The sequence below is a fragment of the Schistocerca serialis genome, chromosome 6, assembly GCF_023864345.2.
Source record: "Schistocerca serialis cubense isolate TAMUIC-IGC-003099 chromosome 6, iqSchSeri2.2, whole genome shotgun sequence".
In the NCBI taxonomy this organism is placed as follows: domain Eukaryota; kingdom Metazoa; phylum Arthropoda; class Insecta; order Orthoptera; family Acrididae; genus Schistocerca; species Schistocerca serialis.
In genome coordinates, this window is record NC_064643.1 from 549,290,851 (window position 1) to 549,579,208 (window position 288,358).

At 41.5% G+C, this 288,358-nt stretch overlaps 2 protein-coding genes across 4 annotated transcripts in view; both read right to left on the bottom strand.

The window, feature by feature from the left end:
• Positions 1 to 2,363: 2,363 nt before the first annotated feature.
• On the bottom strand, positions 2,364 to 212,334 carry LOC126483734 (tyrosine-protein kinase Src42A). Of its 3 annotated transcripts, none has more exons than XM_050106849.1 (9): positions 82,962 to 82,993; positions 82,809 to 82,874; positions 22,131 to 22,252; positions 18,831 to 18,994; positions 13,775 to 13,943; positions 13,411 to 13,569; positions 12,117 to 12,295; positions 6,441 to 6,597; positions 2,364 to 4,368 (listed from the first exon to the last, which is right to left on the bottom strand). In XM_050106849.1, exons 1-9 carry the CDS (start codon positions 82,976 to 82,978, stop codon positions 4,160 to 4,162), a joined length of 1,242 nt encoding a protein of 413 aa, XP_049962806.1. In that variant the 5' UTR covers positions 82,979 to 82,993; the 3' UTR covers positions 2,364 to 4,159. The 3 variants fall into 3 exon arrangements, with proteins under 3 accessions (XP_049962806.1, XP_049962805.1, XP_049962804.1); XM_050106848.1 differs by having other exon boundaries at positions 82,809 to 82,877; XM_050106847.1 differs by lacking the exons at positions 82,809 to 82,874; positions 82,962 to 82,993 and adding an exon at positions 211,500 to 212,334 and having other exon boundaries at positions 2,366 to 4,368.
• Positions 212,335 to 226,776: 14,442 nt separating this feature from the next.
• The window catches only part of LOC126484287 (ubiquitin carboxyl-terminal hydrolase 14), a 133,709-nt gene continuing 72,127 nt past the window's right edge, over positions 226,777 to 288,358 (bottom strand). Inside the window, exons 5-11 of the mRNA XM_050107713.1 lie at positions 278,954 to 279,218; positions 267,708 to 267,864; positions 261,775 to 261,840; positions 240,829 to 241,011; positions 238,960 to 239,065; positions 236,719 to 236,901; positions 226,777 to 227,379 (exon numbers count right to left, since the gene is read on the bottom strand). Coding sequence (XP_049963670.1) covers positions 227,258 to 227,379; positions 236,719 to 236,901; positions 238,960 to 239,065; positions 240,829 to 241,011; positions 261,775 to 261,840; positions 267,708 to 267,864; positions 278,954 to 279,218 — 1,082 coding nt within the window. The 3' untranslated portion in view covers positions 226,777 to 227,257. The remainder of the gene's footprint in view (positions 227,380 to 236,718; positions 236,902 to 238,959; positions 239,066 to 240,828; positions 241,012 to 261,774; positions 261,841 to 267,707; positions 267,865 to 278,953; positions 279,219 to 288,358) is intronic.

Consider the following 288,358-nt stretch of genomic DNA (forward strand, 5'->3'; position numbering starts at 1 on the left):
TAATACTTCATTCATAAGGTGAAAGGCTGGTCTTTGTTCAGCTCTTTTTATATTCTGCAAAGGTTTTCCCATAATTATATTAATTGAGCAAGAGGAAAGCAATATTTGAAATTCCAAATGTGAAGTTACATGAGAAACTAGTCAATATATGTTAGTCATTTGTTCCTTTGTTTGTGGGGTTAAACTGGCAACTGTGAGATAAAAGTTGTATTTCAGAGTTATGTTTTGTGGATTTTACAATCATTATGACCCTTAAACATTTTTTTTTCTGTTCAACTATCTTGTACATCCAAAGATAGATAACAAGAGAATGAAAAGTACAGGGTCAGCAAAGAGACCTCCTGTATTTCCAAAGGTAGTTAGAAACAAACGAAGATGAATACACATAAAATATTCTCTTTGTGAACAACAAATACAAAAATTATGTCCTGCAAATGGTATCCTCCACATTTACAGAGCTTTTCCTGGAAGCTGCCATAGTTTGTGTCATTTCTGGCGATGTGGCAGCCACTTCTTGGATGATTGAAACTTCCTGGCAGATTAAAACTGTGTGCCCGACCGAGACTCGAACTCGGGACCTTTGCTTTTCGCTGGCAAGTGCTCTACCGAAGCACGACTCACGCCCGGTCCTCACAGCTTTACTTCTGCCAGTATCTCGTCTCCTACCTTCCAAATTTTACAGAAGCTCTCCTTTGAACCTTGCAGAACTAGCACTCCTGGTAGAGCACTTGCCCGCGAAAGGCAAAGGTCCCGAGTTCGAGTCTCGGTCGGGCACACAGTTTTAATCTGCCACGAAGTTTCATATCAGCGCACACTCCGCTGCAGAGTGAAAATCTCATTCTGGAAACATCCCCCAGGCTGTGACTAAGCCATGTCTCCGCAATATCCTTTCTTTCAGGAGTGCGAGTTCTGCAAGATTCGCAGGAGAGCTTCTGTAAAGTTTGGAAGGTAGGAGATGAGATATTGGCAGAAGTAAAGCTGTGAGGACCGGGCGTGAGTCGTGCTTCGGTAGCTCAGTTGGTAGAGCACTTGCCCGCGAAAGGCAAAGGTCCCGAGTTCGAGTCTCGGTCAGGCACACAGTTTTAATCTGCCAGGAAGTTTCATATCAGCGCACACTCCGCTGCAGAGTGAAAATCTCATTCTTGGATGATTGCTTCCTGTACTACTTGCAGGGTTGTGGGGCAATGTTAGTACAATTGAGCCTTTAAGTGTCCCCAAAGCAAAAATATCAAAAAGTGATAAACTGGGTAACTTTTAGGGCCAGACAATGTCTCCTAATAGAGATAGAAGACTTCCAGGAAACAACTTCCACAAAATTTCTAGACAATGCTGAAAAGTGAGAGTTGTAGCTCCATATTGTTGGAACGAGACTTCTCCTTCTTCATGGTCCCCAACACACTGGTTTAACTTAGGATGGAAGAAGATCTCCATCAACTGACAGTTGTAATTCAAATTAACCATTACCATTACTCCATTGTCTATGAAAAAATACTGAACCCCTCACATCAAGTTCAGCAATGGCATGCCGAACTGTTACATGATGGCTGTGAAGTGGTGTTTGGCAAAGTTCCTAACAAGTGGAAATGAGACTCAACAGAAGAAATCAAAACAGCATCAGGCAGAATGTTCTGAAGAATTTCCTCACACACAGCTCTACAAATTTCAAAATCTCTCTTACTTAATTCTTGGAGAACAATAATTTTGTAGGGGTGCCTATGATGATCTCTGTGGAGGATCCCAATTACATAACTCCAGGACAACTGCATGTTTAAGTCCTGAACATTTTGAAGTTTGCTGGATGGATGCTCTCAAACACACCAAATTTTTCAGAGTTGTTACAGTCCGAGGTCAGCCAGTAGATTTTCTTTACAGTGCATAACCTGATGATTTAAAATCTGATACCCAAGCTCTACTAGATTTTCTTTCAGGAACAGACTCATGCTGATCAAGTTCAAACCAAATGCTGCATGGTCACTGAGTAGTAACCACAGAACCACCATTACATATATACTCCTCCACGGCAAACACATGATGTTTACCTAGCCAAGCCATTGCGCCTACTGAAACTGACATGTACACCACTATCGATCGATACTCCTCCAGCATCAGTATCCCCAACAAAACTCACACAGTGGCAGTGGACTCTCCAAATACAGGAAGTCTTTTTACGGGAGTCTGTTTTGGGATTTACAGCCACTTGATCAAAATTCAGTGCTATTAAATTGTATATCAATTTCAATTATTCTTTTCTGAGTAAAGATTTCTTACTAACAGCATATAATTAATGGTGGTGAATAATGAACAAGAAAAGAAACAACATTTGTAATAGATTTATGTTTCTTCATACAATTACACTGTCATACAGCTAATATATAACAAGCACTTTTGAATCGATAATTTTATTTTTAGGAAACATCCACATAAATTTTGTACAAAAAAGATACTTGAATTAAATGCAAGTAAAATAAATCAAATAGGCTAATCTGAGATTTTAAAAGTTGTAAAACACTGCATAAATTTTTGCAAGCTTATACAGGGTTACTTTATAAAATGGAAAACATTTCTACTAATACATCTTCACTGCCGAACACACACACACAATAATTTCACAACAGGGACCAAGTCAATCAATGTTCAATGAATAATCCAAAATGTAAACTTTCCAGAAAACTCTTTGTGCGAAAGTGTGCATTAAGTCTTTGTACCCACTGAGGCTAATGAACATGATACTGACATAAAACAAGCACAGAGGGTTAGCAGGGGGAGAGAGAGAGAGAGAGAGAGAGAGAGAGAGAGAGAGAGAGAGAGAGAGAGAGAGAGGGGTAAGGTACCTACCGATCACTACTTTGGTTTGTTCCAGAAAAATAGAATCTGCTCAACAGTCAGCGTCTGCTATTAAACAAATATTTCTCAACAGTGAACTTTGTTCTTTGTAACATGCATACCTATGCATGCATTGTAGAAAAGGAAATCAGAAGATTTGCTTGTTAAAATGAAACAAGAATGGAATTGTACAGCTAGCAAATCACACAAATATTTTACAACTGAATAAAAAACAAATCGTAAAATTTGAATACAGTGATGTAATTCATCTCTGCTGTAAACTATATAATAAACACAACTATTACTGTGATTAGGCTTCCACAAGTAAGTTCTGTGGCTTATAAAAAATTAAAGAAATAATGTCTCAGTTCTATAAGCCCTAAAGATGGGCAACTAGTTTATAAAAATAATATTTACATTGCATAATTACACATCCTTAACAATATAGGAGTATGAGCATTTCAAACATATGTACTATCTAAATATGACATGATATTTTTTTACATTTTATCGATTCACAATTCCAAGTAACATCTAAAATAATGAGTGAGGGAATGCTTGTTAATGGAACTGTTTTCATTTTTCACTTCAGCACTATTTAATCAAGCAACATTCCCACCATAGAATCAAGTCACAATGTTTAAATCAAAACATGAGAACTTGATAATTTTCCAAAGGAAGCGACACAAAACAAGGTTGTTGCAGACACGAGAAAAATACATAAAAGCTATATATTAGGCAGTCTTTCATGAAGTGTGTGTGCTTAAGTAAATAAATACTCCACTATTCAATATGTTTGGCTGTGAACAAATAACTTTTTTGCTCCTGAATACTCTGACACTTCAGCTGGTACTGCCTGACTGTACTGCACTCACTTTTGTAGGTTTAATACTGCAAGTCAGCTGAGGAGCCTACATTTACTTTTTGCAGCAGATAACTGTTTACACCGTAAAGTTCTATGCTCCACATTTCATGCCAATTGAAAGGTACTTTTAACGAAATATATTTCACATTTAGTGATGACCAAAATACTAAGTTTAAGAGATTTCAAAAGCCTCGATGAGCACGGATTTTATGGAGCTTTACTTTTGAAGTAACCAGCAATATATTCTCATTCCTATACCAACAAGTCAAGTCTCTCATTCTCTAATTTACAACTGACAGAGGTACAACCGACCTCTGGCAGAGCCCAACATTAGATGGAAGCATTTCTATTCTTTAACCACCAAACCCGAAACGTTTTCCACAGCATTCAGACAGGGGGAGACAAAAAGTGCATGTGCGGAACCCTCCGTGGCAGAGTGTGCAGTGGCCATTCCGGGAGGTGGGCGCATTCTCAGTATGCCGAAGCTTCCTTGTACTCTGAACCTTCCATTGTAAAGAAGTCTTCCAGTTTCCACTGCAACGTTTCAAATGTAGGGCGTTTCATTGGATCCTTATGCCAGCATTCCAACATTATCTCATACAGGCTATTTGGGCAACCAGGAGGACACGGCATTCGATACCCATGTTCTACTTGATGAAGAACTTCTGCATTTGTCATACCTGAAAACACACACAATATATAATTATACATTGTAATGTTCTTTTTTCAATAAAAATGAACGTGAGACTCATTGCTAGACAAAACTAGATACATTAAGCACAATTATTGAGGAGGCATTGACTCACAGACAGGCATAATGGAAAGATTGCCCAGCATTTAAGCTTGCGGACAAAAAGTCCTTCTTTGGAAATTAGAAAACACTTGTGTTCACAGAAGCACAATTCACACACACACATGGCCACTGTCTCCCTGCCACTGTGGCCCGGCTGTGAGTCGGGATCAGGCCACAGCAACGTGTGTGTGTGTGTGTGTGTGTGTGTGTGTGTGTGTGTGTGTGTGTGTGTGTGTGTGTGTGTGTGTGTGTGTGTGTGTGTGTGTGTGTGTGTGTGTGTGTGCGCGCGCGCGCGCGCGCTCGCCCGTTCACGCACGCATAAGTTTGTGTTTTATTTCCAAAGAAGTACATTTTGTCCAAAAGCTTAAATGTTTAACAGTCTTTTCACTGGCCTGTGTGCAACTCAACAACGCCTCGTCTATGTGGTGAGCAGCAATCTATTCACATTCAATCACGAATTTTCCATTCTAATACAGAAATACTTCACGACACCACTTAAGATGTTGGCAGTAATCATAAACAGAATGCAGTTGACACAAAATGTTCAAACATGTGTCGATGTTATACAATAAGTATTGTGGGACAGTCTGACTTCTTTCCATGATTAAGTTATATACAACGAGTCAACACTCAACAACATGACACCAATACAAAGTATTACATGTCCACCAGTTTCTTCATTAATTTCACAAATTTCAAATTAGGCAATTCTTATTATACCATTGACTGCCAATACTAGATTATATCAAAAAGGCTTTAATGATCAAATTAAACTTGGGTATGAGACTAGAAGACAAATCTAGGGATGGGCATTTATAATTAAAAGTCCATTAATTAGCTTTTTCAAATGATTAAATGGATAAATTAATCATACTGATTACCTGTGTCTTAGTAATTGATTATTTGATTAACTGTTATGTACTGTTTATTTTTATTTCCTCCTAAAATTATTTTTTAGGATAGATTGTTTGTTCTTCAAAAATTAAAGTAACGATATCACAACAACAGAGCTTGGTTATGGACAGAAGTCCAACTGGCCTATAGGCAGGCGGGGAGCAGAGAAAGACTGACATTACTGAAGAGATGAAAGGGAGAATGTTTACTTATTTCCCTCCAGCAGTGAAAACTCTTAGGTTTGTGTGCCTCACACCAATCAGCAACTATGTCATAGGCAAAACAGTCAGCTACTATGTCATAAGTTACACAAGTTTCAAGGATTGGTGAAAGCACATCACAGAGACAGACGGGTTCACACACACTTGTTATGTTATTTATTTCTGAACTGACACACACAAAAGACTTCATCACACTACTTAAGATGTTGGCAGCACCATAAACAGAGTGCAGTCAGCACAACACGTTCAAATTTGTGAGAACATTACACGATTAGCATATATGGGACAGTCACACTTCTTTTCGTAGTCAAGTTATAGGCATTAAGTCAACACTCAATACGCTTTAAAACAAAAAAGGCAAATATAAATAATTAATTGTAAGGACAATCAATTATGTAAAATTAATTTATGTGAAAGAAATAGTGGTATATTATAATGACCACAAGAATAATTATGATTAACTGATTAATAGCAATTAATAATCCATCCCTTGTCAAAATCTAGTTCTAAGTTAGGGAAAAAACAGCCCTGTTAATTTGTGAACCACCATGTACAAATGTTGTACTGCTTCCATGCTCTTTACTGTTTCTTAAAATTAACCTTGTTCCATTCATAAATTTTTGTAGTTCCTGCATTTCTTCCCATTAAACTTCACTGGCAAGCATTTTTAAATGCTCACACACTGAATGCAGTTAGCAACAATGTGTTCACACACAACCACGTGAAAGATGAAAACTGATGTCAACCCCCACAAAAAGTAAAAGGTGAATAAAAACTGAAGAAGATAAAATATAAAGTTAGTCTTACGATTCTGTGTACATGTGTAACTCCTTTATGCACATACCTGGATATGGGATACGACCATAGGTGACTAACTCAGTGAGAAGTATACCGAATGACCAGACATCAGACTTTATAGAAAACTTGCTGTAATTGGCAGCTTCTGGAGCAGTCCACTTAATTGGAAACCTGGCACCAACACGAGCTTCATACTCATCCTCCTGTACATCAAAGAGGTTTTCAAAACATTAGCCATATAAGTAAAGGTATATCACTAAAAGCAAATTTGTTGAACAGAAAAAATGAATTCATGTTTTGCATAAAAATATGTCACTTAGAAAAGACATTGAATATTGCTACTTGCATTAGCACAATCAAGGGCAACTCAAAACACCTGCAGATTAACCTCAAGTTTTCAGAGACAAAGATCATTTCTTTGCAAATAATGCCATAAGATTAACGAGGAAAAATACTATGACAGATATTTTAACTGAGAGTCTAGTTACTCAGGATTTTAAGTCATAAGAAAACAGTGTCGTAATATAGAAGAATAAAATACACAAATGTACAATACATAATGTATTTAGTCCAATTTTCACACCTCTCTCATCACAATATTTTGAGCAACGTCTATTAGCCCCCTCTTACAATTATCTATCTCTCTTTCTGGATTCCTTGGAAACAAGTTCCCCAGCCCTGAATTCCCTCTCTCATGAGGACAATGCTTCATCCTAGTTTTTCCAAGCAGAAAATAAAGTGCTGTGAATACTTCTAATCTGTAAAAATGGTGTTCATAATCAGCCCAGCATGACAACTCCTGCAACACAAAACTCCCCATTTTGATTACCGTCCATCACCACACAAAATTTCTTGACTGCCGGTCTTTCAAGTTCTCCTGGACAGTATCTTCAAACAAGCTACTAAAAGAATACATAAAATTACCGATTATCATCTAACAAAATAGAATTTACTCCTTCCTTAAAGTTAGGTTATGTCATGTTCCTGTTAAAACTTCTTCAATGCTTAATGATTCAATACCTCTGTTGGGTTCTTCTTCAGGATTCTTCTGGTGTTCCTGAAAAGCCAAACACAGTCGAAGGACACTTTTGTTCACTTATAAAATGCTGTTTCCCAGCCGTTTTCCAAAGAAGTGAAGTAACAATGTAAAAATCTTCACGCTGCTATTGTTGGGCCATCATCATTGGATTAAATGAATTCAAAGTATTATTGCTATTGTGCCACTTCAGTTTTTCTTTTCCCCTTCCTGGTAGCTGTTTCTATTCCTCACTCACTATTGCCGAGTGGTTTTCTGTGTTAGCGGGTAGATAAAAAGACAGAAGCCTGTAGCCATAATCTCTGTTGAAACTGTACTCTTGCTTCAATATTGCAACTGCTTTGTTGACTTTCCTTCTGTACATGTTATATACTCTGGCTAGCATTTATGTTCTTAAAATTAAAACTGGTTCACATTCTCCTCGGAGCTCCCCTATCACTGATTTTATATTTTGTCTGAAAAATGTGTGGTGTTCATGCTCTTTGATGTATTTTGTTACTGCACTTCCAGGTGTTCAGGTAATCTTGTTGTAGATCGATGAAGTCTTATCATGTGTTGACTGAAAAGTATAGCCCTTATACAATTCCTACAAAATATTCTGCATATGCTGTTCTTGTTTGCAATGTTGTTATTACCACTTCATTTTATGGGCTTATTTATACAAAGGTCATGATATTCATTGGCCATCAACATTTCCCTACGGAAATCTGGCGCCAGTCACAAGCTGTATCTGTCACTGATGCGGACTACACGTAAAGACAGTGTTCAGAACGGCTTGCTTCTTGGCTGGATGGTGTAGCTTTTCTATAAATCTGTGTCCTAGAATATTGTGTCTTATATTGATCAAAAAAATTAAGAAATGGAGGCTGACATCACTCTCTGACTCAATGATAAAGCTGATTTTTAGATGAATGTTGTATAGAAAATTCTGGAATTTACAAAGCTTGTCACTGTTGTGTGGTCGTGCAGCAAATCTGTCATCTATATAGAGGAGCCAGCAAGATAGTTTTGGTTCTGCTTAGCTTAATGCCTTCTGTTTGAAATGCGCTACAAAAATGATAATTGCTACATGCAACAAAGGTGAGCCCAAGAATCCCAGTCACATTGCCCATAAATTTCTCCCTTATATTTAAAAGTAGCTGAGTACCTAGTGTTGCCTGCTTATGTATTTATTCCAATCTTCTATTAGTCCATCTCTTCCCCTTCCCCACACTCTATCCATCTGCTCCTTCCTTCTCTCTCTATCCAGCTGCTCCTTCCCCCTCTACCAGTCTCCCCCTCCCTATCTCCTTCCCCTTGTCTCCGTCCATCTCCTCCTTCCCCCCCACTGACTGTCGATATTCTCCTCAACCCTTCTCTCTCCACAATATCACCCCCACCCCAATAGAAGATTTTGGTTTTTACCCCACAGTATTTCTTTCCAGATAAGTAGCACATGAACAAAATTTAGCACAAATCGATCCAGGTGTTGAGGAGAAGCTTTTTACCTATGGCTTTACCGGTTTGCATATCAAATACATTCCACACATATTTAAAGTATTTCACACTTTCTTGAACACATAGTTCACCTGTATATCTCCAGCAAATTATGCTCTTTAGTTTTGTTTTCACACAGCTCAATCTTTATGACTCATCTACTGAACTATGAGTCATACAATGACATCATTTTGCAGGGCCCCTCTGTCATGTATGTGAATACTGCCTACAAAATGTGTCACAAATACAATTACTAGTAATGAAGTAACAAATTAAAATGCCACACCTGATGCAGAAGTTTTACTGTACGAACAGTGAAAATGTAGTAAGCGATAAACTTCATCCATTTTGTGCAGGTTGTCAGTGAGAAATGGTTTGAAATTATGTGTAAAGTTTGTTGCATCTCATCAAGTGCTCTCATTTCGAAATAATGCATGGATAAAGTCCAGGTATTCATGTGATGTGAGCTACACGTCTTTTTCACCCCCACCTCCACCATTTTCAAAGGTAGGTGTTTCTTATCCCCATAGTGATTCTTTCCACACAGTAAGTGATATGTGTACCAAGATTGGCTGATATTGATCCACTGGTTTTGCAGGACACGTGGAACATACAACATACATTTTTATAACATGTATGGATTACATGACTGCAAGCATAATTGAAGCAGGTAGCACAAGTCTGGGACAATTTTACTTCCTATGATCTGCATAATACCTGCTTGTTGGATGATAGTAATGAAGATTTGACACCAAATCTCACAAACGTGTCAGCTGTGAATACTTTTACTGTGTTGTTTTACTGTTTGTTTTATATGTAAAAGTGATACTGTCTGTTGATAGTTTTCAGCCACCTAGGAACACTAGGGGAATCCTGCGGAGAATCCCAGCAGAAAGATCGAAATACCAAGGATTGAAGTTTTAAGAGGAACATGGCATGGCCTAACAACTCAGATGGTTTCACTATCAATAAGAATGGCCACAAAAGCTTGCTGACATACTCAGCAACAATGGTGTTCCTCCACCCGACTCGTTCCTCAGAAGCTTGCTCCAACAACATCCATTCCTCTTCAGTGAAACTCTCCATGCCACCCAGAACTTCCGCTAACCGCAAGTATCAGTGACAGCAGGGTACCTCGAACCTGTCTTTGACAACTATTACACCTGGTAAACTGTCCGAACTACATATGAGTCCTGGGTCAGCATGCAGTTTTAGTACAGTGAACAATCCACCTTGGTGTGGAAACTTCATTCTGAATTTCTTAGATACCTCAAATATCTTACTACTTCACTGCCAGCTGCATTAACCATCATCAACATCATTGTCTCTACACTAATGATATTCATGTGCATAGTATGATGCCCAACTTTTTATGACACATTGCTTAACTGAAATCAAACCCACACACTCTTTCCCTCTTACCTTAATTTTATAGGCCGTATCAAAATTACATTAGGATAAATAGCTATGACAGAAGTACTGAGTAAGGTTCATGAGGAAGGCGTAGCATACATTTAGCCAGTGCCACAAGAGCTGTAGATGCAACAACCAATGTGATTGCCTGACCTTAACACTGCCACTATAGCACTTGTCACTCTCAGTATTCCACAGTTTCAAGAAGCTTCTTGTCCTGTGCGATCTTTTGTTGGGCATTAAGACTTTTGTTTTCATTTTTTTACAGTTTAGGGCTAATATTTTAATCGACATAATTCTCTTGATCAGGGGTTACTGAATGAAGTAAGTTGAGAAAAATCATTTTGTGCCACATGCCTACACTGTCACCAACTGTTCTTCATCACTCTAGCACACATTCTGTTATTAACAAGACACCTGCCATGTTAAAGTAGGAGATAATTGGTTTCAGCTTTGAATTTAATGAATAATTTAAAGGTTGGTGCTTCTTAATTAAGTATCTCCACATTAACCACAGTTACCCATACATGAAACCAATGAACTGGCAAAGGCATATGGGCATCCAGTCATTAGGCTGTCACCTTATCACTGGCATTTAAATACAAGAATTGAAAAGGATCCAAATTAATGGTTATGTTGCCAGCACCTTCAGCTGACTGTATACACCAAGAACACACACTCCTACATCAATAACATTAACCTCCTGACAGAAAAGAATATTTATAGTTGTTAAAGTATGAGGCACAAGTACCTGAGGGTAAGGAGAAAATTCTCATAGTCAATGAAGCAGGTAGAAGAAAGAGTGTATCATACCAAAAAAAAAAAAAAAAAAAATATTCACATAGGAATGAACCAGCCGTTCAAAAGCAAATGAGTTTTGTTTCTGTATATGCATGTATCAGTGGTGTGTGTGTGTGTGTGTGTGTGTGTGTGTGTGTGTGTGTGTGTGTGTGTGTGTGTGTTGTCTATTTCAGAAGAGGGCCTTCTGGGCAAAAGCTTTGTGCCTAGCAGTCTTTTTGTTGTGTCTGTCTGCGACTCAACATCTCCGCTAATGATGAATAGCAATCTATCAAGTCACTATCTGTCCTTATCATCCTTGATTTTCCATTCATTTATTTTATTTCATAACAATTTTCTTTGAATACGGGTCCACTATTGTTGCAATTTTCAAAATGACTCTACCACTGCCTGCAACAGCAAACATCTTGGTTTATTATCAGTATAAATGTTGGATTCTACGCAAAATGCAGCACATGGATATCACTCACATCTATGCATTTCTTTGTACAGTTATTTAAGAGGAACATTGAAGTATATATGAGTCTGTTCTTTCTCACTGCACAGTCAACACATTCAACACCACTTGAAATAAACATCAGCTTTTCCTCTTGGGCTGAGCAATCAATACAGAAGGTTTCTACAAGAGTGGAAAAATTTTACAACAACTTCAATGTGCAATTGTGTTGTTAAATCAGGGTACGGAACAGCCAAACACAATGTTACTGACGAAAATTTCTGAGAGAAACCCAGAGAAATCTACATTTCAGTCCTGTAAGTAGACTACATAAAACTTAACTCTAGAGCCAGTTGGAAACATTTTTTTTTCTATGTAGTTGGGTGTTATGTGGTTAGGGTACACATTGACATTACACACAGACAAATCTTAATCCAATACATCTGCACAAGCACAAGTAATATTTTATGAGAGAGCATGTAGCAATTCTGTTATCTGCATTTGCTGTAAATTACAAACCAATTTAGAGGAAACCTTCCATTTAAAAAGTAAAACATCATTACCTTTATGAGTCTCGCCAAACCAAAATCAGCTATTTTAACGATGTTTCCATCACCAACCAGAACATTTCGTGCCGCCAAATCCCTATGGATGTAGTTCTGTGATTCCAAGTATGCCATTCCTGCTGCTATTTGTGCAGCCATATCTATCAGCTGTGGCAACTTCAGAGAGCGTCCCTTCCCTGGAAGGAGGATACCGTCTTGCAATAACTTTTCTTTGTTGTCACTTCACAAGACATTATCTTTAAAAATTAGATGCAGTGAAAAACACTGTTGATGAAATGTTATCAATTCATAGTAAGGATGTTATGGCTACAGTATTTCACAGTTTCATCTGACTGTGCAACGGGGGTGGTGTGAAGATAAGTGGATTTCTCACATGCAAACATGTATCTCTTCGCAGAATACTTTTATCCTACTCTCCAGTAACCAATTAGTTCCACTTTTTGTGCAGAGTACTGCAATGTCAAATACGTAACATAATATTACATTACATTACAACTGTTACCATCCTTCACAGTGACAAGATGGTGATGAGAGTTCAAAACATGTGTTATATCAACTCTCATCTGACAGTATGTTAACTGATTACCATTGTGATGTCAGGTTTCCTAACTTCATTGATAACTGGTGAAAAGATGATTGTTAACAAGTTACAATCCTGTTGAATGCAAATTTGTCCACAGGTTAATACTTCCAGCACTTAATGATACTCCTTCAAAAGTGGCAAGAAATGAAATGTGACAACTACACAACTCACACACTAATCCTCCACATCCATCATATTCACAAAATTTCTCTCTTATCATTTCCTGAGGAAAACATTAAATGTTACAAAAAATTGTGATACTGAACTAGTATCGCAAAGGAATAGATAAACTTCAATAACTGAAAATTAGGAGGTATCAATGAAGATCTATGACATAAGATTACAATTGTCTGAAGCATTGCATGCAACATCTCACATGCAACAATTTGAATATATGATTAATGTGTTTGTACTTTTCATTTGTATGATCTCATTAATTGTTACTCTGTACAAAAAATACAAATTTCTTAGACTTTAATATATTTGAGTACTTCTTGTACCACAAAATGACAATAAGGAAATAGAAAGTCCTTGGTATAATGTAAATGTTTTTCAAACACAAATTCAGGTACTACCATTGTAGCCCACATGTTTACTTCTGTTTCAAAAAATACTTTACATTTATCACATCCCATTCCTTTATAAAACAGTTTTAGCCAGGTAAATGTATAGATTGCACTACAAAGTATTGATAGCACACATATTTACCTTGCAAATATTCTAGCAAACTTCCATTCTTCATAAGTTCAGTGACAATATATATGGGTTCCTCTAATGTGCACACTGCATAGAGCTGAATTAATTTATTGTGTCTTAGCTTCTTCATAATATGAGCTTCCGCCATAAAATCTTGCCCATCCATGGTTCCTGTAACACCATTACTGTAATCAGTTGTCATGATATGAATAGAGAAAATTGTGACTTACGTGAGCTACATATAGAGCATTAGTGACCCTTCAGTTGAATCCTTTTTTTATTTTATTTAGTTCTTACACAGCAACTTAAGATAAAAATAGATAACTGAAAGTTACATAATTTATCAAATGTACTCTTCAAAATTCATTCTGTGTACCTGGCTTAAGGGTTTTTATGGCTACAGGGGTAGTGTTGTTCCACAAGCCCTCCCAGACCTCACCAAACTGGCCGTGACCTAACTTGCGGACGAACTTGAGGGACGAGCGGTCTATCTCCCACTGGTCTCGCGTGCTGTGGGACAGACCACCAGTAACTGGCTTCTCCACCTGTTACAATAATACATCAGTGCAAAATTAGTCCAGGACACTATTATGAGAGTCAAATATTAACAAATGGGCACTACCACATTTTACCGCATTTTTATCACTCAGAAGTCATTCAAGTTCTCTACACTTTCTAAAAACAGAACTTTATCAACAAGACACACTTGACTCCTTCATATGGCAATTCAAATCATGAAACTGCAGCATTTAGCAAAAAGCTCACATTTTTTAAGTAGTTCACAATATTTACTACAGCAATTAAGTAATCTTGCAGTCTTTTCTAATCCAAGAAATGACAATTTATCTCAATTTTTACATTACCTGAAGGAAGTACAGTAATATGAAATGAATTACAAAATTATGGTTAAGTTACTAATTTATAAAAAACTCATCTTGCTAGAAACACAATATAATTTTTGAAGTTAAACCACAATTTACTTTCAAATAATCATAATTATAAAAGCTGACACTTATTTGGTCCTTTTCAACTAGATACTTAAATGTGCACAGATCTCAAATTTCCCCCAAAAATTCTGCACTTGAATGACCTTTTTTTTAACAATCTAACATGGCTATTGGTTGCAGTAGTCTTATCTAGTGATTTAAATCCACTGAAAGCTGTTTTTCAAGAAAAAACGGGACAAACATATTTTGAAGTCAAGGTAACATGACATCAAGATGTTTAAGTTCAGTAGCACAAAAACTTGAGGCAGAAGCCAGTTGTCACCAATGTTGCATCAGATGATTATCGGCTTTACTAAAATGCGACCCCATGGACAAAGTTGTAAAAATGTTATCAAGTGAGGCACAAAACAAGATATTTCACTCCTGAAGTAAAGTGAAACCCAGAATTTATTTTAACGTGTGTACAGTATTTGTCACAGAGTGCAGAATTTATTTTATTTTATTTCTTTCTATTATGACAAAAGTTGAAATTATATGTACAAAAGTGTGGCAGTGAAAGTGTTCAAATGTTGTGACAGCAAAAACACAAAGGAACAAGTCCTTTCATTAAAATCAGCTAAAAAATTTGAAATTTTATCAATGAAAAAGAAAATTCCATAACACTGATCAAAAAGCATTGAAGAAAGCAGACCAATTTAAATATTTCAAATCTTCTATATTCTGTAAATAACAATGGTATAGATGTTTATGACTGAAAAGATAAATTTAACATGAACAATATCAACCTAGTTACAATTCTACATTTTGACATTTAAGTGATTTAAACATACTGTCATATAAATAAATAAAAATATCTTTGTTCAACTATTTTTTAAGTATGTTACGACATGACGTACAATTAGAAAGATCCCACGTTCGAGTCCCAGTCGTCCAGCACACAGTTATAATCTATCAGGAAGTTTCATGAGATATAATTCACTGACGCATTTCACATCACTGAATGCATATAGCAGGACAAATCTGTTAGCGGATTAATCACATCTGAAGATGGCAGTAAATCACCAAAACTGGTACCAGTAATGTGAACATTGTAATTGTAAGGTGATCTTCACATACTAAATGATCATCATATAAACAACTGAATTATGACTGTGGTCATGCTAGTGAATACAAATAATCACCACAGATGAGATCAAGTTATCATCACCCATAAATGCAGGCTAAGAGTATGATGATGAAAGTTCAAAGTACAAAACATACTAACCAAAAAAATATAATGTATGTGGCAAGTAACAGCAGTATTCTAGTGTTTCCAATTATGTCATCATATTTCACGTAAAACTGATAACACTAGCATACAGATTTATGTTGTTTCAGCATATTAATTATTTGGCATTTTCCCAACTGAGTTACTGGAATGAGCTTAGTTCAGTTTACATTCAAGATGTTCTGAAATCTTATGTGGTTCTATGAGATAATTAATTCCAAACACAGAATCAAAAAACTAAATCTCTTTTATTTCCCTTTTTTGTCTCTCTATTTTCTCAATGGTTTTCAGTTCCCTCTAATTCAGAAAGTCTAAGAACTATGATCTGTCGATCTAGCAACAAATTCTGGTGGCAAAGCATCACAATAAGTCACAGGTCATGAAGTACTGAAATACAGTGTGTGTGTGTGTGTGTGTGTGTGTGTGTGTGTGTGTGTGTGTGTGTGTGTGTGTTTCTTGTTGAACACCACAGAACAAGCAAATATTCAAATACATACGAAAGTGTGTCTTACACATTAAGTTAGATGTTAATCAAATTTAATTCTAAAGTGATGTTGAGTCAAAAATCAAAATACACTAGTCTAAATGTTTTACAGCACCAGCTGTCTAAAATAACTTCCTTGAAAAGGTGAACACACATTCAGATGTTGGTGAACTAATAGCTTTGGATTTATCACTCTGAATTTGGTATTCATTAATAAAAATGAATAACACAAATTAACTATTGTTATGAAATTTGATTTGTTGACTTGTTATATTGTAACAGTACAGCATACACACACATTTTCAAGCAGAATTTAATAAGGCACAACAAAAATACTTGCTGTCACATTGAGATGAATTGAAAGAGGGTCTACATTAATCTCAAGAAACATTTTTACTTTGCACATAACTGAGCTTGGAAATTTATAACAAAAAGGAAATTGGGAAGATAACCATACTGACTGGAAATGCAATTCAAACATAAACAACAACAAATACCAAGCAAGCAAAAGGTTTTTATAACTTGAATACTTTGGTCTTAGTTGAGCACTTTATAACAAATATTCTTTGCAGTCTTCACCATAGTGAGAAAGATGTTGAGACTGCTGTAAGTATTGACACAGACATTCATGAAGATTATCTTAAATCCATAATTACAGACTGTATTTGTTTCTGTACATTGTTGATGCACTGAAGATATTTCTGACACAGTGATTAACCATCAACACACAAATTGAAAGTGCAAACGAATGCAACCAGGCACAACATATGAAATAATGCAGTCAAGATAACAAATACCTACATTAAACAGATCTAATATGGACTGAGAAGTATTTTGCATAAGCCGTAAAACAACTTTTTATGAAAAATCTAACTTTTATCAAGCAATGTGTGTCTGATGCCACATATTAACACACAACATTCAAAATGTGGCCACTAAATTTCTGCAATGTCACTACAAGGAAAGTACTTTATAATATCTCCACTTCTATACAGAATGAAGCAGCAAAAAGCATATCATCAAGGAATTCAACTACAACAGCAATGTAACAGAGGGATAACAGTAACAAAAGAATCTGATGCAGCTGAGGAATGATTTTCATTCATAGTATAATGGTTGTATGTGCATATAAATAATCCAACAAATGTGGAACAAGTTCACTAAATTAACGAACACAAAGAATAGTGCAAAAAATAGTGGATAACCTCTATATGCTTAGGCACATAATTATTCTATAGTATGGAAATACACAAAAACAATGCTTTTCTAGAAAGTGCTAAAGCAGCAATGTGATATATACAGTGCTTATTTCTCTACGCAAGTGATTTATTGACACCCTAGGCATCCATACATTTCCATTCTGCATTCTGGCTCAAAATGGGCTATAAATATATGCAAGAAGAAGCACATGCAAGTAATTATACACGCAATAACTCCTAACATTCTGTTGAGTGTAACAATGCTACAATAAATAGCCATGATTTACCAAAATATCCAGCAGGGGAAGCAGTAAAGAAAACAAAAGAGTAAATTGGTCCATTGGCACCAAATTATCATATAACACAAAATATTAGATCAGTTTAACAACAGATCCTGTAACTCAACAACTACATAAAATGAAAAAAAAGAAACAAATATTAAGACTGTTAGTGAAAACTAAGCTTTACACATGTGACAAATATTTTTACCACAGTCTTTCCATGATGCCTGCTCAGTTCCACTAATTTTCCAGCAGATTGAGCTAAGAGTGTCTAGAATTAAAATATAGACACTGAATAAATATGTGCACTCAAAATCTGTTAACAATTGATCTTTAACTATTTTTTTACAAATAAATGTCTACAGAGCTTTATCACATCTTGTACAGAAGCCATGCTTTCTGTAAAGAAAATTATTTGCATTTTTGTGACAAACAGAATGCAGAAATAAAGGTATGGATGAAGCACTGATGATTCGACAATATACTGTTTCATTATTTCCAAAATACATGTGACTAAGGTAGTTCTTACATTAATAAATATTGCAATATAGAAACAGTTTACATTTTAGAAAAACACATGCAATGCCAATGAACTGCTGCTCCTAGGTGACTTCATTCAACAGCAATAAAGATATCACATAGGAGCAAATGGTATTTATGGCAAAACGAGGTAGAAAATGAAGCAGCTGAAGCAAATTATCTGAGAAATTACTGCCAAGTTTATTTCAGCTTTCATCCACAAAATCAAGTTATAAACGGTATTCCATTTGAATACAGTATTAATGAAGACAACTGAAGCAAACGAATTCACACGAAAACAAGACAATCTCAGTCCATACAAATACCTTACCAAAATATGCGAACATGCCTTAATAATTTTATTTCTCAGAAGTGCAATGTAAATGTTTCTACTTTTAGATACACATGCACTAGTAGCCCGCACACTGAGAACCAAAAATATAAACTTCTTAGTCATTACTAACATAATCCTTAGTGCACTGAAAACTTAGTAATTCTGAAAATACTGGTCAATCCATTTTAAGCAACATTTTAAGATGAAAAGCAAGATAAACAAAAATGTCTGCAGAAAGAGCTTCCCTGTTATATTACTTTTTTCTGTTGCAATGATTTTTATAACAAAAAAGAAAAAAAACAGCCAGCAATCTTCTAAAGAATTATTACTGAAATTTACATAAATTTTTATGCACCACACAATGCTATGCAGCAGGAAAAGGTTTTGAAAACATTACTTACCTGAATGCATGGTTTCCTAAGGTTCACACACAGTCCATCTGCATCCTTGCTGTAGTGTTCTACAAGCTCTTGCAGAGTACGGAATGCTGTGCGACGAGCGATGAAGAAGCCTCCCTCATCAAGTTGCCTTATTCGATAGTGCTTAACAGTATCCCCATCCCTTACTGTGAATGGAGTAAACCAAACAAAATATATATCACATCATGTATTACAAATTCATGTAAGCACAATTCATATTACAACACTTACAGTTACAGTACATGAGAAGCAACTTCTGACTGCCTAACCATACTTTGTTTCTAATATTATGGATTAATAACTGCTTCTGAAGGGATTTACAACAACCAGTTACTATACAGACTTTTTGGCACACTCCTCAGTCGATAACCAAATTTGCACGTTTTTACAGACCGTAACATGAGAGTCACATTAATTACACAAAACAGAACATTTATATTTCATTATATGAAAATATTTTATAGTAATACTCTTGTAATACACTACGAAAGGAGAATATGTTAAAAGATTCAAAATAAGATGGAGAAAAGCATTCTTTTAATATAGTACGATTTAGGACATCTTTCTAACAACTCTAAAAGCATCAGCCCTGAAAAAGTGGTGAGAGAGAGAGAGAGAGAGAGAGAGAGAGAGAGAGAGAGAGAGAGAGAGAGAGAGAGAGTGTGTGTGTGTGTGTGTGTGTGTGTGTGTGTGTGTGTGTGTGTGTGTGTGTGTCAGGTGGCAGACAAATGACTCACATCTGCGAGCAATGCAGTTCAAATTCCATTCTTATTTGACCATTTTTCTGTGGTTTCTTAAATTGCTTAGGGTGGAGGGTGGGGGGCGAGGGGACTTCAAAAACTAAGTTACACATGTCTTCACAACCTGAGGGCATTGTACAATAAGAGTGGTGCATTGTCGGAGGAGAGTACATGTTTCTGAGTATCTTGCAGACACAGTTCTGGACAACAGGTGCATCATATTTTGCAAATGAAATTGTGCGACAGCTAGAAACATACTCCAGAGTTGAAGTACATGGGACAGTACGATTCTTGTGGGCAAACAACCTAAATTATGCACAGATTCACCATAAAATTCTGGCTGTATATGGTTAAAATGCAATGTCATGTCCAGCCATTGTGAAATTGGGCCAATGTGTCCAAAGCCACGCATACTCACATGGGTGGTGGTGATCGAGAAGGAAGACTGTCGACATCAACCACAGATGACACTGTTCGGTCGATTGAGGAACTGATTCTCAATAAGATTTCCATTGTTGATGACCAATGAGACGATTTCTATCATCGAAGACCTTAATGACTGGTAGAATGTTCCTTCCATTGTTATCAGGTACTTGGTGACTATGCTGAAAAACAGTGTTATGTATTTGTGTGCAGCATTCAATAAAAGATACTTGATCTGCTGTAATAACGTGGATTTATTTTTTGAAGTCCCCTCACATAGAGCCTTCGAAGAATACATGGTATCTTCCTTCCCCTATCTATTCTTGTGCTCCATCTTTAATGACTTCGTCAACTGCTGCTGTAGTCTTCAGTCCAAAGACATGTCTGATGCAGCTCTTCACAACAGTCCATCCTGTGCAAGCCTCATCACTTCTGAATAAGTACTACAACCCACATCCATTTGAACTTGCTTGCTGCATTCATCTCTTTGTTTACCTTTACAGTTTTTACACCCCACACTTCCCATTGTTATCAAACTGACAATTCCTTGATGCCTCAGGATGAGCTCCTTTTGCTATAATTTTCCTTTTCCCCCAATTCAATTTAGAACAATCTCATTAATTATGTTGTCTACCCATCTAATCATCAGCATTCTTCTATAGCTCCACATTAGAGGAGCTTGTATTCTCTTCTTGTTTGAACAGTGTATCACTCATGTTTCAATTTCCTACAAGGCTACACTACAGACATGTACTTTCAGAACAGACTTCCTAGCAATTAAATCTATATCCAATGGTAACAAATTCATTATTTTCAGCAATGCTTTTCTTGCTTTTCCACTATGCATTTTATATCCTCTGTGCTTCAGTCATCACCAGTCACTTTACTGCCCACATAGTAAAACTCTTATGTTAATTTGTCTCTTTCCCTAATCTAATTTCTCAGTATCACCTGATTTTAATTCAGCTACATTTGATCACCCATGTTTTACCATTATTGACATCTTATAACGTCTTATGGAGATATTATTCTGTCCATTCAACTGCTCTTATGTCACTGGGGTATGGAAAGCAGTCACTTTAGTGCAATACTGTGCATTAGAAAATCAACATTTCACCTCGAAGGTGATATTCAGTGATGAAGCTGTCTTCTGTTAACTAGAAAGGTTAACTGCTACAATGTGAGACTGTGGGGCACTGAAAATCCTCACAAAATTGTGTGCACAAATGAGATTCACCGAAGGTTAATGTTTTCTGTGTGATGTCACAGACGTAGCTCTGTGGGCCATTTTTCTTCTGTGTGAATTGATTGTTTCCACAGCTGACTGCCCATTTCCTGAATTTCATCTTCCAACAAGAAGGGACACCCCTTCATTGGGGCATCAGTGTTCGTCACTGCCTAAAAGACAAATTTCCTCACACCACCTAAATTCGGCTTCGTGGTGTAGATGATGTGGTTTTATTCCAGATTGGCCACCCCAGATTGCCTGACCTAAAACCTTTCTATTTTTTTTCCTTTGGGGGTACATAAAGGATTATATTAATGTACACCCCCCCCCCCCCCCCCAACACAGCCAAAAACATTGGAACAGCTCGAGTATGCTGCAGTGATAACTACTGAAACAATGTTGCTATATAAGGTATGGAACACACTTGACTACCGCTTGGACGTGTTTGAGACCAGAAGGACACTTGCAGAACATTTGTACAGTACAAAATGCGAATTTTATGAGCTTATTGTTCTATAATGCTTCAGTCATATTTGTGCACAAGTAACACTTTGGAAAATACAGAGCTTTGAAGACGAATGAATCACTTGTAGTAGCCTTGTATGTCTATATAACCAACATTTTGTTTTTCAAAATTGGTTAAAATCCAATTAAACCACTGATCTTTCACAATGTAAATCAGTTGTTAAAAACTTCAGTAATGTGTGAGATAAGCAAGTCATGTGCCAAATGCAATGATGAATGCTTATCCATCTGTACAATAAAAGTAGCACAGGAACCCAGTAAGTGCTGATAACAGATACTGTTAATTTTTAAAAACCTACACATGTCAAATGTACACAAGTACAGACACGCAAGCAAGTTAGAAAACTGAAGTAGACTTATACACACCAGACAAAGAATAATCATTGCGACGACTCTCAGAATCTCTTATCAGAAAAGCACCGTGGTCGTTCTCTGGTAGCAGTAATTTCTTCTCCGCTTCGATTCGTTTTATTTTTCCAAAATACCACCTGCAAAAAAAAATCACAAAATTAACACCAGATCAAGATTTAATAATATTTAATCATATGTCACATACAAATATTGTTGATCTCTATCCCTTCTACATATGATCACCCACTTAAGATTACAATGATAGTTATAGCTTTCTAGAAAGAAAAAAAGTGAAACATGAAACTTTATGTGCTGTATCTTTTAACTAGATGGAAAGTTTAACTTCTTATATTTCATAACAGAAGCATTATTAGAATTACACTCAATAATTTAACTTGGCAGAGTCACATACTACTGAAAGAAAGCTGCAGAAAATTATTTGACATACACCACACCAAGACTAGAATTCCTACTCTTTCAAATGTAATTTTCTGATATTCATCTGTCAACTATCCCATGGAAAAATACCTTCAAGACCTGCAACTATGTACAACTAATAAAACAGCAGTAAATTCCCAATTATTTAATGAATCAAACCTCCCTGTATTACAAATGAGTCAACGTGTTAAATGTTTGACATTAAGCATGTGAGCAAGTCAAAGTTTAGAAAAGGTTTAAAATTGTACTTAAAGTTTGCTGGATGTCACTAAGTGCTCTCATTATGAAACACTGGATAAATATAGTGTCTGGGTAACTTGTACTTCATTTCAAGCAACAGCAAGTTTTCCACGCATCTCAGTATTTATGACATCTTATCATCTGACCTATGTGTCGCACAATGATGTAATTTTTGGATGTATATTCAATGAGACATGCAGATACAATCGGCAAAGTGTGTTCAGAACAGAATCAACAATAAAGAAGTAATACATTAAAACTCATGGCAGCTCACGCAAAATTTTACCAATGTGCTACAATGTGGTGGCATATGAAAAAACTGTTTGAACACATTTACATTTTATAACTAATAGTTCAACACTGCGAGGAATGAAAGGAAAAAAGAAAGAAAGAAAGAAAGATGATGATGATGATGATGATGATGATGATGACGATGAAGAAGAAGAAGAAGAAGAAGACGAAATCATAGCAGCAAGAACAGAAACTGAGCCGATAAACTACCAGTCAGTCCACTTGACCATTCGACCAGGATGCCTTTACATCAACTGCTTCTCAAAAATCTCCCATACTCTACACTTGCACATTATGTTACATGCACTCTAAAAGAAAGTACTGAGCTAGTGCCATGAGCAACGTAGCTCTCATCTTGGGAATGGATGACATCATATCAGAGCACGTGCAGTCAAAAACAGACAGCTGCATCCCCTCTCTGAGTTGCTCGTAGCGTCACTGACCTTCATTTCAGCACTCAAGACCAGTTTCTAGTTATTGTACAGAGTGCAATAAAACCTTTTTTCGTCCATTTTATTGGCATATCATCATGCATTTGAAGGGAATTTTAGAGTGATATCTATAGTGTGCTGGAACACATTAGCAGCTGATGACAGGCCGCCATTTGCCATGTCCGATACTGAAGTTGTACTGCATGAAGAGTGAGACTGTACCAAACAATGAACTTTTTCTCCTTTTATCATTTTGTGGGCACTATCAGCGAGAAAAAGTTTCTTTTAAAGTTTGTAATTACGTGTAAAGTTTGTTGGAACTCTCAAATACTGGATGAATAAAGGTATTTGCAAGCCATCAGTTCACTGCCTTAAGACATACATACAGCCTCTAATTTTAATAGCTCACTTCCCACATTAAACTTTTAACATATTATTATAGCTCTTAATGGCTAGATTATGATGGCATTTTAAATTTGTAATTCAGTCACTAAATGTGAGATATTGAAAATGAAATTTTATTGCCCCTGAAAGCCATTAGATAGGCATCCTGCAACTGGTTCCGAGTTCCAGGATAGTCGCTTCGTAATAAATATATCAAGACAATTTTACCCCAAAAGGAGTAAATCATTTGGTAAAAACAATTTTATTTTCAGTCACAATCGCAAGTAATTTTTTCAATTATGACAGATTTTTATGTTTAAGTCACCTTCAGGTAGCCAGTTCTGTTGTGACTTGTGATACATTTGGAACACTGACTTCAGTACTTTTCTACTGCTAACATGGCTCTAATAAAAAGTTGATAAGCAGGTCTTAATAAGAGAATGGATTACCATTCTGTCAGTATAGTTGATGCGAATAAAAGCAATTTAATTCTACTCCACATTTGCAAAACCTTCTCCAAATATACAAATGCTGTAGGAAACATCCTTATTTTCTTCAAAATCTGCCCTGCACTATTAGTCCCAGCGCTAAAATTCCTTCTTGAGTGCCCAGATTCTCCGGAAACCAAACTGGTCCTCTCCTACTTGACTATGAATTTTCAAGTCCATTCTTCATTCAAGTATTCTCACAATTTTTTTGAGTACGTGATACTCGTCTGACAGTGCAGTAATTTTTACACCGGGCAGTATGGTGTCAATAGTCTCATCAGGTAGTAGTTAGTGACATATTACAGTTTTTATTTGTGGACATGATGGACATATCCTGCTTTTGATTTTAATTGATGTTGTCATGTTGGCATAATTGTTTTTATTCCATTCAGATCTGAAGATGGTCATCACAGACTGAAATCCACAATAAATTACAATGAAGTGACATATTCATGGGACGCCTCCTAATATCGTGCCGGACCTCCTTTTGCATGGCACAGTGCAGACCGTGACGTGGCTTGGACTCAACAAATCATTGTAAGTTTCCTCCAGAAATATTGAGCCATGCTGCCTCTATAGCCATCCATTATTGCGGACGTGTTGCCAATGCAAGATTTTTTGCACAAAATGAATTATCAATTATGTCCCATAAATGTTCAATGGGATTCAGGTAGGATGGTATGGGTGGCCAAACATTCGCCTAAATTGTCCAGAATGTTCCTCAAACCGACTGCGAACAATTGTGGCCCAGTGACATAGCACATAGTCAGCCATAAAAATTCCATCGTCGTTTGGGGACATGAAGTCCATGAATGGCTGCAGGTCTCATAGTTGCCAAACATAACCACTTCCAGTCAAAGATCGGTTGGGTTGGACCACAGCCCACACCATTATGGAACCACCACCAGCTCACACAGTGATTTGTTGACATCTTGGGTCCATGGCATGTGAAGTCTGCGCCACACTCTAACTCTACCATCAGCTCCACCAATTGAAATCGGGACTCATCTGACCAGGCCACGGTTTCCCAGACATCTAGGGTCCAACCGATGTGGTCACGATCTCTAGAGAGGCGCTGCAGGCGATGTTTTGCTGTTAGCAGAGGCACTCTGCTTCAGTCGTCTGCTGCCACAGCCCATTAATGCCAAATTTGGCCGAACTGTCGTAACACATACGTTCGTAATGTGTCCCACATTGATTTCTGTGGTTATTTCACGCAGCGTTGCTTGTTTTTTTAGCACTGACGACACTAGGCAAATAACACTGCACTCTATCGTTAAATGGAGGCCGTCGGTCACTGCGTTGTCAGTGGTGAGAGGTAATGCCTGAAATTTGGTATTTTCGGCACACTCTTGACACTGTGCATCTCTGAACACTGAATACCTTAACGATTTCCGAAATGGAATGTCCCATGCGTCTAGTTCCAATTACCATTCAGCGTTCAAAGTCTGTTAATTTCCATCGTGCGGCCATAATCACGTCGGACAGCCATTCACGTGAATCATCTGAGAGCAAATGACAGCTCCGCCAATGCACTGCCATTTTATACCTTGTGAACGCAATATTACCGCCATCTGTATTTGTGCGTATCGACTTTCGCCACCTCAGGTTATCTACCGTTTCGATCAAGCACTGTGATTAACGAGAATTATCAACATTGTTTAGATAGCTGTTTTGTTTCACTGAGGCGCTGTCGTAACTTATGAACAATTTTCACATCTATTTGCTGTTTCTGTTGAAGTGTATTAATTATAGCCTATTATATACAAAGTCTGTTGGAACTTCCTCAGTTAAATAAATTTCGTTCACGAGTTTGTACAGTTCTAATCCTGCCCTCTGGCTTGATGCTCGTAAATATCTGATAGTATTTCATGAATACATGAAAATAAATCGTGTAAAATCTATCATCTACAGATCGTGTGGGATATCTAATGTGCATACAGAAGGAAAGCGGGAATAAACTTAGGTCTGTTCGCTTTTAGGAAAGTATTTCCGTATACGCTTTCAATTTGCAATTTCACCACATGGCATGTGACAGAGGCTTCCCGGTGTCAAATCCTGCCCTCTTCCCACCTATGCCATTCACGTATGATATCGCAGAAGAATGAATGTCCATATTGCTACCATTAAACGAATTTCTTCATTTTAAGATCGTGTCCACTACGGAAGATTTATAAAAGGGCGCGTCATAGCACATACGCTCTCAGAATACGGGGAATAATCTTTTAACGGTTTACGCTGCCTTTCAAGTGGTGGCACCGAGGAACTTGAAATGGGAGATGTGTATATATAATTTCTTGAGGTAATCGCTATCTCCCTTTTCACGGACTTTCTAAGGACTGTCATCGTTTGAATTCTAAGTCAAGCGTCCCACTTCAGTTAAAAAGATGGGTCGAAGATTGTGAAAGAAATGCGAGGGTAGTTTGATAACTTTGATAAATTTCCATGAAGGCATGGGAAATTTCTGTTGCGCCTTCATGATTCGTTAGCTTGATTACTCAAAGGATGGCATAAAGATATTCAACAATGCACGGCGTACAGATCATTGTTGACAGCCGTCTGAACTGATCAGTGCGACGAGAGCGATTGAAAATGGAGAAAACCGAGTTTGGTGGTTTTATTAAACATTTTGATTTCAAGGCTTGGACTGCCGCAAAAAATCCAAACAGAAATGTATGAAGTTCACGCGGATCACTGAAAACCATTTACCTTGTACTAATGAATTTAAGATGGTCGGACAAGCATAAAAGACGAAGCGCGCTACGGTCGTGCAACTGAGGTCACCACAAAGGAAACCATTAACAAAACCCGTCATATGGTAAAGCAAAGCATCCGAATACAAATTCGGGAGATTGCTGGAACTATGGGCATTTCAGCCGAGCGAGAGCATAATATCCTGCACGGAGAATTGGCTATGACGGAACTGTGAGCGTGGTGTGTGCCGCATTGCTCACAGCTGACCAAAAGCGCATCCAGCACAACATTACAACACTGTCTGGTGATGTTTAATTGCAATCCGGAAGACTTTTTGCACAGATTTGTGACTGCTGACGAAACCTGGATCCATCGCTACGCACCAGAGTCAAAACTATGGACAAAGACAGTTGAAAGTCCACCGAAAAAGGCAAAGACAATTTTGTCAACTGATAAGGTGATGGCCATTGTTTTTGGGGATTCTCAAGGAATAATCAGTACGAATTAGTTGGGAAAAGGCAGAACGACGTGACTGGATCCTATAACGCTTCATTGCTGGATTGCTTGAAAATTGCGTTAGCTGAATAAAGAACCAGAGTTGACACGCAAAAAAGTGCTCTTTCACCAGGATAACGCACCACATCACACAACAGCGATAATAATGGCGAAATTGCATGAACTGAGCTTTCAATTGGTTTCTCATCCATTATTTTCACTGGACTTCGCCCCCATGTGACCTCTTTTTGTTCCCTAATCTGACATGTTGCCTATCTTGCGCATGGACTACTCAGTTTGTATATTTTCCTTATTTTTTCATAGTTCCACACAACTTCTTCCTGTTTTCTCGATTGATTTGTGTTCAGTTTTTCAAGGCCTATCCACTGTGCCAACTTCTAACTAAATCTGAGGGGGGTGCGATGGGGAGGTTCCCTTGTAGGTGTCGCAGCTGTAAAACGAGCTTCGTGCGGCAGAAACTTATTATCTGAAACGGAGCGGGCCGTTTTTCGGGTGGATATGCAGTGGTGCCTCGCATGCATGGCCGGCAGAATTCCGCTTCTAATGCACTCCTGCGCCACGGCTAACGGAGTGAAACCAGTGAAAGTGAGTGCACCTAGCTGGCAACGCCGCTGTTCACCTTGAGCCGCTAACACCTGACAAGCGCGGTTCCATTCCCGGTGGCGGCTCGTTTCACAAGCGACAGCGAATCAAAGAGATACAAGAATCAGCACACGGCTGTAAGCAACGTCACACGTTTGCTGCAGCTGCGGGGCGTAATGCAACGAAAGTTTGGCTGCCAATACGTGGAGTCCAAATACAGACAATCTCCATCAGGACTACGTCTAATTTCCTCTCTGTCATTTTCAAAAGTACCTTGGCAACAATGAGTGACATTTTTCTCCTATTTCTAAAGACACTGTAATCTTCGGAAGAAATGCTGCGATTTTAACAGTCGAGACCTCGGAGGTAGATCGCTGAAACTACGTATTGCGGAGTCTTTGGGCGCTGTGCATATTTATGTACTATCGTTACGTCAATGGAATTTACATTTTCAATACGTAGCAATTTCTGAAAAAGGCAGCCCTGTAAGTTTGAACTGGCTGTATTGATCTATCCAGAGGCTAATGAAATAACTAATCTACTTACGTGCAGGGATCCCCTATCCCTAACAATGACAGCTGTTACGTACGCGCAATAAAAACTGCATGTAATGCGCAAATGCCGCTATGATGACGAGTGCAATAAATATTTCAACACAACTTATTGCCAACAGCTGTATACAGCAATTGCATGGAAATTTCTTCATGTGATTGTGGCAGTTCTTAGTTGGATGGAGGAGGGGGAGGGGGAATGTCTTAATTATGGCTGTACAACAACTTGAGCAGCTTTTAATGGCGACAGGGGGAACACAAAATGCGCCCAGGAACACTGTCGAATGCTCGCTCTTGTGGTCCAGGTGCTATGGTATGGTGGGTCTTGATACTGTCTGGGCATACTGACCTCCAAATCTTCATAAACGGTGCACTCACCCGTGAATTCCTTTCCCCATCTGCGACTTTTCAATTGTGCATTCGGCCCTGGCTTTATTTTTATGGATGACTGCGCGAACCACATCGAACAATGCTGGTGGAGGAGCTATTAGAACGCGAGGATATTCAGCGAATGGAATGACCTGGCCGTTCCCACATCTAAATCCCACCGAGCACGTGTGGAATGCGTTGTGGAGACGCATTGCATCACGTCCATGTGTACCAACGATCATGTCCTGCCTTTTGTTGGCCTTTGGTAATCATAAATCGCGGTGACTTCGATGTAACTACAGTCTTTGAACAAAAATGTCACTTCTGTTCCCCTCATTGCGTATTTCTCTCGGTTACCTTCTGTACTATCTGTAGCTGTTCTTTCTATGTAACGTACAAGTTTCATCGCGCTCTGTTACTTGGCAGTGACACATTATACGAAAGTTACTTTCGTCTTTAAATATTGCACACCAGTGAATACGTAACGCTTATGCGTGATCCAATGGAGATTAGAGCTGGCTCGGAAGCATACAAGCAATTGTTTTCCCTGGTTCTATTTGCGAATGGAACAGGCAAGGGAATGACTATAAAACTGAACAAAGAGTACCTACCGTCCGTACGCACTGTACAGTGGCTCGAGGAGAATGTAAGTAGTACAGAATCATACATCGTGGTATTTGCTGTACAGCTGCTTGAGATTAATTATGCTGTTTAGTGGCGATACTTTGGCTAATTTGTACGTCTCTCACTGGCTCCAAGGCCGAAGATAAATTCTTAGTTACCGTAATTTCACGTTTTAATTTTCTGCATCATGTCTTTTTGCTTGGGTAAGTTTCCATCGCAATGGACACGCAACGTATTTAGCAGCCTTTATATTTTATTCCTGCTCACTGACTCACCGACATCAGTTAACGCAGTCTCAGTTACAGTAGACAGAGCGTCGCGTGAGAAGACAGAAGAGAATCGCAGGCTATTCGCTGGGAAATCCAAATTTCGATCCTCGCCTACATTAGGTATTTTCCGTTGCGGAGTCGACAGCTCACAGCAATATCAAACCACCGCCCAAGTTAGCAAGTATTGCTCCATATCTAAGGGTACTGAAGAGTGTTCATACTTGTTTGTCATTCACAAACTGTGTATGTGTTTAAGTTTTATTACCCTCACTTAACCGTCTAACAAGTCATTGGGATCTTTATCTGAGCGGCGACGTGTTTCTTTACTTCAACAGTTTCGCTTTTATTCTCAAAAATATTATTAGTGGCTTGAAAATATCTCGGAGCTCAAATGGTAAAATGCGCAAGAAACATGATTTTGCAATTAAAAGTCTATTTTAAAGCATGTTGCATAACAAAAAAAATGTAGCTTCTTCCGACTGAACACATTATGAGATTAGAATACAAAATAGTGATGTCTAGCTTCCAAATCCACGCGCGTCTGGATGACACTAAAATAAAATACTGGAGCAATTTCTCGCCAACACCACTTTAGTTAACGCCAACGATCATGTTCTTGTTTCATACGAATCGTGTGTGACGCATCACATTTTTTGAAATACCTTATTCAAGAAGAACTGCGCAGTTCGCTTCTGTCTACCACGGATGAACAGACTTGTTCGTACAGTGCTTCAATACACATCACAATTCACAATGTCTGTCTTTCTTATTTTTGTCACAGGTTCTCTTTCAGTGCTGAAAACAATGGCAGATATCTTTTCACAGATTCTCGTCGCGGAGTGGAACAATAAGCACGAGTATAAAGCGGTCGCTATTGCGAATTATGAAGAAAGTACGCACCGAAACATGTCTTCAATCTAGATCGTCACTACAAAGTTACCATTTCGATAGCGCCAATTGTAACGGCGGGATGTAGCAGAGATGTCAATAGTTCTCTTCAGAAATCAAGGAAAGAAAATATAGGTATCGCTCCAGAAACTGCTATCTGCCAGATGAATTTGAAAAGGGAGTAAAGCTGGTCACAACCGAAGGTTGCTTCGAACTCGGCGGTGCTTTAATGTCAAGACATCCTGAGAGTTAATCTGTAAACCAAAACGAATGGAAACACATTTTATACCTATAACACCTTCTCCAAAATAAACACTGGATAATGGCTTAAGCAGCCGAAATTTCGTTGTGAAACTGAGAAAAGGTATAAATAAATGGCTGTCTAAGTTGAAAAAATGCCACATTCATTTAATTCTGTTCTGATCTTAGCAAGTTGACTACGTTGGCACATCAGTGTTAGGTCCATTTACAATAAGAACAGTCATTTATCTTTCGCCGCAAACAGTGAACTTCACATGTAAGAATACATCGCAATGTAATTTTAAATGTGAACAGCCATCTGTGGATGAACAAGTCAGTTCGAAACTGGAAAGCCGGCCGAAGTGGCCGTGCGGTTCTAGGCGCTGCAGTCTGGAACCGCGAGACCGCTACGGCCGCAGGTTCGAATGCTGCCTCGGGCATGGATGTGTGTGATGTCCTTAGGTTAGTTAGGTTCAACTAGTTCTAAGTTCTAGGGGACTAATGACCTCAGAAGTTGAGTCCCATAGTGCTCAGAGCCATTTGAACCATTTTTGAAACTGGCAACTGCGCTGTTTATACCTAATAAATAGCATTAATAACACTGGCTGGTTGCTGAGCTACTTAATTATAAGAATCTACCTGCATTTTCGAATATTCACCGTCTCACCATGTCAGTTTTCAACAAAATAAGTCACACAAATTAAGTTCTTGACACTGCATTTACGAGAAACCCTTTCTCAGCAGAAAAAAGAACGGCACTAGTAAAGATTTGCTGTTCGAGATTCCGCGTGGAAACGTCACCATACGCTTCCGTTCGTGTTTGTTTAGTCCACACATCACTGCTACAAATAACTTGCATTCCTACGATCAGTTCTGCGTAGAGGCTGATCAGTTAGCATCACACCGAGATGTCGCAATGGGAAAATATTGTGGCAAGCAGTTCCGTCGTTCAGTTTTTCCAGTGGATTGGTCCGATCAGTTGTTTGGAAGTGACGTTTCCAGTGCTTGTACAAGAATGTGCACAACGTTCAGACTTCTGAAAATTTCGTACGTATTACAATGACTGAATGGACGGGAAAATAAAAATGCTTCTACGAGAGATCTATTATCAGCATGTACTGCCAGATTCAACTATACTTTTTCAATGCAGAAACCAATCATAAACGACGAGTTGATGAGTCAGCAATGGACAGTTTGTTGTTGGAAACTACTTGGAGAAACATAAAAACTAACAAATGGGGAGCAGAGTGGAGTAGAAGACGTAACTGTGACCGTAATGAAAATGTAGGTGGGAACAACAAGTGTGTGTAAAACCGAAGATGATAATGTGTGGAGAAATGTTGTAGGGTCCTGTATCAGTGTCGATGAAATGCCTACTTCTGCTTCGGGAATCATCTCAGTTCAGACTTCCCCCACAGGTCGTTGAATGGAATGCTGCTGCAGTACTGAAACCAGCGGACGCAGACTAGTGCGTACATTAAGGGGAATTTGAACGGAGATTTTTTCACATTTCCGCATTTTTGTCTCATTACAAAATTTGCAATTTTCCCAATAAAATTATATATACACGACACTTATGAACTCACGTGGGAAGTATTTTAATTTATTTTTTAAAATATAATCTACACCGGTTGAAAATGTTAAAATTTTTACGTCCACTACTTCAAGATCTAATAAAATTGGTAATTTTTTTTTTTTAAATAGAAGGCTGTGGATTGCTGTGTTATAAAGGTTTTAACAGTGTTGTTCATGTCCTGAATAGGATGGGCACCAGGTTGAGGAAACAAAGTTTGAGAGACAACGAACTTTCTGATGGTAAAACCGTAAGAGGCAGGCTGACAGATAAAATGATTGATGAAATACAGCAGTATTATGGGATGGTCATTAGAAATAATACTGAAGATTTGTTGAAAATGAAGCAGGCAGTATGGGATACCTTCTTCCACAGACTGTCAACTGATGAAACACCAGTGCACCACATTTGCCCTCCTGGACCTGATTCATGGTGCAGTTACCGCAATGCCCAGTACTCAAATAGTTCATACAGCCACAAACATTTCATCCCAGCACCAGTTATGGATATCATAAAACTTATTTACAGAGACCTGGCAAATCCTGAATTACTGAAGAAGTGTCTGCAAGGTCAGACTCAAAATCCCAATGAGTCGTTCAATAATCTTATATGGACTGGCTTACCAAAAAATGTTTTTGTTGGAATGAAGACACTAAAGTGGGAGGTCAGTGATGCTGTTATTGCTTTTAATGATGGCAACATTGGTAGAGTGAAAGTGCTGCAGCATATGGGAATTAATCCAAACTGCATCAGGGAACCTGAACGGATCGACAAGGTTCGCACTGATAAAGCAGAGTACGCAGCACAGTTGGCCACTAAGGAGTCCAGAAAGAAGAAAAAAGTTGGAAAAAGACCAAAAGGATAACATATAGTACGGTGCAGGGTGCTTTTGAGCGACTAAAAATAAAAAATTAAGCATATATTAAGTGAGTTACAGTCTTTTGAAACTTTAGAAGTCGTTCCACAAAATTTACGTTTTCTGTTGCATTTTTCCCTAAATCTCAGAAACCACTTCGAGTAGAGTATTAAAATTTTCAAGGAGTAATAACATACATATCCTGAGTCTATTGAACTAAAAGAAGAACATAATGTTATGTATAATTAAAATTATTTAGGATAATGTACAAAAAAGTACACAAAATTTTAACCGTGCAATTAAAAAACTGTATCTCCGAAACAGTGGCTGAAATGCAACAATTCTAGTTCAGTAGATTCAGAACATACAGTATAATGTCCTGCAAAAGTTTCATGTCAACGGCTACAGTGGTTCCTGAAATACAGGGAAGCCAAGACACTAAATTTAAAATTGTCAGGATAGGGCGTTCCAAATGAAAAATGATACTCAGGAACGCTTTGGTCTGCCTCGTCACGCAATGCACGCCATCCTACAAGTGCACAATGAAATGCGGTATCTATCTTTTTTTGTGAGTGTGACACCCATTGACAGAGTAACAAGTTTCACATTTCATCTCGTGCGTGAAGAACCGTCCGTAAAATTGAAAGGGCGCACCTTGGTAAACAATTACACGAAACAACAAAACCTTGCCTCATACTCCTCCGCAAATACGACCTACTGCCATTCTCCATGCCATTGTCTTCAAACGCGAGTGGCATAGCGGTTACAGCTTCATGTCCCAGTCGTTTTACGTCCTACAGCGGTTTGATGCTACGCCATGAAACACAAGGTTCAGATTTAGGGACTAAAAACGGCACCTGGGAAAGGTCAAACAGAAACCAGCCACTAGATGCAACCGCATTCTTACTTTCCTACGTGCCAAGTTCTTGGAATAGCGCACTAACAAAGTATAGTTGCAATAATGAGAGTTACCCGAGGCGTTTGTTAACGGTACCAGTACTTTATGCAGCTCTTACGACCGAGTACTACGTAAGATGTTGGACTTTTATTACCTGACGCTTTATTTATTCCTCTACGCTTGCGTCTACAGCGAACTGAGACGACATCCCCACTACAGTTCACAACCGTTATGATGGCATTCCACTGTAAGTAACTTGCGTCTGCACTATCAAAAGGAAATTAATTTAACACCACTCCGACGTAAGAAGGAATCGATGTACAGTTTTACCAAGACTAGCATAAAAAATTAACTCTTAGGTGCGTTAGTATTCACACAAGTACGTATATCATCATCGTCATTGAAGTCTGCCTTTTGGCATCCGCTGCTGGAGGAGTGTGTCCTCTGGACTTTTCCATGAACTACAGTGTTCACTATTCGCATCAGCCGCGCGGTTTGAGGCGCCATGTCACGGAATGCGCGGCCGCTCCCGCCGGGGGTTCGAGTCCTCTCTCGGGCGCGTGTGTGTGTGTGTGTGTGTGTGTGTGTGTGTGTGTGTGTGTGTGTGTGTTTGTTGTTTGACCATACGTTAGTTTAAGTAGTGTGTAAGTCTAGGGACCGATGACCTCAGCAGTTTGGCCACCTGTGAATTCACACACATTTGAACATTTTATTTGCATCAGTGTTATTCCTGCATGTTTTCAAACCCACCTACTAATCTTCGATCACTTAACCGCCACAGCTCTTTGATTTCAGCAAAGAACTCCCTCGATCCTTCTACCATCCATCTGCCTGGCTGGATGCTGCTTCTACCTTCATTTCATCTTCATCTTCACTGCGGTCACTATAAAAGTAAATGATGACCTGAAATATGCGATGCACAACCGCGAGGCAACAATATCGACATTATTAGTCTTCAACAAAGTATGTGGTACAGTCAAATTTTGACATACTGACCAGAAAAATGAGACAGCTAATATTTTCATATACTACGCTGAAGTGGTTTCAAAGATTGTTTCTGTGGCTCCTGTCACACTCTTCGGAGCCTATTGCTGTCGTATTGCGGTAAAATCCCAAGAGATCTCAGTGACCCGTCAGATACTACTAATTTCTCAATACTGCGAATAGTTGCTTCCTATTCTTCTCAGAAGTATTCCAATACCTTAGCAGAGAACAATGGAGAACCTGGGTGTAACTTTGGATTAGCACCAAAAGTGGACACACAATACTATCGCCACATACAGGAAAACTTCAGCTTGCCCTCAAAAAGTTCCGGAACATGTTTCCACAGAACATGTAACGTAATCATATGCAGTCATTCGTTGAACCATCTGAAACACCCATCTACTTTACCAATTCAGTGCTTCATACGTCCAGTTAGTAGGTTGCGGCCAGACAAGTTACTTGACTACCATACGCTACGTGAACTTCAATAGGTTCCATAGTGTGCAGGGGCACCAGTTCCTCACATCAGAGATTAAATACCCGTCACCTTATCATAATCTAAACTCGCGATCTCACTTATCTAGTATCCTACCTGTGTCAATACATAAAAGAAAAATATTCGCAAACTCCTTCCCTGCTGCTGCAATCTAGCTCTGGAACTCGTAACTATGCATTATGCGCATAATTCAATAGCGTTTTGTATTTATGAAGAAGCTGAAGCGCTTCCTTCAGTCGCACACACAACTTCTCCGTCCAAAAATTAAACTTACATTGTCAGTTCTCCCTCTGTCAAACTGTAAAGCGAATGCTCAAAGATTTCCCAAGTTACGCTTCCTTATGTTTACAGGTTTCAACCATCACGACACATCTTTTCCACTACCTTCATTAATAGTTTTTCGTCACGTTCCTCATTCTCCCCCTCTCCCACCATTTGTTATGTCCATCGCTGCTACCGCTCATAGCAAACTTCAACCTTCCTACAGTTTTCAGATGAATCACGTTTCATGCTCCAGCGCACAGATGGCCGTTGACGTGTACGGCACGAAACGTCTGAAAGCAAACACCCTGCAACCACGAGGGAGCGTTATGGTCTGGGGAATGTTTTCATGGTATTCCCCGAATGACCTCGGCATTCTGGAAGGTGCAATGAATCAACCCCGGTATGCACCTATCCCTGGGGGCTATGTTCAACTCTACATGCAGTCTGTTTTTGCTCGACGCGATGGCATCTACAAGCACTACAACTCAACGTGCCACACAGATTGCAGTGTAGTTGCATGTTTCGAAGAGCACCCGGATGAGTTTACCTTTCTGGTCTAGCCACCAAATTTCCCGGATTTAGATCCAGTCGAGAATCTACACTACTGGTCATTAAAATAGCTACTCCACGAAGATTACGTGCTACAGACGCGATATTTAACCGACAGGAAGAAGATGCTGTGATATGCAAATGATTAGCTTTTCAGAGCATTCACACAAGGTTGGCGCCGGTGGCGACACCTACAACGTGCTGACATGACGAAAGTTTCAAACCGATTTCTCATACACAAACAGCAATTGACCGGCGTTGCTTGGTGAAACGTTGTCGTGATGTCTCGTGTAAGGAGGAGAAATGCGTACCATCACGTTTCCAACTTTGATAAAGGTCGGATTGTAGCCTATCGCCATTGCGGTTTATCGTATCGCGACATTGCTGCTTGCGTTGGTCGAGATCCAATGACTGTTAGCAGAATATGGAATCGGTGGGTTCAGGAGGGTAATACGGAACGCCGTGCTGGATCCCAACGGCCTCGTTGCACTAGCAGTCGAGATGACAGGCATCTTATCCGCATGGCTTAACGGATCGTGAAGCCACGTCTCGATCCCTGAGTCAACAGATGGGGACGTTTGCAAGACGACAACCATCTGCACGAACAGTTCGGCGACGTTTGCAGCAGCATGGACTATCACCTCGGAGACCATGGCTGCGGTTACCCTTGACGCTGCATCACAGACAGGAGCGTCTGCGATGATGTACTCAACGACGAACCTGGGTGCACGAATGGCAAAACGTCATTTTTTCGGATGAATCCAGGTTCTATTTACAGCATCATGATGGTCGCATCCGTGTTTGGCGACATCGCGGTGAACGCACATTGGAAGGGTGTATTCGTCATCGCCATACTGGCGTATCACCCGGCGTGATGGTATGGTGTGCCATTGGTTACACGTCTCGGTCACCTCTTATTCGCATTGATGGCACTTTGAACAGTGGACGTTACATTTCAGATGTGTTACGACCCGTGGCTCTACCCTTCATTCGATCCCTGCGGAACCCTACATTTCAGCACGATAATGAACGACCGCATGTTGCAGGTCCTGTACGGGCCTTTCTGGATACAGAAAATGTTCGACTGCTGCCCTGGCCAGCACATTCTCCAGATATCTCCACCAACTGAAAACGTCTGGTCAATGGTGGCCGAGCAACTGGCTCGTCACAATACGCCAGTCACTACTCTTGATGAACTGTGGTATCGTGTTGATGCTGCATGGGCAGCTGTACCTGTACACACCATCCAAGCTCTGTTTGACTCAATGCCCAGGCGTATCAAGGCCGTTATTACGGCCAGAGGAGGTTGTTCTGGGTAGTGATTTCTCAGGATCTATGCACCGAAATTGCGTGAAAATGTAATCACATGTCAGTTCTAGTACAATATATTTGTCCAAGGAATACCCGTTTATCATCTGCATATCTTCTTGGTGTAGCAATTTTAATGGCCAGTAGTGTATGAGACCACCTCGATCGAGCTGCTGGTGCCATGGATCGTCAATCGAGCAACCTAGCGCAAACGGCCGCGGAACTGGAGTCGGCAGTGCTCTACATCCCTTTCGGTACCTTCCACGGCCTCAAGACACACTTCCTGCAGGTCTCGCAGCGGTCCACGGTGCAAAAGTGGTTTATCAGGCATTTGACAAGTGGTCTCAATGTGACTGCACAGTGTACAACTTGCTTATCGTAATGAAACAGCTGAGGTCATCTGTCCCTAGACTTACACACTACTTTAAACTAACTTATGCTAAGAACAACACACACACACCCGTGTCCGAGAGAGGACTCGAACCCCCGGCGGGAGCGACCGCGCATTCCGTGACATGGCGCGGCTGATGCGAATGGATGAACGCTGTAGTTCATGGGAAAGTCCAGGGGAGCTGCGGATACCAAAAGGCAAACTATAATGATGATGGTGGTGGTGGTGATGATGATGATATACGTACTTTTGTAAATACTACCGCACCTACGAGTTCATTTTTTGTTAACCTTGGTAAAACTGTACATCGATTCCTTCTTACGTGGGAGTGGTGTTAAACTAATTTCCTTTTGATAGTACAGACGCAATTTACTTGCAGTGGAATGCCATTATAACGGTTGTGAACTGTAGTGGGGATATGCAGAATGCTTAAACGAAACTTCGGGTCCCGCTCTAGTCTGCTCCCCGACCCACTTGCTTTTCTTTCTGACCCAGTAAATTTCCAACACATACCTCTCAATTGTCGTTGGGCAAACCTTATTGATTAAAAACATTTTTTCGCAGTGGAAGTCCAAGTCTCAGTGTCGAAGACAAAACTGGTAACACATTGCTTAACATCGCTTTTCAGACACATCAGAAGCTTAGAGAAACACACACAGCGTGATCAGAACCAGTCTGAAAAGCTTTTAAAAGTGTTGCAGGGTAGGTTGTGCTAGGAAATAATTGTTGAGAAAAGAATTCGATACACTGCGCCGTTTCCAAGTTAATTGGGATTGAAGCTATACAACCAGGCCGCTGCGCGTGCAAATTCAAGCGACCCGTCAGGAAAAGTGTCGCCAAATGTTTTCTTCGTCTGGTTTCCTAAAACCGAAAAAATAAAGCGATACAGAAACTGGACACAGGACAATAGTAAGGATCTAACCTGAGCCAAAGCGCGAGCAGTCTCTTGCGCTATCATCTGCGCTGTGAGAACTGACGCCATTGTATCTGGCAGGGAGGTTGAATTTGCGCCGCGCAATGGCCTGATGGGCTAACTCCAATGCTAATTAACTCTGAAACGGAGCAACGTGTCATTTTTTTCTGAACAACTGTTTCTCAGCACAATCTACGCTGCAACAACCTTACAAGCTTTTCAGGCTGCTTCTGACCACTCTGTATATGTTGCGCTGTAAGTAGACGAGAAAAGTCATAATCATAAGCACGCGGAACGTAAGTTTGAAACACGTTACATCCGCTTTCTGCTTCAAGACAAAACGTAATACTTTCTTCCAGGGCAAACAGCGTGGAAGTAGTGCATGGTCCTACGTATTCGGTATAATAAGACCCATCAATAGCAGAAATGTTGGTGCAAACAATGCTAATAACAACGTCAACAGATAAAGGAAGGTAAAACATTAGTATATCAATAACATTATTTCACATTCCTGCCAGTATGCTGCATCGATGAGTACAATAGCGCTATGAAAATATACATTTGGTATTTATTAATAGTGATCAATATTTTAAGCGATCTGACACATAAGGGAAGTTTGTTCAGCAGTATCACATAATGTAGGTGACAGATTGCGCAATCGTCCCCTAAATTGGACACGGTTCGATTTTCATCACTGCAAGCGATTTCGAAAACGACGGGTCGAAATCTTGAATTTCAGTTACTTTATCGTAGGAAGTAGACTCGTTTAATTGTGCCAGTGTTCATTTACAGAATTATCATTACATACTTCAACAACGGAACGGTGAGGACAGAGTGTTGACAAACTGAGCGAAACGAGTTAGATAGGATTGTTGATCACCACATTCGATGATTAATGCCGTTGGTATTACGCATGAATTATTATTTTTCCACGGCCGAACCCGTTACTTAAAAAATCCAAAAGCGTTTGCTAAGCGCAGATGCTACTGTAACAAAGCAACAATAGCTAAAAATAAAAAAAAAGCGAATAGGGAATCATACTAGCGAATACATGGGCCAAAAATGGGGAAACCCACTGACATAAGGGACATTCAGAAAGGACAGATTGAGATGGCCCAAAATCTAAGAACGAGCATCTCACAACGGCGAAGCTGGTCAACTCTTCGCGTGCTCTGTCGTGATCATCTGTGGATAGCGGCTGAACGACCGTGAAATCACGAGTATGCTGCAAGATGTAGGACCGTCCACGCCTCATCGCAGAATATGGGGAGGCCGAAGGCTTCGAGTAGGATGGGCCTCGATCAATGGCAGATCTGACAACAGAGTGTAACGCTGCTGCAGGCACAAGTTTCCGTAACACTGCGTTCAGCGCACATGCCAAGCAGGAGGGAGTGGGACAGGGGGGGGGGGGGGGGGGGCAGAGGGCACAGATGCATTAGACTGGTCAGTCGGTCGTCTGCCGCCTCTCCCCCCCCCCCCCCCCCCTCTCCCCGATGCACGTCCTCACCACTACTCCTTCATTTTACTTACAATTTAAATACATTTTTTACATCAAGAAAAATCACAACTAGCGGTTAAGTTGGCAACACTACACACAAAAAAGCCCAGAGGCACGTTCAGCCAGAAGTATGCAAACAAACGGTAGCCGTGCTACAGTGTGTCGCGTTTCACATCAAGAAATAAGCAATGTGGGATTAGGAGGGAAAAAACGGCCGTGTCAAACGAGTATCTCAAAACAGTGCAAGCAGACGACACTTTACGATGCGCAAGAGTACTAGACATAAACATCCCGAAGTGAAATTATCTTTTCTAACGAATCAGGTCTAGAAAGTAAGCCGAATTGTAATTATCTTTAATTACAGATGTTTTCTACCAATGCAACGAATCGCGTTTGGCGACGAAAATACGAATTTTTTTGCAGTTGCACTGATCGATTTAAAATATATTCAGTAATTATAATGCAACTACAGAAAATGGCCAAGCGAAATAAGAATTTTAAATTTCCCAACTCTCTCAAATGCCGTCTACTTTTGGTATCAACTATCCTGCCCATAGTTCACACGAGCACCGTAAACTCTCGCAGCTGTTTTATGCGTGATTCTATATTAAAGTGAGGATATCATACTGTGATCTTTGTCTCAGAAAGGGCTCTGTATGAACAGACCTCTGCTCTGAAAGTATTGCTGGAGTTTTTTTAAAATTTTCTACCTACTGTGCGTATGTGCATATACCGTCATAGCGAAAACTCAAGAATTATCGCCCAGAAAGAACAAAGTACATCGAATTTTTACACAACGAAGGCCTGCAAAACACTCGAATTGTGAAGAGATTACACTGCTCGAGGTCGGCTGCAGAAGCTAATGACCAAAGGAAGCTGGCGCCCACACATTTCTTCCACTGACAATAGCATGGCACGAAACTACAGGAGCTGATTCCAGCTCATCAGTTGTTAGGAAAAGACTCTGTGTAATTGGAATAAAGGCTAGGGTTGTCAAGAACAAGACGTTTTTAACTGCTGCTCTGAGGAAAAGAGAGGCTGGCTGGGCCAGACTTCACGTAAACTGGACGAAAGAGCAGTGAAGAACTGTGGTATTTTCGGATGAAAGCCGATTTTCCATGAAGAGTGACAGACCACAACTCGTCAGGTGTGAACTCAACGAAAGGATAGATCCTGACTGCCCTGTGCGAACGATGAAACATGCTCCATCGTTAATAGTGTGGGGAGCAATGACATACCAAGATGTTGAAAGGCTGTATTTTGTTCTGAGGACAATGAACGGTTATCAATACGAAGTTGTGTTTCGGGTCCCTCTGATGTTCACTGTGGTGCTTTCCCGGATGCACAGTGGATTTTGCTCTAGGATTTGGTTCCATGCCATACATGAACAACGGTGAATTTTTTTTGTTGTTGTTATCTTTGCAATGCAATTTCCAAGGTTATTGCTGTTACATATCGTCCGAATCTGTCATTTCAGATTCGTTCTGTCATGAATGGATCGGATATCAGAGTGCTTCCCTGGTCGGCAAATTCACCCGACCTAAATCCAATTGAGAATTTGTGGCGACTGGTTGGGAAAGGGGTTCACAAGAAGCATCTCTGAACAAAAAAAGGAGCTGTTGGAAGTGATGGTGAAAGTGTGGCAACATGAAACTGACATCAGTACCATTAGAAAATTGATCGACACTATGTCCGACAGTGTGAAGGATGTCGTAGGGGTCATCAGGGGGGAGGGGAGGGGTAAAAAAAAGGTATCATTTGAAGTACGACTAGTGAATATCTGAATACTGCGCTTGTTTATATTTTACACTATGACCGAATTAAATGGAAATTTCATCAAAATATTTAACTTCGATATCATCAGTGACATGGCAAGTCATTGTACAGATAGGTAAGTACTGTTGCCATACATTGATGAGCCAAAACATTACTACCACTTGTTTAATAGCATGTTGTTCCACTTTTCAGAGATTCTTTATGGCAAGGATGCTACAAGTTCTTGACGGGATTGCAGAACTACGTGGCACCACATGTCTATGCACAGGTCAAGCAATTCCTGAAAATTACGATGGTGGTTTACGTGCACGCAGGTGTTGCCCGATATGTGTTCCAATGAGCACAGATCAGGCACATTTGCTGGCCAAGACATCAATGTGAGTTCGCTGTAACGCCTCTCAAACCACTGTAGCACGATTCTGACCTTGCAACACGGACAGTTATCCTGCTGGAAGATGTCATAGCCGTAGGGGGAGACTTTAAGAATGAAGCGATGCAGGTAGTTCACTGCTGCCATCATTCCTTCGATTACCCCCGCAGGTCCCACGAAAGCCCAATTCAATGCATCCCATAGCATAATTCTGCCCTCATTGGCCTGCACGTGTGGCGCCGACCATGTTCCGTGCAACCATTCGTCTCGTTGACGACGTGTTAGGATCCAACCATCGATCTGATGTAGCAAGAAATGCGATTCATTCGACAGGTGACATGTTTCTATTGATCCACAGTGAAAACTCAGTTTTTCTGTGCCCACTGCAATCGTAACTGACAATGTTGTTGGGTCTCATACGAATACGTAGGGGTCATATGACGTGTAGCTCCTTGTTCAACAATAGCCTTTTAACGGTGTGATCCCAAACATTTGTACCTGCACCAGCATCGTACTCTGTCGCCAGATCTGTCACAGATAGCTGCCTATCCTGGATTACACAGCAGGGTATCCTCCGACCTCCACATTTTGTGATGAGACGCGGTCGTCCAATACCATACGCCCTACTCGTTATTTCACCATCCTTCCACTATTTTTCACATGAGCTCACGACAGTAATACGCTAACAGGCGACCAACTTCGCCGTTTCAGAGATTCTCGTTTCCAGCGCAGAGCCACAACAATGTGCCCTTTTGTCAAAAAGTAAGAGCATATGGACTATCAGACCAATTGTGTGATTGGATTGAAGAGTTCCTAGATAACAGAACACAGCATGCCATTCTCAATGGGAGAAGTCTTCCGAAGTAAGAGTGGATCGTTGCTATTCACAATATACATAAATGACCTTGTGGATAACACCGGAAGTTCACTGAGGCTTTTTGTGGATGATGCAGTGTTATGTCGACAGGTTGTAACAATGGAAAATTGTACTGAAATGGAGGAGGATCTGCAACGAATTGACGCATGGGGCAGGGAATGGCAATTGAATCTCAATGTAGACAAGTGTAATGTGCTGCGAATACATAGAAAGAAAGATCCTTTATCATTTAGCTACAATATAGCAGGTCAGCAACTGGAAGCAGTTACTACAATATAGCAGGTCAGCAGCTGGAAGCAGTTAATTCCATAAATTATCTGGGAGAAGGCATTAGGAGTGACTTAAAATGGAATGATCATATAAAGTTGATCGTCGGTAAAGCAGATGCCAGACTGAGATTCATTGGAAGAATCCTAAGGAAATGCAATCCGAAAACAAAGGAAGTAGGTTACAGTACACTTGTTCGCCCATTGCTTGAATACTGCTCACCAGTGTGGGATCCGTACCAGATAGGGTTGATAGAAGAGATAGGGAAGATCCAACGGAGAGCAGCGCGCTTCGTTACAGGATCATCTAGTAATCGCGAAAGCGTTACGGAGATGATAGATAAACTCCAGTGGAAGACTCTGCAGGAGAGACGCTCAGTAGCTCGGTACCGGCTTTTGTTGAAGTTTCGAGAACATACCTTCACCGAGGAGTCAAGCAGTATATTGCTCCCTCCTACGTATATCTGGCGAAGAGACCATGAGGATAAAATCACAGAGAGCCCACACAGAGGCATACCGACAATCTTTCCACGAACAAAACGAGACTGGAATAGAAGGGACGACCGATAGAGGTACTCAAAGTACCCTCCGTCACACACCGTCAGGTGGCTCACGGAGTATGGATGTAGATGTATCAGTGGATTTCCGTATTTGCATTCACCCTCGTGGTGGGCGGTGGTCGTAATGTTTTGGGTCGTCAGTGTATTTCCTTGAATTAAGATATTAGAAACGATCTTGTCCTTCCTCGTAGACAATCTCTCTTTAATAAATATTTGAAATTTCAAGGACGAATGGGTTCATAGACGTTCTGTACCAAAATTCTAAAGGGACTTGCAATACTTTGAACAGTAGTGTACATCGTTTCCGGCAGAAGGCGTTCAGCACAATAGCAGTTCAAAGTTTTTACGCGTAGTGTGAGATAGACTCGTGCTCCGTCTGCGACGTGTATCAGGAAGTTCGACAACAGGAGGCTGTGGACTGCTGCCTCCGGCCGCGTCCTCTGTCCAGGGCCCCTGCAGGGCGCGGCGCTCTGCCGCCAGCGAGTCGCCCACGGCCCGTGCGAAGGGCGCCGCCCGCGCGTATCGCGCACCACCTTCGTTTCTGCGTCCCCCCATTGTCCGCACCACCTCTGCGCATGCGCCGCAGGATTCCACCACAGCCGTGACCCGCCGCCTGCATTCTCACGCACAAGCACCCGTCGTGAATGGCGATGCGTCTGCACAGAGGGCGGTGGCGCCAACTTTCCGCCAAGGCATCATCGGCAAACAGGCTTCCCTTCTCATCAGGGCGAAAAAAAGAGACGGAAAAAAACCACAGCAGCACACTGATACAGGAAAAGTAATGTAACATGATGAATGTTTATCATCAGTGGTCAAAAAGGACAAGTGGACTGCCTAGCCTTTGAAGACATCAATAGTAAGTGAGACGGAAGAAGACGCAAAGACACAACTCGACAACTTAAGTAATGTAGCGAGAAAAGTGGGACTGAGGATCGCCTATAACAAGACAAAGACATTAAATACCACTGCAGACTGGGAAACACCGGAAGGCACTGTGCAAATGGTAGACAAATTTAAATATCTGGGAGAATTTATAACAAGAAGGAACAGAGCAAGGAGGGAATAACAGAGAGGATAAAGAAGATGAGGTCAGCCTTCTGCATGATGAGAGACATATACGATAAAAAGAATATATCCACAGAGGCAATGATACGCCACTACAAGGCAACGGTGAGGAATGCAGTATTATATGCTCCTGAGACGATGACACTAGGGAGAAATGGGGCAGAACAACTAGAGAAAGAAGAGAGAAAAATACTAGGTCCCAAAAGAGGTGGAGAGAGGTGGATGCGAAGACCTAGGGAAGAATTGTACCGGAACATGAGAACAATATCCGGGGAAATCAGACTCAAAAGGGCAAGGTTTGCTGGACATGTAGTTAGGATGAGTAAGGACAGAATGACGAAGAGAGTGTGGGAAACAACAGGGAGGACTAGGGGAAAGACAGGAACCAAGTGGGTTGTTTAACTTCGGAACGACTGGTTGGAATTGGGGGGTCAAGGTCTAAGGAAAGGAAAATTGGAGGAACAAATATACACGACCAATATGACTGAGATCAATGACACAGAAGAATACAGGAAAAGATTAGAGTGTCACCAGTGGAGCCGACAGGAGAAACGGACACTGAAGATCTAGGAAGAAGAGCGGGAGAGAAGAAGGGCGGGAGAGAAGAAGAGCGGGAGAGAAGAAGAGAAAGAATGAACAGGTTCTGGGAGAAGAAGAGGAAAATGCAGTCCACGAAGGTGCTACCCGTGGTCCTACAGAGGCCGTAACGCAAGAAGAAGAAGAAGAAGAAGAAGAAGAAGAATGTTTATCATCCCTGATGACGTCATCAGGATAGGTGGGGTGACAGGACACTACCCGCTGGCATTTCACATATATACCCCTGTTTCTACTTTAAATAATTTATGGAGACACGAGAAACTGAAAATCTTTGTTCAAGTATATAGGGTGTTTGGCTATTACATGTACAATCGAAAGAGATCGGAGGACGATGAAACAACCAAAAAATCTTGTACAGTTAGGTACAGAACCAATTGTTTCCTCCATACGACTTATGCAAAACTGCACTCATACTTGTGTTAAAACACTGTTAATGTCCAAGATTTTGTTTCTACTGGTCAGAACATTATGACACCTACCTAATAGCCGGTATGTCTACCTTTGGCACGGATAACAGCTGCGACGCGTCGTGACCCGAAAGCAATGACGCCTTGGTAGGTCGTTGGAGGGAGATGGCATCACATCTGCACAACCAAGTCACATAATCCCCGTAAATTCCGGGGAGGGAGGCGATGAACTATGACGCCACGTACAATCACATCCCAGACGTGTTCTATCGGTTTCAGATCTGGCGAGTTGGTGGGCAAACACATCAACTGGAACTCGGTACTGGGTTTCTCGAAACACTATCACACTCCTGGCTTTGTGATATGGCGCATTATCTTGTTGGAAAATGCCACTGCCGACGGGAAACATGATCGTCATGAAGGGATGTACGCGGTCTGCAAACAGTGAACGATATTTCTTGGCCGTCATGGTGCCTTGTACGAGCCCCACTGGACCCATGGATGCCCACGTAAATGTTGCACTGAGCATAATGGAGCCGCCGCCAACTTGTCACTGACCTGCAGTACAGGTGTCAAGAAGCTGTTGTCCTGGAAGACGAAGGATTCGTGCTTCCCAACGGCATGGTGAAGAAAGTATCGGGCTTCATCAGACCATGCAAATCTCTGTCACTGTGCCAACGTCCAGTGCTCATGGTTACGTGCTCACTTCAGTAGTAGTTGCTAATTTCGTGGTGCTAACATTGGCACTAGAATGGGTCGACGGCTGTGGAGGACCATCGTTAGGAGTGTTCGATGCACTGCATGTTCAGACACACTTGTACGCTGCTCAGCATTAAAGTCTGATGTTAGTTCCGTCCCCATGCTGCAAACAGACGCCAGCCACTCTGATATCCTACATGCACTGTGCGCGCGTCTGACTAGCAGTCATTCCTCGCCAGGTAACACTGGTATCGCCTGGACGGGTCTGTATCGACAGTGGGTTGGTAGCCATATTTTGACTGATTAGCGTATTTCGAAATGTCGTAAATAAGGCGCACAACACAAATCGGAAAACTGCCCTTGTTTGGTTTTATCAGATTCCAGAAACGTAAGTACTGGTAACTAACGTTTCGACAAGAAGTGTATCGGTCGAGAGTCACGAATACCAGGCCTGCTAGGTGCCGCCCCCCCCCCCCCCCCCCCCCACTTGAGCCCGTCGGATTTTTCTGTGGAGTGATATTTAATAGCAGTGCTGCATTCCAGTCCTGTTGATAGTGTCGAGTAACACTGAGGAATTGTGGAGGGCTGTCAGTGCGTTCGTAACACCTTTTTTTTAATTTGAATGGAAATCAACGAGGAGACTACGATAAAGCCTGTCTTCACATCAACAGCGGCCACATGAAACCCTTGTTGTAATGTGTTTCTCATCAAGTGCATATCTGCAGAACGGGACTCTGCTATAAGGTATTCGCGTACTCAGTCGGAAACCACTACTTTCCAGACATACGTCTATTACGATTAAGTGCATATCTGCAGAACGGGACTCTGCTATAAGGTATTCGCGTACTCAGTCGGAAACCACTACTTTCCAGACCTACGTCCATTACGAGCATTTGTTTGTTTCATTGCTCTTCCCTCACCCCTTTGGTTTGTATCTACTATAATCGCATGTGTTGATGTCCAGCATCTCCTCCCAAAACCCCTGTATAGATTTCAACCAAATCTGCCACACAAACAGTACACTTCACGAGTATCAGCAGTGTAGAGGTTACAACCTCCTAGTACCCACAGTAGTGGAGATAGGGTCAAAAACGTGTTTGTTCAGCCCCTGATATGAAGGCAGCTGTGCAAGACAGGTTTGTTGTATGGGAGCAGTATGGACAAGGAGACGGGGAAGGAGGAGATGGACACAGAGTTCAGGACAGGAGGAGAGGAAAAAACACACACACACACACACACACACACACACACACACACACACACACACACACACACACACACACACACACAGAGAGAGAGAGAGAGAGAGAGAGAGAGAGAGAGAGGATGGACTAAGAGAGAGGGGACAGGACAAATAGAAGATCCACACAGGGTAGGGAAGAGGACGTGGGGGGGAGGGCGAGATGGATTGAGGGTGGGGGTGCGCGAGGTGCACAAAGGGGAAGGAAATGGACCAATAGAGGGGAAAGGAAAAGAGGTATGCACATTTTTCCACATAAACGAATTATTATTTGCAGCCCTCTCCTCCCCATTCCTCAGACATTAGTTGCCTTCCTTGAGCATTTACTAATTTTACTGTCATTAATATTCTTATATATTGACACGCTGTAGATGATATGGCATCAGATGGAGATATGTGCACCAATCTGTGAGCGACACGACATTTATAATTTATTTAACTATACACATTAAAATAGAAATTTTGCTGTTATTTATAGGGTAAATCACGATTAATAGCGAAAACTGACTCGTGTGAAAGTATACAGTAAGAGAAGCAAAAACGTTCCAGTAAACATGGGTCCACGAAATAACTGCCTGAGAGAGAATTGCGAACGTGTAACTACCATTCGCCACTGACTTCACTCTCCTAGTTATTACGAATGTATTTCAAACGTAAACTTTTCAATTACCCATCTAATTGTGCATAAGTTTCAACCGCGCACTACCATACCTCGCGGGGTGTCACCTGACCTCAGTCCTCTACACAGGTCTGGGGTCACCTCGATAGTGAAGTGTACTTCACGTCTGTTAACATGGGAGTAGTGGACTGGCAAGCTTGACGACGTAATCCGGATGCATCTGGAGGAATTCGCAACTCACTGCTGGAACTAGTGCAGTACTGCATCCAGACCCGAAGCCAAGTGGCACACGTTCCTTAACATGTACGAGTCGACAGTAAACTGTGGCATGGAACGTACTGCAGTAGGTTTGTCTTGGGTGAAGTTTAAACCGAATTAGATGTTGACTTGATAGGAAAGTTTACATTTCGAATACATTTATACTAACCAGGACAATGCTTCATACACGAGTCACTGTCTGTTCGTGAACACGGCTTGTTTGCTACCACTCGTGTCAGTTTTCGCTCCTAATTATGATACAGCCTATATAAAAATTTCCCCATTCTATGACTGGCGACCCGAGTGGCCTCTTGCGTCGCAAACCAATCATCGGAATGAAGATCACAACAAAGATGCCGTACCGCGCAGTAGCTCTCCAGAAGGGGGACGGACAAGCCCGGTGTGATGTCGATATTGCGTGACTGGATAATCAATGGACGTCTGATCACTGTCGTTCTGAGGTGAACTGTCGTTCCGTTGACGTCCAAAGTGAAAAGAACGTCTCCAGCCGACCGACACGTGGCCGCCACACAGCGGTGGCGCGCAGCAGCAGGTACGTGGGCATGCGGACGGCGGGGCCCGGTCCGCCTGGCCTCTGTTCTGCGCCGACCTTGGAATGCCGCTGGCTGCCACCTGCACCGTTCCTGCGCCTATCTGCCAGCCGCTGCAGCCGACACGCCAAACTGGCTGCTACGCTAGCATAACCTCAGCACGCCGCATCCGACTCCTCCTCATCATCATCGTCATTTAAGACTGATAATGCCTTTCAGCGTTCAGTCCGGAGCATAGTCCCCCTTATAAAATTCCTCCATGATCCCCTATTTTAACATTGGTGCCTCGCCTGATGTTAAGCCTATTACTTGAAAATCATTCTTAACCGAATCCAGGTATCTTCTCCTTGGTCTGCCCCGACTCCTCCTACCCTCTACTGCGGAACCCATGAGTCTCTTGGGTAACCTATCTTCTCCCATGCGTGTAACATGACCCCACCATCTAAGCCTGTTCGCCCTGACTGCTACATCTATACAGTTCATTTCCAGATTTTCTTTGATTTCCTCATTGCGGTCACCCTCCTGCCATTGTTCCCATCAACTAGTACCTGCAATCATCCCAGCTACTTTCATATCCGTAACCTCAACCTTGTTGATAAGGTAACCTGAATCCACCCAGCTTTCGCTCCCATACAACAAAGTTGGTCGAAAGATAGAACGGTGCACAGATAACTTAGTCTTGGTACTGACTTCCTTCTTGCAGAAGAGAGTAGATCGTAGCTGTGCGCTCACTGCATTAGCTTTGCTACACCTCGCTTCCAGTTCTTTCACTTTGTTGCCATCCTGTGAGAATATGCATCCTAAGTACTTGAAACCGTCCACCTGTTTCAACTTTATTCCTCCTATTTGGCACTCAATCCGTTTATATCTCTTTCCCACTGACATTACTTTTGTTTTGGAGATGCTAATCTTCATACCATAGTCCTTACATTTCTGATCTAGCTCTGAAATATTACATTGCAAACTTTCAATAGAATCTGCCATCACAACTAAGTCATCCGCATATGCGAGACTGCTTATTTTGTTTTCACCTATCCTAATCTCACCCGGCCAGTCTATTGTTTTCAACATATGATCCATAAATAATATAAACAACAGTGGAGATAGGTTGCAGCCTCGTCTTACCCCTGAAACTACTCTGAACCATGAACTCAATTTACCGTACACTCTAACTGCTGCCTGACTATCTATGAAAAGACCTTTAATTGCTTGCAAAAGTTTGCCTCCTATTCCATAATCACGTAGGATAGACAATAACTTCCTCCTAGGAACCCGGTGATATGCCTTTTCTAGATCTATAAAGCATAGATACAATTCCCTGTTCCACTCATAACACTTCTCCATTATTTGCCGTAAGCTAAAGATCTGGTCCTGACAACCTCTAAGAGGCGTAAACCCACACTGATTTTCATCCAATTGGTCCTCAACTAATACTCGCACTTTCCTTTCAACAATACCTGAGAAGATTTTACCCACAACGCTGATTAGAGAGATACCTCTGTAGTTGTTACAATCTTTTCTGTTTCCATGTTTGAAGATTGGTGTGATTACTGCTTTCGTCCAGTCTGATGGAACCTGTCCGGACTCCCAGGCCATTTCAATTATCCTGTGTAGCCATTTAAGACTTGAAATTCCACTGTATTTGATGAGTTCCGACTTAATTTCATGCACTCCAGCTGCTTTATTGCACTGCAATCTATTGACCATTTTCTCCACATCCTCAAATTTGATCCTATTTCCATCATCATTCCTATCCCATTGTACCTCGAAATCTGAAACATTACTGATCGTATCTTCACCTACATTGAGCAACTCTTCAAAGTATTCCCTCCATCTGCCCAAGGAATCCACAGGATTCACCAGCAGTTTTCCTGACCTGTCCAAAATACTTGTCATTTCCTTCTTACCTCCCTTTCGAAGACTGCTAATTACACTCCAGTATGGTTTCCCAGCAGCTTGACCCAAAGTCTCCAACCTGTTTCCAAAGTCTTCCCAAGATTTCTTCTTGGATGCTGCAATTATCTGTTTGGCTATGTTTCTTTCTTCAACATAACTTTCTCTGTCTACCTGAGTTCTAGTATGTAGCCATTTTTGATACGCCTTCTTTTTCCTTTTACAGGCTGCCTTGACTGTGTCATTCCACCAAGCTGTTTGCTTCATCCTACCTTTACACACTACTGTTCCAAGACGTTCTTTAGCCACATCTAGTACTGTGTCCCTGTACCTTGTCCATTCCTTTTCCAATGACTGTAATTGACTACATTCAACTAACTGGTACCTTTCTGAGATCATTGTTATGTACTTGTGCCTGATTTCCGTATCCTGAAGTTTTTCCACTCTTATCCTCCTACATATGGACCTGACCTCCTGCACTTTCGGCCTCACAATCCCAATTTCACTGCAGATTAAATAATGATCAGTGTCATCAAAGAATCCCCTGAATACACGTGTGTCCCTCACAGCCTTCCTGAATTCGTGATCTGTTATTATATAGACAATGACAGATCTGGTTCCCCTGCCTTCCCAAGTATACCGGTGAATGTTCTTATGTTTAAAAAAGGACTTTGTGATTACTAAGCCCATACTGGCACAGAAATCCAAGAGTTGTTTCCCGTTCCTGTTGGCCTCCAAATCCTCTCCAAATTTACCCATAACCTTTTCATACCCTTCTGTTCGATTTTCAATCCTGGCATTAAAATCACCCATGAGCAGAACACTGTCCTTGTCCTTTACTCTAACAACTACATCACTGAGTGCCTCATAAAAACTATCCATCTTATCTTGATCTGTCCCTTCACAATGCGAATATACTGACACAATCCTAATTTTCGTGCTAGACACTGTCAAATCTGTCCGCATCAGTCGTTCGTTTACATACGTTATTGCAACTACGCTGGGTTCCATTTCCTTCCTGATGTAAAGCCCTACACCCCATTGTGCTATTCCTGCTTTGACTCCTGACAGGTAGACCTTGTATTCTCCGACTTCCTCTTCTTTCTCACCCCTTACCCGAATGTCACAAACAGCTAAAACGTCCAGCCCCATCTTACTTGCAGCCTCTGCCAGCTCTACCTTCTTCCCAGAGTAGCCCCCATTGCTGATGACATCCATACAATATTTATTGTTCCACGGATGAATAAATAAATAAATAAATATTAATAGCTCCCCATCTCATTACCATTTGTTTGCCAAGTCGTATCTTAGGAGTCCCTGGTTTGTCAGTTAGAGGTGGGACTCCGTCACCTCCAAAGGTCCGAGGCATTTCGCTCTGATTGTTGCCAGCATCATATTTAAAGTACCAGGGAAGCAGGTTGCTAGCCTTACTTGCCCCGAGTCCCATTGAGTTTTACCCCTAACGGTTGAGGGACTAGCCGGTGGATTTGGTAGTCTTTGCCGTATGACCGCATCCGACTTTTTCCACAAAATTACACTCACAAGGGGAGGCCACGACGTTTGGAACGCGGATTTACTGCAAACTTCGTACACTCGGAGTTCTCCACGAGGACAACAAAATGTGTAAGCAGTAGCGCGTACTTCTCAAGCGTTATTGAGAAAATCGCGAGATATACCTGTGTGTGGCCATTTTTACCATGAAGCGCCGGCAGCCGAGTGGAGGCGATTTTAGCTGGAAGACGGAAACATGAAAGGAAAAATAACGTAGAAACTAAATATGCTGGAATAGCATGGAATGTAGTCTGGAAAAACATCAGTAGTGATGTTCTTTCGTCTGACGTGAGATCAGCATGGTACAAGGTAGTCAATAACATTATCAGCACTAATGAGAGTCTCTTTGCCATCGGTTTAAGTAACACTAACCTCTGCAGCAAATGCAATCTCGTTGATAGTGCGCCTCATCGTTACACATGAGAAGATCGGGTTATCAACTGGAGGTGGACCAGGGAGAAAATTGCTCAAACAACAAAAACTTCAGCAAACAATGTACCGACTAACATTTTTTTCAGACCAGAGGAAAGTTACTACCCTCAGGCAAAAAATAACGCAGTGATATGGTTAATGGGCAAATATATAAGTTATGTTTTTAACAATATTGGGAGCGATGAACATACTGAATACAAGATGTATATGGAAAGTGAATTCGAGAAAATACTTAAATATCAGAATCACAATAAGAAATATGGTAACATGCTCCCAATTGTCTTCAACACAACGGGTATAGGTTAGGAAATGGATTCTTAGTAGAGAGAGAATGGGTTGGGTCACGTTTCCGACCCTAACCTCACCTGCAGCTCACACATGAAAAATAAATCAGTAGTACAGCAGATACAAGAATATGGCGACAAACATCTGGTGTCTGATATAAAGGAATATCTTGAACTCCCTATGGATGCGTTTAGAAGGCTGGAATTGACAAAAATAACGAGGCAGTGAGCGATTTTGCGATGTCGCTGTTCGGGACTGCTCTTCTGTCCACGTAATTTACCCTGGAAGGAACACAAATGGCTCAAATGGCTCTGAGCACTATGGGACTTAACATCTATGGTCATCAGTCCCCTAGAACTTAGAACTACTTAAACCTAACTAACCTAAGGACAGCACACAACACCCAGCCATCACGAGGCAGAGAAAATCCCCTGGAAGGAACACACATCAAGGATTTACTGAATGATTAATTTGGGTCTGGGAAATGATGACGAGGAACCTCAGGCTGCAGAAGAAGAGAATGTGCCATGCTGAACTGCCACCAGTTGAAGGTGACAGCGAAGGTGCTAAATTGTGCTACTGCTAAAGCCTCATTCTTTGAATGCTGTAATTTATGACTGCTAATTGTAGCCATTTTTGTTACTGTTTTTGTGGAATAAAAAAGAAAGTGATTAGCGTTCACGCCCCGTAATCGCTGGGTCGCTAGATCGAGACCCGCTCTTCAGGTTTTTTTTTTCGTTTCTAACACAGTCATTTTCTTTGCTATTTATATTACAATTGATGTAATGGGGAAAAATACGTGTAATCGGATGAACTTTTATTAAATTTATAATGTTATTTGGCAGTCTACAATTTTTTATTATCACAAATAATATAATATTCGTAACTACCGACTATTAAACGACCAAAGGCATAATGTGATACTGAAAATGTATGCTTGTCCGTGATTTGAGAAATCCCTTATACCTGGAAGCAGCCCGAAACGACTTGTTACCTCCAAGTTTTGACGGGCACAGACGGCTTTCGAAAGATGTATAAATAATCGCCGCTTTCGACATTACGAGTAAAAGTTGCGGGATGGTATTTTTCGCTAAAACATGAAAAACAAAGTTAAACGGCACCTGCTGCATTGAATAAATGCTATGTTTCCGCACACACAAGGTCTTTTGAGGTTTTCCGTGGAAAAACAAAACTCGTTAACATTTTCAAAAACCTCTCTTTCAGCCGATAATTTGGAAGCAAACCACGCATAACGCAGCATTTCCTTCAATATCGGCGCTGATCGTTGGTCATACAGTATCGAGTGTATTTTAATAGCGTCTTCAAGATAAGCAACTTCTCGTTCTCTTTCGATTAAATACGAACAGTTTTGAAGACACGGACAAGCATACATTTTCAGTATCACTTTATGCGTTTGGTCGTTTACTAGCCAGTAGTAATGAATATTATATTATTTGTGATAATAAAAATTTGTAGACTGCCAAATAACATTGTAAATTAATAAAAGTTCGTCCGATTACACGTATTTTTCCCATTACATCAATTGTAAGATAAATAGTAAAGAAAATGACAGTTAGAAATAAAAAAAACTGACGAGCGGGACTCGATCCAGCGATTACGGGGCTTGAACGCTAACCACATTTTTTTCAATTTTTTATTTTATGTCGCTGTCGTATTTTACTCACACTGTTAAAACTTCGCTTGCACACTTCAGGTATACATTTCATCAACAGCTATATTTTCGGTAGTTTCCAACAGAATGATTTAGAAACTAATCATAAGGCGAAAGAAGTGCATATACGTAATAGGTATATCAATTAAAAACGGTATCTTGAAACATAAAAATATTCAGGGCTCGAACCACTCGGCTGCCTGGGCTTCACGGTAAAAATGGCCACGCGCAGGTATATATTTGACGACCGACATTATCTTGCGATTTTCTCAATAACGCTTGAAAAGTACGCGCTACTGCTTACACATTTTGTTGTCCTAATGGAGTGCTACGAGTGTACGCCGTCTGCAGTAAATCCGCGTTCCAAACGTCGTGGCCTCCCCTTGTCAGTAATTGCACCAGGTGCTATTTCAAGTCTTGGAAACAAAATATTGCTGCAATTTCATCGTCATCGTCGCCGTCGTCGACCTTTAATTACTGATGGATAAAGGCCTTCTCTACAACTTCCCAGGAATTAATGTCTTGAGCTAAGAGCACCCATGTTGCTTCAGTATGTTTGCGAATGTTACCAAACGGCCTTCCATCAGGTCGTAAACTTGGTGTTTACGTCATCTCTTGCAATCCAGCAAGGAATTCCCGTTGTACACCCGTCATCTACTCACCTGGCTACATCCCTCGCCAACCTCCAGTCCATTTCCATTATGGTCATTATTAAGTATTCCACTCCAGTCTTTTCCCTGGTCAATTCATGTGTTTCCGTGTTTCTCCTGCCTGCCGAGCAGCTGTCAGTTTTTCAGCGGTTTTTAGCATTGAAAGCCTTTGTATAACAGGCATATACCCAAAACAATAAAGTACACTACTGTTCTTTTGCTTTCTTCTCTCTAAGCCTAGTCTTATCACTGTCTTCAATTGTGCTGCGAATAAAAGCTCTTAGAATTGATTAAATAGCCTCATTACTAATTTGTACTGTTTTCTTTTTGATGTTCTGCTTACACACTTTTTAGTTATTATACCGGCCTACCACCTTCAACAGGACTATGCCTTGTATGGCAGTGTGGTGTTAATAACAATCTTAGGATTGACGATTGCTTTTACTTTTACTTACCTAATTTTTAGGCCTACTTTGAAATTTGCTCTATTAAATTTTTCCATTCGTTGTTGAAGAGTGTCTGCACAAGAGACATGTAGTCGAACTGAGTCAAGTGATGTTCTGAAGCAACTGGATAAGGAGATGAGACGCTGATAGTAGTACGCAACTTGAAAATAAAATTCAGACGGGCAACAGCAAGAAAAGCTTTCAGGAAAGAATAAGTATATTTTGAACTGTAGTCTTCTATGGTGGATGTGAGACATGGACGACAAACAGTTGCAGACAAGGAGACAATAAATGATGTGTTATAGAAAAATGCTGAAAATTAAATGGGCAGATACAGTAACTACTTAAAAGGTACTGCATCAAATTGAGGAAAAAAAGAGCTTTGACGCACATTGTTTGCAGGGATAAGTTAGTGGGACACATCCTTAAATATCAGAAGTAATTAATTTAATAATGGAGGAGTGTTGAGGGGGGGGGGGGGCAGACGGTAAAAATGTAAAAAGGTCTTTTCAACATTAGTACGCACAGTTAAATGCATATAGATTGTAATAGTTATGCAGAGATCAAGGGACTTTTACGTGACATACTACCACTTAAGTCGTAAACTTAACCTTTACGTAGTCTCAAGATTACGACAACAATGCCAAAGAGTACAATGCAACCGTCTCTAGTAAGGTCGTCCGAAATGTTTAATTGACGCGTATGTATTCCTTCTACGTTTTCTTTGTTTAGGGTTTTGGAAATGTCCTAAAAGGTCGCTAAAAGTAATTATACTCAAATGAAATCAGTTTTCAAGATTCCTCTTATTCGACTTATGCTGGAAAGAGACGGAGCTATTAGAGCGTTCACGGCAAAAGAAAAGTGAAAGATAATGTACAACTTCTACACTATGTCTCATGTTCTTCCGGTAACCAATGGAGGAGATTAAGAAAAAAAAGACACCCTGAGCAAACCTTCAGCTCTACCGGTTCAAAACCGACCTACATTCGTATAAGCCATAAACTTCGCTTGCAAAGGTTGCAGGCACTGTTTGGATTCTGGTCAGTTCAATTGCAACGATTAGATATAAAGTTTGCGAAAAGCAGCTACAGAGCCGCATGTAGTGTAGTAAGAAATGTTCGGAACAGAAACCACGAGCACAAGAAGTGTTTACCGGCAGTCCATAAGCTTTCTGGAAGAACAGGGACCGCTTATGTTACGCCACGTTTTGTTCGACTGCCAACGATAATATCGTCAGACAATATAGAAAACTGTTGTGAATTTTAAAATTTTCCGGCGAATTGACTGTTCAAACAAATTTCGGGCTTGCAGCCGATCGTCGTCCAATACTTTGAGTCTGCGACGGCTCACCTGAAGATGACTGGCAGGTGCCCAGTTAAAATATCGTGCGAAGTATTGAACGACGACCGGCTGCAAGCCCGAAATTTGTTTGAACAATACAGAAAACTGTGACTGTTGCTGCGACAAAAGCGGCCACAGTCTCAGATATGGTCGAATTTAGGATTGACATCACTAATGCTGCAGCTCTATTTGACGAAAATTTGGTTTAGGAGAGTATATGCTCACTATTCGTGCTGCTCGAAGAGCTGTAAGTTCGCCAGGCTTCCACACGACAGACAGTCGTGGCGAGCTGCTTCATCAAACAAGTACGCGAACTGAGCATGACAATAACGAAACAACAATAAAACCAACAAAGAAATACAGCGTGAGAGGTCACGCGCTTACTTAATTGGTGGCAACCTGTAACGCGAATGCTTCAAAGCGATGCAATCATTTGTTTCGGCGTTTCAGCAGATACTTATAACTTCGTTTTTGTAACGTGCTGAAGGATTCCAACAAATAACGCTCAAAAGGTGTTTCGTACGAAGCCCAGTGTCACCGCGAAACGTCCGTTTGTTTGTAGTAACAATTAAAATGTTATTTAGCAGAGTTGTTTTGGCCGACTCACGGTCCTATATGAGTCTAGTGCGATATTCTATTTAACGACATGTCCAGAAACACATGTGTAAACATCACGCGCCGTTCTGTCTACCACCACCTTGTAGCCACCCCATTCAGAACTCACCATCTTCGCGTTTTGTTCTCATTGCTAATACATCGCACTAGACTAAGTTGTGGCCATTATATTGATTGAACACAAGAAATTCGTTACAAAAATTTTAACGTTTGTTACGAGCTACTTTTTATCCCTAAGGCATTGGTATAGATACGAAGTATTCGGCAATTTCACAGTATCGTATGAAATATTAAACTATTGGTTTAGGGAGCTTGAAATGGTGTTGGGAAAATAATATCGTGTAGCTAGCAACTTATACGCAGGTAACGTAAGTCTAGTAGTAAAAAGCGCATACCCTGTGTAGCACTTAAGAAACGTATCAGATTTCAGTAATAAACACAAGTAATGTTGAGTATGCACTCATTATCTTGGGATCGAGTTGCCCCCCCTCCCAAAAAAAAACACCTTTGCGTACGTTCCATAATTTGTCTTGTATTCAAAATTGGTATTTTTGTCTTAAAAATACCTTGAAATGAAGAACCATAATATCAGTATTGGGTATAGCTTAAAATTTATGACAATATCTGTATTTTGTTTGAGATTAGGGTATTTGTCGTTTACTTCCGACGTTTCTATTTCATTTTATATTCAATCTGGTTCTTGAAAACATACCGGCAGCAAAATTTGAATTGTGTCTTAAATTAATATTTTTTGTGATCAGGAGAAGCTTAAAAACCAAAAAAGCAATCAATACCTTCCACTACAGTCGATACTGTTTCTTTCGTTCTGATATTATCGATTAATCGGTACAATTTTAGGTACTTATTCGAAGACAGAAACACAGTTAAATTGTGAGGGTAGCGTAGCACTCATAAAATATAACTTGAGACAGGTTATACACGAGGTATGTACAACAAGACTTCAGTCAAAAGACACGATAGTGAAGCAGTAGCTGGGAACAGAGTGAGACAGAGTTGTAGCCAGTCCCCATAGTTATTCACTGAGCAAGCAGTAAAGTTAACCAAGGAGAAATTTGGTAAGGCCACTAATATTTACAGAGAAGAAATAAAAACTTCGCGGATTGCTGATGACATTTTGATTCTGTCAGAGACGTAAAGAAGTTGGAAAAATCAGTTTAACGGAATGGGTGGTGTCTTTAAAAAGAGATTATTAGTTGAATATCGACAAAAGTAACACAAAGGTAATGCAACGCAGTTGCTTTACATCAGACGATGAGGGGGAATTAGATCACAAACTGAAGCAGTAACAGTAGCTGATTAGTTTTTGTACTTTGACATCAAAATAACTGACAGGAAAGTAGCGAGGAGACAACACAGGCTGGGAATAGCAAGAACAGCATTTCTGAAACAGAGAAACTTGTTAAAATCTATCATAAATTTTAACCAGTTGGAAGGATTTTCTGCAGATATTTTTATGGAATGTTGCAATATACGGAAGTCAAACGTGAGCGATAAAAGGTTCAGACAAGAAGAAATCAGAAGCTTTTGAAGTGGGATGCTACAATATATTGCTAAAGACTGAACAGTCAGGTCAGGAAACCAAAAGAAGTAGGGAAGAGGATGTCACGGTACACCCGATTAGGGGAGGAGGAGGAGGAGGAGGAGGAGGACGAGGAGGAGGATTACGGTTGATATGACACAATCAAAGGCATCAACGTATCGTCAATTTGCTAATGAAGGGAAATGTGGAGGAGTAAAGTTGCAGAGGGGCACGAAGGCTTCATTACAGTAATTTGGTTCAAAAGGATGTGTGAGGCAGTAGTTTCGCAGAGATGAATATGCTGCATCAAATCAGTATGCGAATTGGTGACGGCAACGGCAACAGTACCAAACAATGTGGAATCTGATATTGAAACGAACAATTCCGAGCATTCGCACTTATGTGTAAGAGTTCCAACCGTCATGGAGCTGTTACGTAACATCCATTGAGCAGACATTGCGCCTGTTACAGGCTGGACGTGCCCTGCCTAGAAGTGAAACGCAGCGACAGCTATTTGTGACGCGATCATCACAACAATTAATTATCGCCTGTGGGCGAAACGGCCGTTGCCACCCGGACTGTCTTAGGTGGCAGCGCCTACGACAGCCCGAGGAGCCTAGCTAGCAGCTTTCTCCGTGCACGCTCGAGGCGGCCGAACAGTTAGCTACGCAAATGTCACCGGTCACGTTCCAGAAGCGCGCGCGCGTTCGCACACGGAATCCGGAGTTAACGCGGCAGCCGTGCAGCTTCTGAGGGTGGATAAATACCTAACTACAAGCTTGAGCTTCTAGCGTTTTGTCCAAGACGAAGCACACTTTTAAAATCACAAATTTTTATTTCAAATACATGAACATTTGCCTCCGACGATTTCTTCGTTTTGGTCGCCTTGCAGAATGCAATCATGAGAAAAATTTCAACTTCCACAAAAGAAGAACAGCAATAATGCGATTTTTCGCGAGCTAAAGTCTATGAAGACCTCTAACAGCCATCTACACACACACATATATTCAGTTACTGTTAACTAAGTACCCATTTCCTCCTGCCCAAGAATACTTTTTTTCCCTTTCTTTTCCTTTTCCCGGTTGTATCTTTTTCATGATGACACGTTCTTCTGAAGAAATCCACTGGTTTGTATTCTGTTAAAAGTATAATGTATGTAACATCCTTGTTGCCCAGTTGTGACGATTTTCAGTTTCATACTACTGAAACAATGTTTGCTTTCATTTATTGACAAAGTTTCCCGGAAATCTGTGTTAGATTTGCTTCAACTCGTGTGGCATAGTAGCAGTACGAAGTCTGCCTCGAAAAGTTTCTACAAGCCTGAACGCTGTCGAGGTATACGGCGAATCACGTGTACGCCAGTATCCGTGCAGAAGCTAGCATGACTGAAAATCTATCAAACCTCAACCGCTGGAACAGTCCGAATGGTTGCGTAATCCCCAACAGACGGGCAAGCAAGCTTGAACATAGTTCTGGACCACTCATATCTGTCAAGCGCGTGTAGTCTACCTTAAATCTTTATACCTGCAGCCAGCGAAACAATGTGTGTCTGATGCGTCAATTCAATTACCTATTTCATTCACAGATCGTAGTACAATTTACGACAAGGCTTTCGAAACAAACCGTCACTGCAGGAAGTAACTAACAACATGAAGGCAGATTATTTGTATTTCTTCCTCGTGTAAGGTTGCATCTAAGGCAAAGCTACGACACACAAACTGGGTCTCTACATACGTAACCCACACAATACAACTGAATGGAGCAGCGTGGGCAGTTGACATGTTAAAACATTTTGTGTGTATCCACACTGCAGCAGATCAATATCAAGAGCCACAGCGATCACATTATCTAGATCTCGCCAAAAGAGCTTAAATTTCGTTGTGTTTTGATCGACTTAACAGAAACTCCACGTTTGCGCTTCGATGAAGCCAAAAACCATACCACCTTCCATTTTGGTTCAAAAAATGGCTAAGTACTACATATGTTGGTCCGCAGCTCGTGGTCTTGAGGTGGTGTTCTTGCTTCCCTCGCACGGGGTCCCGGGTTCGATTCCCGGCGTGGTCAGGGATTTTCCCAGCCTCGTGATGAGTGGGTGTTGTTGTGTCGTCTTCATCATCATCATTCATCCCAATTACGGTCGGAGGTAGGCAATGGCAAACCACCTCCGCTAGGACCTTACCTAGTAGGCGGTGCGGGTCTCCCGCATCGTCCTCTACGCTCCTCGGAGTATATGATATCATCATCATCACCACCACCACCACCACCACCACCACCACCACCACCACCACTGCGTGTGTCAACACATTTCATTTCAAACAAAAGTTTATCTTCTTTACCAAATGGTATCTCGCTTCTGACTCTCGTGCATCTGCTGGTCATATACACTGTGACAAACGTCACTGGACAGCAATATATGGACATTTACAAAAGACGGTAGTATTGCGTACACAAGGTGTAAAAGGGCAGTGCATTTGTGCTCAGTTGATTCATGTGAAAAGGTTTCCGACGTGATTATGGCCGTAAGGAGGAAACTAACATACTTTGAACTAGGAATGGTACTTGGAGCTAGACGCAGTCGGAAATCGTCAAAGAATTCAGTATTCCGAGAAACAAAGGGTGCCGAGAATATCACATTTCAGGCATTACCTCTCACCACGCACAACTGAGTGGCTTACGGCTTTCACTTAACGATCGAGAGCAGTGACGTTGGTATAGAGTTGTCAGTGCTAACACACGAACAACAGTGCGAGAAGAACTGCAGAAATCAATGTAGGATGTAAGACGAACGTATCCGTTAAGACACAGCGGCGAAATTTGGCGTTAATTGGTTATAGCAGCAGAGGGCCGACGCAGAAGCCTTTGCTAACAGCACGACATCGCCTGCAGCGCCCCTCCAGAGCTCGTGACCATATCGGCTGATCCCTAGACGACTAGAAAACCGTGGTCTGGTCACATGAGTCCCGATTTCAGTTGGTAAGAGCTATGGTAGCGTTCGAGTGTGGCGCAGATCTCACGAAGCAGCGGACCCAAGCTGTCAACAAGGCACTATGCAAGCTGTTGGTGGCTCCATAATCGTGTACGCTGTGTTCACATGGAATGGACTGGGTCCTCTGGACCAACCTATCATTGACTGGAAATGGTTATGCTCGGCTACTTGGGAGTCCATTTGCAGCCACTCATGGATGCGAAGTTCCCAAAATTTTTTATGGATGACAATGCGTCATGTCACGGGGCCACAATTCTGGGCCGGCCGGGGTGGCTGAGCGGTTCTAAGCGCTACAGTCTGGAACCGCGCGACCGCTACGGTCGCAGGTTCGAATCCTGCCTCGGGCATGGGTGTGTGTGATGTCATTAGGTTAGTTAGGTTTAAGTAGTTCTAAGTTCTAGGGGACTGATGACCTTATAAGTTAAGTTCCATAGTGCTCAGAGCCATTGAGCCACAATTCTGGATTTGCCAGCCAGATCGTCCGACATGAATCCCAACGAACACTTATGCGACATAATCGAGAGGTCAGTTCGCGGAGAAAATCCTGCACCGGCAAATGCAGACCGCAATAGAGGCAGCGTGCCTCAATGTATCTGCAGGGGGCTTCCAGCAATTTGTGGAGTCCATGGCACGTCAAGTTGCTGCACCACCCCAGGAAAAAGGAGGTCGGACGCGATATTAGGAGGTGTCCCACGACTTTTGCCACATCAGTGTAGGTATCTATCTAAATGGCTAACCCAGTACAAGGTCCCAGGTTGCTAATCTAACTGCTTCCAGAACTGACCTATTTTTAAAATTTAAAATGCTGTCATAAATAACTAATTAGGAGGTATAATCTTATGTTACCGGTGTAACACAATAAGTACTATACCTAGAAACGGTGCATATGTCACTGGGCGGCGAAACTCACGGCGCGCAGCTTAACCAGACTATGTTGTTGTGGTCTTCAGTCCTGAGACTGGTTTGATGCTGCTCTCTATGCTACTCTATCCTGTGCAAGCTTCTTCATCTCCCAGTACCTACTGCAACCTACATCCTTCTGAATCTGCTTAGTGTATTCATTTATTGGTCTCCCTCTACGATTTTTAACCTCCACACTCCCCTCCAATACTACATTGGTGATCCTTTCAGGCCTCAGAAATATTAATCGATACATCCTTCTAATCAAGTTGTGCCACAAACTTCTCTTCTACCCAATCCTATTCAACACCACCTCATTAGTTATGTGATCTACCCATCTAATCTTCAGCATTCTTCTGTAGCACCACATTTCGAAATCCTCTATTCTCTTCTTGTCTAAACTATATGTCGTCCATGTTTCACTCCCATACATGGCTACTCTCCATACAAATACTTTCAGATACGACTTCCTGACACTTAAATCTATACTCGATGTTAACAAATTTCCCTTCTTCAGAAACCCTTTCCTTGCCATTGCCAGTTTACATTTTACATCCTCTCTACTTCGACCACCATTAGTTATTTGCTCCCCAAATAGCAAAACTCACCTACTACTTCAAATGTCTTATTTCCTACTGTAATTCCCTCAGCATCACCTCATTAAATTCAACTACATTCCACTATCCTCGTTTTGCTTTTGTTGATTTTCATTTATTATCCCCCTTTCAAGACACTGTCCATTCCGTCCAACTTCTCTTCCAGATCCTTCGCTGTCTCTGACATGATTACAATGTCATTGGCAAACTGCAAAGTTTTAATTTCTTCTCCGTGGATTTTAATTCCTGCTCCAAATTTTTCTTTTGTTTCCTTTACTGCTTGCTCAATATACAGATTGAATAACATCGGGGACAGGTTACAACCCTGTCTTACTCCCTTCCCAACCACTGCTTCCTTTCATGCCCCTCGACTCTTATAACTGGTTCTGTATAAATTCTAAATAGCCTTCTGTTCCCAGTATTTGATCACTGACACCTTCGGAATTTCAAAGAGAATACTGCAGTCAACATAGTCAAAAGCTTTCACTAAGTCTGCAAATGCTAGAAACGTAGGTTTGCCTTTCCTTAATCTATCTTCCGTAGGGTCACTATTGCCTCACGTGTTCCAACATTTCTACGGAATCCAAATTGATCTTCCCCGAGGTAGGCTTCTATTAGTTTTTTCATCTGTAAAGAATTCGTGTTAGTATTTTGCAGTCGGCCTTATTAAACTGATAGTTCGATAATTTTCACACCTGTCAACACCTGCTTTCTTTGGGATTGGAATTATATTCATCCAGTATTTGAGAATGAAAGCACTTAGTGCCTTCCAAAATAGTTAGTACGGAATTGCAAACCTTTACGGAACACTTTTTCGCCGCTAACCACCATAAAAATATGAAAGGTTCAAATGGCTCTGAGCACTATGGGACTTAACATCTTAGGTCGTCAGTCCCCTAGAACTTAGAACTACTTAAACTTAACTAACCTAAGGACATCACACACATCCATGCCCGAGGCAGGATTCGAACCTGCGACCGTAGCAGTCCCGCGGTTCCGGACTGAAGCGCCTAGAACCCAAAAATATGAAAGGAAAATGTTTATTGTGTACTACACTTTCGATGTTCATGCAGTAAAACATCGTCAACAGACATGACGTTTTAGCTCATTACTTTCTTAGTACCAACGCTATTCGCAATACATTTAGCAGACAGAATCCACATGTACCACTGACTGATCTTAACGTCAAATATTTAACACACTAACTCATTTGTAATGTAATCAACCGTTTGAAGCTGTGTTTTGTAGGTGGGAGTTGGATCTTTCAAAGAACAGGGGCCAGGGCTGTATTCGTAACTGACTGTTACACGGTACTGCTTGTCAAAGCGACCTGCGCTCCTGAGGTCTTACGATTCGTTAACCTTCAAACGTTGAATGTGTACAATTTCAGAGTTTTACAGGCAACTTGCCTTGTTGAGTGGTAAAACATATAAATTGCCGCATTTCAATACACAGTGTGCATCAAAAGGTACACTACAATTCCAGTGCATTATAAGCACACCAACTAATTAAGATATTCACACCGTGTTTCGCTTATGTGATCGACAAATTCAAAAAGTTTTATTTGTGTGTGTTGCTAGTTGTTGTGAGTGAAGCATAATGACAACGGTTCGAGAAAAAGCTCAGTGTGTGGAATGGTTTATTCGGACCAATTCGGACACGCAGGTTTCAAGTAACTTCCAAACACGGTATAGGAAGCCGGTGGTACAAGGATTTTATGCAGACAGTAATGGGCTCTAGACTGTGCGAGATGTTATAGACCAGGTGTTTCAACATCACTGGACTGGCAGAGGTTAAATTCACTGGCCTCCTAGGTCGCCTGACGCAACACCAACAGATTTCTTCCAGAGCAGGTATGTCAAGGATAGTGTCTACAAGAAGTCTGTCAACCACATAAATGATTTAAAGAACTGAACCTTTGCTCCCATTGCCACCGTTGATGCGCGTATGTTGTGCCGAGTGCGGATAGAACTTGAATGCACACTGGATAATGTGCATGCCAACAAAGTCTCACATGTTGAAACTGTCTGAATGGCATAAGAGGTTTGTGCAGACTGTGCCACGTAAGCCAAATATAGTGTGAATATTTTAATTAGTTTGGATGCTGTAAAACATTAAAGCTGTACAGTACCTTTTGAGACACCCTGTAATTTTCACCCGGTTCTAGCCTTTGCGCCTGGCGTATTTCGCTTGTCAGTAGGTAATGTCTATGATCTGCTGACCATGTTTAAAGCTGTTAATGACTAAGTACGACTGTGAGCTTTTGTTAAAAATTAACATTCCACATCACGGCCGACCAGTTTTGCCTTTAGCGACCAATTTCAAGGGAAGCCAAGAAGTCGGTCGAAATTTGGAGGATAGCACACAGCACGGTTCTCAAACAGGGACGGTCCACAAAGATCTGTATTTGGCAGTTCCTTAGTTATCACTTAAGAATAGCCTCCAATGTTCTCTGCTAACAAGGTCACAGGGACTGGGGCATGAAACAGTAAAGAAGTTGATAAGTAACATCACATCTGTGCTTGGTTTGTATATGTTCATTTTTTCTGAGTTTCTAGAAAATGAGATACTAGACATTCCGTAAGTAAAAATTACTTATATATTTTCCCAACAACGAATTATTTTCGCGAGGTTTTATTACAGCTGAGTTTCCAAAACCATGCAACACCTAACAGACAGCAATCATGTCATTTAAGGCACCATAATATAACAAAAAAATTAACTAGATAATTTTCTGGAACGCATCCTATGCAAACTTAGATAAAAATCCTAACTGGTAGATGCGTATTTACATCACATGATTTTCACAAACAAAAATAGCAAAATAATTTCAATAATTACATTTATAAATGGTATACGAGGTGTAGAGGGTGCCGTGTAAAACAGGATCTGTTCATTACGCCATTCCCAGCGAAGAGTCGTTTGCAGGCTTCAGGAATAAGAATTTAAAATAGTGTGCCCCATTCGTCTAGGTGGAAGACTGATAGGAAACACTGTTAATCTGGTAACGATCGCATTAATTAATTGGTTACAAACGTGCAATTAGTTGAACCACAGTAAATTCTGTCGCTCTTAAAGCTATGAAACTGTTTGTTCTTTTGCCAAGGAAACGCACATGAGTTAGTTTTCAAACCATCATCTGTAATGTGCTTTACTGTAGATTTTTTAATTAATAAAATAAATGTTTTACGTTAAGCAGCTTACGACACTCTAATACTTTTAGCGTGGTTGCATTTAACAATATGATATATCAAAGCTACGCAAACGTAGTTTTAAAACACTGAATTCTCATCTGAGGCAATGCTTCACTGTGGAGGTCAGGGAAGTTTCTAGTAACGACCAAGAACAAAAGAAAACCTGGGCCAAAAAAACTAATTGTACAACAGCTGAAAATCGTCAGTTCGTCCGAAAAAAGCTTCGCCTGTGGCATGCTAATGCTACTGCCTGAGGTTTTACTAAGAACTGTGCCTGTTCCCGCCCTGTAATCAGCGATAAATACGACCTCCACTATCCGAGAATCAGTTTCGTCCCGAGAAGATGTAAGGAAGTAGTCATTAACAAAGCACATGACACATCAACCAAGAAGGCACACTACACCGACAGCGAGATTCGCAGGAGATTATTCTTAGAGACCACCTCACCTGACGGTGTCTTGACTACTTTCCTTCTCTTCTGGAAGGAGGTTACACTGAAAACTGTACAGCTCTTAACACATCTTAGTTCGCTCAGCGTTCTTCTATTTAACGACTACGGTAACTCAGTTTCCACCATTAAATCTGAATGTAAACGTGGTGACTATTATATTCACCGTATGCTAATATCATTAATTCGAAATAAATGTAACGTGTGTGTGCTTCAACGATCCATACTGAGAATTGTCTTCTCGAAATTTCAAAGCTTCCGAGCCAATACATTTCTTGACAACACATCTGTAATTGCAAACGTTGTAGGCAGACTAGATGGTATGATCATAATCAATGTGCAATAATGTCATATTACCGTAATGTTGCCTCACATTATTCACTCCCCAACTGTTACGAAAAAGGCTCTCACATACACATCCTGCGAGTTTGAGCTCATTCGGGCACTCTGAATGTTGCCATTTTCACAATAGTTAGTGTATACATATAACCACTGCTCATGGTCGTATCTTTGTGTTAGTTGAGTTCGTGTTATTCATTTCAGTGCTTTTGTCGACTGTGTTCGTGAATGTGTGAGTTTCTAAATAAGACCACACTTAGAAACTTCCCATTTAGGTGTCAAATAGACATTGTTAATGCAAATATTCAGTATTTTCTGTTACAGCAGGAAAACGGATATCATCCATTCCAAAGGCGACTAAAAATAACTCTTAAAAAACATTGAAATTCTGAAAGTAGTGTATAGTACAGAATATATGTTATGGTTCTCTATAGTCTCTGAGCAAGTCAAAATCTGTTGTTAATTAAGGCTGGATTTGTGTTTCTTCTGGAAATCGGCGAAATTTTCACTTGCGTAAAAGTTTCCTACTCGCGACTTGGCACAATGCTTTGCGGAGGGGAAAGCGCCAAAACAATCGGAGCCGACAATGCCAGACCACCACTGGTGTCACTGGGGAGAGTAATCTACAGTAGTTCGCTCATTGTCAAATGCCGCCTAATTTAAATAGGACTATAAACGGTCTCGAGGATGGACATACACACAGATGTAAAGTAGCTGCGAACAACAACATGTAAACTGCATATAAACCTTAACAGAAAAAAAAAGAAAAAATGAAATGGTCGTATCGCAGTAATGGCCGGAGAATCCCTTCTGGTGTAGTTAGGCCCCAAGACTTAGACTTCGTGTAAAATGGAGATACTGAATGCATTAAATTTTCTCTGATTGATGACGTCACAACTGATGGAAGGGGGAGAAGTTTGCTGCTTTGTCTTGTTAGCAACGGTTTGGCTCTGAGCACTGTGGGACTTAACATCTGGGGTTAGAACTACTTCAACCTAACTAACCTAAGGACATCACACACATCCATGCCCGAGGCAGGATTCGAACCTGCCACCGTAGCGGTCGCGCGGTTCCAGGCTGAAGCGCCTAGAACCGCTCGGCCAGCAACGGTTTAATAAAGTTTTTAAAAATACCAGTGGTCTTCTAGCAATGCCCGTCGCACAGTAGTTCTCTGTCCGAAGCAGTTCTCTCTTTCCTGTTAACAGTGCATTTCTACAGGGTTCGTTCCGTCGACTTTCACATGCCAATGAGGGTTTCTAATTCACATTTTCGGTGTTTCACTTATAAGGTAATAATTTGCTTTTTTCTCGCCTGTACTGTGAGTGTAGTGAACACTTCATGCCCTAATATTAAGGTAAAATATCCGATATAAACACAAGAAGGCCGACATATAAGGACTAGTTGAACCGGCGTTATCTTGTATTCATATTGTTATGTTTCATGAGACTAATAAGCACTGAGACATTATACATGAGAACATTGTGCTATACTAACCTCACGTTAAAATCATAGTGACAAGTGACTAAAAACGATGTACAACAGTATTAAAAACTTACAGAACGACGGTAAATTCTCGATCGCTGCAGCAGCCAGCGGACGTATATGCCATATGTCATCAGCATAATAGTGCTGATGAATACTTAGCCATCAGCATCACTCTTAGGCAAGTAATATTTCATTTTTTCCATTCGTATATACCATGTGGACCTAGCGAACACGGTGCCAACCAAACAAACTAGCGACAGTCTGCTTAACAATCTTAGTAACGGCACCAGTTTCAAGATGGCGTTGGGCTTAGTAACGTAAATCTATTTGACGTGTATGCCTTCAGGATTGATGATGATGCGAGACACACATTCATCGGGGCCCTACTCCCTTCGTATATACAAATGCATGATGAACATGAAATTTCAGTAAATAAACTCTTCTGGACAATTAAAATCCTCAGTTAGATAAACAAACTGGAGAATATTAAGCTGGAATTAGTCTTAACAGATCCTGTCCAGAACGAATTCTAAACCTCAAATGAGTAACTAGGTACATGAAAGTGTCAAATAAAAAGATAATGCAAATATTTGTCCATATTTAAAATGCTTCGATGAGGTTCCCTCCTCAAAATCTTGAAATTTGTAGAAGATAGGAAAACGCTCGAAATAACAAACTCTTATAAACACAGTATCTGAAGGTAAATTTCTTCTCTTCCAAACTGTACGAAGGGTCAGACATGAAGACTGCCGCTACTATTATTCAACTGTGTGCTGTGAAGAAGAGAATGGAAAATAACGCAAAAACAAAAATTAGTTAAGTACATAAAGTTTATTAGGTAGAAGGAAGCAATTAACTTGTTTGATCTTTGCATACAATCTTGTAATAAATGATGGGCCCTCAGAGGATGCAAACATTCTGAAGTAGACAGCTGAAAAGGCAGATCTACAAATATCGTTAGATGAGACAGAATACACGACCACAAAGTAAATCACCAAGAATGTTGAAAATCAAGTATGGCAATAAAAAAAAGGCAACATTCAACTATCTGGATGAAAATTACAAAAAGTGAAAAACAAGCAATTAAAATAAGAAAAAATGCGAAGTGCGTACATGACAACGAGAAACCTACACAATACAAAATCTTTACCTAAAGATGTTAAATTAAGGTATTATAATGCAGTCGTAAAACAAGTCCTCTGTGAGTCGGAAATACAACATCTATCTGGGTGCAAAACAGGGAATGACAGAATAATCTTGCGAAAAATATTAGGTCCAAGACCAAATAAGAAAATACACAGCAGGGTGGTTATAATCAAAACTTTCGCTACTTGAGGTGGCGCCTATGAAAAAGGGTGACCGTAGGACAATGAAGCTTTGTGGGAAAGTTTGTAAGGACATGGGGAAGAAAAGTAACCAATAAACAATTGAGAGAAACACGTTTTAATTTTCACATGAAATGCTTGATAGCTGATGATGTTGGTGGTTACGCAGTTCGGAACGGTTGTCCAGTGATTCAATTTTCTCCTAATGTGTCACGGAGTAACCGCGTGACCTCACAAGTCATGTGAGGTGAAGCTCGATCGTGCATCAAAACAGCTGAGTCCTTAGCTCCTCCCTCCCGTAGTGCAACGATCACATGTTCGCGAAGCAGATTAGAGTAACACGTGCCGTTCACGATGAATGTCCTCGGTCCCTGGGGTACGAGGTTCTCAAAGAAAAATGGACCAACCATTATCTGTGTCGTGAAGCCACACCACAGAGTGACGCGTTCACTATGCACGAGAACTTCACGAACGTTCGTTGACGATGCCAATCCCCAAATGCGACAATTGTGTTCTCTGGTCCAGTGAGTGTGAAGTGTGCTTCATCTCTCCACAAAATGTTACAACGCAACATGTCGTCAACTTCAACACTTGAGAGAAATGTATGAGCATACTAGAATATCTGCGTCACGTGGCAGAAGTTGGTGAGTAATGTGAAGTTTGTACGGATAACTATTTGCAGCATTTTTCGAACGGCGGACAGTGAAATGTTCAGCTTTCGTGACACAGCTTGTGCACTGCTTGAAGGTCGCATATTGCGTCCAGCATTCTCAGCAATCACAACAGTGAATTCATCAACAATTTGTAGCGCGTATCTAAAGGAGCAAACCAAATCATCGGCCGGTCGTTCCAAACTGCATAACCAACAAGATGACCAGATTTGATGTATTTCTTTCAACGTTTTATTCGTTATTTGTCTTCCGTATATCCTTACAAAGGCTTGCACAAAGTTTCATTGTCCTACGAGCCACTCGTTTTTCTCATATGGAGAGAGTTTAAGTAAAATCACCCTGTACTCATGCTACCCTTTAAATAACAAATGGGATCGGAAAAAAACGTCATATGCTTTCCGGACATCTAGGGCAGGTCTTCCACAATTTGTCCTCTGACGAAACAATTTGCGAATTCTGGTACTTCGGTATACACATCGTGTATTTTGAACGTTAATAAAATTTTAAATAATGAAAAAATCTTGTTTTAGTATGTGATTACTCCGATTTTAAATTATGCCTAATAACACAAAAATCGTAACAAAATTAAAGAATTTGTATCGTGAAAATGACGAAAAATAAAAACGCCATGTTACTTATAGTTTTTCGCGGAACAGTTATTCACTTCCCGCTGAACACAATTTGGGAAATCCTGATCTAGAGAGAATAAACAAAGGCAGATTAACAAAGAAGATTCACACATTCTTCCAAAACAATGCATGCTAAACAGGAGGTCTTACTCAACGGAGAATATTCAGACTAGAAGTCAAGAAATTGAAAGGTTTCCAGACAGATAAAAAGAAAAAACACTGGAGTCAAATGTTCAGATGAGAAGAAAAGAGCTCATCTGAGAAAATGAAGTGTTTTGGAGAGTGATGAAGGAAAAAGAGAAAGTTGTCTTGACGTGGTCCTTAGTTGGGTCTGAAACCAAATAAGAAACAAGGATACAGTCCATATTAGCATCACATCTCTGCCGGTTCACGATGTTCATCGTCCCCATCAAGTACGCCGTCAACGAGACGGCGAACAGCAAGTGAAGTCGAAGTCGGGATCATTAGGGGACGGATCAAAATGCTGGAGGGACGCCTCCGAAAAACATGCCTCCGCTAGGTCTCATCATCAGCTGTCGTGCAGGACGCCCACTTCTTGTCGCTGTGTGTGCGCCACGGCGGCGGCGCGTAATCTGATAAAGCACAGTACGCGCGTCACACACGCCGTCATGCGCAGAGCGAGATGAGCGTATCGAGCGGCACCTGCCCTGCGTCGCGCCGCCGGCCTAACCCGGCCAATTACGCGGTTCGTCACTGCGCCTTAAACGTTAATCACGACCCGAGGCGACACACGGCTGGAGCCCCGTGTGGCGCCACACAACCGCGGTGCAGTCTAGAGGGGGGCGTGGCGCGTGTCCCGTAACTGGGTCGCCAGCCTCGCTCGCCTCAATCTCGACTACCTGCGCCTCACACTTCCTGTTTTCGTTCAGCGTGATGGGGCTGGCCAAAATTACATGACCGCATTGGTGCGAACTCTAACAGAGCTTGTGTTCAAAAGTGTCTGCAACCGACTGGCGTGTTTATTTCCTGAATAGCATGTTCGTAACTCATCAGAGTTAGCAACACTGTATGCATCTGACAGTTCTTGCGTTGAATTGACTTCCCGCCGTGGTGAACCTTACAGACTTCCTACATGGGGTAATTTTCTGTGGGCGTTTAGTTCCTGCACTGGCGACAACATTCCTAAATCAATGCGCTGCGTCTAGAGCTTCTGAAGTTAACAGCAAGACAGCGTACATTGTAAATGAGAATACTTCAATAAGCCATACACCGGCGCACAAAAACTGATTTTGCTTATAGACGTAATGCAAGACATTAAAGAGGATTGTTACCTCAAGTGAAACGGAAACTGCGAAAGCAAAGACAGCGAACACATTGGCTACGACATCTAGTTAGTATTTGGGAGCGCCCATCAATGTTCGATTACAGGATTGACTATAAATCATTGGTTACAGTAGCAATCGCAAAATATCTAGGACTCTTCCTCCAGAGTGAAATGACGACATAAAACTAACGGTAGGGAAACGAGACGCCTTGCTCAGAGTCAATGAAATTGGAGTAGCTTATGAAGCGCTTGCATGTTTCTTTTCTATGTTCGTCAGTCTGTGGTCCTTACAAAGTTGGATTAATAAGACACAGATAAGATAAAACGTCGTGCGGCGCGTCTCTTCATGAGACCGTGAGATGATGCAGTAAGCGCAACGGCGATGCGGAGATGTTCAATAAACGCCATAGAATCTTATTTGCATCACGGACAGATTTATTGTTAAAAACCCTAGCGCGGGCTTTCCAAGAACGTCAGGCACATCTCGCGAAATGACCACCATGGAAATCACAAGAATTTGAGCTCATACGAAGACAGTCGATCTTCCCGCGTGTCACTCGTTAACTGATGAGGTTAGGGAGGAAATGGTAGATACACACAGCCTCTGTCACACACTGGACAGTGGGTTGGAGGGCAAAGCTGTAGATGATTATTAGTCGCAGTAAGAAGGGTCCTGCAAATGCAATTGCTACGTCACCGGGTTGGTACTGAGGAAGTGTGCAGGCCCAATCACTGACTGTTCACTCAGATACAGTTATCTTCGTGGTTAAACGTTAAAACACGAGTAATGGAAACATCAATAATTAAAAAGTAACTGATACATTATTACGGACGCCAAAATGGAAAATATTGAAATAAACGATATCGGAATTGAAAAACAACTGCTATCACTTAGTAGCGGAAAAGCATCCGGACCAGACGAGATACCCTTAAGATTCTACAGTGATTATGCTAAAGAACTTGCCCCCTTTCTATCAGCAATTTATCGTAGATCGCTGGAAGAACGTAAAGTACCTAGCGACTGGAAGAAAGCGCAGGTCGTTCCCATTTTCAAGAAGGGTCATAAATCAGATGCGAATAATTATAGGCCTATTTCGCTTACGTCAATCTGTTGTAGAATAATGGAACATGTTTTGTGTTCTCGTATTATGACGTTCTTAGATAATACAAATCTCCTTCATCATAACCAACATGGATTCCGCAAACAGAGATCATGTGAAACTCAGCTCGCCCTATTTGCCCAAGAAATTCACAGTGCCGTAGACACTGGCGACCAGATTGATGCCGTATTCCTGGACTTCAGGAAGGCATTTGATACGGTTCCGCACTTACGTTTAGTGAAAAAAATACGAGCTTACGGAATATCGGACCAGGTTTGTGATTGGATTCAGGATTTCCTAGAAGAAAGAACACAACATGTCATTCTTAACGGTTCAAAATCTGCAGATGTAGAGGTAATTTCGGGAGTACCGCAGGGAAGCGTGATAGGACCTTTATTGTTTACAATATAAATAAATGACTTAGTTGACAACATCGGTAGCTCCGTGAGGCTATTTGCAGATGACACGGTTGTCTACAAGAAAGTAGCAACATCAGAAGACTCGTACGTACTCCAGAAGGACCTGCAGAGGATTAATGCATGGTGCGACAGCTGGCAGCTTTCCATAAACGTAGATAAATGTAATATAATGCGCATACATAGGGGCAGAAATCCATTCCAGTACGATTATGCCATAGGTGGTAAATCATTGGAAGCGGTAACGACCGTAAAATACTTAGGAGTTACTATCCGGAGCGATCTGAAGTGGAATGATCACATAAAACAAATAGTGGGAAAAGCAGGCGCCAGGTTGAGATTCATAGGAAGAATTCTAAGAAAATGTGACTCATCGACGAAAGAAGTAGCTTACAAAACGCTTGTTCGTCCGATTCTTGAGTATTGCTCATCAGTATGGGACCCTTACCAGGTTGGATTAATAGAAGAGATAGACATGATCCAGCGAAAAGCAGCGCGATTCGTCATGGGGACATTTAGTCAGCGCGAGAGCGTTACGGAGATGCTGAACAAGCTCCAGTGGCGGACACTTCAAGAAAGGCGTTACGCAATACGGAGAGGTTTATTATCGAAATTACGAGAGAGCACATTCCGGGAAGAGATGGGCAACATATTACTACCGCCCACATATATCTCGCGTAATGATCACAACGAAAAGATCCGAGAAATTAGAGCAAATACGGAGACTTACAAGCAGTCGTTCTTTCCACGCACAATTCGTGAATGGAACAGGGAAGGGGGGATCAGATAGTGGTACAATAAGTACCCTCCGCCACACACCGTAAGGTGGCTCGCGGAGTATAGATGTAGATGTTCCTGTATTAAACCACATTTCCTAGTGATACATGTACGCTGAATAGGATGTGCGTTAATAGAATTCTGTCTGTAGGCAGTCTTTAAATTTCCCAAACATATAATCATACAGTGAGGAACGAGTTGATGCACCGAGAAGCTGCCAAATGCTTCAGTCCTCTCACAGACAGAAACAGCGCTAGCCAATAACTCGCCACACAGCGTGTGCTGCAATAATAGCTGAAGCCACGTGCTTCGTGCACTTTCGTGCTACACATTATATCAGCCGATATATGTCAGCTTCTTGGCTTCCTAGCACGATTTTTGGAAGAGGTGGATAACCAACACTTAACCAGTTGTATGAAGACCAAGAACACCTCAGACGGTGAACATCACTCTACTTTCACGTGATCTTTACGCATTGCTTAGGCCCATATCATACGGGCTAAATTCTTAAGACAAATCTTTGATAAAAACTAGGACCAAGCTGTATGACCAAAGCACCCCAGTAAACCGTTTCTAAAACGACTTTTACGAAAGATATTTGGCAAAGATCTTTTACAGTGTAATACAGGCCTTGTGAATGCATGAGGAGCGAATGTCTAAATTATTTTCAAAAACATCGATGTACACAATGTCGGCCAGGACAACAATGGCTAAATATATTTACTATATTATGTCAAACAGTCGACATATAAATTAGTACGTAGATATATATCTGAAGATTCATCACTCGAAAAAAAGTGTGTAGACCATTCAGCGATCATACCTGACATTTTATTAAGAACTGATCGTCTTGTTCGCACTTCATTACATAATGCACAATATTATCGGGTTAACCTTATTCATATACACTTGTCCTTTCGTATTAATGGGGCCACCCGTCAAAATGTCGAATAACCACCTACTGCTGGGCGAACCTCTGCGAGAAGCGCAAGCAGAGTGATGTTCTGGGAGGTGCCGACAGTGATGTGGAACCATGCCGACTCCAGTGCTGTGGCCAGCTGCGCTAGGTTTCTCAGTTGAGGATCCATTGCGCATACAGCCAGATTCTCGACTGGATTTAAAATCTGGGGAGTTTGGTGGCTAGGGGACGGCGGTAAACTTATCGTGGTGCTCTTCGAACCATGCACGCACAATGCGAGCTGTGAGACAGCTGGTAAGATGCTATCGTGCTGCAAAAAGGAAACTGCCTGTAGGGGTGCATACTGTGCTGTTCCATTATACATTCCAGAGTGACGAGATCACCCAGGGAATACCACGAAAACATGCCCCAGACCACAACGCTCCGTCCTCCGGCTTGGACCCTTACGACGATTGTTACAGGGTGTTTGCTTTCACGCTGGTCCACGCCAACGGCCAACTGTCCATGATTCATATGAAACGATCACATGTCGCCACTCAATCAACGCCCAGTTGCGTTCGTCGCCGATTAGCAGCAGTCAGCATGGGTGCATAAAGCAGTCGCTTGCTGCGGAGGCCCATACGCAGAAACGTTTGCTGAACTGTCGTTGAGGAGAGACTGTTGGCAACCCCTTGGTTCATCTGGGCGAACAGTTGCTCAACAGTTACACGGCTATTCGCTCGTAAAACACACCTGCGTCGTTCACGGCTGTCATGTATGGCCCGTGGTGTACCACAGTTACCTCGACGCCAGTTTTTGGAGGCGCTATTTTGCCCCGCACGGCGGCAAGCAAACGTTTACAAACTTACCCGTCAGCACACGGACCGCGCTATCGAACGTCAACGGTAGCGTGCTAAGTTCAACGTGCTGCTGAACGCTCAGAAATGATGCGACTTGTGCATACGGTACGTGGGGTCCAACGTGGTATACGCGATCACAACGCACTTCAGCGGCAGTTGCGGGATGTTTCTAGTTCGTAAATCACACTGTTCACTATACGGGAGCGCGTATAATTCCCACGTTACCTCTATAAAACGCACATTCCCTCCATCGTCCACGAAAAGGAAGGCTCCATGTCCAATCAATAAGGATACAGGCTTATAAAAGTTCCATTACAAACAGTGAGATACAAATTTGCAATACATCTTCACATAAGATACACATTATTTCATCATTCCCACATTTTAGTAAAACTACAAGGCCAGTCTTACTTGATCACTGTTCCTACCCAGTAGCAGAATATTTGCAACATGTGAATTGCGAAGCGTAAAAGAAAAAGGAGCAACATATCTTTATACAAGTAGCGCAAGCTGTCCAGTAGAAAAGCCAATCGAACAAACTCGCCCCCTCGAAAAACGGTGAACTTAAATTTACATAACATCAAATATTATAGTATATACTTATACTAAACCAATATGAAAGTATCAGAACCTAATAAAAACGCAAATGTTAGGAAAAAAATTCGAAAGTTCCGGGATGCGAACCACTGCCCTACGTATCAATCTTTCTACAAATTGGTGACGCTACTTACTGCGCTAAACCTACAATAATTTGTGTGTAGCCAATCTTACATTTTACCACTTGCCGAAAATCGTAGATATTTTACTGATTGAAATTTAATTATAGCAAATTGTACCACGAACAATGGGTTTTTGTTGGATCTTCAGTGTGTTGCTGCCTTCAAATAACGTACTCTCATAATACGGAAGTTACAATAATTCTGTGGCCACCAACATGATGTTTCTGATTATTTTATTGGAACGAATCACACAGTTAACAACGGGTTTTCCAGTGATTCTCGATTTGCTGGTGCTTAGAAAGGGCATCTATACGTCGTATACGCTTGAAATAAATGTCAATATGGGGGACGGCGTGTTGTGACGTAGGTGGCGTTGTGCCATCTCATTGGTCAACGCTCAGACACAGGCTCCGAGTATCTGACATGTTAGATTTTGCTCTGCACGTTCGGAAAGACTCCTGAACGCGCTATTCCACGCTACGACGTCAAAAACTCGGCACTCTCAACGCTCAACGTTCTGATACACGGTCCGTGTGCCGACGATTTTAGCCCTTTCGGAAACGCATCCATCCTTTGCTCGAAAGCCAAAGTTATGCCCTTTTTTACTCGAAGGCCAAAGTTATGCCCTTTTGGGTATCAGATAAATCCCTCCGTTTCCGCATTACGGCAGACTGCACTGTTGCGCACCCCCCCTCCCCACCCCCCATCCACGACATGGTTTATACACGCTCCACGGCTGCCGTCCTTGTATGTAAAGCATTTGATGATGATACTCTTATAAGAATACTGCAAATGATGTTATAACAGGAAAAATCCGAAACTGGTAATATTGTGGACTACCTGTATGTAGAACAGTGTGATCAGTGAGGACTATTAATAATTCAAAAAAGTATCATTCTTGCCAAAAAGTTAACAACGCGGAAGGAACGAGAGAGAATGATTTTAACTCGTCTGGGCATAGACTCGAAGTGAGCTTCGTCATTCCATGATTTTTTAGTGTACTTCAAATCATCTACTTTGTACACTGCTCCCATCCGCAGGGCGTCTGCACGTAAACTTAGAATTACAGGGTCGTACACTAGAAACTGTCTTTTTCCAACTGTGAAACACAGTGGAGGTTAAGTAATCCTCTGGTCTTTCAGTTGGTTCTTTGGTCACACCGGAAAGAAAGGATCACATAAACATGTGACGCTGACCACATTCAACGACGCAGATAATGTTTTCTGAGGGATTCCATCTTCCAAAAGAAAATATTCTCACTTGCACAGCTAAAAATTCTCATGATAGGTCTGACTGGGAAATGGATGTAACAACATATCTTCCCCGACCGGCACAAGAGCCAGACTTGAGAACATTGTACTCATTATGATCTTTACTGGAAAAAGAATTAGTAATTGTTATCCTGCAGCAGCAACTCTGAGCGAATTCGAATAGTCTTTTCAGAATAAATGTGTCACCATTCGGGTTTTTTTACTCATCGATCGGCCTTTTCGGACCAAATGAGGTGCAGTTTCATATCGTTCACTTCAACCGATGTTTCTGTCCAAACAAACAACGTGTGTATCTGGTAACGAAGCTGGTCATGAAGCTATCTAGAGTGTAGCTTCTATTTCTGTAAACTGTGATTCAACGTACACTGGACATGAATCACACAACTGTCGCCCCCCCCCCCCCCAACCAATGGATAAAAGTAATAAAAACGAATGTCTGTTACTCACTTCAATTAAAACTCCCCCGTCCCCTCCAATTCACAGCACCACTTTTTACCGCTTTAAACGTCATCATGACTTCACTCCCACGTTACATATCCTTTCCTTGAACAGCCGGGCGACCTTCGCGCAGGTAGTCTCACTTTACTATCGTTAATATTACAATCACATTTCTTAAGGCTTACGAAAAACAGTGACGACAAAGTTTGGATTCACCGCAGCGATGTATCCTGTTACAATGTTGGCCGTAAGCGCAGATCGTCATCATCAACTACATGTCGTCATCATGACCTTACCCTTCGGCTGTAACACCTCATCGACAGAGAGATCATTCCAGACGGGTCACTCTCCTAAATGAACAAAGGTGGGGGGGACATTAGTCCTCGTTGCCTTATCAAAGGAATCGTCACAGCTTTCAACTGAATTTTTTTGGAGCACGCATACAGAACCTAGAGCAAGATACCCTGTCAGCTATCTCCACAACCATCATCACACGAATATTATCACAGACTACAGTCTTACATGTGCTCTGAATGTGAGCTCTCAACTTCCGTCCATTTCGGAATGCATCTTCACATACGAGATGTTGTCCATTTGTTTGATCTTCTTTAGAAGTGTTACTTAATCCGGTAAATCGACTTCGAAGGCCAGTCCTTGGATTTAGTAAACTCCAATTTTTGTCAAATCACACTCTAGCCCTCCTCGTTAAGTGCATTATTTTAATGTGATCGAACGACTGTGGTTTCAACACAGGTCTCACCGGATGACAGCAGTGCCGAACGACAGCTGGGGCACACGTGCGAGCAATGTTTATCACAAAGATACCAGGATACAAGGGAGCCGTTTCCACCACCATTATTAGTTGATTACTAGATGTAAAATGGCTTCTAGCCAAACACGCGCTTAACTACACACGGTTGGTGTTTGCAACACTTGAGGTGACTCGAATGCCAAGAACATTTTACGGTATGTCAAGTAGTCTTCAGTACGCTTAGGTGGCGGATTGCCAACCGAACCATAATTAGCAAACGTGTCCGTGTGTACATTTGGAGTATAACCGCAAGAAAGTACCTACTGCTCTATATGTTTTGCTCATTTGTTCACTAGTTCTTCCATCGTGTCGGAAGAGAAACTACAAACAATAAGATCATCCAGCATTATCTCAACCATATTCAGGTTGCTGTCTTTGATAGTCATTTTTACTACTAATCTGCTAATTATGCAAGCCAAACCAGAGCTGTACACTGAAGACTTTATACAGTTATTTACAAAATTTTAGGTTCTGGCCTGTTTTGCAATCTTCTAACTCGTGGTATGCACTGTATTTACCAAGCATTTAGTTACTGCGCTGAACTTGATGGTACGGTAACGGTTACAAGCTGTTGTACTTGAAATATCCTCAACTCAGTATATTTTGCACATTTCAAATTTTTAATTGAAATAATTGGGCTAAGGGGATATATGTAAACCACACGTTGAGCTAGAGGCCGAAATGGCAATCATTCTATACGCTGCCACAAATTGTAAATTTTTCCAACACTGAACACTATTTCCAGCACTGAAACTACAAAACAGGATTTTGTAGAGAGTAATATGGCTTCTTAAAGCCTAATAGTTTGAATAACTCTGTCTACCTTTCTTCAGGTTCCAGTATAATCCTCCTTAAGTTTACATGTTGTCCTAGCCAATTTGTCTACGAACGATAAATACTAACACTGGCTTCCACCCGCAACATGCAAAAACTGATTGATCATGTAGTGCCAATAATACTGAAGAAATACGATTCAGTGAGACTGCAATACGAGGAAACATTCAGTACTTAAAAATGTGATTTTCCCCCCTTTTAGTCACAGGCCCGGACTGTATCACAAACAAACTTTCTAGAACTAGTAACGTATTATTAATACCTACTTGCCAGTTCCTGACGAAGGCCTTACGAAGTACGCAGTGTCAATGCAAGTCCGTTGGCAGCGACGTCTTCTAGTTAGTTACAACAAGGCAAGTAGGATTACACACGACATTCATACCCTTTCTGGAAGTGACGTTTGCATTAGCACCACTCACCGGAACGTTCCAAGCATTTAGATAAAAGTGAAAGTTCGTGAATCTTTTTGCAGCCAAAAGGTTTACTTATTTTAAGAAGAAATTTCACGAACTACAGCTGCGCACACTCATGCAAGAGTTCGCTTATGCGGAACCGGATCTGCTGAGGTTTACGTCAGCTTTGGCGTTTCACTGGACGCAGTAACAGTTTCCAGTAGAAGTCTTGTGAAACGACTAACGCAACGGTTTTTTTTTTTTTTTTTGAGCTCAAAATTATTTTGATGGACACGTTAAGATAGAATTTAATGATTTCACCTGGAATATATCGAGATGTTCCGCACCTAATGTACCAGCTTGTTAACAAAAATTGCGCGAGCGATTTTTTCGGCATGCGATGGGTACTGTGCAAACGTTGAATGCTAGAACTGGACGGTGAACCTCAAATGACACATCAACTAAAAGCTGGACGTCACGAAGTCAGTTTCAGAATTTGTAATGAAAAGGAAGGAAGAATGGAAGATTAGTGTTTAAAGTTCGACGCGACGATGACGACGACTTCACTAGAGACGGTGCAACCTCTGAGATGTCGTGTTACCTGTCTAAGGTATTGTGTTATTCACACACAACCATTCCCCTCCAGAATGTCTGTTTCTTTCCTTAATCGTAGAAGCATTTTCCCAAAAAACACCCACATTTAGTTAATGTTAGACATAACTGCCTGTAGTAACAATGTATATATACAAAACTTTGTTTCGCAAATTTGTAAACACTATCCCAAAGACTCAAATTTATGTATGTACAAATAATAAAGAGCATTCTTCCTTTCCATAGACAAAAAAGCCCACTAATGATTTTAAAACTTCAGTGAATCATGTCTGGGAAAGATAAAAATTGTGTTTTGCTCATGGTGGATCCTCTCCAAAAACAAATAGAAGTTAAGGTACGTCTGGAAGACCCTGTGTATGCATTTACAACAAGTTCAATCCGCAACTTAAGATAACTGCTTTAATTTCCAACAAACATCGTGCCAAATGTAGTGACAACGAGGTTAAAACACAGCAGGAGCTGGTTAAAATCTCCGTCCGACATCCTAATTTAAGCTTTCCTCGTTCCCACGAAATCACTAGGATCGAATGTTTGGGTAATAGCTTCAGCAATTTAATTCATGTCCATCTGTGCTCAATCTCCGCCTCTAAAAAAGTAAGAGTCAAATACCCTTTTTCATTACTCGTACTCAACACACCCTATTTTTTAGGGCCGCTGTTGCCCATTAAATAGTTAGAGCGGCCAGTAATTAATTTTCTTAGATTTTCGTAATTCGCGAGTGAATTATCTCTCTGTTCATCACGGCGATTCTGAAGTACCTATACGAATCTGGCAATTCTAAACTTTGGGCTAGATATCCACACTCCGCTTTCACGGACGAGGACATGACGTTTTCGATGGAAGCGTATCGAAGCCTGGTGTGACACGTAGCATTTCACAGACCGGAAATATCAAAGTGCAGACAGCCCGCGCACGTCACGAAGCCTCGTTCTACAACATTCCCAGTTCCGCACATGCTGCGACACACAGCTACATTATGCATAGTGGTGGAGGGGGGAAACACGAAATGCTTAAGAATCAATTACGCGATTTCTGTAAATAAATTTCGCAATTCCTGAAAAGTTGCACTTTTCCTAATGTGACTACGCCAAAATCAAGATTGGGCGATTTACTATATAATTAGGCTTCCTCTGTATAGTTTCATCTGCAGTAACGTTGTCATATGAGCGCAATGCTACGGCGAGGGAACTACATTAGGAAATGTGACACTGAAAGTAGCAGGTGAGTTCTGCTATTTGGACAGCAAAATAACTGACGTTGGCTGAAATAAAGATATCGGGAATAGCAAGAAAAGCTCTTTTGAAGAGAATTTATTACTATCAAACGGAAACATAAGTATTAGGAACTCTTTTCTTGAGTTATTTGTTTGCGTGTAATCTTAAACGCAGGTGAAACGTGGGCGACACAGAGACAAGAGGAGAAAATACATTTTTGAAATGTGGTACTAGAGAAGAGTGCTGAAGATCATATGTATAGATCGAATTGGGACTTGACATCCGAAGAGACGGATGGATAGGGCACATCCTGAGGCATCAAAGAACTGTTAATTTGATAATGGAGGAAGGGGTGATAGTTGTAGAAGAAAAACAATGCTTGACTACAGTAACAGGTCCCTTCACCGTGGAAGAACACTGAAGTGGTAATAATTAGAAAAGGGCAAGATAAGGATCCAATGACACCCAAATCCTACAGACCAATTTGTCTTTTGAACGTTCTGAGTGAGATAAATGAAAAACTTTTTTGCAAAAGATTACAAGACCACAGACTGTTACACGAGATCAGACCTCACCACTGTGAGTTTAGGAGAAGTAAGTCAACTGAAGACCCAATTAATAAGACGATTTTGCTAGCGACAGATACTATTGCTACGTACGCTCTAGAGATGATAATCGACACTGCTGGAGCTTTCGATAACCTATGGTGGCAGTCATTCTTTAGTCGCCTTAGGGATTTGAAGTGTTCAGATGCGGCCTTCAACTGCCTGAGAGATTATTACTACACGCGACATGCTTCTTTAACATGCCCGGAAAAGAAAATAACGAAGACAATAACGGAAGGCTCTCTGCATGAATCAGTGTGTGATCCAGAGTCTTGGGATGTAGCACTGAAGCCCATACTACAGAAGTTACATGGCACGAGTAACATAAGCGGACTTGTAGAATTTACATATGATGTGCAGAATAAAATTATGGAAGATAAATGTAATGCGGTGCTCCACGAACTTGACTGGTGCCGAAGTGTTAAATTGTCACTACCACCTAAGAAAACGTACCTCCAGCTGCAAGGGAACCTAGTAACAAAACCCTAAAACAAAATTAAATGATGTAACGATCACGAGAAGGGCAGTAACGAAATATCTAGGGGTATTTCTGGATGAAAGTCGTAACTTTGCACATCACACAGAGGAAGCAGGCAGAAACAGTAACACGTGATGAATAAAATTATAACCATTGCAAACATGCAATTTCGGCTTTCGTTGAAAACAATCAGGGTATACCACCAATCCATACCACCATCAGTCGTAGGATATTATGCGAGCGTTTGGGCTCGCAGATTGCAGCTAGTTAAGTAAGCCTCATTAGGGTGAAGAGTTGAACAAGGAGTGCTAAGAAATTAACGGTCGCCTACTGCACAACCCCCACTGGTGCTTTATTAGCAATTCTAGGAAAATACCCACTGGACTTGGACATTACGAAAAGAGAAGCCTTTTACTGGTTAAAGAAAGGCAATCACATAAATGTGCAAATGGTTCTTGGACTGAGGCCAATTCGAAAACAGTAATAAAAGATCGCATATTACAACTGTGATACAATGAAAGAAACACTTCAGGCACAGGCAGGACATACGAATTTTTCTGTAACGTCAAGGAGAGATTAAAAACGAGATTTTTTAACTCATCGAGTGGATTGATACATTACCTGACTGGCCACGGCCCGTATTTTACGTATCTACACTAAATCAACAGACAGACGAATGGTAGCTGAACCTGCGGCAGTGTGGGCACACCAGAACAAACACTATGGAACCGCGCGTCTACGAAGATGGGTGGCGGGTGATAGACGTCCGGTATTAAGGATGTTGGATCTCAAATCGGCACTAAGGAGCGAGTCGATATGGTGCATCTTGGACGATACTGCAGCCGCAGTATCCAGAAACGCCACGGAAGACTTCACGAAGGTTTCAACCGAAGTCAGAATGCTACCATCCAGGCTAGACAACATACTCTGCAGATCGAAAGTAGGTAATTCTGGTCGGCGACCAGCGAATGAAATAGTTTTCCAAGAATCTACACCGCATTGGTGCAAGTGATCATGGAGGTGTAGATTTTAAGATGTAAGAGTGATGGGTGGAATTGCTTGTTACAGTGGAAACACTGCTGACGTGCTGCCCGACGCCCAAAGAATCCAGCCGACAAATGGCTGTTGACCGAAGGAGTATGAGGGTGGATCCAGTAACGGAAATAACCATCAACAAGCTAAATGCACCACAATAAACGAACAAACACAGAGCAGATTCTGTAGGATTTATAGTAGTATTAGTAGTTGGGTAACTGATTAACGCTTTTATTGTAGTTTTGTATCAGTTGAAATAAAAAACATTATGTCAGAAATAGTCAACACATAAATTAATTACCATCCAAGGAAATGTGACTTGCATGGTCTATTTTAGCTTTTCAGATAATAGGCCGCAATTATGAAGAATGAATAAAATATAGTAACAGGTTCGGACGTATGCAGTGTGTACAACAACAACAACAACAACAACAACAACAAGGGGTGCTGGATCCCCGTACAACGAGCACTCACTCAGTGGGATATTATCTTGCCCTGAGAAGCCCGATCTGTTAGCTACAATCTGCAGAATTGCTGAAAAATCTTTCCCACTGCTTTCAGAAAGTGTAATTGCCTTGAGTTCAGAAAGCATCACTTTAAGATTGTGAATATGATTCGCTACTTATTTGCTCTAATTTATCAAAATGGGTTAGGTGAAATGCGTCCATGTGTTATATGAGAATGCAGGCTTTCTCGGCGAATCTGGATGATGAAATCTTCTCGGGTTGACAGCCGAGTCAATGCGTTGTTCTCCAGCAACGTTTCAGCAAGTTTCTTGCTTGCCATCTTCAGGCGAAGAGGGCAAGCAAGATCTTTGTCTGAAGATGGTAAGTAAGAAACTTTCCGAAACGTTGCTGGAGAACAACGCATTGACTCGACTGTCAACCCGAGAAGATTTCTGCATCCATGTGGTCTCCAAAACAATGTGAGGAAGTTTCTGCCGGCCTAGCCAACATCACGACCATGGCAAGAATGAATAAAACAGAGCAGGGGTTTCCAAACTACGTCGCGGCTCCCATCGACCTTAAAGGTAAGGATGTCGCGATGGTTTCATAAAAATAATGTGGCAGTAACGGAACGACATGCGTGTAAGTGGTAATAGTCGACAAGTAAGTGTTGTTACTATGGCAGGTTAGTAGATGGTAGTCGAATCATATTACGTGACTGAATCGCTTTTTTTTTCATTAAAGAGCAGTTAGAGCTTAGTTTTGTCGAATGCAGATCGTTTTTGATTGTTGTTTGTCTTCTGTGATTTTGACTCTTTGTCAGCAAGAACATATTTTTGAATTTAACTACAAAACGTGAAACTTCAAAAGTACTAAACAGCTCTAAAGACATAAATAGACGAAAATAGAGGAAGTATGAAGATAGTTACTCGAACTCAGGTTTTAGGTGTACTACTGTTGGAAATGAAGACGATAATTTAGTAAACAAGCAATGAGAGTACATTCCCACAAGTTAAAAGAAATGACAAAAAAAAAAAGAATTTTCACTGAGAAAACTAGGATTTCTATACAGGCTCTTCTTTCACCCTACAAAGTTGCCTGTTGTGTAACAGGGAGCAAGAAACACCACAAAATTTCAGCCTCCAGAAAGAAAGTACTTGCGCTGATGACCTCGACGATGAGCGCCCATAAGCCCCAAGCGAAAAAGAAGTTGGGTGTTCAAGATGTACGTTAAGTGTTCCGTGCTCTTCACACGGTTTTAAAAGACGACTTACAACTGAACGAAGAACGGAAGTATATGATTGGGGATCATTTAATTGAACTCAGTGATTATTTTCTGAAGTACTTTCCAGATAAAGTTGATCAGCACGACGAGATGGAAGATAATGTCTAACTTCCATTAACAATTACCTCCGACGAACAAGAGCCATTTACTGATATTTCTTCATACTGTACATTGAAATCTAATTTCTCGTGCGCCTCCGTGTGTGTGTGTGTGTGTGTGTGTGTGTGTGTGTGTGTTGTCCTTAGAGCACGATAATTTAAGTTAGGTTAAGTAGTGTGTAGGCTTAGGGGCCGATGACCTCAGCAGTTTGGTCCCGTAAGACCCTATCACCTATTTACAACTTTTCTAATTTCTTTTTCTCAACGCTGCTTGAGTTTTGGAGCTCGACGAAGCAGGAGTATCCGGAAGTCTGTAACAAAGCTCTACGAGATTTGATATCTTTTGCAACATGCCACTTACGTGCGGTTGGTGTCCCATTACTGGCAGTCATCAACACGAAATATACATCGCGAATGAATCTCGGCCTGAGATTTGAATAACTGCTGCTGAAGACTGAATTTCCTCCTCCTTATTGATTTCGGTACAAGAATGTGATCTGACAACATTAAAAATTATTTACAATATCTTACGTCGACAGTTAATAAAGGAGAAACTACTATTATTAATTTTTTGAAACTAAAGTTCATTTACCCCACAGCTGTCAAGGCGCCAAAAAGTTTGAAAACCCCTATAATAGAGGAAAGTCTAAAGGAATTTACGAATTATTGATTTTTCGTGACAATAACGTCTTTACCCTATCAGCCACCACCACTTTGTACAGCTGTAACCCACGCTGCAAACTTCTCTGGTCATCGTTCAAAACGCACGACAGTCAGTCAGTCCGTCCTCAGTCCCTGAGCTGTCTTCATTTCAGCATATGCAGCTCTGCGTGCTATTTGCTGTATTATTCACTCTGCCAAATCAGACAAGAGAAGATTAATCACCAAGTTCGTGACGAACAGAAACAATGTTATCTTAAGCTCACATACGATCGCCGTTCAACAAATAATGCGTCAATTTTGCTTTCAGCCGTGAAAATACAGCCGCTTTCTGAAAATAACTTCGAGCAGTTAGTTCATGAGCCCACGCGAATAATAAACGGTTGTGAAAACACATTTGACCTCTTAACAACAAATAACCCAGAGTTAATAACGAGCATTAAAACGGGTACAGGGATTAGAGAACAAAGGGTTGTCGTAGCGAGATCGAATATTATAACCCACAAATCCTCCAAAAATAAACGAAAAATATACCTATTAAAAAAAAAAGATAATAATTCACTTTGCGCCTTCCTGAGAGACAATCTCCACTCCACCCAAAAGTGTAGACCAGATGTGGCTTGAATTCAGAGAAATAGTATTAGCAGCAATTGAGAGATTTATACCAAATAAATTAACAGATGACGGAGCTGATCCTCCTTGGTACACAAAACGGGTTAGAACACACTTGCAGAAACAACGAAACAAACATGCCAAATTTAAACAGACGCAAAATCCCCAAGATTGGCGATCTGTTGCAGAAGCTCGAAATTTAGCGCGGACTTCAATGCGAGATGTTTATAACAGTTTCCAAAACAAAAGTTTGTCTCGAAACATGGCAGAAAATCCAAAGATATTCTGGTCGTATGTTAAGTGCATGGAGGTATAAGGAGGGGAGATGCCATGACGTCACAAACTTGAAGCCGACAGAAACCGAGCTCCGCCATTGCAGTTTGGTCAGAAGACTCGTTTCCGATTGTGCTACTGTGTAGAGCTGCTGAAGGTTTTTTCATTTTAAAATGCCGGTTTGCGTTGTTCACGGGTGTACTAACCGTTGGAATAGTGCTACCAAGTTAAAAGGAATCACGTTCCATGCGTAAGTGGCCCCGTTCGTAAAATATTGTCGTTTATATTCGTGAGATGTGCGGCCTTGTTTACGTTTTGTGAAACTGTTTTCTTCTTATTTTATTTCAGATTTCCGATCAATGAAGCTCGTAGGGCTCTGTGGGTTCATATGGTAAGAAGGAAAGACTGGATACCTAACAAATGGAGCAAAATATGTTCCCAGCATTTTCGAGAAGAAGATATTGACCGAACTTCAGTTTCGAGTGTTCGGATCAGGGAAAATGCTGTACCATCAATTTTTCCTGCCTTTCCACCTCACTTACAAAAGGTAGTCTACGTGAAATCAGCACATTGATTCTGAATTCCTGTAAAACTAGGAAATAAACGTACAATGCCAGAAAGTATGAATGTTTTAATTAGGCCTCTAATTTCAGTTGTGTTTTTGTCTATAACCAACAACATGTGCGAATTACAGTGGGATTAATCTATGTAACAATATTTTCATAGTTTTATCACATTTTCGGGCGTAAATTTCTATTTTTATCAAGAGAGATTATGTGTTTTGTGTAATTTTATTTCTGTGTCATAAGACTTTAGGCATTAAGTTATAACTGTCTTAATCTGCTCTTCCTCTTTGTCATATTTAATTTTACTTATTTCGGTCGTTAATTACTTAATCATCCATTTTGGAAAATTCAACAAGTTGAATCAGTATTCTTTGATAATAGTTTCACACCAGTAAGCATTGGTGTCTGTAGTGAAAGAACACTAGTTAAATGCCACAGTAACAACATTGCATTTACTCTTGTTATGGGCAGTGACAAATTATCAATTAGAAAAAAGTGCTTAATTGTGTAAGATAGTTTGTCTAATGTATTATATGTTCACGTGTATATTGCTACTATTTCAAAACATACCACTGAGAGTAAATCGCCCCCCCCCCCTTTATGCAGCTTTTCATAAAGGCAGGTTTCTTACCCTCTCACATCCACAGGTGTTTCTGTACTGTCATTGTAGTGCAAATAAATAGTAACAAGTCCAATCAGAATCTACAAACATTGTAAATGCATTATGAAATGCAAATAATTATAAGTAGGCTGTAAGGTGTAATTGAACAGTTTTTATTTGTTTTCAATCTTTGTTTTCTATAGGAACAGAAGAAGAGACGACCACCAACACAAAGGCAGCAGACATCAAAATGTACAGTTAATTTAACTGCTACATGCAGAACTCAAGATGAAGCCACTGCCAATGGCTTTCAGGCTGAAGCTTCTCATCCTGCTAATCCCACCACATCAGTGAATGTAAATCCTGAAGAAACACCAATTGTGAGGAACCTTAAGAGGGATGTGTCTGTGCTGCTGACAAAAAATGAAAATTACAGGAAGAAAGTCAAAGTTCTTCAACAATCCAAACGCCGTTTAATAAAAAAAGTGGCATGTTTGAGTACAGTGATGGAAGAACTGAGAAAAAAACATTTTGTGGATGAAGACAGTTTAAGTGTTATTGCAAGCATACCTGGAATGCACAAGCAGCTATTGCAACGACAGGCAGCAAAGGCAAACTGTAAGAGTGTACCTAGAACTTACAGCCCTGAGCTACGTTCGTTTGCTCTTACATTAAACTTTTATTCCCCACAAGCGTATAAATATGTTAGACGCTGCTACGACACGTGTCTGCCACATCCGAGACCATTAGCAAGGTGGTACCAGGGTGTGGATGGTGCTCCTGGCTTTACCACGGAGGCATTTGCCATTATAAAGTCAAAAGCTTCTCATCAGGGCCAGACTAATAAAATTCTATGCAGTTTGTTAATGGATGAAATTGCAATCAGGCAACACATAGAATTTGATGGAACACAGTATTATGGATACATAGATATGGGGTCCTCTGTTGCTATGGATAGTTTACCTGTAGCTAAAGAGGCCTTTGTATTAATGTTAGTCGCAATTAATGGGTCATGGAAGCTACCAGTAGGGTATTTTTTGACATGTGGATTGACAGGGGAGCAGAAAGCTCATTTGGTTAAACAATGCATTAGCCTTGCCAGTGCCAGTGGCATTCAAGTAGTGTCTCTCTCGTGTGACGGTTGTGCCTCCAATATGTCTATGGCCAAATGCTTGGGGTGCAATACTGACGTTGATGGATTAAAGACCACCTTTTTTGTTCAGGGTAACAATTTTGAAGTTGCATTTCTGTTAGATCCACCCCATATGCTGAAACTTGTAAGAAATGCATTAGGGGAGAGAAAACATTTTCGGGATGGGCAAGGAAATGTAATTTCATGGTACCTATTTGAACTACTGCATAAGTTACAAGTGAAAGAAGGTCTCCACCTAGGCAACAGCATTACGAGCAGCCACATCAATTTTGTGAATAACAAAATGAAAGTTAGGTTAGCAGCCCAGATGCTCAGCACTTCCGTGGCAGACGCAATGCAGTACTGCTGCGATATGAAGATACCAGGCTTTGAAGATGCTTCTGCTACAATAAAATTTATAAGGATATTCAACTGCCTGTTTGATATATTAAATTCCAGAAGCCTTCTGCAGAATAAGTGGAAGCAGCCTCTGAATGTCCACAATTTCAAGGTTGTTAAAGAATTTTTAATGGAAGCTCAGGCATACATCAAAACACTTACTGTGTGTCAGGGACAAAGAGTTGTGGACAGTAACAGGAAAACAGGTTTCATTGGCTTCCTAGTGTGTATTTCTAGTGCCTTGCACCTCTATACAAAGCTTGGACCACAATCCTCTGCACCTTTGTTGAAGTTCCTCCCCATTTATAAGTGCTCCCAAGATCATTTGGAGAGGTTTTTTAGTGCAATCCGTAGTCGTGGTGGATGGAATAACAATCCAACAGCTCGACAGTTCATATCTGCCTATAAGAAACTCCTGATTCACAATGAAATTCGTGAATCAGACAGAGGCAATTGTATAGCCCTGGAAGAGATCCCTATTTTGACGTACAGTGGTCAGACTATAGAACAACAAATTAATTTCACCACTGAACGTAGGCAATTATTAGATATGGAAACCCATTTGGTGAGCCATGATCATGATTACGTTGAAGCTGAAATGATTCTCTCTGAAGTGGCAACCCATATTGTTGTTTATATTTCAGGATTTGTGGTTCGTCACTTAGAGAGAACTTTACAGTGTGAAACATGCTTGTCAGTGTTGCGAGGGGAAGGGAGTCATACTGCCTATTCTCTTATACACAGAAAGAGTCGAGGTGGTTTGATTTCACCATCTGATGATGTTGTGGACATTTGTATGTGTTCTGCAAAAGTATTTAGAAAATACAGTGCTGGAAATAGGAGGGTTCCTGTGAAAGATCTTAATACTAAATGTGTGTCAGAGGTACTTGGCACTTTTCTGTTCAAGCCTGTGTTTGAGGAATTGGGAGAGCACATGAAAGATCGGCACCCATTAGATAATCACTTGGTACTGCTGATCAAAGCTATTGCGAAAAGGTACCTGCTGACACGTCAGAAACATGCTGCAAAATGTGTAACAGATTCACTCCATGAAAAAAATTGAGAACAGCATACACCAAATTAGTTCTTTTTAAAGGTCAATAAATTTGTGAACTTTGCTTTCCACACTTCTTTCCTCTATGTTATTTAATTTTCCCTTTTAAAGCTGTGTTTGAGGGTACATATGAAAGCTTTACCCCCTTTTGGAGAACATTTCTGAAGTATTTTAATGAGGTAGTGTGTGCTTCTGGTGGCAGTGCATTAACCAGTTTCTTCTACAGGGTATATATAGCCATTGTGAATTTTGTAAAGGGCTGGTCAATTATTATTTGTGACATGTATTTTGATGATGAAATGATTACCTTAATTTGTAGCTATATGTAGTTTAAAGAGTACTGCATTTAGTAATGGAGTTCATTATAATGAGAGTATAGTGGTTTCAGAAGGAAAATTGTGTTTCTTGACTCATACCACTAAGGCTTTCAAGGGCTCATTTGTAAATTGATCCAGGAAATTGGACCACTCCTATGATACACAGCTGAGATCTGAAAGATAGTGTGTGTGTGTGTGTGTGTGTGTGTGTGTGTGTGTGTGTGTGTGTTTTTTCCCCTTCTCATTGTTCTGTGGGATTTTTTATCACCAGTTCTAGCCATACTACTTCATGTTCTGATAGATACATAATATTAAAAAGCCCATTTCATACTTACTTATTTTTACATTTGTTATAACACTGTCCAGATATAATTGTCTTGTTATTGGCACAAAACATATTATGTAACCTGAGGATATTAAATATATGTAAGTGCTTTGTTGTAACCCAAATGTCAATATTAATATTGTACCATATACCAAGAAATTAAAATGTTTTTCAAAACTACATTATTTATAACTTTCCCAAAAATTTTGTTAGTCCCACACTTCACATATAAGATTATACGGAATGTTAGTGGATAAGCTATGAGATTGAAACACAGACGATTTGATAATGCAAGAACACAGCTTGATAATTTGTACTTTAAAATGTGTTGTAGTGAGTTGAAAAGTACAAAACATCATATTATGCAATTTGTTTCTCTCCTTTTTTATCCTTTACTTTTGCAACTTTATCCCATGGAAGTCTGCAGTGTATTACAGTAATTGTAAAAGGTGAGTGATAAAAAAATATTATGTAAATGTAATACTAGTTAAATGCTATGTGCAAGAAATGGTTCAAAGTGTACCACTGGTTTAAGATATTTTGCTTTATCCAACATTGAAGCAAATAAAAAACAGAGGTAGGTTAAAACAGTCAAGGTGCCTTGCTCTTTTCCATTATGTTTTATACATTGCAAAGAAATTTAAGACTATTGCACATAAGTACCTATCATCAGCAAGTGGTTAGCTTGACTTGCAGGTTGAAATTTGAGCGTGCGTGTTTGCAGGGCATCCTAATTTAACTATTGGTGATTTTAATAGCAGTGTTGTCCTTTACACAAATTTGTGTAATTGAGATTTGTTTAGCAGTTCATGATTAGTATCAAAACTGCTACTTAATGACATGTATTGACTTATACACTAAAGGAAGGTTTCCTAATTATCATCTGACATGTAGGCCTATTGTGCTATTAATAATCTCACACAGAGCAACAGTTGTGATTTCATAGTGTTCAGATGTTTAAACTACAATGGTACTGAAAATCCCATTGTGTGTACTTGTACAAGTTTGCTGTGTTGACATTCACCAAAGCACTATCATATGCTTATTTTTCTTGACAAAGCACAAACGATATTTGTATTTACAAATGAAATTTTGTATACGTGTGTAAACGAGTAAGAAATATCATCCGGTATGTAAACTAGCATAGCTTTCGGGTTCTGCTTTCAGTTTACATCGACACAAATACAGTAAAAGGTGATTTGAGTTTGAAAAGAGCTTTGTACGCTGTTATTTTTCATCATTCGAAGTTCGTATCCAAAAGAAACACTTAAGTTAACGTGACCAAATCAGTTGTATTGCTGGGGCAAAAACGCATTAAAAACAAGGCGAAAACACCTGAAAAAGCTATTCTGACGTTGTGTTACGCATGTAAACATTGTAACACTCATCATCTGAAATTATTTCGCAGACATAACGTTAAATATGAAGAACACGCAATTCTAACAAGAGCTCTGTCACTGTTTTGACCAATCAAACATGGCGGCCGACCACGCCCACCGGCTTCAAACAGACGTACAGCAGACGGCCATAGTGCCATCTCCCCTCCCTATACCTCCATGGTTAAGTGTGTCAGCGGCAAGAATCAATGCCTTCGCTGCGCGATAGCGATGGAGATACTATCGAAGACAGTGCTGCCAAAGCAGAGATACTAAACAGCCTTCCGAAATGCCTTCAAAAAGGAAGGCGAAAAAAATATTCTAGAATTCAAATCGAGAACAGCTGCCAACGTAACGTAGCAGTAAAAATTCTTGGATTAGTGAAGCAACTTAAATCACTTAATAAAAGCGTCTTCTGGTCCAGACTGTATACCAATTAGCTTCCTTTCGGAGTATGCTGATGCGTTAGCTCCATACTTAACAATCATATACAACAGTTCACTCGACGAAAGATTCGTACCCAAAGAGTGGAAAGTTGCACAGGGCTCACCAATATTCAAGAAAGGTAATAGGAGTAATCCACTAAATTACAGGCCCATATAGTTAACGTCCATATGCAGCAGGATTTTAGAACATATATTGTGTTCGAACAGTTTGAATTACCTCTAAGAAAACGGTCTGTTGACACACTGTCAACATAGGTTTACAAAATATCGTTCCTGTGAAACACAGCTAGCTCTTTATTCACATGAAGTGTTTAGTGCTACTGACAAGAGATTTCAAATCGATTCCGTATCTCTGGATTTCCGGAAGGCCTTTGACACTGTACTACACAAGCGGCTCGTATTGAAATTTCGTGCTTATGGTTCAAATGGCTCTGAGCACTATGGGACTTAACTTCTGAGGTCATCAGCCCCCTAGACTTAGAACTAGTTGAACCTAAGAAGGGGAGGCCGCCAATTGTGAAATTCAGATTCGATTCATACTGCGCATAATAAAAGCTCATGGCCAGAGGTGTAATGTGGCAAAGCACCAAGATGCACTTCTCAGCCGTTGTCGAGAAAACCGACAGTTAAAAGAAACCGTTGCGGTGAAATACTCTCGACTATTAATAATTTTCTACAGCGTCGTGGCGCAGCGGTAAGCGCTCGGGTTCGTATTCTGAAGGTCGCCGGATCGAATCTTGCGCCATGCAAATTTATTTTTATTATTAGTTTTTTGTAATATATATATATATATATATATATATATATATATATATATATATATAAGTATTAATGAATTGCTTATGCATGTTGGTGAAGGCGGATCGCTCTACAATTGTACCGCCTCCATTTTTCCGTTTTTTTTAACAGGGTGTACCAAAGCTCTCCCGTCCGCACTGATTTTTCGACAATGTTATAAGTTGCGCTAGGGACCGCATCTACCTTCTTTCGAAGTTAGCAGGCAACTACGCTGTTATGCGGCGGCTCGTTTCGGCCCATTCAACATCTGTCATTCAAGTGTAACGAGCGAGTAACGGAGTTCATATTTCATACCCGCCACAGCAAATTTGTGTTCGTGGGGTCTCTATTCTAATTCGAACGTTTGACTTACGCTATACGTATTCGTTTCGGAATATCGTTTCTACGTCTTCCGTTAACTATGCGTGGTTAACATTATGAAGACAATTAATAACATTTGTGAAATACAACTTTGTTTGCGGAAAACATAATGATGTCGCCAGTTTTTCCACGGCAAATGACTTTCAACAACTTATTATATGCATAATTGTTGCAACTGATTGCCGGGAATTATATATATATATATATATATATATATATATATATATATATATATATATGAATTATAAAAAACAAATACTAAAAAAAAGGTTGCAAAGCGCGAGATTCGATCCGGCGACCTTCGGATTACGAACCCGACGCTGTAGAAAATTACTAATCGTAGAGAGTATTTCACCGCAACGGTTTCTTTTAACTGTCGATTTTCTCGACAACGGCTGAGAAGTGCATCTTGGTGCTTTGCCACAGTACACCTCTGGCCATGAGCTTTTATTATGCGCAGTATGAATCGAATCTGAGTTTCACAATTGGCGGCCTCCCCTTGTAAGTAACCTAAGGACATCGCACACATTCATGCCCGAGGCAGGATTCGAACCTGCGACCGCGTGCTTATGGATTACCGCCTTAGTTACGTGCCTGGATTTGTGATTTCCTGTCACAGAGGTCACAGTTCGTAGTAATTGACAAAGAGTCATTCAGTAGAACAGAAGTGATTTCTGGCGTTCCCCAAGGTAGTGTTATAGGCCCTTTGCTGTTCCTTATCTGTATAGACGATTTGAGAGACAATCTGAGCAGCCGTCTTTGGTTGTTTGCAGATGACGCTGTCGTTTATCGACTAATAAAGTCATCAGAAGATCAAAACAATCTGCAAAACGATTTAGAAAAGATATCGGAATGGTGCTAAAATTGGCAGTTGACCCTAAATAATGAAAATTGTGAGGTCATCCACATGAGTGCTAAAATAAACACGTTAAACTTCGGTTACACGATAAATCAGGCTAATCTAAAAGCCGTAAATTCAACTAAATACCTAGATATTACAATTACGAACAACTTAAACTGGAAGGAACACATAGGGAATGTTGTGGGTAAGGCTAACCAAAGACTGCGTTTTATTGGCAGGACACTTAGAAAATGTGACAGACCTACTAAGGAGACTGCCTACACTACACTTGTCCGTCCTCTTTTAGAATACTGCTGCGCGGTGTGTGATCCTTACCAGATAGGACTGACTGAGTACATTGAAAAATTTCGAAGAAGGACAGCACGTTTTGTATTATCGCGAAATACAGGAGAGTGTGTGACTGAAATACAGGATTTGGGCTCGACAACATTAAAAGAAAGGCGTTTTTCGTTGCGACGGAATCTTCTCACGAAATTCATATCACCTACTATCACCTCCGAATGCGAAAATATTTTGTTGACACCGACCTACATAGGGAGAAAGTATCACCACGATAAAATAATGGAAATCAGAGCTCGTTCAGAAAGATATAGGTGTTCGTTCTTCCCGCGCGCTATACCATATTGGAATAACAGAGAATTGTGAAGGTGGTTCGATGAACCCTCTGCCAGGCACTTAAATGTGATTCGCAGAGTGAAGCACTCAGAAGATATGGTCGGTTGCCAATGTAGCTTCGTACATATGAATACGATCGGCAGGTATGTAAATGATTGGATTGCATTAGTGTTGTTTGTGTTTAGTGTTGTTAACGTATCTCGAAAGTTATGTAAAAGGCGTGAGCAGCGCCGCATTTTGAATGATCAGTGTGGAGGAGCTGGGTGGTCGTGTGAGTCAGCGTCGTCAGCACCTGACAGTTTGAAAAGTGCCTCACTGTGACACATTATTCAACCGGCTGGTAAAATTGTGCAATATCCAGATTTGTTGGCTATTCGGATGTGGCAGTGGCCAGATGTTGGACTGCACGGGAATGTCGGAGCAGGCATACGCGTCGCCACGTCTCCGGCCGACCAGATCACACCACAGTGATGACTGCTGTATTGTAGACCAAGCACATCGTAACCCCTTCCCTTCTGCGCCTGCCGTCCGAGAACAAGTAACGGGCACTCTGCCGCATTCTGTGTCATTCCGCTCCACTGATCGCAGACTACCAGCAGCCAGGCTAGAGAATTACCGCCTCATGCCGTTAACACCACAAGGCAAACGGATGCGTTTGAAGTAGTGTCGTCACCGGGAAGCGACGAAGCGCGGTTCTGCACTATCCCGAGTGACCGTCGCTGGCGAGAGTGGCAACGACCTGCAAAAAGGTCAATTCTTGCGATATTTTGGGAGAAGCACGTCGATGTTAATCCTCGCATCATAGCGTGGGTAGCCATCGCATGTGACCTGTGGTCATGGCTTGTAGTGATTCAGGGAACTCTGAGAGCACAACGTCTTACATCTGCATTTGTTACTTCTCATGTGACAGTATCGTTGTGCCACTTAACAGGAAAATGCTCGTCCACACATGTGACACGAATGTCTACGTGTCTGTCTGTGTGATGTTTAGGTACGCACGTGGCCAATATGAGTCCAGATCTGTCCCCGGTAGAGCAAATGTAGGACCAGCTCGAACGTCAACTCCGTTACAGCGCCACTATCGATGACATCAATGGCCAGTTACAACGTTTATGGGCTGGCTTGCCTCGGGATGGAGGGGTGGGGGAATTTTTTTTTTTTTCTGGCCATCAGTCTACTGACTGGTTTGATGCGGCCCGCCACGAATTCCTTTCCTGTGTTAACCACTTCATCTCAGAGTAGCACTTGCAACCTGCGTCATCAATTATTTGCTTGACGTATTCCAATCTCTGTCTTCCTCTACAGTTTTTGCCCTCTACAGCTCCCTCTAGTACCATGGAAGTCATTCCCTCATGTCTTAGCAGATGTCCTATCATCCTGTCCCTTCTCCTTATCAGTGTTTTCCACATATTCCTTTCCTCTCCCATTCTGCATAGAACCTCCTCATTCCTTACCTTATCAGTCCACCTAATTTTCAACATTCGTCTATAGCACCACATCTCAAATGCTTCGATTCTCTTCTGTTCCGGTTTTCCCAAAGTCCATGTTTCACTACCATACAATGCTGTACTCCAGACGTACATCCTCAGAAATTTCTTCCTCAAATTAAGGCCGGTATTTGATATTAGTAGACTTCTCTTGGCCAGAAATGCCTTTTTTGCCATAGTGGGTCTGCTTTTGATGTCCTCCTTGCTCCGTCCGTCATTGGTTATTTTACTGCCTAGGTAGCAGAATTCCTTTACTTCATTGACTTCGAGACCATCAATCCTGATGTTAAGTTTCTCGCTGTTCTCATTTCTACTACTTCTCATTACCTTCGTCTTTCTCCGATTTACTCTCAAACCATACAATACAACGGCTTTATGACACACTTCCCAACCGAATCAGTGCTTGCATCCAAGCCAAATGGGAGTTCTCTCATAGACGGGCTCTTACTGCAAAGTTCTTTGTACACTGGACTCTATTTTGTTATCAAACATCACATATCCCTCTCAACCAGGTAAATTTCATGTTGTTTCCTCCTCCCTTTCTGGGTGCCTCCCTTTTTCAGTTAGGAAGTGAGTACGGAAAAAAGTACTTTTTACGTGTTTCAAATTCCATATTTCTTTCGGAAGGGTGAAAAGTTTCCGACAATCCAACAGAGTGCACTGCCACAGTAAATCATCAAAATAGCGTCTACGCACGACACTCGTTACAAACAACGAGCTGTAATTGTACTCTTGGCCGAGGAAAAAGAAACCGTAGCGGAAACTTATAATTGTCTGTATGTAGTGTACGGTAATGGCGCAGCTGGAGGAGTACTGCTGGGCGATAAGTATATAGAGAATGAGCTCCATAACTGTTTATGTCCTAGCAGTCCTGTCACCGCCACTGCTCGCAACACCGAGAATCACGCGGATACCATTATTTGTGGAGGCTGGCGCATCACAAACGGACAATTGGCTCTAAAAGTTATTCGTGAGGATAAGAAGCATGTGTGCGATGGCTGAGACTTCTGGATATTCAAAGGGCGTGCTCAAGAGGATTTTCCACAAATCCTCACTACAGGCTACACGTTTCAAAGAAAACCCACTTCATATGAACCGTTTAGAGCAGTCTGAGGCCAAGGGAGAGGACTTTGTAATGGGACACTCTTTTCTAACATATCCTTTTTTTAATAGAAATACCCGATACCAAGATTAATCTCGAATCTGGTATAGGTGAACATTCTCGGCTGTTTCCCGGAAAGAATTTCATTTGATTTTGTATACAATGTAGTATATTTCAGGCTAAAATGTATAAAAAAATAAAGATGTTACAATCGATACTGCTAAAATTATTCTTCCTGTAGAAATATTTGAAATTACGAAATATCTGGCATACTTAAAATTCATGTTATTAATTGCACAATCTAACGTTAATTATTAAATTTATTTCTGGATTCATTTACAAAATAATGATATATTTTAGTGAAGATTCTTCTTTTGTCAAGGAAGTTCGTAACCCCTTTTGCTTTGTAAACTCTTTTGCTTTGTAAACCCTTTTGCTTTGTAAACTCTTTGGAATACTGTGAGGATCGCAGAATGTTAGGAGTAGTGGGCATGCCTCTGATGGAGACTGAATATTTATATGATCGACACTAACAATGTAATTTGTAATATTAAGTGGAAATTGTAAAAGCGGTGTGACATTTAATAATGTGACAAAGGATAAAATTCAAGAAATATACAGACAAATCGTCATCAGTTATTTAGTCAGCAGATACCCACAACGTTAAATCAAAATTTCAGCCGCATAAATGTACCCCTAGACGGAATAACTGGAGCCAACAACAAGGAGATAATGAAGATAATTAAAAAGTTTTCTTTTGTATATCTTACGCCTCTCGAAGCTTTCAAAACATGTGCAAAGACAGAGAATTTTAATAGTGGTGTGTCGGAGGATTAAGATTACAACTTTCTGTCACGACTTGCGACACGTGGCGACACCTGGGTGCATCACTTTGAGCCGAAAACGAAAAGGCAGTCACTGAAGCAGCACCAACCTCCGTCACAAAAAAGAAGAAAGTCTTTTGGGACAGGATGGTCTCATTCGCGTGGATGTGTTTCCTAAAGCATCAACAGCGTGATGTAGACTATGTAGTAAAATACTAATTGTGAAAGAAATGCTCACTAATATTCTCGAATTGCTAGCTCTTAAGAATAAATACACTAAGGTGACGGAAGTCATGGGATACCTCGTAATGTCTTGTCGGGTTTGCCCGGCGCAGTGCAGCGGCTCGACGTGGCATGAACTCAACAAGTAGATGGAAGTCCCCTGCAGAAACACTGAGCAATGCTGTCTCCACAGCCGTTAATAATTTGTTGCGATAGTGTTGCCCGTACAGGCTTTTGTGCACGAATTGATCTTTAGATTGTCCCATTAACGTTCGTTGGGATAAATGCCCGGCGATCTGGGTGGCAAAATCATTCACTCGAAATGTCCAGCGTGTTCTTCAAACCAATCGCAAACAATTGTCGCCTGGTGACATGGCGTGTTGACATCCAGAAATATTCCGTCGTCGTCTGAGAACATGACGTCCATGAATGGCAGCAAATGATCTGCAAGAAGCCGAACATGCACAGGGCCAGTCAATTCCATGTAAACACAGCCCACACTATTATGGAGCTACCACCAACTTGTACAGTGCGGTATGACAACTTGGGTGCATGGCTTTGTGGGGTCTGCGCCACACTCGAACCCTACCGTCCAGTCTTACCAACTGAAATCGGGACTCATATGACCAGGCCACGATTTTCCAGTCATCTAGGGTTCAACCGATAGGGTCAGGAGCCTAAGAGAGGCGCTGCAGGCGGTGTCGTGCAGTTAACATAGTCACTCGCATCGGTCGTCTGCTGCCATGGCGCATCAACGTCACAAAAAAACGGTTCAAATGGCTCTGAGCACTATGGGACTTAACATCTGACGTCATCAGTCCCCAAGAAATTAGAACCACTTAAACCTAACAAACCTAAGGACATCACTCACATCCATGCCCGAGGCAGGATTCGAACCTGCGACCGTAGCGGTCGCGCGGTTCCAGACCGAAGCGCCTAGAACCGCTCGGCCACATCGGCCGGCTCAACGTCACATTTCGCCGCACTGGGTATTTCATGCGCTGTTGCTTGTCTGTTATCACTTAGAGCTCTATGCAAATACCGCTGCTTTCGGCCGTTAAGTGGAGGCCGTGGGCCACTGAGTTGTCTGTGGTGAGAGGTAATGCCTGGAATGCTATGTTCTCGGCATACTCTTAACGCTGTGGATCGCGAAATACTGCATTCCGTAACGATTATCGAAATGCAGTGTCCCATGCTTCTAGCCCTACCACTCCGCGTTCGAATTCTGTTAACACCCGTCGTGCGGCCATAATCATGCTGGGCACATTTTCACATGAATCACCTGAGTACAAATGACAGCTCCGCCAATGCACTGTCCTTTTATAGCTTGTGTACGCGATACTACGGCCATATGTATATGTGCAACCGCTATCCCAGACTTTTGTCACCTCACTGTGTGTTCCGAGAAAAAAAATTATATCGTAAGACACTTGCACATACTATCGTATGCCGCGCTAACTTGCCATTGTACAGTTTACTTCGTACCAAAATTGTGCGTTTCTATCTTGTTCCAATCACAGATTGCGTGAGGAAACACTCACCGCCTATATGCCCTTGTATTTTCCATGATCCCTACGAGAAATATACGATGATGGCAGCAGAGCGGTATAGCAATATTCCTCGAATATATGTCCTCTCAATGCACTCTGCTGGGATTCGCGATAATTACGTCGTCTGTGTTCCAAGAATTCGCACCGAAATTCCCGAAACATCTCGATCACACTTTTGCACGAGCTGTATTTAACATGTTGCATGCTAGCAACGCCTCTGAATTCTTTAGATGTCTGCTGTAATGTCTACTTGTTAAGGTCTACTAACGATGGAGCAATACCCTGGAATTGGTCGCGCTAGCACTTTCTATGTGATTTCGTTCACATATTCACTGCACGTCACCAGAAACCCTACCGACAAACCTTATTCTTCAACCTGTCTTCCGCACTTCTAACTTTACGAGCCCGTACCGTTTGATATCGTTTCTTAGAGTTACCGCCGGTGTGTTGTTTAACAATATTACAGCCGGAAACTATCGCATTCTCTCTCTTCGTTAAGGGCCTCGCCACTGTTTAAATAGAGCTGCCTTTCATTATTCTAAATGAAAATTTCATCGAAATCTTTCTGCATTTTCTCACGATGACATCATATCGCATAGGAACTAGCATGTGGACTTAGCGAACGTGCGTAATCGGTACACGAGAACAGTACACAGCTGTACAGTGAGACAGACAACGTAGCACGGAAGGGACTTCACAAACTTCCTCCCAGTTATCTGGAGCAGCGATTAGCCACTTCCGCGGTTGGCGCAAACTGGAATGCCAAGAAGAGAAGACACAGGGCGCAGGACAGCCCCGCGACGGGTCTGTAACGCCCATTTCACATGAGCAACGTTTTGTCTTAATTGGCTGCTCGTCGCAAGAAAGTCTACTGCAGCGCTTCCGACGTATTACTACTTTTATGAGTCTCGCCTGTCACGACTAATAGTTTTGTTCACACGTCTGCGACAAAACTGCTTGTGTAAGACCTGTCTGCTATGCAGTTAAGTATTCGAATGGCGATGATTAGGTTACGACGGATATTCCTTACACAAAATCGAAGTATAGTAACAGAACTGAGGACGTAGGAATGACAAAGCAAAATTCACAGGGGATATTCTTTACGAAGGTAGAACAGCAAGTTCCCCATACTGCTGATAAATGAAAGAATAGTGGAAGTGTTGCTCAAAAAAATATAGACATAAATACATATCAAACAATACTGGCCATGGTAGGGATTGGCAAGAATGAAAACAAGCAGTAGAAACTGTCGTCGTGTGCGGGAGGCTATTATCTTGCTGAAATGTAAGCCTAGGATGGCTTTTGACGAGGGATAACAAAACGGGGCGTAGAATATCATCGACATACTACTACCCTGTCCGGATGCCTCAGATGACAATTAATGGAGTCCTGCTATGAAATGAAAGGGCACCCTACCATCAGTTGCGGATGTCGCGCCATATAGCTGGCGACAGTCACCTTTCCAGACAAGTCTTCACTGGTCATCGGGACTCAATTCAAAGTGGAACCCATCAATGAAGATAGCTCTACTCCAGTCAATGAGATTCCACTCCCAATGTGGCCGGCACCACAGCAAACGGACTTGCTGGTGTATAGAGGTCAATGGCACTCGGCGTAACGGGCACCGTGAGCTCAGCCCCCTTTCTGTCAGCCTCCTATTCATGGTTCTTGTGATCACTGAGGCAGCAGTTGCACGTCGGATTGGCGACAATGATGAATCAGGGACACTGAGTATTCGGCAGGGTTTACCTATTGCTGCCAACATTGTCGAATAGTGGCAACGTTCCAATTAAAATGTCGAGCGATTCGCCGATTACTCGAACAGGCTGCTTCTGGCCAAGTTACACGTCCAATTCGAATGCTAACATTTATGTACACTGTTCACAGGGCTGCCTGCGAGACAGTTAATGTCCAACAGAGTACACGGAATGAAATTCGCAAAGACTTTATGCCCTGGTATCGACATTTCCCTGTTTACTGTCCTTGCCAGCTGCGATGTGAAATTTTGCTGCAGTGTGACACATACATCCATCGGTCGCCAGAGTTTAACAATTTGGATTTTCCATCGATACCATTATGAATATCAATTTGTTGCCAATATGCTGAACTCCTTTAGGGTGCGGCGGTTTTTCTGTCTTAGAGTGTATATAGGAATTTTTTTAAATTCTGTCTATTTCGCGAACAAGGAAAAAGGCAGAGGGACAACACGGGGTGTATTCGGAACACATGGTCGCGTGTTGGGGAATGATGTTTAATACCTACTTTTTGCTACAAGATGTGTGCGTGAGGCCTTTTAAGCTCAAACTTGGCAAACTAGACACAGAAACTGTCTCAAGCCTGGCGCGAAATCGAACATGCCAAGCAACTTAACAAACTGTTCTGTCGCTCATATGGGAGCAGTTTAGCTACGGCAGGTATTGTGTTGCCAATCTCGGAGGAGCCAGTGCGACATATTTTCTGAAACCAACTGCGTGTTACATGGGCCCATTTGTAGACGGGCAGCTCTGGAATCAACCGGCGACCGATATATTGCTGTCCAGCCTGGTAAGTAGGATCCTCTGATCGCGAGCATTTGTTCGCTACTGGCCATTAAAATTGCTACACCACGAATATGACGTGCTACAGACGCGACATATAACCGACGGGAAGAAGATACTGTGATATGCAAATGATTAGCTTTCCAGAGCATTCACACAAAGTTGGCGCCGGTGGTGCCACCTACAACGTGCTGACATGAGGAAAGTTTCCAACCGATTTCTCATACACAAACAGCAGTTGACCGGCGTTGCCTGGTGAAACGTTGTTGTGATGCCTCGTGTAAGGAGGAGAAATGCGTACAATCACGTTTCCAAAGTCGATAAAGGTCGGATTGTAGCCTATCGCGATTGAGGTTTATCATATCGCGAGACTGCTGCTTGCGTTGGTCGAGATCCAATGACTGTTAGCAGAATATGGAATCGGTAGGTTGAAGAGGGTAATACGGAACGCCGTGCTGGATTCCAACAGGCATCTTATCCGCATGGCTGTAACGGATCGTGCAGCCACGTCTCGATCCCTGAGTCAACGGATGGGGACGTTTGCAAGAGAACAACCATCTCCACGAACAGTTCGACGACGTTTGCAGCAGCACGAACTATCAGCTCTGAGACCATGATTGCGGTTACCCTTGACGCTGAATCACAGACAGGAGCGACTGCGATGGTGTACTCAACGACGAACCTGGGTGCACGAATGGCAAAACGTCATTTTTTCGGATGAATCCAAGTTCTGTTTGCAGCATCACGATGGTCGCATCCGTGTTTGGCGACATCGCGGTGAACGCACATTCGAAGCGTGTATTCGTCATCGCCATAGTGGCGTATCACCCGGCGTGATGGTACGGGGTGCCATTGGTTATACGTCTCGCTAACCTCTTGTTCGCACTGACGGCAGTTAGTGGGCGTTACATTTCAGATGTGTTACGACCCGTGGCTCTACCCTTCATTCGATCCCTGCGGAACCCTATATTTCAGCAGGATAATGCACGGCCGAATGTTGCAGGTCCTGTACGGGCCTTTCTGGATACAGAAAATGTACGACTGCTGCCCTGGCCAGCACATTCTCCAGATCTCTCACCAACCGAAAACGTCTGGTCAATGGTGGCTGAGCAACTGGCTCGTCACAATACGCCAGTCACTACTCTTGATGGACTGTGGTATCGTGTTGAAGCAGCAAGGGCAGCTGTGCCTGTAGACGATCCAAGCTCTGTCTGACTCAATGCCCATGCGTATCAAGGCCGTTACTATGGCCAGAGGTGGTTGTTCTTTGTTTGTACTGATTTCTCAGGATCTATGCACCCAAACTGCGTGAAAGTGTAATCACATGTCAGTTCTAGTATAATATATTTGTCCAATGAATACCCGTTTATCATCTATATTTCTTCTTGGTGTAGCAATTTTAATGGCCAGTAGTGTATTTCGTTTAATGTGGATGTTTATTCTTTCAGAGAAAACGGAGGGAAGGGTTCTTTTGTCGACCGTACTTCAATCACTTTAGCCAGCAATACAGGCCCAGTCAGTGACGTAATAAGTAAGCAATGGACAATTAATCGTAGGCGGACTACAACAGAGGGTTACAAGCGCAAGTTCTTTGTCGAGGTTAAATACCAAGTACTTATGCGGGCTTTGCAATGTGTCACGAGAAGAAGACCAACAATAGAATAAAGATTAAGGCGGCACAAACAGCGCTAAATCCATTACTCTAACATGAATGGGCGTGGCGAGAAATCGTTAATTTTCGATATCGGCAGACGGCGCCGCACGCCCCTGTTTTTGCGTGAGCGCAGTGTTCGGAATACTCTAGATTTTACAGCTCCACTTCTCGGACCAGCGGACCGGATAACTGATCGTTGACGTCACTGCTCCAACTTGTGACGCGACTGGCTGCTGACTTACAAGTGAGCACAGGTGACGCGCGTCCACCGCTAGTAGTGGGATTTCTTGATTTTGAGCAGAAAGTCGTTCGTGTAAAACGGTCGAAAGAGTGGTGCACATTTGGCGGCAGAAGATCCCGGTCGAGGAAGAAAGCGTGCTCGCAAAGGAAGAGAAAACAAAGAGGAAGACTGGGACGCTGCTGGTAACGTTTGCAGCAGCAGCGGCAGCAGGGGTAACAAAAAGCGTCGGTCGGTCGGTCCCACGGGCCGCCGCGGATACTGCCCTGCAGCCGCGCGCGGGGCTTCGTCCGCTGCGCGCAGCCCTAGCAGTTCACTTGCCCAGCAAACACGCGAGCCGGGCCAACCACTCGGCTGAGTGCTGCTTTAGGATAGGAGCTAGTGGCTGCCCTCGCGAGGTTTCTCCTCGCTCCGCGGCCCGTGTCTGCCCTGTATGGTCTCAAGTGAGCAATCCGAAGTCGGGTGGCTCCGCGCCGTCTCGGAGACTACAAAAACGTGGAGAACAAATGCCAAAGGCTGCCAGGACATAAACAACTGACGCAGCATTCCCAACGCACGTAAATTCAACGAATACTTGTCCGTCCTCTTAAATCTACAGTGACTCCACAAAGTATTCGTCCGACCGTGACGCATAGACATACAAATATAGCTGCGAAATGAATAATAACTATTTCCTTACATTGATTTCTACACTTGAAAATAAAACGCTCTTTATGGTTCATACTTCGCTTAATTTGTGATCAAATATACGCTATGTAAAATCACGCTGCAATGGACGCCAAACAACTATTCATCTACTAAACAATATCTGTCGTATTGGGCCGCACCGACACACGTTCGTTATGCAGTTGCGTTCCATCCAGGGCAATGAAGAGTTGTTTCCCGGTCTAAAAGCCGTTGAGAGATATTTATGTAATAGGGTCGAAAACGTTGCGAAATTACAAAGGAAGCAAGTGAAATCTGCGCCAGGTTGTTTCGACAAGGAAAATGTTTTCAAGAAATGGGAGAAATTGTCGGTAGACCAACCAGTACAGTGAAAAGTATTATATACAGCTTTAATCAGAGGAAAAAGTACGAAAACAAATCACGAAGCGGTGTCCTGCAGTTCTGTCCAAGACGAAGATACGACAGCTACTTCGAAAAGTCATCAAAACTCAGAAACTGGGCGCTCCACTCTTTGCTACTGCTTTTCATATGCGTACAGGAAAGTCTGTTTCAGCACAGACTGTAAGAATATGCTTCATGAAGCTGGGTATGGAGGCCGAAAAGCCCATAGAAAACCGTACATCAGTAAAATCAACAAAAGATGCGACTTGCATTTGCAAGCAAACATAAATCAGATGGGTCTGATTTCTGGAAGAAGATTGTATTTACTGACGAGAGTCGATCTGAGCTGTTTAAGACCAAAGGGCGCGTAACAGTGTACGAAAGACGGAATTGTGAACTTGAAGAGAGAAGTATAACAGCCTCAGTTAAATATGCAGAAACTTCAGTACTTACGTGGGCGTCCATGAGTGTAAATAGTGTGGGGGATTTGTGTTTTACTAATGGCATTATGGACCACAAGATCTACATAAATGTCCTAGAAACACATCTGTCCAGTACTGTGAATCATATGGGTCTTAATGGGGATTATATTTTCACACAAAATTATGATCCAAAACATACGACTCTAGATACAAAGCTGTGGCTGTTGTATAACAATCCCCAAACATTAATCCTATGGAGAATTTGTGGCATTTACTCGACAAAAAACATCAGGAATTGTCTGATATCCAACAGAAATGATTTCCAGACCGCTCTACAAGAGGAATGGCGTAAAGTTACAGTGCAAAGAACAGAATCTCTGGTGAAACCCATGCCAGGAAGAATGCAAGCGATTATGAAGAGTAAAGGAGGCCCTACTAAGTACTAACAACAACATTCTATGTTCAAAGGGTGATTTTCAGTAGTGTAGACGAATATTTATTTTGTGTCTTACATTGCCTATCTGTACTTCTTAATGTTTAACCACGTTTATTTACATAGCAATCTGTGTTCCTTTATTCTATTCTCATTTTCACTGATCAATAAAGACGTCCTTGTCCCTGCTTTAGTTTAATCCGGCAGTTTTCAACCCTTTATACACCCTTACATTCTTCCTGTGATGACGTATGGCTGCGAGACATGGACACTGAACTCATTCACAAAAGGGAAACTTAGGACAGCACAGAGAGCCATGGAGAGATCAATGCTGGGCTATACAAGAAAGATCAGGAAAAGGGCAGATGACATCCGGTCTGTGACGAAGGTCAGTGACATCTTAGAGAGAGTAGGTTCCTTGAAATGGCAGTGGGCTGGCCACGTCGCAAGAAGAAAAGACAACAGATGGACGAAGCTAGTACTGGAGTGGAGCCCGAGAGAGCACCGGAGGCCTAGAGGAAGACCACCAGACAGATGGGACAAAGACATCAAGAAGATCGCTGGTAATACCTGGCAGAGAACTGCCCAAGACCGTCCCACTTGGAGAAGACTTCTGAAAGCCTACCTGAGTCCACGACTCGAAGAGGCCACATCATCTAATGATTGAATTGGCTGATGATGATGATGATGATGATGATGATGATGATACACCCTTACACATACAATCATGTATTAGACGAATATTTTGTGGAATAACTGTATCTCGTGCACCCACCTGCCGCTGAAACTAAAGCGGCTGACTGAAGGCAGATATACAATAAATACCACGTCTAAAGACGTATTCACACTTGGGGTTACTGACGAAGCAGAATGCACAGAATTATAAAAATATCTCTGACGTCCGTCTATCGCAAGATCCTAGAGCGTATCGTCACCTCAAACTTTACTACTTTCCTGGAGAGAAACAATATTCTCTGAAAGATTCAGGAAAAATCACTCGACACCTGCAAGCACGTGCAGGTCAACAGGTAGATTATTTCTCCCTATATTTCCGTAAGGCGTTCGACATAATAGTATATTGCCGACTACAACTCAAGACGCGATCATACAGAGTATCCTCCCGAATGTCTGATTGGTTGGAGGAATATGTAAGTAATACAGACCAGAAAGTTATACTGGACAGGGAGATTGCTCTAAATAAAAGAAAGTAACATCGTGCGTGTCCCAAGGAAGCGTAATTGGGTCTCTTAATGTCCTCAACATACAAAAACGATTTATCGGATGAGATCGACGGCACTATAAGATTGTTCGCTGACGACGGTGTCGTGTACAGGAAAGTATCTTCGTTGGAAGATCCCAAGTAATTTCAGAGAGACTCAAAAATTTCCACTAGGTGTGATTAATGGTAGTTCTCTTTACATGTGAGTACATGCAAGATAATGCATATGGACGTAAATGTAAATTTGAATTCTCGGAGCATTTCAACAGAGTGCTTTACCTCCAACAGTGTACGGTACTAAGCCATTCGTGTATATTATTACTATTACTTCGTGTGGCTCAATAGTTGACTGCAAGTCTTTTCATTGTACATCATTTCGGCGATTTGCGCGTTCTTAATGTACCTCAGTTATCCAACCGGGGAACGAACTTAACAGTTTAACGTCGAATCCCAACCGCGCGTCGTTCCCTGTGACTCCCCCCATCATTGTGAAGGCTAGATTCACCCTTTGAGTGACAAAATGTTGTATCCAGCACAATAATCAAATTCATGTCAGTATGTACTCCTTGATGGTAATCAATAAAGTAAACAATAGTAATCAATAAAGCCGATGAACTTATCTATTTCTAGGCCCATCACCACCTATCGCCATTACCATTTTCTTGTGCTTTGTTTAGCATGGACATGGTTATTAATCGGATGTAGCATGGTTAATTTAACGTGTAGCCAGATGGCCTTCCTGCTGCCAACCCCACACCCCATATGACGCAATACGTATGCCACAACTGTCTCGGTGTTGTGTTATTCAAGTTAAAGTGAGTGAAAATATTCTAAATTTTGCTAACCGTGTAACTGAAGCGGGACTAGGGTACCAGCCCCGCATTCACCTAGTGGGATGTGGGAAACCACCTAAAACACCACAGCCAGGCCGGCGCACACCGCAGCTCGTCGTCATTCCGCCGGGCGGATTTGATCCGAGCGAACGCATCTCCCCCGTCCACGAAACGGCGCTTTAACGCGCAAGCCTGTCCGGGAGGGTCTACGTCCACCAGCAGGTATGGGCTGGTAATTATTCATACCAATGAATGAGGAACACCAAATTTGTACTGACAAAGTTCGAAAAAATCTGCAGAATATTAGTAATGTCAACTTCTGTTAGTAAACAAACGTCCTCTGGAGAAAAACATTTCCCAAAGGATTGGCGTTCAGAACCAACTTCATACCACGTATACAGGGTGTTACAAAAAGGTACGGACGAACTTTCAGGAAACATTCCTCACACACAAATAAAGAAAAGATGTTATGTGGACATGTGTCCGGAAACGCTTAATCTCCATGTTAGAGCTCATTTTAGTTTCGTCAGTATGTACTGCCTCGATTCACAGCCAGTTGGCCCAATTGTAGGAAGGTAATGTTGACTTCGGTGCTTGTGTTGACATGCGACTCATTGCTCTACAGTACTAGCATCAAGCACATCAGTACGTAGCATCAACGGGTTAGTGTTCATCACAGACGTGGTTTAGCAGTCAGTGCAATGTTTACAAATGCGGAGTTGGTAGATGTCCATTTGATGTATGGATTAGCACGGGGCAATAGCCGTGGCGCGGTACGTTTGTTTCGAGACAGGTTTCCAGAACGAAGGTGTCCCGACAGGAAGACGTTCGAAGCACTTGATCGGCGTCTTAGGGAGCACGGAACATTCCAGCCTATGACTCGCGACTGGGGAAGACCTAGAACGACGAGGACACCTGCAATGGACGAGGCAATTCTTCGTGCAGTTGACGATTCCCAAATGTCAGCGTCAGAGAAGTTGCTGCTGTACAAGGTAAAGTTGACCACGTCACTGTATGGAGAGTGCTACTGGAGAACCAGTTGTTTCCGTACCATGTGCAGCGTGTGCAGGCACTATCAGCAGCTGATTGGCCTCCACGGGTACACTTTTGCGAATGGTTCATCCAAAAATGAGTCAATCCTCATTTCAGGGCAAATGTTCTCTTTACGGATGAGGCTTCATTCAAACGTGATCAAATTGTAAATTTTCACAATCAACATGTGTGGGCTGACGAGAATCCGCACGCAATTGTGCAATAACGTCATCAACACAGATTTTCTGTGAACGTTTGGGCAGGCATTGTTGGTGATGTCTTGATTGGGCCCCATGTTCTTCCACCTACGCTCAATGGAGCACGTTATCATGATTTCATACGGGATACTCTACCTGTGCTGCTAGAACATGTGCCTTTACAAGTACGACACAACATGTGGTTCATGCACGATGGAGCTCCTGCACATTTCAGTCCAAGTGTTCGTACGCTTCTCAACAACTGATTCAGTGACCGATGGATTGGTAGAGGCGGACCAATTCCATGGTCTCCACGCTCTCCTGACCTCAACCCTCTTGACTTTCATTTATGGGGGCATTTGAAAGCTCTTGTCTACGCAACCCCGGTACCAAATGTAGAGACTCTTCGTGCTCGTATTGTGGACGGCTGTGATACAATACGCCATTCTCCAGGGTTGCATCAGCGCATCAGGGATTCCATGCGACGGAGGGTGGATGCACGTATCCTCGCTAACGGAGGACATTTTGAATATTTCCTGTAACAAAGTGTTTGAAGCCATGCTGGTACGTTCTGTTGCTGTGTGTTGGGATTCCATGATTAATGTAATTTGAAGAGAAGTAATAAAATGAGTTCTAACATGGAAAGTAAGCGTTTCCGGACACATGTCCACATAACATATTTTCTTTCTTTGTGTGTGAGGAATGTTTCCTGAAAGTTTGGCCGTACCTTTTTGTAACACCCTGTATAAATTCATATTTCCAGACACTCCATTATCCGAGTCGGTTTCACGACTTTGATGAGCGCTTTTTCAAGCACTGGCGAACAGCCTAAACCACGAGCTGCATCTGTACGAGACGTTCCACCTACTGGTCCACTTGACACTGTGTTAATATACTAGTGTTTGAAACTGCATTAACGTCTACTCCAAATTCTTGATCTTCTATCTTCTGCGTGATCGTCTTCAACGTCTTCCCAGTACCTCATTACACGATCCGCCAGAATTTCAAAATGGTTCAAATGGCTCTGAGCACTATGGGACTTAACATCTGAGGTCATTAGTCACCTAGAACTTAGAACTACTAAAACCTAACTAACCTAAGCGGTCACGCGGTTCCAGACTAAAGTGCCTAGAACCGCTAGGCCACCACGGCCGGCTGGCCAGAATTTCATCTGCCGTGAAGTCATTCTTATAAATCTAAAATAAATATTCATGAATTTAAGTATGATCCCTGTAACTAAAAAAAGTAATCAGAAACGAGTAAAACATACGCTATTATAAGTGTTTGCATCAACTGTTTTCGTCATTTGCATATTTTTACTGATCATTCTAAATGTGCACTGCCAACAGAAATAATATGTATTATCTCAGCGACTAACAGCTGCTGGCTAATTTTGTCAAACATTATCTGCGATGTTCATTTTTCATTGGAAGTAGCATTTCACAGCAAATAATCAGTAAAACTGAATGTAACGAGAAACTACTCTTTGCTTACAAGGACGGAGCGGAAGGAAACTAGCTGTATACATGCTTAAAAACGATTCCCGTATTGATTTTATATTGGATAATGTGGGAAATGAACCTATCGTCCGCGGTGGTCTCGCGGTTAAGGCGCTCAGTCCGGAACCGCGCGACTGCTACGGTCGCAGGTTCGAATCCTGCCTCGGGCATGGATGTCCTTAGGTTAGTTAGGTTTAAGTAGTTCTAAGTTCTAGGGGACTGATGACCATAGATGTTAAGTCCCATAGTGCTCAGAGCCATTTGAACCTAATGTCGTTTATTTCAGAAGATATTACAACAGTAGATCCATAGGTGAAAATTGCCAACTGAACACAAAATCAGCTCTCAAGACGAGTGCCGCAAAGGCTGTCGGTAAATATTCGTTCCATTACTCACTTGTTCGCTTATATCTGAAGCCTAATGGAACTATTGTGAATATATTAATGCCAATTAAATCAACTGTTTGCAGCAAAGTAATGAACAGCATTTAAAGTCAGTGGCATATACATTTACAAGTGTCACTGGGTTTTAAGCAAATATGAAAAAGTCCATGGTCCGGCCGGCATTCAGTCCCGCGACCTCTCTAGTTTCCAGGCACGCGGCTTACTGCTAGGACCGGCGCGATGAATGTAGACAGGAAGGGATGTAGATACCTCATATACTCAGTCTACAACGGGAGCTAGACGAAAAGCGGATTTTCTAAAGTAAACCAAACGCTCGTGACAAAGGTCTGGATAATATGATCACTACGGTCTTCGATTCGATGCTGGACCCCGCCTCGCTGATATACAGAAAGTGATGTAACGTGTCACAATGTCACAAGTTGCCCTTGTCAAGAGTGGACGGTGTTACATTCCGCCGTGTTTTAACCATTTGATTGAAACCACACACACACACACACACACACACACACACACACACACACACACACACAGAGAGAGAGAGAGAGAGAGAGAGAGAGAGAGAGAGAGAGACTTGCACGAAAAACAAGGGAAGAACGTACGACAACACTGTAAATTCTTTTTTTCGAAAAAATGAGACTAAGTATTGCATGTGTTAACATCATTATATTATTTCTACCTGCTGTTTATCTTTTTGCCAAATACTGTCACCTGTGACTCTTGTGAGCCTGATGGACGTGCTTAGCTACTACTCAGTCTCTTCAGGAAATTGTGTTTCCTTCGTTTCAGACTCTTAAATCTTCATAGATCGTTCACATAGAGTTTTGCAGACAATCTTGATGGGTGATAAAACAGATACCTCTTTGTACTTTGTAATCATTTTTATTCGGCTTTACCCATTCGCGCTCATTCAAATTCGTCTTACCGGGAAAAGTTCAGACAAGCACAGTATGAACAGAAATATAACGTAATCTTGTCTTGCTACGGAAAATGCAAAGTCTTGTTCGATTTCGTGGAGCCAGACGTACAAACAACATGATGTGTAATGTCAGACACAATCAAAAAATTAGACATGTCAAAATTACACCCAACGACAAGAAAAGCTGAGATATAGAACTGTCGGGATTTACGAGAACGCTCGTTATACACTACGCCCTAAAGATTCAGATCATTGATAACATTTGTACGTAATCCTTCCGCTGATTTCACCTATTCCTGGCCATCGCTCTGAAGTTACACCCACTGCTTATTACTTCTTCCAATCCCCTCAAGTCATGGCTCACTAATCAATGTCAGAAAAAGACCGAGGCACCGAAAACATGATGAGTTCTGGATTGGCTAAGATCCAATTTTGTTATACGTAGATGATTGTTCCGTAGCCGTTCTTAGGAACTAATGATGGATATGTCGAAAAAATGTGCGGAAAATGTATGCAGGTCTAGCACCAAATTTTAATCGGTTCTCGTTAATGTGGAACTGTAAAATCATGCTGAAAGCTCATTTCATCTGCATCGTGAATAATACTTTAGTTTCACGGGTAAACAACTAAGGCAGTAGTAATACTGTCAAACCGCGTTCTTTTTTATGTTCAGAAGGCATGAGACAGTGGACAAGTGTCGTACAGAAGCAATACGCTAACATCATGGTGGTATTTTGCTTGTTATCTCGCTGCTGGACGGAGGAACTTCCTTTCGTGCGGTTTGAAACTATCACTCCTCAACCAGCAAAACAGAAACCGATACTTCCCCGCAGCGCACTCTTGTATTCATTGAAGAGCGCAATATTGAAACGCTGGAGTCTAACTACGCTAAGGTCAAGAGGAGTCTATATTACATTTCTGGTGGAAGAGAGAATCCGATCGGCAACTCATCAATATTTCTACGAAAAGATGTGAATAAAGAAACAGCATCTAGGCTGCAAGTATGTTCACTGTCCCCTCTCCCTCACACCAGACTCACGCAACGACGAGGATACACTTCTGCACGTTTCTGAGAACGCGTTTTACACGAAGTTCAGAATGCAGCAGTTTCCATGTCGTAAGTCCCACGACCACAAGAATGATGGAAAGTTCCCTCTTTATTTGATGCAAAGAGTACTTGGAAAGTTTCACAATGTAAGTCTACAGGTATAAAAACCGTGAACGTCATCTAAGACTTTTACGACAGTTAGATACCTATCACAGCCAGCTACAACTTGAACTGCTCTTTCCACTTTTCCCGATATTCTGCTCATTTAGTGTAAAACTAAATAAATAAATAAACAAACACCCCAATGGAAGGAAGGAGTGTACTGAACAATTATGCGGTATAATTTTTCACGATGGCTGATGGTGGTTCAGCGTTTTGAGGAAACTTCTTCAGTGTTTAAAATGACTCTTTCCACGTCGCTACAACACCTTCGCACGGGATTACCTGCTTTTACTCTTTACCCGCCTATACATTGCGACACCCATGTTATGGGAAGTCGGCGTGTTTGCCCCACATAGCACAAATGCTTACGCATAACTGAGCAAGTGATTTACATGGCTCAAAGACTCCTCACGACCGGAAGAGACAGATTATCTATAACTTGTGATGGAAAGACGTTGTGATATAATGTGGAACATTAAGTGCACAATGGTCTGACTAATCCGGACAGAGAATTGCGGAGAGTAGGATCGCAGTGGAACTGTAATTTGCGGCTTTGTTGTAAGTCATACAAGAGGATGATTTATAATGCAATGTAGCTAGGAAAATCGTTTATGGGAAATTATAATTTAATGAATGGAAAAGATCAATACAATTCTTTGGTTATTTTAATTTCTCCCTTGTTAGTGACTCAGAACATTATTTGGTGTCTCTTAACTTTCGGGGAACTTAGTATAGTTGGAAATCAGTAGAGCCCGCACCATGATCGTTTCTTCTCTATTTTAAGAGATTACATTCTGGACTTTATCGAAATTGACAACTTGGGCACTGATTCCCATGCTGCAGAGTGAGTACGTCATAGCACCTAGACGCGTTCCCCACGGAGTACGACTGTGCCTCTGATTATTTTAAGAATTTTCAGACGTGACGATCGCCGAACTTCTGCAGAGTCGCAGAGATTTTATTCCAGGTGCTAACGCCGATGACGAGAGTCAGACGAAGTATGATTATGAAATATAATTTCTAATCATTTAGTTTTATAAACTCCAGCATTCAAAATAATAACAAAATTTCTAGCTAGAAGTGTGGAGATAGTTGTGTAAAAATAACTGGGAAGCGACTTCTTTCGCCCAAAAGTTACCATTCAAGTAACTACATATTATTCAGTCATAATAATTAACTTCAATTTCATGGGGAGATAATTTAAATCGACTGGGATTAGAAGCCGGATTCGAACCTTCCGCCGCCAATCGTGCCATTCAGGTATGCCTATTGGAATAATTCAAAGCTCAAACCCGCCTCTAGGTTGTTTTTCTTCCTTCCAAATTTCATAAGGTTCAAAGGGTTTCAGCACATTTAACGTCTGTGTTGACGTTACTAACTATTCGTAGACCCTAAGAAGGCTTTAAAAAACGTCGTAGTTCACCACCAGGAGCTGATGGTAAATATTCCTTTACTACAACAGATTTCAATTCTCAGACTATAACGTGATACACGAAACAGCGCACGTGGCGATTTAAATCTATGGCGTTAAGTAAAATCCACTGTAAGTCACTGTTTCCAAGGACTAAAACCGGTTGTAACAGATTTAATATATTTATTCCCAGCTCTTGGCGGTGATCTATTACCTTTTTTAAATATTTATTTTCTGTGGGACAATTCCTTCACAAGATGTTCTAAGAAAATTCTCGGTGATGTGGATGATGGGATACGCTGAGTCGATAGACTCGACTGAAACAACTTCCCTGTCTCGACCAACGCTAGATAGCAGACAACACTATGTTAAATGCGCCTAACATTATATAATGATATCGCATCCAATTATTTATAACATACCTGCTACCGTAAACTGTGTGTTACTTCCGTTTTCGTAGAAGCAGCTGCACAAAACAAATTATTTCTGCCAGTCAGCCGTGGCGGTGACAAGCAAAACCGATCGACGTCATTAGAATTCTTTCTACATCGTAAACCTTGTCAACACCGCCATCGAGTATTTCTTTTCTCTCCTTTATTTTTTTTTACAGTATTTGAATCGACTTTCTTCGCAGAAAATGCTGGTCGTTACAGATACAAATATGTAGTTGCACATTTCAACAATTTATGGCTACTCTGAGGATCTACACTATCGTATTCAGGGGTGCCAATCGTTTCGGAGATTACGAACAGGCCAGCCAAATATTAGTCACACCCCGCCAATATCGTGTACCACAGTCGCCAACGCTTATATTCTACTAAGGTTCCACGATTGCAATTCGGTACAGAAGACAGTCCGGAATCTCCTTCAGGTGTGCCGTATCAATCTGAAGCACTCACTGACGATTACATCCCGTAGACCTGCACAACTGCGGTGATGATTGCGACGTTTCACCGTCTGTTCCAAATAAGTCTCAAACATTTTCTGTGGCAAGACGACGGGGTCGGCCAACAGAGGTGGGACAAGAGTGCCAGAGTTAGGAACGTACGCGGTATGATCAGACAGTAACGGACATCTCTGTTTTTCTTCAAGAATCTTTATTTATTGATCAATATCAACTGAGTTCCCTACAAAGTAATCCTCCTCAGATATAACACACTAGTGCTAGCGCTTTTACCAGTCTTGGAAATACTTCTGGAACACACTTTTCGTTATGATGTTCAGCTCCTTCAGCGATCCTGTTTTTTATCTCATCCTTTCATGGTTCTCTTCAACCTACGGAATAGAAAGAAGTAGCATCGGGGGGCACGTCCGGAGAATACCGTGGCTGAGGCAACATAACGATTTGGTTTTTGCCAAAAAAATCATGAACAAGCATTGGTGTGTGAGCGGGAGTATTATCGTATTGCAATTTCCACGAGTGGTTTTACCACAATTCTGGAAGTTTTCTTCGGACTGCTTCACGCAAACAGCACACAGCTTCCAGAAAGTTTTCTTATTGACCGTGCGACCATAAGGCAGGAACTAATGATGCACTGTCCCACTGTAATCGAAGAAAGCAGTGGGAAGAACCTTCACTTGTGTTCGAAATTGCCGAATTTTTTTTCGGTTTTGGCTCTTCAGGCTGTTTCCATTCGGACGAATGGGGCTTGGTTTCGCCGTCACACGCATATACGCACGTTTCGTCACCTGTTATAACCTTCTTCAGAAGTTCTGGATCGTTGTCGATTTCACTCAGCAATTCCTTAGCGGAGTCCACGACGTCGTTTTTGGTAGAAATTTAACAATTTCGGAATAAACTTCGCTGCTACACGTTTCATGCTAAAAAAATATCCGAGAAAATCACTTGGCATGAGCCAAAGGATATACCGACATCATAAGTAACCTCCCTAATGGTGATTCGACGATTTTCCAGAACCATTTTCTTTACTTCTTCCATAATGACATCAGTAAATGATGTGCCAGAGCGTCTAGCGCTGCCGTCGTCTTCAATGTCTCCTAAACCCTCTCTGAAACGTTTAGACCTCTCGTAAACTCTTGTCTTAATCGTAGTATATTCGTCAAAAGCCAGAGTCAACAATTCGAATGAGGTGCTGCACTTTATTCCATATTTCAAGACAAATTTCATGCAAATTCTTTGATCCATCTTTTCCAAAGCAAAAAGTCTTCTAGCACCCGAAAATACTTAGGACCTTTCCGATTGAGAACAATAAACTAAGTATTCAAAACAACTGGAAATGCAAACTATATCACGAATGTTATGTGCCAACTAGACAAACAACTGAAAATCGGATGCATTACGTCCGTGAAATTAAAAAATTTTCGTTACTTTTTGACCATACCTCGTATGTGTGCAGCCCTGTGAATACCACTGTTGTCTTGGAAGATGGGAGTGTCCACACGAAAAAAAAAGTGTTATCACTTGTCACCATCAGTGCTGAAATAAACGTTGTGGTTTATCGTCGCGTTAATCTGAATGAATGGGTCCAAACCATAGTACCTCCAAAACATAACACAACCACCTTCGGCTTGAACTCTGACATCACAGGTTCCCCCTCAGCTACTGTCCTGTTTCTATTGTTCAGCCAACTGAAGACATGCAGCTCAATGTGCCGCTGGGAGCAATGGGCTTTTACGAAGTACCCCACCCCAAATATCCACCGCATGCATTTTCCTTCGTACCTGCCACTCAGAAACTGGTCGAGTTGTACTTACATTCACTGACATCAGCAATTCCCGTCAGATTTGAAACCCACTGTCACTTACAAGGCGGGACACTCGTCCCCGGTTCCTGCTGGTTAGAATCTTTCTACGACCATCGTTCTTGCACCGTGCTATACGACGAGAGGTGCGCCATTCCTTGTACTCATATTGGGCAGCCTTCGTTGATATACCGATAAATCAAATTACTTCATTTACGGTGAGGTCATCGCACGACCAAAAACGATAGCTCCTTTCCGCCATTGTGTCAGGTCTGCATGTCGATCTACCTTACTGCACTGATTTCATATAACCGACTGGCACATAAACACCACTTCACTGCCACAGCTTACGATAGCAGTGGAGCTTCGCATGACCGCCTGGTACCAGTTCTGTACACCATGTGCAGCTCTCCAATGCGACCAATGAGCTCTTTCGAAGAAAAAAAAAAAAAAAAAAAGGGCGGGGAGGGGATGAAGACTAATATTTCGGCCGGTCCGCTGAATTTGAGTAGCGTGCACCACAGACACATTTTTGTATTTGAGTCGTTTATGAATGGTTTTAGTGTTTCACCACCACCACCACCACCACCACCACCACCACCACCACCAACAACAACAACAACAACATCAAAAACATTTCAATTATATTCTCTTATCTCCAGTTTTATCCTTCAGTAGTTTGAACTTCGTAGCTCCAGTGCAAGCCAAGCAGCAAAATTGCTAGCAGACTCCGAGAATAGAACTGAACCCAAGCAGCAAAATTGCTAACAGACTCCGAGAATAGAGCTGAACTATGAATGCAGCTGCGACAAGATATGCAGGATTATATCCTTTGGCAAGAACCCAATGGAGGCAGCAACTGTGGACCCACACAGCGTAAAGTTTGAAGGCGCCAGAACGCTTCCGACCGCCAGCTCTAAGACAGTGATCGTCAAACGTTTCTGCTCAGGGGCCAATAGTGACATCGCGGGGCGGCAAATCGGGCCACATATGTACCGATCTTATTATTAATTCGTAACTCACGTAATTAGCATGTTACAAGTCCCCAGTAGGCTATTTATAGTAAGGGCACGACAAGGTAGCCAATGGCTCCCTAGTACTGCTGATCGTTTAAACAGTCGGCACCATTCGCAACACCACGGTGTTGACTGTTCTCTGCCAAATTGCTGCCGCCCTCAGTGACCCCATGGTCGTGGCATTGTAATTACCCGGTAAAGTACTGCGGTGTTGTCTGTGGGAGCGGATGATTAACTGAATAACAAGAGTAATTTTTATTTAAATGCATTATGCAACACGAGACACGATCGGAAAAGTTTACCAAATGTTTTGAGTATCGTCTTCCTTCTACTCATCGCGTAGTATTACAACAGACTTAATTTGATTTCATATTCCTTGTTACAAGAAAGTAGTGCGCTTGAAGACGGTTGTCACTGTACTGTGCATTCACGAATTCATGTTACTTCCGCATCGAACTTTATACCGTAGCAGTTGACCGTTACGATTTGCACACGACTATTAGTTGTCAGTACTGGATGACAAGCAAAACATTCCTCCTGTCACATCCTCTAACCATGCAGTGGCCCTCCGCCCCTGAGGTAAGCAGCGAACTTTACTTAGCTCAAGGCCGAATTCACCAAAGACAACTAAAACTGAGCAAATCAAAAAATATTTCTGTCTCTATAAATGTTTTTGTTTGCTACTGAGCAGGACAACTACATTCGTAGGAAGCTCCTAACGTTAGTTGAAGTTTTTGGGTTTGGCTGGTAGTTGATAGATGCATACCTTTTGTAAAATACGAGGGTTGGAACTTAAATAGCGGCAACTGATTATTCACAACCGATACAAAGGAGTTACATGTTTGCACCTGTTACTGATCATTAAAGTAGTCACCAGTGTTGTGTAGAACCCGTTGCCAGCGATGTGGAAGGCGTAGTATACTGTCAGCAGAGCCTGTTCTGTTGATGGTGCGAATGGAGCGGTCTAAAGTTATGGTGATTCTCGTGTACGACTGTGATGGTGTTATCCTAACGCATTACGTTCATCCATGGTAGGCGTCAATGCACAGTATTACTATTCGTTTTTGGAGCATCACCTGCGATTAGCTTTGCGAAAGAAGCGGCAACACTTTCTGCGTTAAACCACCCATCATTTTGCACGACAATGCGCGAGCGCATACACCGCAAACTGTGGCTGCTCTGTTCGGTCGATGGGACTGGGAAGTACTGAACCATCCACCATACTCCCCAGACTTAAGTCCTTGTGACTTTGATTTGATTCCGAAGATGAAGGCACTGGACTCGCATTCGGGAGGACGACGGTTCAATCCCGTCTCCAGCCATCCTGATTTAGGTTTTCCGTGATTTCCCTAAATCGTTTCAGGCAAATATCGGGATGGTTCCTTTGAAAGGGCACGGCCGATTTCCTTCCCAATCCCTCCCTAACCCGAGCTTGTGCTCCGTCTCTAATGACCTCGTTGTCGACGGGACGTTAAACACTAACCACCACCACCACCACCACCACCACCACCACCACCACCGAAGATGAAGGAACCACTTCGTGACATTCGCTTCAGAACTGTTCCAAAGATTCGACAGGAAGCAGACTGTGGCATTCGCTTCAGAACTGTTCTAGAGACTCGACAGGCAGTAGACCGCTCCATTCGCACCACCAACAGAACTGGCTCTGCTAACGGTATACTGCGCCTTCCACATCGCTGGCCACGGGCTCTACACAACGCTGGTGACTACTTTGAAGGACTTTCAATAGGGGCAAACATGTAACGCTTTTGTATCAGTTGTGAATAAATAGTTGCCACTATTTAAGTTCCAACCCTCGTACATATGAGAACAACGGCTGTACGAATAGTTGCTTTGGGCCGCAGTTCGACGATCACTGTTCAAAGGGAACCCGGAACAGTGGAACGAGGCGTCACCGAGATACAGTAGCTGCACGTCCGTCCTGCCTAAAAGAGGTCGGCCGGTAGAGCAGCAAACGTCGCATCTCACTGATAACTCCGCCCGTAGACTGACTGAGCCAGTGACCTACAAACGTCGGTCTGAATATTACAAACACTCAAGACGACAGGAAAGTCAATCCGGAGCATCTGCTCTAGTATCTTCAAGCCGATCTCCAATGGAGTTGCACAAGCTGTGTTGGCAAAGGAGGGCGCGTATCACATGAGAACTTGTTTCTGCGACACAGTTTCGGCGACAGTATCAAGTTGAGTACAGCGGCGCGCAGCCTGCTTCGACGGTATTACAGTGACGGGATGACATGGGTATTAACGGTAAATTGGAAAAAAAAATACAGGACTAACAGAAACGTTTGGCTTTCTGTTACGTGGGAAACAACTGCTCTCAACAGTGCACCTAATGGTGAATTTCGTGTGTTCGGCACAACTATAGATACGAAAGATAATGACATGCAATTCATTTCATAGTTCTGAAAGGCCAGATAGAAAACGGTGCGTCATATACATCGGAATATTTCCTGAAAAGAGAGCATACAGCTCAAGTCGTTGCGAAGTTTGTTTCGTGTGTCGTCTTTATTGCTGTTGTGGTCTTCAGTTCAAAGACCACAAGAAATACAGCTCTTCACACTCTTCTATCGTGTGCAGTCCTCTTCGTCTCTGCGCAGCTACTGCAATACCTGCATCAGTTTGAACCTGCTTACTGCATTCAAGCCAAAGCGCCCCCCCCCCCCCCCCCACCATCACCCCACAAACGCTTTCCTCCATTACCGAACTGACAATTCCTTCATGCCCCAGCATATGTCTTATTAGCCCATCCCTTCTTTTAGTTTCTCCAATTCGTTTCAATACCTCTTCATTAGTCATCCGATCAATCCATCTAATCTTCAGAATTCTTCTCTAACAGCGCATTTCAAAAGCTCGGTGCTCTTCTTGTCTAAATAGTATATCATTTACGTTTCACTTCCATGCACGGTTACACTCCAGACAATTACCTTCAGAAAAGGTTTCCTAACACATTTATGTTCGTCGTTAAATTTCTCTTTTTCAAAGACGTTTTTCTTGCTATTGCCAATCCACCATTTTACATCTCTCTCCTCTCTCCCGTCCGGCTATAGTCAGTTATTTTCTGACTAAACAGCAAAACTCGTCTCCTAATTTTAGTGTCCTATTTGCTAATATAAATCCTTTACCATCACCATAATTATTTCAACTACATTCCATTACCCATTTTACTTTTGGTGTTGTTAATCTTGTGATCTCCCTTCAATACCACTATCTATTCTGTTAAACTGATCTTAAAAGTCAGTTGTCATCTCTGGCAGAATTACAATGTCACATTATTTTTCATTCTGTCTCTCTCGGGGGACGATGGTAGGATGGTGGTGTCTGTAGATTAAGCGATGTACTAAATTCAAAGACCTGTACCCAAGTTAACTTATTTGAGAGAGATGAGGTATACGCTCCTGGAGTGCAATGAAATAGTGAGCTGAATCTCCAAACTTCAGTCTCCTATACTGCAATCGTGTGTTCACAGGGGTGTTACAAAATTTTATTTATAAAACTTCATCGTTGACATACGTAAAAAAAGGGTGATAATTTAGGTTCAAATGGTTCAAATGTCTCTGAGCACTATGGGACTCAACTGCTGAGGTCATTAGTCCCCTAGAACTTAGAACTAGTTAAACCTAACTAACCTAGGGACATCACAAACATCCATGCCCGAGGCAGGATTCGAACCTGCGACCGTAGCGGTCTTGCGGTTCCAGACTGCAGCGCCTTTAACCGCACGGCCACTTCGGCCGGCTGATAATTTAGGGTTTCTCGGCTAATTTCGTTGACGAAATCTTCTCTGGTTAAGTTCTAAGATTTCATTTTGTTGCAAAAATCTGGCAGGGGCTGTATTTCCTGGAACTATAACTCGCTTCCCATTCTGTAGGTCTCTACCTGCTGTAGTTTCGACTACTTATAATGGATCAGGTGCAGACTTACAGATCCACACTTATTACATCTACATACACACTCTGCAAGCCACCTTATGGTCTATGTCGAAGGACACCTTGTACCAATATTATTCACTTCCTTTACCATTTCATTAGCAAACAGAGAGAGAGGGAAAAACGGCTATCCATATGCCTCAGTACGAGCCGTAATCTATCTTACCTTCGTGGTCCTTACGCCAAATGCGCGGTGGCAGCAGCAGAATCGTTCTGAAGTCAGCCGCAAATGTCGGTTCTCTGAATTTTCTCGACAGCGTTCCTCTAAAAGAACGCTGTCTTCCCTCCACGGACTCCCATCTGTGTTCCAGAAGCATCTCCGTAAACTTGTGTGTTGCTCAGACCTATCGATAACAAATCTAGCAGCCCACCTCTGAACTCCTTCGAGGTCTTACTTTAATCCGATCTGGTGGGAATTCGGAACACTTTATCGGTACTCGAGAATGGGCCGCACTAGTGTTCTATCATGATCTCCTTTACAGACGAACCACACTTTCTTCCTTAAGAGCTCGTTCTATTTCATATCGTTTTCTAATGGTAGACTAATAACCGTCTTTGGCTGAGCGAGATGGCGCAGTGATTTGCTCACAGGAAGCATTCAGGAGGAACAGCGTCCAATCCTCTAATGGGCAATGTCCTCCAATGTGCCCTTAAATCACTACAGGCGAATGCTGGCTTGTTTTCTTCATAAATGCCTCGATTGGTTCCTCCTCCGTTCGATACGTAATGTGAGCTAGTACTTGGTCCCAAATGATTTCGATAGCAACTGGCCATTAAACTCTAATGTTACTTACGTCTTTCTTTCTTTTTAATCTACGTCGCCCAAAGCCACGGAAAAGCAACTACTATTAAGAGAACGTCGTTGACGCTCTCAGTTTCCGCTCGCACGCTCTGAATAACCTGAAGCTAATATTTGAAGCGGAAGTGCGTTCGCAGTAGTTGATATACGGGATGTTTGAAAAAGATTCGGCCGATTTCACAAGACTACGTGAATTAAGGTAGAAACTTGGGGTAAATTTTAACTTATGCATCGAATCTGAAAGTTTCCTTGGAGCAAGTGGCAAAATGTCTTTAGGGGTATCCCTTGGTGCCGCTAGCCAGCTGATGACTCAATGTGCGCCGAGATGCTCGTAACACAGCAGTAAAAGGCGTTTAGTGTTCTGAACAGGGGCAATTCAATTACAAATGCGGTGGTGATTTTCGTCGTTAGTGCGGAACTGCAGCTTCTGCGGCGTGTGTCTCCCCTTCCAAAAGCTTTGGACAAACCGTAACGTCGCACAGCAGCTGCAGTGAAAGCAGAAGCTCCAGACACACTCGTAGAAGTATGGTACAAATTTGGTTATCGGATGGATGTTTGTCGTGCGTTGTGTAGAGCGCACATTGAACATTTGTGAAAGGCAATTGAATACTTTGCTCCTACGCACAATTGTAATTCGTATCCCAAGGCTGGTTGAATATGCATGTCAAAGATATACCCTTGTAAAATCAGTTTAGTTAGCCGGAATTTCTGTACTGATTCACGTAGAAGAAACCGTCTTTTGAAATCGAAAATTTTTTTTTGGAACACACTGTAGTTTTCTCGTGTTCGCTCCATTTGTTAATGAATGCCTCAGACGTACATCTATCCCCCATCCTTGTACCAGAATATGGAGTCATGTACCTTGGAAAACAATAAATACAGCTGAGTGTGTAAAGAAAATGAAATACAAAATGTGGTACCTCACTTCCTCACTGAAAATACTTTAGGCCACGTCCCAACATGTGTAGGCGAGACACAGACAATGAATGACGTAGGTCATATGGAGAGGCTCAAGGACGGCGACTCGGCTGCAGCTGAATAGTCCATAGAATTATCTGGCAGATATTCTTGAGAGCACTGTTGAGATGGAAGTGTTACCCTTGCTATGCGATCCGATCTTGAGGTGACGATTTGTTGCAGTTTCTGGGATTCGTGGCAACCAAAGTTCCACGAACAAGATCCCAGTGACTGCGATCTGTGTCGTTGCAACATTCTCCTTACGGTGAGGCAAAGCTTTGCGACAGACAGATTTTCGGACTGCGACAAGGCAACGCTTACCTTCAAAAATTTCTCTTATTTCGCGATACTCTTGACTTTTGTAGTTATGTGACATCAGCAATGATGATCCCAAAGCGAAATGTGCCACGCTCTCAAATTTTCTTTTAGACAGAGAGACATTAAATATCCTGCTCAGTGAAAGACGAAAAACGTTGACCAGCGCCTGGAGCTTATTGGAGAATAAATCTAACTCTCACAATCAACATAACATGGTTGGACATTGATGATCTATCACTAATTTTATCACATCCGGTATCTTTTGCAGCTAACTGATCACCAGAACTACGGCGCAAGACACGGAGCTCGAGATGTAGGCTACAACGAACAAATAAGCAACTGGAAAAGCAGAGTGCTACGGGGTGATCTGTTGGAACCTCACGCTAATACAATTTCCTTGATGCCTTTGGAATCAAAAGACACCTTGAGAAGTTAGATGACGATAGCCTGGAACTTTTTACGAATATGCTGTAATAAAGGTGGTACAAATAGGTTCAAATGGCTCTGAGCACTATGGGACTCAACTGCTGTGGTCATCAGTCCCCTAGAACTTAGAACTACTTAAACCTAACCAACCTAAGGACATCACACACATCCATGCCCGAGGCAGGATTCGAACCTGCGACCGTAGCAGTCGCACGGTTCCGGACTGCGCGCCTAGAACCGCGAGACCACCGTGGCCGGCTCAAATAGGTCATGGAACTCAATGTGCATCATATTAATGAGTTAATAACAAAAATTTATGAAATTCAATAAATATAATCGCTTTTAACGTGTACTTTAGCAGTTCGGGGCTTTGGACGGAATTAACTGGAAACAAAGTTATCTCGACTGTACGAAATCAACGAAATAATGTTTCATTTTGTCGTATTTAGATATAGAGCAAATGAAATAAAATACATCGTTAAAGGGGCACGAGGACTTAAGTACACAACGAGGTGCTTTTTTGCCCGTACTCGCTTATCAGCGTTATCTATTACAGCAGCACAGTGGTGTAAGACCCGCTCAGCTGTACGCCGACAGGTTTATCATCTGCCTACTATTTCCGTATTATTTTTTTCCAAAAAATAACACAACACAACGAATGCTACGCAGCCGTGGCAACACCTGTATAATTGCATATTTTTGTCATATTCACTCTAGGTCGTCCACTAGTGTTCGAAGTGGAAAACCACCGTATTTTGTTGTTTCTGCTTGTTTAAAATCCGAACTGTTAAGTGTTACTGTGCCATCGTATTCTCAAAATTATTTGCTTATACGAAACTTAAGCTTCGGTAGGAACGAGTATATTCATGTCTTCCTTATGTACACTGTTCTTATAAAACCATATCGCATCAATGCTATGGATAAAGCTCTGTTCTTCCTTTGCTTACATTGTGAAGTTAAACTTAAGACGTGATGTTGTTGGAAGAAAATGCTCAATGTAACATAACTACACATTAATACACATATACATTAACTGCATGCAATACGATAAAGTTCTAACAGAATTCCCCGCCACTAACTGATCTCAGTAAGGAAAATAAACTTAACTACAATTTCTGTAATCTATAATCTGCATCCATACTCAGAAACTACATTATCGATTGGTTTAAGACTCTACCGATTCGCCAACCACGGAAAACAATGCAGCAATACCAAAATTAGCTACTATTGCAGTTAATATACGTTCCTCTTTCTCATCTCTCAGCCGTTAGCAGATAATAATTCATCTGAACCCATGTCTTAAGCAGTATGCCGAGATACTGAAGTAACTATAGCTTCTTTTTTCCGATCCTGAATTATTTACTTCTTTTGCGGTATTCGACAGTTCGTGAAAAGAACAAAAGTACTCTGTAACACAACGCTTACACTATAATTTTATGTAGATGGTATCCCGCAGTTTCTAAACGTCACGATAACCAGGTTAATCAGATGCTTCAATAAAAACTTTTATTAACCCTACCACTATCAGGTCCCTGTATAATAATGGAAAATCATGAAATCTCTTTGAGTAAGTTTTTCTTATCAAAATAAATGATACGTGAAGCACATCTAGTCCAAAATATGAAAACATAAAAATAAATTCTTAAAACAGGTACAACTTCGAAGTAAATAATAACATATAATCTGAGTGATTTTTTAATCATATCCATTGCTGAAAAGCAAGAAACACAAGGTGTGAGAAAATACGGTACAAACTTGTACAACATAAACAGTTCAAATTATTGTAAATACTCTCAACATATGTATAAGAAGAAACAAACCATCGAGGCGACAGGATAAATGTATGGTCGATCACAGAAATTATTAAAAATGCAATATGAAACACAAGTGACCACCTATTAACACTAACCTGTCTGACGTGTGTTGTATGATTATGGGCAAATTAAATTTCAAGTGATGTAATCATTATATACCTCACGACTCCTCGGAATTTAAGAGTAACCGCAATTAAATGTATTTTAACATTCACAGAAAGCCATACAGGTGTAATGGTGAAAAGTCGTTGATTACAAATGTCAAATGTTCAAATATTTCTGAATTCCTAAGGCATCAAACTGCTGAGGTCATCGGTCCCTAGACTTACACACACTGCTTAAACTAAGGACAACACACACACACACACACACACACACACACACACACACACACACACACACGAGGGAGGACTCGAACCTCCGACGGGAGGGACCGCGCAATTCGTGACATGGCGCCTCTAACCGCCCGGCCACACCGAGTGGCTTACAAATGTCACACGATGATGCTCGTAAAACACACCCCGTTACTTATCTGAATAAAAAAGAGCATAGTTCAGTATTACGCATTACAAGATTAGCAACAGCTTAGGCTGTTGGTCACGCCATTTCGGAAATTATTTACAGTACTGCTTCCGGCAGAAACAGCCGTCAGTTTTCCTACGTATCCGGCCGTAGTTCGCCGGTATAGTACGTTATCCAACGTATACACTGTAGCGAAAGTGAAATTCTGAAGTACCATAAGAGTTACAAAAGAAAAAATTATTTCCCTTTCACAGAGAAAAACCTGAAACTGAAAACAAGCAAAAGTAAACGAACTTTCGCGTTTCACTGCCAGCTATCAATGCATATTCCAATAAGAAATACAGTGGATACTCTACGGGTAAGATACTGAATGTGTCATCTCAATATATTTAAATACAATGCTGTTTGGTGACAATCAGATTATCATTCAACAAACTGAGGATAGTGTTCAGAGATCTGCGTATTACCTTCAACAGATCTGCTAAGGACATAACTCAAAATCTCTGCAGGAAAGTCCAAGACCGGGTTTTAGAGGCAAATATCCAGTCCGCAAAAAATAAACCCTAGATAATAGACCTACTGAATGAGTGTCTAATTTCCAATACCTTGGCTCTGACATAACATTGATTTTAACCCCGATCACAAGTACCTAGCCATATGTGAAACAATTCGGTAACTCGGTAAAAAAAAGGAAATTTCATAAAATGAGGTCTATGCCTGTCCTGCTGTAAGGCTAAGAAACGTTGCTGAGGAGCTCTAAACATATTAATAAGATACAGAGATCAGAAATGAGATTACTGATTTTCGTGGAAGGCTGCAGGAGGCTGGATGGATTTAAAAATGACCATTTACAGAGAGAACTGAAAATTGTTAAAAGAAACTTCCTGGCACATTACAACTGTGTGCCGAGCCGGGATCCGAAGCCGGCGTCGTGCCTAGTTAGCTCGCTCAGCAGAGCATTTGCCTGTTAAAGGCAAAGATTCTGGGTTCGAATCTAGATCCGGCACTCAATTTTAACATGCCATCAAGATTTGAACCAACGCAAAGTCAGCAGCAGGGTGAAATTTCATTCTGCAAGATGGCTCTACACCTGAACAGAATGCAAGAGATGAACAGAATGCAAGAAAGAATAATACCACAAGAAGTTTTATTATATATAGGGTGTCCGAAAAGTCATTCCCTGATTACATAAATTGATAATGCAGGCTAGAAGTAAGATACAAATATGAAACTTGTGTCGAATTGTTTACAACTATCAAAGTTTTTTTCTGTTTTAGGTCCGCAGCACGTAAGTAGTGGATGAGGTGCAGTGCTCAAGAAGCCATGTTAACCAATCAGGAGAAGGCACAGTGTGTCCTGGGGTACCATGAGACACGATCACCAACCACAGTGCAGAGACACTTCCAGACAACATTTGGAAGAAATCCACCTGATGTCAAGAGCATTAAAGCCTGGTATGAAAAGTTCAAGAACACAGGATCGGTTGCTGACCTTCCGAGGTCTGGTCGACCAAGAACCTCAGCAGACAGGGTGGAAGCTGTAAGGCAGTCTTTTCTGCGAAGTCCGAAGAAATTGGTGCGCAGGGCCTCGCGTGAATTACAGATGCCAAAAAGCCCTCTGCATGCCATTTTATACAAACGTTCATTGTTTCGTGCATACAAAGTGCAAATCGTTCAGGTCTTGTTGCCCAATGACGGTACACATCGATATGACTTTGCGGTCGAAATGCTATCACGTATTGAGGACGATGATGGTTAGCTCAGACGAATTGCCCTTTACAACGAAGCAACCTTTTTTGTCAGTGGAGTAGTGAATCGCCAAAATGTGCGCATTTAGGGTTCACAACCCCCTGGCGAGGTCATGGAGTGCACCAGAGGCAGTCCAAAGGTGAATGTTTGGTGCGCGCTATTGCACGATCGAATTATCGGGCCATTCTTCTTCGCTGAGGCTACCATCACATCTGCAGTGTATCTGGACATGTTGCAGCTGTGTGCTGTTCCTCATCTGCTTCAGTATCACCCCGATGTCTTGTTTCAGCAACACGGTGCACCGCCTCATTGGGGTTTGGACGTCCGTGCCTATCTCGATATGACCTTTCCTGGGCGACGGATTGGTCGTGAGGGGCCAACGGTTTGGCCTCCACGCTCTCCTGACATAACCCCATTAGACTTCTTTTTATGGGGTTATGTCAAGGACAAAGTCTACCGAACACGCGTACCAGATCTTGAAACCCTGCGGCAACGGATAACCACAGTCGTTGAATCGATCCCTCCAGTGATGTTGGCTAATGTGTGGACGGAAATTGAATATCGCCTAGATGTGCTACGTGCTACCAAGGGTGCTCATGTGGAAGTTTACTGATGTGTGAAAAAAAACTTTGATAGTTTGTAAACAATTAGACACGAGTTTCATATTTGTATATTACTTCTAGCCTGACTTATCAATTTATGTAATCAGGGAAAGACTGGGAAAGACTTTTCGGACACCCTGTATATCAAATCTCAGTGACCGAAAAGGCGAATCGCCTAATCCTTGAAGGAGGAGGAGGATAGTTTGTCGACATACTGGGAAATTTCGTAGCAATAGTTGTACTGTGACATAAAAACGAAAATACCATTTCGTAAAGGCAAGGTAAATCTTGTGACGACGAATGGCGTCGACTTCCTCACAAACATGTTGAGGGGGGACAGTTCATCCGTGACGTCGCGGGGAACTGCCACGGATGCAGACAGACACCCGGCAGCCATTACTTTGGTGACTGGCAGCATGATACCGTGGCTCACTGCCCAACATCAAAGCTCGCCTGCTCCCCGGCGTACGACTGCGCGCAACGCCTGCAGCGAACCTAAATATTTTACGGAGCTCGCACTGCTGCGCGGCGGCTGTTGGTACTGGCGCTTCCGGTGCAGGCAGCATTAACCCCACCCTTCTCGTCACAACAGCTCGCTCACTCGGTAAATTCTCTGATTTGCTGGCACGGGAAGGGGGGACCGGGACGATGACTCGAGGGAGGGGGCAGGGGAGAGGGGGGATGAGGACTCGCTAACAGTGTCTGCTTTTAGCGATGATGCGAAACGGTATTTTTAGAGTTATTACCTTTGGGACAATGGACGCACCTCTAATAGAATACGCCTCGACGATACTTATAGAGCTGCGCTGTTTATCTATACGTATAGATGTGTTCCACGAGGAATGATCAGTATCCAGGGATACAACAAGAACGATCATTCGAATCACAAACATCTAGTAAATATTAGCTCCAAAATGCATAACTTAAGAGCTATTAACACTACTACTTCTTCGCAACTGTGAAACACATATCTCCTACTGAACAAGTGCTCATAGCCGATGTTAAGTTTTTTTTTATTTACTTATTTTTCTGCTTCGAATGGTCGTTCGTATTATATCCGTAAATACTATTTCTCCTGAGACACCTTGTATACAGGGTGAATCATCTGAAACTTGCCCCCTTCTTATTCCGTGAACGATTCGAGATATTAAAACGAGCACTTCGGCAAATGATTGTAGGAGGAGAGCCACTTAATTTCGTTATATCAATCGAGATTCTGAAACAATTATGTATTTTTAATGCAACGATTTACTGTTTTAACGGCATTCGAAAGCTCTTGAAAACATTAATACAGTGATACAACACTTACGTTGGCGTTGAAACTTTACACCACAATATCACCTAAATGTGGTAAAACTTAAAACTCAAGGCAGCCGGAATGTAACGTTCGGGTACACACCGCCAAAGTTTCGCTCTCATGGCAGACTGCGCCGTTGAGTAAAGTCTTTCGATGTTTACTGATTTCATTGAAGCCGTTTACGTGAACAGGAGTATGTACACACATTGGAAATAGTTTTTTTTAAACACTACCGACACGCTGGAATTTGGTATTTACAGCAATCACAGCTGACCCTGCAACTACGTTGTGTGAAGTGGGGCCAAAAGAACACACGCTTTATCTTCGTAGTGTAGGCCTACATTCTTGCTGCATATAAGAACGCAAGAACGCAGCCTGTCGTGAGAACCCACGAGGCAGTGGGTACCCCGCAGTAGCCCTGCCTTTCAATTTTAGCACATATTGGGATATATTCGCAAAAAGTTTCAATGCCAACATTAACAAGCATTGCGTCCTCGTACGCGTCCTTTTAAAAGCTTTGGTATGCCATTAAAAATTGTTCTTCCCAATAAAACTTGTTACAGTATCTCAACCTTGTTTCAGTATCTCGGTTGAGACACGAGTTAAAAGAATTGAACGTACCGGTACAACAAAATTACGCATACGTCTGCCTGCTATCATTTGCCGTAAGCTTCGTTTCGATATGTCCAAGCATTCCCGAAATAATAAGGATGCAAATTTTCGATTATTGACAACGTACAGCCCGCAAGTCAGTGTACAACGTACGGTAGCAGGCTACCGATACTGCCCAGTATTGTATGTATTCCACCTGCAGAAGGATCGAGGGAAAAAGTGACCTGTATGCTTCTGACTGCGCCATAATATCGTATCTCCCCACGCGATATACGGCGTGTATCACAATTAACAGTGAAAACTGACAGCGACAAAAACATATGACAACAGAAGAACACTCGTTACAGTGAACATAATTCCGCAAACGAGATAACAGCGAAATGTGTTGTTGCTAACAACCACTGACTTCAGAGTCAAATATTACCGTAATTAGAGCCAAATATTACCGTCATTAGCACAAATGTGTCTGAAATATGAACTTTCACCCTCGACATACCTTAACAAGAAATAGAACACTGCTCTGCACGTTACACGTTACACGTTACAATGTACTGTACACACTTTAAAGGTGTTCCACGTGTCGTCCTCGCATTTCGATGCAATACGCCACGTGTCTCTGCACTGAGTTACGAATTATTTCACACACACACACACACACACACACACACACACACACACACACACACACACACACACACACACACAGATATCTTGAAAAGACTGTACAATTCACCGCTCCAGTTCCTCAACCTTATCAACATCAATGCTGTACACCTCACTCTTGAGACGACCCCAGACAGAAAATCCAGATACTGAAATCCGGTAACCTTGGAGATCAAGGTAATCTTGGAGATCAAGACAGAGGCCTTGTTCGACCTATTCCTTTTGCACCATATTGGAACTTTAGATACTGTCTTACATTATCAGCAAAATGTGCTGTTGTCCCACCATGCATCTACCACAAACTCCAAACCATGGGTCATGGGTAAAGTTTGAGCCCTACTTAGAAGCGAACTTAATCGAAAATTTGTATGTCAAAAACATTTGTACTAACTATGACAATATTTAACACTTGTGTCAAAGGCTATTCATTACCATAAATTCGTAATTATCTAGTGAACAGTTCGTTTTCTGAACCCCGTTTTTGATTCTACTGTCGCATACCTTTACTTGTGTCAGTTTTCTCTATTATGATACCCACTGTATATGGCGATGGCAGTAGAATTGTCTTTCTCGGGTATCATCATCATCATCATCATCATCTAAGTTGACACAACAGGGACTCTCAATAACAATCACTCTTTTTTTTTTTTACGTTCCCATTTCAGTTCCCTGAGAATCTCTGTTACATCCAAGTCTGCTAAATCTCGTCGCTGTTGCCAAAAACAGGCCAAGCACTTTTCAACGTAACGTTTCCGTCCCAATGCCGAAGCATTACCATAATTTCTTCACGAATCTAGTAGTACGTCTGTTTATGTATGTTATATGTACTTTTATACAGGCTATGGCCACCTGTTACGATCCTTGCACTGATTCTCTTCGCACAAAACAGTTTTAATCTTTACATAACATGTAAGTGCTGTCCGTACTTCATATCGCTTCGTGGCATACCGGTAAGTATCGAAACGAGGTGATAGGCTGCAGGCGTTTCTCGCTACTGCTGGAATATGATAGTACGATGCTTCCACGATGACGAATAACCACGTTATGACTTTCTGGACATTTCGCTTACTTCAGCTTCAATTCGCCGTTGGAATCAGAACACATTACCTTACTCGAGTCACGTCTTCTTTAACGCCCATGCTCTCGCACTTCCAAGACTGCAGTACCTCAGACACTAACGAAAGTTCTCAGCTCATTTCGCCTCAACAGATAACACTATCACAAAACGTTATCAGCACCAATCCCACTCCTATCGCAAAACAATATCATAACATCTTCAGAAGTACATTTAATTTCTCTTGTGTGCGAAATACTGGAAATAAACATGCTATAATAACAACAACAACAATCTTGATGTTGTTACTTAAGCGTAATACAACACTGCAGGGAATACTATAACGTGATACCACACTGTACCACCTTATGAAATGTAACACAAGTTGTATGTGAAGAAAATTTAAACCCACAGCTCACAGCTGATAAAAGCACTGTTAATGCACTTACCAGCAATTGTCTTTATCTCTTGTCAGAGTAATATACCTGGTGTGCATACAAATACAACTAAATGTACGTCATCGCTTTCTATGAAGTCGCTAATTAATATATATTTCGCAGAAAATAAGGGTGCACTTGTGTCTTCCTGTCATAACCCAGTCCTTGATGTGAGTCATCACACCGCGTCATCACTGTTTATGTGTGCTATTTTTATCAATTTATACATTCATTATTCAAAAACAATAATGAATAATTCGATATAGTTTTCCCAACACCATTTAGATTTTTAAATTTAATAAATACAAATAACTGTCACTTTAAATTTTCATCAACGACTTGAGCCAGTGACATATGTAATAACTGAATACAGTAACAGCTGTGTGCCAGTTCACATTATTTTACACTTAAACCGACCACCAAATGTGATGCAGCAGACGATGAGAGAACTCTAGGATTGTTACAGCGTAACCTGACGGGGACAAGAGTAACTATACTGGTAACGTATTTTTCATAACGAACCACTCCCCTTAAAACAGCGTCATAATTATGTGATACTTTTTCAGTTTTTCATATTTTGTCTTAAATTTATAACAACTGGTCACTCACTAATAATATACTCCCAACTTACATGAAACAAAACTACAGTGACCAACAACCATTGGCTATATATAAATCACAAGCTGAGATCCACGTTCCACACTAAGCGTGTTTGGAACACTTTCAATGTAGCACTTGGCTGAGAAGTTTCGCAACCTGATTCTGTGGCACAGGCAGCACCAAACTAGCAGGTTCGCTTTTAAAGTTCATTGATATCAACATTTGTTTTTTTGATTATAATTCGGAAAGAAACTTGCAAATACGAAGTCCCCGTAAGTCAAGTAATAAAATACTGCGAGATTCCTGGCACGTTCTGTCAAAAATTCAAGCGCTCACACCCTCTGGAAACCAGCGAACAGAAACTGACTACCAGCTTTAATGAGATACAAGTAATGCGGAGTATCAAATCAATAGCTGTAACTCCAGGGGGGCAGTGTTGTGACGTCAGATCAACGTCAATCCGAAAAACACCAACAGACTTAGATAAACAGCATCCGAAGATTTGCATTCTTCACCATCGCAGTAAATGGAAACTTTCAGTGGTAAAAAATTTCCTGGAACTCAAAATTATTTTTAACGTGTGTCTTGGTGCACTAGCGTTGTAAGCGCACCGAAAAAAAATGTCGTCCCAAAGTTACACAGCCTCGATAGTTGCTTCTATTTGGCGAGGACGTTTCTTCACATATATCATACCCAACTGAAGCCATTTCTCCATTTCTTTTAAAGGTTTTGTGAGGATGTTGATTTTTACGTTTCACCTGCTGCTCTAAATAGTCCAAAGACTTTTCTACAGGATTAAGATTTGAGTGAGTAAGGTGGTTCAGTCTAGGTGCGACAGGCGTGTCTGAGTGTTCAACAAACAGGGAACGCAGGTGTACAGCCCTGTAAACAAGACCGTTGTCATTTTGGAAGACGGGAGAGCCCACAGGATAATTCTGAAGATGTAGAGCAAGGGCAACACTTGGGCTGAAATGAACATCCCGATTCGTGCTCTGTATTCCGCCCACTGACGACGTACAGCTTTATGTGCCACCGACGGCACTGGGCTTTTACCGATGTAGCCCACTCTAAACGTCCATTGAATGCAATTCTCTTCGCAATTCGATTTGTGCGGAAACTGGTTGACAAAGACCTATATTCTATGACAGTAGCAAATTCTGCTGAGTTTGAAATGGAGTCACTGAGACGACGTGCTACTCTTACCCGGTTCCCGTCCATTAGAGTCTTTTTACGACCTACGTTTTTACGACTTGTTACTTGGAGGGAGTAGTACACCATTCTTTCTAGACACATTGGACAACAGTCCACTTTAAAACACCAACGAATCGGGCAATCTCATTCACAGGGTTGTTATGGGCACGACTAAACCCAACAACTCGCTTCTGGCATTCTGTCAGTAGGTCTCCACGTCGAGCCATCTTACTGTGCTGATTACATACAACCGACTGACACATACACATCACTTCATTGCCACGACTTAGTCAGCAGTTGAGGGTCCAGGGTCCACATCTGTAGGTTGCCATGTGTGGAGTGTCATACGACCTCCTACTTCCACATCATCTACAGCGCTCGGCGCTCCAAAGCGAGTTGTGATATATATATATATATATATATATATATATATATATATATATATATATATATATATATTGATTGTGTGTGTGTGTGTGTGTGTGTGTGTGTGTGTGTGTGTGTGTGTGTGAGAGAGAGAGAGAGAGAGAGAGAGAGAGAGAGAGAGAGAGAGAGAGAGAGAGAGAGAAAGAGAGAGAGACGGTATGCTCTTTTCAACGCTCACTTGTTTACTTTCTCCTTCGATACTTAACGTGCAAGTGGTGGTGCTCTCACTTTCTTTCCAGCAAAGCACTGGCCTACTGTTAACTGCAATCACTACCGACCCAACGAGGTGGCGCAGTGGTTAGCACAATGGATTCACGTTACAAAGACGGCAGTTCAATCCCAGTACGGCCATCCACATTTCGAATTTCCGTTTTCCTAAATCGCTTAAGGCGAAAGCCGACATGGTTCCTTCGAAAAGGGACATTGCCTGTTACAACAACCTCACCCCAAGCCGAGCCTGAGCTCAGTCTGTAATAACCTCGACGTCGATAGGATTCGATATCGACACCATCTTTCACAGATATCGACGCCTCTGACGTCACAAGAATGAGATGCTGTAGCTAGATATAAATAAAGCTAGAAGTTCATCACTACCATTTGGCCACAGAAGAAAAAACAGTGATGGTTATGCACAATTCCGTATGACCTGGATGAAGTTCGGAACCATTCTGTATCTTCTATTACACGCAAGGGTTCGAGCTCCACTCACGATACTTGTATTAATAATCATACTGCATGTAGAAGCTGTAAAACACGCAAGTTCACGAAATAAGTTTTAGTTTTCATAAAATAATTTTCTCTGAACTAGACACGTTTTGGATCCAATATGGCGCCTTCTCTGGGTTTCATTTTTATTGTTAATAACTGTCACTTATGTCTTGTATGTGTAGACTGTCACTCTTCGATAAATAATGCATTCACAGCATGACATGTTTCATTGTGCTAACATTTTTTTCTGTTTGTTGTGTATATACAGTATGCAGAGACTTGGGGTATATCTTCGTTACGCATCGAAACTAAAAATTTAAGTTGACGCCAGTTGCAGGTTGCCGGTTTATGAGGCTGTCAGTGTGGTCTTCCCGGAGTAGTTTGTTGATTCGCTCGCTCGCTTCTTTATTACCCCCTGTTTCCGAATCGAAATGGCAGTAACACAGTAGTGAGAGGCTTTCTCCATTGTCCATTTCAAAAGTTGCAGTTCAGTTACTAGATTGCGGAGTGATTTTCGTTGACAGTAAGGCACTGCAGGCCCTAAACAACAACGGCCGTACGTTTTTCGCATGGCACAATTGGCCTCCTTGGTCGCCTGATCTCATGGCGGGGCGGGTTATTATTATTATTATTATTTTTATTATTATTATTAAGTTGTAGGAGACACTTCGTTACTCCCATGAAAGGTGAATTACAACACCGCATACGAACAGAACTGATGCAGGAACTCCAGATATACTCGTACTAGTGAAAGTATGGGACGAATTTGACCATCGTTCAGATGTTTGTCGTGCGTTGGATGGAGGGCACATTGAATGTTTGTGAAAGGTAATTGAAAACTTTGATCCTAAACGCAATTCTAAAAAGTACCCGAAGGTTGTAAGTGTATGCCTATAAGAGATATACAGGGTGTATCATAATTAATGGCGTAAACGCATACAGTTGAAAGCACACGATACTAGAAGCAAAAAAGTCTCAGTGAACATAGGGTCGAAAATGCACACTTTAAGAGCTAAGCGCTATTTTTCACCGCCGATACTGTGAAACAAATCTCCTGCGAGCTCTTTGCTTTCCATATTTTGGGAAGTGGCAATATAGACCAAAACAAGAAAAAAAATGTCCAGTAAACATGTGTTCTAAAATGCATACTTTAAGAGCTATGAGTACTTTTTCATCTTCTAATGAACAAATGCTCCTAACTTTTAAGGTATGCATTTTAGAGCACCTGTTTACCCGACTTTTTTTCTTGTTTTTGCCCATACTGCCACTTCCCAAAATATGAAAAGCAAAGAGCTTGCTGTATCGAAGATGAAAAATTGCTCGTAGCTCTTAAGGTATGCATTTTCGACCCTATGTTTACTGAGAATTTTTTGCTTCTAGTATCGTGTACTTTGAACTGTATGCGTTTACGCCATTAATTATGATACACCCTGTATACCGGTGGTTATAATTGAAGTGCAACTACTCACATAGGTCCAGTAGAGCTGTAATTGCCGTGTGACGGCGAAACTTGGTAGATATGCTTGTGTGTTAAATGTAGTACCGACTTACGCCGGAAAACAATTTAGTTCTAATTATGGCGACCACGTGCAAATCTGGAGCTGGACACCTCCTGTATACCGGTGGTTATAATTGAAGTGCAACTACTCACATAGGTCCAGTAGAGCTGTAATTGCCGTGTGACGGCGAAACTTGGTAGATATGCTTGTGTGTTAAATGTAGTACCGACTTACGCCGGAAAACAATTTAGTTCCAATTATGGCGACCACGTGCAAATCTGGAGCTGGACACCTCCTGTATGACGGCATGACATCCACGCTGTCATCTGACAAGCCATAACGTGAGTGAACAGTATGGCTATCGAAGAGAGACCGTGCGCTGTTATTGAAACTGTTTTATGTGAACGGAAGCAATTACAGTGCTGCATTGAGAGAGTACCGCCTGAAAGGTATGAGGAGAGGTCCGTTGTCGTTAAGTTTAAAAAAGATAATGAAATTAAAAAATACGGGTGAGCGTGGTGTAAAACCTGGAAAAGGAACGTGCCCAGGATAAAGCTAGTGCCGGCCCAGTGTCGCGAGAACTGTCCATCCCACAGTCAACAGTACGGAAAGTATTGCGGTATATTTTACACTGGAACTCGCATAAGATCCAGACAGTGCAATAACTGAAACAGCACGATCCGCAGCAACGTTCTGTATTTGCTCGTGGTTTCTAGCACGGATCGAAGTTGATGACATATGGCGAGGCAAATTTTACACTAGACGATCCAGTGAATTCCTAGGACTGTCAAATTTGGGGCACTGATAAACCGCGTGTTGTACACGAAGAGCCACTGGACTCCCGTATGTGACTGTGTGGTGTGGAATCACAAGCATCTTTATTCTCGGTCCGTTCTCCTTTGAAGAGAATACCATCCGGAGGGCCTGTAGGTGAACAGTGACGTCTGTACCTTATCGAGACCACCCTGTAGAGCATGCTATTCCTGCTTTGATGATGATGATGATGATGGGTTTGTGGGGCGCTCAACTGCGCGGTCATCAGCGCCCGTACAAAGTCCCAATTTTTTCACAGTCCAATTTTTACACGATCCACTCTAGCCACTGTCAAGAATGATGATGAAATGATGACAACCCAGCCGGGAATCGAACCCAGGACCCCGAGGCAGGAATGCTAGCCACTAGACCACGAGCTGCGGACATTCCTGCTTTGAACGAGCGCAACTGTGTGGGAAACCGCGGTTTTCACGCAATATGGGCACCACCTAAAGTCGCTCGCCCAGTGAAAGAACTGGTCAATGCAACCTTCCACGAACGTGTAATCTACAGAGGTTTTCCAGATGCATCGCCTGCAAGAGCACGTGATCTGAATCCATGTCAATGTGACTTTTGGTTTTGCGGATATCTAAAGAATGCGTTTATCAGGGAGATGTATGGACTCTACCTGATCTGAAGGCCAGTACACAAGAGCACGTTGCTCAGATTCCACCGGAACTGCTGAGAGCACCGGTTGAGCAAGTCGTTTTACGGATGCAGCATCTCGTCGACGCCTCTGGTGCTCATATTGAACATGTTGTGTAAGCGGTGGGTAGTACTAAAAATCAGCATCACGCTCCTCTCTCTTGTTTCACCTTTTCTGTCAACATCCCGTTCCTCATTCATCACATATGCAAACATTTTTATACGTCTTTCTTGAATTCACAGTGCTAGATTTGCACCTGGCGACCAATATTGGAACTAATTTGTTTCCAATATAAATCGTTTCCGCATTAGAATATCTACCAAGTTTCGCTGTCTTGCGGTAATTACGGTCCACGCTGGACCTTGTGGCGTAAGAAATAAAAATTTTAATTTTATTGATTTTTTGAAAAGAGAAAAAAATTATGGATATGGAACTTTAACTTTAGGATTTTTAGAAAGGCTTTTTTACGGACTGTATTGACCGGCTTGAATGCGGACAAATTCAGTGCTGCGTGAAATTTGCCTGTAATATAATTTACAATTCCGATTAATAACATTTTTGAATTCCACGTCATTGCTGATTTAATCAGAGTTATCACCTTAGACGTAGAATTAGTCCTTCTGCCACCATATTAATTCATTAGTCGCCATCGATGTTTTTCTCTTTGTTGACCGTGTGTATCTTCCTAAGTCGGCATCGGTTTACTTCACGAAGATGGTGGAAACAAAGGAACACCATGCTACGTCGCTTTAAATAATTCTCGTAAAACTTAGATACTTTTCACTATTTTTTATGCTCTGCTCGTCGCACAAACCATAAATACTAACAAGATGGCTGTCTTTCAGTACACACCAAAAATTACGTCCATCCCCTACAAGGTAACAATCAAAAGTGTATCTTAACTCGTTCTTGGAGTACGAAACAAAAGAGAATGCAATATGAACATTACAGAGATTACATTCTACATTCCTCTCAATTTAATCTTTGGCGCAGACTTTAAAGTATTGAATCTCTCCGCGTCGGAGTGTCATTACAATCTCTGCTAGTGAACAAGTTGCAGTGTCACTTTATTACAAGAAAGCATCATCTCCTAACCGTTCCTCAACTATAAGCAGTGCGCAATACTGTAAACTGTTTCTGCTATTTAGCTGATATGTCATTGCCAGGAGGTCCTATGGATAGTCTGGCTACCTGTAATCCATACCAGACTGTTCACCACATTGTCAGTGAATGCAGAATTCGAGCCTATCACGGCGTCAAAGAGGACTTCTTGCTAGCAACTCCAGATGCAGTGCGCTGGATTGAAGAACTGGATATTCAGTTGTAAAGACAAATGTAAGTTACTTGTTTGTCAATATGTACATGTAATTTAATTTCATGATATGTCTGTATTATACGCTAAAAAAATAATACTGTAAAATCTGTTCATATACTTCCGCACTTAATATTTTCTTAAGCGCAATAAAGAGACCACTTCCTCATCACGAAAACCACCCCCACAACGTACATCACCAGCCGCGTACTTCTCTGTTGGCACTACATCATGGCAGGTAACTTTCTCCAAGCATTCGCCAAACTCAAATTCTTCCATCAGACAGCCGTAGGTTATAACGCGATTTATCATTCCAAATCACTAGTTTCCAGTCATCCACTGTCCAGTGGCTCCCTCTTTACACCACCTCCAGTATCGCTTAGTATTGGCAACAACAATGGGTAGTGCTGCTCGAGTACTGTACCACATTCTTCTCAACTGCCTACGCACAGTCACTGTGATAGCTGTACTGCTGGGAGCACTTTGGAAATTACGAGTGATCCTTTCAGCTGATTTCATGAAAATTTTTATAACCACCCTGTGCAGTTCTGGACAGTCCCTCTGTGAGTACCGGGTGATCAAAAAGACAGTATAAATTTGAAAACTTAATAAACCACGGAATAATGTAGATAGAGAGGTAAAAATTGACACACATGCTTGGAATGACATGAGGTTTTATTAGAACCAAAAACAATTTCACAAAATGTGCGATAGATGGCGCTGGACAGCAAAATGTCAGTTACTGCGCATGACAATCGTGTATAAAAGAAGCTGTAATGAGAGAGAGAATCAGATGCGCCAGCAGTCGCAGCATCATCCCCAGCCTGCTGGAACGTACGATGTTTATGCAGGATGGCGCTCCACTCCACATTGCTAGACGCGTGAAAGATCTCTTGCGCGCGTCGTTTGGTGATGATCGTGTGCTCAGTCGCCACTTTCGTCATGCTTGGCCTCCCAGGTCCCCAGACCTCAGTCCGTGCGATTATTGGCTTTGGGGTTACCTGAAGTCGCAAGTGTATCGTGATCGACCGACATCTCTAGGGATGCTGAAGACGACAACATCCGACGCCAATGCCTCACCATAAATCTGGACATGCTTTACAGTGCTGTTCACAACATTATTCCTCGGCTACAGCTATTGTTGAGGAATGATGGTGGACATATTGAGCATTTCCTGTAAAGATCATCATCTTTGCTTTGTCTTACTTTGTTATGTTAATTGTTGCCATTCTAATCAGATGAAACGCCATCTGTCGGACATTTTTGAACTTTTGTATGTTTTTGGTTGTAATAAAACGCCCATGTCATTCCAAGAATGTGTGTCAATTTGTACACCTCTATCTACATTATTCCGTGATTTATTCAGTTTTCAAATTTATACTGACTTGTTGATCACCCGGTACATACACTGTGCATGGTCTTGATTTTGCAGTGGTTGTTCCTTCGCGTTTCCACTTTTCAATCATATCACCTATAGTCGACTTGGGCAGCTTTAGGAGGATTGAAACGTCCGCGATGGATTTGTTACTCAGGTGACATCCGATGATTAGTCCACATTCGAAGTCACTGAGCTCTCCAGGCCGACCCATTGTACCGTTACTGCGTCTCTGTCGACAACACAGTATTTCCTGCCTCCTTTTACTCCTGTATTGAGAGGTCTGTCTCGTGAGAGATCTAGTGGTCTATTCCGCATTACGTTGGGGTATTCGGACACTTTTGATGAGGTAGTGTAAATAGTGTTCTACCGGGAAAGAACACTTCCCGTATGAAAAGCGCCACTTGTTCGTAAGTTTACACACTACGGCGCCATCAAAAACTACTCAGAAGTGCTCCAGCATGCGCCGCAGATCCAATTCCAAACTCTCGGAGGCCGCTGCTGGAACAAAGCCTTTATGTTCAAACAAATTTCAGGCTTGCAGGCGGTCGTCGTTCAATACGTCGCACGATATTTCAACTGGGCACCTGCCAGTCATCTATAGGTGAGCCGTCGCAGACGCGAAAACGTCCTCCGTCCCGCAATATATAGCTTACTGTAACTATTCTGCGCATGCGTCGAAAACTTGATAGATGAACCACACTGCCCGCCAGCAGCGCCCTCGCTGGTGGAATAGCGGAACTCAGTCGCCCTCTCCGTTGATGTTTGCCAGGGCCGTCGACGCACTCTGTCGTCTTCGATTTCAGCAAATCGTCGAGATGATGGGATTCCATGCACTGTCCAGCTGGTAGCCGCTGTCACGGTTCAACAGATTTTCCGCCAGTCGTATTTCTACGGATTCTTTAATAATGGAGTCCCAGAAAGACGTTGCTGTGGACGAAATCATTGTTTTCTCATACTCCATTGAATGTCCAGTAGAAATACAATGTTCAGCAATAGCGGACTTGCTTGGCTGCAAAAGGCGGGGGCGTTGATGTTCAGTGCAGCGTTCTTTCACGGTGCGTGTGGTTTGACCTATGTAAGCCATACCACATTGGCACGGTATCTTGTAAATTCCGACCTTTCGTAGTAACAGATTGTCCTTAACTGATCCCACAAGGTCCGCAATCTTCGATGGTGGCGGAAAACCACTTTTACCTGAAATTTTCGGAGGATTCTTGCTATTTTAAACGAGGTGTTGCCAACGAAAGGAAGAAAAGCTAAAGACTGTTCCGGCACGTTGTCCTCTTTATTCACTTCCTGCTTCTTCGTTTTAACTGTTAGTACCCTGTTAATCTGCCGGATGGAATACCCATTTTCGCTGAATACTGTCCGCATTACGTTGGGGTATCCGGACACTTTTGATGAGGTAAGCTATCTAGATCTGAGACAGTATGAGCTCTATGAACAAGTGTTTTAAGCAAACTCATGGTTTGCGATGGATGATGGCAACTCGATACTTGCAGGTACAAATCAGTATGAGTGGGATTCCGGTAAACTGAATGCCCTAGAGAACCATCATTCTTCCTTCGAACCAGGACATCCAAGAAAGGCAAACATCCATCTTTCTCTATTTCCATGGTGACCCGATGGTGCTATGAATGGAGTTGAGGTGATGTAGAAACTCCATTAATTTATCTTCTCCATGAGGCCACACTATGAAAGTGTCATCCACATACCGCCAAAAAACTGTTTGTTTCAGGGCAGCTGATTCAAGCGCTCAAAATTGACAAAGCCTTTGTGTTTGTTACAGTACGCGGCTGTGACCATGAGAGTGTTGCGCTTTAGACCGGGAGTAAATAGGAAGTTGGCCGGAAGCGTGGTGGCGACCCCTGGCGAGCCGGAGCGCGGCGGAAACTGCGCAGGTCGGCGGCTGTGGTCGGCAGGTACCGCTACAGAGCCAGGCCAGGCCAGACGGTGGAAGGCCGCGGCCGGTCTGCATTCCTTGCCCATACGGGCTGCGCGGAGGCAGCGGCCGCTCGGTATGCGTAGCGCGCCGCCCGCCCAGTGTCCGAGCGGCCAATCAGGCTGAGGTTCCGCACGAACGCGCAGACCTTCCTTCCGGTGGCGCTGCGTTCCCGCCGCGAATCCCAGTCAAGGGCGGGCGCGCCGTTCTGCGCACGCCAGCCTGTGGGGCACTACCATCTGGGGCTGCAGATAAAGTATCGATATATTTCAAAAAATATCTACATATACAGGGTGTTACAAAAAGGTACAGCCAAACTTTCAGGAAACATTCCTCACACACAAATAAAGAAAAGATGTTATGTGGACATGTGACCGGAAACGCTAACTTTCCATGTTAGAGCTCATTTTAGTTTCGTCAGTATGTGCTGCCTCGATTCACCGCCAGTTGGCCCAATTGAAGGAAGGTAATGTTGAATCGGTGCTTGTGTTGACATGTGACTCATTGCTCTACAGTACTAGCATCAAGCACATCAGTATGTAGCATCAACAGGTTAGTGTTCATCACGAACGTGGTTTTGCAGTCAGTGCAATGTTTACAAATGCGGAGTTGGCCATTTGATGTATGGATTGGCACGGGGCAATAGCCGTGCCGCGTTACGTTTGTATCGAGACAGATTTCCAGAACGAAGGTGTCCCGACAGGAAGACGTTCGAAGCAATTGATCGGCGTCTTAGGGAGCACGGAACATTCCAGCCTATGACTCGCGACTGGGGAAGACCTAGAACGACGAGGACACCTGCAATGGACGAGGCAATTCTTCGTGCAGTTGACGATAACCCAAATGTCAGCGTCAGAGAAGTTGCTGCTGTACAAGGTAAAGTTGACCACGTCACTGTATGGAGAGTGCTACTGGAGAACCAGTTGTTTCCGAACTATGTACAGCGTGTGCAGGCACTATCAGCAGCTGATTGGCCTCCACGGGTACACTTCTGCGAATGGTTGATCCAACAATGTGTCAATCCTCATTTCAGTGCAAATGTTCTCTTTACGGATGAGGCTTCATTCAAACGTGATCAAATTGTAAATTTTCACAATCAACATGTGTTGGCTGACGAGAATCCGCACGCAATTGTGCAATCACGTCATCAACACAGATTTTCTGTGAACGTTTGGGCAGGCATTGTTGGTGATGTCTTGATTGGGCCCCATGTTCTTCAACCTATGCTCAATGGAGCACGTTATCATGATTTCATACGGGATACTCTACCTGTGCTGCTAGAACACGTGCCTTTACAAGTACGACACAACATGTGGTTCATGCACGATGGAGCTCCTGCACATTTCAGTCCAAGTGTTCGTACGCTTCTCAACAACAGATTCGGTGACCGATGGATTGGTAGAGGCGGACCAATTCCATGGCCTCCACGCTCTCCTGACCTCAACCCTCTTGACCTTCATTTATGGGGGCATTTGAAAGCTCTTGTCTACGCAACCCCGGTACCAAATGTAGAGACTCTTCGTGCTCGTATTGTGGACGGCTGTGATACAATACGCCATTCTCCAGGGCTGCATCAGCGCATCAGGGATTCCATGCGACGGAGGGTGGATGCATGTATCCTCGCTAACGGAGGGCATTTTGAACATTTCCTGTAACAAAGTGAAGTCACGCTGGTACGTTCTGTTGCTGTGTGTTTGAATTCCATGATTAATGTGACTTGAATAGAAGTAATAAAATGACCTCTAACATGGAAAGTAAGCGTTTCCGGACACATGTCCACATAACATATTTTCTTTCTTAGTGTGTGAGGAATGTTTCCTGAAAGTTTGGCCGTACCTTTCTGTAACACCGTGTTTATTTGAAACTGAAGCACACCATAATTTTCTTTCACTGCATGAAGGAGTCTTACTAGTTTTTGAGCTTCCATCATGTCCAGTCTTTCACTTTGACTGTGTGAAGCAAGTACAGGTGATCCAAAGAAGTAGTTCGATTGCAAAGGAGGTGTGGGGCGGGGGAGATGAGGAGGGAGGGGAATGTGGGTGTGAGTGGCTATAAGAAGATATCCGATATGAAGAAATAGCACTCCAGTTGCGCTGTGCTATTTCTTCACGTCTGCATTCTTCAAAAATAGTTTAACTGGTGAACAAAAGATCTAAATGACAAGATTGTCTTTGCGGTGGGCGGAGGCGTGTGAGGAGAAATGCTGACGTAATCGGCGCTACGAAAACAGAAAGTACAACGTTTAACTTCACCACGCAATTTTGACACTTCAATTGCTACGTCGCTGGCGTTTGCAGAAATGACAAAACAGGATAGTCGACAAGGAGATCAAATGGCTCTGAGCACTAGGTCATCAGTCTCCTAGAACTTAGAACTACTTATACCTAACTAGCCTTAGGACATCACACACATCCATGCCCGAGGCAGGATTCGAACCTGCGACCGTAGCGGTCGCTCGGCTCCAGACTGTAGCGCCTAGAACCGCTCGGCCACTCCGGCCGGCCGACAAGGAGTGCTCAGGACAAATCCGATATGATGAAACCGAACGAGGGACCCATCGCACACATTTTATTTTGCCACTTTCATGCAGTTAGCATTGTCAGCAAAGTGGTTATCGCAAAGCATAAACGTGCATCGTTTCCCTTTCAATTCTTGCTCTAAGGGAGTTAAGCAGGCTGCTAGCTTGTTGATGTACAGAACGTCTAATAATAAATCAATACCTAAATATACAGCTCTAAAACCGGCAGCGTATTTAAAATGTGCAACTGATATTTTTATCGGCAGGTACGTCGATATATCGATACAATTTTTCAGTTTTTCCATATGTCGAATGCCGATGATAATTTTTTAAACATAGGTATATCGTTTTCCTGCTATTTTTAAAAATATCAAAAGTCCTACCAGCATCTAGGAAGTACCGTCTTGGAAAGCGCTTTCACCACCACCGACACCATCATGATCGCCTACGTTGTACAGTGATGAAACTGTCTCACGTGTGCAGAACAGCACATCCTCTACTCGACACATTTACATCTAATGGACAGGTGCGTAACTAGAAATAGGCTATAGAGAATAATTGGTGCTGTTCGAAAGGAGCGCGAAATTATCTATACTACAGGGATGCTACGCTGGCTGTGGACACAATCGTATACACTGCACTGCACTCATACGATCCTACGGAATCTAATTCAGATAGATATGACCTACCTGAACGAACTTAAGGACTCTCTTCCTTGCCAAACTGAAGCCTTTATTAAGCCTCGTGTTGTGGTCCGGTGTGATTATTTAGCCGTTGTTACTGGCAAACGTTTCTATCTTCCGTGACGCACTGTACAGTGGCTTGCAAAGTATACTTGTAAACGCAGTCTTGACTGAAATAATCACTTAACTGACAAATGATAGTTGCGCGCTGTTATTCCGCCTGGTCCCTGTGCCAAAAAGGCGCGATTTCACTACAGATAGCAAGCTCGTACTCTGGCGCCAGTTCATGTTTCTTGTCTTTCTGCTATATACAGCTAGGAAGTGTGATCTAATTTGTCGCGCCTCCAACTCATAGGTGTCCGCAAGGGAGGGCAAGAGAGGGCACCTGGACACAGACTTTTCATTCATCTGTTCTCTGCAGAATTCTCTCTGACGTCTAGCAATGAATGCCTGCGACTTCAATAAACTACACATTTAACAACGCCAACGGAGACGACAAATACTGCAGATTTAGCCATCACTATACACCGTGGGTTTTTTTGGTTGTGACCGCCCACAGGAAATAGTGTCGATTCCTTGGTGCTGCTGCAATCCCGGCGCTGATCTGCAGTCAAGCACAGGGCCGAAATGGTCTTTTCAATCTTTGTTCTGTCGCTTCATCGTTCAGTCCTTACCGAGCTGCAGATAGGAGATGGTCCAGCACCTGGCGCACGGATTTCGTCGCCAATTCGCGACACGTCATAAACATGGCCACGTCCGTCATTCCTCCCCAGTTCTCTACGGACGCCCAATCCTTACCTCACAATAGAATCAAGACAGCACTTTACCCTCTGCCTGAGGTCAGAGAAAACCCTTAAGGCTTGCAGATTCTACGTTCAGTTTCACACGAAAGAACTACTAAACAGAACCATGCTATATACAGAGCGATCCACATAAACCTGAACTACTTCAATGGGTAATAATTTCCCTTCGATAGCTTGTAGAAACGGGAAAGTTGTTTTAATGATCTGTGTAGCCCTGGGAGAAGCAGAAGTACCGCCTGTCGTTGGCAAGTTCATTGTTGCTTCTGCGCATGAGGTCCTCTTCATGGTGTAATGCCGCGATTGCTCGGCTCATTTTCATTCGTAGTCTCGGTGTGTAGTTCGGGCCGCGTGACAGTAACGAGCAAATTAGTGATTCCTTCCCAGTCTTTAGCTGAGAGAAACAGGCAGTACACACTTCGAGCGCGGATTTTTATTGCGAAAACACATTGGAAGACTGACTATCTGGTTACCCACAATGGGCATTCAAGAGAATTCAATGCGCGCGATGTTCCAACAAAGACACAAATTTTATCGATTGTAAGGAAGCTGGAGACAACTGGTGTTCTAAACAGTGACAGCAATAAACACTGACGACCACTGAACGGAGCAGTTATTGATTGTGTTCGAAGACGTTTGGATATGTCTCCAACGACATCGTTGCGTCGATTGAGCCACGAGACACGCATTTCATATGGCACAAGTCGGACAACTGCGAAGAAATCAGAATTCCGACCGTAGAGAATGCAAATGGCATTGTAAGAAACAGACCATGAGAAAAGAATGCGGTACTGTCGACGGTTTCTGATTCAACGTCCAGACATTCTGTTGTTAGCTTTGTATACAGATGAGGTATGGTTCCATCTGTTAGGGTACATCAACACACAAAACAGCAGATAGTGGGCTGCTGTAAACCCCCACATAATCCACGAAATACCACTGCATGATGAAAGGGTTTAAGTGTGTTGCGCGGTGTCAGCTTCCCTATTCGAGTAGTTTAATTTTTCATTATGGAAGCACGAATAAATTATTTTTGTCGATTATAGATAATTGCGACAGTTTTTGTCCTTCCGCAGCTGTATTTTTTCGCTATCCTGCTATCCGAGAACATTTTCCGGAACAGGTGACTCGCATGGTCAGCGCAATTAATCGGCAAATTATGTTCTAAAATAAAAAATGTAAATAAACATTCAGCATTTATCACTCCATCACTTTCACTTTTGTCGCTTGAATTCCAGTTTTTTATTGTTACTGACGCACTTCAAATTGTCTCGGTGCTTTTTTGTTTCCACTTGTTTGGAAACACCACTTTTTCCACCATGTGATACACAAACATCACATCAAATGGTTCAAATGGCTCTGAGCACAATGCGACTTAACTTCTGAGGTCATCAGTCGCCTAGAACTTAGAACTAATTAAACCTAAGGACATCACACACATCCATGCCCGAGGCAGGATTCGAACCTGCGACCGTAGCGGTCACGCGGTTCCAGACTGAAGCGCCTTTAACCGCACGGCCACACCGGCCGGCAACATCACATCGGCAAACGTTACAAAAAGCGAACAACGGGGCTTTCCTCGACTCAACAATGCACGGAAACTGTTCCGAAAATTGTTTTAAGACGGATCTATATTTTTTGGCCATGTTTAAAAACAAAGCCCCGAATCAAAACACTACGACAATATGCATCAACACACGTCCAAGCAGAACACTGTGCACTACCAAGGTTACTGCATGTGCACTACGTGACACGGGTATATCTTCGACAAAATGCGCGGGAAAGAGGAAAAATAACCATCGAAATATAAACCGCGCGAGACTTCCTGATTTATATAAACTTCGATACGTATCGATTAAGGTCGACTAATACGCAACGAATTACGGCAACTGGCGGAAAAAACTGAAATGGCGGGTTTTCAAAACAAATATCGTTAGTTTGACGAAAACTAGTACAAATCGGGAGAAATACTGGAATAATCGGGAGGCGGGAGAAAAAGTGGAAAATCGGGAGTCACCAGCCTAAATCGGGAGAGTTGGCAGGTGTGTCGATATTTGTTTGCTTTTTTTCCCCTAACTCGTTGGATACCCTGGATTAATCATATGAGTATGTAATTTCAGCTCCCTGATTTTAAAATTGGCACCCATATTCATATTTGGAAATGTGTACTTTTCATGTACTACGGAAATATTCTGAAGTATTTAGGTAGCAAACTAATCTACCTTCAAAGTATTGATAGTAGGAAACTAAAAAAGTTTCGAGACAACAGTTTTTCTGTACTGCTTGTCAAATTCGCTTCTTGGGACAACTACAGCTGAATTTGAAGTCGGACTAACACAGGTTGAGTGACATGGCATGGAGCCTGTTTTTGTTTTCGAAGAAATCTCTCGTTCCAAGCGTACTGAATTCCATACGTCAACAAATGACGCCTCTACCTCCGCAGTGCGTCCGTGTGCCTTGAGCCGGTGGCCGGCACAGTAACTGTGCTATCTAGGCATGTATGGAACACGTCACGTGGGAGCCACTGGTCTTTAGCCTGTTCCAGAGGCGAACCACAGCTGCGACGTGTTCTGGTGGGAGCAACCAACGCGAGGGATCGCTCGCCGGTCCGCATCGGCACGAAACAGTTCGCCCGCGCCCCTCCCGGAACTCGCCTATTTAAGCGCTATCTGTTTGCCCAACACAAACACGGAATGCTGCTCTTCCACTTGAGATAGCTCGCCTTCCTGCCTGCTACAGGCCCCAGGCAGCACGCCCGCTACCGCTGTGCTCGGCTTATCCAAGGTGTGCGCTCAGCTGCTTCCTCCGTCGGGTTTGCTCGCCGACGGAAAGCCCTCATTAAACTTCAAAACCTTATGAAACTGTGTAAAACGTGACGAGCTTTTGGAAATCAAGACATACAATTCAACAAACACAACATCTTTTATCTCGAATATTATCAAGTACGAATACTGTAACATTAAACGCCAACAACTTCAAATAAATATGATATTGCAGTGCCTGTGTTGATCAAAAGTACGATGCAATGTTCCTTCGGACATGCATGACTGTCCGAAGGAACAGGCACTACGGAGACTACAGTCGCTATGAAGCACATCAAATGTATTCGCAGTTGCGAATAAAGACAAACATCGGCCGTATAAGGGAACGACGACAATGAAAATTTGTGCCGGATCGGAACACGAACAGGGCCTTCCCGCTTATCGCGAACGAATCATTAAGCTACCCCAGCACGCGTCACGGCCAGACCGAAACTTCCACATGTCAATCGTGTGTCCGACCGTGAGGAGTGCTCGGACAGCTTAATGGAAAAGCGACCGCAGGCGATAAATGGGAAATCAGGGTTCGAGTGCTGGTCCGGCACATTTTCATTGTCATTTCATTATAAAGCTGATGATTCTCATATTCGCAACTGCGAATACATTTCACGTATTCCGCAACGGGTTGTAGTCGCCGCAGTGCCTTTTGTGTCGCACTTCTGAATAACACAGGCACTGCAATAATATTTATCCAGCGATACCGAGCAAGCGACTTTGAACCAAAAGGTCTCCCCTGTACAGAAATATACATAATTAATGTGTGAGTGCAGGTTGTAGACACATGGTTGACGACATATGGAAATTTGGGTCTCGCCGTGAAGCGTGCTCGAATAGCATAATGGCAAGTTGTCCGCTCGTGATTAGTGGCAAATCTGGGTTCGAGTCCCTGTCCGACACAGATTTACATTGTCGTCATTGCATTATACAGCTGATGGTTGTCCATATTCGCAACTGAGAATGCATTTCATGTATGTCAAATAGTTATGTTTTGAACGGATAACGCCTAACGCCTTCAGCGAATACAAGCTGCTCCTCTTTTCACGTACACATGTTTCAGTGTTTCACTATCATGAGTGTATTTCCTCTTTTTTTCCCTAATACAACATACTGTCGTTCATATAGCTACCTGTCAGCTGATATTTCGGCACTGCTTGTTATCTGCAATAAAGATTTACGGAACTGTACTCGGAGTTTAGTGGAGGGAGAGAGAGAGAGAGAGAGAGAGAGAGAGAGAGAGAGAGAGAGAGAGAGAACTTTCACAGAACCTTGGTGACGCAGATATCACAAAAATTGCAAATGATATGCGGATACTCGACCAACAGTACGTGCTATTATGAAAAACTAATGGAGCCCGGAACATCATTGGAACATGTGCGGGTGAAAAAAAAAAGAAGTACACTGTCTCTGCTCAAACCTTTTCCAGAGATATTTATTCGCTGAAGCGCACAGAAAAGTGACATTTCACCTCAAGGTGCATATTTAAAAGCTTAATTGCTCTCGCTAGATTTTGGAATTATTTCCACAAACCTGTGTGTTGCTCGTCCAGATTGGACGCGAAATGCAGATATTCCAAATTATGTGACCAACTTCAAATAAGCATTAGAAACCACAATAACGTCAACGCGCAATTTCCGGGATTCTGGGAGATGAACGGACCCGGAGCGAGTCCGTACGGTGGATAAACTATAAGGGCTGGTGTGCCGACCGTGTGTGTATGCGGTTTTTGGAAGACATTCACATGAAATAAAACTAGACGCAGACAGATAGGGCACACAACGACCGTCCCGTGGGGGAAAGAGTGGCGACAGGAAGGGCTCCGGCCACCCTATACTGCTAACATTACCAAATCCGAAAATTAACATGCCGATCCTTGAAGATAGGGGTAGAGACCAGCATAACGAAGAAAGATACGTGACTGGTTTCCCACACAAATGTTATAACGGGATATGTATTCCGATCGATCATGCGTACTGTACGTATAACAAAAATCAATTAAAAGCAGCCCGATGAATTTAGCAGTCTTACACATAATTAAAAACAATAACTTCAAATGCCTATCCCTTTCTGAAATATAACTCATATTCTGAAATTTAAGCAGAACGAAATACAATCAAGATTCAAAATTCCATGGATATCGACGTCAGCAGTGACCTTACAAGAGATTAAAGAGTGGACAGGAATGGAGAAGTAAATCTGCATGAAGTTGTCCAGGCCTCCTCCTCAAGAATCCACCAAAAATACACTACTGGCCATTAAAATTGCTACACCAAGAAGAAATGCAGATGATAAACGGGTATTCATTGAACAAATATATTATACTGGCACTGACATGTCACTACATTTACACGCAATTTGGGTGCATACATCCTGAGAAATCAGTACCCAGAACAACCACCTCTGGCCATAATAACGGCCTTGATACGCCTGGGCATTGAGTCAAACAGAGCTTGGATGGCGTGTACAGGTACAGCTGCCCATGCAGCTTCAACACGATACCACAGTTCATCAAGAGTAGTGACTGGCGTATTGTGACGAGCCAGTTGCTCGGCCACCATTGACCAAACGTTTTCAATTGGTGAGAGATCTGGGGAATATGCTGGCCAGGGCAGCAGTCTAACATTTTCTGTATCCAGAAAGGCCCGTATAGGACCTGGAACATCTGGTGGTGCATTATCCTGCTGAAATGTAGGGTTTCTCAGGGTTTGAGTGAAGGGTAGAGCCACGGGTCGTAACACATCTCAAATGTAACGTCCACTGTTCAAGTGCATGCGAACCCCATACCATCTCGCCGGGTGATACGCGAGTATGGAGATGACGAATATACGCTTCCAATGTGCGTTCACCGCGATGTCACTTAACACGGATACGACCATCATGATGGTGTAAACAGAACCTGAATTCATCCGAAAAAAATGACGTTTTGCCATTCGTGCACCCAAGTTCGTCGTTGAGTACACCATCGCAGGCGCTCCTGTCTGTGATGCAGCGTCAAGGGTAACCGCAGACATGGTCTCCGAGCTGATAGTCCATGCTGCTGCAAACGTCGCCGAACTGTTCGTGCAGGTGCTGGTTGTCTTGCAAACGTCCTCATCTGTTGACTCAGGGATCGAGGCGTGGCTGCACGATCCGTTACAGCCATGCGGATAAGATGCCTGTCATCTCGACTGCTAGTGATACGAGGCCGTTGGGATCCAGCACGGCGTTCCGTATTACCCTCCTGAACCTACCGATTCCATATTCTGCCAACAGTCATTGCATCTCGACCAACGCGAGCAGCAATGTCGCGATACGATAAACCGCAATCGCGATAGGCTACAATCCGACCTTTATCGAAGTCGGAAACGTGATGGTAGGCATTTCTCCTCCTTACACAAGGCATCACAACAACGTTTGACCAGGCAACGCGGGTCAACTGCTGTTTGTGTATGTGAAATCGGTTGGAAACTTTCCTCATGTCAGCACGTTATAGGTGTCGCCACCGGCGCCAATCTTGTGTGAATGCTCTGAAAAGCTAATCATTTGCATATCACAGCATCTTCTTCCTGTCTGTTAAATTTCGCGTCTGCAGCACGTCATCTTCGTGGTGCAGCAATTTTAATGGCCAGTAGTGTAATATCGCGACGCCACGAAAAACCGAAGTACGAGGGGGGTTCAATAAGCACTGCAACACATTTTTTCTCGGCCAGTTTCAATTGAAAAAATGCAGAATTTGTTGTGGGACATCGTGCAATAGTCCTTATAGTTCCATGACGTTCCGACAGTTGGTGCCGCTATACGTAGCTTTCAACGCGGCGTTTGTAACGGAGGTGCGTTCTAGAGAACTGTCGCTGGGTTTCCTTTGGCGGTAAACAAGAACATCGCAGATATTCATAGGCGCTTGCAGAATGTCTACGGCCACGGGCAGTCGTTGGGCGAGGCGTCGGTCATCACCGGAATACGGTCCCACAAACCGGCCCAATTTCCTGCGTGCCAGCCTGCCACAGTCAGCTGTGAGGCCTGCAATGTTGGAACGTGCGTACACTCTCACTCGACGTGATCGACGAATCACAAACACCTCGCTGCTCAACTGGACGTTTCTGCTCGTAGTGCTGACGCACTCGTCCACCAGCTGGGGTGCTTCGAAGTGTATCCCCGTTGGGTTCCTCGCCGCCTGACTGAAGACCATAAAGAGCAACGAAGGTCCATCTGTGCAAAAATGCTTCGCATTAAGAGGCTGATGGTGACAATTTTATCTCGAGCATCGCCATAGGCGATGAAACATGGGTTCATCACTTTGAACCGTAAACAAAACGGCAATCCCTGGAGTGGCGCCACACCATCTCTTCCCCGAAGTAAAAGTTCAAAGTCCCATCCTAAGCCGGTAAAGTCATTGCGAAGGTCTTAGGGACTCTGAAGACACTATTCTGGTTTGTGTCATTCCTCGAGGTGCAACGATCAATTCTGAAGTGTATTGTGCTACACCCAGGAAACTGAAGGAACGGTTCGAGCTTCCTCGTCACCACAAAAATGCGAACGAACTTCTCCATGACAAGGCACGGCCTCACAGAAGTCTGGGTACGTAAGAGGAACTCAATGGACGTAAGAGGAGCTCACTGGACTGTTGTTCCTCTTCGACCCTACAGCCTGGATCTCGCACCTTTCGACTTCCATCTGTTTGCCCCAATGAAGGATGCACTCCGCGGGGAGCAGTATGTGGATAACTGATGCAGTAAGTCGCTGGCTCCGATGTCGACCAGTAGAGTGGTACCACGCGGGCGTACAGACCCTCCCAATAATGTGATATAAGGTCGTCGTATTGAACGGAGAAAATGTTGAAATATACGGTTTTGTAGAAAAAGAGAGGGGAATAACATGATGTACTGGAATCCTGAATAAAACCAACCTGCTCAAAGAAAATTGCCTTACTTACTGAGCACCCCTCGCAGAAAGCTGGACATCAATTTTGAGGCCCGCTTCTCACAAAGGCTAGTTGACTACCTTCGCAATTTCATCACCAGCTGAAGTCAACTTTAACCAGAGGTCTCTGTAAAATAAGAGACGAAAGCGCAACGGTCTAGTGAGACAAGATCAAAATTGCACAGACTACGTATTTTTGGGCGAAATATCCGGTTATTCCACTAATGAGCTTTCAGCAGCAGAAAGTATGGCGTTTAGCCTAATTGACGTTCGTCTCCACAGGAAGGAGAGGAAACTGTGAGCCTTGGAAACCATTCAGACGGCTACGCTGTAACAAAGTAACCCGTGTGTTCAGAACACTCTCAACACACACGATGCCATTAGAGTTTTAGGTTACCTAAATGTTAGCCATGTTTCCACCACCTACAATAGCATTAGTATAGGGCTGATCCGAATTCTACATTCACAGCAGCTTCCGCTCTAGAGAGGAACCTGAACTAAGGTTGGTTCGAATACTGCAGTGCCTTAATAGTCCCGGTCCTGTAGGAGGTGGTTTGCCCTTGCCTTACTCTGATCTTTGAACTAGCTTGCCCTGCCAGTTACGTGGGAACTTACAGTTCAACGTCGACTCCGACTACAATGCAGCCTGCCACATTTCTCATTAACAAATCACTGCACTAGCTGAAAGAAGCGATACTGACACAAGAAGTATCAGGACCGAGAGTGATCGAACCCTAGAACCTCTGGATTGCTAGAGTCGTACTAACCATCGAACCTCGCCTACACACAGCCAGATTTCCCTACGTCAAACATTAAAGAAAATGCTCTCAATCTTTTCCTATTTACGAGTCTGTCTTTTTCCATTTCTCAATCAGTCAGGTCAAATGAGAGATTTGCAGTTATGAACCACGCTATACCGGTTGGCAACCTGATGGAAGGTTTCGAGTTTGGCGAATCCATGGAGAATGTTACCTGCCATCATGTGTAATGCCAGCGATGGAGTACAGAGGAGGTGGAGTTACGGTATAGGTATGTTCTTCACAGTTAGGGTGTGGTCCCCTTATTGCGCTTAAGAAAATGCTAAACGCGAAAGGATTTGGACACCTTTTACACCTCTGTGTATTACGCACAACAGAGGAACGCTTCGGAGACTATAATTAATTTACTGGCACTCAGTCATAAAGTAGCATATCTGAGGGAATGGATTATGGACAGTAACATTCCTGAAATGAACTTGTCAGCCCAAAACCTCGACCTGGACCCAAGGAACATCTTTGGGAATAGTTACTGCGTCGACTTCGCTCTAGATCCCAACGTCCAACATCAATAATTTTTGTGGTTTCGGTTCTTCGGGAAGCGAGAATTGCCGTTCCTATTCACTCATTCAGACATACACAATCGAAAGTGTCCCCAGCAGAGTTCAAACCGTCATAAAGGCGAAGGATAGACGCAGCACCCCCATATTAATGTCCACTAATAGGTTTCCGGATACTTTTGACCAGATAGAGTATACATAGAGTATTGTTAAAGTTGGCCTAGTGTATGGGATAGCGTCTAGCCCAGAACACTGGGCGCCACAATGTTGTCTTTTTGTAATGTTTTTTTCGGGTTTGTAGTGGAATACACGAAAATTTTATTTATAGAAGGTTGTGGACAAGAACCTAAAGAAGATTTTAATATAGAACAACAGAACAGATAAAAACTGTGCGCGAGACCAGAACTTGAACCTGAAACCTTGTCTTTCGTGGACAATGCACTAATCCTGAGCTATCCAAGAACAACTCAATTCACGACCCGCCCACAAAGCTTCCATTCTGCCAGCACACTCTCCTAGAAGAAAAGATATCTCGAAGAAATGTTTTAACTGTAGCCTACAGGTTGTATCCAGAAATACTGTTTCACTCTGTAGCGGAATGTACGCTATTGTGAAACTTCTCGGCAGATAAAAATGTGTGCCGAATTGGGACTCCAACTTAGAAACTTGCCTTTCGAGGGCAATGTTCTTTAACAGCCTGAGCAGTACTGTTTCGGAATCTTGCCCGGATAGTTCACGTGGAAACCACACTGCCTGTAAAAGAGTAGTCCAGCAGAGCGTTTAGTCTCTGATGGTGGATGGATAGATATGTTGGTATGGGTGCACGACTGCACGGTCTTCAGCGCCTACGCGAAAACAGATTGAGACGAGTGTCGCTAAAATATACTAAACAGGAAGATAAAACAGTACGTAAAACACAGGTAACGAAAGTTGGAAAACTATGTGCGTAGCCACACAGGAGTAAGGAACAAAGTATTGCTTCAGTACTAAAACACGAACTACACAGGAAGAAACCGGCACAAGGGGTTAAAACAATATAGCAGATGGATGTGGCTGGCTGACAGGAAGAAAACAATAGGAGGAGCTGCAACACACTAAAACCTCCAGCCTACAAGTTCAGGCCAGAGTCCAGACATATCACAAAACTTTAAAACCATAGTCACACTCATCTCATCATCAGCTAAAATAGAGGGCAGATCCCCACCAATATTGGCTTTAGCCTTGCATCACGGCATAAAATGCACCCTGTTAAAATACGGCGGAAAGAGATGTGCACGCCAGTTTAGTCTTCGAGTAAGCTTCAAAACGAGTCAAAACGGCTGTAAAGCGACAGATCTATGCTATGGAAAATAGGATCCATTGATGGCAAGCGTCCTCTGCCAGGAAGCGAAGGTCGCGGGTTTCAGTCCCGCCCGTCGTTTGCTCAACAAAGTGTGACCCGACGGCTCGAAAACTGTCTTTAAATTTCAAGCGCGAAGGTAGTTCTGACGAAAGTGGGCCGCACTCTATAAACCTCACGGACAACCGTCGAATTACGAAATGTGCCGTAAAGGATGAAGACGTTTTGCGTAAAAGTAATCCACCTTTAGATAACTTGAAGTACTCGCTTTGAACAATTCAAGGGAACTGCGAAGAAGTTAGAACTTGTACGGTCTGGTAAGTATTGTACCCTGGAGTTATCTCAACGCGAATGATTAAGAGTCCTAGCAATTACTTTTGCACTGTGGATTAGGTGGTACGGACGATGAAATTCAACAAGGCCAGTATATACGAATGGCTGTCATAAATATCGCTAAGCCGACAATTTAGGAAGGAACCGCTCCAACTGACAAGGGGAGCTCTACATAGGTCGCTCTGAGACACCTATTTCGGCTTAGGTGCCGAGCCTCAATAATTTCCGAGAAAAATGACGGTCAGTTTCAAATGGCTCTGAGTAGTATGCGACTTAACTTCTGAGGTCATCAGTCGCCGAGAACTTACAACTAATCAAACCTAACTAACCTAAGGACATCACACACATCCATGCCCGAGGCAGGATTCGAACCTGCGACCGTAGCGGTCGCTCGGTTCCAGACTGCAGCGCCTAGAACCGCACGGCCACTCCGGCCGGCGACGGTCAGTTTCGACAGCACTTCATCAGTCTGCACGCGCGGCACGTATGGATGAAACCCAATGTATCACATCTCTGATGAAGGGAACATTATCGTTTCGAGGTGAGAAGGTTACGGAAATAGCTATCAGCCAACTGAATCACAAGACACATTTCCCAGTAAAGATTAACACTTGCCGAAAAATGTTACCAAAAATTTTTGTTTGTCTGTAAGATTTCTAACAAGACTTTAAGCAATTACTGGAACGGGATCAGAATATATAAGCAATAGCCACGAAATTTGGAAAGCCACGAAATTTGGAAAGCTCACAAAAGAAACCTGCCAACAGTTTTTGGGCAAGTTGTGCTATCTTACGAACAGATGTAGCAGTTACTGTATATTATTGATTCGTAGTGTCGACGAAACGATCCTTTCTTATGTAATGGGCTTTTTGTCAATGAAATCGGAATACCGACGCATTCATTAAAAGTTAATTCCGCCGAAGTGTACGCCGTTGTGTCAGACCTGTGTCGTATTCTTTCTCCGACGAGTGAAGAACGACATTCGCCTATTACAGAAGCGCCCTATTTTCATCACACAGCAAATGGAAGCTGCGCAATTACAAGACACGCCTTGATCCATCATCCACTGCAGGCTCCAACTTACGAGAAAATGCTCCGCTGTGCGTGGTTTGGCGCAAAATTACCGCCATACAGCGAGGTATTTACCAACGTAAACGAGATTTCTTTTTCCTAATGATTTTTCACGATAAAAAATTTGGCTGTAACATACGTGCTTTCGCACGTTGTTCATGGTGTTTCGAAATTTTATACTTTCAATGTTTTTGTACCTCCTTGTGGATGCACTTGTTGGTTCTCTTTAAGTACAGAAGTAAAAATCAAACCACGATTTGAAATTTTAGAATTTGCGCGTTTCTATCTTCAGTTACTATTAATGATATAAGATTATATAATATTTATGATGATAGAACCTATTTTTTGTAACATTTGAAGTACTTATTTCTTTTATGAATAATTCCATTGTATTTCACCATGTCATGAAAATATTTATGTCACATGGTTCAGAGACAGCAAAACATTAAAAAATATCAGACTTAATCTAAACGCGGGTTGCAAAAATTCGAAATCATACTCTTAGCCACCGCGCTGGCAATTCAATTAAGATTATATAATATTTGTGATGATAGAACCTATTTTTTGTAACATTTGAAGTACTTATTTCTTTTATGAATAATTCCATTGTATTTCACCATGTCATGAAAATATTTATGTCACATGGTTCAGAGACAGCAAAACATTAAAAAATATCAGACTTAATCTAAACGCGGGTTGCAAAAATTCGAAATCATACTCTTAGCCACCGCGCTGGCAATTCAATTGGGCTTTATACCTCGCGGGCGCACTGATGAAGAGACGTCGAAACTTTACTTATTTTCTCGGAAACAATAAATTGAGCGTCGCCACAAAACCAAAATTAAGTAGCCCTTTGTTTTCAGCCATCTTCAATACTGCGGCGTTTCCACTGTTAGAGCGCCACCTGTGGAACGTTCCTCTCGTGAGCAAATACTTTGTTTCTTCTCAATACAGCGCACACTACGAGGTCAGGGGACATACACTCCTGGAAATTGAAATAAGAACACCGTGAATTCATTGTCCCAGGAAGGGGAAACTTTATTGACACATTCCTGGGGTCAGATACATCACATGATCGCACTGACAGAACCACAGGCACATAGACACAGGCAACAGAGCACGCACAATGTCGGCACTAGTACAGTGTATATCCACCTTCCGCAGCAATGCAGGCTGCTATTCTCCCATGGAGACGATCGTAGAGATGCTGGATGTAGTCCTGTGGAACGGCATGCCATGCCATTTTCACCTGGCGCCTCAGTTGGACCAGCGTTCGTGCTGGACGTGCAGACCGCGTGAGACGACGCTTCATCCAGTCCCAAACATTCTCAATGGGGGACAGATCCGAAGATCTTGCTGTCCAGGGTAGTTGACTTACACCTTCTAGAGCACGTTGGGTGGCACGGGATACATGCGGACGTGCATTGTCCTGTTGGAACAGCAAGTTCCCTTGCCGGTCTAGCTATGGTAGAACGATGGGTTCGATGACGGTTTGGATGTACCGTGCACTATTCAGTGTCCCCTCGACGATCACCAGTGGTGTACGGCCAGTGTAGGAGATCGCTCCCCACACCATGATGCCGGGTGTTGGCCCTGTGTGCCTCGGTCGTATGCAGTCCTGATTGTGGCGCTCACCTGCACGGCGCCAAACACGCATACGACCATCATTGGCACCAAGGCAGAAGCGACTCTCATCGCTGAAGACGACACGTCTCCATTCGTCCCTCCATTCACGCCTGTCGCGACACCACTGGAGGCGGGCTGCACGATGTTGGGGCTTGAGCGGAAGACGGCCTAACGGTATGCGGGACCGTAGCCCAGCTTCATGGAGACGGTTGCGAATGGTCCTCGCCGATACCCCAGGAGCAACAGTGTCCCTAATTTGCTGGGAAGTGGCGGTGCGGTCCCCTATGGCACTGCGTAGGATCCTACGGTCTTGGCGTGCATCCGTGCGTCGCTGCGGTCCGGTCCCAGGTCGACGGGCACGTGCACCTTCCGCCGACCACTGGCGACAACATCGATGTACTGTGGAGACCTCACGCCCCACGTGTTGAGCAATTCGGCGGTACGTCCACCCGGCCTCCCGCATGCCCACTATACGCCCTCGCTCAAAGTCCGTCAACTGCACATACGGTTCACGTCCACGCTGTCGCGGCATGCTACCAGTGTTAAAGACTGCGATGGAGCTCCGTATGCCACGGCAAACTGGCTGACACTGACGGCGGCGGTGCACAAATGCTGCGCAGCTAGCGCCATTCGACGGCCAACACCGCTGTTCCTGGTGTGTCCGCTGTGCCGTGCGTGTGATCATTGCTTGTACAGCCCTCTCGCAGTGTCCGGAGCAAGTATGGTGGGTCTGACACGCAGGTATCAATGTGTTCTTTTTTCCATTTCCAGGAGTGTATTTCAGTTTTCTGCAAAATTTTATAAATTTAGAAATGGTGCTCGAAACATTTTGTGTAACCACCGCTGTCTGCAGCTACTTAAATTTAACGGTACTCTACTGCAACTCCTTCCGACACTGATCATTAGACGGATACCCTATACGAACGTATATTTCGGGAAAAGTACAATAATGACATGAAAAAACTGCAAAAGATTTATATACACATAAAGGGAGTCAATCAGGGAGGAGCTGTCCTCAAACGGAACGGTCGGTTTGAACAAGACACTGCCTTACTAGCATGGTTCCACTGGAGGTGGAATGTGGATTGTGGCTTCCTCTGGCATCTGAACTGATTCACTTACTAAGAAAATAATGACAATCGTTGTAGATATAATGGTAAAAATAATGTTGAATATGAAGTACTGGAATATGTGCAAGATTTTAAATACCTAAGAAACAGAATAAAAAGTGATAAAAGGTGCAGCACAATCAAGAAGAGAAACGGCAAAATTGGCACTATCTATTAAGATCTTCTACAGTGGTACGTAAAAAGTACAAAGTAAAAGGTTATTTTTTTTCCTTGGAATGCCTCTTTAGACGGCGCCCTATTCGAACAGTGGGAAGAGGAGACACAAGGTAGCTGGAGGGCTTTTAAATGATGGATATTGGGGAGAAAGAGAAAAATATAAAGGGTAGGCACAGCGACACACGAAGAGGTGCTGAGAATAGTCAGAGAAGGAAAGTATCAACTGATATATTTGAACGTAAAAAATGGATTGGGAATATACCGAATTAAATATAAATAAATTTAAGGAACAGTTTTATGATACGAATAGGGCAAGAGGAAATCATGAATGGAAAGATCCAGGACAATGTGCTAAATCGATGCAGATACAACAATACGAAGCGATCGACTGAAAGAAGTGGTGGCAACAATTACCTGCAAACATTGCAGAAAAAGTGATTATCATCACCTACACAGTTATAAAGTGACACGAAGTTTAACGTGGAGTCCAAAACACATGGCAACTTGGTACTTTTCGCATTAAGAAATCTTTTCCACTGGTGAAAGAAGCGACAACTGAAAGAATAAATCCCATGACCGAGGACTGAACTCTGAGACCTTGGATTTGTAATCCAACAACGCGGAAATAGAGTATGAAGATATGAGCTTTCGCACACTTTCCTCAAAGACCAACATTACACATTTCTTCAATGAGAAATCCTTCGTGTAGCTCAATGCGTCGGTGACCGGCGTGGACGACATACATGATCTGGCTGAGCTGGCGACCTCGGCAAGCGATTAACAAGTGAAATTACGAGGAAAGCCAGGGCGACAGGAGAGAGAGAGAGAGAGAGAGAGAGAGAGAGAGAGAGAGAGAGAGAGAGAGAGAGAGAGAGAGAGAGCCTCTTAAGAAATTTACATAATTCAAGGCAGCACAGACGAAGCGAAACTGCGGAAACGCAGCACCTTGTTTGCAACGAGGAAGTGAATCGACTTACGGCTGGGGACAAACAGGAACAGAGTGATTTTAAAAAACATTGCATAGCAAGGTACCCGCTTCCTACAATCGATCACCACAAAGTCACATGAACAAGAAGAGAATTTTAAAATTTTAGAAAGCATTACTTCAACGGAGAGTGAATGGCAATCGGTGTAAAACATTGAAAAGTAACTAAAAAAGTCTTGATCACAGCAGATATTTGTTTTGGTCAGCAACCGGTTTCGGTGAACAATTTTGACAATCTTCAAGCCGTAGGCACTGCCATACAATAGTAATACATATTGACAGGGATTTCTGTAACAAGAGGTGGTAACACGGCTAAAAACATCTTGAATGAAAGCTGCAATAATAGTAGAATAAAATGTTACGCCCATGGTGGCGGCTGGCGGTGGTGGATGGAGCAAGATCCGTCAGAACTGCTGAATTACACAGTATTATTGGAGAATACATATTGTAAGCCCCGCCCTTCACATACGGCATTACATAACTCACAACCAGTCATGTAATTATTACGTGCAGTTAACTTTATTCTGAGAGGTGATAATTACGACTTCATGACTACAGCCAGTGGTAACCCCTTTCGGCCTGATTGCGATGCAGACACCGTGGCACGGACTTCACCATACAAAGAAGGCGGCTCAGAGGCAATTTTATCCATGATCGCTCAGTCTCAGTCCACAACTCAACTGAGACTGGACAGTGTTTGTAAAATGTGCGCGCATTTCGCACGCTGAAGTCAGGCGACGTGGGCGCTCCGTAAGCACCTTCGTGTTCATGGACACAATTCTATAGCGATAGGGTGGTGCATTGCCTTCCTGAAGATTCACTCGCCTAAGGGATGCTGCAGGTGAATAACAAGATCCACATAGTCGACAGTACGTTAATGTAGTGTTCATCTATGAGAGGACGTATCTGGGCTCCATTTCACCCTTTATAATCATTCCCAAACGAGAATATGCCCACCGCCTGCTCTTAAGAATGCCTTTATGCCCACGGAGAAAATGGATGGAGTGACGTCGGCGGAAACGAAAATGTAGAGCGAGTATTAATCCAGGCAAGCTTTTCCCATGTTTCGAGCGTCTAATGACGATAAGAGTATTCCTGTGCTCAGTAGCGCGTGTATCCGTAGGGGTGCACCGCAGCCGACCGAAGGTTCGTAGGAGGGGGGAAGGGAAGGCTAGCGAAGAATGAGCTCACGATCAATCACTAAGCTAATTAATAATTCGTACTCAAAGCTTACGTATTACTAATTTTATTTTACATATAAACATGGGCAAAAGATCTGTTTTAATGGAAATGTGTGTCTGTCTTGAGCAAACACCAAATCTACATACAACTGATATTATCTGTTAATAATTTAATAAATGTAAATATCACAATCTCAGAACTGTTATGTATTGTCATGCGAAATTTCTTTATATGTTATTTGATAGAGACCAATGAACCGACTGACGGTGGTGGAACTTCAAAGACAGGAGTATGGGTGTTAAAAGAATTGTCATTTCTGTTGGCTCAATGCAGAACCACATTTAGGAAGCAAACACGGACAAAAGGAGAACTTCAACTGCAAGATGAATATCTTCTGAGACAAACTTAAATGGGCTCTCCTGTAAGTTTAGATTCCCAAGTATTCTGCAAATATTAAAAATCGCAAAGTAAATGTTACTTTATTTTTAAGATTGATAAAAAAACAACATGTCTACGTGTTGCATGTGTGTGGTAATAAATGACGATTCTACAAAATGTCTTTCTGTGTAAATCATAAAACAAAATTAACATTCCAGTCATTTTAATTAGTTAGTCAACATAACATCAGCTGTTGGCGCCAAAGTAGTGATCGCGCCACGGCAACGGATAGGCTAGGGTAGCCTCTCCCTGCGCCCATCCTTATCTCCGTGGTTAATCACTTGAAATGATCAGAGCTGGCTTTACTACCCCTGTGAGACGGTGATCCTGGATGGAATGGTTCTCCACCGGTTGTTTGTTGGTTGGTTGGTTGGTTGGTTGGAGGGGAGGGGGAAGGGAACCACCACTGGGTTTTGTCCTACATTTAACTGAGGAGAGATTTGTTGCACAACACTGGCTCTTCTATCTGTTTTTCAAACCATCGATGGATGCCTGCGACACCTGTCACCAACACGTTCTTGGCCAAGTTACTACTTTTGCCCGAATCGATGTCCTCACGGTATACCCTTGACACGATAGCACGTGGAAAGCCCGGTGCCTGCAAAACGACAAATACGGAATGTCCCAAGAACTGGCTGCGATCAAGTGCGATGATATTGCCCGTTTTGCCAATGCTACGCTCTATTGTCACGTGACACTCTACTCTGCATTACGCTGAGACCAGTCCTCGTGAGAGTAAATAAATCAGTAAAGAACAAGGCTTCAGAAGACACGTCGCCAAAGTGAATATGCATGTCCTCTCGATACTCATTGCAACTGTACACACTACGTGAATCAGTTGTGACTACTGAATGCTAGGCGACGAAACGTTTTGCGGTGATGACTAAGAGAGGGTTAGTAAAAAACAAAACTACCTAAACAGAATATTTCGCATCCTAAATGTACGTACTTAACGAATACCCCACAATCGAAAAACAAGCTGGATATGCAAGTTCATAAAATTTTTATTTTCCGTGCAAATGGTTTGTGAGTACACTGACATACCAGTAGGTGTTTGCCCCATATATCGTTCCCGAATCAGTGTGGGACGTGGCAGCGAGCTCAGAAGTCCGACTAGTTGTTGGTGAGGATATTTGAACACTTGGTTTTCCGTGCTTTCGCGGTGGCTGACTAGAAAGAGCTACTTGTCTGCATAAAATTTTGTTTTAAACTTGGGAAAACCGCTGCAGAAAGAACCAAATTTCGAAGCAAGCTTCTGGAGACAACAGTAAGTCAGACACAGATTTACGACTGGTATATGCATTTCAAAAACGACAACAGAAGAGCCGTAAGAACGAATTGTTACTCTGCCTTTACAATGCAAGATCGCACACGGCTCTCATTATTTACGAAATTTTGGCTACAGACAATATGACAGCTGGCCCCCATCCGCCGTTCTTGCCAGACTCTGCTCCGAGTCAGTTTTCCTCTTCCCAAACATAAAAACGAAGTTCAAGGGGGCTAATATTCGATACAGTGTAGGAGATTCAAACGCAAGTCTTGCAAGGGGCATTTCGAATGTGGCAGAAACGTTGGGATCTGTGTATTAGATCCCACTGGGACTACTTTGAAGGTGATGGTGCTAAACATAATCTAGGTAACATGTACTATTTTAATATATTTCAGCAAATTTTGTATCGAACATCCAAACTTTTTACCACACTTAGAAAATTTTGTGTGTTCTGAGATCATTAAGGATCATCGTTACAGTCTCCTTCACTCATCAACTAGGTTCACCAGACTGACTCTTACGTAACACAGCAGTTCTCCGTCCTGGAAAACGCGGCCAAGGATGGAATCCAGGTCACGGCCTACCTGTAAAGTCACTGTGGTTTTTACGCGGTTTTCCACATACATCCTTCTAGATTCTACACTGATTCGCAGTTTGTATCTAAAATATACGCCGTAAAACTTGAAGCGATACAACATGAAAATTTATGCCTACAGTATACTATTATCGGGTTTACGACGGAAATTAATTGATTTCTGAGACCAACAAGAGGTTTCAGCAATGCATTTTCTCCATTACTTTGCGCTGCCCTATTCCTGAGTTTGCACATTCAATATCTCCCAAGATACCCAGTTCCACCTGAAACTCTAATACGGATGCTATTCAGTAACCTGATTTGCAGAGTTAACTGTTCATAAACCACTGGAAGCAAAAACATGAAAACGTCAGAATGTTCAATGCTTATAGAACATACTGATTACGTCACAGTTGTCAACCTGAGCAGCGTGGCGTAATGAACAACGAAGTTTAAATAAGCGGCAGTCAAATGCACAACAAGGAGTCTATACAGAAATGCGTATTGTCTTAAAAAGCTACACTTGCAATGGGCCCTCACTCAAAATTCAAGAATAAAGGTCACGTCGTTGGCGAGGTCATTATTGACCCACCTCAGCAACTGTCTGAGCTGTTTTAGAAAACCGCAGAAAATATACATGTTCTGCCTGGGTTTTAAGCATGCTAGTCCCAATGTGAATACAGTGTCTTCCTTACACTCGTGTTCAGACGACTCTCCTCAGCTATGCCACGCGAGATTTCCATTTCTACACGAGTTTCTGTATCACCACTGCCGCATTCCCAGATTAAAGATATTCCTGTATTTAAAAATGCATTTTCCTGCTTCATTTATACATCGTGTGACATAAGCTACGCTGCTAGATGATAGACGACACATTCTGAGGGCAAAGTCCATCAGTAAAATATTCTAAGAGAGCCTGCATTTCGAAACGTTGACCGAAGGCCCTGCCGGTGCTGGGAGGAATGCCTCACCCTTTTCCGATACCTCTTCATTTACACGTCGTAATTTCTCCTTTTCGTTACAATGTGGGCGTGAAATAAACGTGTAGGCGGTAACGAGTTCTCCGAAGCATCACTTACGCTGTCCTCTCGGAACTGTGGCAGAAGTTTCTCGCAGGAGAAAGGCCGATGTCATTCCTCAAGAATCCCAATCGGGAACCCAGGGTATCTCAGTGACTTTCGCGTTGAACAAGGACGCCATTTACGGCCCACGCAGTATTTCTTTGAATCCTCCAGGTCGCCTCCGTCCAACATGTGACTTAATAAATGTCATATGGCGTATCATATGGAAAGTGGCTTTTACATTGGGCGAGTTGGTACAAAAACGCAAAGCTCGACTAGTAATCATTAAATACAAGTTTTATATTTGTTTGGTCCTCGCTGCTTCAGATGTCGATGTTTCCTATAATGCATCCAGTATTGTTCCATCGTGAAGGCCAGACACGAATCTTCCAGCGTTACTAGTCAAAAATCGAACAGGTGTTTTGCTATCTACACTTTGATTACAAATCAAGCCCCAGTCATCATCAGACACACGGATGAGGCGCCCTGTAATTTGAGGGAAGCGGTATCAAATCTCCATTCGAATATTGCAAAACTGGTGTTCTGTCGTTCCCCTAAATCACTTTGTGTGAATTTTGGGATATTGCTTTGATAAAGCCACGGTCGTTTTCGTTCTGCAGTCTTTGGTGACAAAACTAGCACCCCTCCGTATTGACACGGTTGTTGAATTAGACCGTGAACCCGAATTTTCTACCTTTGTAAACTCTTATGGAGTTCCATCCATCAACTGGGGAAACACATCCATGCCCAATAATTTGATACCCAGAGTACTGCACCTGTTGCCTCAAAAAACACCAGTGTGTGTGTGTGTGTGTGTGTGTGTGTGTGTGTGTGTGTAGGCTAAAGCGAAATTTCATCAAACTACAGCGAGGAACTTCTGTACAGATAAAAGTAATCATGCTGCATATCGCTCATATTTTCTATTTGTTCTAGAAGCATATTAAAAGCAGTATCTGCAGAATAGTAGAAACATTTCTATATAATTATCCACCTATTGCTCAGTAAAAGTTTACGCCTTTAGTTGTATTATTACTATTCATGTACGATAAATTTAGTTTTATTTGCGCTGATTTCACGATGATGTACTTTTTTTCCAGGTTGGGCATGGTAAGATCCTTGAGGCGTAAAACGATAAGTGGCAATTAATATGGTAGCGTATCGTTAGAGTGCACCTGTTAAAAAGACGTCATTACTGTCAGAGGTGAAATCGATTCGCCACTAGAAGAGAAAGTGGGGAACAGTAACGAGGATGCGGAACGTTAGGAGAAACCTTCACGGTTCACATAACCCGAGCTATAGAAAACTTATTTTCCGAAAAGTAATTGGGTCTCGTCACCAGTCTTCTGTCCGGATTCTTGACTACTACTTGACTTCATCCCCATCTCATTTACGTCGACAGCTATTTTGACACCAGAATAAATGATGACCGAAGAAGAGAGGATATAAAATGCAGACAGACTACAGCACAGAAAAAAATTCTGAAAAAGATGAATTTGTTAATATACAGTAAAATCTAAGTGTCAGGAAGACTATTCTGAAGGTATTTATCACAGGTGTAGTGGCTCTGAGCACTAAGGAACTTAACCTCCGAGGTCATCAGTCCCCTAGAACTTAGAACTACTTGAACCTAACTAACCTAATGACATAAGACACATCCATGCCCGAGGCAGGATTCGAACCTGCGACCGTAGCGGTCGCGCGGTTCCAGACTGTAGCGCCTAGAACCGCTTGGCCACCCCGGCCGACAGAGGGGTAGTCTTATACGAAAGTGAAACGTGGACGACATGCAGTGCCGATAAGAAGAGAACAGAAGCTTTTGAAAAGTGACACTACAGAAGAATGCTGAAGAGTGGATGTGTAGATCGGGCAACTAATGAGGCACTAGACCGAACTGGGGAAAAAAGGAAATTAAGGGGTTGATTGATAGGAGACATCCTGTGGCACGACAAAAATCAAACCAGTCTCAGGACAGAAGACCACAACAACAACAGGAAGTGTGGGAGGTAAAAATCGTGGAGGGAAATCGGGGGATGAATTCAGTATGCGGGTTCAAATGAATGTAGATTGCTGTAGTTATTCGGGGACGAAGAAGAGAGCACAAGACAGATTAGCGTGGACAGCTTCACCTTCATCAAACCAGCCTTCGAACTGAAGACGAAGACGACGACGACATTTGTGGAAATATGTCTGCATGGTCGTTAATTCGAACGTTGTGACCCATTTTCTCAGATTGGTGTAACCGCAGAAGACTACGGAATGAAAAGTAAGAAGGGCGTGCAACATAGTAAAGACTAACGAAGTACTCCACTCAAAAAACATCAAGTTTAATGACTCCATTCGAAAAATGAATCTCCATCAATAGCGCTCATTCCCCATGTGACTGCTCGGGGATTTAGAACTTAACCCGTGACAATGGCATAAAGTGGTTTGGTTTTTCACGTCATCACCTCTCTTCCCTTGGCTGCCAAATGCTAGTGATAGTTACTGCTTGTGCCGCTAATTATCGAGTTGGCTACCTCAGAGTCGGAAGTCAGTGCACAAGCGAGGATCACTAACGTCCACTACAAAGATGAAAGAGGAGAAACGTATGCAGAGATGTGTAGGAAACTGAAGTCGGAAGAAGTGAACACGTTGAAATTATGGTCTTAGTCATTAATGTTCACTAACATAAAAAAAATCGGACGGGTGCCAGTAGGAATCGCGTTCTGAGGGATCCGTACAAACTTAATTACGTATACAGATAGTTCATCTACGGGTTTTGACGAGTGAGTTTGCGATTATCAAAATGCGTGACATAAATGGTCGTATCTTTTGAATGCACTGACTTAGAAGCTTAAATTTCGTACGCCGCCAAGGGACCGTGGAGCTTACTATTTGACATGAATTTCAACTTCATTACACTACCCGTTCCTGAGAAAAAGTGGTCTTAACAGACATGCGGGCAGATGGACGGACAACAAAGTGATCCGACTGAGGTACAGAGCTCTTAAATAAAAGACATCTGACACCTCCAGTCGTCACGATCTTGCTGGTTTTAAACATCATTTTTTACATTAGAATGCGTGAGAACCCATATTTACATTTCCTCCATTGAGCCTATAAATAAGCTCATTGCAGACCGGTTTCAGGACTCTAGATATGACCAGGGAGAGACTGAAATTTACAGTTGCGAAAGATCAGTTTATTAATATATCGAAAGAAAGCTATGCTGACAGTATATCTTTGGATATATTAAGTGTTGGAGCCAGAAGTCCAAATAACACAAAAGACAGTCCGCAGCTCGTCTCTAGTGGCGGCATGTGATTGCAAGCCGCCACGGTAGCTCAGCGTGTTCGGTCAGAGGGCTGGTTGCCTTCTGCCCTGAAAAAAAAACTGGTGAAGTACTTAAAATGAAACTGAAGGGGTGTCATGTGACGTCCGCACAGAACAAATGTCGAGAGAAACGGCGGACAATATGACGAAAAAAAAAAAATGGTTAGCGTTGCTGCCTCTCGATCTTGGGGTCCCTGGTTTGATTCCCGGCCGAATAGGAGATTATACAGCTCAGGGGCTCGTTGTTGTATTACCACAGCCACCATCAAATCGACGCACAATTCGCACAAGTGGCGTCAAATAAAAAAAAAAAAACTTGCACCAGGCGGCTGGACAACCCCAGATGGGGTCTCCTGGGCGATAATACCATTCGATCATTTCGTTTCAAGTTGTAGCGTTACAGCACTGCAGTGCACTCCATTACCGGACGACTAAAAATTGAGCAAAATCGTTCTGTTAATTGAAAAGGATGTAATATATTTCTTTTGTATGTAGTAGTCATTTTAGCTTGGTTCAAAACATGCTTTTAGCAATTCGCACAGCTCTACTTACGAAGATGGAGCCCATTTCTTCAAAGATGAGTCAGGCATATGAGCACCAGAGTACAAAGAGCGTGCCAACAGCTGGCGACAAACGCCGACCGGATACAAAGATGAGACGCACTATCGTATTTTCAAGGAACAACAGCGTCTGGGGACGCGTCATGTGTGGACCTTACGGTTGGGGCGTGGGGAGACTGTCGATACAGAAGGAGAAACTCGTCAGTAATGTAATGAAAAGTTTGGCCTCGCGCCATGTTCGCCCATCGGGAATACAAATATCCCAGACGAGGACGTACAGAGACTATAACCAAACACGGAAACGAGTCGTGTACAAAAAGAGGGGAAGTACCTTCAATCGAAACTCTCGATAAGGGACGAGGAAAAGCATACGAAATAAAGCTCGTTGTCTTTGATCGGGACGTAATGGAAAGTGAAATGTAATGGCTTTGCATTTGGTCGCAGGAGGTCAAACGTTCAATAGAAGGGAAGCTTTTGGGACTGCAATTTTTCTGGGCACTTCATCGCAAATAGTCCTGCGTTTTGGCGACTGCTCTACTGATGAACATCAAGGTGACAGGCCAGTACAGCTATCTGTGTACGCCAATGTTCGTGAAAACTGCAACACACAGACTGATCGATTATGGGCTTAACTGAACCAATCTGCGAGATAATGCGTCACCCTGCAGCTCTCCCGGCTAATCTATAGTGGTGCTAGTCTCTTCATCTCGGCATAACAATTGCCAACTACACTCACTAGATCCCGCTTACTGTATTTAAGCTTCTGTTCCCCTCTCCGGCTTCCCTCCATTAGAAAAACTAACTATTCCTTAATTCCTCAGGATCTGTCTAATCAATATAGCCCTTTCCTTGTCAAATTGTGCCATAGAGCTCTTATCTTTGATTCGGTTCAGAAACTCTTCTTCACCGCTATCTTCACACTGTCAAAATTCTTCTGTAAGGCCATATTTCTTAAGTTTCTAATCTCTTCTTGTTAGTACTGATTGTTGTCCACGTTTCACTTGCATGTAAGGCCACACTCCAAATACTTCCAGAAAATTTTTTTCTAACAAACTTATGTCCAATGTTACCAAATATTTCATTATTTCAACGAGATCAATTACAGATTATTTTAAATTATGATTTGGCGCAATAGCTGTGTTTCATAGTATGAAGGCTTTCACGACCGGATGACATCTTCTGGTAAACCTTCCGGGATGTAAGGTCGTGGTCCATGGAACTCTTCGGCTCCTAACGTTTCGTCCAGAGCTGCGCTGGACATCTTCAGAGGGGTGTTTCTCCTCCGGTGAGCCAACAAAATATTTTCACACTCTGAGCAGACAATTGGTGGTCGAAATTTCATGAGTATGTCCTGCCGTAACGATGAGAAATGATGCCTGTATGTGAACATAAACAAAAGGAAATAATGGCACAGCTCATCGAAAAAAACAACTCCCCGAGTGAGAGATGGTGCACGCAAGCACCTTCTCAATCTAGCGACATCAGTCGAGAATGATGATTATGAGTTGGGTTGAGGGGGCGCTCCACATCACGGTCATCAGCGCCCTGACGAAAAGTCAACATGAAATCTCATGGGTGGGGACCAAGGCTGTCCCCACACGCAGAGCAGTGTATAACGTACTAAACTCTGCCGCCCTTCCCCATTAGTTTAGGGATGAGGTCTGATAGTTCACAAAATTTCACCACTCTGTTAACACTGGTATCAGTATCTGAGAGGGCGGTTGGCAGATCTCCAGCGAGACCAACGGCTGCCCTAATATCAGTACACAGGACACACGTAACCACAATATTCTGAACTGAAAGCGACACGCCTCAAACTTCACAGAAAGGTGGATCCCCCCCACCTCCGAAGGTGGAAGCCATGAAGCTTTTGTGGTCCGTTTGAGCGACCGCAGTTTGCTGTTCGACACCTGCAACCATTCAGTCTCCCACTGACGCATGATGCATCTGTCAGAAAATAAGATAATGGCGTGCAACGGGATGGGACACTGATGGACAGCACCATGCCAACATGCTTCCTTGGCATCTTTATCAGCCATGTCGTTACCCTGTATCATCAGTCGAGAAAATATCAGACTCATCCAGTACTACGGGGCTGGAACTATTTAAGCAGCGCCATGCGGAAGAATCGGGATGTTACCATGTGAATAGCGATCTGATAAGACGACTTTTCTAAACGTTCCCACTTGAATAGCGATCTGATAAGGCGATTTTTTTCTAAACGTAATATGAAGAACGGGTGCAAGTTAGTAATGACTGAAGTGTTTACTGCTGATATATAAGGCGTTAAGTGTATAGTGACGTGTACTTCGATGAGTAACGTGTTATTGTCGACTGTTTACCCTTAATAAACTTATCATTGCTTACGAATGTGCATAAGAATGGAAAGAGAAAGTGTCACTTTTCGGACGATTACACAAAAGCGTGGTCTTTTGTCAAGAGAGGAAGTACAGATCAGGAAGCGATGAGTGAGATTTGTAGGCAGGTGTAAGGCATCACGTTTCTACGAAGAATCATACAAAAAGGTTCGCGGTAACATCGACATCAAAGCCTATGTCTGCATTCATGATTAAAGAAGACACCCAGGATGAATTGCTCGTTGCTGCTGCAGAATTAATAGCAACTTATAAAGTTATCAAGCACCATCAGTCCTTCAGTTCTCTTGACTGTACCGTAAAACTGAATGCCGCGATGTATCGTGACTCCAAAGTCGTCGCAAAGCAGTCTACAGTCAGGGCCATAGCTAGAGCGATTGTTAAGAATATTATCACAACACAGTCCGTATTCGAATGCATAAAACAATTCTTCTACTTCTTCGGCACTACAGCCCTTGGTGGGCCTTGGCCTCCTCAACAATCTTCCTCCATATCTGTTCACAGTTTTTTTTTCCTTTCATCCACAGATCCCCATCTTGGCAAGGTCAGCCAGCACATTGTCCACCCATCTAGCTCTTGATCTGCCCTTCCTTCTGGTGGAATACAGTCTGGCATTCATTATTCGTTTGAGTATCCTGTCTTCCGACATACCCTAACCACGTCCTAACCAACGTATTCTTTGAGATTTGATAAATTTTACTATATGTTTCCCTAGTATAAGCTCCTGTATTTCATGGTTGTAACACTCTCTCCAACCTTCTGTCTCTCTCACAGGCCCATAGATTTTTCATAAGATTTTCCTTTAAAATGCCCTTAGACTGTTACTGTCTGCTTCTGCCACTGTCTACGTTTCTGATCCATATGTGGCAACAGGTCGGACAAGGGAATAGTATACTCTCAATTTAGTTCTTGTAATTAGAGAGCATAAAACAATTGCAAGATGTGTCATTTTGCGACACAGGCACCGACGCATCGAACCACATGGCTGAAAAGATGTTTCCTTTAGTTGTGCAATAGTTTGCTGAAACTGAATCCAAAAGAAGCTGTTCAAGTCTGATTCGCTGAATAACAAAATATCGGAGACAATTGCGAAGTTTTGTCTAGACACTTTAAAATCCATTACAAAAATCAATCGCTTTTTGTGGAGACAATGCCAATACCAACTTTGGAGGGCTTCATCGACGCGGCCAGCGGAATGTGTTCCACCACATTAAAGAAAAATTACGAAAAATTGTAGAAAGAATTGGATGTACTGCCCATATTCTTCACAATACTGTATCTAGCGCTACTAGAGACTTAACTGATAACCTGTCAGGTTAGGCGAGGGCACTAATGCACTGTTTTCTGGACTCGGGTGGGCGCGCCAGCCCCGGTTCGAATCCGCCCGGCGGATTAACGACGAAAGCCGGTGTGCTGGCCAGCCTAGATATGGTTTTTCGGCGGTTTTGTACATCCCCCTAGGTGAATACCGGGCTGGTTCCCACGTCCCGCCTCAGTTACACGACTTGCAGATAAAACTATTGGCCTCCTTCACTAGGGTTGGACGCGACAATAAGTTTCGTCCATATATCGCCAGAATTTCACAGTGAAGCTGTATACAATTTACACGTTTTGCCGACAGAACCGTACTGCCCCACGTAGTTCAACTTTGGACTACGTTCCCAGTTACCATGCCTTTTCAATCGTGATCTATGATAAACCATGCCATTTCAATCGTACACTATGATAAAACTATCTTCTGTACCGCAACAGTACTGTGTGTGTGTGTGTGTGTGTGTGTGTGTGAGAGAGAGAGAGAGAGAGAGAGAGAGAGAGAGAGAGAGAGAGAGAGAGAGGGAGAGGGAGAGAGGGGGGGGGGGGGGACAACCGGAACATGTACTCTGTTTCGACGATTTGCCACTCGTAGATACAGCGTATCGCGCGCGAGTGGAGACTATACCTAAAGCAGTCACAACTCTGTTAGACACAGGTGTCACAAAACGTGGGATGGCAGTCGCAGCAAGATGTGACGATAACAACATACCAGATACTACACAAATACATTAGTCTGCAAAACTAAAGGACGAGCTACACAAAGTAAGGTTAACGTATTAACTACTTGACGAATACGAATGAAAGTGCGGGAGCAGGTTGCCAGTGGCTGATAGAAAGGTGAGCGTCACAAGGCGTGACGTCGGGTCCACGAGAAAGACAGGCCGCGGCGCGTACGTCACGGCACATGACACTGCAGCTCTTAAACGAGTGTCAGCAGCTGTCTCCGGCTGGGAGAGAGTAACTATTTCAGCGGAGTTTAATAATTCTTAACTGCGCTTTTAAACGCACGCAGGCTCTCGACAGCACACGATAATGTTAAGACTTTTATGGACACTTTTCATTGACATACTGATCGTCCGCGTTCGTGATGTATGACGGGCAAGGTGACTAATGTGACGTCAGGCCCGCCCGGAAAGCCGCGAGGTCTAAGGCGCTGCTTCCCGAGCGGCAATCCGCCCGGCGGATTAATGTCAAGATCCGGTGTGCCGGCTAGCCTGTGGATGGTTTTTACGGCGGTTTTCCATCTACCTCGGCGAACGAGGGCTGGTTCCCCTTATTCCGCCTGAGTTACACTATGCTGCGGCAACGCTGTCTCCACGTACGCGTACACCATCATTCATTACTCTATCGCGCAAACATTTGGGGTTACACTCGTCTGGTTTGAAACGTTCCCGGGACGGAGGGTGAGGGGGGGGGGGGGGGGGTCCACTGGGGGCCGAACAGCACAATAACCCTGGGTTCGGTGTGAAGCGGCGGTGGGGTGAGTGTGTGGACTGCTGTGGGGTTGTGAACCACTGAGGGCTACGGCAGGGCGAAGCCTCTCCGTCGTTTCTAGCTCCCCGGCTTAATACACAATTCACACACAATGAGACGTCACAAATTCGTTGCAGGGACTCGTATTTGTCGTGGACTCCAGAATGAGATCAGAGTGACTGTAGCACCAAATGGGGCTGGCCCCGTAACACGAGGCAGTTGAAGGAATGGGAAGAGGCTGCCAATCAGTGAGCGGTAATGCTGCACTGTGGTGGTGGTGGTGTTCATTACAACATGGCCCGGAGACAACATCTGGATGACTTCTCATGGGGAAGAATCACCGGGAAACTGAAAGGAGAACAAACTGATGCGAGTCCAGGAACTATGGTACTGCTCACGGTGTCGTTTCATGCGCATGGGGAGTGTTTCGAACCACAGGAACAGCTGTCCGAAGGAGGTGGTCGACCACAGTCAACTGCAGCAGCGGATGACCTCTATATTGCCCAGCAGGCAAGAAGGCACCTATGTCAAACAGGAGGTGCAACTGCCACCAACAAATCTGCAAAGCACGCAATCTCATACTCCAAGGTCGGCTCGGCAACTGTACGCGGGTGGCCTCTTTGCCCGACGTCCAGTACGTTGTGTTCCGTCGACACCCGCACATCGGCGGCATTGTTTCCGATGGTGTCATGAGCACAGAGTCTGGATCACCCAGGAGTGCGATCGCATGTTCTTCTCAGAGGAGAGAAGCTTCAGTCTGTGTAGGATTCTCGACGCACCCTCATATGTCAATAGCTGGGGACGCGTAATGCACCCTAACATGATCGTCTCGGCCGTCCAGGTGCTACGGTGTGGGGAGGCTTAATATTACCAAGGGCGTACTGACCTCCACATCTGAACACGGTACACTAACCGTTCTACGTTATAATGACAATGTTCTCATCCTGCACATGCATTTTTTCAGGGACGCATTTGGCCTTGACTTCATTCTTATAGATGACAACATGCGACTGCATCGAAGTTCAGGTGGAGCAGTTCTCCGAACGAGGGGATATTAAGCGAATGGGCTGGACTGGCGTGACCGACCCCCTTGCTTAAACCCCACACAGCACGGGTGGGATACGTTGAGAGACGTGTTGCAGCACATCTTCACGCACCCACGACCAAGCAGCTATTGCCAACCGCGCTAGTGGATGAATGGAACGCCCTCCCACCAGCACTCCCAACCAACATTGTAGCCATCATGGAAGCACGTTCCAGGGCATGCAGTGCTGTCCGCGGTTATCATACATTCTATTAAGAACCATGCCCCGCCTTCTATAACGTCCAGGGGACAGACATAAATCGCGATGACTGGAGCGTAATTATTGTCTTTGAGTAGAAGTGTCATTTCTGTTCGTCTTACTGTGTATCTGTTTCAGTCACCTTCTGTACTGTACTGTAGCAGTTCATTCTATGTGTAGTCTAACTTTAATCGAGCTATCGTACTTGGCAATGACACATCATGCCGAAGTTACTTTCCTCCTTTAGTTTTACACATCAGTGTACTTGGATTTAAAGATCAAGTGTGCGTAGTGCGTATCTTCAATATTTCACAATGTTTCTACACGATAAACTGCCGCGCAGGACTGCCCTAAGTGTTTGATGAACATCCTTCCCCAAGGAAGGCGGTGTACAAAGAATCAGGTCTATGCCGACTTGTGCAGGGCTTGAGAAAACCGTTTCTACCATGACTGAACAGAGACAAATGCACCACTCGCAGAAGAGCGACTCGGTTTAACATCACATCCAGTTCCTTCCCATGACTTTTGGCCACGGAGTGCGTTTGCGTACAGAGATGTGCTTAGTCCGCGGTTCATTTCAGTTACACGTATCCACGCTGGTTACCCAACTTCCAAAATTCGTACATTGCCCATCCCTAATACTTTAAAGAATCGAATTCCCATGTCTAAAAAAAATGGCTTTGGGCAGTATGGGACTTAACATCTGAGGTCATCAGTCCCTTGGACTTAACTAACCTAAGGACACCACACACATTCGTTCCCGAGGCAGGATTCGAACCTGCGACCGTAGTAGTCGCGCGGTTCCTGACTGAAGCGCCTAGAACCGTTCGGCCACCATGGCCGGCTCCCATGTCTAAAACAGCTTCATATGTTTGATTATTTTACAAATGAGTTAACGTGTTAAGAATAAGTTAGAAACAGTTTAGAAATGACTTGAAATTATATTTGAAGTTTGTTGAAAGTCGCTACGTGCCCTCATTATCAGGCACTGGATCAGTGTCGTCTGGGCAATTTGCGCTCCACTTTAAGCAAAACGCCCCCCGCCCCTCTTTTTTCCCCTCCAGGCATCGAAATGTTTGTGACGTCATATCCTCTGAATTGGGGATCGTACAGTGATATAACTTTGCTGACACACGGAGCGACATGCGTAGACACCGTCTGCAAAGTGTGCTGCGGTTACAGCTAATAGTAAACGAGTAGCAAATTAAAACTCTGTGACTGATGCGTAAGTTTTACTACATGTACGGCGAAAATGGAATAAGTCATAAACTTTTTTCCTTTCATAATTTTATGCGAGGTGGGGGGGAGGGCGGTAGATGTTAACGAGGTAAGTTACGTAAAGATTTGAAATTTTGCATGAAGTATATAGCCTACGTATTTTTGTGCTCGCAAAACTCTAGAAATAGTCCGTCCATTGAGTTGAAATTTTGACACAACGTTACATTCGAATACGCGCGTATTTATATACCTATTTTTAATATATATAATACATAACTACCTATGCAATGTATAAAATGGAACGTTGTTACCAAAAATCTCAAAAGTTCTTGACTGTAACTTCAAATTTTAAACGATACTGTATCAAACACTCGGACGGACGCTGGCTATATATTTTCTCAAGTAACAGTCTACAAGTTTTCTGTTAAAACTGACTGGGGGAAGGAAAATGCTCTGCTGTAAAAATGTGCGGTTTTTTTTTCCTTTGTCGCAGACAGTTTTAACTACGATAACTGAGCATTTAAACCACTAGACAAAATGTTGCCTTCATATACATATTCTCTCTCTCATTATACGCATTCTAACATAAACTATATACATAACAATTTGGTGTTTCGTGTTCTTCCTCACAGACGGTTTTAACAGAGAAGTCGAAAGTTGTATTTCTGGTTTATAGGCTTACGATTGGAATATTACTATACAATCTGAATTTTCAATAACAATAAACAAGGCACAAGGTCAAAGAGTGAGGAAGAAAGGAGGAAGTGAACAGAGGGATGGGAGAAAACGCACAGAAAGGAGGAGATGGACAGAGAGGGGGGAGAGGGGTGGCAAGAGGAGATGGAGACGAGCGGAGAAGGAGGTGGAAAGGGACTGAGGGGATAAGGAGATTAGGATGTACATCCAGTACACACACACACACACACACACACACACTGTACTTTTCCTTTTTTCTCTTTTCCATTTAATCAGACTGAAACACAGCAACGCGTGGCCTGGTACAGCTAACACTGTACATATTTACTCTGGGTAATTTGCACGTGAGTTACGTTACCTCAAGACTTATACACAATGTAAACCTTTAAAATAAGATTATACACCTCTTAACAAATAGGTTATGACAGCATATTAATCTTTAAAATTCACTAAAAATACGAAAAATCAAAGTTTTGTTTGCCCTGGAAACCGTTAGTCAGCCGATTTGCAACTGGGCCCGTGTACCGTTAATCGGGATATCCGTTTAGGATGTCTGAAGAGGTATACTACAACTTGAAAGTGTTATACTGCCCGAACTAAGACATTTACACCATGTTTGGCTTACCTGACTAACAAACTTAGGACGTTTTGTTTGTGTGTGCCCCAACAAGATGGGGCACCGCCAGTCCTTCTCATCACATGACGGTGGTCATGGAACTCGGGTTATTGAAAACGTTATCCGGAATGACTAAACTGGATAGCAGTAAAAGTGCAATAAGAGAAATGCTGGTTACACGACAGTGACAGTCAAAGGAATTGTGTAACGCGAATCAAGTTGTGAAACTGGTTGGCGGGAAAGTTCGCTGGGAACGCTGGCGCATAGATATCCGCTAGGCTGTCAGCAGTCAAAACAGATAAGGCTGATGGGCTTGTCCCTTGTTTGCAGGCAGAAGTTACAGGACGGGAGAGGAACATATAGAATCTTCTCCTTACAGTGAGGTGATAATAGTCATGGGATATCTCCTAAAATTGTATAGGACTTCTTTTAGCCCGGTGTAGTGCAGCAACACGACGAGGCATAGACTCAATAAGTCCCCAGCTGAAATACTGAGTCACGCTGCTTCTATTGCAGCCCATAATTGCGAAAGTGTTGCCGGTGCAGGATTTTGTGCTCGAACTGACCTCTCGATTGTGTCCCATAAATTTTCGATTGTATTCCTATCGACCGATCTTGGTGGCTCATAATTAGCTCGAATTGTCCAGAATGTTGAAACCAAAAGAATAATAGTGACCCGGTGACATGGCGCATTGCCATCCATAAAAGTACCGTCGTTGTTTGGGAACAGGAATCCATGAAAGTCTGCAAATGGTCTCCAAGTAGCCGAACATAACCATTTACAGCCAATGATCGTTGACTTGGACCAGAGGACACAGTCTGTTCCAGGTAAACACAGATCACCCTTTTTGAAGACACCACCAGCTTGCACAGTGCCTTGTTGACAACGTGGGTCAGTGGCTTCGTGGGTCTGCGCCACATTCGAACCCTACCTCTTACCAATTGAAATAGCGTCTCAATTGACCAGGCACGCTTTTTCAGTCGTCTAGAGTCCAACCCATACGGTCAAGAGTCCAGGAGAGGCGCTGCAGGGGATGTCGTGCTGTTAGCAAAGACACTCGCGTGGGTCGTCTGCTGCCACAGCTCATTAACGCCAAATTACACCGCACTGTCCTAATGGATACGTTCGCCGCGCCCCACATTGATTTCTGCTGTTAAGTCACACAGTGTTGCTTCTCTGTTAGCACTAACAACTCTAGCAAACACCGCTGCTCTCGGTCGTTAAGTGAAGGCTATCGGCCAATGCGTTGTCTGTGGTGAGAGGTAATGACCGAAATTTGGTCTTCTCGGCACACTCCTGACACTGTAGATCTCAGGAAACTGAATTCCCGAACGATTTCCGAAATGGAATGTCCCATGCATCTACCTCCAACTACCATTCCGCGTTCAAAGTCTTAATTTTCGTGATGCGGCCTTAGTCACGTCGGAAAGCTTTTCACACGAATCACCTGTATACAAATGACAGCTCCGCCAATGTATATGCCGTTTTATACCTTATGTACGAGATACCACCGTCATGCGTGTATGTGCGTATACCATGACTGTTGTCACCTCAGTGTATCTTGTCTGGCCAACAGTCTTCTTTCCGAAAGCGTAATGGGACGCGAACTCTGCTTCCAGCACACCCAACATTATATTACTTACTGAAACAGTAATGAAGGTTGGCAACAACTGCTGCTCCTCTCTCTTAGGCCGGTATGAGGATACGCATCTATAGCACGACGTGGCGTTCATATCACTTGTTTGCTATGTATACATTTTGCGTTAAGGACATGTTTACTCTCACCGTTTGCTGATAGGTACACAGTTAGTGGGTGGATCACCGATTTGCTTCAAGAGCCAATTGCACACTGCTACAACTTAATTCTCTCATCTTTACACTTGTCAGCAAGATCATAATCTTCTACTTATCCTTACTTTCCGCAGATCTCTTCAGCCGGGAATGTATATTAGATATTTTGAAGTTTTTGTTCTCTGCTTGTATAATGAAGACTTATCTTCCATGTACAGTTCTTTTCCTGTAATATTAAGGACGTGGAATATCTGAAGCCTCCAAACACTCAATTCCTTGACAGACATGAACTGGCTTTTTTTTAAAAATTATTTGTCATTCTATCTGCCCATGAGATTATTAGGTCTTTCACCGCACAGTGCGTTATAGTTCTACAGTCTTTTTCTTCACGACTCTTCCACGGTTTGTGCCTGGGCGAAAACAAAAACAACTTTTAAACGTGGATTTCCACGTACAGCCGAACGTTAGGAAACGGAGTACTAAAGAAGGTGACAACGTATTAATTATTAAATGTATGTGGTTTCTCTGTCATCAAAGTTCCTAGCTCTTGCTGACACCCTGTTCATTTTTCAGTTCACTCGTACACAAATAAGAATTGTGCCAGTGAAATGGTAGATCACTATCGGTGTATCGCTTACAATCAATGAGCCTGGTGGTGTGAATCGTGTAACCAAGGGATAGCGACAGTCTAGAGGTTCGCTTCCTGAGGAACTACAGGAGTCGTAAGCAGACCCAAGGCGCAAACGATAAGTGAAGAATTAATATGTTTAAAGACGAAGCAGAAACAACATACGAGGTGCGACAATAAAGTAATGAGACTGACGTGAAAAAAAAATGTTGCTTACCGTTTTAGTCAAGTTTAGTGTTGTCTCCTTCAAAGAAGTTCCCTTCTGATTGCACACACTTTTCCGGCGCTTCTGCTACTGATGGTAACATTTCTGGAACTCATCTTCTGTAATATCCTACAAGACCCTCGTCACAGCTTTTTAGACATCTTGTGTTGTTTGAAAATGGTGTCCCTTGACCACCGTTTTTACTCTTGGAAATAGAAAAATGTCGCACGGACCGATATCTGGTGTATCGTGATGTAGAATCCAATTATCAGCAATGTTGGCACAGACACGACGAACTCTTTTTCGAAGTCTTTCTAAAATTTCTTTGCAGTAATATTGGTAAACTGTTTGTCCAGGAGGCATCCACTCTTTATGAACAATTACCTTGGAACCAAAGAAGCACACAAGCGTGCATTTCACTTTTGACTTTGACATGCGAGCTTTTTTTGGTCTGGGTGATCCCTCTGAGCACCATTGCGAACTTTGGCGTTTTGTCTCTGGATTGTACTGAAAAAAAACCAACTTTCATCACCAGTGGTAACATGGCTCAACAATTCTGGATTGATTTCCGTTTGCTCTAACAGATCGGCTGCCACATTTTTCTGTGACGAGAGACACAAACACGTGTTAACTTATTGCAGGTGACTGAGCAATTGCATGGATGTGACACTTGGACTAGAAGCATCTTATAGACCAAGGTCAAAGATAATATGCCTACGCAAGCCTGCAGGGTTGCCACATCTTGCGAAGAAAATTAGTCTCATTACTTTATTGTTGCACCTCGTATTTACAGGGGCCACTGGCGGAGGTCAAGGAAAGGCATTGATCCGTACTCTGGATAGTCAGAATCATGTCCTAAAACCACTGGACCCATAACAGTTCTATTTGGCTTACTGAGGGAATCGTGCTTTGAACATTAGCAAACACTGTAGCATTGTAGGATGCTACCAACGAGCACACTTCCTCCAATCACCTGAGTTGCAACTAGATCGTACTGTGGCCACTTGGGAGGCTGCGACGTTCTTCCAGGTGATGCACAGTGTGTTGGCCCAGTGATTACCAAAGGTGGTGCAGCTGGTCCAAGGAGGGTGTCAATGCTCATTGCCATCGTTAGGGACGGCAGTGGCATACAGATTAACGCCTGGAATGGACGAAGTTCACAGTACGAATGAGGACCAACGCTGCTCCCACCTTGTCAGTATTGGGAAACATTACAAACCGTCGCTCGTGGCTGGACTTCGAGCGTGGGTGTCATCGGCTACGCTTCCTGATGATTATGATGTTTGTTTGTGGGGCGCAAAAAATCGCGGTCATCACTGCTCGTACAAGTTCCCAATCTTTCCGTTTCCAGCCTCGCTACCTCCCGAATGATGATGATGAAATGGTGAGGACAACACAAACACCCAGTGCCCGGGCGGAGAAAATCCCTGACCCGGGCGGGAATCGAACCCAAGACCCCGTGATCCACACGCAGCAACGCTAGCCACATCTTTTTTGCTTCGTTTTTTAATCTCATTTCGTCCGTGATTGGTCGTTGTATTTGTTCGGGGCGGACGTGCCATGACGCTTGTTCAAGTTCATTGTTGATCCATTCACTCAATTTTTTTATTATTTTTATTACAGAGGAGAGTTATTCCTCTGACCGGAGGAGAGTTATTCCTCAGACCGAACACGCTGAGATACCGTGCCGGTATCCACTAGACCACGAGCTGCGGACGCAAACGTTTATCATCGGACAGAGGAGGTGGAAATGCTGAAGTGTATCAGGTAGCGACGTAAGAGATCGATACTGGGCAACATTACGTGCAGAACCATACCAAACTCAACAACATGCGAACACCCAGAGCATCGAGCAGGCACATCAGACACCACTATTATCGTTTCTGTGATTGAGGGCAGAAATGCACTGCGGGGACCGGAAGCTATACGAGTTGCTCAAATTTTGTATGCAGCCGTAACACACTGCAATTTTGATCAAACGCAGTGTACAACCTGTAGAAATGCGAATAAAACTTCATAACATGCGGCTATTACCTCTAGGTGTTCGCTCTCAGTTTGCAGTAAGATATAAACAATTCCCACAATATGAAAGCGACTTAGGTATGCTGCATGTAAGTATGCACACGTGTAATATCGAGACACAAAAAATTATTTTTACCATTTAACTGGCACGCAGCCAATTACAAACAACATATATTAAACAACAGAAATAGTACGAGGGGCAATCGAAGTTTTTTTAATTACCGCCTCGAACAAATAAAAGTGTTTTGTTTGTTCGCAGGTACATGTCTGCGGTCCCGATACACACTGAAATCCCCGTGCAACACTTGCCACACGACATTTCATTTCAGTACCACAGCGTTCTTCGACGTGAGGTTAAAACTTTATGACTACTTCTCGTTTATCCTAGGTTACTTCAGTTTTGCCAATATGTTCGCAAATTGATCGTCCACAGTTCGTTCTAGTGTCGTATGTCCAGTACAAATGTCGTTCGTACCAATTCCTTCGTAATTTCTGTGTTTATTGTTATTGGACGATAGGCTACGCTACGTGCAATTTAACTTCCTTTGTACTTCCGCGGGAAATGCGGTATACTTAAAAGTGAGCGATTAGCGTTTGATAGCTGTTTTTACCATGAAGTAAGCTGTCATGATGATCTATGACATGGAAATAGTACAGAATTGGAGAGTTTGGGGAACCTCAAAAGCAATACACTCAAAGAGACGGCCATGAATCCCGTAAAACAAATTCTCAATACAAGACATAGTTAACGTGTAACATTTATTTGTTCTCCCTAGAAAATTCGAATAAAATATGTAAATACTCACATGCGGCATTTTAAAGCTGGAAATTAAGTGCATGCCAACTTCTCCTTGGAATAAAACACACAGCTTATAAGAATCTGCAGAAGGGGTACAGAGAAGTGATAGCGAAAGCAAAGAATAGAACAGGTACGCCGATATGTATGTGAAATGGAGGATAGACAGTGAAGGCTGCAGCAGTTACACAGAAATGCAGCAATGAAACAGAAATGGGGACTGCATCACAAGAACTGCAAAATGGATAACCAAAACAACATTTTAAAATGTGGGTAACGTTACGATCGACTGGCGTAACGTTTCCAGACATTTTCGCACCCCATGTCGTACCAAAAACAACGCATTTTTGGGAGTCATTTAGTGAGCGAAACAGTATTTTCACAGAATGCGAGTTTAAGCACTTAATCCAACATAACTACTTCGTTTCTCCTAACAGTCAATCAAAGCACAGAAAATGGCACATCACGCGAACCGTTTTTCTGGTAGTAAAACGAAACACCGTGCACTTTTATGCAATATTACTTTCACTAATTTGTTGTAATAAAGTTTGTTGCTGAAGACTGATAAGTAGTGTAGATCGAGGTCTGGTTTAGGTTGCAGGTTTAGGATGAGTTGGTGAACCCAACGTGATTTCACAAGAAGCTTTCACACTACTGGTGAATGTGAAGACTATGCCACTCAACCCGTAGCAGCGCTTACAGCCTGACTGGAGGCGGAGTGCCACCTTTCGCTCGCCGCGGCGCTCTGGTAGGGGCAGGGAGATGAGTAGCCCATCGCCCTGGTCGACTTTTGCCCCCGGGGAAATATCCGCGAGACACAATTTGATAGCAGGTTGAGTGGACCGAGGGCCGTCCTTGAAGGGCTGGAACGAGGAAAAAAAAAAAAAAAAATCCCTGCTCCTACCCGCGAATGAACCCGAGGCCTCCAGGGACGGAGTCTAGCGCTACACCCACTAGTCCACCATATCGTACTAACGAGACAACATTAATTACATCCTGAAATCCACCCTAAGTGACCACACAGCAACATCTGTGTGATACATACACTCCTGGAAATGGAAAAAAGAACACATTGACACCGGTGTGGCAGACCCACCATACTTGCTCCGGACACTGCGAGAGGGCTGTACAAGCAATGATCACACGCACGGCACAGCGGACACACCAGGAACCGCGGTGTTGGCCGTCGAATGGCGCTAGGTGCGCAGCATTTGTGCACCGCCGCCGTCAGTGTCAGCCAGTTTGCCGTGGCATACGGAGCTCCATCGCAGTCTTTAACACTGGTAGCATGCCGCGACAGCGTGGACGTGAACCGTATGTGCAGTTGACGGACTTTGAGCGAGGGCGTATAGTGGGCATGCGGGAGGCCGGGTGGACGTACCGCCGAATTGCTCAACACGTGGGGCGTGAGGTCTCCACAGTACATCGATGTTGTCGCCAGTGGTCGGCGGAAGGTGCACGTGCCCGTCGACCTGGGACCGGACCGCAGCGACGCACGGATGCACGCCAAGAACGTAGGAGACCGCACCGCCACTTCGCAGCAAATTAGGGACACTGTTGCTCCTGGGGTATCGGCGAGGACCATTCGCAACCGTCTCCATGAAGCTGGGCTACGGTCCCGCACACCGTTAGGCCGTCTTCCGCTCACGCCCCAACATCGTGCAGCCCGCCTCCAGTGGTGTCGCGACAGGCGTGAATGGAGGGACGAATGGAGACGTGTCGTCTTCAGCGATGAGAGTCGCTTCTGCCTTGGTGCCAATGATGGTCGTATGCGTGTTTGGCGCCGTGCAGGTGAGCGCCACAATCAGGACTGCATACGACCGAGGCACACAGGGCCAACACCCGGCATCATGGTGTGGGGAGCGATCTCCTACACTGGCCGTACACCACTGGTGATCGTCGAGGGGACACTGAATAGTGCACGGCACATCCAAACCGTCATCGAACCCATCGTTCTACCATTCCTAGACCGGCAAGGAAACTTGCTGTTCCAACAGGACAATGCACGTCCGCATGTATCCCGTGCCACCCAACGTGCTCTAGAAGGTGTAAGTCAACTACCCTGGCCAGCAAGATCTCCGGATCTGTCCCCCATTGAGCATGTTTGGGACTGGATGAAGCGTCGTCTCACGCGGTCTGCACGTCCAGCACGAACGCTGGTCCAACTGAGGCGCCAGGTGGAAATGGCATGGCAAGCCGTTCCACAGGACTACATCCAGCATCTCTACGATCGTCTCCATGGGAGAATAGCAGCCTGCATTGCTGCGAAAGGTGGATATACACTGTACTAGTGCCGACATTGTGCATGCTCTGTTGCCTGTGTCTATGTGCCTGTGGTTCTGTCAGTGTGATCATGTGATGTATCTGACCCCAGGAATGTGTCAATAAAGTTTCCCCTTCCTGGGACAATGAATTCACGGTGTTCTTATTTCAATTTCCAGGAGTGTATGTTCTGTGCTGTGACTGCTTGACAGAAGAAATTCGAAAGGCGTCGGCAATGGACAACACGTAGTATTTCCCAAATATGTGATTGACTCACGGAATGTATGAGAAACTCGACGGCGAACGTGCCACAGAAATGAATGTAACACCGAGAGTGCCGCAAGATAGTATAAAAGGGCCTTGCTTAATGTGCTCAATCCACAGGGTGTGGACAAAAATATGAAAATATCACAAAACTTTACCAAGCGCAATACAACATAAGAAAACTGCTCACATTCAGCTTCCCGTCGTATCGGAATGGATAAATATAATAGGTCATCAGTGGTTTTCAAGGAAATCTTTTCTCCTGCAAAGTTGGGGCACGTTCTGCTGACGATAATGGAGGTGAATAGCGAACATGCATCCTTCTCTCCTAGGTGGACCATGAAGGTTCAATAATACTGAGATCTGGTGACTGTGGTGTCCAGGGGAGATGGGACAATTCATCCTCGTGCTCACAAAACCAGTCCTGGACGATGCAGGCTCTATGAACGGGGCCCGGTAGTCTTGGAACACAGCATCACCATTGGTGAACAAACTATGTACTATGGGATGGACCTCATCAACCAAAATGGTCACATGATCCTTGGCAGTAATGCTACCTTGGAGGGTGGAGACGACGGAATAGCGCGACATGGTCGCCCAAATCATCACCTTATCCCCGCCATGTTTCAGTCTTGGTAGGTAAAGTTGGCTAGAAGCTGGAAGCAATGTGAAACAAGACCCATCTGACCAAATGAAATACTTCCATTGTTACATAGCCCAGGTTTCATGACGTGGCACCAAGTTTTCCAGTCACTGACGTCTATCTCACTTACAAGTGGTTTTGGAAATCCAGCTCACCCTGTAATTCCCTTCTTTTGGAGCTCCCTTTGTGTTGTTTTGGTTCTGACAAACACTTCGGCTACCTTGGTTACTGAAGCATCCACCATAGCAGTATCAACAGCTTTCCCATGTTCGAATTCACTTAGCTCCGACACAATGCACACACAAGTACACAGAACATTGTCCTGACCTTGACTGACACTTGCAACGGTATTGAGAACATTGCACAGGTGCCGTTCGTGACGAAATACAACACTGCAACCTGCAGACCTGAATAGCATCTGAATTTCTGTTCAAGTATGCATTTCTAGGGGTGTTTCCATATTTCTGTTCTGCTCCAGTGTATAAATAACTTATCAGAAATGATCAGCAGCACGATAGGATTGTTCGTTGACGATGCTATGGTGTACAGGGAAGCACCGTCGTCGGACGATCGTATGGGACTGCAAAAAGACACGGGAAAAAACATATGAAATGGGCCTATCTAGGAGAATCAGCATTAAAGAAGGCGAATGGAAGACTTGATTTGTTGGAACGGTTCTGGGAAACAGATGCCCCACACAAGGCGATCGTGAAACCAATTCTACACTGTTGCCCAAGTCATAATTGATATTTTATAAGGAATAATTCCAGAAAAAATGCGAAGAGTTTAATTAGTATTGTTTCTGCCTTACTACAACCTTATTTCGGCAATAGTGCCATTCTCAACTGAACCTGTATATATTACAGTTGGTGAGTTCATTTCTGTTTATTGACGTTGAACCTATACAATGGGCAGTTTAATATATACTTACTTCTAGTTGGAATAGACGCCCATACTACATCCTGTTGATTGTATGTTGCTTTAATGGTGCGAGTTACGTTAGTTCTATTTGTACAGATTATTTCGTGCAATATCGGTGTTTCAACAAGAAGGAACAGATTTCAATTGTTTATTACAGACAAACCACAAAAGATAGAAACACATTGCGCATATCATTGGACAGAGAAAGATTAAAGGTTTTGACAAAGCTGTGCTGTTGTTTGTTTCTAGTAAGCACGTTAGAATACAGTGAGACGCTCATTTGCTGAAAAAGTGAATCCTGCCTCCACCACATTGATGAGTAAGAAGGAATGTTCGTACTGCAGTGCTGCTCTTCAAAGTCATTTGAAACAGGAATAAAATGTTCGGCTTATTTGCCACACCATGCTCGACGAGTGCGAACCGGCGTTAAAAAATTAAAATGTCAACTCTCTGATGATCAGTAGTCATACACGACAATATATTGCTTCGAAGCACATACACAGAACTGACTGTCAATTCAACACATTACCACTAGAAGGGTTGGTTTAGCACAGGGCTTTAAAGGACAAACTTCTACGACTCAGGAAGATGGTCGACAAGCTTCAACTGATGTCTGTGCTCGGCAAAGATAAAGCGGTCTTCTTTTATTCTAACCTTGGTATGTAGCAACATGGCGACTATACCAAAAGAGATATTTTTTGTGTTGGAATTTGCACGAAGTCATTATATTGTTCAAGCGTAACGTGCATTCCGCCGTGGAGTGAGCAAAACGCCACCTCTGCACAAATAGATTTATAATTGGCATACAAAATTCTTAGAAGTTGGTTGCATCATCAAAGGGAAGAGCAATGGTCGGCCACGCAGGTCTGACGAAAATATGGATGTATCCGAGATGCCTTCACACGGAGCCCTCGGAAACCCCCAAGACGGGTAGGCCACTAACTTCAACTTCTAACAACGGCGTGGCGTGTTCTGAAAGGACGCCTGCATATGAACTGTTACAAGTAGCAGTTACTGCAGTAACTGCGTCCCGGCGACTATAACAGAAGGTACGGTTATTGCATTTTAATTCTACAGGATATGGCAGAGAACACCTTTTCCAAAAGACTTATCTTTTCGGACGAATCGTCATTTCGTCTATCGGCTAAAGTAAACAGCCGAGATGTAAGAATTTGGGGGTCACAATATCCTGGCGTAATTGTCGAACATGAAAGAGACTCAACGGAAAGAATTGTGTTTTGTTCCGTTCCTGCCCACAAAATTTACAGGCCTTTCTTTTTTCCGGAGAAAAATATGACAACAACGTCATATCCGGCCAAGTGGTTTCCACAACTTCCCGAAGATTCCAATGACTCCAGTTTTTTCGTACGACGGCGCCCCGCCTCACTTTCAACTTGAGGTGCGGCGTTAACACCGCCCACTCCACAATGGTGGATAGGAGAAGGTGGACAACAAGAATTTGTTCATTGTTTTTGGCCTTCCAGGTCACCAGACCTCACACCTTGAGATGTTTTTCTGTGGGAGTACATAAAAGACAAAGTTTTTGTTTCACCTATGGCGGCAGCTACTCTTCAAGAACTGAGAAATCTAATTGTTGAAGCTGTCGATTCAATAAACCTGGAACTGTTGATCCGTGTGTGGAATGAAATGGACTACCGTTTCCATAGTTCTCGAGCAACGCTTGGTACTCATGCTGACTGTGTGGTGCAGCGTCCATGTGAACATAAAATCTTAACTTGCCTCTGTCCAGTGCCACATGCAATGTATTTCCCTTTCTTATAATTTGTCTGTAATAAACAACTGAAAGCTGTTCTTCCTTTTTGAATGATCCTGTACTTTGACTTCGAAATTATATTTTTGTTATGATTTGCATCTATGGTTATCTTTAATTTTCATTTACTGTATATTTTTTTATCCGTTCTCGTTTTCCAAAATGTCGGTAAAATTCATTAAGAATATCGTTCGGATATATTTTTATGGGCGTATATACCTCTAATTGTTCCTAATTGTCCGTACCAAGTCCTTGTGGCAATTTGTGTAGCACTTATAATGCATTTTCGATGCATGTTCTGCTTTTCGGTTTTGGTTTTTGAAGTATAGGTAGTAGCTTGATTGACTGCTGTCGCCATTTCTTATGTGTTCTTTGAATCCAACGCTAAAATTTAGTCCCGTGTGACCGATATAGAGCGAAGCGCAGTCGTCACACGAAATACAGGATGTGTGCTAGAGTGATTGTGCGTGTGGTGATAGTTGAAGTTGGGAGAGAGTGAGTGCAATTTTCTCTCAGACTGCCTCGTAGTTCTACATGTATACCTACATGATTACCCTGTAATTCACAATTACGTGCCTGGCAGAGGTTCGCCGAACCGCCTTCAAGCTATTTCCCTCCCGTTCCACTCTCAAACTGTCAGCGGGAAATCGAGCACTTAAATCATTCCGTGCGAGCTCTGATTTCTCTTATTCTATTCTAGTGATCATCCCTTCCTATTCAGGTGGTGTCAAGTAAATATTTTTACACACTGAGGATAAACTTGGTGATTGAAATTTCATGAGAATATCCTACCGCAACGAAAAACGCCTTTGATTTAATGACTGCCACCCCAATTCGTGTAGTATACCCATGGCACCCTCCGCCCTATTTCGCGACAGTACGAAACGAGCTGCCCTTCTTTGAGCTTTTTGTATGACCTCCGTCAATCCTATCTGATGCGGCTTCCACAATGCAAAGCAATACTCCAGAAGAGGGCCGGCAAGCATAGTGTAAGCAGTCTCTTTAGTAGACTTGCATTTTCTAAGTGTTCTGCCGATAAATGGCAGTCTTTGGTTTGCTGTACTCATAACATTATGTGATCGTTATTGAAGTTATTCGTAATTGTAAACCCCAAGTAATTAGCTGAATCAACAGCCCTCAGATTTGTGTGATTTATGGTATAACCGAAATTTAGGGGATTTCTTTCAGCAGTCATGTGGATGACTTCACGCACTTTTCATTATTTAGAGTCATCTGCACTTTTCGCACCATACAGATATTTTGTCTAAAACGTTTCGCAATTCGTCTTGATCATCTGATGACTTTATAAGACGGTAAATGACAGCATCGTCTGCAAACAAATTTTTAACGCGTTTAAAACTTTTAACCCTTGCCGCAATGGTAACAACGATTCCCTTCAGGTCACCGAAATTAAGCGCTTATCAATATTAATGAAATTCTCCAACAGCCATATAACTGAGATGTTATTTTATTTCATTTTGAAAGCTACCAGTTTCGGCATTCCACTATGCCATCTTCAGGCCCCATACGCATCTCACCAAATAAACGATAATGTCATACAGCGCCCTAAATCCCTGGATGTCATGAATTCAATAGTTTCACAACCGCTTCATTCGAAGACTTGATAGCAACCTATCAAGTTCCCAGAATGAGATTTTCACTTTGCAGAGTTTGGAAGGTAGGAGACGAGGTACTGGCAGAAGTAGAGCTGTGAGGTCGGGGCGTGAGTCGTGCTTGGGTAGCTCAGTTGGTAGAGCACTTGCCCGCGAAAGGCAAAGGTCCCGAGTTCGAGTCTCGGTCCGGCACACAGTTTTAATCTGCCAGGAAGTTTCAACTTATCAAGCTGCTACCAAGTCTTCGAATGACGCACTAATGCCAGGGATTTATGGCACTATGTGACATCGTTTCTTCGGAGAGACGCATACGTGAAGTTAAGCGCTGTCGGGCTTCGCTAACACTTCGATGGGAACCGTATGGGTCCGCCGAGCGCTGTTGGCAAGCGGTGCACACTCATCCCCTGTGAGGGCAATGGAGAAGCTACCTGAATGAGAAGTAGCGGCTCCAGTTACGGAAGCTGACAACGGATGAGAAAGCGGTGTGCTGACCACATGCCCCTTGTGATCCGCATCCAGTGACGCCTACAGGCAGGGGATGACATTGTGGTCGGTCAGTATCGTTGGCCCTCCCGAGGCCTGTTCGGACGGAGACAGTATCTACCGGGTGATCAAAAAGTCAGTATAAATTTGAAAACTGAATAAATCACGGAATAATGTAGATAGAGAGGTACAAATTGACACACATGCTTGGAATAACATGGGGTTTTATGAGAACCAAAAAAATACAAAAGTTCACAAAATGTCCGACAGATGGCGCTTTATCTGATCAGAATAGCAATAATTAGCATAACAAAGTAAGACAAAGTAAAGATGATGTTCTTTAGAGGAAATGCTCAATAAATATGTCCACCATCATTCCTCAACAATAGCTGTAGTCGAGGAATAATGTGAACAGCACTGTAAAGCATGTCCGGAGACATGGTGAGGCATTGGCGTCGGATGTTGTTTCAGCATCCCTAGAGATGTCGGTCGATCACGGTACACTTGCGACTTCAGGTAACCCCAAAGCCAATAATCGCACGGACTGAGGTCTGGGGACCTGGGAGGCCAAGCATGACGAAAGTGGCGACTGAGCACACGATCATCACCAAACGACGAGCGCAAGAGATTTGTCGGACATATTGTGAATTTTTTTTTTGTTCCAATAAAAACCCCATGTCATTCCAAGCATGTGTGTCAATTTTATTATTTTCGTATGGGCGACAATTGCCTAGTCATTGGGCGCCGCTAACCCCCCCCCCCCCCACCCACCCACACACACAACGACGATGAATGTAGCAGACGCAAGAGCAGGAGACTTACGGCGGATGCACAGGGTAGGCTCCCGGCCGTCGCTGGGGTCGGGCGACGCCCAGCAGCTTCCGCCGCCACGACGCCGGCCAGGACTCGCAGCGGCGCTCGGCGAACGCCTTCCTGCGCTCGCCCACCTCTGGAAGGGACTTCTGCTTGGACAGCCTGTTCTCCAGCCTCAGCACCTTGCCCGCGCCCCGGTCTTCCGCTCCCTCGTTACGCGGAACCGGCGACAGCCGCTGCTGGAGTCCTTCCCGTAACGCCCCAGCAACACCACTCGCCGAGGACTCGACGCGCTCCTCCGCAGTTCCTTTCGAACTCTCACTCTTACCCACAGCACACTCCTGTGTCGGCGTTTCTGCCGCCGGTACATCCTTCACCAAATCCGGCCTCTGGCTCCAAAAGCGCCTGTCAGCGTCCGCACGGTCAACATTCCCTGCCCTCAGCTTGACACGGTGTTCTCTACCAGGCACTGAAAGCACCGCAGCACTTTTCTCGCTTCGCGCGTCCTGGCTCGGGGGAAATTTCTCGTCGCTTGGAAGAGGTTTATCTGCGCTCGGCTTCTCGTCATTCGGAGAAGACTCCTCGTCATTCGGAGGAGATTTATCATCATTCGCTGCAACACTTTGGGACACGAGCTCCTTGACGACTGCCCCGGCTGCTATCAACTGCAGAAGTCTGGTGGCAGACTCCCACTGCACTTGTTTTGGGTCGCCCAAGACATGGACGGCCTGCACTTGATGCGGCAGCCAACGATCGCCGTTCCAACACCAGAAGAGACCACCTCCTTCCATTGGATCAACGAACAATGAAACTCAAATCACTCAGAACAAAAGACACTGACTACGGACAGCTTCGCATTACGTTCCTCCACCAACAGTCGTCCCAGTACGGTGTCCAAGTACCGCCGAAAAATGCTCCACGTTCAACGATGGAGCTCAAACCGCAACTGCACCTATTGCAACACGAAACGTCACTCTCCACTGAACAGAGAGAGCAGCGCGACACGCAGAAACTCATAAGTGCGCACACGACCGCGCAGTCTGCAGAACTGAACGCCAGCACGGCGTGTGGGAAGAGATTTTGCCTTCGTGCGTCCTCTCGCCGTCGCTTCTGAGAAGCCACTGCCTCGGAATTACCTGTTCGCGCGTCCCTTGGGTAACCCCGCACGTGGTCACAGGCGACGAAAAGCGACCGCACCAAGGTCGGTGCCCGGTCGCCGGCTACGGTCATAACCTCGGCCGGGGCCTACGCACGCTTCAACGTGTGTGTCGCTTCACGGCCGGTGTGGTGCACCTAGGTACGAGAAGGATGCAGCCTGCACATTCCCTCCCGCCTGTAGCCAATCAGGCCATTGCCGCTGTCCAGAAGAAACGCAAATCGCGATAGCAGCTTCAGCACTGCACGAACTTTAAGAGTGCCCGTCAAGGACTGTCGTGCAGTTAAAGTGTCCTCAAGGCACCTACCATGTAGCGCGAAAGCTAATTCCGGGAGAAAAGGCAATTAACTCGACAAAAAAACCAAACACTGATTTCCTATAGCGAAACTCGATTTCCGTGACGGAGAAGGTCGCCGCAACCTTATACAACCAATTTTCTTAATAAGGCATTTACTTCCAATGGCAGATCGATACACCGCTAAAAGATGCGGGAATATACGTTGCTTGTGCTTCTCTTAGCGTATCGAATGTTCAAAAACCGTCTTCAACAACTGCCGTTATTTCGACAGATGAACACCCCCTCCCCCCGTCAGTTTCAATGCACAAATGAAACTTCAGTTGCCATGCACAGCGATCTGTCGTTTCAATTGTGCCTTGAATATTATCGGGTGTTCATCTGTCGATATAAAAGCAACTGTCGAGGACGTTATTTGAACACTCGATACGCTGGAAGAAGCACAAGCTCGACAAAAAATCCGAACGCTGATTGCCTATGGCGAAATCTGATTTCCGTGACCGCAACCTTATACAACCAATTTTCTTAATAAGGCGTTTACTTCCAATGCCAGATTCATAAACCGCCAAAAGACACGTGAATATTCGGAGCTTGTGCTTCTCCCAGCGTATCGAATGTTCAAATAACGCCCTCAACAACTGCCGTAATATCGACAGATGAACACCCCGTCATTTTCGGGGCTCAAACGAAATTTCAGTTCTCATGCAGATCCATGGGTCGGTTCACCTGTGCCTTGAAAATCAGGGGGTATTTGAACATTCGATACGCCGCCGGGAGAAGCAGGAGTTCTACATGCTCCGTATATTCGGCTGTGTTTTGGCAATGTTCAGTCTACCAGTGGAAATAAACACTTTATTACGAAAATTCGTTGTATAAAGTTGTGGCGACTTTTCCCGTCATAGAAATAAAATTCTTTGCTATGGAAATTAGGTTCTTTAAATATACTAACGTCAAAACTAAGTTACAACTAATTACGTACTAGCACACGTTTTCACGGAATGGGAAATATGTAATTACATGGATTTATGTCGCCGTAATTTACGCAGCTGAAATCTACGATGTCAATTCGTGTCACACGCGCATCATTTTTTTTAATCCCCAACTGCCTCATCAGAGGTGATTTTCTGCCAATGATTCTATCTGCACCACCATTACTACTAAACTGTCTGGTATCCACTAATAGGTGCATCTTCACACTGCGTTATGTATTATACTTCATTTACATTAGATCGCCATTCAGAGTTTTAATGCTTCAGTTGGTTTTGACAAAAGTTTTTGCACATGTTTTGTCCTGTGTTCCGAGCTTGGTACATGGTTGGTTTCTTACGGTGTACGACGTAGCCGGCATCAGGCTTTATCACGTTCTAAATGCTGTGTGGGACTGTATGTAAAACACTTTAAGTCAGATTTCCTCCACTTTTACCATCATGGTCTCGCCGAACCTTGAAAACTGATTTTTATGATTACCTCTCACGAATTTCGGTTCTTAATCGCGAAACTATCACCAGTGGCGAGCGCTATTGACAAACCGCCATCTTTTATCCACAAAAGATGAAATGTATTGTTACACTTTGTAAAAGCTATGCGAAAATACAGCGGCCAGTTTATGCGTCAGAAGAACGAAAGATCTGGCATAACTGAAAACGCAAGTGTCTGCAGATAATCGCCTTTGACGAAGATTTAGGAAAATAATAAACGAAAGGCTAATAGAAAATTAACATGGAGTAAACAAAGAGACCAAACATACATGAAAAAGAGCAGCTAAGATTATTGATAACACCTTAGAGACAAATCCGTGGAGATAAATATTCGACCCGCTCACTAGATTCTTTTACAGATTAATAACTCTATTGAAATTCTGGCAACATATCTCTCAACCACTCACCGAACACGCACGTTCAACAAGCGCTTACTTCTAGTGTGCCGCGTACCCGTCACGAAGTGTGATTCAGGCATAATCAGACGGCTGGTTTAACTATGAAAAGCTCAACGACGTTGCGGAAAAAAAGTTGGAGCTGGGAAACTGAAGACAAGTTTCAGTGATACGTCGATGGTGGTACGCAATAAAAGTGTAGTCTTGACCGGCCACAAATTTCGCAAATTTTTTCCCATGTTTCGTTTCACATGGAACGTTGCAAACAAGATCGCACCTCATTTTCTTTCCAAATTTCCACAATTCTATTCCGTTTCACGCCCAACTCCCTGTTGGTGGCAACGTCGGTACGACCCAGAGCTTGATGCCGGTCTGACATGGGTAGCGCGAGAACCGCTCAGTCTGTTTAATGAATCGCCCGAACAGCAGGCGTTGTTTAAGAAAATGAAAGAGAGGGATTTTGACACTCCTATACAGTAGTTGCCCGCTTTTGTGCCATGCTACTTACGTGGCGCCCCCGCCCCTAAAAAACACACACACACACACACACACACACACACACAGGCCCGCGCATCTGCAAATACGTGATTTTTAGGTGTAAAAATCCTATTGGGTTGTAAACATAGCGTTTTTGTAGTATCTTTTACTTCCGTACCCTTCAAACCCTGAAGACAATAACCGAAAGAGGTATTCCCAATACACGTAAAAAATTGAATGAAACAACGAAGTGTTTACGTTAATGGAGAGAAAAAGTAAACCAAATCATATTATGTTGTTGCGTCTGATGAACATAAAACAACACGCCCAAAGATAATGCGTCAAATGAGCTAAAAAAAAAAAAAAAAAAAAACCCTAGCTGACTCCTTTTAAACAGCGGAAAAATGAACCTACAGTAGCTTACAGACAGTGCTGCAAATAGTCATGTATTTTTTGTGGATTTTATAAACTGCAGTGCAGCACAGTATTTCATTCGAAATTACTCTATTGTTATTGTCTGGCCGCTGTTTCACTGAATTTCATCTTACAGCTGTATTTTGTAAGTTTTTAAATGTCCTCTTTCTACTTTTATCTTCAATTTAAATACTGCAAATATATCGCTCGCGGGAACTTTAGAGAAGCATATAATGCATTATATACTTCTTTAAAGTTCCCGCGAGCAGTTTATCATTCCACAGCTCGCTTGCGATATCGCAGGTGTAAAGCATATACTTCGACAGGCGCGTTGTATCGACCTACCGTACCAGCTTATCGATGGGAACTGTCATTAAATTAAATCCAAGAGTGCCGTGTTACCATTTGCTGCCTGCTTCAGCCGAGACTCTTACAAATCCGGTATCAAATCTTTTGATCCGTGTAGTAACACGGTTTATTGAAATCATACTCGCATTCTGTGTGTAAGGCCACAACCTGTTTTGATTTTAACAGCCATCGTCATATAACCAAACAACATTCCTTGGCTGAAAGGACAGCGTCACGCAGTGATAAACCCCGACCAAAGCTCTCAGGGCGCCTTGAATCATACAAAGCTCCCAACTGTAGTAAGCCAGCAGCTGCTTCGGAGAAAGTAGACGTCAATAATGACTTCGCGCAGCCACCATTTCGAAGAAGCAAGATTTCGAATTAAGGTGACGACGAAGATGATGACGTGATTACAGACAAATCACAATATAGGTCTGGACAAGATCAAAGAACAAAATCTAGGCCAGCTACTTTCGAAAGTGGCCATCGCTGCATTTGTCGTAAGTGACTTGGGGAAACGACGGGAAACTTACATCCGGACGGCAGGGGAGATTTGAATCCAGCTTCAGCCGAATACGATCTTACTGTCTTATGTTGAGGAACCTCGGCGCGGCATTTTCGCCCAAGATATATTCTTTAACTATTTGATGTTGGCTGGTTAGGTCGAACAAACTATAGCCAGACATACAGGAGTGTAGTAGGAATGGATGCAATAAACCACAGTGTGATAAAATACAGGTCTCGCTGTCGGTCTGTGACAAGTATAGGAAATACAGTACCTGATCAAAAGTATCCAGACACACCTATGTAACGTGCAATTCATCACTGCGAGAGGTCACAACAGATGGACTCACCAGTATTGTGATGTCAGTAGAGAGGCAGTGAGAGCAGGGTAAGTCGACCAGGAGAGCTCAGTGACTTCGAATGTGGTCTAGTCACTGGATGTCACCCCATTAACACATCACTCAGGGACATTTCAATTCTCCTAAAGCTACCCAAGTCGACAGTTGATCATGTGATTCTGAACTGTAAATGCGAAGGAACAACAACAACAAAACTAACACCAGGCACACCTCATGTACTGAGAGATAAGAGCCTTCTAGCATTGTGAAGAATGGTTGTAAAAAATTGCATCGAAGCAGCTTAAAGAATCACTTGTGAGTTCCACGGTGCTACCAGTAGTCCGCACAATGACTGTGCTAGGGAGTTACAAAGAATGGGGCACAATGGTCAGCACCACACATTTCTGTGGTCAGTGCTAAGCGACACTTGAGGGGAGGTCAAGAGCGACACCACTAAACAGTGGAAGACTGTGTCATTCTGATAGAAAGGTTTGGGTTTGTCGTTGGAGATCTTTACTTGGCATCGTGTGAAGTACAAACAGTAAAGTGTGAAGGCGGTGGAGCTACGGAATGGGGGTGTTTTTCATGGTTAGGTTGTGGTCCCTTTATTGTGCTCAAGAATAACGCTAAACGCAGAGGGATATGAACACATTTTACCACAATGTACTGCGTACAGTAGAGGAACAGTCCAGAGACTATCAGCACAATAACACACCTTGTCATATAGCAGCATTATGAGGCAAAGTTTTGTGGACAATAACATTCTTGAAATGGCCTAGTGTGCCCACAGTCGCGATCTTAACCCAATGGAACACCTTTGGGTAGAGTCAGAACGTCGACTTCTCTACAGATCCCACTAAGGATCATAACTACTGTCTCTGGTACTGGCTCCTGAGGAAGAGTGAATGGCCATTCCTCCACTGACATTCAAGAGGCCTCATTGAAAGTGTCCAAGCAGAGTTCAAATAGGTACAAAGGCAAAGAATGGACACACCCTATATTTACATCCACTAATAGGTAGCCATGAACATGTAACGGGATAGTGTACATAGATTAGATATAGAAACGACAGTCGCAATTTACAAAGCACTTATTTACCATTAAACGCGTCAGGAGATCCCTGTTTTGACGAATTAGTCCTTTTTTACAGTTACAATGCCAATGATATTTTCTTCACACCGAACTTCACACAATCTGCCGCCGCAACTCAGCACTTTGTGTGTCAAGAGTGTCATACGATGGATGTGAATACTGCTAAGGATTTTTTAAGGAACCCGATGCATTCAGCCACGAGAGACGTACTGGAGAAGTGCAAGCGAAGCGTGCACTGTTTTGAAATTTCCTGATGGATTAAAAACTGTGCGCCAAGCCGGGACTCCAACCTGGAACCTTACCTGTTGTGTTCTGAGCAACAGACTTAAAGAAATCCCTAAAAACCTACATCAGAATAATTGTACAAGTACTGGAAATGTGTTTTTGCTGATCGTGCCTGCAGTCTCCAAACTGTTAAAGACTGCCTCGCAACTAGTCTAGTCTTCAACGCCTGTCAAACCGCTACCGATGCTTTTATTCACACCTGACAAGAACGAGCAAAAAGTTAACAGCCCTAATTGCTGCGTTCGCGGAAGCACTTCAGCTTACATAAAGAAATGCCACAAATTTATATCCAGAAGCGTGGCCAGGACCAGACAGAATAGCTCTTGCTCGACTGTGTTATACTGCTAATCCTGCCGTGTACGTAACGACTATGAATATTACCTCACTTAAAAAGATATGCTGAGATGTTCAATAAATTCTGACCATGAGGGGTCTGGCAAACTATACATGAGCATACACATTATTTAAGAGCGACCTTGCGGCTCTTCTCACCGAGTTCTCAGGGCTTGCAGAGCGGTATATGCCTCGCAGTAGTAGTTGAGAAAGGACTAAGGTAGGGTTGTGGCATCTGCCCAATGTTATTCCATCAGTAAAGAAAATCAATGAGAAATTTGGAAAGGGAATTAAAGCTTACAGAGAAGCAATGAAAAAAATGTGGTTGTAGTTCTGTCAGAGACGACTAAGGACTTATAAAAGCAGCTGAGCGGAATTGTTAGTTAGTTTAAAAGATGTTACAAGACGAATATCAACAAGAGTGAAACAAGATTAGAAGAATATAGACAAATTAAATCAGGTTATGTTCTTAGAATCAGATTTGGCAATAGACAGTAAAAGCAGTTGATCAGTTTTGCTATTTGGACACGGCGGCAAAATTACTAATGATGGCAGAAGTAGAGAGCATGCTGGCAATAGCAAGAAAACATTTCTTTAAAATAGAAATTTGTTAATATCGAACATAAATTTAAGAGCTAGGAAGTCTTGGATTTGAAATGTGGTGCTACAGAATACTGTTGAAAACTGGATGGGTATTTCGAACTCAGGAGGATGTACTGAATTTTGTGTGTGTGTGTGTGTGTGTGTGTGTGTGTGTGTGTGTGTGTGTTTGTGTGTAGAGCTACATCATATCAAATTTCGGACCGCAGATCACAATCACAACTCTTCTATCAGTGGTAGATTTCAACTGGCACCTTCAATTGTGAGGGGAGAAAAGGAAGGTTTATGTACACACCACTGTATGGTATGATGGAGGGTACTTTGCATCCATATTAGCTACTGATTGTATTACAGCAGTCCCGTATGGAGCAAGGGGAGAAATGTTTCAGTGTAAGCACTGCAAGTGTCCTGATCTCATCTCATTTTCCTAATCATTGCATGAGATAAATGCTGGATGCAGCTGAAACGTTATTTCCCCATATGCCCAAATAATAGCTCTCTAAATTTACCAAAGAGATTTTAACGAAAAAGACGTCTCCTTTCTTACGACGAGTCCGTTTTAAGTTCGGACAAGGGACAAACCAACGTTTGAGGAGGGTGTAAGGCGTGTCCGCAAAATACACGAATTCTGAGTTAGCGCCTCGATCCGGCATATATTTTCGCATTCTAAAATACAGTTAATCGCTCTTACATTCTCATATATGCTGCACGAATCTCTAACGAACCTAACTACATGAATCTGTGTTTCTTCTACTTCTTCTTCGCCCATGTGACATGGGCTCCAAAACCATATAACATCACACAGTACACGATGGGACTATGAGTCTTACATGAAGTTTCCTTAACATACGCACTGCGCTTCCCCAGGAATTCTATCAGTAAACAGAAGTTTTACAGGCGTCTTTTCTATCGCTGAACTCACGTATCCATACCATTTCAAATTGCTTCGAAGTACATCCGTCGGGCTTCAAACTATGTGTCAAATTCCAGACATTAACCAAGATTGCTTTTATATCGAAATCATTTGCGGTATGAGATTTACTTTACACTTACCCGATTGATACAATTTTACACTGAACCTTTAACCAACTGTTTATAGTTAAACCAGCAAATATAATAAATGGCTGAACTATCGAGCACCAAACCACATGGAAATACTATCTGAAGTTATTCTGAAATTCCTTTCAATCATTGGGAGACTATAACTTCCAGCACACTGTAACATCGTTCTATCTGATACTCCTGTTGATGCTATTTTGAGGCATATCCTTTATGATTGAAGCATATGGCGACCTTCAGTGTGTCTCAAGTCTAAACGTATTAGAAACAATCGCAGTTTAGAGACTTACAATGTATGACCGTGCCTTTGTTATCAGTCAACAGTTTGGAACAGTGTCTAACATCTTCCGGGAATACTGGAAGACGGGATTCATCTGCTATTTTCAAGTCAATATGCTATGTGCCATACGACTGATGTTTCTTGGACACGCGCTTATTAGCTGGCAGAAACTTTTTTTACCTTGAGGGATGTAATTATATCCGAGCATATAATGTGCTGTGACAAAAAGAAGTTAGTAAGACTGGTTCGTAATTTTGCAGTTTCCCGGATGTTTCACTGCCATTTACTCAGCTTATTTTTACCAACATTAAACGCGTCTGATACGTGGATTGTTCAGTGACAGCAATTGCTGTCATCGCGCCTACTTATCCGAGTGCTAAGTCTTTGTAGCGTTACTCTTCTCTCTTCCCAAATTTAACCAATTGGACATGCGTGGCCTTGCTCTTTTCCTTAAAAAGTATCATACGAAATCTTCAGGTTGTAGATGACGGCTACTGGAGCAATAGCATAGCAGGCTTACTTCGCGGCGCACATTGCGGTAACACCACGCAAAAATCCCTGACTACAAGGCCAGACATTGTGTAACAGATAAAAAGGCTAGGTGATGCAGTTAACGAAAGAATGCCGCCTAATGCTAGCTGATGTCATGAACGTCACCGCTAACCTCCGAAAGTTTTTTGAAGCGATTAATATGGCATGTATCATAATGCCGATTTGACGTGTCGCGAATTATAATATGACTTAGTTTCTTTGAGCACCTCAGACAATAAAATGTCCCTTACACTTTATCGTTGGAAAATTCGTAGTCTACACATACCTTACAATATATTATCCTGAGTCGTCGTATTTTATGTAACTTCTTGTATTTTTTTGTAACTTCACATTCTGCTTGTTGCTCCAGATTAGTTTCAGACAAAATCCGTATGAAACAATATTCCGGTAATTTGTAGTAAAACAACATTTAGAAGAACGTAGTCTTACCCAAGACGATGTTGGCGTCTTGGACCAACGAAAACACAATGTGACGTTCATTGCCGGCACTATATTTCAGTTACTTTTTTTCGTTTTAGTATGCCGCTGATGGCTTTAAAAAAATAAAAAATCTTAAAGTATGAGACAGAATTCGATAACAGCAGGAGCTTGTGGCTGTTATATCAATGACAGTCTGGAACAGAGCTCAGTGCAGATTAATGGAACATATTTTAAGCGTCGCCCTTATAACTGTATTAAAGTAACAGTATGTGACAGAACTATCCGCTACTTCCATCCTAGCTTTAGATTGATAATTCTGGCCAAGGCCTACGAAAAGATGTACACAATGTTTCCGACCTGAAATCAAAACATTACAGGATCGATGCAAATTCAGCATAACAAACGCCACTTTTGGCTTCCATCCTGCCATTAATAACGATAAACCCCGAAGAGCTAACAGAGATACGTGTACACTATCAGAGGATGCTACACGGAATGAAATACATCCCGAGATACAATATTTTGACCAACAATTCCAACATGACACCCACTTTTAGTGTTATCTCTCAAAATTCAGTCCCAAAATCCCTGCGTAATTAAACATGAACTAAAGCAAAAACACACAGATGACTGACGTTTTGTTCACTAATGTATGTATCGTAGCTTATATCTCACAAATGATTTGTCTCCAAATAACAAAATCTTTTATTTAGACAGACGTGTTGTGTTGACAGAGCGTTCACCTGTCAACAGTCATGGGTTTGTCGAAGCCATGAATTACAGCCACGATTTACTCTTTCTTGGATGACAGCTAGGCATATACTCGTAGACTTCTGAACTGAATTATTTAGTTGGTATCTGAGCGAACTAGTCACTACAAACCATGTGATACATTTACTGCATCTCTTGTCCCACGAGTACAAAATATTGCAATTTTCAAAGAAGGGCACGTGCTTAAATATAATGTCAATATGTTTACACATGGTATAAGCTAACCACACAGGTGCCTTCTGACCTGACATCGTTTTTACAGTAGTAATTTTTTTCTGCTGGTTTCACTTAGCAACAGAAACCTAAAGTTCTGTTCTTTATCATATTATCAGAACATAAATTTCATCGAATGTCAGAAACCAAACTATCCAACTTGACGGCAGCAAATTTTCTCTCAAATCAGAAAATAACTGATAGAATATTGTGCAACTGGTACTACTGCGAAAGCTGTGAATGATTGTCGCTGAATTACAGATGCTGTTTGGTACTATATGAATCCGGGACAAGGCATATTATGTGTTTCACTCAAGTTCGCTAAAGCTCTATTAGTCACAATACTTCTAACTTTTTTACTGTGCAAATGTATTAATGTTTATGTTGCCATGGGAGTATGGAAAAAATGTAGAAGCAATTGACAAAATTGAACTACACCTATTTAATTAAATTATTACTTACGGTTCAGCTTCAATGGACTTCAGCTTGGCCACGTAATTAGACGGAATATATCCCTCTTGTTTCGTAGCCTTACTTCTTGCAAGCCACCAATCGCCCTGAGTATCGTTCAGTATTTCCAAATGTTCACCTTTTCTGAAACTAAGGTCCTCATCAGTTCGTGCATCGTAATCATATAAAGCAACAAAGATTTTTGCATTGGCATTCGTGGAGCCTTCATCAGGAATGGGAGGCATTGGTCCATTCCTAACTTCTCTATGTTGTTCATGTGATGGTATTGCCAAAGGTGCATTTGTCGGTACTACAGGAGTTGGGTCTGGAGCTGGAAGTCCAACGCCGTCCTTTTTCGTCGGGGTTCTGGGTCGGCTGAAGCAGTTGCCCATTTTTGCACAGTAGACGTTCTAGACGAACATGTAAAAATGATTTTGTGCACTTTGATACTGCATCGAAATTTCCATACACAACTGTCATTCGGTTTGATGTTGTTCTTCCATTATAGCACTCGGAAAAAACATCACATATGATATAATTGTGCGTCTAGACTTTCGCGTCCGTCGCTCAGGTTTTAACAACACAGAACCCAGCCAAACACTTAGAATAATATGTCTCCATGCACAGTGTCTAGTGACGAGTGAAGACTGTTTTTTTGTATATTCCACAAGCTTTCACACGTATTACACTCAAGACATCCCAAACGCATTCCTTGGTCAGTTACGCTATTCACATAATGTTTTTTTGCTTTATAAACATCCAATAAAAAGAACAACACTCACGCACTAAAAATGGAAACTAATATCAGACTACATAACTTAATACATTACTTCCTGTAGCCCCTACATTCACTTCAACCAAAGATATTCAGAGACGGCAGATACTACATACGACGTCACTTAGCACAGTAGATGGCCGAGATGCGTCCAAATTGTCCCATTCTGTTTTTGTCAGACAGTATTTCGGTCCTTCTCTTCAAAATTAAGTCGTACGTTTTATACTTGTTCACATGTGAGTAATTAGCGGGAACACAATTTGTTTTTTTCATACAGACAAAAACGCGGCGAACTCTGTGCGCAAAGTACGCATAATGGCGCTATATTCGAAAGATATGTCTTAGCAATTCAATACTAAACGCAGTTGAAAGCTGTATCCACAACTAGAATATGATTATCAACTAAGAATTAAATTCCTGAGCAAATTGAGCTCTTTCGCTGTGTTTAGTTGTATGGCTGAAAACTTTGAAACAGTGTAGGGTCTATTGTGATAAATGTTGCACATAATCAGGGAAAACGCGATGCGGAAAGTTTAAGCCGTAAGTTTTCCGGTCGTATGTGCTCCACAAATCAGTATCTTTGTACTAATTTATGAAAGTCATAATCCCTGTTTTAGTGTTCAGTTAAATGAATTTCAGCTATAAAAGACCTTACTCATCCCATTTCACAAATGGTATAGCCATACTTTCTGTTGGCAGTAGTTGTTTTAGTCATCTGCAGATCACTTTAACAAAGATATTGGTCATATCATGGTATTATAATTTAATAATAACAAAAACAACATATATCTCTTTCAGTTTCCTTTACCCAGAGAATAATGTATATTAAAATTCTTTAACCTGTAAGTACATTTCCATGTTTTCATGACATTGCTACTCGCATGTGGTATTTTTTAACCCAGTTGGTAAAAATATTTTCAAGAAGCTATTCTGGGCATCGGAATATATATGTTTACATCACAAGTTAGAATATTTTAAAGGTGTATTTAATGAAAAAATTACTGGAGTGTTTGTCTTTTATATCTAATCTGAATAATTGCCAATACATTCTTCCCAAACTGAAAATTAATGTTCCTTACATATTAACCCACAACAAGTCTTGCACATAGTTTTTGTTTTCTGGTCTTACTGGTGACACACTTCACATCTCACAGAAGACGATCTAGCTTTCTTCTGTCTTGGCTCTTCCACTCAAGTGATGAACTTCTCATAGGTTTGATAAATGAAGGCAAGTGTTGCAGTGAAGAATTTTTTGAGAGAGTGCCATCCTTTCCTTCATAGCTTGCTTGAGATAGTGCAGCCACATCCTCTGAATTATCACTGTCTACCTCTTGGCCGGTATATTTATTGTGATCACTTTCTGAAATGAGACTATTTTCCGTCTCAGACTCAATGTTTATCTTATATTTGTTTGTGCCATATTCTACATAGGATAACATGTCTTTATCATGTTAAAATACACGTTCTATTCCCACAGTTCAGTAGCTACATTATCACATACATGGTAACTTGGGTAACTTACACATTATTACAAGGAGGGACAGTCAGTTGAAAGGCTTATGGAGGATCAAATTTGTAGAATCTATCTAACAATGTTACTTACGTATCAAAGCAACAGTGGGGTATATTTTACCCCATGCATGTGCTTTTGGGTTAAGTACCCACTAGAAAAGAAAGAAAGAGCCTTCCTAATTGTTCTTGATATTCAATTGCAAATAAAATAAAAACATGTTCCCTCTATTCATTTTTTTTCTCGGGGGGGGGGGCAGCAATACCTACAAAATGTCACTAATATCACTATAAACTGTTTTAATCAAACAGTGGAAAATCTGGGACAGAATAATAACAATATTTGAGTGACAACTATCCTTTTCATAATATTGTACTGTTTTTTTTTTTTTTTTTGTATTATTTTACATTCCCCTACTTTGCTCTGTCATCCACAGATGTCCACAAGGTGTGCAACAGAGGACACTTGTCACCCCTTCACAATATGAAATACAGAGCTTTTATTTATTACACAATTTTCATTTTATAACAAATATCAAGTGCATAACTATAACTTTTCTGGGATATCATAAGTTTTGTGTGTCACCTATTAAATATAGTTCTTGTGGCATGACAAGTCTCAAAACTGACCCACTCATTTATACTAAAAATGGCAATTTTAGAGTCTTGTGTGCCCACCCAGATAAACTTCTGCAGACACCCTTTCCCTAATCGCCTCTGTTTATCTTCGGTTTCCATTTGCATCCTGATATTTCTTTTAGTTATACACCTCACCTGAGACACATACATCGTTATTACAAATATTCTGAGAGTTTAATCTCAGCTTCTAGTTCATTGTTACTTCCCAGATATTTGCTTTCCGTGATGAGCAAAGTTTTAAAAAATCCAGAAAACTGTGAGTCAATTCTTGTTTCAAATAAAGTGATTTTAAAAGTTACAGGAAATAAAATGTAAAATACTTACATCTGTATTTGAACTAAAATGTCACTTTATTTAATTTTTATAATTTGTAACAACATTAATATGCAGAAAGCACCTATACACCACATGGTTTGAGAGAGCTGTGCGGCTGGACAAAAAAACAACAGGATGCACTCAAAAAGTGTGTCACTTCTCTATGTTGGCAAATTACTACACAAAACTGGAACTTTCAGATGCTTGAAGGTAGATGTCAGCTGTTCTGGAAGAGCCTGCTAGGAAACTTTTAAGAACCAGTATAAAATGAGGAATCTAAAATTATACTACGGCACCTACATGTCGCTTTCCAGAGGCCCCAAAAACAATACATATCACAGTGTATGCACAGAGGCATTTAAGTTACTACTGTGCTCCACAAAGGGGTGGAAGGTGAAGAAATTTTAAAACATGGTACAAGAAGTGCCTTCTGGTGTGCACCTCAGAGTGTGCATATAGATGTAGACAAAAATAGTGCACTTCATTTACTTTCCATCATATGTTTATGTGTGACACAAAAACTCTTATGAGAACAATGCAAAGTCTAGTATACCAAAATTCCATGAACTTTAACTGATTCATGATAAGCAACAACAAGAGATCAGTAATCAAGAAGGTGATTACTGTCACTAAGGAAACTGCATGCAGCAGTATGGGAGGGTGGTGGTGGTTGCGGGACCATAGAGAGAGCAGTGGGGATGTAGATTAATGAAGTGAAAGGGATAGGGACAGGGATGGAAACATGTTATCGAACAAAGACTAGCGAAGAGTGAGGCCAGGAGGTTCATGGTGTCTAAGGATACATTGTAAGGCCTTCAGTTAAGGCACAACCCTGCAAACCTTGAACACAAACAAACCTCCTGTGCCATATCCACACATTCCCCAAATTCTCCAACCACATTCATGAAGCAGCTGCAAAACAGCATCTCCCAGATTAACCAATATTATCTCAGACTGGAACAATTTAGCCATGTAACTGCCTGTGTCTGTAATTACAATTTCAGTCCCATTTATGGGCCTGTAATCTATTCAGTGACTCATTTTACATTGTGTTTATTCTATCGCAGACTTTGCAGTTTGTACTCAAATTTGTATTAATGATTCAACAATCTAAATACTAACGCAGAACATTCACGTTACAGCAAAACAGCTGCTCCGACCAGTAAAAAAAACCACGTCTCTTGCATCACAGTGAGAAACAATAGTGCGTCCTCTGTGATGCACATTAAAGTAAATATTGTATACATACTAGAACGGTATCAAAAAGCTTAGTTCAGCTAAAAAATTGAATTTCGGTGCAGTTCTGCACGGAAGCAGAGATTTCTTAAAAAGTGTTGCCTAAAACGCTGCACATACTGTCAGATCCGAGTCTCAGTGGTTGTATCGAGGTTGTGCATGCTTTTCGTCCCAATTTGAATGGCAGCAGAACATAAATTCACATCTGAACGGTCACATCATATGAGAAGCTGTTACCGATTACAGAAAAAGGAGGATCAACATACCACCCAGTGTGTCAGCAATGACCATCACGAGTTTATGCTGAAAACTGGATTACATGCAATGGTGCTGATTGTCATATTTTTTACCATACCTTATCACCTTGCTGTCTGTCTCAGATGATGATGCAGACTAGATGGATGAATGGCAAAGGTGAGACTTTGCGGCAATGTACATATGCCATTTGTTTAAGGTAACTTTAATTTTGTCTTGAAAAGAGAATATCAGAATACCAATTTTAACTTCTCCGAGGAGCTAAATGTTTTAATCCACAGCATTGTTACAACTCGTGAAAGAAAATCACCTAAATATGATAGCATATTCCTATGTTATTGCACAGGCAGGCTGAACAAGCTTTATGTGCATGAAGTCCTGCTACACAACATATTGCAAGTAGAATTCTAGCTCCTTGTATTTTTGGACCATTTCAAAAATCACATCCATCTGACCCTTGCCTCACAAACAGTAGAAGAAGAGGCTCCTGGAGTCTTAATTGTGACCTCTTAAAAGACAAACAACTGATCAGATGTTATAGCTTTGGGAAAAACCTTTCAAATAATTTGAACAAATATGACAGTGCCATCAGCTGTCAAATTTTGTAAAATAAACGAAAAGAGTGACACCTAGTTATTTGTTCATAACAATATTTTCAGGGCTAGTACCATGTAGAAATTTATGGGGCCCTTCCATATATTTAATCAAGCACGCAAAATATTAATAGTGCTAAAGCACCCATCTAAAGACAAAAAAAGGACATATTTATCATTTTCAAGGGGTAGTCAATCACATCCAGATTGGTTCTAATTGTATTTCACTGAAACTTTGGCACTTTTTAATAACAAAACATTACTTTTTGCAGATTTAAACTTTTCTGAACAGGGCATGCTTTCATGGTTCACTGTCACCTGGAGTTTTGCCTTTATTAAATCTGTTTCTTGCATGCAGTTTAGAGTCATCATGACGTACCCACAAAACTGTCCATTTTGACATACCTGCTTCACTATTAAAGCTAGCAATTGTTGAATGCATGAAAACACACTCTAAGAACCATGAAGTACCACAATTTTCAGCAATGTGAATTAGATAGCAGCAGCAATTGTGTTCCTACTGTTTCAAAATTTCTTTTGCCTTCATCTCAAAATATGCATTTTGTAGATGCATTGTTATCAGCCTTAAACCCTCATTGTGTTACACCATTTATTCTTCACAAACAAAATGATTCACTCCAAAGGGGCATTGAAGCAAGTGATACTGAACAAAAACCTTGCCACTTTGGAAATACTTGATACACCTTCCTCAGCTACTGAAGGAAATAATTAAGCCAATTTTCAAGATAATCACCATCTCTGTTCACACTGCTACTAAGGTAGTCTTCATAGGGGTCAACTATGCAAATATTTTCACTTAGGTGAAAGAGTTCTACAGCTTTTTCGAAATCTTTGAAATCAATGCCTTCATGTGGAGAAAATGTTGCAAGGAATGTGCAGAGGCTCTCATCTGTGACATCATACCTTTCTTTGTCGATACCAAAGCATACTGTTATAAAACCTCTTAAGGTCTTCAGTGTTTTTTTAATGGAATAGACAAGCCTTTTAGAAGGTTTTGCCTTGCTACCAAAAAAGCTGTCTTTCCTTCTCTGGTGGATTTTAGGATTGAGAAGTCTAATGTATTTGTATGTCTCTAGTACACTTAAGTCAGATTTTGGCTACTATTTCCAGCCAACTCATAGCCAAATAAACTATAACAAAGTAATTTTTCAAGATGATAAGTTTCAAGATTATATATATATACCATAAAATGTAATTCTGAAAATAATCAATTACTGATAATGTAATTTTTAAATACAGAAACGAGAAGTTATTCATTCCCAGTAAAAAATAAACAGAGGAAGAAAATTTGGGCAAAAGAAGGAAGAATCCCTTAAAAACAGAGTGTCTGATGCCCCCATACACGTGAGACCATAACTTCAGGGTGACCACTGTTCCAATTCCATTATTGTGTTAATGTAGGCTTCTGTTCCTTCTTGGCATGGTAATTTTTTCAGACTACAATGCCCTTTCTAGTGTTAGTGCACAAACTCTCAAAAACAGCCATAAAGACACACAAATGTACACACCTACCAATGCCACATTGACTGTTTGTAAACGGCTCCTCAGGCTGATGGGAGTAGACAAATATTATAGGCATGGTGCAACTGGGAGTGGATAAAATGTAGAGTTTAGGGAAGGATGGGCAGGTAATGGGACACATGATTGGAACTTTGAGAGAGGGAGCAAGAGCGAGAGCAAGGGGGGGGGGGGGGGGGGGGTGTAGGAGGAAGCGTATTTGGGAGAAAAGTTGTATATACTATTTAGGTAAGAGAGGACAGTTATGAAAAATGATACGAGAGGAAAAGTACGGGTACAGTCAGGGAGTGGGAACGAGGGTAGCGGTAGATTATACGAAGTGGTACTGCATGAACAGATGATGTACTGTAGTCCAGAGAAGTCATTCCTGGAGGGGTGGGGGTTAAGAGGGAAATTCAAATGGTACCAGCATAAGCTACAAAGGCTCTGCTTGCTGCTTTTACAATGATTTACCAAGCAGTTCCATCATTGCATTTAGTTTCTCCAATTTCTTATGTATAGGATTTTCCTATCTTCTCTGATAATGTCAGAGAAACAAGGTCTAGATTGCTGCATGGGTCTTCATCCTTGAGGACATTCTGTACATATTTGGTGGATTCTCCTTTCTTCAGGAGCAGCGATCAATACAGCGAAGTCTTACAGCTTTAATTTAGAATAAGATGTCTGGCTCTCAGTATATGTCATAGCCTATGGAATTTGTTTCTTCATTCTGCTATGATTGTAACTTTGATTTGACCAAACATCTTCCTTAAAATTTATCTTTAAAACTTTTTAGTTTTGCCTTTTCTGATTATGTCCAGATAGCACAAGCAAACATAGCATAGTTATGAGTTATATGTATTCCGGTATGCGTCGCAGGATTTCTTGAATTAAGTTTACTTTTTATATTGCAGGCCTAAAACAAAATATAATATACCTATACCCTTTTTTGTTGACTGTAGCTAAATTATCCCAAGGTAAGTAAATGTACGATGGAACTTGTCTAACACTATTGTGATTTAAGTAAAGTCTTGCCAACTCTCTCCCAAAATTAGTGCATCACCTGCCTATGCCATTAGGTTAAACCTGTGAGTCAGTTTTGTTTGAAGATGTGGTGGTTATTTTCTTGGCAGTCTTTGTACAATTAGATTGAACAAAGTGCATTTTGTAGTATCTCCTTGTTTGACTACATACATAACAAAGAACATTTCTGAGAGACTTTTCTGTACATTAACTCTTAAATTTGAGTAAACATTTTTAAAACCTGTATTAATTTTCTGGAATAGGAAATTTTTCTTTGTTATCTGTGTATAGTTCCTGATAAATACAAGGTGCCGAGAAGTTCTAGTAAACACATGAAATGAAATGATTTAGACTGATGTTCATGGAGTAGCAATTACAACCTGCCAAACTTTGTTGGCATAATTTCCAAATGCTGTGTCACACTCAAGAGATATTTTCTGACAAATGTGCAGATACCACTATTCATGCAGGACAAGTATGGCTTTTTGGTCAAGGAGAATCTCTATTATAGGCAAGAACTGAAAAGGAACCTGACTTGTGTTATGATATGGGCCAGGATATCTATCATGATACCTATCCAGGCATCCCAATTTTGCAAACCACTGAAATGCATAGTACGGCAATGACTCCTGTACCTGTTATTATAGCTTTTTCCTGTTCATCCATGTATGGAGCCAAGGAAGAATGATTGCTAGGCTCAATATTCTTCTAAATGGCTGGTCTCCAAAGTGTTGAGCAGACTAGCCATTTACGCTGTTATTTAAGGTGTTACTGGCACGTATGTAACTGACGTATCCTTTAATAGTAATAAATACTAAAAAGAACCAGGCTTCAAGATTTATTTTTCGTATTTACTTTAGTTCTTTGATAGGTTACAAATAGTGATGACAGCAAGTATAATTATCTCCCAAGAAAAACGTGCGAGATGATTTATAGAGCAATTTCTTGTTCACTCAGCAAACATGACATATTTGTAGCAGAATTACAGCAAACTGCAAAGCCTAGTGCATAAACAAACAGAAGTAGACAATGTGATCACATTGGTTTAGCCATTCCCAGCAGTACCTGTTATGTTCACTAATGTTTCTTTTGAAATAATTCTAGAAATTGACAACAAAAGGCAGTGGCAGCCAAGAAATAGGTAGCAAGACATCCATACATTGTTCTCATGTGAAACGAGTCCAGTTTTCAAGCACTAGATATGGCTCGCACATCGAGAAAATTGTAGTTCAACCTTTACTTGTGTGGGGTCTTTATAACACAAAGTAGTGGCTAGAGTTACACTCGTGCTTGGTCTCCAAAGTGTTAAAGGCCTTTGTGCACATTGTAATTAGACTAATTTTATCTTCATGATCCCTATGGAAGCAATACTTAGGTGGCTGTAGAATATTCCAGGATTCATCACTTGAAGTTTGATTCTTGAAACTAAGTAGACTTTCATGGGATGTTCTGTATCTATATTCAAGCATTTGCCAATCGAGTTCTTTCAGCATTCCGTGACACCCTCCCATAGGTCAAATAAGCTTTCGTGTTGCCCTCCTTTGTATGTGTTCAATATTTCCTGTTAGTCCTATCTGGTATAGATCCCACATTCTTGAGTAATATTCTAAGTGGGTCACAAGAATGGTTTGTAAGCAATCTCTTTAGTAGGTAGATTGAATTTCCCTTGTATTCTACTAATGAACCCAAGCCTGCCATCTGATTTACCTACGACTGACCGTATGTGACTGTTCCACTTTAAGTAGTTGTGTTCAGTCCGAAGGTTGGCATGATGTAGCTCTACAAGCCACTCTATCCTAGGCAAGCCTCTTCATCTACAAATAACTACTGTGACATAAAAATTTCCACATCATATCCAACAAATTGTTGCACTCAGGTATTTGTAAGAGTTGACCGGTTCCAACTACAGCTCAACAATATTGAAGTCATAAGTCTTTTTTTTTTTTTTTTTTTTTCTTTTTTGTCCAATGCAAAATTTTAAATTTCTCAATATTTAAGCCAAGTTGCCAGTCTCTGCACCACTTTGAAATATTATCAAGATCTGTCTGAAACTTTATGCAGCTTCTTTCAGGCAGTACTTCACTATAGGTAACTTAACCACCTGCAAAAAGACTAAGAATACTATTAATATTATCCGCAAGGTCATTAATATATGAGATGAACAGCAAGGGTCCCAAGGGCACTCCAAAGTTACTTCCAAGTCTGTCAATAGCACTTCATCAAAGGTAACTTGCTGTGTTCTCTCCCCCACAAAATTCCCCAATTCATTCCCAAACTTTGCTTGATACCCCATACTATCATATTCTCAATAAATGAGTCAAATGCTTGTTGGAAGTCAAGAAACACTGTATTTACATGCATGTGACGATTCCACAATTCACACTTTTAAAAGTGCTCAGCAGAATCACTTTCAGACTATTTCTTGACTGTTCCACACTTACAGCATGTGGAAAAAATGAACATTAAAAAAATTTTGGTGTGAACTCTGATGTCTCATTTTATCATGACAGTCATGTCTCATTATGTAGGCAGGAGTCAAAAAAATATTTTTGCATTCAGAGGAGAAAGCTGGTGATTGAAACTTTGTGAAAAGATCTCATAACAGAAAACACTTTTGTTTTAATGACTTATGTGCACCGTATCCATGGCACACTGACCTCTTGTTCACATTAATACAAAACAACCTCCACTTTCTTGCAGAACCCCAGAGAAACTGTCAATTACTGCAAGCTGTGACTTTTCTGACAGCACATCACGAATCCAGTTGCACAACTGAGACAGGCAAACGATTTGATTAAAAACCAATAGTGAAGAATAGTGTCAAAAGCCTTCTGATAAGCTAGAAATATGGAATCAGCTTGAGATCCCCTGCCAATAACATTTATTGTGTTGCATGGATAAAGAACTATCATGACACAGAAGTATGAAATTGTCTAAATTGGTGCTGGTTCTGTGCCAATTCCCAATAATGACCAAACACAGCGCATGTTAAAAAATCCTACTATAAATCATTGTCAATGATATAGAAGTTTTATTTTAGTTTCTGAATGCTTTGTTTCAGTTCTTGCAGAGAAGGTACTTCAATCAATATTTAATGATTTTGAATTCTGTATTGTTGTTGATTGTGTTGATGTCACTATTATTACTAAATAATCCTTTCTATTTCTATCTGAATTAAATCTAATCAACTGCCTTGATCCATGGCTTTTTAGATGTCGTGAGGAAAGCATGAGCTGGGTTTCACATGCTCGACATTTTCGAAACACATGCTGTTTCACATGGAGGAGGTTATTCTGTTTAAGGTACCTCATCACATTTGGAGTTCAGATTCTACAACAAATGGACACCAAGGATACTGGACAATACTTTCGTGGATAATTTTTGCTAACCTTCCATCCACTGGGCACAGCTTTTTATTCAAGGTGTCTACAGTACATTATGGTTAACAAGAGGGGGATAACTCAATTGCAAATGAGATATAGAATCTGATAGGGATGAATCAGGCCCCGGAGCTTTGTTTAGATTTTGCCATGCCACGCAATTTGTGGGGAACGAAGATACCCCATTTGGTTCAACAAGGACACGAGACTAATGAGGAACTGCACAACAGTTTTCAGGAAGGCTTTTGACACAGAACTACTAAGATGTGCCACAAGATGTCAGAGGATGTGAGGACAGACAAATCTCTGTAAAGGCATTACAGCGGGGGGGTGGGGGGGGGGGGGGGGGGTGGGGTGGGGGGGGGGGGGGGTGTACAGGGACTTCTTGAAACACACCCTACTATCAAACGTTTTCCTGAAGTCTGAAAACTATGTAAACATCCCAAACATTTACAAATCTTTTTTCAAGCAACATGCATGAAATAATAATAATTTAAAAAATCGCTCTTTATTGATTTCTTCTAAAATCAGCCTCCACATTATCATGAATTTCTTCCAGAGATGTAGACTTTTCTAATTAGAATTGCGCAACAAAAATCCTTTACACTTTATACGGATAGCTGAATCTTGTCTTTTTTATGTTCTGGGAACATTAAAATACCTCGACTGGGATTTGCTCCTTTCATAATTTTTACAGTTAAATTATGAAGCTATTCAGGTATAAGCAAATTCTTTGTTTTCCAAATGTCAGCTGATAACTGAAATCTGCTTTACATAATCTAAGCTCCTGGGATTGGAATGACTCCTTACCCTCTCCCTTAAAACCCACATCCTTTCGTCTTTCCCTCTCCTTCCCTCTTTCCTGAAGAAGCAACCGTTGGTTGCGAAAGCTAGAATTTCGTGTGTATGTTTGTGTGTCTATCGACCTGCCAGCACTTTCGTTCGGTAAGTCACATCATCTGTGTTTTTAGATATATTTCTGTACACTTCGTTTCACTTCTTACAGCAAAGTCCCATCAGTAAGCATTTTTATGATTTGAATTCTATATTATTGTTGATTGTGCTGATGTCACTTATTTAATACTCCTCCAAAATATTATTTCTCCCTGCAATCAGTTTATTTTAGTTATTTTAATATATCCTCTTTTACATTCCATATGTTGTTGTAATAGTTATTTTTATTTCTTTTATGCAGAGTGTATATGCCCAAAACGAATCATCTGGTGTCTGTTCTGGTGCCATTTTCTGTTTTATAAACTATTTCTTTTTCTCAGTCTCTCTATTTCTTATTAAAGAGCAACAAGCCAAGATGGATTTGTTATCATCTGTATCAGTAGAAATTTCATTTTTGCTACCTTTGTATCAGCAACAGATTCAAGACATTCATCATCAAACAATCTATTTTGTGACTGATCCTTAAACCTTAAAATATTATTTAAAGTAGCTTTTGAGCACTAACAGTCTTCCCACACAGAATGCATTAATGTATATTCACAGCACAGCAGGCATATAATCTGGTTGGTTTCACATTTTTTAAATTTGCTCACCTGGTATTCCTGATGAGGCAGTTGCTCTAGCACTGTGTGTTTAAGAGCTTGCTGTCATAGAAGTACCTTACAAAAGTTTAGTAAATAATACACAACACACTGCAATAATTAGTTTTCGATTTCTTCTACTTAGTTTATAATCAATATAGTTTCAACATAAAAATCAGACGGGCAACTACATTCACATACACAATGTAGCACAGTTTATTGGTGGCAACTTGGTTCATAGATTCACAATGAAGTCACTTTGCATTGTGACTGATATTGTCCAACTGATGTATCAAGTTACCTGCTTAACACAGGATGACTTTTGATACCTATTACATAATGAAATGAATGCTAACTATAGTAATGCTGAGATGTTTACAATTTAGTTATTGGGTGCCAACTGACTGTATACACTTTATCCCAAAAACATCCACATGGTGTTGACAAAATTAATGTTGTCGTCTGAATGAATAATTGTTCTCCACATATACTTACAGATGCACATAAGATTAAAAATCAAAATTTGCTATAATATCTGTAAGATTAACTAAATGACACGAAAATTAGAGGATGAATAATTATAATAAACAAAAAAGCATGTTGGATTAACTATGATCTATACAATCAGAAAAAGCCAAATTTTATCTGCTATTTGATGAATCCGATTTCTGGCTCTGCAGGATTCCCAAAATGTGCCAAAATTTTCTCGATAAAATTTTTCCAAACCAAATAACTAACAACCTACCAAGTTATTCCAGTTAAAATGGTTATTTCTGAAATCCAAAAAATCAGAGTTACACAACTATTGTCCTGGATTTAGGAAATAATGATTATTTAAGATTTGAACATTCAGCAACACAAGCATTTTCAATATGAATAACTTTTTTAAAGAGGAAGCTTTTGGAATGAGTTTATTTTATTTTATTTCTTGGAAGATGGCTTTTAAATGAGCTGACTTACTTTAGAAACAAACAGCTATTTATTCACAGAAAATGTCACCCCCACATTTTTAAACAAATCTTAAATTATGGCTATTTCTTTACCAATAATTTTTATAAACTACCTATAATATTACTGTTCATGATTGAGCAGTTATACAGCAAATAATAAAACTCGCTGGAATAAGAAATGAGCTCTTTTGTGTAACTAACTACGGGAAGCAGGAGTTAGCCAATATGTTGATAACCTATCCATAGCCTATAAATGCAATATCCTACCTGGCTGGTCTAGGAACAGATTTCCTATGCCAATCTTCCTTTGACACCCGGTATAACCCAGGTCTTGAAAAACTCGAGCACATCCTTTGCCAAGGCTAACAGTGCACTGTATAGAGTTGTGGCAGTAATCGATACAAAATTTCTGTGCTTTCTTCTGATACTCTGATTTGATTGAGATACTAGCAGAGTAGTCACCATGATCACAATCATTCAGCTGACTGTGTAAGTCAATAGGAATTCCAATTTTTGACAAATTTATTACTATGCAACCAACCATGGCAAGACGCGTTAGAACAACATTGGAAGAATTAAATTTGAATGCTTATTCCACCTTATGTTAAATGGTCTTTTTTATGCTTAACTGAGCAAGACAACCAAGATACTGTTATATGCACGTATGGAAAACTGTGACTACAACTTCAGTTTCTTACTTAAAATGATTTGCATATCATTAACTTTTACCTGACCATCTACTATCCATAACTGTTTACACAGAAAATTTAATACCCCGTTAAGCAGAAGTACTGTTCCTCACATGTTACCTTCTAATTAGTGTGTCAGGCCTTTTTCGATCCAGTTGTCTCCTTCAGGCAAATTTCATAGCTAGAATGTGGCTAGCCCGTATGAGATCAATGATGTTCTGGAACATGATTTCTTAAGACTAACCTTTTTCTTTGTATTACCTATATTGCTGGCAACTGCAGCAGATGATATTGCCAGCAATTTAAACAGTATTTAGGATTAGGTACACAACACTCAAGTTCAAGAGGATAAATCATGGGAGCATTGGCCAGTTTAATGTCACATTCTTCGTAACTCCTCATTCGATTTTTGGCAGTATGCTTCCTCACATACCTTCTGTAGTTCTCAGTAAATATTGCACTCAAATTGTACTCTCTCTCTCTCTCTCTCTCTCTCTCTCTCTCTCTCTCTCTCTCTCTCTCTCACCCTCTCACCCTCACACACACACACACACACACACACACACACACACACACACACACACACACACACACAGAGTTCATTGGTAATGAGCAGACTTGTTTCTTTTTGTAGAGGTAGTACATCATTTTAACAGCACATTAACTAGGGTGTGTCTTAGTTAAAAATAAATATTCTTACAAGAAGGAAAGGAACATGTCACAGGTATGACCAAGCTATATTGCATGATAATATAGCTCATATTTTCTGAATCTGACTAAGGTACAATCCATCAACATACATATTAAACCACACACCAAACTTTAAATTTGAAGAGTTTTCAAAATAGCGAAAAAGAGAAAAGTCAGCCAGCTTTCAGTTTTCAGTTCACTGTATTGCATTACAATCACAGACATGACAACGAAACTGCTCTTACAAGACCAAATAATAATTTATACACACAGATGAATGTGCCCAGTTTGCCACAAAGTTTGATGCCCAACATACTGGATAGCCCCAATTGAACACTTAGGCCTCAGCAGGCACAGATGCTAGCAGTAACTCCATCAACAAGGCAGTTTAGGAATGAAGGGCAACCAAAAGATAAATGCAGGCAAGTCAATAAACAATTTAGAAAACATTAAGAATATGGAAAACTGACAATATATTTAAGAAATGGCACACTTAAAACTTTCTCAATGTTTAGTTTCTATGAAATTTCATTGGTACCACACTCACTTTCAAAACAAGCACATAAAAAATGAAGATCAGAGACGCGATTTCCACTGTTATGCAGTTTCTTTTCTTTGTTGATTATAAACATTTTTCACTAATGTTTGCGTTCAAGTTTCAAATTAAAGAAGAACAGATGGCGTGTTAACAGAAGATGAAGAAGCAGCAGAGGTTTCTGATCCTTCAGCAGGAACTTCTAATATACGGGGACCGTACAGCAAAACATATGCACAGTGCCAATCACCTGCAACAAAAAAACAAATTTTTAGAATCTTAGTCTTGATTCAAAAACATATGCATGAAATACAACAAAATTAGGATCACAGATTAAGATTTAATAACAGATTTTCCGCATAATGTCACACTTTTCTAATGTAGCCATCTCCACCACAATTTTTTTCCCCATAGTAATAACATATGCTCCGATTTGTAATTACTTAATAATCCACAAAAAAATTGCTGTTATGTGCTTAATGCAGCATGACCTAGGCATCGCATCACAATTTAATCCTAATTCACTACCACTAAAGACAGACAACTTTTCTAGCCATAGGTAAAAAGTATTCCCCTTGAGCAACAAAAGGTAAACAAATAAATGTTGCAATGTCTTCCACCAGCCATGCACCAGGTATGTGTTCTTGTTGAGTCACTTGGCAGAAGTTCAAAAGAAATTTTTGTTCAGAAATACCGATATTCATCAGGGCAGTGGATAAGATTTGACAGTTGTGTACACTGTACAAGTAGCAGAGAACATTACTGACAACACCCTAACCCACAGAAAAAGGTACTACATTGGTATTTGCAACACAAAGCAGAACTACAACGAACACTTTTCCCGACAGTAAACAAAACACACACACACACACACACACACACACACACACACACACACACACACACACACACACACACACAAAAACTCTCACATGTATAGCCACCGTCTTGGTGCTCCGTGACTGCATCTCATGAGGGCAGCCACCCGTTGGGGTGAGTGGTATGAGTAAGGGGGCGGCAAGGGTGGGGATGGGGAGAATATCAGGATGTAGGTGGGGGAAGATGCTGTGCCGTCTGTGGGACGCAGCATCTTCTCACCACCACTACCCTGCTATCCTTCCCCCCTCTCTGCCCCTTGCTTCCCCCCCCCCCCCCCCCTCCCCCGTCACCCACCCAGAGATTGCTGCTCACATCCAACTCCATCACAGTCACACAATAAGGACATTTTCTAAAAGCTTAAATGCTTTAGCAGTCTTCTTCACTGTGCTTGTCGGCGACTCCAGCTCTCCTCTCACTAGTAAGTAGCAATCTGTTGTTGTTGTTGTTGTTGTTGATGTCTTCAGTCCTGAGACTGCAACCTACATCCTTCTGAATCTGCTTAGTGTATTCATCTCTTGGTCTCCCTCTACGATTTTTACCCTCCACGCTGCCCTCCAATACTAAATTTGTGATGCCTTGATGCCTCAGAACATGTCCTACCAACCGATCCCTTCTTCTGGTCAAGTTGTGCCACAAACCCCTCTTCTCCCCAGTCCTATTCAGTACCTCCTCATTAGTTATGTGATCTACCCATCTAATCTTCAGCATTCTTCTGTAGCACCACATTTCGAAAGCTTCTATTCTCTTCTTGTCCAAACTATTTATCATACATGTTTCACTTCCATACATGGCTGCACTCCATACATATACTTTCAGAAACGACTTCCTGACACTTAAATCTATACCCGATGTTAACAAGTTTCTCTTCTTCAGAAACGCTTTCCTTGCCATTGCCAGTCTACATTTTATATCCTCTCTACTTCGACCATCATCTGTTATTTTGCTCCCCAAATAGTAAAACTCCTTTACTACTTTAAGTGTCTCATTTCCTAATCTAATTCCCTCAGCATCACCTGACTTAATTTGACTACATTCCATTATCCTCGTTTTGCTTTTGCTGATGTTCATCTTATGCTGAGGGTCCTTTTAAGACCATTCCGTTCAACTGCTCTTCCAAGTCCTTTGCTGTCTCTGACAGAATTACAATGTCATCGGCGAACCTTAAAGTTTTTATTTCTTCTCCATGGATTTTAACTCCTACTCCGAATTTTTCTTTTGTTTCCTTCCTTCACTGCTTGCTCAATATACAGATTGAATAACATCGGGGACAGGCTACAACCCTGTCTCACTCCCTTCCCAACCACTGCTTCCCTTTCATGCCCCTCGACTCTTATAACTGCCATCTGGTTTCTGTATAAATTGTAAATAGCCTTTCGCTCCCTGTATTTTACTCCTGCCACCTTCAGAATTTGAAATAGAGTATTCCAGTCAACATTGTCAAAAGCTTTCTCTAAGTCTACAAATGCTAGAAACGTAGGTTTGCCTTTTCTTAATCTAGCTTCTAAAATAAGTCGTAGGGTCAGTATTGCCTCACGTGTCCCCATATTTCTACGGAATCCAAACTGATCTTCCACAAGGTCGGCTTCTACCAGTTTTTCCATTCATCTGTAAAGAATTCGCGTTACTATTTTGCAGCCGTGACTTATTAAACTCACAGTTCGGTAATTTTCACATCTGTCAACGCCTGCTTTCTTTGGGATTGAAATTATTATATTCTTCTTAAAGTCTGAGGGTATTTCGCCTGTCTCATACATTTTGCTCACCAGATGGTAGAATTTTGTCAGGACTGGCTCTCCCGAGGCTGTCAGTAGCTCTGATGGAATGTTGTCTACTCCCGGGGCCTTGTTTCAACTTAAGTCTTTCAGTGCTCTGTCAAACTCTTCACGCAGTATCGTATCTCCCATTTCATCTTCATCTACATCCCCTTCCATTTCCATAATATTGTCCTCAAGTACATCGCCCTTGTATAGACCCTCTACATACTCCTTCCACCTTTCTGCTTTCCCTTCTTTGCTTAGAACTGGGTTTCCATCTGAGCTCTTGATATTCATACAAGTCGTTCTCTTTTATCCAAAGGTCTCTTTAATTTTCCTGTAGGCAGTATCTATCTTACCCCTAGTGAGATAAGCCTTTATATCCTTACATTTGTCCTCTAGCCATCCCTGCTTAGCCATTTTACACTTCCTGCCGATCTCATTTTTGAGACATTTGTATTCCTTTTTGCCTGCTTCATTTACTGCATTTTTATATTTTCTCCTTTCCTCAATTAAATTCAATATTTCTTCTGTCACCCAAGGATTTCTACTAGCCCTCTGCTGCCTTCACTACCTCATCCCTCAGAGCTACCCATTCTTCTTCTACTGTATTTCTTTCCCCCATTCTTGTTAATTGTTCCCTTATGCTCTCCCTGAAACTCTGTGCAACCTCTGGTTTAGTCAGTTTATCCAGGTCCCATCTCCTTAAATATCCACCTTTTTGCAGTTTCCTCAGTTTTAATCTACAGTTCATAACCAATAGATTGTTGTCAGAATCCACATCTGCCCCTGGAAATGTCTTACAATTTAAAACCTGGTTCCTAAATCTGTCTTACCACAATATAATCTATCTGATACCTTTTAGTATCTCCAGGGTTCTTCCATGTATACAACCTTCTTTGATGATTCTTAAACTGAGTGTAAGCTATGATTAAGTTATGCTCTGCACAAAATTCTACCAGGCAGCTTCCTCTTTCATTTCTTACCTCCAATCCATATTCACCTATTACATTTCCTTCTCTCCCTTTTCCTACTACCGAATTCCAGTCACCCATGACTATTAAATTTTCGTCTCCCTTCACTATCTGAATAATTTCTTTTATTTCATCATACATTTCTTCAATTTCTTCGTCATTTGCAGAGCTAGTTAGCATATAGACTTGTACTACTGTCGTAGGCGTGAGCTTCGTGTCTATCTTGGCCACAACAATGCGTTCGCTGTGCTGTTTGTAGTAGCTTACCCGCATTCCTATTGTTTTATTCATTATTAAACCTACTCGTGCATTACCCCTATTTGATTTTGTGTTTATAACCCTGTAGTCACCTGACCAGAAGTCTTGTTCCTCCTGCCACCGAACTTCACTAATTTCCACTATATCTAACTTTAGCCTATCCATTTCCCTTTTTAAATTTTCTAACCTACCTGCCCGATTAAGAGATCTGACATTCCACGCTCCGATCCGTAGAACGCCGGTTTTCTTTCTCCTGATAACGACGTCCTCCTGAGTAGTCCCCGTCCGGAGATCCGAATGGGGGACTATTTTACCTCCAGAATATTTTACCCAAGAGGACGCCATTATCATTTATCCATACAGTAAAGCTGCATGCCCTCGGGAAAAATTACGGCCGTAGTTTCCCCTTGCTTTCAGCCGTTCGCAGTACCAGCACAACAAGGCTGTTTTGGTTAGTGTTACAAGGCCAGATCAGTCAATCATCCAGACTGTTGCCCCTGCAACTACTGAAAAGGCCGCTGCCCCTCTTCAGGAACCACACATTTGTCTGGCCTCTCAACAGATACCCCTCCGTTGTGATTGCACCTACGGTACGGCTATTTGTATCGCTGAGGCACGCAAGCCTCCCCATCAATGGCAAGGTTCATGGGGGGGGGGGGGGGGGGGGGGAGTAGCAATCTATCTTTTCCATAGTGTTGGTATTCCATGTTTTCCAGCTTCACTTTCCAGATAAGATTGTCCAAGAAAAGCCGTTTACATGAAACACTGGACTCTGTGCAACTGCACTACTGACAGCTGCACAAGCATGGCATGTGTTTGCGCAACTTCTTGTTGAAACTAAACAGTTTTGATTTATTTCAACTTTGGTTACACTAGTTGCACATGTTCTGAGGTGAGGTGTCATGTCAATACAGTGCAGAGTGCATACGAACTGAAATGAGAAGTGGGGAATAGATACCTATGCTATACATAGATGTTTGTGGGATTTCAATTATGTTGACCATAAAAAGAAACAGTGTTGTGTTGCTGCACTTGAGGCCTTCCTATGCAATCTGAACATAGATGGGTCGACAATTTATGATCTGCACAGCCAAATTCATTCAGTGGGGATGACATACACAGATGAATTAAGAAAAATAGAGGCAAGCCAAACATCTTGCTTTGGAACAGCCAATGACTATTTGGCAGATTCTTTTCATGTATTCTGCAAGTCCCATATAGATGGCATCACATACAATTTTAACAAAGACAGCAACTTTTGATTTTGGAACCTAATATATGTACTGTAGAGATGCATATGAACCCTCATTTGCGAACAAACATGTGAGTTGTAGTCTCAGTTGGGCAACAATGCTTATGCATTGTAGTCTCTTCCTCATTGCATTATTGACTACTTCAAAGAAACATGAACAGCTCTGGTGAAATTTTCAGGCAATTGAAATAACTTCCTACGTCTCCCACAACTTCTTTCAACAAGGTTGCTGCGTAATGGAGCTGACGTCTTTTCTTTAACCAATCACAAGGTCAAACACTTCTTATTTCTTTCCTTATGCAGTAATTTCATGCAGACAAGCATTAACTTCACCACAGTTTTTACAGCTGTCAAAACCTTCCTTTCAGACAGGACTCACAAAACAATGAAACTGAAGTGTATACTGATGTCAATGTGTCTAAAGTCTATCACAAAAACACTTGGTGAAACTTTTCATGAAACAATTTGCACAACCTGATATCATCATGTAAACTAGCCTTAAGTAAAATATTTATTAACTGGGGAATTTAAGAAAATCACACAGAGTGGATGTAATACACTCCTGCTTTCCTTTGATCACCAATCGTATTCACTTAACTAGTTATAAAGAATCCTACTGTTTCACAAGGACTCCAAGGCTATGTGCATTTTCTCATTTTTCAAATAAATGAAGCGTAGTCAAGAGTGAAAGTGACACAAAGGTACAGGAGCAAAAATAAATACAAAACATTACGGCAACACTGGAATTAAGCTTAAAAACTTTGGATCTGATGTCTGACATACAAGGAACAAGTACACTTACATATAGAAGGTGGTGCATAACCAACTTAGACTAAGTCATAATCCATCGCTGTAGCTTCTCTCATCCAAAGATTTTCTGGAAGTAATTCCGAATCTTAAAAGATGCATGCTCTACCTGTCTGCTGTTCACAGCAGTCACACTTAAATCAAAGAGCACAGAAATCTGAATTTATGTGTAGTAATGAACATTAGAAAGATAAAACATAGCCTGCTAGTTTTGAGATTTAAGGTAACTTAAATTCTTTGCAACCTTTAGAAGAGTCTAGTTACGTTGCAGCATCTTGAAAGTGACTTTCCGGAACAACTTTTCTCATTTTTTTTTTTATCCATCATTCTCCAATTTTAACTGAAGTATTGATTTCTTACTCCTGCTTTTGGACAAAAATACTGTGACTGAGAAGAAAACATACATTCATGAGGAATTTCATTTGAAAATGTCAAAAGCTAGCGCACAGATCAATCACAGTTTCAAGACCAAACAGTTGGATTTTTATAATTAATATGATATGGGTTTGTGGGATCACTGGTGACAAGTGATCATTAATATCTGCAATGTGAGGGCAAACATAACAGCTTCCACTGAAACTATTTTACGGACATATCTGTGACTGGTTTCCATCTCAAGGAAGGCCATTATTCAGCAGTGTGTTCCCGATTCATAAATAAGAACGTATATACTGGGTAATGGCCTCATTTGAGGCAGAAACTGGCTTTGGCTTTATCAAGTTAACTGCAATGGAAAGTGTTGTATTCATCTTTATTAGCTTAGAGTTACAGATCAAACTGTTATTTCTTATCACGAAAGGCTTTATTGCTCTAAAGCAGCCTCAACATGGTTAAGAAACCTGAAGAACATTCTTCGATATAACAGGTAGCTACATTAGAGTTTAATGTCCTGTCAGCAATGAGGTTATCAGAGAGGGAGTGAAAGCTCCGATTATGGAAAGATGGGGAAGGCAATTGGCAATGCCTTTTACAAAAGAACGATCTTGGAATTTGCCTGAAGCAATTTTGGGAAATCACAGAAAATCTAAATCTGGAATGCAGCATGGGGATTTTAAACATTGTCCTTACAAATGCCTTTGACATGTCACTGTGCAAAGGACACAATTCTTCCCACATATCAAATACATGTGTGTTAAAAGATGACTCGTCCTTTTAATTCCTCCTCAAAAAACAATTTACTGTGATTCTCTTGCAGAACTTCCTGGCAAATTCATTGTTTTTCATGATGTCTGAAAAATGCAGTTAGGCATTTTCAGTGAAAAGTAAACTACATGCTTAACGCAATGTATCAAAAATGGGTTGATTCTGTTTCTTGGTCTACCAGTGACTCCAACAAACTCAACACTATAGTTATGTCTGTAATATTACGCCTACATCAGGAATATTTTTCAGCTAATTGACTTAAAAAGTAATATATCTCCTAGCAAGCAAGATACTGCATTTTTTCCCACATTCTGAGAAATTCTTATTATCTTCTTATGTAATCTATATAAAAAGTGACATTTTAAACACGACTGTGATTAGCAAAACGTAGGAGGCATGAACTTCCGCTCTGCAATGGTGTATCAATAGCAGTTTAAGAAAAATGTCTACTTGACTAGGCAATCACACGTTTCAGGACAGACCTACAGTTGGAGTAAGTTAAAAATATTTGCAGTAGCTCAAGACCTACACTCGCCACCGACTGAAATAATGAAATGCATCTGCATGTGGGATCAAAAGCATTACAAAGCGAAGAAGTTAAACATCCAACAAATTTCACTGAATACTGGAAAAATTTCTGTAGATGTCCAACAGTATTCAAACAATTTGGTTCAGATATACTATTTGGACATTCTGTTATGGTTATGGTTTCCACTGGTCAAACCTAAACTGCACACATTTAATTTGGTTTCAGAATGGTCCACAAAATAAAGTGGAACACGATTTGCACACTTTACTGGCATGAATATTGTAGCAGGTGGCAGATAAAAACACCAACAGCAAAAATTTTACACTTTCAAGCAGCAAGTCACACTCTGAGGTGTGCCTCCTTGTGTGATTGCAAGTGTGCTTTCCATTCTTTTCTAAAGAAGGCTTTGACAGAAAGCTAAGTGTGTAACTGTCTTTTCGTTGTGCCTGTCCGCAACTCAAGTTGCAGTGAATAGCAATCTACTCTGTTCACAACTGTTGATATTCTGGCCTGGATCTTCTATTGTTCAACTGTGCCTGATAAATTTGCACAATGTTCCATGCAACTGTCTTACCAACTGAGCTATCCAACCATGTTTGATGCCCCACTTCACAAATTCTGTCTCTCAGCATCTCTCTCCAATCTTATCACCTCTTTACTTTTACAGTGTAGAACTGAATACCTTAATTCATTACTTTTACTACAAGTGTTAGTCAAAAATACACATTCATGCCAATTTCAAAAGTTGGCTTTTCATATCACATGGTACACATTTTACCGTACTAAGCCACTATCGAGGAATTGTCAATTTGGTAATGAAATGGAGAGGGGGACAGGTGGGGGGGGGGGGGGGGGGGGGGAGGGGGGGGGGAGAGAGAGAGAGAGAGAGAGAGAGAGAGAGAGAGAGAGAGAGAGAGGCAGGCTTGACTACAGTAAGCAGGTTCAACTGATGTAGGTTGCAGTAGCTATGCAGAGATGAAGAGTAGTAGGAAAGCTATACAAAACCAGTCTTCCGGCTGAAGTGACGACGACGACGACAACAGCAACCCCAATAGCACTAATTATTACTCAACAAGGTGTAGTGGTAGCCTCTCAATAGCAGGAACTAACTTGGTCACATGACTAGGTACAGTCATGTTCCAGTTCAAAGTATCATGCGTTATCTGTTACCTTGTAGCGCGAATGTGAAAAGTAATCAGGAAAAGCAACTGAGGAGAATAACTTTGTGTGTAGCCATGGAAACTTGCTGTTAACATCACTAATTTTACTGACAATGATAACAAGAATGGTGTGATAGTGCCCCAAACAAGAACAAGTAAAATGCACACAATAAATTTTTCGTTGCTGATATAAATAAACGTATTATTAGACAATATTAGAGAAGGAAAGCTGCTACTCACCATATAATGGAGATGCTGAGTCGCAACAGGCACAACAAGAAGATTCACACAATTATAGCTTTCGGCCAGGCCATTAAGGCCTTTGTCAGCAACACACACACACACACACACACACACACACACACACACACACACAAATCACGCAAACGCAACCTGCACACAAGTCTGCAGTCTCAGACAACTGAAACCACACTACAGATGTGTGTGCAAGTTGCTCAATTTATAAGAGTACTGTAGTGTACACTAGTGGTACCTCCCTTCCCTGCTTCTCAGGTGTAAACATGACAGTGCTGCCACCATGGCCAGGTTGCCAGTTTGTGTTGCGTATAATAGGTGAGACAGAGAAGTATTGGACATGTTGCTATACAAATTTGATTTTACACGTAAGTAGTAAGGCAACACTCGGCACTCACTGTAATAGTACTAATGAATCATTGTTCACATTTTACGAAGAAAGCAATTTAACATTACACAGTTACATTTTCCTGTGTCAGGCTTATTAAATACAACAACAACAACATGACAAGTAGAAAACAAAATATAAAAAACTGTTAAATATTTAAACAATTACTGAGTGTGTTTCAATGTATTACCTCCTCCAGACAGTTTCAGGACATCATCTGATGTAACTGGTGAGACTGTGTCGTCATCACACTTGATCCATGTATCTTCCTTCTGTCTCACCCATGCGACATAGTGGCCACTAGAACTGGAACGGCCTCTATGAGTCAAAACTGCCTGCAGCGTGTAGTATCCAGAATTGTTGGAACCAAGATCTGGCAACAAAATATATTTAATTTTGCAATATATACTAGCTCACTTATTTCATACAGAACATTCATGATGAGTAGTAAACATTCTTGTGTAGCTTCTGTGGCTACAAGCACTTATTCCACACTTATGGAAGACATACAATGGTTACAATCAATGATAGTGACTGCACAAACAGAATGCGCCAAGATCAGCTTGGTTGTGCAACTTGTACTTTATCACAGGTGAACTATGCCTGACAGTGAGCTCTCCATGGTAATTTTGTAAACAACTGAGCCTGACTTGAAATCTAATAAAAAATTAGTATCACAATTTTTCAAGAGAGAAGATGGTCTTTTTAAATAGCCCTTTCACTAGGACAAAGAAAAATATGGAAAACAAGAAGAGGAATGGGAAAGACAGGCAGAAGCTACAGGGAAGAAAAAATGCCTCAATAGGGAGGGGGGGGGATATACTAGGTGTATAGAAGAATTGGGGAAATAAGAATCAATTAAGATCTTTTGTACTATGTAAGTAACACAAATTAATGAGACAACACCCTCAATGGCTGTGTACAAACTACAATCCAAGGTACTGTGATGACCTACTTCAACTATTATGCCCCTATAGTTTTGACACTTAGACGCACCCTAAAAGTCATCAAAGGGTAAATGAACCTGGATTAATACTTTCAAGCAATGGAAAAACCAGGATGGAATGAACCAATACTATGGAAGGAAAGTAATAAGTAAGTAATAAATTCTTAGCTTTCAGCCAGTAAGGCCTTCATCAAAAATAGAAACACACACACACACACACACACACACACACACACACACACACACACACAAACACAAACTCTCTCACCCATGACTGCAGTCTCTGGCAACTGAAGCCAGATTAACACTTTGTTTTAACAGCTTTATGAATCAGTAGTATACTAATATGCTGAGTTGAACCACAATGTTACCAGGAGTTGACTTTTTTGGAACTCATTTAAAGTAAGGAAGGAAAGTTCATGAATTGTCAGTATGGTTATTAGAAATAGATTAGAAGTCAGTTTTCATTTTAGATTCAACAACAAATGACAGAAACAGTACAGGAATAAAATAGATGAAGGTATGTGACAAGATATCTGTTTTGATTAGGCAGGATGAAAACAAGACTTCCAGAAGAAATTTCCATAAAAATCTCAAATGAGGAAATGCAAATACTCACATGCAGTTAAATTATAGATTGTGTTTTAATATACAGGGAGACCCAAACCTCAATCAGCATTTGAAAATTCAACAGTTCAAGAAATAATGTAGGTAGAGAGGTAAAAACTCACACAAATGCTTGAAATGACATGGAGCTTTACTGAAACCAATAGCCATCATTCATTGACAATACCTGTAGACAAAGGACAATGTTGTGAACAACCCTGCACAGTGCATCAGTAAGTAGGATGAGAAATTTGTCAGATGTTGTCTTTTGGCTTTCCTAATGAGGTCAGACAATCACAGTAGACTTTGTGACTTTGGTAACCGATTATCAATAATTACACAAACTGAGGTCTGAGATCCCGGGAGATCCATTATGATGGACATGGCAGCTCAGCGCATGAACCTCACCAAACTACGTGCGCAAGAGATCTTTCACACATGTAGCAATATGGGATGAGTGCCGTCCTACAAGAAAATCATACCTTCCAACAGGAGTTTCTCAGCCAGGCTAAGGATGATGTGAATTTCTTTCTCACTACTGATCATTTTATACACTATTCTCATGTGGCATCGATAGCTTGTTGCTCTCCAGTGCCATCTCTTTGCCAGTTTTTGCATTTTTTCTTTCAATAGAACCTAGGGCATTTTTAAATGCAGACTTTTGGTCAGACTGTATTTTAGAGATTGCTAGACTCCCCAAACACAGATGGCCAGATAGGGATTTGAGCCACTATCTTCCCAAATCCAAGTCAGAAAGAGACAGAGAGAGAGAGAGAGAGAGAGAGAGAGAGAGATATGGACAGTGGGGAAGAGGTAGGGGTCTGAAATCAGTCTAAGGCTACATATCCAATATGGAACTTAAACCAAAATTACACAAACCATTTTCAAACCAAAACGGCACAGCCTTCATTTTCGCTTTCTCCCCATCGTCTCCTTTATCCGTCTTGTCAGCCTGTGATTCTTCCACTCGCTTATCTTCATATTCCTGTGATAGATAAATCAATATTATAAGTACATCAAACTGGAGTCATTTTACTCCACAGTATTAACACAAAGCACATAAATACTTTTGTAATTTCTTTAGTAACACACAAACTGTATGAACCTCTTACAAATAAGGTTAACAGCAGACAATATTAATAGGAATCTTGGACTGATTGCACAATGATGTTACATTTAGTGATTCACTATGTGTGTGTGTGTGTGTGTGGGGGGGGGGGGGGGGGGGTGTGTGCGTGCATGCACACACATGCATCCGTGCATGTAATAACACTAACGTATTGACTCAGCTGGAAACCAAATGTGCAAATGTGGTGGATGGAGTTCTGTTAACATAAGAAGACATTTGCACGGAGTATAATTTATACACTGTTCAGTCACATTAATGTAACCATCCGTCCAAAGCCTGAATAACCACCTTTTGCAGTGTGGACCACTGTGAGCCATGCTGTAAGAGAATCAGTGATGTTCTGGAAGGCACTGAGAAAGATGTGGAGCCACACCCACTCACTGGTGTGGCCCCATACATTTTCGATTGGTTTTAAATCTGGAGAGTTTGGTGGCCAGAGGAGGGCGGTAAACTCATTCTGATACTCTTCAAACCACATATATACACTGCGAGCTGTGTGGAACATTGTGTTGTTCTGCTGGCAGATGCCATTGTGCAGAGGAAAAACAAACTCTGTGTATGGGTGGATGTTGTCTCTAAGGATAGATGCAGACCTATATCAATTCATTGCACCCTCCCGAATGACAAGATCACCCAGGAAATGCCATGAAAACATTCTCCAGACCATAACATTTCCACCTCCAGCCTGGACCTTTCTGACAACTGTTGCAGAGTGTTTGCTTTCAGATGTTTCATGCTGTACACGCCAATGACCCTCTTTCGGATGGAGCATAAACCTGCTGGAGGAGGTCCATACATAGCAATGTTTGCTGAACGGTGATTGAAGGACTGTTGGTAGCGCTCTGGTTCGTCTGGGCAGTCAGTTGCTCAACAATTGCACATTTATGGTCTGTTGTGCACCACATTTGCCTGACACCAGTTTTGGATAGTACCAGTTTGCCATGCACAGTGCCCTTTACCACTTTGAGGATCAGCCACTTAGAAGGATTTTGAGGCTGGAATAGCAGCCATCTATCCATTATTTTAAGTGTTACTGGCACATATACCACTGAAATAGCTTTGAGAGTAGTACATATGAAAAAAGACTAAGCTTCATATAAATATCCTCCGACAAAAAAGTGCGATGTGAATTACTGAGAAATTTCTTCCTCTTGAGTTTCCAAAATTTCTTGTTCACTTAACAAACATGACATTTGTATCAGAATTACAGCAAACTGCAAAACAAAACGAGTAAATGAACGAATTATGTCAATGGTATTAAACTGGTACAGCCATTCGCGACAGCAGCTGTTATGTTTGTTAATGTCTGTTTTGAAGTAATTCTACAAATTGACAACAGAAAGCAGCCAAGCTCAAGTGGCAGGTAGCAAGATGTCCGTACACTGTTCTCGTATGAAATGAGTCCAGTTTTCAAGCAATAGGTGGTTCGTGCATCAAGAAAAATGGGGCCCGAGCTATACTTAGGAGCAGTCTTTTGAACACGGCAGTGTGGCTCGAGCTATGCTTGGGCTTGGTAGCTGAAGTGTTAAGCACAACAACAAATTTCAAAGACAGAAGCTTTGTATCTATAAAGCTCACATGTACTATAATAAATACTGTGCAATGTGTAGTACACTCACCTTAAATTTGGAGCGCATGGGTGTCAATTTTTGTTGAAGTTCAGGTGTGCACAGCTCAAACGCATCAAAATCCAAAGGAAACTTAACGTCTTTCAAAATTTTGGCATTTATTGCTTCTCTTTCTTTATAATAAAACCTCACAAACTGCACGGTTAGGTATGCTGGAAGCCTGCTGATTTTAGACTGCAACAACAAACAAGAAATTTATGGAGATAAACTGAATTACATTTAGACTGTGAGGCTCTGAATACAAAATATTTTATCAGTATTTCTGCCAGAAGTCAGTTGAATTCCTATTAATATAACTAAAAATAGTAGTATTGACTATATTGTTCACTTTTAGTAGTACCATTTAATTTTTAGGACTCCACATATCACAAAAATCTGCAATTCTGAAATAATAACTATATTGAATGAAATGAGATGTACTGCAAAATCTTGTTTGAATTTGAAACTGATTTTCTTGTGATTTCAAAGTAACCAGTGGACACATTGGACAAATGATCACAAGTTATGACCCGAGTAATGACAGCATTACCCCAGGTAGGAACCAATCCATCCGTCCACAGACGGAAACCGCACACAATGATTCTGGTGAGCCGAGTAATCACAAATGCAGGGAAAATCAGAATTCTCAGGCAATCTTCTACCTAGAATTCACGCTTACATTGGCACCATGAACGTCAACAAATTAATTCCACCTGGGAAATTACACACCCTACAGTCAGTGTGAGATAAAATGAATCCTGGTACTAGCTCTCCAAGGAACACGATTCACTGATGAACACGCAATGCACTACAGTAACTATTGGATGTTCAAGTGTAAAACACAAAAATGAGTAGCTGATGGCACTCTGCTTCTGGGCATGATCTTTGTGAAATGCATAAATATAGACAACTCAATCACAGAAGTCTCTCCCATAAACACCTGCCAAATGACCATGTACATACAAAGTGCCAACAAAGAGCACACACTGATCAATTTCCATGCACCCGATGACACAGAAAACAGAAAAGATCTATGAAATACTGAAAAATTCTGGGCCAAACTCAAAACAGTCATGGCAAAAATCCCTAAAGTCGATGAGAAGATTCGGCTTGGTGACTTCGATGCACAAATCAGCAAAGAAAGAAAATACCTAAAAGCCATAGGCCAATATCCTGCTCACAGATTCGGAACACAAGCAGCACAAGGCTCATTGAACTGTGCCAACAAGACAACTTAAAATCACGTTAACATCACTAAGAAAAGTTCCATGAAAACAAACGTTTGGAGACAGAAAGGAGGCTATTCATGGATTATATAGTTTGTTGATGATTGGCACTTGTTTGCACATCAGCACTTGGGTTCTGGTGAACTTGGTTCCTTCCTAGCGGGCTTGGAAATACACTGACAGTTCGCATATAGCTGTTTGTTTAGGCTACCGCCTTCTCCAGGTGATGCTTGTATTCCGTGATTGAAGTAGCAGGCAGTCAGGACACCAGAAGTCATATTCATTGGCGCAAAATATGTGGCATAGGTATATGAATTTTTCTTTGATATTATTAGTGTCACAACTTTGGCTATGATATATAGATGACATACACTCCCCCTCATGGGGGAGTGGAGTTGAGAAACTTCTTTCAACATTTAAACATCCTGCATAAGAATATACAGTTCATGCACGAAACCAGAAATAACAATGCATTACCATTTTTGGATGTGGACCTAACACATCAACCAGTACCTGCCCACTGAGAGCAACCACTATCCATCTCAGAAGTATTCTGTCCAGCACATCCTTACTGCCCATGCCCAACAGATAAGTGACACTAATAATATAATAAAAGAAAGTCAAAGGGTATGACAACATTATGACAAAGGCAGCCAAAACCAAACAGATTAAAACAAAAAGAAAAGGGCTAGGAAGAGGAGCTTCTGCTAGTGCACTTACGTTACCTGAAGGGTATCAATGAATGGCTAAGCAATGTCCTCTGCCGCCAATGTTTCACACCAATTTTCCACAGTAGCCACAGGATTCATGACATAATATGATCCACCAAGGATGCAGGAGTGTATGAGCTACATAGGGGTGACAGATGTGCCAGTCTGCACATGAATGGCAGAATGTGTGTGCTATCAGCAATCAGAACACCACAATAAATTGGTAATAGCAGAACGCCACCTTGATAGTGGACAATCTATCACATTCCAGGAAACCAATGTACTGGCAAGAGAGCCGTGTACGTGCCACTACAGAATATGAGAGGTGACTGAAATTATTAAGCAGCCTGACAACATCAATAGAGAGGATGGTTACAAACTGCATCCTAGCTACCAGCTAGCTCAGTCCAGTGGGCGATCGTGAGGCAGAAGCCTCAGTGGGAATGGTCATGATTTCCTAGATAAATAGCTTTATAGAAACTGTCAGTGTATTTTCATGCACAGCAGGAAAAAAAACAGAAGCCAGGCACTGATTTGCAGACAGGTGCCAATCATCAACTAGCAGGATATTCCTCAAATAGGCTCTCCCTCTCGGCATGACTAGACTCTTCTATCCTCTAGCCAATAAAGTTCCTGATGACGCTGATAGTTAGCACTAAATAAGGACACCTTTCTTCCAGTAAAATCAGTCTTGCCCTGAGGAAGGCCTCTTTAATACCATCGAAATGTTGGTTTTATAGTTTCTATATTTTAAAGTATTTCATATAGCAGCAGTAGAAAACACTGATAAAGGTTAAAGGAAAGTAAAATCTTTCAGAGCTAGTGATTCCTTATTCTGGCAGAAGAGGAATGAAGAGGGATGATGAAAAAGGACTGGCGAGCTTTAGGAAATGGGAAGAGTTCTGGAAAGTCACCCAGAACCCCCAATCAGTGGAGGCTTACTGGATGGGATGTGAAGGGAAGACTGATTGCTGAGGACTGCCTCAGATGAGATTTGAAAATGTGTTTAAAAGTGGAAGATAGGGCAATAAGTAAGACAGAGTTTGTTGACAAAACATTGTGCAAGAGTTAATAACAGCAGAAAGCAAAGTGCATTATATGTGGTAGAGAGAGCGGTTGGGAAAATACAAGGTATAAGCCCAAAGAAAGTGGAGAAATAACGTAAATTGAGGCCATGTGGGTGGCAAGAACCAAGGACATGTTGCAATGCCAGTTCCCACCTACAGAGTTCTGAGAAGCTAGTCTGTGGGGGAAGAATGGCATGTATGGTGAAACACACAGGACATGACTATCATGCTGTAGAGCAATGCTCTGCAACAGAATGCTGTGTGCTGCCAATATACACCCTTTGTCTATGTGTACTCATTGTAACTAGTAACTTGCTGGCAGTCATATGAATGTAGAAGGCAGAACTGTTTTTACATAACAGCTGGTACACGATGTGTAGTTTCACATATGGCTCTCCCTTTAACAGCATATGTTTTGCCATTATGTATTTATGTATGTATGTAGACCCATTTCTCAGGCTTTTTTGTTGTCTTATCTTGATCAAACTGCTGTATGTTTTTGACCTTATGTGCTAGTTCGCTTGTTTATCTGTCTATACCACCTATATTAATCAACATCTTGCTCCCGTATCTTTTTTAATGCTGATTTCTGCACACTTAGAGTGGTAAATGGTTATTTAAGAATTTTAATTTAATTCTGCTTTTACAGTTCAATACACTTGAGGGCCTCTCCTGATCATTTTTTGACACTTTATCTGCAAATTTGACAGCAGTTTTCTTTCCAACCCCCACTTAAATTGCTTATAAATGGTTCATTTGTTATTCACCAAACTGCACTGATCGACTGTTCTACCATCTCTTACACTGTTTTATTTCCCAAATGCTGTAGATTCTGTTCAGTACACTGACTTCCTCTATCTCTCGGTCCTGTTATTAAATTTTTGTCTGTTTTCACATCTTTTCCAGGACCTTTCACAGTTGCAATTTATTATTATAATTCTTTCCTATCACAATTTTTTGTATTGTACAGCCCACTTTTCTAGTGAGAAATTCCCACTCATTCCTCGCCAGTTCTCACTATTTTCATGTGAATTTTTCTAGATTTTTCCTATCTCTTTACTCACTTGTCTTTCTTTCTGCTCCATTTTCCCCCTTTGCTTCTTTTCAGCTACTCCCACGATCTCGAATATTACAAATGCTCCTCTCTTGCCATGGAGAAACCCATCACTTATTATATTCGGTCCTTTTGCAAACATGCTTTTGCACTACCAAAACTAAGGTCCCACATTTTGTTTCTTGAAACCATCTTGTCTGCAGGAGTTACCACCAACAGCCTAACATTGGACATTTTTGGATGTAACCCTAGTGTGCACCAATCCCTTTTACAGTTGAAAATACAGCTCTCTCTGCACTTACGCTTCTAATAAGCTATCTGCCTCATCTACCAATTTCCACTCCGCCAGACTTCTCTCCTCCTGCTAAAACCTGCAGTTACATGACTGTCATGTGTCCTCTGATGGTATCATCTCTCAAGCCAACTTCAAACTGTAACAAAGACCAGGCTTCACCAATAAAAAGCTATTTTACTTTCTCCCAAACTACCTCAATAGTTATGTTTCCCTTCCTGCCTCCTCCAGTTCCCGTAACAGTAATATCATCAACTAGCACTCCTCTCCTATAAATGAGCTTCACCAACCTTAACATCCCCCCGGCCTCCACCACTGCCTCCTAGAGCAATTGCAATTAACGATCACAAGAACCAGCCACAACAGTACTGTGTTCTCAGCCTTTCATCTAAGGCTCTCCCCTTCTGAATTATCTGTATATTCACTTTCAGCCCTAACCTGCATTTAATCATGCTGCTTTGGTGAAAGACCTACTTCCGTTCACGTAATGTCAACTGGAAAAATCACTTTGCAATCCAATCCCAAAACCTACCCAACAGCAAACCTAACACTGAACACTCCCTTGAACAGTTTCAACCATGATCCCCTCTTGATCCATCATCACCACTGCACAAATCACCCCTTGTAACTCTTCCAAAAATTCCTAATATTCAGCATTGCTTCACAACCCTTCTTAAGTCTCTACAACACGACCCTAACTTGTCCTCTTAAACTCCAGGCAATTCATTCCTTAAAAACTGATGACTCCACCATTATCCTCCCAGTGGACAAAGGATCTATCACTGTGGTACTTGAAAGACAAAGACAAATATGTAAGCAACGGCCAAAGCCAGCTATCTGACACCTCTTGTACAGCACCTGCTATCAAGACCCGTGATACAAACTGACGTACAGTCCTTCCTTACAACCTCAGGCCACTCATAAGGACTAACACCTCAATCCATAGAAATTCTTACCCTATCCAAATTAGGCACTCCCTCCTTTTACCCTCTTCCTAAGGTCCACAAACTCAATCACCCTGGCTGTCCCATCATTGCTGGCTTCAAAGCACCCACTGAACATATATCTGCCTTAGTTGATCAGCACCTGCAACCTATAGTACAAAGAATCCCCTCCTATATTTAAGACACTGAACACTTCCTAGATCCTCTGAAATCTTTGCCTGTACCACTCCCATCACACACTTCGTGTCACCACAGATGCCACCACCTCCCATTGTAACAATAATCCCCATATGCATGGTCGGTCTGCTGATTAACATTACCTCAACCAGCATCCACCTGGTTCCAAACCTATGACATCTTTCCTGCTCACATTGATCAACTTTATACTTACCAACAACTACTTTATCTTTGAGAGAAAGACATACAAACATATCAGGGGCACAGCCATGGGAACCCAGATATGGGTCACTAGAAGTGGGGCTTTCTGGAATCCATAAGACTTCAGTCCCTCGTTTGGTTTAGATATATTGATGAAATCTTTGCCATAAGGACTCATGGTGCGGCTGACCTGCTAATTTTTTTTTGAATATCTTAATACATTCTGCCAATTAAATGTCACTTGGTTTTATTCAGAATATCATGTCATGTTCCTTGATGATGACACCCTCACCGAGTGTCAGCTACAGACTTACTTTCACATTAAACCTACTACCAAACAACAGTGTTTACATTACAGTTGCTATCCCTTCCATGTCAAATGATCCCTCACGTACAGCCTTGGCATTTGAGACAAACTTATTTGTTCAGATGCAGCCTCATTCAGCAGTACACTACCATCCTCACCTCATGCTTCCCTGGTTGTAATTACCCCACCAGCCTAGTTGAAAATCAGATTTCCCAGACCATCACATCCAATCCTGATACTGTTTTTATCCTCTTATCCTACCAAAAAAAAAAAAAAAAAAAAAAAAAAATTATGAATAAACAACTTGTCACTCAGTATTATGCTGGTCTTCAATGTACAGGGTGTTTCAAAAATGACCGGTATATTTGAAACGGCAATAAAAACTAAACGAGCAGCGATAGAAATACACCATTTGTAGCAATATGCTTGGGACAACAGTACATTTTCAGGCAGACACACTTTCGAAATTACAGTAGTTACAATTTTCAACAACAGATGGCGCTGCAAGTGATGTGAAAGATATAGAAGACAACGCAGTCTGTGGGTGTGCCATTCTGTACGTCGTCTTTCTGCTGTAAGCGTGTGCTGTTCACAACGTGCAAGTGTGCTGTAGACAACATTGTTTATTCCTTAGAACAGAGGATTTTTCTGGTGTTGGAATTCCACCGCCTAGAACACAGTGTTGTTGCAACAAGACGAAGTTTTCAACGGAGGTTTAATGTAACCAAAGGACCGAAAAGCGATACAATAAAGGATCTGTTTGAAAAATTTCAACGGACTGGGAACGTGACGGATGAACGTGCTGGAAAGGTAGGGCGACCGCGTACGGCAACCACAGAGGGCAACGCGCAGCTAGTGCAGCAGGTGATCCAACAGCGGCCTCGGGTTTCCGTTCGCCGTGTTGCAGCTGCGGTCCAAATGGCGCCAACGTCCACATATCGTCTCATGCGCCAGAGTTTACACCTCTATTCATACAAAATTCAAACGCGGCAACCCCTCAGCGCCACTACCATTGCTGCACGAGAGACATTCGCTAACGATATAGTGCACAGGATTGATGACGGCGATATGCATGTGGGCAGCATTTGGTTTACTGACAAAGCTTATTTTTACCTGGACGGCTTCATCAATAAACAGAACTGGCGCATATGGGGAACTGGAAAGCCCCATGTTGCAGTCCCATCGTCCCTGCATCCTCAAAAAGTACTGGTCTGGGCCGCCATTTCTTCCAAAGGAATCATTGGCCCATTTTTCAGATCCGAAACGATTACTGCATCACGCTATCTGGACATTCTTCGTGAATTTGTGGTGGTACAAACTGCCTTAGACGACACTGCGAACACCTCGTGGTTTATGCAAGATGGTGCCCGGCCACATCGCACGGCCGACGTCTTTGATTTCCTGAATGAATATTTTGATGATCGTGTGATTGCTTTGGGCTATCCGAAACATACAGGAGGCGGCGTGGATTGGCCTCCCTATTCGCCAGACATGAACCCCTGTGACTTCTTTCTGTGGGGACACTTGAAAGACCAGGTGTACCGCCAAGAATCCAGAAACAATTGAACAGCTGAAGCAGTACATCTCATCTGCATGTGAAGCCATTCCGCCACACACGTTGTGAAAGGTTTCGGGTAATTTCATTCAGAGACTACGCCATATTATTGCTACGCATGGTGGATATGTGGAAAATATTGTACTATAGAGTTTCCCAGACCGCAGCGCCATCTGTTGTTGAAAATTGTAACTACTGTAATTTCGAAAGTTTGTCTGCCTGAAAATGTACTGTTGTCCCAAGCATATTGCAACAAACGGTGTATTTCTATCGCTGCTCGTTTAGTTTTTATTGCCGTTTCAAATATACCGGTCATTTTTGAAACACCCTGTACTAATCAATTACTTTGACAAGGCTATGACTTTCCTAAAATCATGTCATGAAATGAGGTCATTCTGCTGGTATTCTTCACACCACACCTAGAACAGATTCAACACCCCCCCTCCCCCCGCCCTCCCTCCTCCTCTAACTCCACAATATCCTGATCAGACCCTGTGCTCCTACTGCACTCGTTTCCCTATCCTATGACTTGTCCTACGCACCCTTGTGACAACCCCTGTTCCAACCCTGTGATGGGCAGAACACACACTATCAGAGCGAGAGCCACATATGAAATGGCATATGCCTTATACCAGCTGTAAACACTGTTCGGCCCTCTACATTGATTTAAGTACCAATAAGTACTAGGGCATAGAAAAAGGACTTTATATTAGCAACACACATTACCCTGTTGTACAGTTGACAGTCATGATTTCTGTGCCTGGTTCGCCACATGTACCATCTGGATTTTTCTGCCAGACACTGGTTTCTCAGAACTTTGCATGTGGGAACTGGCGTAGCAACATGTCCTCAGTTCTCACCACTCAGGTGGCCTTAATTTACATTATTTTCTCTAATTTCCTTGGTCTCAACACTACTTCTCAGTAACTATTCATTTCTTCAGCCTCTTTTAGTTTTCTATAATTTGTGTTTCTGACCTATTTATCTCCCCCCCCCTCCCCCTCCACTGCCTCTGCTATACATAATGCACTTAGCTTTTTGCTATTATTAACTCTCACACTGTACAGAAACCAGATGGCAGTTATAAGAGTCGAGGGACATGAAAGGGAAGCAGTGGTTGGGAAAGGAGTAAGACAGGGTTGTAGCCTCTCCCCGGTGTTATTCAATCTGTATATTGAGCAAGCAGTAAAGGAAACAAAAGAAAAATTCGGAGTAGGTATTAAAATCCATGGAGAAGAAATAAAAACTTTGAGGTTCGCCGATGACATTGTAATTCTGTCAGAGACAGCAAAGGACTTGGAAGAGCAGTTGAACAGAGTGGACAGTGTCTTGAAGGGAGGATATAAGATGAACATCAACAAAAGCAAAACGAGTATAATGGAATGTAGTCGAATTAAGTCGGGTGATGTTGAGAATATTAGATTAGGAAATAAGACACTTAAAATAGTAAAGGAGTTTTGCTATTTGGGGAGCAAAATAACTGATGATGGTCGAAGTAGAGAGGATATAAAATGTAGACTGGCAATGGCAAGGAAAGCGTTTCTGAAGAAGAGAAATTTGTTAACTTCGAGTATAGATTTAAGTGTCAGGAAGTCATTTCTGAAAGTATTCGTATGGAGTGTAGCCATGTATGGAAGTGAAACATGGACGGTAAGTAGTTTGGACAAGAAGAGAATAGAAGCTTTCGAAATGTGGTGCTACAGAAGAATGCTGAAGATTAGATGGGTAGATCACATAACTAATGAAGTATTGAATAGGATTGGGGAGAAGAGAAGCTTATGGCACAACTTGACCAGTAGAAGGGATCGGTTGGTAGGACATGTTCTGAGGCATCAAGGGATCACCAATTTAGTATTGGAGGGCAGCGTGGAGGGTAAAAATCATAGGGGGAGACCAAGAGATGAATACACTAAACAGATACAGAAGGATGTAGGTTGCAGTAGGTACTGGGAGATGAAGAAGCTTGCACAGGATAGAGTAGCATGGAGAGCTGCATCAAACCAGTCTCAGGACTGAAGACCACAACAACAACAACAACTCTCACACAATGTTTTGTCAGCAAGATCTGTCTTACCTATTATTCCATCCCCCACCTTCAAGCTCTCAGGTTCTCACACCCCATCCAGTGCACCCCCCCCCCCCCCCCCAACAATTGGTCTTGGTCTTCCCTTCTAATCTCACCTTCCTAAGTCTTCCCTGATCTTGGATTCTTGGGAACTTTTCTGAGCCCTCCCAATTTCCTAGACATCACCCATCCTTTTTCTTTCTCCGTCGGGCGCTGATAACCTCGCTGTTGTGCGCCCTAAAACACTAATAATAATAATAATCATCTTTCTCCGTCTTCCTTCACCTTCAACATTCTGCCAGGAGGAGTAGTCATGGGCTTGGAAAGCTTGCACATTTCTTTAACTTTATATGTCTTTTCTTCCCCTGCTGCTGCTTTGCGAGTATATTTTTTATGTATCCAATTACATTAATTTAAAAACAATTGATTTTTTCAAGTATTTTAAATTTTATACAATGCCAAGTTTCAAACCCAGAAAAATTTTAATCATTTTGACACTGGTCACAGAAGTCTATACATTATCTTGAAGAATTCCACCCGAAAACGGTACAAAAGGTCAAAGAATTAATCCCACTGAAGCAGAACTCCAGACACTCCTGGTGGGATTCAAAATGTCAGAAAGTACTGGAAGAAGGCATTGACGCTCTTTTCTAGTATAACAGAATGAAAAGCTAGAAAATAAACAACACGTCTATGAAATTTTAGCAAGTGACCAAAACCATTAGCAAACCAAGAGGGAACACATGAAGGAGAACTGGACTTTGTCAAAGAAAATTTTTCCAAGTATAACATGCAAGATTTTTATAAGATTTTGCACGTATAATACTAGGTTATACCCCTCAAAACCTATGTTTTAGAAAGTTATATGGAAGACTTGCCTTTAACAATCTTGAAAACTCTCAGGAACAGGCATTCTGAACTCAACTGCCCCAAACCACCCTCATGACCTACGAAAATCTCCACTTACACCCACACCAAATCCCTACCACCCACACAAGGAAGGTTCACAGGCATATCCTCCAACTCAAAAATAACAAAGCTTCAAGTCTGTCAAAGAACTCATACAAATCATAAGAGATTTGGCAAACAGAAAAGCTTCCCAAAGACTGGAAATGTGCCCTAATTCATACACCACACAAAAAAGGCAACAAAACGGATTTAAATAACTTCTCCAAGTGACATACAAAATTCTGTCAGCACGAGTTCAGCAGCAGCCTGATCACAGAACTGGCGGATTCCACACTGGTCAAAACAGTAGAGGGCAAACTTTTATTTACAAACAAGTTTAAAATACAAAATCTTCAGAAACAGCCAATCATATGTTCATTGTGGACTTCAACAAGACGTATGCTCCTGCTGCTTGGCAATACCTTTTAGTTATCCTCCAACACCAGCTCAGCATGAAAGTCTCATCACACACACACACGCACGCACGCACGCACGCACGCACGCACGCACGCACGCACACACACACACACACACACACACACACACACACACACACTAAAGGTCATGGGTGAGATGTCAGAACCATTTCTGACCAAAACTGGTGTTTGGCAGGGTGACACCCTTTCTCCTATCCTCTTCAATTTGGTTTTGGATAAAGTCATCAAAGCATGGAAAAAATAACTTAAAAACCAAAACTGCTGGAAAACATATAAGACTTGAAAGGGCTAAAAATGACATCCAAATTTGTTGCCTATCTTTATCAGATGACATGGCAATACCAGCTGATGACAAGATGACAGCAATTAAACAGACAGACACATTTTCATGGAATGCGCTGACAGAGTTGGCCTCTAAATATCCTTCCTAAAAACCAAGTGTATCTGCTCCAACATCCTATTCAAAAACTGATCACAAAATGTACAAATCTAGGGAGTTCCACACTTCAAGTACTTCAGCAAAATCCTTGACTCTACAGGGGGAGAGAAAATGACACAGAAAATTCAGGTACAATATCTTGAAGAGAGCTTATGATAAAATCTACAACACCTACAACAAAAAATGAAAGCCCATACACACAAAAATCAGCCACTATTATGCATTTATCAAGCCACAGAAAATATGACCTGGAAGATATACTAAAAGAAGAATGCAAAATTTAAGCAAAGATACTCAGCCCCAAAAGACCAGAAGGTGGACCCAAACTACAATCCTGAACAATTATCAAATCTTGCAGCAGGCATAAGAAAAAGAAGTTTGAAATTTTATGGACACTGTGTTATGTAGTACAATGCAAAACCATACCCTAGGTCCAGCCGGTCACAAAGCATTTAGAAAAGCATCATATAAACCAATCAGACACTTTCAATAGAAACTTATACAGAGAAAAAAATTATCAATTGGGAGGTACTGCTAGCAAATCTAGTTGCTGCCACACTAGGGACAAAGTAGACTGAAGAAAGAGAAAGAATCCATGAAATAAAAAATGAGAGCTGCTTCGAAACTCCGAAAATTTAAACACAATAGTGCTGCATTGATGTGATAGGGTCCAATCACAATTAATATGTATGTTGCTTAATTCAAGAACAACGAATGTCAATTTTTCATGAATTTGAGAAACATATTTCAAAAGAATGAACAATCACTGTTGCAATTATATAACTATTGTATAAATTCCAATTACACATTTCAAGCAGTTAGCACACCATCAGATTGGAACAATAAGAAAATAATTACAGTCCAAATATGTGAACCTAGTGAGCAACAGGTTTAATTTAATAACACTGACAGGTGAGTTAATTTGAAAGGCTTTAAAATTTATGTAGTTCAGTGCTGAAAACATTAAGTATTGGGCTCGGTTGTCGTGCAAAATGATGGCAGAAAACATCCTTGTCATAAACTGCAATTTAACGTATGGGGCCATAAAAAAAAAAAAGCTAAAAGGATAAATAGCAAAAGCATTGAGTATACTGCATTAGGGGAGGGGGCAAATAAAATATAGAAGTAATGAAAAGAAGGTGTCTTGCAATTAAAACTACTCATAGCAGAAGGGAGAGCCAGTACAGTGGTAGGTACATATTTTGTATTTACAGCCGTCAAACTAAATAAGGTAGAACTGCAGTGCGCTTGCCGACAGTAAACAGCGAGTATACAGACAGGAAAAACTGCGAAAGTTGAAAATCAGCCCGGTGGCAGCACTGGAGCAGCAGGAATTTAAATCATGAGCAGGGGAATGGGAGAGGGGAGAATGGAAAAGTAGAGGAGTGTAGTGGTTTGATTAAGCACACCCAACATTTACATCAAGCACTCTTATCACCAGCGACAGTAAATGCTTACAGAAAGACACACTGATGGAATTCTGTCCATCACATGTTTTGAGTGTCTTTCATTTTTGCACAGGCCAATGAAACATATCATTTTCAAAAGAATTAATAATGCTAAGACAAAGAAATTCACTGCTTCAATGTACTCATTTCTTAGTCATAGTAATTTTGATCATTATTTAAGCACTCACTCCTTTTTTATTCTTGCATAATGTCTATAAAGTATGTTATGTAGCACCATGTAATACTGAGGAGGAGTACGTCTTTTAAGGAAGCATGTCTCTCAGGAATGGTACTGTTATATAGATAATGCTTGAGAGGACTTAGTTAGTTTTTACACAAGGTTCTCTAAATGGGTCACAAAATGAAAGATAAATATTTAAGCTGATATATTTAATCAATCATATCATTATACACTTATTTTTTTCTTCTTTGTACACATATTAATATGAAAGAGTAGGAAAAAGTGAAAGGGTGGAGGGGATAAAAAAGGAAATGGTGTGACATGAGGTTCATATACGATGATGTAACGAAGGGCAGCTTGCCATGCTGTTGGAGTGAAATTTTGACCTGAGAAGAATCTACATCTACTTGGATACTCTGCAAATCACTCTTAAGTACCTGGTAGAGGGTTCATCGAGCCACTTCCACAATAATTCTCTACATTCCAATCTCCCTATGTAAGTTGGTGCCAACAAAATATTTTCACATTTGGAGGAGAAAGTCGGTGATAGAATTTTTGTGAGAAGATTCTGCCGCACTGAAAAACTGTTTTTGTTTTAATGATGTCCGGCCCATATACTGTTTCATATCAGTGACTCTCTCCCCAATTTCGCGATAATACAAAACATGCTGCTCTTCTTTGAACTTTCTTGATGTATTCCCTTAATCCTATCTGATAAGGATTCCAGACCACACATCAGTTTTCCAAAAGAGGATGGACAAGTGTAGTGGCACTCTATTTAGTAGATCTGTTACATTTTCTAAGTGTTCTGCCAATAAAATGCAGTCTTTGGTATACCTTTCCCACAACATTTTCTGTGTTCTTTCCAAATTAAGTTGTTCGTAGTTGTAATTCCTAGGTGTTTAGTTGAATTTACGGCCTTTGGATTTGACTGATTTATCGTGTAACTGAAGTTTAACAGATTTCTTTTAGCATTCATGTGGATGATCTCACACTTTTCATTATTTAGGGTCAACTGTCAATTTTTGCACCATTCAGATATCTTTTCTAAATCATTTTGCAATTTGTTTTTATCTTCTGATGACTGATAAATGACAGCGTCAACTACAAACAACCTAAGATAGCCATCTTAGCTCAGATTGTCTCCTAAATAATTTATATAGATGAGGAACAGCTGAGGGCCTATAACACTATCTTGTGGAACACCAGAAATCACCACTGTTTTACTCTACGACTTTCCATCAGTTACTACAGACTGTGACCTCTCTGCCAGGAAATGACAAATCCAGATTCAAAACTGAGACAATACTCCGTAAGCATACAATTTCACTACAAGTCAAGTGTGATCTACAGTGTCAAAAGCCTCCTGGAAAACTAGAAATATGGAATCAATTTGTAATCTCTTGTCAATAGCACTCAATACTTTGTGTGAGTAAAGAGCTGGTTGTGTTTTAAAAGAACAATATTTTCTAAATATTTGTTGACTGTGTGTCAATAGACCATTCTCTTCAAGGTAATTTGTCATGTTCAAACACAACATAAGTTCCAAAATCCTTCTTCAAATTGACATTAATGATATGGCCCTGTAATTTAGTGGATTACTCCTACTACCTTTCTTGAATATTGGTGTGACCTGTGCAACTTCCCAGTCTTTAGGTACATATCTTTCGTCAAGCAAATGGTTGTATATGATCATGAAGTATGGAGTTATTGCTCCAATATACTCTGAAAGGAACACAACTGGTATACAGCCTGTACTGAAAAATTTGCTTTTCTTAAGTGATTTAAGTTGCTTCACTGCTCTGAGGATATCTATTTCTAAGATACTCATGTTTGCATCTGTTCTCAATTCAAATTCTCGAGCATTTACTTCGTCTTCTTTGGTGAAGGAATTTCAAAAGTGTGTCTTTAGTAGTTCTGGTTTGGCAGCACTTCCGTCGATAGTATTTCCATTGCTATCGCGCCGAGAAGACATTGATTGTGCCTTGCTGCCAGCATACTTTACATATGATTTTTTAGGATTTTCTGCCAGGTTTTGAGACAATGTTTCACTGCAGAAACCATTAAAAGCATATCGGATTGAAGTCTGCACCAAGTTTCAAGCTTCTGTAAAAGATGGCCAATCTTGCAGATTTTGCATTCGTTTAAATTTGGCATTCTTTTTTGTTGTTTCTGCGACAGTGGTCTGGTCCATTTTGTGTACCATGGGGGATCAGCTCTGTCATTTGTTAAGTTATTTAGTATAAATCTCTCAATTTCTGTTGATAATATTTCTTTGAATTCAAGCCAAGAATGGAAACGAAGGTGTCGTAAATTCTGAAAGAAGAGGGGGAGGGGTAATTGTTTTTAATTAGGAAAAGGTTACGAGGGGGTGTGAGGTGAGGGGTGGGGATCAGAAATATTTTATTCTGGAAAGAAGATGGATAACATAGTACTGTAAGAAGTTTGATTTCTTGTAATCAAATGCTCATTAAGACTTTTCTGCAGACTGTCCCACAAACTTGGAAATATATAATTCTTCCAAAAGTGAAAGTTTTTTCCCCAACTCGGTTGGTGGGGGGGCATAGTAGAGGATCTGCAACTTATCCAAACGAAGCTGATTGCGCTTGCTTCTCTTCAAAAAGGCTGAGCTGTTTTTGATGCACCTTTTCTAGTTAAAAATCAAACAATGGAAAATCTAGGATGGAATGTGACAATAATGTGTAAAGAAAAGTTGCTACTCTCTATGTAGTGGAGATGCTGAGTCGCAGATAGGCACAACAAAGATATTATCACGAACATAGCTTTTGGCCAGTAAGGCCTTCGTCGAAATTAGATAAAAAACACACACATACACACACTCACAAATGCAACTCACACAAACGACTGCAGCCTCAGGCAACTGAGGTGAACACTGCAAGCAGCAGTACCAGTGCATGATGGGAGTGGCGACTGGGTGGGGATAAGGAGGAGGCTGGGGTGGGGATGGGGAGGGATAGTAGGGTAGTGGTGGTGGACAGTGACGTGCTGTTGGGGGGCGCAGAGGGACGAGGTGGAAAGAGGGTAGGGTAGCTATGTGCAGTCGAGAGGTAGACGGAGGGTAGGGAGAGGGGAGGGGGGGGGGGGGGGGAAGGGAGATAGTGGAAAAGGAGAGAATTAAAAAGACTGGATGCGATGGAGGAATGAAGGCTGTGTAGTACTGAAATGGGAACAGAGAAGGAGCTGGATGGGAGAGGACAATAGCTAACGAAGGTTGAGACCAGGAGGGTTACGGGAACATAGGGTTTATTGCATGGAAGTTCCCACCTGCGCAATTCAGAAAAGTTGGTGTTGGTGGAAGGATCCACATGGCACAGGCTGTGAAGCAGTCATTGAAATGAAGGATGTCATGTCTGGCGGCATGCTCATCAACAGGGTAGTCCACTTGTTTCTAGGCCACAGTTTGTCAGTGACCATTCATGCGGACAGTCAGCTTGTTGGTTGCCATGCCCACATAGAATGCAGCACAATGGTTGCAGCTTAGCTTGCAGATCACATGACTTGTTTCACAGGAAGCCCTGCATTTGATGGGATAGATGATGCTTGTGACCGGAGTGGAGTGGGTGGTGATGGTGGGAGGATGTATGGGACAGGTCTTGCATCTAGGTCTATTACAGGGGTATGAGCCATGAGGTAAGGGGTTGGGAGCAGGGATTGTGCAGGGATGGACGAGTATATTGCGTAGATTAGGTGGACGGTGGAATACCACTGTGGAAGGGATGGGAAGGATAGTGGGCAGGACATTACTCATTTCAGGGCAGGGCAGGGCTGGGCAGGGCAGGGAAATGAGCAATGTCCTGCCCACTGTCCTTCCCACACCTCCCACAGTGATATTCCGCCATCCACTGAACCTACACAATATACTCGTCCATCCCTACACTACCCCTGCTCTCAACACCTTACCCCATGGCTCATACCCCTGTAATAGACCTAGATGCAAGACCTGTCCTATACATCCTCCCACCACCACCCACTCCGTCTAACCTCCCAACTGCACATAGCTGCCCTACCCCTTCCCACCTGTGCACTCCCACAACAGCATGTCACTGTCCACCACCCCTACCCTAATAACCTTCCCCTTAACTGTCCCAACCTCCTCCTTACTCACACCCAGTTGCCACTCCCGTCATGCACTAGTGCTGCTGCTTACAGTGGGGCCTCAGCTGCCTGAGGCTGCAGTCGTGTGTGTGTGTGTGTGTGTGTGTGTGTGTGTGTGTGTTTGTCGTCTAATTTTGACGAATGCCTTACTGGCCGAAAGCTATATTTGTGACAGTCTTTTGTTGTGCCTATCTGCGACTCAGAATCTCTGCTATATGGTGAGTAGCAACTTTCCTTTTCACAATATTGTTACTTTCTAGTTCTTGAAATTTAGTATTGAGGACTTGTCAAGTTTGATCAATGTACAAAAAGGGGCATTGTAAGCACACATTTTTGTAGACCCCAGAGCAAGAATATGGATCTCTCGATGATTGTTCATTGTGATAATTATGATGTTGGAGCTTATCGTGAATTGTGAAAGCTACCTTTATGTGATTACAAATAACAAGGTTGGTGAGCCTGTGAGAGGGGTCTCCTAGAAAAGGTAAGGAGACATAGATGGGCTTAGAAGTACTGGCTCTGGGGTTGAGGGAGGATCTGTTTCATATATTTTTTATTGTATATTTGGCCTACCATACCATCAATTGGTTCTAGCAGTAAGTCTCAAGTTTGAAATCTCTTTTTCCCACAGTTTCTGAATCTGAGGGGAGGCCACAAACTGTCGACCACAGCAGAAAAAAAAGCTTCTTTTGTAACTGAAAGAGTGGCAAGATGTCAAGTGGATGCCGATGTCATTAGTTGTGGACTTTCTATCAATACAAAACTTGATATGTTATTGAATAAAGATAATGTTAGGTCAAAATAGTTGACACAGCATTCATTCACTGATGTGATGCTGAGTGGAAACCACTTTTGGATGAAGATAGCCAAATTTATATGAGAGGAGGTGCATGTCATCCATGGATGCATTCATTATAGCAAAAATATTGTCCACATGTTTGCATTAAAATGGGAGTTTATTACAAAGAGTGGAAGCATGCGTAAAATAGCGGTTTTCAAGGGTGTTGAAAAATGTGTGTGCTTAATGACCTGTGAGCTAGTTGCCCATTGCATGGTCGCCTCTGTTTAGACAGGATGTTATTAAAAGAAAAATAAATACATGATGTAATGAGGTGGAGGAGAGAGATACGCTCATCAGCTTCATCTGGATTTAATTTGCTACATCCGGACAGACTGTCAAAATGATATCTATTGTTTCTTGATCGGAAACATTAGTGTATATATTTTTTATGTCAAGGTAAGCCAAACAAGAGAAGGATAGGAAAAAATTTTCCTGTAGCGACTCAACTAATACTTTCCAGTCTGGGAACTCCCCTTAGATCCAGAAACTTCTGAAGAAGAGCTTGCAAACTTGAGATACACTGCTCGTACCAATGGGTACCATACTAGTCTGACAGAATATGTAATTAAAAAAAATCTCTAAAAGCAATATCTCCCTCAACCTCAGTGCTATTACTTCTGAGTCCATCTTGTCTCCCTCACAAAACTTGTTAAAGGCCATCATGTGAAGGTACCTTTCACAATTAACGATAAGATTTAACACAATTTTCATCACAATGAATGACCACTGAAAGACCTATATTCTTGCTCCAGCATCTACAAAATCATGTGCTTACGGTGACCCTCTTCATATATTGGTCAAACTGGATGAGCCCTGAAGATTTCAAGAACACCCTTTAACTAGGAAGGGTACCATGAAAAGTAACAACCTTCTCCTATCATCTTGGGAGAAACAAGCATAATCAGCCTCCTTTGGACAAATTAATAAATCCTCAGATATGCCCCAAGGACAAAAAGCTTTCTCTCTTGGAAGAACTAAAAAATTTCCAAATTAATGAGACGGCCTGCAGAACACAGTCATAATGAGCAGTTAATTATGGAAAGACAATTTTTTACGGTAGTATGTAATCCATCTTCTTTCCAAAATTAAATGTTCCTGCCCCCCTCCCTCCCTCCCTCCCACTTCCACTCACCCCTACCCTCCCTCTTAGCCTATTTCCTCATTAAAACCAATCCCCCTTCCCCTCTTCTTACAACACTTATGGCACCCTTCTTGCTATACTTCCTGGTCAAAATTTTCCTCTAACTGCACAACAAGCTTCCCTTTTCATTACTGCAACATTACCCTCCATCTTACATGAATCTCATGTCACACTATTTCCTCATTTATCCCCCCCCCCCTTTCTTCCAATTATTTCATATTAATACAAAAAGTTACCTGCATATCATACCTCCAACCTCCTCTCCCCCATACCTCTCCCCCCTCCCCCCATTCCCCTACACTTCATTTAAATTCCCACTGCCCCAGCACTACCACCTCACTGGTTCTCAAGTCGCGCAGTTCCACCTCATTTAGTCTGGTGGTTGTACATGTACCTACCACTGTCCTAGCTCTTCCTTCTGCTAAGGTGAGTTTCAATTATAAGACACATTCTTCTTCATTGCTGTTTATCCCTTTAGCTTTTTTTATAGTTCACCTACATTAACTTGCAGTTTATGACAAGGGTATCATTTTACATGACAACTGAGCCCAATACTTAAACTTTCAGTGTTCAAACAAGTAAGTTTTTAAGTCAGTGATATTAAACCCATTGTTTGCTGGGTTGCATATCTGAGCTGTAATTAGGTCCTTATTGTTCCAGTCTGATGATGCACCAACCACGTGAAAAGCATAACTGGGATTAATACAACAATTACATAATTGCAACAAAGATTGTTCATGCATCTGAATAATTTATCTACTGTCACTGCATCTGCTAGGAAATCAGATAAGAAAGTTTCAATGTTTTATTTTTAAGAGTAACCACAGTTTTACTTTAATGGGAACTACCGACCTGGCTTCTAGGACACCAATGTTGTATCATAAACATGGAAGTACTTAATGCAACAATAACAAATTTGTACAATGGTAAAAGATCTAACATGTTTTTCACTTCTGGAGCAGTGTATGACTAAACTGGTAAATGTAACACTAGAATGAGCTTGGTTATACGATAGACTTGCCATTGCTTTCTTTTTTTTTTACTTCAGCTTCTCACTGATGAACTTCTGCCTGACATAATAAAAACAGTGAATACTGTTTTTATTGAGAGGAAGGTATATTGCAGAGGTGTGCAGAAATTCTTTAAGCAAGCAATGTGCAAAAATTTTCAGTTTTTTACAAGGAAATTACTTGAACACCTAACTGTACTAAAATGATCAAAATGATATAAGAGTGTTTCACAAGAACGTAAGACATTTCAACTGACCTGAATTAAAGAAAATAGCTACTATTTATATTGCTACAGTAATTATAATTAGCAGCATCTTAAAAATTATTTAAAAGTATGAATCAAACAATCAAAATTAATTTAGTGGGATTGAATATAAATGTAACTGCAATATTCAATGAGTGCTACCTCGATGGAGCGCACACATTTTTTATTAGGTTGTTTTTGAAAACAAGCAACTAACTTCTACAATTGCAGGCTTTGGCAGAAAAATACAGGTTTCATTGTAAATACTTTAGGAGTAATGGACGCAACTCACCAAATAGGAGTGTGCATGTATTTGTACTGTAGCAGGACAAAGGACTACTTCTGAAAGCTACCATGTTTTCTTTCTCTTCTGTGTGTGCCTATTTGAGGAGTGGCCTCCTTTACACCTAAAGTATTTACATTTTGCCAGAACTTCCCTTATTATATGAATGTTTCATTGTGGTATACTTGAAATGCTACTGTGGTGCAATAGTAAGCAAGCCCGTACTTCTATCAAATTACTGTCATGTACACAAATGTATGATTTTTACTTACTGTCTTAGTGTAGACTGCATCTCGTTGCAAAGAGGGCGAAAGTTTTGTAATCTGTTCTTGCATTTTCTGCAGAAATTGATAAATCAAAAGCATTAATACACAGTTTCAAATTTTTTAAAATATACAAAACAAATGTTACTGCATATTCAACTTACAACATTTTTCTTACTGTAAACTATTCTGCACAGATGATCAATCAGACAAAGATATGAAGCACTCTCTTTGCACCACCTCTTGTATTACAAATGTTCTAGTGGAAACAGTTCCATACTACAACATGCTCGCTACCAATTTTACAAATGAAATCAATTGTTATGTTACATTAAAATACTTTGAGGTTTTTACATGGTATATGACGAGTCATGCTGGTACTAGTAATGCCAAGTACTTGTAACCATTATAATAAACTGAAATCACTAAAAAATCTGTGACCATTGAGCCACCAAAAGGCTGTAAGTTTTAAACGAATCCAGAACTTTAATGACCTACTTTGTAAGTATCAAATAATTGTGTAATAATTCTGTCACAAAGATGAGGCAGAACATTATGACACTCCTCTAGTGAACAGGTTGCAAGGACCAGCAGCTGGGAAAAATTACAGTGAAAATGAGTGACTTTTAGGATGTTCACATGTTACAATAATTAATATCTTCTTCTTTTAATAATGGACGAATGGCAGTAAATCCACTAATAGATGACAAGGCATTAGACACCCACAAGTTATATCAATACGTTTGCCTACTCTGTATCTCAGAATGCAAGACAATCCGCTATGCAAATTACAGTGACGTGAATAGCAGGAACTGTTTCTGAAAATACTGTTGATCACATCTTGTTCTAAATGTTGCTTTACAGTATCAGACCACAAGTTTGATTTGCTGAACCAATTTAATCATTTGTCACTTTTGATGGATAACTTGCTAGTACTGTTAAATAAATGAAGAAAAGCATTTTTACAGCCCTCAACTTACACATTCATTTTTTTTCTTTTCTAGTCTTTCCTTTCCTTCTTTATCGAGTTGAGCCTCTATGGACTGCGTGGTAACAACCAATTTCATTTTAGTGTCTGGATCTTGTTCTTGTTTCAGCTTTGAATTCTTACCAGTATCTTCTGAGCCCATCAAGAAGTGTCTGTTTATGCTCTTCGGACAAAGGTCCTGTACGTCTTTTGAACATTGGTCCCATTTTAAAACCTTGGTAGTTGTTCACCAATCTTCTAAATTTGTTCCTGTCAGGAATTTCTCTCTCTGAGATACCAATCTGCCTAATATCTTTTTCACATTCTTTGAATCATCTCAGCCTTGTTTTCTTGGATTGGATGAAACTCCATATTCTTTTTGTTAGTTGATCACTGTCCATCCTCATGAGATGACCGTAAAATAATAATCGTCTCTTCTTAATGGATGCTGTGATAGGTTCTGTCTTGTTGTCCAAGTCCTCATTTGCTCTCATTCGCCACTGTCCATCAACCCATCTATTACTTAGGATTTCCCTTAATATCCTACATTCTCACTTTTCCAGCCACTCAGTTTGACCTGTCTATGCATGGTCAAAGTTTCAGATGCATATAACCCCTCAGGTTTTACAGCTGTATTATAATGTTGGAACTTGGCCCCTATAGTCAAAGACTTTTTGTTACAGGTATTCTTTGTCATTTGGTATGCCTGATCTAACTGCCTCATCCTGACATTAACTGCTTCTTCTTCTAACCCATTCTCCTAGATGACTTCACTGAGATACCTGAAATTCTTAACTCGTCTGATTTTTGCCACATTGGTGACCATCCATCCAGATCCATCACAGATGTTTGTCATATGTTTTGTCTTTTGAATAGAGATCTGGAGTCCAAATTTTTCAGCACTTTCTGACAGCCTATTGATCTTTTTGACTGCTGACTCTATATGTTGTTAGCAAAAATAGCCACGTCATCTGCAAAAGCCAAGCAGTCAATGTACACCCCTTTGTTCTTAGGACCAAGTCTGAGCTGCTCTTCATTTGTCTCTTCTTGTGCTAACAACTTTCTCCACTCTCAAATGACCTTTTCCAACACGCAGTTGCAAAGGAGTGGGGATAGTGCGTCTCATTGTTTTACTCACGTTTTGATTGTAAAGGGTTTTGAAACCTCACCCATAAATTTTATTTTTGACACTGTGTTAGTGAGAGTGTTTGATCAGCTTTCTTGATGTATCATCCATCCCAAACTCTGTCTCTCGGTTGATGGAGTCCTACACCTTCTGAAAATCAACAAACATGACCACATGATTATTTCCTCCAGTTTTTTTTTTTTTTCTTTTCTTTTTCTTTTTGTACCTGATGATGTTCTTCAGGTTAAAGATCTGTTCTGGGCATGAACAGCCCTTTCGGAAACAAGCTTGATTTTCCCCAATCAGTTGGTCAAGATGACCTACTCTGTTCTGTAATGCTTTGGAGAGAATCTTATATGGAACAGATACCAATGAGATGCCCCTATAGTTACTGACATTATTTGTATCACCTTTTCTGTGTAGACGAGGGATTAAAGCTGACTGCCATTCAGTTGGTATCATCCCAGTGTCCATATCTCCTCAAAAAGTTGGACTAGTACATCTATAGTTTCATTATTTGCCAGCTTCAGTAGTTCCACCACTATTGAATCCTCACTAGCTGCCTTATTATTCTTAATGTTGTTGTTGATCTCTCTGATCTCCTCTTTACCAGTGGCAATGAGTTGGGTAATTTGTGGATTGGGGGACATACAGGGAATCTTTCTTTCAGTTCAACACAATTAAGTAGATTTTCAAAATAATGAGACATGATCGTGCAGTTTTCTTTGTTGGTCAGGCTGAGATTTCCATTTTCGTCTCTAAAACAATTACTAGGGGCTTGGTATGCTATCAAATTCGACTTGAATGTCTGATAGAAGACTCTGGCATTGTTTCTGCGGAAATTCTGATCAATCTGTTCTAACTGCTCTTTTTCATACAATCGCTTAGCCCTTCATAAAGTTCTAGCGGCATATTTTCGAACTTCATGAAATAAATCAAAATATTCAACTCTCCTGGTTGAGTTCCCCTTTTTCCAGGCATTTGTTCTTTGGGCCACCACCTCACCACAAACCTCATTCCACCATCTATGTTTTCTCTTTTTAGATTCCATGATTGCAGTATTAGTGGCTTGTTGGATATTGGAGACGATGTCCATCCATTCATGAGATTCAAATGTCAGTTGCTGGTTGTACTGATCTAATACGCCTAGATTGATTTTGAGCTTTGCATCGTCATATTTATGAATTTCATTTCCGGTTTTCACGGCCTTATTGAGAGGGATGAAATTAATTTTGATCTTGGAGAGGTAATGATCCAAGTCAAACTGGGCACCTCTTCGTACTTTAACATTCATTATTACCTTAATTTCTCTCCTAGAGATTGCTACATGATCATTCTGTTTCTCTCCAGACTTCATTTAATGTTATACTTATCCATTTCAATTTTTATATCCAGAATCACTGGAAAACTAAACAGCAACAAAAAACTTAAGTAGTTTACAGGTGGAAAAAAAAACCTCAGGATTCTACTTATGAACATAAAAATCACACACATTACTTACAAAGTAGTAGCAATATTATGAAAAGAAAAGTTGCTACCCACCATAAAATGGAGATGCTGAATCGTAGAAAGGCACAACAAAAAGACTGTCACAAATAAAGCTTTCAGCCATTAAGGCTTTCATCAACAATAGACAAAAAACACACACACACACACAACCGCAGTCTCAGGCAGCTGAAACCACAGAGTGTCTGTCATCTATTGTTGACGAAGGCCTTGATGGCTGAAAACTTGATTTGTGGCAGGCTTTTTGTTGTGTCTATCTGCGACTAAGCATTTCCACTATATGGTGAGTAACAACTTTCCTTTTCATAATATTGTTACATTCCACACTGGATTTTCCATTGTTTCATTACAAAGTAGTATATCAGATGGTTAAAAAATGTATACTACTCATAAATGACTCAACAATGTAATGTCATAAATCAGACAGGTAGGTTATAGTCTAGTGCATAACAGGTTGTGTAAATATTTCTGATAGTTACCAAGTATGTAGGTTGGAACTTAAATAGTGGCAATGGAATCTATTATTGTCGCTGATAGCACACGTTGTTGACATACCTACCTTACCTGCGAGCAAATGGACTTGCCCGTCCCATGTCACCGGTGTGTGCACAATCGAGAGAAACACAGTCACTTGTGAGCAAGTGGTCTAACATAATGGTGTCACTATGTTTTCGAAGCAGGAACAATGGAGATGGATCAAGATTGAATGTGCCACAGGGCATACAGAACGACAGTGTCATCGAGGTCTTCAAGAGGCATGCAGGAAAACAGCGTTGCCGTACAGAACAGTGGCACATTGGGAAAAGGCTTCAATGAAGGTCAGCACACTGTGGCAGACATGCATCGGGCAGGTCATCCTAGTGTCTCTGAAGAAGTAGTGCATGCTGTTGCCTCGTTAGTGGATAGTGATTGACACCATACAATGCGTGAGCTTGCCCACGCAACCGGGTTAGCACATATGACTGTGCTTCGAATCCTGAAGGGACACCTGGGCATGCAAAAAATTGCATCACGATGGGTTCCGCATGACTTGAGGGAAATACAGAAATGGATGGGTTACAACACTGCTCAGATGCACTTTGAGTGCTACGAGTGCAAAGGAGAGGCTTTCTTACGCCATATCGTAACACTGGATGAGACATGGGCCACATTGTACAAGCCAAAACTGAAACGCCAATCCAACGAATGGTGTCATTAGGGGTTGCTGCGAAAGTCGAAAGTGCATCAGAGCCTCAGTATGGCGAAAGTTAGGGTGATTCTCGTGTACGACTATGATGGTGTTATCCTAACGCATTATGTTCCTCCACGGCAGGCCGTCAATGTACAGTATTACTGTTCATTTTTGAAGCATCACCTGTGACCAAATTTGCGAAAGAAGTTCATGCTCTTGGATTAAGCTGTGTAAAGAACACACTACAGGTTTGTGCATTGATAATGCTTCTGGGAACCACAAAGTGAAACTACTAGTGATTGCAGGGGTAGGGTGTGTGTGTGTGTGTGTGTGTGTGTGTGTGTGTGTGTGTGTGTGTGTGTGTGTGTGTGTGTGTGTGGTGGTGGTGGGGGGGGGGGGGGGGGGGAGGAGCATTCAAGGATATTGCAGCTAAGAGCCTCCTTGTATATTATTACAATAAAAAATAGCATGGATGGATAGTGAAATTTTTCAAAAACTGGTTCCACACTCATTTTCTGCCACAAGTTTGATAATTTCTAGAAGAGAAAGGATTGCTAAAGAAGGCCGTTTTATTGCTTGATAACACGTCTTCACATCCCAATAAAAGGATTCTCGTATTTGATTATGGTCTCATCATAACTAAGTTTTCAGCTCCTAACATGACCACCATTATACAGCCAATGTAGCAAGGCTTAACTTCATCAATAAAACGGTACTACTGGGCTGTTCTACTGAGAAAGCTAGTTGATGAGGATGATTTGGTGGCCCCACATTATCCCAGATAATCGGGAGTAGCTACACACAGCAGAAGAAAAATGTAATGTTTAAATAAGTTTAGCAATAACAACAAAAATTTACAAAGTGGTAACTGGGAGGTTGCTACAATTATGATATCTCAAACAGTGGAAAATCCAGGATGGAATGTAACAATATAGTCATATGACATATTTTGGATATCCTGTCTTATTTCCTGATAGAGACACAAACAAGGACAGTCACAGTTTTGCCTTGGGTACTTCACTAAATTAACTACATTTTATGTCAATAACACACACATTCACAAAGATGACAATAGCCTGGGACTGAAACAACAATATGCACCACACTTAAGCACTTTTGGGTCAACCTGGCTATATTCCGACACAAAGAGAAGACATTTACTATATACTCACAGATCTTAAGCCTGAATGCATGTATCGGACATCTTGCGATATGAAGCAACTCAGCTGCAGAAAGTTTTCTATGCTGTGACTTGGAGGTTCATCTTCAGACTCTGTACACTTCAATTCAACATCAAAGGTACCACCAAAGTACTGGTCTACCAGTGACCTGTAAATTGAACGATCAAATTAACAACTTAGCTTATTAACTTGACGTCATTTGCAAACACACACACACACACACACACACACACACACACACACACACACACACACACACACACACACACGAGGCTATGCATGCATTACGAAAGATTGAGTGGACTGAGAAGGTAGTAGCTTCACACAGATTCAGTGAGGGAAGGAAGGAACAGGATAATGGGACGTGTATTAAAAGATTTGGGAATAATTTCCATGGTACAGGAGGAAGCAGTAGAGAGCAAAAATTGCAGGAATGGCAGATATCTGAACACATCCAACAAATAAATCAGAACATTTGGTTTAAGTGCTATCCTGAGAAGAAGAGATTAAGGCAGGAGGGTAAAACCATGTTGGCTGCATCATGCCAGACTGAATGGTAACATAAAAATACAACTTGTGGAGACCAATTCTAAGAACAAAATATTTTTGTATTTCTGGTCAAGCCAGATTGCTGCGATACTGGTAGTTCCCATTAGGTAACAGCTTTTATTTTCCCCAGAGGATCAGGCAGGTTGCACTTCAGATATATTGTGAAATGTCAATGAAATGGTTGAATTGGAATACCAAGAACATTTTATTAGAGTCATATAAAAATAAAATTCACTCACACAAACGCAGAAGCATTGAGTTGTTCACAGGCATTTTGTGTGTGCCTGTTGACAACAACAGGGTTGCCACAAGTTTCCCCAAGTGAAACTTCCTGATATTTCCCTGATTTCCGGACAAGTTTTAGCATTTTTCCCAGACAAATTGTGAGAGCTGAAGGGTAAACAAAGATGTATGTTGACAAAAAAAATTAAGGACTTCTGTATTTCTAAACATGTGAGCAGATATTTTAGGTACTAACATGTACATCTTTTATAATGTGCTGTTATTAGACAGAGAAAGCAAGCCAAATGGTATATGTGCTTCATTAAGCCCATTGATGTCATTTTATTTCAGTAAAATGAAACATCTGTTGACAAAAACAGACAGTTCATTGGAGTCGCAAGACATTTAAAATACCTTCACTGCTTTCAGAAGTAGCCTCAGAAAAAAGTAGGCATCTTGAAAGAACTGTATAAGGCAGGAAACAGTTGTGTAAACCAACACTATTGGTGACCGTCAATAAAATATCGGTTGTACTATGTTCGTTATTGTCCATTATTACACACTGTGTTACATCTATTATTTTACAGGTGTAGTGTGATTTCTCTTTCGAGAAATATCTGAGTACATAGTGTACAAACTGCCAACAACTGACAACTGTCTTCTTCTTACTGTCCATATTTTCTAACATATAAACTACTTTTGAAGTGCCAAAATGTACTAGAACAAATAAAATGACACACTATACAATGTTCTTGCGATAACACAGTCGCAATTCCTGAAATCCATCACCCGTGGCCTCTGGCCTGCTGAGGAGCACTGCAGTCTTAGGTCCACGGATAAATCATGAAAATACGTTGCATTAGGTCACACACAAACAGACCTGGCCTGCGGGCAGATCGGTGAGACCAGATCTGACGGGCAGTGCCTGCACACTAGTGGAACTGAATGGCTTCAGATCAGCAGGCCTGATCCATTACAGATACCCGCAGAAGCGGCTTGCAGTTTTGGCCCGTAGTGGAAGTCCACTCGCATGGCCAGCTATTCACAAGTGACAGAGAGCATGTTGATGAAATGAGACCACGGTGATCAATCCATGCAACAGATACTTTGTTCAAATTCTCTGAGAATCAATAATAACTCACCATAAAGAAGATTGCTGAACCACAGATAGACCCGTAGAAAAGACAATCACATTCTCACAACTAAATTTTCAGCCATAGGTTTTGTCAGAAAACAAGAGCACATACACATTCACACAATCACTCAAACACAACTCATGCACAGGATTGCCATCTCTGGCCACTGCTTATTCAGTCTCTGAGAATCAAATCCAAATAAACCACTCCCCATGCCACCCTGCGTCTCGTCGGCAGCTGCTAGGCTAGCAGTAAGAAATGGTGGCAACACTGACTGCAAGCTGAGGGGAGTGGTAGGACGAGGAAAAGCAGGAGTAATAAGGAGTACAGAAGTGACAAACATACTCAGCTGCATCCAGCCAGCGACAATGCCTGACACCTCAGTAAACAAACCATTTGATCTGCTGAGACAAAAAAGAGTTTCTCCAGTGTCCCCCCCAGATTTCCCTGATGTGTCTGAAATCCCCTGGTTTCCAGAACCTGTGGCAACCCTGAACTGAACACTTCTGTTTTTCTGTGAGTGGCCTCCTTTAATGCAAACTTATTTATATCCTGTCAGAAATTTCCTACAACAAAAATAAAAATCATATTTTTATATAAATGTAACATATAAAAGGTACAGTTCAGGTCCATTAACAAGACATACTCAACAAAAGAATAGCAACTTGAGTGGGAACATTTCATCGTGTCATCAGAAAGTAATATTGCCCACCATTGAAAAACACCGTTTCTCTGTTTTTTCTGCCCTGTAGATAGTACAGACACAATCTTACAACTGCTGTGTGTGCTGCATAGAAAGAAGACGATTCTGCAGTTCTATGCACCCAAAACAAAAATCACAGATAACCAGCTGGGACTATTAATACAATATTTGAACAGTTTTTTGATAGAGATCAAGTTTATTTGATTAGAGACAAGAAACAACTGAATATTCAGTGGCATGAACACTGGAGAGTAATATAAATAATGTAAAAAAGTAGTGTGTAAAAATTCAAACAAGCCCTACAATATATTTCATCATCCTCATGAAAAATTCTTCAGTGTTGATCACGAAGCTTTGCCCTATCTGCATTTTTTAAATTCTTTGTATAACAAAGCAGTTGTTCGCAAGGGAACACGGACCCTAGCATGTACTTATTTTGCTGAATTTATGAATAGCCTGGAAAATTGTTTTACCCGTACATCTCAGAACCATTAATGTAAGTCCATGGTTCTATATTTCAAATTTAATAGAGAAGAAAATGTTACAAAATTACCTCTAACGTAACTTTCTAAGGTAAAGAATACGGTGTACATGACAACTGAGTGCTAAATAATTTGCTACACATGTCTTGAAACATTGCCTCTAAATGCTGGCAAAGTTATTACCTTACAAAGAGTGTGAAGATAAGACTATACATCCAAATTTCTATACACATTTAATTTTTGTACTAATATTTGTGTATAGCGTAACACATCACAGCTTGGGTTGGGTATCCTTAGTAACAGTCAAGAAACTGAATGGTTTTTATTTTGCTGTATTTACTGTTGTTTTATTATTATTTGATGCTGTTTTTTCTCCTAATAATGTGTATATGCTTAAATTGAAAATATTTAATACGGTTTAACTCTGGATAATGTTCTGCAAAAGCGAGAGTGCAGCAAGTTTTGATGAACAATGAGTAGATAGCAGTTATTGTTTGTTGGTTGTTGAGCAATATGCGAGCATAAATAGTGAGGTATAGCTGTAGATACATGGCCTGTTTAGCACCGTATTGTGGAATGAAGAAAAATTGGGGACAATATGTATTTAAATGTTATGCATATTGGATTAATTTTCCATGCAATGGGTTAAAGACTGTGATGACATGGGAACAGTACAGAGACACGTTTATTACCAGGACAGTTTACAAAGCACAATGCAAACTGCCAAATTAAAACTGTATACAAAAACTACACATTTTAATGGTGGTTGCAAGTGCATTTACATGCAGTGACACTGGCAAACATAACATCGTTCATTATGAATTACAATTGTTTTGCATATTTGGCCACCAATGCTTCCATCAACAAGACCATAATATACACAACACTGATAAGCCAAAACATTATGACCACTACCCGCCGCGGTGGATGCCACCTGATGGCATTGCAGGCACGTGACGTAAAAGTATACAGGTGGAACAGACACGGACATGCTATCACCCTAGTGAAGATGAGGGCATCAAGCGGGAAAATCCCTTGAGATAAGCAACTTTGATAACGGACAGATTATTATTACACAGAGCCTGTGAATGAGTATCTTGAAAACGTGGAAGCTGGTCGAATGTTCACATAATACGGTCATGAGCATCTACGGAAAGAGAGAGGGCAGTGAAACCATCACTAGGTGCTAAATGGTTGGATGTCCACAAATCTTCACAAAATGTGGGGCTTGGAGGCTTCTCTGCTCTGTGAAGTATGATTGGTGTCCCTGCCAAAAGAGCACAATGCCGGTGCATGCGCAAGAGTTTTGGAGCACACCATCCATCGAACACTGATGAACATGGAGCTCCGTAGCTGACCACCCATGTGTGTTTACATGTCAACCCACTTATATTGTCAATTACGATTGCAGTGTTCACGAGACCATCACAGTAATTGAAGACATGAACACAGCTGCAAACGACCTGTACCCCCATGCTTGATGTCTTCCCCAAATGCAATGTCCTCTTTCAGCAGAATAACTGTTCATTTCTCGAAGCCATAAACTTACTACAGTGCTTTGAGGAGCATTATAGTGAACTCACACTGATGTCTCAGCAACCAAATTCACCTGGTGTAAATCCTATGGAACCAATTTGCATTGGTGTAAGGCGCCATTACTGCGTACACGAATCAGCAACACAATATGTATGTGAATTACATGACTTGTACGTAGACATCTAATGCCACATACTCCACAAAACTACCAGCAAACTGCTAGAACCCTGCTTTGCAGAATCAGTGATTATTTCATTCCAAAGACGGACAAAAAAGATATTAAGTAGATGGTCATAATGTTTTGGTTCATCAGTGTACATCTTTTACTGCACCTTCACACTAACTACCTATTTCAAGAGGAAAGCTGCAGCAGCATTGTTTAACAATGATTACAATCACTGAAATATGTCTGTGTGCTGCCAATACACGACTATTACTAAGCTAAGTTTCTTTCTCTGAATATTGTAATGGTTAAGCAACTCTCCTCTAACAATTATACATCTATTTTTAAATGATTTATTCAATGAAACTTAACTTCGCTTTGATGAGTTCATACATGGATTTCCTCATAGTTGTTATTCACTGAACATAACTTTCCGACACATTCCTTTAAATAATACTTCCAACAATTTCAAGCACTGAACTAAAACTGAATCCGCTGTGTAATGCTTTTCACAGTAAAATGTTACTGCAAATGTTTTTGTTGAAATCTATTAGCATTTGCATTACACCTTCCAGATTTCTTACAATAATAAGAAATATTCTACTTTATTTTTTTAAAATTTTATGTTATGTCTCATTTTATGTAAATTGGCATTAGCCATCTTTATACATGTCGCTCTTTCTTTGGCATGTTTAGTGAAATTTTGCAGTGGATTATGCAATATCTTATTCAAGGTGCTACTGAAGTATGCATATCGTAAAGTGGGCGACATTAAACCAGTTAGCTTTAACCAATCACAGCACATTAGCTAGACTTATTGGTAATGTTTAAACAGGGGGGAAAAATTTAAACTGGTTAATTTTGTCCTGAATAAAGTTTGTTTACCTGTAAGAACATGTCATATTGCACTATTCCAGATTCATCAAGGGAATGTGCCAGCTATATTGATGAACATTAATAATTATTCTGCTACAAGTGAGGCACTATTTGGTAAATTCTAAGCACTGTCATATTCTGAAAAGTTTTTGCATTTGTTCCAGCATTAACTACAACTGACTTTTTACTTGTTTCATTAGTAAGCAATCAGGTTTCTTCCACATTCTTTAACATTATTTCCTGTATTTTACTTTTATTTAAAAGATCAATTAAAATTTTGATGGATTTTTGCATGAACACGGTCACTACTGACAAGAAAATTAATAGGGGTTGGGATCCTGGTTTACTGTAAGTGAACTGTAGGCCAGGAATTAGTAGGAACTAGTTTCGTCATCTGATAAGGTACAGTAGATATAGTTAACATTCCTGTTCAAAGTAGTGTGTGTTGAAAGCGTGGACAGTGATCATGGAAAACACTTTCACAGGCAAGTCTGATAGGTTGCTGTTAATCAAATCAAATTTATTGATGACGAGGAGGATAAATCAGCAGCAGTACAGTTGGAAACGATGAGGGAATGCGCAAACAAAACGTAGAAGATGATTAAGTCAATTGTATGCACATTATGGCAGGAGGGAATGGTGCAAAGCAATGTGGGATTCAAGCAGCTATACAGAAGAAGAAGAACAACAAGAAGAAGAAGAAGAAGAAAAAGAAAAGTTCACACATTACATATTTCACTGATGATATAGACATATGCCTTGTTACGCAGCAAGTTCTGTGATCAAAGAAATACCAACTTTGCAAAAACACTGCAGCTGCTTTTAGTGCAGAGATCTGGACTTCTCTGACAGAAATTTTTCTTTTTTATAAGATTTGGTTTTAAAAAGCACCAGAATAAATGAGTCATTGTGTGTGAATGAGACAAATTAGTTTCAGAAAATGTGTACAACATTGGATTAATTAATAAATGAAGCATGAGAAAGTGAATACTGCTTTATTCTGATGAAACAATGACACTGTAAATAGAAGTTGTCACAATGATAGTGTGCAAGAAGTATTTTCAACGACTAGTGTCAGTCAATGTTCAACTGTTGTGCTGCACCAAGCATTGGCGCATAGATGTTTAGTGTGTCACAGTGTTTCACTTGCAAAAATGCTGGGGTGTTTACTGACAACACCCCTTCTCTGTGTTTCTTGTGGATGAGCACAACTGTATGGCCATACTGGCCAGGTCTTCACTTCGCTTTACTGGGTGAAACCTGATGTCTTGTTTGTAAAGGAAGGAAGCCGTCTCTGGAGGTACTCACAGTAATGAAAGATAATCAAAAAATGTTTGTTTCTGTACAAGCCAATTGTTCGGATGGACAAAGCTGATACATTAAGGCATTAATTTCAACACAGACCTCAATGATAAGTAGCTTCTCTTCTTATAGTGATATCTGAGTCATGTAAATCTATGTAACATCAACAAAAAAGCTAAATGCACTACCCATTTATTATCATCCAATGATGGATATCTCTTTCCCTTCATTTCCACAAACATTTTCCTCCTTCCATAATTGCAAAGAATATGCCTGGAACATTGTGTGTGCTTTACCATATATACAGCACAATGGCAATGTATGTCACAATAGATGCTTCCAAGACTTGCTGAGTGTATTAACTGTTTGCCATCAACACTGCAATGCAATAAAAACTCTTGTAACACACCAGAATCTTGATGAAATGGCAAAATTACCATACAAGCAGTGTTTCACAAGCATCTGCACATTAATTTGGTACAAATTTCACCATGTATTTCTGCAGCTTCATCATGTGAACCACCATTGTTTAAACAAGTGAAGATTTAGTAGCAATAAACTTGGTTTAACTCTCATGCTGTGCTTCTGTTGTTACAAACTTCCCAGAACCAGTGCTTACTTTCAGCTCATCCAAATGAGTTTTCTTTCAAACCACCACATATCAATGAACTAAATGAGATGTATGGTATGAGATTTCAGAGGCACTATACATTACTGCAAGGAGGAGCTAAGAGGGCTGTCTATCACATATGAGACATACAAGTTGAACTAAACAGACCACAAATACGGCTGGAGTTTGACAATTTGCAAAACTGGTATTACTTACAAATGAAGCCTCTGTCTACATGTTTACGAAAAGCAAACAATATCTAAATTTTTTAATACTAGTAAATTTATATTTCAAAATAAATTTGCACATACTTGCAACATAGAACACATCAAAATAGGATTTTTAAATGTATTCACCATTCTGTCTGTTAAAAATAATGCAATAAACACTTCTGACATCAATGACAAGCTCCAAAAATGTAACCATAAAAACGTATTTATAATATAAACAAAAATGACTGATCCCAAAATCATTCCATTGATGCAAATAGTGTTGTGGGATGGAAAAATAGAGCAAACTTAAAAAATAGGTTTCAACATTTTCTTTGGAAACTAATAAAAGAAGACGGTGGAAAGTAAGTGTATATTACAAAAGTAACTAAAGAAAGACATTTACTCTACATCCTAAGCCGAGAAAAAGATCTGAGGTGTGGTGTATGACAAGGGAACTGAATGAAAATCAGTCATCAAAAATAAATTTAAAAAATATATGCACAAATACTTAAAGGCAAGGTTGACATCCACGACTGGAAACAATATGAAAATGAAAAGAACAAGAGGAAGATTGTCAGTAAAAAAGAAGCAGCAGGACAGAGAGGAAAGTAATGAGGAAGCAGACTGACACAAGATAGAGTATAAGGTAGTAATGGAACATGCTGTCAGAAAGAAATCAATTATGAAAGGCAGCGTAATAGCGGAGGACTGAAGGTATCTATTTTTAAAAGTTCTGCAGGATACATCTATATATGTAGTAGGCTGTATGGACTACTTTACACATGTTGGTTTAATGAGGACTTATAGTTGTTCCTAAAGTGGAATGTTTCACATAGAAGAGATAGAATCTCAATAGGCCCAGATGTGAGTGGTATAAGCATTTGTGTCAAAGAGTTCCACACATCATAGAAAATCCTAATGACTCAAATCTCATATGGTTTAACATTGCTAAGGTGGAAAAGCCTTTGACAATCCCTCACTTAAACTGGATGTTCCCACATAATTTCTTGGGCTGTACTAGCAAACAACTTGTCTTAAACCACACAGATTTAAAAGTGTATGATGGAGTTTTCTGCTGAAATATATTTTAATGAGTTAGATTTTACTGGTAGTTTACTGGAAGAAACATTACTTAGCGGAGAAGTAAGTCACATTTAGGTCAGTGAAAGTGTACAGTAATCTTTAAAAAACTTAATGTCCTTCCTGTTGTACGAAAGAATACTGTTTACTGACATTTTGTTTTTCCTCAGTGGTCAACTTGCTTGTCAGTGGACATATCAAGATAGGTACACTGAATGGCCATTTTATTTACTGCACCTGGCACCTCTTTATCTTTACTTTGGCAGAATTATTACACAACCTCAAAACCTCAACCAGGTACACTGGCATATCTCTGATTAAGAATGTATGCCACATCAGAGTAAGTTACAGCGGACATTCTCCAGTGGATATACAAGAAATCAGTTTCAGTTGAGATGTCTACCACATTAACAAAGGATATTCCTGGATGGAGTGATACATAAAATATGGTAAAGGCAACTATTCACCTATAGTGGGGCCAATGTGTTGAGAACAGAAACACATTAACAGAAAACAGTATTCGCATTAGATTTAGAGCTCTTGCTCTTTTGCAAGTAGTTACATTCGCACGCCAACCACACAGACGCCTAAGCATACATTCACGAAGAGAGGTCCCCAATGATGGGATGGACTTTTTGAAATCAAAGATACGGTGATGTAGGTTAAGATGCCAAGTATCACATCATGCTGCCATTTGCCCTGGCGGCCCTCGTTTCCAAGTAACTGACTAAAAAAGTTTAGGAATTTTGCATAGCGCTCTACAGCATTTAAAAAGTTGTATTACATAAACTGATTATATGGTATAATGAATGCAGTAAGGGCTTCACATGCAGGAGATGGAGGGTTTGAATCTCATCAGGTGCATTAATTTTTGTTTATTTTTAAATCTTTATCAAAATCACTCTGATCACTATTTTTATTCTATTAATTGGTTCAAATGTAATTTTTGCTTCTCTTCCTTTGTAACGTCAGTTTAATCACCATATGAACTTTTTCATTTATTTAATTTTTCTTTGTATTATTCTTTTTCCACTCAGAATTTTTGTTAGTGTGAATTTAATTATATTTATCTACTACAACATTCAATCTATTGATTAAAAAACAAAAGAGAAAATAAACTATTTCTACCTCCTGTGCAACAGTATGAAAAATGTATTTTTCATTACAAAATGTGCAATTTTTTCGCATGGCAATCGGCACATAAACATAAATGATGTGACAAAGGAATGGAAACAAAAAAAGTACATTTAAATCAGTCAATTGAATAAAAATTATGATCAAAGTCATTTCTACAAAGATTTAAAAATAAAGAAAAATTGATGCATGTTATCAGATTCAAACTCATAATCTCCTGCATGTGAAGCCCTTACCCTACCCGTTACACCATGCAACCAGTCAATGTAATGTAACTTTTTTAACGCTACTGAGATTCAAACAAAGTTCTAACAAAATTCTGAATTTTTTCATTAATTATTCACAAATGACAGCCCACCATGGTGAATGGCTGCAGTGTGTGATACTTGGGATCTTAAAATTACATGACCATACAGATGGTTTCAGAAAGTTGATTCCACTGCTAAGGACCTCTCCTTACGTCTGTTTCTGTGGTGTGTGTGTGTGTGTGTGTGTGTGTGTGTGTGAATTTATGTACCTTTACTACAAAAAGAGCAAGAGATGAAAAACTAGTGCGACTACTGTTTTCTGTTACACAAGTTCACGTTCCATGCATCAGTCTTCTACAGATGAATGGTCGTATTTCCCTTATTTTACTTACATTACCAAAGGAAATCACTGAACTTCAAGACATTGTATAGTTAAAACATTATATATGGTGATAAAGAATAGCATCAGAATTGGTGTGGCGACATGTCAGAAGCCTCCTGAAAACTCTATACATAATACAAATGAAATAATAAAACAGGGTGACGAACATTTCAAACAGCAGATATTTAGCCTGTCTTTCACCTATCTGTTCTTATGTTTCAAACAGTTTCTACTGCAGAAGAATTTCTTCTTAAAACTGGAAAGTTTTTGTTCAAGTATTTATATTGGTCTCACCTTCCTCGTTACATCTGTTCCAAATGAATAACTCTTAATGCCTACACCCACTTCAGCACAGTTTGTGGTTGCCAACAGTTTCTTTTACCTTTATGACATTACTGTACTGAAGAAGAAACCTTATTGTGGAAATAAATATCTCCTTACAAAATTAACAGTACAAATGTTGTCTTTCTATCCAGTGTCATACATGAAATGGGTGACTCGTGTATTAAGCACTGATTGTTCACTGATGAACAGTACACTGAAAGAACAATGGATGTAAGTATCTCTTTGGAATTACTGTCATCATTTTACAGTTAACTTACTTGAAAGTAGAAGTTTGGCCTTCAGCTGTCTTTGGTGGTAGCTTCTGCTGCAACATTCTCACCATTTCTGTCCAACACTCATTAGCATCTTGTTGAGTAAAGCCCCCATGTTCACTTTTCTCAGCAAACCGAGGAAAAGCCATGTGTAACACTTCCAACAATAGTATAGGAGGAATAGTGGCTCCCTTCTCCATTGACTCATACAAATCTCTAAGAGCTGCAGTAATTGACTGTGCAGGAATCATTTCCCCAGATAATGTCACACCTGTTGGAAATTAATAATATGATTCTGACAGAGCAATGACATACACTATTACACTGTTAACATCTCACACATTTTTCTATGTAAAGGACCACATATAAACCTCTTAGAAAAACATGGGTGCAGTACAATATCTCACAACATCCCAAGGTTCCTTTACAGAGAGAAAATGCAATTTTAGGCAAGCAACTACTCACTAACTCTGAATTTGACTTTGCAAGACATGTATAACTAACACTAAACATATGTTGCTTGGCACCTCAATAGATAGGTATCAGACAACAAATCAAAAAGTTTGAAGTTTAATCACCTATTATTAATCTTACAATTTTTTACAAAATATATATATATATATATATATATATATATATATATATATATATATATATATATATATATATATATATATATGTTTGTGTGTTTGTTTGTGTGTCTATCGACCTGCCAGCGCTTTCGTTCGGTAAGCCACCTCATCTTTGTTTTTATATATAATTTTTCCCACGTGGAATGTTTCCCTCTATATATATATATATATATATATATATATATATATATATATATATATATATATATATATATATATATATATATATATATATATATATTTTCCCACGTGGGAAAAATTATATATAAAAACAAAGATGAGGTGGCTTACCGAACGAAAGCGCTGGCAGGTCGATAGACACACAAACAAACACACAAACATACACACAAAATTCAAGTTTTCGCAACAAACTGTTGCCTCATCAGGAAAGAGGGAAGGAGAGGGGAAGACGAAAGGAAGTGGGTTTTAAGGGAGAGGGTAAGGAGTCATTCCAATCCCGGAAGCGGAAAGACTTACCTTAGGGGGAAAAAAGGACAGGTATACACTCGCACACACGCACATATCCATCCACACATACAGACACAAGCAGACAGCTTTCCTGATGAGGCAACAGTTTGTAGCGAAAGCTTGAATTTTGGCTTTCGTTCGGTAAGCCACCTCATATATATATATATATATATATATATATATATATATATATATATATATAAACAAAGAAGATGTGACTTACCAAATGAAGGTGCTGGCAGGTCGACAGACACACAAACAAACACAAACATACACACAAAATTCAAGCTTTCGCAACAAATTGTTGCCTCATCAGGAAAGAGGGAAGGAGAGGGAACGACGAAAGGATGTGGGTTTTAAGGGAGAGGGTAAGGAGTCATTCCAATCCCGGGAGCGGAAAGACTTACCTTAGGGGGAAAAAAGGACGGGTATACACTTGCACACACACACATATCCATCCACACATATACAGACACAAGCAGACATATTTAAAGACAAAGAGTTTGGGCAGAGATGTCAGTCGAGGCAGAAGTGCAGAGGAAAAGATGTTGTTGAATGACAGGTGAGGTATGAGTGGCGGCAACTTGAAATTAGCGGAGATTGAGGCCTGGTGGATAACGGGAAGAGAGGATGGAATGTTTCCCTCTATTATATACACACACACACACAACTGAACAAGTAGCTAGTTCTTGGATCAAAAGACAATGAATGCATTAACTTTTCCAACAAAACTACACACAGGACTGTGGTGCTCAAATTAAACAATGTTCTAGACTGGTTTACTTTGTCAGGTTTGCAAAAATTCAAATTTCCATCCGACTTTGAAGCATACCGAACCAGAAATATGGTACATAATGTTATGATGGTGAGCACACCTAGATTTAAGTCTCAGATACGCTTAGAAAGAATAAGCAAGGTTAAGAAACTTTTGCTGAGTGAAAAGAGTTGTCAAAGTTATTAATGTTAATGTACCTTGTACTTTTAGCATTTGTTTTTCTCAGTTCAAAAACGGCTCTGAGCACTATGGGACTCAACTGCTGAGGTCATTAGTCCCCTAGAACTTAGAACTAGTTAAACCTAACTAACCTAAGGACATCACAAACATCCATGCCCGAGGCAGGATTCGAACCTGCGACCGTAGCGGTCTTGCGGTTCCAGACTGCAGCGCCTTTAACCGCACGGCCACTTCGGCCGGCTTTTCTCAGTTCAGTTACCACTGATCTGAACAGAGCTATTAAGGATTTGAAGTCTCATGTAAATTCACCTTTGGGGTAAAGCAATAGTGACTTCGTAATCCTACAATTATAGTATGGTTTTTTGTAAATAAAGTTGTAACTATCCCTGGGACTTGTTTGCAAGAACTGGAATTTTGTTATCTGAAATAAAATGATATAATGAACACATTTTGTTTCTATTCAAATTATTCTGCATAAGAAACAGGAGAGAAAACAAACTATTTTACCGTTTATTAAAAATATTCTCTCAACCTTTAAGTTTTGAATGAGTCATCAACAAAATTTGGAATAAGAAAGGGTGGCATTGTGAAGTGTACAATTGCTTTTCACTTGGCAAGTTTTCAAAGGAGAGACTATTCAGGCAAAACGAACTGGCATGTGTCCAGAAGGGTCTCCTTATATCATGTTCCATTTGTAAAGATTAGTGATGCATGATAGAGAAATATAGACTGCACATAACAGTAAATTTCTAGAGCCTCCCGTCTTCTTTGCTACACTGAAACACACCATATGCTGCCACAGCCTTGAATTTCTGTGGCCTGCTAGTACACTTTTGTATCTTCCATAAATTCAGCACAACATTTTCAAACAGAATCTACACTTCAAAAGGTTATTTAACAAACATGTAAGTGTAAAGAGGTAACTTTGATTAGGCCACTGTTCAAGTATCTTTGAATTCTAGTTCAAGTATCTTTGAATTCTAATCCTGCCATTCCAGTACGTAAATGACTAATGGTATTTGTAGTTAATAACATGGACTCCTTCAACAGCACCTACTCCATGTACATCACACAGAAAAATGATTTTCACTTCCACAAAACTTAATCATCGCTATACAGAATGGAACAACCTATTCTGTAGGTTTCCTATTTCATAAGTTTCCTGCAAAACAGAAAAAAACTGAGTTATGAATCCCAGATTTTTAAATCCAAGTTGAAAGGCTTCCTTGGGCCGCACACCATTTATCCTACACATGACTTCATTACAGTAGTTTTGATCCTTACACCACAAATGGAAATTTGTTTTTTATTTTCTTATCATGTTTTTGGTTATGAAACAGTGACATATTCCAAATCCAAGTAGCTTTGATACTCACAGTCTCACACAATTTCATGAATTAAATAAAAAATTACGTTAAATTAGCTTTACAATGAAACAACCAGTCTTGTGTGGCTTGTGTTTTTACTCCACAACAGTTAAGAGACTGTAAGTCAAACATTGTACCTTATTACTACAGCTGAGATAGAAAATCCTCATAATAGTTGCACATTGTATTATAATGTGCAGATACATTAACAATGGAAAGGCATGAGAGAGAGAGAGAGAGAGAGAGAGAGAGAGAGAGAGAGAGAGAGAGAGAGAGAGAGAGAGAGAATTACTACTAAAATTCCAGTAACTTTTTGTGATACACTTACGACCAAATGGAGGAGACACTTTGTATGAAGATGTGCTGTTCAGGTCAAAACATTCCACCATAAGATATTTACACCAGTACACTGATGATCCTCCCCATGAACCATGGCCCTTGCTGTTGGTGGGGAGGCTTGCGTGCCTCACCGATACAGATAGCCGTACCGTAGGTGCAACCACAACGGAGGGGTATCTGTTGAGAAGCCAGACAAACGTGTGGTTCCTGAAGAGGGGCAGCAGCATTTTCAGTAGTTGCAAGGGCAACAGTCTGGATGATTGACTGATCTGGCCTTGTAACAATAACCAAAACGGCCTTGCTGTGCTGGTACTGCGAACGGCTGAAAGCAAGGGGAAACTACAGCCATAATTTTTCCCGAGGGCATGCAGCTTTACTGTATGATTACATGATGATGGCGTCCTCTTGGGTAAAATATTCCGGAGGTAAAATAGTCCCCCATTCGGATCTCCGGGCGGGGACTACTCAAGAGGATGTCGTTATCAGGAGAAAGAAAACTGGCGTTCTACGGATCGGAGCGTGGAATGTCAGATCCCTTAATCGGGCAGGTAAGTTAGAAAATTTAAAAACGGAAATGGATAGGTTGAAGTTAGATATAGTGGGAATTAGTGAAGTTCGGTGGCAGGAGGAACAAGACTTCTGGTCAGGTGACTACAGGGTTATAAACACAAAATCAAATAGGGGTAATGCAGGAGTAGGTTTAATAATGCATAGGAAAATAGGAATGCGGGTAAGCTACTACAAACAGCATAGTGAACGCATTATTGTGGCCAAGATAGATACAAAGCCCACACCTACTACAGTAGTACAAGTTTATACGCCAACTAGCTCTGCAAATGACGAAGAAATTGAAGAAATGTATGATGAAATAAAAGAAATTATTCAGATTGTGAAGGGAGACGAAAATTTAATAGTCATGGGTGACTGGAATTCGAGTGTAGGAAAAGGGAGAGAAGGAAACATAGTAGGTGAATATGGATTGGGGGACAGAAATGAAAGAGGAAGCCGCCTGGTAGAATTTTGCACAGAGCACAACATAATCATAACTAACACTTGGTTTAAGAATCATGAAAGAAGGTTGTATACATGGAAGAACCCTGGAGATACTAAAAGGTATCAGATAGATTATATAATGGTAAGACAGAGATTTAGGAACCAGGTTTTAAATTGTAAGACATTTCCAGGGGCAGATGTGGACTCTGACCACAATCTATTGGTTATGACCTGTAGATTAAAACTGAAGAAACTGCAAAAAGGTGGGAATTTAAGGAGATGGGACCTGGGTAAACTAAAAGAACCGGAGGTTGTACAGAGATTCAGGGAGAGCATAAGGGAGCAATTGACAGGAATGGGGGAAATAAATACAGTAGAAGAAGAATGGGTAGCTTTGAGGGATGAAGTAGTGAAGGCAGCAGAGGATCAAGTAGGTAAAAAGACGAGGGCTAGTAGAAATCCTTGGGTAACAGAAGAAATATTGAATTTAATTGATGAAAGGAGAAAATATAAAAATGCAGTAAGTGAAACGGGCAAAAAGGAATACAAACGTCTCAAAAATGAGATCGACAGGAAGTGCAAAATGGCTAAGCAGGGATGGCTAGAGGACAAATGTAAGGATGTAGAGGCCTATCTCACTAGGGGTAAGATAGATACCGCCTACAGGAAAATTAAAGAGACCTTAGGAGATAAGAGAACGACTTGTATGAATATCAAGAGCTCAGATGGAAACCCAGTTCTAAGCAAAGAAGGGAAAGCAGAAAGGTGGAAGGAGTATATAGAGGGTCTATACAAGGGCGATGTACTTGAGGACAATATTATGGAAATGGAAGAGGATGTAGATGAAGATGAAATGGGAGATATGATACTGCGTGAAGAGTTTGACAGAGCACTGAAAGACCTGAGTCGAAACAAGGCCCCCGGAGTAGACAATATTCCATTGGAACTACTGACGGCCGTGGGAGAGCCAGTCCTGACAAAACTCTACCATCTGGTGAGCAAGATGTATGAAACAGGCGAAATACCCTCAGACTTCAAGAAGAATATAATAATTCCAATCCCAAAGAAAGCAGGTGTTGACAGATGTGAAAATTACCGAACTATCAGCTTAATAAGTCACAGCTGCAAAATACTAACACGAATTCTTTACAGACGAATGGAAAAACTGGTAGAGGCCAACCTCGGGGAAGATCAGTTTGGATTCCGTAGAAACACTGGAACACGTGAGGCAATACTGACCTCACGACTTATCTTAGAAGAAAGATTAAGGAAAGGCAAACCTACGTTTCTAGCATTTGTAGACTTAGAGAAAGCTTTTGACAATGTTGACTGGAATACTCTCTTTCAAATTCTAAAGGTGGCAGGGGTAAAATACAGGGAGCGAAAGGCTATTTACAATTTGTACAGAAACCAGATGGCAGTTATAAGAGTCGAGGGACATGAAAGGGAAGCAGTGGTTGGGAAGGGAGTAAGACAGGGTTGTAGCCTCTCCCCGATGTTGTTCAATCTGTATATTGAGCAAGCAGTAAAGGAAACAAAAGAAAAATTCAGAGTAGGTATTAAAATTCATGGAGAAGAAATAAAAACTTTGAGGTTTGCCGATGACATTGTAATTCTGTCAGAGACAGCAAAGGACTTGGAAGAGCAGTTGAATGGAATGGACAGTGTCTTGAAAGGAGGATATAAGATGAACATCAACAAAAGCAAAACAAGTATAATGGAATGTAGTCTAATTAAGTCAGGTGATGCTGAGGGAATTAGATTAGGAAATGAGGCACTTAAAGTACTAAAGGAGTTTTGCTATTTGGGGAGCAAAATAACTGATGATGGTCGAAGTAGAGAGGATATAAAATGTAGACTGGCAATGGCAAGGAAAGCGTTTCTGAAGAAGAGAAATTTGTTAACATCCAGTATTGATTTAAGTGTCAGGAAGTCATTTCTGAAAGTATTCGTATGGAGTGTAGCCATGTATGGAAGTGAAACATGGACGATAAATAGTTTGGACAAGAAGAGAATAGAAGCTTTCGAAATGTGGTGCTACAGAAGAATGCTGAAGATTAGATGGGTAGATCACGTAACTAATGAGGAAGTATTGAATAGGATTGGGGAGAAGAGAAGTTTGTGGCACAACTTGACCAGAAGAAGGGATCGGTTGGTAGGACATGTTCTGAGGCATCAAGGGATCACCAATTTAGTATTGGAGGGCAGCGTGGAGGGTAAAAATCGTAGAGGGAGACCAAGAGATGAATACACTAAGCAGATTCAGAAGGATGTAGGTTGCAGTAGGTACTGGGAGATGAAAAAGCTTGCACAGGATAGAGTAGCATGGAGAGCTGCATCAAACCAGTCTCAGGACTGAAGACCACAACAACAACAACAACAACAACACTGATGATGTTTTCGTGAACACACATTTATAGATAAGAAAATTGTAAATGATAGGGAATTCACTAAGACTTATGACAGGTCAACTACTCAATATGTACAGAGTGTCTCTCTAAGAGTTGTCAGGTGCATATTCTCTCATATTTCAGCAGATATTTGCAATTTTGGTTTTGCACTGTGTATCAGGAGTCACCCCAAACAAATAGTACTCATCAAGTGTCGATGGAAAACGTTGGTTTGTTTCCTGTAACGAACAAAATTATTTTTAAAGAGGAACTGTACTTGCTTATTCAATACAGTTGTCCCCAATTAGTCTAAAGCGATATTTCTTTTATCAATGTGTATTAAATGTGACAGTGCATCATGAAGAGTAACCAGCATCCAGCAACAACTCAACAGTGCTGCATGCTTGATGGTAGCAGTCAGTGCGTGGCAGAGCATTGCTGTTGCTATTGGAGTACTAATTATTCTTCGGGTTTTATTGTCTCTGTTAATACATACTGATAAACAATTGTTGCACTAGATTAATATGGGACTGTTCTATTACATGAGTATGTAAAATTCCACTTTAAAAATTAATTTGGTTCATAGTGGGAAATAAACTTAAGTTTTCCACTGACACTGGGCATTGCATAAAAGATTAGATGAACACTACTTGTTTTGTCTGACTCCAGCTACACAATGCAAAAATGAAATCACAAATATCTGCTGAAACACAAGAGAAAATGCACCTGATGACTCTTAGAGAGACCATTGTCCTGAGCCTCATGTTCGTAACTTCTTAAACTATTTATGATTATCTTTGCATTTTTAACTTTGATGATTTGACAAAAATACTAAAAGATACCTACCTATTAAGATACTAAAAGATACCTATTAAGATGGTATGGGCATGTTAAGAGGATGCATGGGCAGAGACTCCCCAAAATTATGGAAGAACTAAAGATGGATGGAAAAAGACCTAGATGGTGCCCAAGAACACGATGGAAAATGGGAGTGAGAATATCTGTGGAAAGGAGAGGTGTGACCTGGCATCATGTGGAGGAAGAAAAGCGGTGGAAGGACCAAACCAAATGGAGAGGACTCGTCAGCACCCAGACCCAACAGTGGCTGGAGTGGGATCCGGATATAAATAGATAGACTAAAAGAAGAATGAAGCAGGAAAAATATGAGCATATCCAAGTTACCATCTACCATGTGATTCACTTATTAACTCAGATTCAACAAAAACATTGATTACTTCATTGTTAATTTAAATTATTCAATTGCAAAGATCCAGTAAAGGCGTATGTATTGTTAGCACTTCTTGTAAGAATACTTTTCAGAGCAGGTTCACTAGAATTGCTCTCATGTCAGATGATGGGTTAGTTATCCCTGAGAATGTGTGCATGTTTAAATAGTGCTCCAACATGTAGTAACAGTAGTAGTAGTAGTAGTAGTAGTAGTAGTAGTTGTTGTTGTTGTTGTTTTTGTTGTTGTTGTTGTTGCCGTCATCGTCAATTACCACCGAACTACAATTTCAGCATACGATGGAAAGCTTAGCGAAGAAGATACTTCCAACAACATTAGATTGAAGTGTAATACTTACAACTAATCCTTACATTAGTTTAGTTGAGAGCAGAGATGTTATTGCGCACTGCCAACCCATGCTATTCCATCTCGGACAGGATGGCCTGCGCAGCACAAGTATGCTCAATCTGGCCTGGGTTGCCGAGGCCTGCTGTATCTGGCTGGCATGCTGAGCTAGGCTTTAAAGGGCTGTTAACGACTCATGTATCACAGCACAGGCTCGACTTGCTGATCGGCTCATTAGGCAACAGAAACAATGCCACATGTCATCTCCAGATGGGGTGATCTCTCCTGTGTATGCTGGCCCATAGTCACTTACTTGGATGAAATTACTGATCATCGATAATTAAGGGTTTCCCTTTGATTTTCTTATAATAAAATGTTATTACTCACTTTTTTCAGTACTTTAAGAGAAAGAAGTTATGGTGATCCAATAAGTATTTCATTTTGTTTGTACTCTCTAAATGAAATAATAGCATCTAACACTATGCTATTGTCTGGTTAATATAGCTGTTATGGGCATCCAAACTAACTGTTTGAAAAATAAACTAATAATTTCATAAACGTGTTTTGTCTGGTGCAATAGACGGTGCAATTCTGGGTGGGAGAAAAGACAAAGAGAACGTCTTCAAACCTATTAGATGGAACTGCTACGCGGACCAGCATGGTAGCATAGCCCTGCAACGATCAGCCCAGGGCATTG

What these genes read in the sequence shown, in the direction of transcription:
- LOC126483734 (XM_050106847.1), bottom strand. Translation starts at nt 211,879, where the DNA reads ATGGGCAACTGCTTCAGCCGACCCAGAACCCCGACGAAAAAGGACGGC. An exon ending in TTTGCTAGAATATTTGCAAG is followed by an intron (nt 12,296 to 13,410) that starts GTAAATATGTGT and finishes TCCTCCTTCCAG; the next exon opens with GGAAGGGACGCTCTCTGAAG. An exon ending in TGGTCGTATCCCATATCCAG is followed by an intron (nt 4,369 to 6,440) that starts GTATGTGCATAA and finishes GTGTGTTTTCAG; the next exon opens with GTATGACAAATGCAGAAGTT.